At 38.6% G+C, this 288,358-nt stretch overlaps 2 protein-coding genes across 5 annotated transcripts; one reads left to right on the top strand and one right to left on the bottom strand.

The window, feature by feature from the left end:
- Nucleotides 1-84,966: 84,966 nt before the first annotated feature.
- Nucleotides 84,967-236,981, top strand: RASGEF1A (RasGEF domain family member 1A). Of its 3 annotated transcripts, XM_065746998.1 has the most exons (14): nt 84,967-85,121; nt 192,262-192,376; nt 215,581-215,760; nt 222,073-222,201; nt 227,055-227,192; nt 230,653-230,874; nt 231,166-231,240; nt 231,461-231,553; nt 232,321-232,423; nt 232,691-232,770; nt 233,465-233,656; nt 234,544-234,667; nt 234,905-234,977; nt 235,899-236,981. In XM_065746998.1, exons 2-14 carry the CDS (start codon nt 192,335-192,337, stop codon nt 235,921-235,923), a joined length of 1,476 nt encoding a protein of 491 aa, XP_065603070.1. In that variant the 5' UTR covers nt 84,967-85,121; nt 192,262-192,334; the 3' UTR covers nt 235,924-236,981. The 3 variants fall into 3 exon arrangements, with proteins under 3 accessions (XP_065603070.1, XP_065603072.1, XP_065603071.1); XM_065747000.1 differs by lacking the exons at nt 84,967-85,121; nt 192,262-192,376 and adding an exon at nt 193,727-193,854; XM_065746999.1 differs by lacking the exons at nt 84,967-85,121; nt 192,262-192,376 and adding an exon at nt 213,419-213,512.
- Nucleotides 236,982-248,626: 11,645 nt separating this feature from the next.
- Nucleotides 248,627-279,247, bottom strand: CSGALNACT2 (chondroitin sulfate N-acetylgalactosaminyltransferase 2). Of its 2 annotated transcripts, none has more exons than XM_065746992.1 (8): nt 279,209-279,247; nt 263,476-264,692; nt 256,758-256,974; nt 256,164-256,265; nt 254,410-254,588; nt 252,627-252,721; nt 251,146-251,227; nt 248,627-250,040 (listed from the first exon to the last, which is right to left on the bottom strand). In XM_065746992.1, exons 2-8 carry the CDS (start codon nt 264,128-264,130, stop codon nt 249,748-249,750), a joined length of 1,623 nt encoding a protein of 540 aa, XP_065603064.1. In that variant the 5' UTR covers nt 264,131-264,692; nt 279,209-279,247; the 3' UTR covers nt 248,627-249,747. The 2 variants fall into 2 exon arrangements, with proteins under 2 accessions (XP_065603064.1, XP_065603065.1); XM_065746993.1 differs by lacking the exon at nt 279,209-279,247 and adding an exon at nt 264,774-265,002.
- Between the last annotated feature and the right edge of the window lie 9,111 nt (nt 279,248-288,358).

Here is a 288,358-nt window from a genome sequence, read left to right as displayed (position 1 = left end):
TCCTAATCCTTTTTCTATGTAAGTAAAGATTCATGTTTTTAACTAATTTGCATCTGTATGAATTGCTGTTTGAGTCCATAGAAAATGGATTGAGCTTTGTTTGGGCAATTCCTTAAAAAATATGTTCTGAGCTATTTCTCTAGATACTGCAGCCTTCTGTTAGCTGTTATAGCTACAGATCAAATATAAAAGATGTTCCCTAGTGATGCAAAGACAGCTGTGGCTTTTGCTGCTGCCTGCTTCTGCTTTGATAACCAAAGCCAGATGAGGATCCACCACAATATTGGGTTGCAAGCAGACATTTAACTGCTCAGTGCCACTTGTTGCTATTGATGCAAACCTTAGACGTGGAATCCATCTTTTCACTTATTCCCTCTTCTATTTCCTTTAAAACTGAGCTTCAGTGACATATTCTTGGCTCTACTGCACAACACAAATAATTCCCAAGGTAGTTCTTTTTCCATGAAAAAGTAATATTGCTCAGGAAGCCAGTTTCCCAGTGTGATGCTTGGCACACATCAGGGATATCTCAGCCTGTCTGGAAATGATGTACACAACACTGATGTCTGTGGCAGGGTCTCTGGAGGGGTGTGCAGGCACACAGCAGCGATCGCAACACTAGGGCGATGCAAAAGAACACTGTCACTGTCAAGGTTCTTCTGGCCCACCACAACCACTGGTTGTCTAGGAAAAGCAGATGTTGAGACAAAATTAAAGAAAACTCAGGAGCTGAAAGCAGGGATAACTAACAACTCTCGTACAGTGGCTTACAGTAACTGCAACATTTCAAGCAGACATTTTTCAACTAGCCGCAGCAGAGCTAATTGTCTGCATCACTCTTGTTTGCCTTGTTCTCCATTGAAACCAGTACAACCAGTGATTCTTTAATATCTTACCTGCCAAAGCAGAAAAGTGACAGCCCTCTGGGAAAAAAACAGTAGCATGCACACACCAGTACTGCAGGACTTCCTCACCCATGGTCACTAAGCAAAAGAACAGATCAGGGTCTTTCTGTACCTATTTCATGAATTGCATTTACATACATTTCAAATCGATTTAAGATACACCTCATTCACTTTTATATAGTTTTGTGCATTTTTATTGCCACAAATGTTCTCTCCCAACCTTTTCACTAAATCTTTAGTTTATGGGGTTCTGTTTTCAGAAGGAAAATCTAGAAATAAGGCAAGAGCGAAAAAGTAAGTTCCAGATAAAGTCTGGTTTCAGTCCTGCTTTCCTGATCAGTACAAACTGCCAGGTTGGCCAGCAGCTCATATCTTAACATGCCTAAAAAGTTTATTTTGTTTCAATTCCATACTTTTTTTTTTCATCCTTCTCCAGAACTCTGAAAGATCTTATTTTGGAATTGAAGCTTTCCAAGCTCAAATGAGTGAGAAAAATCCATTCTGCTGCCTTCTAGTTAAATAAACCTAAAAGAAAATCTTCACTGACTTAAATAATACACAATAAAATTATGCATATACTTTTCTTCCACAGACATCTTCCAAATCACCTTACTTCATAAAATTTAGGATGTATAAATATTCAGTGTTTAAGTTCCATCATCATGACACGACTGAAATAAGTGTGTAAATAAGTGTATGTCCACATGATTTTTTAAAAGAAAAAAGATTCCAGATTTAGGAAAAAAACAAAAACAAAAAACTCTATCAATTAATCAAGAAACAGTGTGTCATGTTTTTATGTTGTTATTCCTTTGCCCTGTCCCATTTTTTGAGGGAAAGAAACACTCTTGAAGGACCATTTCCAGTACTAGGTGCTTTTCATCCATCGTACTGGGAGTACGATCAGGCCCAAATTGGATTTTGTCTCCACGATGACTGATGTGTATAAATATTCATGAGTTAACACCTGGCATTGGCTATTTTCTATAAACTGTGTAGCTGTTACTGCAGTTGTAGCTGTGGACCGTAACAACTCATTTGAATTCATGAGGCTTTTTATACATTTTAAAATATATATGAAGTTATATTAAAGTCTAATCAAGAACAAGAATCCCATCTGCTATCTGCAACCTAGTAATACCTGCATAACATAACAGAGAGAAGCAGTAATGTAAGTAGTGAAGATGGAAACTTATTTGTTTGTTAAAACTTCAAATTTGTTTTGATTGTTCTTTATAATTTTTACCAACAGGGATTACGTTTCAAAGTGGCTTCTTTCCAGTTCTCTGTAGAGATCTTTGAGTTTTAGCCCACTAAAAGTTTGGCAGAACATCTAGCTGCCAATTTTTTCTTAAAGAGGATGACTTAAATTCCCTAACAACAGCCTATTTTATATGCAGCTCTGCTCACACATGAGACTCTCTGCAGATGTATCCTCTCTTTCCTACGTACAGTAAGACAAATTAATTTAGGGTTTTCAACTGAGTTTTGTGTCAAGAGAATTGCTGGGACAAATATGGTATTACTTAAGAAGTTACATTACATGTAGAGAATTAAAATTTCCATCTTCACAATACAAAATAACATGCCAATACCTAACTTCTTACTTCTTGCCAAAACCTTGCATAAATGACGAAGAAGAGACCGAGTGGATGTGAACACAGTGAGGCGATGGGCAGTACATTTCAACAGTGGTAATGGTGACCCAAAAGACAAATCACTGCTTCTGGTTATCCCCTTAAAATTCTAAACATGTTGGATAAGGCTGCCTATATATTAATAATTTGTGCTCCCTGTAATAATTATGACCCTATAATACTGAACAATCAGACACTGAGATAACAGACAGAATATCTGTCAGTGTTTAACTATTGTAACCTGTAAGAAACAGATACACTTTTCTTCAACTCCAGTTACTTATCATGTCTGATACCAACCTATGTTTTAATGTAGCAGATTATCAAGCCTGAAATCTCATTTTCCTCTTAGAATTTTCTCAGCTACCCTTGTTCATGCATTTCTAGGTGAATATGGAGGGACCTACAATGCATTAGAAAAAGGAGGTGCTTACTTGTTATATTCATAGTTACTAAAGGCTAAGGTATTTAAAAACTTACCTATGGTAGAGAAACCACCTTATACTAACTTCAGTGCTGTTCACATAAAATGTATGCACATTCTCAAGCAGTCCTGAATATGAGAGATACATTACAAGTAGGAACAGACTGGTAAGAATATTACAGAACAAAAGTCTCAGAAAGCACCAACAGAAGAATGATACAGAGCCCTACTGCTTTTAGATAACACCCAACCACATCTTAGAAAAAATAGATTAAACAAAAATCTTACATGTTCTACACTTGAATTGCTTTTAAAGAGGAGCCACACCACCTTGGAGTACTCAAAACTCACAGAATCCCATATTATTTGTGCACTTAATGGATTTTTCTTTGGGTTTTTGGTGTATCTATATATCTATATATTTTAAAATAAATATACTGTCAGTATCCAGATTGCTCTCCGAACACTGCCCAATCACTTAATGCTGGTGAACAATGAAAGACATCATGTACAATTACAGCTCTGATTTTCAATAGTTCCTAACCAGACTTCTAAACAAACTGAGAACAAATAAACAAAAACAACGCAAGTTCCACATCTTGCAAGAAAATGACATATCCACCTAGAGAAAGCTTGCAATAAAGTCTCCTAATAGCATTTAGACAGCAGAAAGCCATCAGGATAAGGACATAATTAAATGAACTTTTAAGAATTTCAGGATCAATAGGAGTAAATTCTTACCTCAGTACCTGAAAACCTATTGTACTAAATATACTACAGTATAATAAGAAGTGGCTCAACTGAAGAGTATTGAATAATGCAGTATTCTCTTTGTCTGTACCTAACCCCAAATCCATCTGAAATCTAGTCAACTGACTGGTTGAAAATGAGCTTACTAATGGTCTATGGTTAGATCTATGCAGATTCAACACAATCGATGAAAAAGATGATGAAGAAAATGAAAACATAGGACTGAAGTCTGCAATCACATATTGGTAGTGTCAAGAATATTCTGTATTTCTCAAACCAAAGGAGAATGAAGCAAACAGACAAAAGAACTTGAAAGATTTCTTCTTTCTTTGTTATACTGAAGATAAGTTCTTGAAGAAGGAGAGGATGGAAGAACAAAAAGCTGTTAAAAGATTGCGAAGAAGTAAAGAAATGATAGGGGTAACGAGTTAGATGGACAATGTTCACTATGTAGATCTCAGGAAGACAAAGGATTACTATTAATATTATTACTTCATGTTCAGATTAAAAGCAAAATTCTAAAATCTTCCATTTTTCCCTGGATATGTCGAGCTCCTTTACTACAGAAATTTATAACCTCTCAGTGTTGCCCTTTCATGACTGCCTCTATTGTGCCCCATAATTACAGATTTTCTGTCTCCGTATCACGGAAAAATATGCAATCAGCTACAGCATTTCCCTTGGCAGATGCATTAAATGCTCCAGCAGTGCCACACACTGACTTCTCCAAGCGCCTCTCCTGCAGCAGCTGCAGCTGCAGGAAGAATTTCCCTCTCTTCAAGTAGAAGGAGGAAGCAGCAGTAAACCTGACTTCTTACAACTGCTGTCACTAGCAGAGAAGAAAAAAATCTGCTGTTAATAGAAATCTGAGTGTTTTACAAATGGCACAACAGATGCAGTACACTGATGGAGATGGTGTAGGCAACGATGCTGCAAAAACTCTTCAGGCAGAAACATAGTTGTCATGTACTGAACATCTCACACACATATTGCCATGGGAACAATTGTAGAAACGACTGGTGGGGCCCTAAGGTAAACTCCTGCTCTTTCTAGTATTCCTTGGAGTTTTCATTTCCAGATGGAGAAACAATAGAGATGAGTTCATCATGTCATCTTCAGGATGACATCTTTCACGATGCAGCACCCCCTGTCACTGAAATACAGTGCCAAGCATTGGGTATGAGCCTAGTACATGAGGTGGAAATGGAAACCACAACCTTCTGCTGCAGAGATGCAAGCCAATAGTTGAGTCATCTGAAGGCCTTCATATAAATCCTTATACACTCTTTTCTACATTAAAAATTGATAAACTGATAAAAATGTGCTGCCAGGATCCAGTAATTCAGGTGTCAGGAAGATAGGAAAGAGAATAAATACAGAAGTACGTGTTCAAGTTGGGTTTTATGAAGAAAAGCATGCACCTCATGTATTCCTAGAAGACTGTAATGAAACCTTAATTAAAATTCTGTATTGGAAAAAGATAAAAATGCAGGGAAACAAAAAACAGTGATACCTGAAACGTAAATCAAGGCCTTGTCTTGGCAAACAAATTGGCAAAGAGATGACTGGTTGAGAATTTACTCACAGTTACGTTGTGCTAGACATGCTGTATTATCTGATGTTACCTCATCTTCTGGCTTAAGGTATGCCTCATTTACTAGGCTCTGCCTTTAAATCTTCAAATACAATGGCAAAGTGATTGACTGTGATTTTATGCTTTTCAGTGCCCACCTCAATGAGACTGCACTACTGCTTCAGAGAGCTAATATGGACCTTATGATGAAGAAGGAAAGGTCAAAGCCCCCAAGGAAAGCATTTTATTGAAAAAGAAACAAACTATTACAGCAATTTTTTGTCAATATTATACTTCTAAGGTGCCTTAGATTTTCTAGAAATAAAAAAAGTATAGCATGCTGAGACAAGAAATTATCAGATGAATCTAATCCATTTAAAATATTAAGGTGTAATTCAGAACTTCATTAGTCCACTGTGATTCAAAATGCTAAATACTTCATCAAATACTATCAGGTATGAGAATTTCAGTAATGATCTGTGACTACAAAGCCTAAGTAATTGCACAGTGGGCTTCTATAACAGTATATAATCTCCTTATCTCTTAAAAAGAAACTTCAGTTTGACACTTGCTTGGTTTCCCCCTGGATGGTCTGTGTGCCTGGAATGCTTTCAGACTCGTTTCAGATTATACTATACCTCACTGAAACTGAAATAGAGCCTTGTCATTGCTACAAGCTCTAATAAGAGAAGAACATTTACAGGAAAATGAACTAACTTGGACAGTTCTCTCTCTTTTTTTTTTTCTTCAATTTTAAGTATCTGTACATGTATGAAAACACCTAGACTCCTTGAAACAGTTTCTTCTATTGTTTATTCCAGATGCGAAGTTATAATTCTGCATTGGCAGCATCTGGAAATGACTGCCTTTTTACAAAATCAGCAACTTAGAATTGTTCTGAAGAACAAAAGAAGGAGGATCCAATCCTGTGTGAAACTAGATGCCCAGTGCAAGAGATAAAGGCCCTGAAATAAGAACTGTATAAAGCACTCAAAAACAATGGTAGTAAAAATCCAAGAAACAAAGGATAAATACAGATAAAAATAATTTTGTGGAAGAGGAAAAACATAATTTCCAAAAATAAAAATCTATAAAGTAGATAAGTACACATTCATATACACGCATATATGTGTATACAGAAGTGTAAAATTAAAACAATATTGATTAAGCATATATAGGAATTTCCCAATGTGTAGGAGGGGCACTCTAGACTAAGAGATAAATATCAGGTTTTCTTCCTCTTCATCATTTGCCAGGAGAATGACAGAGACAGAAATTAGCAACTGAAGCCTAGAATTCACAAAGACTGGGCTTATACTAAGTGCTGCAATGGTCTGCCTCAGCTCAGGAAACATCTTCCAAGTCTTCCAAGACTGGAGCTATGAAGCCAGACCTGACCAGGCATGGCTGACGGACAGATTCTCAATTAACACTGGTCTGTTTTTCTTTCCTTGGTAATTCTGAGGGTACTTGGGTTATGAAATTACCTACTGTGGACAGTAACAGAGGAAACACTTCTTCCAGTACTGGTTAGATAATATAACATAAAGAATTCTCTATGCCTAAAACAAAACATTAAAATAAAATCCCTTCTGCTGTCAAACATTTTGGTGGTGTAACATAGAAGACACAGCTACAAGAATTGAGACTGCAACAAAGTGAGGCAGTCTTCATTAATGGGACTTCCTGTTAGGAAAAGGTTTGGCATATGCTGAGACAGCTAATGACAAATTACTAAAATCTTGATTTAAGAAAAAACCCACAATCATTCTCACTGAAATACCTTTTTTCCCTTTGTTATATTCTTTTCTGTAGGCCCAAGAGATGACAGGCAGATATCTACCAGATCTGTAACAATACACAGAATTTAGTTAATGTAAAGATAACTGGAGCATAAGGCATGCAGTTAATGTCTCAGATTATGGGAAGCTTTCAGGACAGGAAGATTAGCATCTAACAGTACAAGGAGTTATGATAAGGAAACTGTACAGTACAATATCGTTAGAATAGCAACTAATCTCCTGCACAAGTAATAATATATGAATTACAAAAATAAATGAACTACGGAAACTAGCACAAAAGGAAGATGAACTGTTTCTGATTCCCTGCTTATTCTAGAACACTATTTCTTCAGAAGTTCTGTGCCAACAGCAAAATGACCATAAATGTTTTAAATAAATGACTGCAGTGATACAGACAACAATGAGAAGGGGATAATTAACCTGCTGACAAAGCAACAATAACATAAACAAAATAATAATAAACATTCAACACATTTAGAACCTGTAACTCCAGGACAAAGCCTCAGAAGCATGCTGGAAGATATTACCATTAATATCTTACACGAATGATAGAAATACAATGTCTTCTACCACAAAGAGTTAGGGATCATACTTGCCAAACAAGGAACACACTGAACACCCAGAGAAAAGGAAAATGAAATCACTATTCACAGAGAGCACTGAAACACAGATCTGCAGAGAATCTACAAGAGATGCCCTTGTAAGAGATTCACACAGGGTAATAATCCTAATCAGCAATTTCTATAACAAATTTCAGTTAAAAAATAACAAGTATTTTGTTCTTTGATTTCCAAAGCTCTAGTATACAATTACAGAATCATTGGATTGATGACCCCTCTGGTCATCAAGCCAGACCATCAGATCATGCCACATCATGGCAAAATCCAGATATGAATAAAACTTAATTGGTTTAAAGTCAAAAGCAAACCTCCTATTGATTTCATAGCAAGGATAATCTCACGGAGCGGTTTCATAAAATCAGTGAAATAGTAAAACTCCTTGCTGTTTGATTATTCTTGTTCCTATCTATTACCATTAGTTTGTAAACATGAACACACAGACACAAACAAACAATAATAAATAAATATCAATAATAATAAGCACACAAAAAAAACCTCAACAACACTTATCACTAAGGATTTATTTACAATGGTGATTAGTGGTCTCAAGAATGCTCTGACACACAAAGAGAAACAGTCATTACCATCAGGATTCTTAAAAATCTCATCTGTTTGCTGAGGTTCTATTGCAGTGCACCTGCATTCTTGGTAATTTGTCATAGTTTCCATCTTCTACTACCAACATTGCATTTTCATGGCTGGAAAGCAAATTACCTCCTGGGAGAAGCTCATATTCTTTGCTGATTCAAAAATCATGCTCTGCTGCACACAGAGGTTGTGAGATTTTACTAACAAGATCAACATCTCACACTTTCGTATATAATCCTTAAACAGAAAATCTAGAAGGCAAAAATAAAATAAATAATTCTGCCAAGACAAGCTTCTAGATATTTCTTCTGTTTTTCTTATGAAGCAGTGAAGTTATAGAAACATTAATTTCACTTTAAAAATGTTAGTAAGATTTTCACTTCAAAGATATAGTAAGAGATAAATGCACTTACTATAGTTAATATATTAACCCAGTCAAATTTTATATGTCGAAGTTCAGCTTGAACCTCAGTTCTACTGAGGAGGAGGAGACAGAATGGACACAAACTGAAGTAAAGAGTATTCAAACTAAAAAGTAGAGAGACTGAAGACTGAGATAGACAAAGGAGAGAGGATAAAAATTCTGCTAAATTACAACATACTTACCCAGTCTGATCTGTGTTACAGTTCATGTCAAGTCTCCTTTGCTGTAAATGGGCTTTGCAGTGAGTCCAGTAACAACATAGAGAGTAGGTTTAAATGCATTAGTGTCTTAGGATTCATTTTCCCAACTGTATAACTGGGAAAATAACTTAAAATTTAATTTACTTTTGGAAGACAGGAAAAACAAAAAGAGAGTGGGGAAAGAGAGAGGGAGAAAGAATGACTACTACAGGAAAAAAAAAAAAGATTCAACAACTTCAACTAGATTTGCAAGTAATTCACAAACCCCACTTACCATTGTAGAAATTGTATTTGAGCACAAGGGCCTCAGGAACGTCCTGAAGAATTCTGAGAGCCACAATACTGATTACTCTTTACTCTGAGAGTGTACAAGCCTTTTTGAGTAGAGTCTAGATGTGGACAGAAATAATTCACAAAAGACAAAGTCACACATTTAAAAACAAACAAACAAACAAATAAAGCAAATGGGAAACTTGCAATTTTAGCTAATTAATGTAATATATTAAAATACAGAAGTTCTCTGTGCTCACTGTTGCATATCAGAAGTTGCTCCTGCTGTTACCCATAGTACTTTATCTTTCAAGTTTGCAAATAGGTCCTTAACATCAAGTAGTATTCAATTGCAAGTCACACTTGCGTGGATTTAAAACTGTAAATCACTACCGATTCAAAATTACCTATTCAAAGTGGGCATCATCCAATTTTCTTCCAATTCATTTGTTTTCTCCAACAGTTGTTTTCCTTGCTCATTCTTCTATCTCTCTGAATATATGTTTATTCATACTCAGTGTAGTTAAAAGAACTCACTCTAACTTCGGAAGAGAAAGATCAAATAACGTTACAAGAGTTTTCAGTCATATCAATCCATAATGGGAGTGATCTCCCATAATCCAGTGACATTAAATAAGAACACTGTCCAGTGACTGTGAACTGTGTAATGACAGATATTCTTCTCACAAATCACTGAGAAGCAAAACAACATAAAATTCTGATGTCTGGAAAGAAAAACAGTAAACAATTGATGGGGAGAAACATCACATTTGAATGATCACTCTATGGACAAATGTACTTCCAGTGACATTAACAGAAATCTTGATCTTGGCTTTACCTTAATCTGCTCAGTGCGTTCATCTTGCTCAGCCTGACACTAGATGTGAAGCCAAGCTATACTAATTATCTCACACAACAGATGCTGAGATCAGATTGTCAACAGTATACCAAAACTCAGATTGTGAATGCTGCCACCTTAGTGTGGCCCTAGATTTACATATCTCATGCATTCACCCAAATTCACACAGAAGCATTTTAGAATGATTTATAATCTGTTTTCATAAAGAATCATTATTTAGCCAGGAGGCAGCAAGGATCACTTTCCCAAACAGTGTTCTGGCTGTTTCTGTCTGTGCTAGGGTGTTAAGTCTGCCTGGGACAGTTAGTGGGATTTGGGTGCTCAGCTGCACTGAAATGGGATGAAAGCTCCATGCAGATGCACCCAGGGAAGGAAAAGAGGAAGCTTACCATCCCTGCCTCTCAGCCCTCACAGCACACCTCAGTGAGGCTTTTTTGATGGGCTTGGTGGGTGCTCACTCCTTGAAGAAGGCTGCATATTCCTATATCAGTGCAGGGCACAGCTGGTTGACGAACACAGCTTGCCATGTCACCACTTGGACATGTCCATTTTCACCACGTTTCACTTACTGAACAGCTGCCTGCTCTCTGCTTCGACGTTTCCCATGCTTACCTTAACAACCTTAATCTGCTTTCACATGCTTTTCCCAAGGCAGGTATCAGATGAGGAGTGAGGTTCATAGCTGCTGGCATCTCATTTCTCAAGATAGCTGATACGTTCCTCCCATGAACAGAAATTCCATGCTTCTGTTCTGCCACATCTGTTAAGCCCCACAGTCAGGCTAAAGAGAGAAGGGAAAATTCAGCTTAATCCAGGTATAACATGGGTTGCAGCATAATAAGATCAAGTAGTCCCTAAGCAGCTCCATACATACTCAGTGGGTATTGAAAAGCCACTCTGCACAGCCCTTGCGAAGTAACTGGGGTGAGTCCAGCACCAGGCTGCAGGCAGAGGAGCTGCTCCCTCTCGTCAAGTTGTGACACGTTCTCTGCTTGCCTAAGTCTCCCAGTCCCTCATGGCAGCCTAAAAGAAGACAGAAGTGAAAAGAAAGCTGTTTTTTTGTCCACTGGTAAATAAAAACACTACACCTACACTACACCTACCAGTTTCTGCGCACTGTTCAGGAGAGAACAAGAAAATGAAAGAAGAATCTCTGTTCTGCATGATCAATTCACTTTTCTTCTTCCCCCTCCAGAAATCAAGTGTGAGCAATTGGTATTTCAGAAACGTTTTCATTTGCTCTGTTTCCTGTATAGAATGGAGATGACTTGCAATAATATAACAAATGGTTTATAGGTTCATACGCATTACAGTTTTTGAGTTCCCCTGTGAATTGAATAGATTTCTGTAAGCTTTTGTTTAAAAACAAGTAGTGTGATTAGAGTGGAAAACAATACAAGCCCTAGATGATTTAAACATATGTCTGAAATATTAACACTGCTTCAAATTCTTCTCTCCCCCAACAGCTTTTCATTAGTGAGCACATTTGAATGAGGAGGATTACCTGCTTTAAGCTGTGGCTCTACATCGAGCTGTTGTCAGCAGGAAAAGCTGATGTCCAGGACGTTATTACACAAAAGAAATGCTGAGACCATAACCTGCTCACAGTAATGGCCCATTAGTACTGAAACATTACCACTTCTGGTGGCAATCAGGCTGTACCTGCTAATTACCATGCATATGGCTGTCATGTCGGCTTTTACTGGTTGATTTAATAAATACGTAGCACTCATAAAAGGACTGTTAAAGGAAAATAGGTAGAAGCTAACAGACTTTGTAAATATTAAGTATGTCGCTCCAAAAGTAACACCTCCTATTTTTATTCCACGGAAACTACAATAGATGCACTAAGCACAAGAGCACTTATTTGAGAGAGAAAATTCTCAGCTATAAAGCGCTTTTTCAACACAGACACCACCATTAGCTGAGTATTTTTACCAGCGATGAACAGGAGCCTGCATACCACTCTTGTAAAAATCAATATGGCCATCCAGAACGTGGCTTGTCTTTCATGTTGTTGACATCACTTCCAAAACGCACCACTCACTATGATCACATCCACTGTTTGACCTTCATAAACGTTCAGCAAGTGTCAGTGAATTTCAATGAGTGCCGCTTTTTCTGCATAGAGGAATTCAGGTTTGTGCTTCACATATGCATTTCCATGTCAGACACTGTTCTATCAGTCTGCCCCTCTGCTGCCATCTGATACCAGCAACAAAATGTAACAGAATATTGGTGGAAAGGTCCAACCTCTACTGCCATACAACATCCACCTTTGACCTCATGGGCCAACACAGTGAAATAGGAAGCATTACTTTTGGAGCAGCCCTCATTCAGTGTCACATATAAAAAGAAAAGGTGGCTTTGCACACCGAAAAGGAGAATAAACAACAGGATACAGAAAGAATAGCTTTAATTTCATTGTACTATGTCAGTTATGTATTTTTTCTTCACTTGTAACCCTTCACAGGGAACTACCTATCCACAGCTGTACAAATCTTTGGTGAATACTCCTATCTTTGTATCACAGAGAATCCATAAGACACATCATCCTCACCTCAGTTTGAGGTGAAAATCAGATGAAAATCACAGAAGATTTAAAAAGCATGAATCCTACCATGATAAGTAAGGACTACAGGACCTCAAGCACTGCAGTTGTTACAGCTGCAACAGTTGCTCTCTGCTTACATTTTCAGCAGAAAGGAGTTAAAAATAAATAAATAAAAAAGCAGATTTATGTGATTTAGGTGCAGTTTGCATTTAACTTTTAAGGAGGAATTCTTTTCAACTATTTTCATCTACTCAAAAATACTATGTCCTAAAGATTGATAGTTTGCAGGGGAATATATTGAAGATCAAGACTATTTATGTTTCCAAAGTGCCATGAAAACCTTGTGGAAGGTAAAGCCAGGCAGAAGCAATAACACTGAATATAGCTTACTACAAAGATGGGAAATAAGCTTCAGTTTTACTGTCTATACCTGTGAGGATTTGTACTAGAAAATTACTGCTAGGAAAAGACAGAAGTGCTCTGATATATCACAACACTAGATTTGTGTTAGTTCATGAAATGTGCTTGGTAACCATGGGTACTAAACGATTTCATCAAGACTTCAAATAATCTAGGAACTATAAATAGATATGGAAACAAAGTAGGAGCTTACCCGCAGTACACATGAGAAACACAAAATATTCTTTGTAACATAATTCATTTCTGTGTGTTCCAGCAAGGATCATAAGGTATTTATGGTGATACTACTCCATTTTTCTGTACTCTCTCTCTTTTTTTTTTTTTAATCTAACCTGCCTACCCTTCCTGTTCCTTACTTTTCAGCCAAACTGAGCATGGGCAATAACGAACAGGATAGTAATCATAAGCTCTCACTCAATTACATTCAAATTTTAGAGAAAATAATGCAGAACGTGTACTAGCCAACATCAGTAAAAATTAACTCTGAAAGATGGATGCATGGAATATTGGTTGAGAATTTGTCAAAAACTACTACTCAAAAAACCCCTATATTTTCAACATCATAGCTTTTACTATTATTATCATCATCGTCATCTCTGATCACACTTTCCTTCAATTAAAAATGAAAGCAAAAATGCAGAAGAACTGAATATATCTTGGAGACAAATGACAATACTGTATGCATCTCCCTATTCAAATTGCGAAGAATCCAACATGCAGATAACTCAGTTAATCGGATCACCTAAGACATGGCAGAATTTACTTCAAAGCAAAACTAATGATAAACTAGGTTCAGCATTACTGGTTCTGAAGTAAGCTTAGAAAGATGTGATACTATGGAGGTCTCTGCTTCAATAGAATAGGGCTTCTATAATTATATCTTCTACTCACTTTAGAGCATCCCCTCCTTCATCAGTGGCACTTCTACTTTGTGTTTCTTGCTGGTTGGGGCAACTGTGGACTTTTATTTTCCAAGTGTAAACAGAAAAAAAAAAGAGGCAGCTTGTTTCAAGATTCTCAGTCACCTCAGAATAGAAATGCCTTGGTTTCAAAAGCTGAATTTGATTTCCAACTTTGTAAATGTTTCCTGATCAGCTGCTTACGTTTGAGCAACTTCATGATACTTTCAGCCATCTTTCATCACTCAGTCTTATAAGCTTATGCATTTTCTATGCATCATCCTCCCATCCTTTCACGGATACCTGTAACTTGATTTTAAGGAATGCTTCAGACCTGAACTAATCAGCCTAGTAGGTAATGTGGCTTAATATTCAAACTCTGCTGAAACTCAGAGTAATAATGCAGTGGGACTTCATCCACAAGCCATAGTTCAAGTTCACTTAATTCATCAAAATCACAGTGGGCTCCAAGGCTATGGCTGGATTGGGTGAAATAACTGGCAGTAATGTTTGCAGTAAAGGCAGGGTGGAAGCACACCAAGTTCAAGTGAAGCAAATGCTTCAGCAACTTTTCTCTGTCAAACTAATTCATGGGTGATCTATTTTATATGAGAAAATCTTCATGAATTTTGAGCCAAATGGCTTTTTTTTTTCTAAAGTCTAACCAGCATACGGATTTATACTTGTATAGCTGGAACTAATTATAGATTTTTTTCATGTCTTTTGGCTACCCTTATCATAAAAGTGGAAAAATACATACAGTACAATATTAAGGCAATGAAATGTTTTTCTCATCCTAGAAAGAAGTTTCAGTTATTAGACTTCTCATTTTAAAATAGAAGTCACCAGCAATCAATGCCAGCACAGACTGGCCACATTAGCTAAACATGTTAATGGTCTAAAGAGGATTTTCGCTACTTAACTATGAGTATTTAAAATGTTTAAATTGTTGAGTGTTAAAACTTGCAAGTTACGTGCTGAGAGATAGATCGAGGATGTCCCACGGAGCATGAGGACCTGAGGTTCATGTTGGGGCTCAGCAAATCAGCATCAGCCCAGCCTCAACAGGGCTGACCTCTGCTGAAGGATACTGGAGAGAAGAGACACTGAGAGCACTGAGACAAAAGTGAGGGCCAGGCGTAACACTGCTGTTCCCCATAAGTCTTCATACTTTCCCATATGTGCCTATGACCACATTTTAGATCATTAGACACAAGCTATTTATTTCAGGTATGTATATCTTGTATATCTACATGTTCATAAAGGGAAATCTGATTTGGACAAATGTTTTAAAACAAAGCTTTCCTTTTTCTTAGTTTATTACAAAGTTATGCTTAACTTCACATTTATTATCACGCATCCTCACAGCCAAGTCCAACATACAACCCAATGCTGTCTGACATTCAGACTAATACAATCAGCTTCAGGAGGGAAGCCCAGTATATACACTGTTTTCACTTGTGTACCTTTCAAGCAGAGCATGATTATTCAGATATGAATTCATTCAGTCACAAAAGAAAATAATTAAAAATAATTAAAAAATAAAAACATTAAGCTGTATTGGTTTTCCAGTATTCCATAGAAAAAGAAATCTGTGCCAATTATACCACTAGAAAATATTTTCCATCACTTAGCATTAGAATCTTATTAAAACCTGAAATCAGTCTTTGCCTTTGAAAGGCAGTGAAACTTTATTAATTTGTACCATTTTCAGATGTAATCTCCCAATAAAACCGTTGTCTGTCATGCACGTTTCTTCTCAGATGTGAAACAGTCAAAGACTCATCATAAAGCACAAAATGACCAAATGTTCGACCAATCAGAAACAGAAACAAAATGGTATATCATTTACATTTATAATGTGCCTGTCAAGGTGAAGGACACATAGATACTAGCTGATAGTGGGCGCCTATGTCTATGCAAAGAGATAGAAGGAATATTTTATCCTTCTGTTAGAAGCTCTCTTTTTAGACACCAATTCTATCAGCTTTCATAAATGTCAGTAGGAGTTAAAAGCACAGTAAGAATTAATACTTCTTCAACTCAGACCATTTTCTTCAGAAGTTTCTCTAAAATTTTTCTAAGTTTTATTCTGGCTGAAATACAGCCTAGGAATCCATATTAGTTGCTAGACCGAAGTAAATGACTTTATTCTTCCTCTGTTTCTCCGAAGAGAATAGAATAAGAGCAATCATACTTCATCAAAACAAGAGGTATAGGACAGAAAAGGTCATTATACAAGGAAATATAATGATTCATTTACAAAACCTAGAATTGCTTAAGGTGAAAAATATTCCACCATTATTGTCACTTACTTTGAAGGAGCTCTAGTTTAAGGAAGAAAATTTATAGACAAAAGAATATTTTTTCAAGTATTTAAAATAAATGCACAATAATTACACAAATTGGAGATCATAAATTGTTAACTACTTTTTTTCTTAGTCTATCAAAACATTCAAATACCACAGTTATTTCTCTATCAAGAACGCATTTGGGACTCACAACTGACAAGCAACATTCCTAATTTACAATACGCTCAGCATCTTTGAAGACTTAAGGATATTCTAAAAATCCTGTGAAAGTTTACTATGGAATACATTCCTTAACATGGCCTTATCAAGCATGGAAGCTATTGGAGACATCAAAACATCCTTTGCCAACTGTACTCGTGTGTGTGAGTCCTACACATGCTTATGGTAGGCAATATGCAGAAGTTGTATCACTAAGAATCAAAGAAAACGACTTCATATACATCTGAGTGACTTCAGTTATTTCAGAAACTTTTAATAGAGAGGGTATCTGAAAGTAAATAGATTGGAACTAACATGTGGGATCAAATGCTCCCTGTTGAAGTTATTGGCACATTTAAAATAGAAAAAAATGGAAGCAATATAGGCAATGATTTATTCAGATTTCTTCTAAATACCACCAAAGTAGCAAAAAGAGTTAATAACATTATATGTTTAACTCCAAAACAACGATTAGTATGTAAGTGGACATGCACAGTACACAGTCAAATCAGCTGAAGTTCTAGTATAGGATCATGAAAATCTGTATTTCATGGAACTAACACAAAACTGCAAAATGACAGCGAACACTTTCTCTTCTTAGGTCTTCTTCAAACAGACTGTTTAGTTCTATGCAAGACAGTGAGCTGTGTAGAAACTTTAGGTTCTCTGTTAAAATTCATACTCAAAATGTTTTCCAACCATTGCCATCCCTAACATTCGTTTTGTCACTCTTAAGGGACAAACACAAAACCCACTGCTGCTCTGTGAAACTCCTGCTGCCTGATTAAAAGATGAATTACTTGAAGGCTGAGGCTGCCTTCTCTTATGGTGATTACCAAAGCTTCCTCTGCCTGCTGAATGCAGTTCTAGTCGGGCTATATCAAGCCGCTGTTACTGTTAATTGTGTTTTCATCCTCTCTGCTGTTATTAAAAATGTCCCATGACATAGTCCTTCTTTGCCTGCTGTTTATGGCAGTTGCTTTCAGTCACTCCATCCTAATCTGTTATTCCATACTCTACAGAATACTGGTTTTGACCGTGGAGGGAAATGAGCCACTGAGCAGACACTGAGCATCTCCCAGTCTGACATCCCTTAGGGAGTGGCCGTGCCTTACAGGAGCTATGGAACCAAGCTATCAATAGGCTGAATCAGTACAAATCAACTAAATCTGGTCTGTTCCAGGCCCTGTGATTTGAGGAAACACCAGAAATCTTAAAGCCATTCTGAAATGGGCACATTTTTTTCTTTCTGTGTCTAAAAAGCTGTTGGGTGAGAAATAGTACCAGCAGCAGGATAACACTGCTTCCCTGAAATTTTTGATACTAAATTTTTTTATATATACTAAAAAAAGCCATTCTTACAGAGAATTCAAACTGCCATTTGATTCCAGGGAAAAAAAATGGACAACTGGGACAAAGTTACTGATGAAAAACCACAAAATAGGTCGTTCCTATGTTAGATTTCTATGGAATCATATGGCTTCTTGGCCATTCTATATGCTTCGCAATTCTCTCTTTAAAAATTATTGCCAGATACAAAATAGACATGAACATTTACTTAAAATAATCATGCCATACCTTGCAAAGATATTTGAATATCGGTTTCTTGGCTGCATCTCCTCTTGCTTTGTTTCTCCATAGTTCTTACACGCTATTAAGCATCTTCTTTTGCAGCCCTAAAATTAGCAACAATTATACGCAGTTTTTAAAATAAAACAAGAGTTTGAATTGTGACAAGATTTAATTACATCCTTCTTATTTAATTTTAAAGTAACTGTCATGAGGTGGGAGGGGGAAGGCAGGAGCAGCTAAAGTATCAGTGTGTGCACAGGACATAAATTAAACTCACACTGAGAAGTTACTAAGCACCAATTTGCAAGTTCCAAAGCAAGAACAAAGTTATAAAAGATGGCCTTAAATTTTCTAATATTCATATTCTTGGGAAACTGCAAAAATCAGAAACTGGTGGTTTATTATTATTATTTTTAATACTAGGTTTTCTACGATTATATATATACATGCACACACACATATATTTACACGCACATATAATATTATATATAAAGGAATTCCTTTACATATTTTCCAGAAAATCAAATATTGTAAGGACTTTCTTGAAAATTACTTTTCATCATCTCCAAATTCCACACTGTGTTGCACAGTAAGGCTGCATGATAAGGTTATGGGACGGTCTGGGGATACAGAACAAGCTTGGCTGCTTGAATCAGTTTCTCACTTAAGTCATCAGAACATGTAAATTATTTATTTATCAATCAGAGAGATGCAAAGCTTAGAGTGGGGAGTGTAATAAAATTCCTTCTGAAAACAAAATCATATCAGGAATATATTATGTGATTTTTTTATTCTTTGAGTGCTATTTTCCTTTAAAGTTATATTTCAACTTGAAAATTCTTAAACTGAAAAGATCAGTTTTGTTTTAATTAATAGAAAGGAAAATAGCTTGACCTTAGATTATGTTTGGCAGGACTGAAACAATTTTAACTATCTTAATGTAGAAAGCTAAGCAGATTAACTTCAGTAGAATAGATAGCACTTAGCAACAGGGATAATAAAACAGAAACCCCAATAATTTTGGAGCCTCATATGGAATTAATTTTCAGCACCAAATTACAACTCACTGAGAATAAAAGTGAGGCAGGGAACTACAGAACTCCTCAATTTCCAGGACAGCTGCTAGCACAAGAAATGAATCCACAAGACAAACTCCTAGGAAAAATTGGTTTTATGGGCAAGGGCCTTCAGGATTCACGATACACATAAATTAATGAGGTCTATGTATTGTAACAAAAGATCAGCTACTTTTTGCCTTCTACTGACTGACAATACAGGGAATTTTCATCAACAGAAAGCCATGCTTAGAAGCACATCACAGGATATCCTGCAGTTTCAGGACCCCTGTTAATCAAAATATCAAATAAAACAGTTCTCAAGCAGACAGACACGGGAAGTCTCTTGAATGACAGTGTTGCTGTGACTGAAAATGCAAACTATTTATGGCCTCACTATATGAGCACCCCAAATCACAATGAATTCTGAAAAACTTGGTGAGATCAATCGCTGTAAGCAGATAATTTAGATTAGATTTGAGGAAATATTCATTCTCTGAAAGAGTGGTCAGGCGCTGGAATGGCCTGCCTAGGGAGGTGGTTGAGGCACCATCCCTAGCGCTGTTCAAGAAGTGCTTAGATGAGGTGCTAAGGGATTTGATTGAGTAGCTTAGTGGGTAGGGATGGTGATGGGAGGATGGTTGGACTGGATGATCTTGTGGGTCCTTTCCAACCTAATGTATCTATGAATCTTTCACATGACATGTTGTTGTATCTTTGTTACAACATTAAAGCAACACTGTCATTTCCTCTGAACAACAGATACTGTAATTTGCAATACCAGTATGATGGGCAATAGTCATAAAGCCTAGTTCAAGTCAAGAATCATTTTGGCTTAAAAGAGGGTTTGATGAACTGAGTGATACAGAATTACAGAAACCCACTGTAGCAATGGGATGCTTGAGGATTTCTAAACTGCAAAGGCAACAGATGAAGGGAGATCAGATTTAGGAAATTAGGTAGCTGCTGATATGTTAAAGGAAGATTAAAGCTGGACATTTAAAGACAACATGGAACAATCAGCAAAATTGATGGAAATGAAATAACTGGGTGTATCAAACATACATTTCCCAAATTATCCTAATAAAATATTGAGTTGATGTTCCAAAACCAACAATGTAATGAAAACTAACCTTTTGGAACATTACATCTGCCACTATATCTTATTATTTATTTCACTGTCACTAAAATACAGCGTTTAACGTGACATTAGAAGCAAACTGATTTGATTTCTGTTTAAAAGGCAAATATGCAATTTTCATTCCATTTCCTTTTGCAGTGCCATTTAAACTCATCTCTGACAGAAAGGAAGTCAGACACCTGGATAAATGAGAGAGGTTGATGGAATATTGATAAGCCAATTTTTAATTTATCAAGGTTATCTGGAGGTGCTAACTTGATGCTGCATGCTAACGAGGAGTATCACACCGTAAGTGATGAGTGCAGCAAGATGCTTCTTTAGGGAACTGGCTTGGAGTGGGCTAGGATTAAAAAAATGAGAACTATGCAATGGGGATAGAAAGAGTCTTCCTGAGGAGGGAATTTAAACAGATGGGAAGTGTGACTGAGAGATGGAGATGAATAGGTGCAAGTTTTATAATTCACAGATTGCAACATTAAAGCCTCATCAAATCAGTACAGATGAGAGAGAAAATGGAGAACTACCTTTGTGAAAAGTATAGTTCACACGTCACAAAAAAATGCTAATATTTCTCTTCATCAATTTTTTGCAGCATGTCAGGTAATCATTACAGACCTTACAGTGCATTCTCTACACTGTCAAAAATCTGCAAGGCTTGACAACCACTCACAAAAGACAATGCCCAAACAGTTGAGAGTGAGTGCGCAACAATTATTCTTTGCAACCATTATTCTTCGTAGCCATTATTCTTCAGTCTCAGGGATTCAGAGCAGAGCACAATATTGAAGCAGAAATAATGTCAGAGGAATACACAAGACTGCAAGAAAAAAAGAGCACAGATTGGCTCACTGCAACATTTTAATAAATTGCATTTTGCAGTGGCAGTGGAGCAATCTCACATATTCACACATTTCTATTCATTAGAGATAAGTAATTTCAATATTTCATTGCATAGATTTGTCAATTTAAAAGCAATGTGAGACCCTTAAGTGTGCATCAGTGTGGTGAAAAAAGAGCAAGAAAGCACTTTTCTTCAGGATTGTTCTTGTGAAGTTAGAAGTACTCACCAAAACCTTATGTAGGAGATTAAGCCCCAGAGAATAAAAAAGAATTTTGAAGCATGGAAAGAAATTATATTATGTCAAAAACACATCAGTTATATATTTCAGTGCTGTGAAACACCTATTCCTTCAAATTTTTAAAATTCATCCAATACTTTTCAATAATTTCAAAATTTACAAAAGAATAATCATTTCTTAGAAGACAATTAGCCTACGTGGTCATACCTGCTATACAGTTAAACAACACAGGCACATGACTGCAGCTGTGACCCACCTCCTAACTGGAACAAAATGAACCTGCCAAATTTGGTCACATTGCAGCATGGGTTGAATCACAGGATAATTTCCTTTTTATGCGTTTTAGCACCTAGCTCTCCTCCTGACTGATGCCAGCGGGGCCACTCACCGTACTAATGTCTTAATGCTGGCTGCTGGCAGCATAGCTCTAACCAGGGATCTTCTATCATGCCACATTACAATCTGATTTCACAGGTGACTTCCTCATTGCTGTCCTGCATGAAAGAAAATTAACTCTCTGATGTAAATTTCCTCATTTTTACATCTTTACCAGATCTGCAATTTGTATCCATAGAAGTACAGGGCACATGGGCTGCAATAGGATTTCTCCTAATTTAACCTGTAGCATTTCCTTTCATCAGTTCCTCAAACATTTTTTGCTAATAGTCTCTCAGAGTTTCAGAGTTTGTCGCAAATTAATGCTGTATCTGCTTTATGTTTCAGAGACAGACACAAAAACATTCTTACAGCACGCTCCAAATAGAAATACAAGTGAATACAGTCAGCAGAGAATCTATACATCTCCCCATTGTAAGTATCACTGACTTCTTTTGAATGACCCATACTACAGTCTTGGTTGAATTCCTCTTAACTCTTAGGCCCTATTAATTGGAAATAGAAATCTGAGATATTAAACTGATAGTGCACAACATTTAATTTCCTTCAGAAATAATTTGCATGGCTCTAAGAATCAGTCTCTGTGAATTAATGATGCATCTCCAAATCTGTATGATAAAGATAGAGGGTTGTGACAACGTTTACATCTGATGCTATTAGAGTCTCTTCAGTGATAATCATTAGCAAGTCCATTAATGAGAATTTATTTCCCCAAGGCACAATGGTCATTCAACATTGTAATCTAAATCTATAGTCTCCAGAATCTCTATTTAGAAAGCAATGAAGTAAGTCCCTGAACTATATAATAGTTATCACTCAAATAATCTCACTGCACAAAAGAAGATAATAGAGACTTCCTTCAATACTGGCAGTGCAGAACATTGAAATGTACAATTGCCAATTTTTGTTAATGCCAACAAAAACTAAATGCTGCATCCCAATGGCTCTGAATAACTGAGCAACAAACACTTAACTTAAAAAAAAGTCATATTTAAATGCAGTAACAACTTTAAGTAACTCACCACACTGATTATTTTAAACATCTAATATTAATGAAGGACTTGTTAAAATACAACCCAGTTTGCCTGAAATCTATGACCAAATTAAGAATGCTGCAGTGTGCATTTTCTTATTCAGATGAAAAAGTGGTTCAAGAAATTGAAGAATTACTTTCATTCCAAAATTAAAAAACTTAAAAAAAAATGAAAAAAAATAATAAAGCAAAGAACAAATAATCAAACAAAACAAAAATCCAGCTTTCTATCTTCTATGAAACTGGTTTCACCTAATAAAGTTAAAATAATTAATCCTACAGCAGTTATCTAATTTGGCAGTTTCACAGCAAAAAATACTGTGGGTAGAAATAGACCACTGTTCCAAGTTCTAATATCTAGTGAAAGGAAGAAAGAAAGTAGGAGGGCATCACTCCTCCAGCAACTTGGAGCCAACAGAATTTGAGACTCCTGGACAACATACTGGCACCCATCATCAGTTGTGAACTGAAAGCTTGCCAGAGGTAACAAAACTAAAATCCTCCTTTAAATCTATACTATTGAGGAGAAGTTTTTGTTTCTTAAGCCAGAACAATGCCATGATCTCCTATTCATGGTTCTCATAAAAAGATTCTTCACAAAGGCACAATTTCCAAGAATGTTAGCATTATGTAAAACAAAATAATTTATGCCCGGAATATAAAGGACTTGTGTAGATTGTTGCACTGAAGCCATGGGTAGTTGTTCTTGGAAAATGCATCCTTGTCACAACAGCCTCCACAGTCACTGCTTAAATTGTCCCACGTTACCACAAATCTGCCCTGACCCTCATAGATTTTGCTTTAAAAAAAAAAAAATATATATATATATATATATATATATATATATACACCTTGCAATACAAATGTTATCACTGCTCAATTTGATATCTTGGAGATTCTCTTTTTCCTTGTTTGTTTGGCCTAGCACTAGTTGTGTTTTTCTCTCCATGTACCACAGGGAGAGCCTAACTGGAGCCTGACTGTTAGTACAATATTAGGTAGTGATGTCTTTCCGTGTTTGTGTCACATTCACGGTGAGCACTATAATTTATCAGCACACTGAGATGAGAAATAAAATATGTGGAAGAGATTGAATCCTACACCTGCTTAATAATGTGAGATTCGTAGATTTTTCTACGTAGGCTCTCTGAGAAACAGAGTGGACTAGACCTTCACTTTAATCCTATGTAAACTATCTGGTTTTGGTTTCTTCTACTTCCACTTCAGTCTCTGACAGACACATTGGGAGATAAAATACTGTACTTTCCTCAGTTTCCCTAGCTATGCTATTGGTTCAAGGCTAATTTCCTAGAATGGAAAACATTCATAGAAATTTCAAATATTAAATATTGCCTTACCTGGAAAGGAAAACACGTTTAGATCATCAAACTTGGAAAGGAGTTATTGCTTTCTAAGAATTAAGCATTAACAAAGAAAACCTGAAATTTCACATATTATAACTTACTCAGTGAGCATCAAGGTGATTTATTCTAAGCAACTGCTTGTGAAAAATTACATTTAGAAATGCAAAATAAGTTTTGCATTGTAGAACCCAATGAAGAATATTAAAATCCAAGTACCTCCCCCCCCCACACACACACACACAGAATCCACATACTGATAGATTCAGACTGTGTTTGGCAAATCTGAGTTTGGATGAACATTTCAATGTGAAGACATAACACTTTGGAAAGAGAACACACATTTCATGAACCTCACAAGAACAGCAGAGCTCCCAGGGTTTACCATAGGAGTAAGAATCGTGCCAACATTAACCACATCCAGAAAAGTGCAACTCCTTCATGATCATCTTAAGCAGTTGCCAGTAATGCTGATGTCTTCCACCACGAAGCAATATATTAAATAAGAGATTCAAGAATGTTGATAAGTTCTTGACATATTCATCTTAAACAATACATGGTGATGAATTTTCTGCAACACACTGAGAAAATTGCATCAGCATACAAAGGTACTCAAACCATATTGGTAGCAGCTCATAGGAAAACTTGAATTCAGCATTCCCAGTGAAATGTCTCTTTCCCAGCAGCTTCAACCACCTGGGGTTCTCTGACAATGCCATTCTCTCACCCTTCGTTGTGCTGGCTGACCAAAATGTAACACATAGCTATGCATCAACACTTCTGCAGATGCAATTGAATTCAACTCTTAATAAAGGCATTTAAAGTATACTCTCTCAATTTTCATTATTGTATAGCAGATTTTTTTTTTTGTGATATGCTGAGCTTCTCTTAAAAAATCTAATGTTTGGTTCTGTTTACTGACTTGCAGAAACTTTACTGCATTTACTGTTTCAAGCAGGTGTAATAAATAGGTATGAACATCAGTTTGGGATCTGAAGATATAAAAACATATCACTTAAGATTTATGTGATCATTTTTACAAGGTAATTTTTTTATATTTTGCATGAGGAGCAGGATCACAGTCTTCCAACTCTTATTTCAAGCAGGATAGTAGGAGTTGCCTGCTTCTGTGATCTACTATATACTACTTGAGAGTAAACTAATACATAACTTGCTGTACTAATGAATTGTCTCCTTGAAGCTTCACATCTTCGGCAGGAATGTGACTTCCATGGTAATAAAGTAGCAGAGAGATTTCTAATTACCTCTGGACAATTAACCTTCATTATTGTTCCATGACTTCACTGAGTCAGTGTTTCTGGATACCACTCATCACAGGTGATGCCTCCAAATAGGCTGACTCTGCAAGTCAAGACAGAAGTCATCTTACTGACTTAGTGATAATAACCAAAAATATACAGAGATGAAATGAAAAAAGGAGGAAAAAAAGACAAAACATCAGAAAGAAGGCAAACAGAAGTGAACAGAAAGAGATAAATGGGACGGTAAGACTAGGCAGAAGGTAGAAAAATGGGAAGAAAGCTCAGTGAAAAATATCAGAATAACTCCTCCTCTTCCTTTTCCATAAATAAAGGTGTTTATAAATTGAGAATAGATACACAGCTAATGCCAGTTTGCTGTACAGTATTCTGGTTCCCTAGTCTTCTGGGGTTACTTTAGAAGCTGGGATCAGGTTTTTCAGAAAGGTTACAAACTGAAGTTTCTATGAATAATTGGTCCCTGAACTGTACAGGTTTTACAAGAAAAAAACAAAATACATAAACATGACTTTCTAGATGGGCCATTCTGGGTCCCCAAACACACTTGTGCAAATCAGGTGGCAGTCCATTTCTGAGAGAGAAGTTGGCAGTTGTTATCAGTTCGCAGTCTCAAAAAAGCTTCTAGTAACTTTTGTTCACTCCTCTGTATCTGACTATAAATGAATCTTTTGTCATCTTCTAAAATGCCAGTTGTACTGGGAGCTCACCGAGCTTCAGAAAGGATTAGGTTTATCAAGGCTATGGCTGAAAATATTACTTTTACAGTCTCAAATGTCATCTTAAAATCTAAACACCAGCAAGTCTCTGCTACAACAGTATCAATTCCGAATGAAACACTCAATAATGAGCTGCCAAGTCTTGCTGATTCTGTGGTCTTTTACCTTTTACTTTTTGGTGTATGCAACAGCTTTCTGGGAACTCACAATGTGAGACACAAAATAATGTATCTGAACTACATTTACATGCTGGAAGAAAAATAATTTCAGAGATCTTCAGAGACGAGAACTAATTAATTTTTAAATGTGCTCATTTAAGCTTTTTATACAATGTCATGTCTAGAATTACTTCAGACTTGGACTCCACCCTAGCAACCAATTGCAGCCCCCAAATAATTTCCTAAGTAGTCCTTCCCTTGGTAGTTTTGAAGCTTTTGCAAAAGCAATTACCGTGTGACATAGTTGCAAGGGACCGTTTGGTCACACAGATAATATACTCTCATGGTATTTCATGTGTGAGTCATCCCAGAAAAGAAACGCCGTAAAAAAACTTTGCTGATCATAATCTTAAAATATTCCAGCCAATAGTCAAACAGACAACATATTTCCCATACATGTGCTACAAGTATCTCCTGCTAAATACTGTTAATTCACTTGTACCTAAGTTAATTACAGATTTCAGCAAGCAATCAGATGTGATTAAATTAAATTTTGGGAAACTATCATATGGTTAAGGCTGAAGGAAAACAGCTTAAAATAGTGCTACCTTTTACAGCCTAATTAGGATAACTTAATTCTACTTATTTCTCAGCTTTGGAATTTTCCTCAGCTTCAGGAACAAGTTTTCCTTTCAAGGCACAATGTGAAAAGCAGCTGTAATCATTGTAGGAATTACCCAGATAAACAGAAATCAGCATTTTGGACTCCCATGGAGAATTTCATTTGACCTCCTTTATATTTCAAGAAGTATTCTAAAAACAAGAAATAAAGCTTTGATTAAACAACATCGATTTGTTAGTGACTCCTGACAATTGGCCGAGATGCTTGGGAGTATTCACACAACAGCTTTCTTTTCTACAAAGGCACTGAAGTTAGGGACTATCGGAATACTTTGAAAGAAGGAGGTGGAAGAACAGCTACACAAGTAGAATCACTTGAGAAGGGATAATAAGTAGGGAGAGGAAGGAGATGGGAGGTCAGGAACTCTGCAGTCATTTGGAAAGCTGTTTTCAATAATGTAATATGCAGAATGATTAATATCACACAATATAAATGATCTCATATCTGTCTCTGACATCTCTCAACCAGGCCTATTTCCCATTTTTATTGAAGTTACCTGTTCCTCTCTGACTTCCTTAACGCTCATCCCTTCCTCACCTATTCTTGGAAACATCAGATTTCCATTTTTGTCACTGCACTGAAACATACCTCCCTCAGTAACTTCAGCACGCTGACCCTTCCTTCTACCTCCTGCTTCCATTTCTAATCACACCAGAGGCTCGAGTTCATCCACAAAGCTCAACAAAGGCCATAGTTTTCAAATACAAACTTATCACATAAGAACACAAAAAAGCCTATCCTGATCTTAATTACATAGATCTCTTTCCTCTGCAGTAAAAAGACAAACTGCTGTAGCTACAGCATCAGGAAACTGCTCGACTAAAGATCATTGAGTAGCAAATGTGTTTTTACTGTCATTAATGATATCAAAGGGTAACTTTGTACACCCAAGTATAACCATGCTGTAACAACCGTTATTAGCAATAAGCACAACACTTTTCCTGTTTGATACATTAGGTCATTGCCTAAAGACAAATGGTATGCACCTCGGGCAGAGAGAAATCTCAGCTGCTGTTCAAGATCTATCTAAGACCATGTGATCTTCCAACTTCCTGTAACTGCCAGGAAAAATAAAAAGTATAATTAACACCGACACAAATGTATTTAATGATTAAGACTACAGTGTACACGGTGAATGTTGGACACTTCCATTGAATGTTGGACATTTTACCACACCAGTATTTTATATTGAGTGAGAGTAAAGAGAGCCTATAAATGTTTCAAAAAATAAAAAGGAAAAAGAAAAAGAAAAGAAAAAACCCTGAAAATCTCTTGTTTTAAGAGCTCTAGATAAAGCTGGGGCACTGTAAAGAAGCACCATCCAACTCATTTACTCAGCAGTATATTTTTCCACATGTAGCATATTATTTGCTCATCAATTTTGTATTACTGAACCCCAAAGTGGCATACTTCAGAGGAAGACAAAAAGGACAAAGTGTGGGTGGACAGACATGAAGTGCTTATACATATCAGACTGCCTGGTTAGAAAAGAGGAATTACTCATAAGCAGCACTTCAAAGACAAGTGTTAGGCAAAACCTTGCCTCCTAATTCTTTGAAAATTAGATAGATGGCCTCCCCTCCACTGCAGATGGTACAAACTAAAACTTCCATTTCTTTTTTCTTTTCATTACTTTTTTTTTCTTTTTTCCTTTCTTTCCTCGACTCATACAGCACTGTTAGAGAGCTTAATCTTGCAAGATACAGCCTTACTTGTGAACTTTGGTGTGACAGATCACGTGAAAAAGGATTGCTGCCAGTACATTCAGCAAGATCAGTTCTTTCATGTAATTGATATGCTGGAGGGAGATGCAGAGGATCTCCCAGCAGCCGCTAATGAAAATTAATCCATCAGATTGAGGGAAGAATAGATGGTTTTTCTTTCCTAGGGAGAATCAAATCCCTTCAGATACCTTTGAACTTTTTCAGTGAGAAGTAAGTCCCAGGGATATAAAAGTACAACTGAAGATCTTGTTTGTTCCTTTTCAGTAGACTGGTAATATAAAAATGCCAATATTCAAAAACAAATTACCAGCTGCAAAAAATAAGAAAATGATGCCCACAGGAGTATCTTGGAGAGGTATTTAAAAAGTAGCACATCTTTTGATACTAATAAGGACTTTGCCACCTCTAGTTACAACTTTTATTTTTATGCATAATCATATATTGAAATATACATATATATGTTGATAGACTAAAATAGGCTAGTGCTCTTTAACTAAAGTTCATATAAATACACACACCCACACACTCAGAAACCTCACACACACATGCAGAGACACAACTAAACAGAGGGTCTCTTTCACTGTAGTGAAAAGAAACATATTGGTGCCTACTGTTCCTGTCCCCATCTGTGGCTGTCCACACTTCCATCCCTATCCTAGTGACTCTCATGTCACATGAGACTTGAACTCAATCTCCCTCTTGAAAACAAATTCTACCTACAAGATGCATCATAACAACTTTCTTGCCAAAAAACTACTTCTCCAGCTCTTCCTGATCACCTCCCTTTCACTACCTGAAGCATTTTCATTCGACCCACTAACTGAACAGACACTAAACTCTTTGGGCTTTGAAAGGTTTCCCGTTTACAAGCTCAGAAACAAATAGTCAGAAAACCTAACAGACTGATCAGAACAGTAAAAGCTGCAGATATGTGAGGGCATGACCACCATTCACCACAGGGAAGTGAATTAAAAATTCATTCACTCTGTGCTCTGATATCAGTTTTTCAATGACCTCTCCTTCTTTTAAATACCACTGATAGTCCACCTTTGTAAGAATGACAGCATACATCTGTGTGTACAGAAGGGTGGAAGGTTAAGCATGTGTGTATCTGTCATGTTTTGAAAGAAATTAACACTTGTTTTTTGAAGGTTGCTATACATCTGTGTATTATGTAATTTGACTTTGATTTCCACCAGAAATAGTACTTGCTGTCAGTTTACACCCACTGAACAATATGCAAATTCAAAGAGAAACAGCCTGGGAACACTGCAGCTGCCCCACAGACAGGTCTGTATGCTACGTGTGCCATACCCTCTCACTAACAGCTCAGTCACAGAAAAGTTACCGTAGTGCAAGGCAGAAATTATAGAAAATGAAGGCATTCTCAAAAAAAGCCTTCTACTCTTTTAATGGGACCGATGCTACCAGATGCTACTTACTTTACAGCTTTTGAGCCACTTGCTCATAGCTGAGCTTCAAAGATGAGTCCAAGTCAGTGAACAGGTATCAGATACGCATCACCAAGGAATACACTTTTGAGCTGGAAGTACTCAATGTTTTTAAGATTTTCTTTCAGAGATCAGATCAAAAGTTTCCACCTGAGTTGACCATACAAATCCAGACCAGGGCAACAATGGCTAATGGAAATCTGGATACTGGGACCTTAATGAAACCAGTTGCTGATTCCATTTCTGCAATGGGTTTGCAGTTAGCAGAAAGGCAATAATCGAGCAGAGATTAGAAACAGCAATTCTCAGTTCTGAGCCTTTCCTTCAACTTCATTTACAAAGAACAAAGGCAGAACAAAGAAAAAATTGAAAGGTTGGTTCATGTTTTAAATAAGATTTTTCAACAAAGTTGAACGAGTTACTACTGCAGTGGCTTTCCTGAACCATGGCTGAATGCTTTGAAAGCTGAGCCAAATATCTGTGCCTTTTATTTATTTATTTATTTTTATTTTGGTACAGTTCTTTTGAAAAACATCTGATCTTAAAGAAGAGGATAATTCATTTGACAGAAGGCAATGCACCAATTTCTCAGTCAATCACATAGACAGACCACCCTTCTGTTATACTGTGATAACACCAAACTACCATTTTAGGCTTTTTAGAACGGTGAATTTATGTAGTTAACATTAATGAAAAAATGGTACTCTAGCTTTCATTTCAGAAGACGGGTTACTCTGAACAGTAGAACCATTCAAATTAGCTCAGTGTTCAGTCAGACCTGCATGCTTATGCTCTGAATTTCCCTGAAGCACCTTCTCCTTCTCTTACTACTTGCTTATTTAAACATACATTTAATTTTTAATTTAGAAGGACAGACACAAGGACGTGTACACAATTTTTTTCAACTATATCCCCAAGTTAGTCCATAATAACTAAAGCAAAAATAAATCTGTAAGAGTTCATGTAACAGTAATTTCTAACAAATAAACATAGCAGAAAGTTGAGGTTTAATTATACATGCACTTTTCTGATCTTATTTACTTTTGCTTAATATCATTTGTTCTGGAGACAATAACACATCATCAAGATCACCCTGATTAATTAAAATCATCACAAAAGAGAACATTAAACTTTTCTAGCATGGTTTCATTAAGAAACATGTCATCCCTATCGTACAGGGCAATATCATCTGTACCATTCTTTGCATTCATAAATACCAATAGTATCCCTATGTATCATTCAGGAATGCCTCCGAAAATAGGAAAAACAAACAAACATTTTTAGGCAAAGAAGAACATAAGAGAGGACTGGCTGATGTCCGAGGATACTTTAAGCCATTGAACTTAACTAGAGAGCACGTTTCACCTCTTAGACTTTTTGATAGACTTATAAAAGTTTAAATTCCCTTTAAAAATAAACATACCATCAGTAGCTAGTGAGCTACATCTGTGCCAGAGCACAGCATCAGAAGAATAAAACTGCTAACCAATAGCAGTCATTGATTTATTCATGAACTATCAAAATAAAAATAATTAATCCCCTTAAATGCACAGGCACTGCTTCCCAACGTCCCTTCTCTGTTGCACCTGTGACAAACCCACTGACACAGAGCTGTGCTGCAGCAGGGAGCTCAGAGCACTTCTGTTATTTATTTTTTTGTAAAATACCTGTATCCTTCATGTCCATGTCTGTCCTAACGCTATTCAATTAGCCAGCAGTAAAAGTAACATCTTACAATATATGAATGATGGGAGAAGAGGAAAAGAAGTGAAATAATTGTCCATGAGAAACAGAAATGGCAAATAAAGCTTTGGGCTAAAGAAATGCTTACCAGGAATATAAATATGAGCCAGCAAGGTCTATAGCAATAGAAAGGAAAAAATAAAAAAATAATAAAACAAAATAAACAGTTGACCTTGTGCATATGCATGAACATATTTTTAAGCTCAAAAACTGAACTACTTTCAAAGCAGTGTAAACTTCTCTGGTGAGTAGTGCAAAAATCCTGCTTCACTGTTTATTGAAACAAAATATATGCACTGCTTAAAATCAAAGTGAAATAAAATAATTTTGGATGTATCCTACCATCCAAAGCTTCCTTCCTCCACATGAAAGCACTGAATTAGAAAAGAAGTTTGACAAAAATGTGGTAGGCAAATTTGCTGGCACATCTACTCAAAGCACATAAAACACACACCTCTAGGCCAGACATCAAGACGTTATAAATCAAATCAACACAGAAAATGGCTGAAGGAATCCAATGTCAGACAAAAGAGTCCATCAGTACATTAGCAGCCCATTCTCAGCCACGTGCACAGATTTCATCAGCAATTGCAAAAACATTTGCTGACACCACGCAGTGCTCTGGGCTTCCAGCACTCCTCAACAGCCAGCTGAAAGTAAATTCTTGTCTGTGGCTAGCTCAGCTGCTCTCTGTGAATATTTTAATTCTTATTAAAAATGCATCACCTCTACCCTACACTTATGGCTTTGTAGGGCTGCTTGAGGCATACATTCAAGCTTCTTATGATGGACTGCTAGCAATTCCAGTTTCAGGACTGACAATTTGGGTTTATTTACTGGATATTTTATGAGTGTCCTTTGTCATTCACTGAATGAGTCTGATACATATGCTGAATCTTGCTGTAAGTTTTTTGTTAAGAATATTATTTTCTGGGGAATTTATAATCATGGCTCAGCAACTTTTCTCTCTAAGAATGGGTGGTGATTCTTTGGAGATCCCTGTCCCAGTCCCAATCAACATATTTCTTTGAAGAAAGAGATTAGTTTCATCTGTGTGCTCGGACAAAGAATCTTTAAGGCCTTCCTCTCTTCCTCTTTGTCACCATCACTTTCACCTGCACCAACTCATCTCCTGTACTGTTTGCTGGCTCCCACAGTCTGGCTCCTGGTCTTAGCAAACCTCAGCAGCCCCTCTCCTTTTCTCATCCACCCTGCAGAGTCTCTCCTTGACATGCTTTCTTCTCTATTCCTTCTTTCTAGTTCAAAGGGCTCTTTGCCTGCATGCACCTGTATTTTCTCACATGCTGCACAACCTGAAGAAAGGAATAATCCAAAGCACACTACACGGCAGCAGTGCTTTGTGACAATTAATTTGTAATGGTATTCTTCAGAACTGAAAGTTAAACGAATAACTTAACAGGAGAAATTGAGTAGTGAGCAGAACCAAAAAGAGATCTTATGTGATATTAAAAAGATGATACACAATTACGTTTAATATATTAATTTTAAAATGCTGAAAATTATAGAAGGCTTACTGCATAGTACTGACTTTTAGAGTTGAAACATGCTAATCACATGAGAAAATTTGAGAAAGCAATTCAGAATCTTCAGTAATTTAATAGATGTGTATATCAGCCTTTTCCATTCCCGCACTTTTACATTAGCACGTACCCAATTGCATCACCTCAGAAGACAGACACTAGGTCAGAGATTGTAGAAGTGAAAGCAATCTAATTTCTAATGTATCTGCTATTCCCTTATGATTCTTAATTTGCCTTTTATTCTACAGAGCAGATAATTAAAAGAGCTTCATGCAATAAAATTGGCAAGCGCCTTGCACAACCAAGATAAATCACCGCTGTTACATGCCAACACATTATAAAGACACAAATTGTATGGAAATATACCAAAAAAAAACAACAACATAGGAACAATCGATGGACTGAGAGCCACTCAATACTTCAGTTAACTTCTTTTAACCAAGAATATATTTTAAATTATTAAACTGAGTTCTTTCCATAAACATTCAGTGCCTGTTCTTAATCACCATCACACTGATAGTGCTATAGCTCAGTACAATACTGCCGGCCTTGACCTTGCATTAACTTTGGTTCACTACCCCTGTTTCTTACGGCTGATAATTCCAGCTTGTACTGTGGTGGCTGTTTCACTTCTACACGTATCGTACCTTTGATTTTTTGTTTTATTTTTTAATAGTATGCTTTTTTGTAATTCTACTGTTGAAAGATAAATTTCCTTGAAAAAACTAAAAACCAAAATAAATAACCGAGTATTCACTTCAATTGGCCAGTTTAGCACATGCAAAGTAATGAAAAGAAGTAATTGTCACAAACTGGTTGAACCTAGATTGCACTTTCTTTTTGTATTTGTAAAAAAATATAGAAGCATGCAATTCTGATTAAAACTACAACATACTAAGTAGAGAATGTATGTGTTAAAAACTTGCCTCAAACACTTGCACGAGTTAGGAATGGAAAAGGAATTCTGCCTCCTTCCTGCCACCCCATCTTTCCCCACTCCCCTGGTGCTTCAGGTCCCTCAGCACATTACCTCGGGGTTGAGACAAGAGCACCAACGGAGCTGTGATCCCCCCTGCGTTATGGAAATGGCAAAGAGAGGAAAGACAAAACTGCTTCCCCGGGAAGAAGTGAGAAAGTTCACAACACATGGCTGCCTCACAGTCACCTCTCCTTCAGCCCATGGAAGATGTTTGTCTGGTTAAATGTCAACAGCCCAAGACTAGCTTGCTTTGTAATGCAGTGAAGTACTGATGCCAATAAATGGATTCAAAGTATGGGAAATGTACTTGTCTGTGCTCCTTAATAAGGCTGACTTTTTCCAGCTGACCTACAGAAACATCCCAGAGCACCTCTCCATTTAGTCTATGCACTCAAAACATCTCTGCTGTCAGTAGAGAGCCTATGACTTTCTAGCCAGTCATCTTGAAAGCAAAGCATATTTCTTTCTTGCAGCCAGCTGAAAATGTGTAATGCTATGACCTCCAGACAGCATGCTGCACGAGTCCTTCCAGCATTACAAGACCAGTGTGGTTTGAAAGCTAATGGGGTGCCACCACCTTAGCAGTGGAGACAGCAGGGCTCTGCCCTCCTGGGGCAGTGGCTGTGCCCCTGTGTTGTATGGAGCCAGCTGTCGGGCTGCTCGCCCGTAGCTGCAGCGGTTCCTGTGGCAACCAGTGCTTCATATTCTGCCACAGAAAAGCCATAAATAGGAGTGAAAAATAGGATAAGGGAAGTGGGCTAGAGAGGTTACTGCACATTCAGAGTCTGACATTAGAGTGACATCTGACATCTGTCACCTATGCAAGTCCCATACCGTAGCATGAAAACATATACTAAGAGTTTAAATGACAGAATGAATAATGGAAGGTTGCTGTAGGGCAGCTGTAAGGAAAAGACTATTAGATATTTAACAATTACTGATGGACTTGATGGCTTGTACATGCTGTTTCTCACCAGTTTCAAACAGGCAAGATTTCCACATCCCCAGATTCCCAAGAACTGCTGCTCATATGCCTCCGTGTGGGCAGAATTAGGAACACAGCCAAGAACTAGAGCAGGAGGAAAAAAGGCCACGTTCCCACTGCCAGAGGGGACCCCTAAGTGCAGAGGGATGCTGGCAGACCGGAGGAACAGTGTGGTGCTGTGCTGCATGGGGAGCTGCTCCCAGCAGGGTTCTCAGCCTGCAGTGAAATGCCCACTTCCCCACAGCCAGAAATAAGGATCACTGCAATACAGCCGCTCTCCTGCACTGCAGTGCTTTCAAGTGGTTCCCAATCTTCTATTAATGGCTGATAGGGCTGCCTTTGGCTCACAAGCTCCACAAGCCTGGCAGCCTGGATGCTGTGCCTGCTTCCTTTACAGGAAGGTTTTTCAGAAATACTGACAGGCAATGCTGACAGAAGTTTGAATAAGGGCTGCTCTATCAGCCCTTGGCTAAGGGCTGGAAGAAGGAGGGAAGGGAGAAATTCAGAAAGTTCCAAAGGCATATTTTCAATGCAAATCTCTTTTTTTCCCCTCTATAACTTTTAATGAGTTTTAAATAAACCTGTTATCAACAGGCATATTATATGAATTAATAGAGAGCGCCAGAATGAAATGTAAAATGTGTTCAAAAAGATAAAACAGGGCAGTGTTATTGGCTGCCTTTTTTTTTTTATACTGAAATACTGCATTCTTTTGACCGTACCATCAAGGCTCATCCTCTCATTACATTTTGCTTTACTTCTGTATAATACATTTACACAAAGAACAAAATGTCATAGTTTTAGGTGCTGTGAATGGGACACAGATAACAAGGCAGGGAGAATGCCTGTGCACTTCATAAAGGACAGCCCTAAGAGACATCCATGAACGAGGAAGCTCACTGCAGAATATATTTGTCAAGAAGAGGGAGTGAGAGCAGCAGCACACAGCATAGGAAGTGAGCAGGTCTGGGACATATTTCTGGCTCTGGGCCATATTTGTATCTCATGCAATCTGATGAAATCCAAGGCAATTCCATTTAACTAATTTTGTGCCACATTATCCACAATTAAAATCTTGTTCAGAAACGCAGGTTTTCAGCCAAAATAGATCAATGTATTTCCCCTGTGATGTGATCCACCAAAGACTACACTAGATGTAGTGCTACAGCCCAGAACCATTCTTTTGTGTATAACCAAGTAAACATCCAATTTAAGTTCCTTCTTCTGTGAAATGATAATACTTCGTAATTTTTTTCTGAGATATTATAATAAGTACATTAGGTGCATAGTAATTAAACATGCATATATACCAACAGTTTTCACTATCACTATAAAGTATCAATTATAACTTAAATGGAAATTTGACAAAACTACATGAAAATAACAATGACACCTTTATCAAACCAGCCCTAATTCTGAAAAGTAATTTCAATTTACCCATGAGCTTCTTGGTTTGTCATTACGTATGAAAGACAATGGTACAAGAAGCCATAATCTGATTTATGGATCAATATTTGATTATTAACTGAACAAATCAAGAACAATCACATGAATTACTCATCTTCCTTCTAGTAGGAAGGAGCTGTTCATTCTGGACAAATAAGTATCCAAACACTACTCCATAGTTCTAAATTAACATTGGAACAAGCTTTACCTACATTAGATTAAATTCTTAAAAATTTCACTGCCTCAATGTATATTAAGACAACTTGATAACAAAATCCTTTTAGCTTATGACAGTGTAACTTGACAGAGGACTTAGGTGATCAAAAGGGTTGATATTGTGTACAATTTTGTTCCTGTTGCAGTACAGAGACGACAATTATCAGAAGACTGAAAAGTCTCATGGTACAGACCTGTCTTCAGGCCAACATCTATAGCCATGCCTTCCAGCACAGAAGGAAGAGATGAAAATAGAATAACTACAGCCTTGATTGACCAAGCTGCAGGAAAATGATTTGGTACGATTAGGGCATTAGGAATCAAAAATGTCTTCATGAACAAATACATTTGTAATATTTCAGGCTATGCCCTCAGAAATTTTTCTTATTTGCTTCTTTTCTTGTTCCTTTCATTCCATTTCTAACTAGCATAGACATTTTGTACATACCACAGTATGGAGGTTAGATTCGCTAATGAGAATTTAGCTTCAGTGCATTACCCTTTGTGCTCCTTTAAAATCACCAAGATTTTAAACCCCAGCTGGATGTTCATATTCATAATGAGACTGCAATTATTTCTGGATTTCTGTTGTACTAACATGAGAATTTTGCTTTCAGCAATCAACAGAGAGGTTGTAAATCTCTTTGTGTATGTGAGCATCTGAGATGGTAAAAATCCAAGAGAATTTTAATTATCTGTAACCCACAGGATCCAGAAGAACCGTATTACCACTTCTAAAAGACAGATTGTAAAAATCTACATGTACTTCTCAAGGTTTTTATAATTAATATTCACATGAAGAGCTTTCCTCTATGTAACCTCTTGTATGCAATATCTTGTATAATCACTGCTTTCCAATGTAGTTTTTACAGCACAGAATATGCCTGGGTGGCAATGAGACAAACTTGCCCTGAAATTATAGTAATGGTAACAGTAGTTCCCAGGGCCTAAAGGACAGTTGATATCCTACACCTACTCTCCCTGATAGCTTTTAGGCTACTGTTGGAACTGAGCAGTTTCAGTTTTCAGATCTCTGAGAGTTAAGTGCAACTGGAAATTATACCTGGTAAATACTGAAATTTGTGTAACATCTTAGACTGAGATTTTCAGGTTCAGAAGTTGAGTTTAGGACTCTAACTGTGCCCAAATTACATTATTTCTATGCCTTTAATACCCTTTACATCATGATAGATCTAAAGAGGTCTGCAATTATGTGTCTTCTAAAGGAACTGCTCAGATACTGAACATTTGTAATCATTCCACAGAAACAGAAGTCTGTAAAAATCTGGACTTAATTATGTACCTATCAGTCACTCATAGGTCAGTAGCTTTTAATCAGAGAACTGATTGCCAAATTTTTGTACCCAGTTCCTAATGAATTACCCCATTACATGTTATCCCTCAAGCCAGATAATGCATTAAATTTACTGTTTTTATTTTGAGGCTGTAACATGCCTTATATCAGGTTTCTACATGCCTCATTTTATACAATGAAGAATCACAGTCTGTATGCATTGCATGTGATGAGAAATTAACACTTCTGTTTCATTATGATATTCTTGCCAGAAAAGCAGAGCTGAGAGCAGAAGTACTTCAGCTATAGCAAGAACAGAGCGTAAATCCAAAGAGGGAAGCAGCAATTACTATGCACAACACAAGGGCCAGCATCTTGTCAGAGCCTTGAGTGCAGGTGATAAATTACATTACCAGAGAACTGAAAAATTCTTTCTTAAAATACTATGGTAACTAAAAAGGGAGCTGATACTAACCAGATTAGATCCAAACACAGCACTCTTTTTTCAAATTAATGATTTTGTTGTGGCACAATATTATGTCTATCTTGTGGACCTGTCTAGAAATTCAAATGTTTCATTTATTTTGCTGTATAAAGTCAACAGATGAAAAATATACCTCATTTGCTCCTCTCTGGCTAATACCTGCTTAGAGGACAGACTCCTAAATGTGCCAGGGAGCTGACAGGTTCCAGTGCTTTAAGTTTTACATTTCTACTGAAAATCAATGGGACCAGCCCCATTTTGCTCCTCCTTCTTTCCTGCACAAAGCTGCACTCATGGTGCAACTGCAGCATGCTGGGCCCCTTCTTTCCAGTGTTTTATTTTCCTTTGTGCAACCAAGATCTGCACTCAGGCTGGTAGCCCAGGTAACTCAGCAGAATATTTCTGCAGCGCCTCCTAAGATCCGTAATATAAACTCTGTTGTCAGTCTCAATACATTCTCACCAAAAGACAATTCCAAAACAGGAAAACGGTACTAACTCATCACCTTAGTCCAAGTCAGCACTCCAAAGTACTCGGTGGATAAGTCTGAGCTCATATCCCAAACTACTACTGCAGCTTGGAAGCACTCCTTGTCCAAATACGCCTTCTGCAAGCGTATGATGTTCTGATCAATGTGCCTGCAACTAATTTCTAGCAAGTAGTTGCAGTCATCCAGGAGTAGTGGACTGGCACCTCTACTTCCTGCTCTGCTATTTATTTTCCCATTAAGAGTTTCATCATCAGTCTTTGCCCAAATAAATTTTACCTAAACTTGCAGTTTTCTTGAGTGGACGTGGAGTTCCACTCCTGATGTCCTTTGTTGTTCTGTTTGGTTTTGTTTGTTTGTTTCCTTTAAGATAGTGGAGGTATTTAGATCCAGGTGCACTAAGAACTAAAATGCAACAACTACACAGAAGAGCTCCAAGCACTCCTGTTGAAACTGAACTAATTACAAGAAGGCTATAAGTACATCACAGACTTTTCATTATGAACATATACATGGAAAGAAAATATAAGAAATTCTTTGATGCAGATAATCTTAAATAACATTGCATTTCTGTAATATCCTTGTACCTGTAAATGGAATAAATTCTGAATGCCTGCAATTTTGTCATGAATATTTCACACATCTCTAAGACTAACAACACATATACATCACAGGGGTGCTGTGAGACTTAATTAATGTTTGCAAATCACTGTGAGACACAGGGATGAAAGGTGCTACAAAACAGCAATAGCTCATTGGTAGAACTTTTAAGAACAGATCCTCAGCTGGTGCTAATTGTCACTTCCCCTCTAAAGCCACTGAAGCTATCCAATTTATAATAAGCTCCTGCTCCTCAAATCAAATGGGTTTTGTAAGAGGACAAATACCATTCTTATTAAAATGATATCTGCAGAACAAAAAGACAGCTTATCAGCATGCTCCCTGTAATAGCTCCTGAATTTTAAGATATGCTTTACTTCTGACAAGTGCATTTCTTAGACTACAAAAAAGGTCTGTCTTTGTGTATTTTAAGCAAGTGTCTGACAACCCCAAAAATGAAATGCTGTAGTTACTGACAAGTTATGTCTTGTTTTCTTATTTATAAGTATGGATAGAATAATCACCATGAAAAACAACTGAAGTTAAACGAAGGAGGTAGGTTTTTAACTGGCATACAAGTGCAATTCAGTGGGACAGGGGTGAGCATGTAGGTGCTTCAGTCACACCACAGCAAATGGAAATGTATAAATACAGCTCTTCTATTCTACACAGTTCTGTTGACGAACAATACCCAATGCTCAGAAACAACTACAAAATTCCCCCTGCAATCTCTCAGCTCTTATGACTCATGCTTGCAGGTGCAAGCAGTTTCCAGGGTGACACACATTCACAGGCTACAATTCTGAAAATCATGTGCAATTTCTTACCGTGTCTTTCTACAAGCTGCTGTACCAGAAGCCAGCATTCCTTCTGTGAGAGCTCAAGTAATTAACCCACGAGGCATGCATTGAAAGAGCCACTAATGGGAGTAAAGGATCAAAACCGTGTTGGTTCTCTGCCTGTGTCTTTAATACCATCTGTCAGTATTGGCTATTACAACTACATTCTGAGGACAGAGTGCTTTTAAAAAGTTGCAATCCTCCCAACTACAGGGAGCCCTTCTTGCTAAGCTTATCTGGTGATTTCTGTAATGATCGCCTTTGTAACACCTTCCAAGTATTTCTTGACAATGTTTCTGAGCACTTGGCTTCTCTCTCTCAGCACCTTTCCCCAACCCTGCCTCCCAAACAGCAATGCTTGCTTTTATACAATTACTTATGGAGAGGAAGAAAATATAAAAAAGAAAGTATACCCAAAGGTATACTTAAAACACCAATCCTTGTACATAAAAATACCAGGAAAAAAAAGAAGGCAAAAAAAAAAGCCACAAACAATCAGGAGAACAAAGCATACCAGCTTCCTAAATCTGATCCCGAAGCTCTTCTTCAAAAGATTAACACGCTGAAATTATCAAGAATTACATTTATATTTGCTTTCCCTTAAGGATCCCCAAGTACTCTGTGAAAATATGACTTAATTTTCACTGAGACTCTTTGTGGTCACACTGTTCTTGTTTGATAATCAAAAGGGAAAATGCACAAAAAGTATAAGGGCATTCCCTACTGCTGTGTAGCTGTCAGCTGAAACATGGGCAGTTTTATTAATGGGATCTGAATGCTAATAAACTTTTCTATTCCCTGACATAAACAAACTCTTAAAATCATATCACACTGAATACAAAAACGTGTACATTTTCTTTTCATTTGGAAAAATACCATCTATATGTATATTCAGCTCATTAAAGCACTGCTCTCAACTTCAAAGCATTTTGAACATAATTAAGAGATTTTCTTATAATGAAGGTGATTACAATAAAATGTGATGTAGCTGAGAGCCATGGGACAAAAGTATTATATCACTGTGTGGATTAGGAGAGACATACCAAATTATGATCACAAATGCAACTAATTAAAAAGAGAAGTATGCTTATGTTGTCACATAAGACAATTATGCTACAGGGACTCTCCTTTTGTGGAAGTCATCACCAGCTTCTTTTTCTCTTGAGACAAAAATGATACAAAATGTTCATTTTGGAGATGTAAAATAAGATAAAGAATCAATAATCCCAATTACCGCCATAACAATTGCCTTTCTTTTCTCTCCTTCCTTTCTTTTTCCCTGATTTACAAGTGGGATAAACCTTATAAAAGCCCAAGGTAAGAAAAAGATAAAATAACCACATTTTAATTTAGACTCTGACGAGTTCTAGCACAGACTGCTTTAACGATTCCTTCTGTTGAACAGGGACATATGCTGGCCAAGAGTCAGAGTGCCAAATGCAGCCCTGCGAGGAGAAAGCTTAAAAACCCTTGCTGTGCCTCACTCAAACTTCCAGTTTAATTTTCCCTTGCAGTTTTAAGCTCCTTTTGCAATCTTAGAACCTTCCAAGAAGTAAAAAAGCCGTCTTCGTACAAGATGCAATGGTGAGGGGAATGTGAAAGTTATAAAGAGAAAACTCCTTCTGTCATCCTATTTTAACAACTAGTAAGGTGTAAAGAAAACCTAGAACTAAAAATAATACCTGATTTGAGGACACACAGGGCAAAACAACAAGCCCTACCAAATAAAATCCAGAACAGTAAGGTTAATTGAAATTGACTTGCATCAAAGAAAAATGAAACTCAAGAACACAAATGCTAGAACATCTTTAGTGAAATCTGGACAGAATTCCTAGAAAGATTTTCTGGAGTTTGGAATGCAACCCAGACAAGATTTGAGTGCAATGGGGCCAGCCTGCAGCCTGGGGCTGGAAACACGCTGCAATTTCAGAATGAACTTTCACTAGGAAACTTTCCTGTAAGGAAAAGCATCACCAGATTGCAGACTTTCCATGCCATTTACATTTAATTCAAAGAGCAGAAGAAATCCATTTTGAAAGAAGATGCAAGAACAATGTGAAGGTTTTAAGCAAATAGATATCAGCTTGTTTTGATTTATAGATTCCTGAAAGCGTTTCCATTAGAGTGGAGTCATTTTTGATAACCTCTCTGCCTAGAGGCAGTCAACTACTATTTTTCATTTACTTCTCATAGTCCTCTTAGAAATAGTCCATGAATCTGGAAGGAAACAACTATTTTGGATCAAAAATTACACATGTAAATTAACTTCTATCTCCCAAAGAAGAAAAAAACCCATGGCAAAACCACAAAAAGGAGGCAGAAAGCAGCAAAAGTTCATCCTAGAACTGCAGGGAGAACCCTACCGGGGGTATTTTACAAAGTGACTCACCAGGACTGAGATTTCACCTTGTGCATATAAAACTGTACAAAACATTAAACAATAAAGAACATCAGAAACGGTCTCCAATCTCCTAAAACAGGATGACATTAATAATTACTATGCAAAATATGATTAGCACATAAGATATCATTTTTGCTCAGAGGACCTTCCTTCCAGCCCCTTTAAAAAGCTGCCATATATCCATGTGTCTTACTCAATACACTTGTTCTGGGGGAAAAGATTTAGAAATAAAGAATGATATTACCGTAAGCTTTAAAACACAGGGGCCATTTTCATATATCTGATATTTTTGATCTCATGGATCTTTCAGACGTATCCAACTGCTGCTGGGGCACCCTCTCAAACCACCAAAACTCGTCCCTCCCTGGAAGCATTCAAGGGCAGGTTGGATGGGGCTTTGAACAGCCTGGTTTAGAGGGAGGTGTCCCTGCCTATAGCATGGGGGTTAGAACGAGATAATCTTAAAAGCCCCTTCTAACCTAAACCATTCTGATTCTAGACCCTACCAGGCCTCATACTTTAAGTCCTAGCAGAACAAAATCCATTACACCAGAACTGTAGAGAATAGCCTCAAAATCAATGGCAGGGAGAACATTCTGACTGAGACTTCAGAGGTCCTGCCTGGCCAGTCACTCACAGGCCAGATTCATGCAGCACACCACACCCCAGGCACACTAGTGATATGGCCTGGGGCTTGGAGCAGTTGGAGGCACTCTGTGTCTCAACTTCTCTGCTTGAAAAAGAAGGGTGATGAGAGTTTGCACTGAGTTGGTAGGTAAGAAAATTCTAATTCACTGAAGCATCCTGGAAGGACTGCCCATAACTCCTCCCCTTCCCAAATAAATGGTGATTATTATCATTTTTAAATACTGACTTAAAAACAAGTAACAGTTTTTCCAGATTTTATCTCTCCTTTGGGCAACAGATGATTTTTCTGACTGACTACCCTGTCATAACCCTTGCTACTCTAGCTAGTGATTCTTTCATTACTAGGTCATTCACAGTTTTAAATGAAAGACCTTAAAACACATTCTAGTGAAAGGAAAAAACAAAAACAAAAGTACAGAAATGAAATCACTCTAAAAACAAATCAGTTCAGAAAACATTTTTATCATCACCTTAATTTAGCAAATCCTTTGTGCATATCTAATTTTAAATCCTAAATTGTCAAATTGAAGCAATTTGTACAGGCATAAACACTTTGGGAGATTAAGTGCTTTCTTACGATTTTTATTTATTTCTTAATAACATATTTAGCACCAGTATAAATAAAAGAAAGAAAGAAACACTTCATTTGTAGCACTGTGCCCAACAATACCCTGCTCGTAAGGAAAAATCCACAGAACAGAATAAATGCTTTGTAGTCTACTGTATGGTTTGGAGACAGACGTCCTATCAGGATTACCATACTCTATTTGTCAGTCAGTCATAGGACCACAGCTGTCCACAGTAAATACTATAAGCAAATTGTTTGAGATGCCTTGTAGAGAAACTTAATTTTTGCATATAGTGATCTTGTTCAAAACAGGATCTGTGTTATAATTACGCAAGACTTCCTATCAACATCTGCTGGCACTGATCACCTTTGAGAAGCTTGGTTAACATCTTTACTATCAGCATAACAAGGCCGATTCCTTAGTTTAATATGTGTGTGTATATATACTACTGTAACTAAAAAATAGAACTAAATACTCCAAAAGCTGCAAGGGATTACTTGGCTTCTCTGCCTTTTCTGGAGCTTTGTTACTCTTTGGATGAAAAAGAAACAACGTCCTTTTCAAACTGTTTGAACTTGATCAACTCACAGTTAATGGTGGCAGCAGTGTGTCAGCATCTCTTTACACAGGTGTGAGGAAAGGAGCTTTAGTTCTTTGACTGCATTTTGCAGGTTTGATTTTTTTACCCTGCAGCAGCAGTCTCACCCATTGGATCAGACAGAGCAGACAGGGAAGGTGTGCATGTCCCCAGCACTGCTCTCTGAGCAGAGAAGTACTCCTGCACTGAGCCCAGCTGCTCAGTTGCTGCAGCACTGAAACTCATGGCAGTGCTGAATTATGCAGTCTAGTTCAATTTGACATTCACTCTCAAGCCGTATCTTCACTTCCATCCTAATCAACACTCTTGGAGCTTATATTTATACATTTGATTGTGTGCTCCCAAAGGGACCATTATGGAATTCACTATTCCTGCTTCATTCATCTGATTTCTGCCAATTAGTCCTTACTTTCTCTTCATGCATTTGCCTCAGAATTAAATATACCTCCCAATATTCGTGTCATCAGTGTATTTCATCGGGTCTTCCTTGAAAACTGCATGATACTGAGCTAAGAACCACTGAAACACTTGAGAGTTTTGTTAACTAGTACCCCCAGCTCCACCTGATTTGAAAGCTTTGATTCAAGGTTTTCATTTTTGCACTCAGCCACTCAGAGAGGATTCCTCTGTCAGGGAAAGCTAGCGAGCCAAAGTCAGCCAATTTCTCTTCTATGCAGACTGATTTGCATGGTCTCAGAAAAGAGGAAGCCTCTTCCTCCCTCCTCAAACCACAACCTCTGAGAGATGATTACACATGAATAATGCAAGACTGTTAAAAACACTGAATTACCACTTAGGAGGGCAATAGTTTTCCCAGAAGGATCACTTTTCATAGGTGAAAGGGAAAATTGTTTTCCTTCCTGGCTACTGGAAGTACTTGCTTTGCATATGCTGTCTAAGTTTATAACAGTTCGGGATACCCTATAAATGTAAATTGCTTTGTACAGGCAGATGCTTGATTTATTAATGATAACTGTTGCAGCTGGGCATTGATTTTTAATCTTTCAATGAGATTGCTACCACAATTTTCAATTAAAATTGATCCATCTCTCTTCTGCTTTTCTGCAACTGTTTCTTCCCCCTCCTTTCCCTCTCTCCTCCTTGCAGACAGGAAACAGATACCACAGCAGTTAATTGTAAAATCCTACTCTGTTAGACAGATCACAGAAGATGGCAATTCAGTTGGTTTTATGGCTCCCTCTTAGGTTACCCACTTCTATCATCCCCCGCTACTTATAGCTGAATTTTTCATGGCAGAAGTTTGGAATTTCAGTAGCAAGCTGTCAGAGACAGATCTGTTTCTTTAGAGCATGCACCCCTCCTAGCACTGAGATTAAAGATGTTTTGATTCCTAAAATGTGCCTTGGCATTCTCTCAGCAAAAGGAACATGTAAGCAGCTCAAAACTCTACTGCCTAACAGAAAATTGGAATTTTGAGGGCCTATGGCCATTTGATATATCATCTCTTAAGCAAGGAGTAATAGCTATAATGGAGGTGAAGTGTGTCACACCACCTCCCACCTCCTACCTGGTGCTCCCCATTTGTACCCAAAGAGGACAGCAGCTTCCTCATCAAATCTTAATGGTGTAGAAATTTCCCTGACTACAGCAATCTACAGCACATTTTAATTTACTGCATTCGGGGCTATAAACCCATGTTTTACTACTGAAACTAATTGTGTCTGACACTTCCATCACATTAACATACATTAGGCACCACGACCTTTGGATGATCAAGGAAGACCTGATTTAATAATTTAGAGACAGTGTGAGGTCTGAGTAGGTCCCAAAGGGGAGAGAAATGTAGTATGAAAAATGATACTACTTTGCTAGCGGGAATATTTGCTTACTAAATCTGCCATATGAACTTTGGCAGCTACTTTACTGTAACTTCTATAGGTCACATGCTGTACGTGAAGCTCTCAAAGTACTCTATATTCCTTTATAATGCTGTGTCACATATCCTTTCTTTAGAAGCTCTTGGGAGAACTTCTGCCCACAAGACTCCAGTCTCACAACAAACATATTCCATGCAAGAGCAGCTGGAATAGTAAACGGGCTAAAGACTGCAATTAAACAAAGGTATTCATAATTCACTTGGAGCTCACTGTACTAAATTTGACATTTTAAAAGAAATCATTTTCTCAGATATAGCATAATTAAACCTAGCCACCACTTACAGATGACTGATTTTCATCAGCTTAAATCAATCCTCATGTGAAAGTAGGTATAATTCAGTAAGAACAGGCAAGCTGACAGAAAGAATGTGGGTTCAAAGAAAGGGAACATTTTGTTCCTAAATGGAGTTGTCCAAGGAATACGAGCAGTATATTCTTACAGCATACAAGCATCCTTAAATTGCATTTGCAGGACAACCCTTTCTTGTTTGTTAATTCTATCAGAAGTTTTTCTTTTCATATCCAAGCAATCCTTTTAAAAATCTCATCACAGTACAAGTGTTCCATGCCACTTGCACTCAGCTAACTCAGTTGAGGGCCTGAGGATTGGCTGTCCTCACCTGCTGTAGAGGAGGAGGCAGATCCTCCTATACACTAACAAGGCAGTGTAGTGGTAGTGCTGCTCCCAGCAAGGGTAGTGCTGCTCCCAGCTCAGTTTCCATGATCAAAGCTGCTGAGCAGGGTAGTCCAGAGCAACAGCTCCTGCCCACCATGAGCTGATTTTAACAGCTGTAAGGTGACAAATACCAAAAAGGCATCAGAGAAGCATTCGTTGTTTTGCTTTGTCTGAAACTGGTTCTTAACTCTTTTGCTGGTTTTTGTTTGTTTGTTTTAAATGTCTAATTAGTAAAATCTAGAGCAAAATAATTCTCATTATACAAACCAAGCTCTGCTCACTTCTGATACAACCTGTACAGACTTAATGAATCACAAACATCTTGAAAAATATACAGCCTGAGAATGGCAACACATTGGTACGATACAATTCATCATGTGAATTATTGTACAGCAAATATAGCCAGAATAATTTTGTCCCATTAAAAAGAATTAAGCTTCATTCTAACGTACTGTAACAAGCATATATTTACTTCTTGTGATGGTTGCAGCATCAAGACTTCTCTAAAGCAATTAGCAAAGTAACAGGAAAGCAGCTAGAGCCACTGGGCAGCATTTCTAACTGTTATTTTCACACCTTGAGAAGAGTCCTAGTTTTCCAGTTTGCCTCTCCACACTAACGATTGTGTCACATTGCTCTCTGCATTGTAAGCAGTTTTGTTTTTGACACAGATTTAGTGTCCTCAGTATTTAGCATACCCTCATTCACAGTTTCTGCACTGGTTGGACTAGAAAGTCATACAGCCTCCTCGTACAGCAACTCTACTCAGCTTTGCTTGTGGTGTTTACTAAAGCAGAAGTGCTAACAAGCCCTTGTTCCTCAGAAGCAGTTAGTGCTGCCATGAGGTGCCCCTGGACAAGCTGCCTGCTGCTGTGCCTCAGCCCACCCCATTGGCCTGGATGGAAGCAATGTGTTCACAGATGGGAGGCTGTTCTACTGTCCCTAAAGATTCACAGGCTGATGAGTAGCTGATGCTCTCTTGGGAACGCAATCACTAATTAAAATGAATCATAACTTACTTGTTGCACAAACTTCTACTGGGAATGCAAACCTTATTAAAAGTGAAGCATAAAGTTTTCTGGGATACAAATTTTTGTAGTTGTTTTCTCCTCAGCTCTGATCTTTTCTATGGATATTTCACATGAAAGGGAAAGCTGCAGCTGCCTCATGCTCCCCTTCTTTGCTTATCCCTCTCAGAGGCATTTCTTCTGGCTCATTTTTCTGATAATATAATATTTTTCTCATAATATTTTGTAATTCTATCAGCCGTAAGTCTCAGCCTATGTTGGGCAAGCATATTAACATGGTAAAATTTAAGTCAATTATATTCACTTTCATTCCCTTTTCAGCAGGTTATGCTAGCTGCTTTGCTTTTTGTGGCACCCAACACTAACCACCTTTCGAAAGTTTGAGTAATATTCCCAAAAAACCTTAACACTTGATGTTGACTAGCGTACACTACTTGCTATTAAGCTATCACTATTACAGAGTGGGCACAGCATCTACCTATGATCATCCATTTGACAGGTTCTGTTTGCTTCCCTGGTGTTTTCAGATCTCTGTTTTCTTCTGGACTCTTCCACTCCTTGCATAGGACAACACCAAGTATACCTCCTGATTGTACAAAGTGCTGTTTGCTGCACAAGTACTCTCTGTCCTTGAATACTTGAGAATTAATAAATATGATGATTTTTTATCCTGCAAAAATTGCAGAATCTGTTTACTTCAGGCAGAAAATTATCAATATAAAATCATTACTGTTGGGTGGAAAAGTGGAAAAAAATTACAGCCTGAAATTCTTGAAACATACCTCTCTGTCTTGAAGGGAAAAACTCATTTATAATTTAGACAACCAAGTGAATAGAATGGCATCCTTCCTTGAAATGATTTTCACATGCTTTAGTGCCTTACCTGCTTTTGGTATGATAACTAAGCTTAAAAGTGCTGACTATCCACCTAGAAAACAATGAGAGAAACTTTGGTCCTGCATATCTTATGTGGAACAAAGTGGAGAGAAGAGAAAAAGGAATGTGACATTTGGGACCATTTAGTATACTGGCAGTAGCAGACCAAAAAATATCTCAAGAGATTTTTTTTTCCCACATAAAATTGTGCAACATGAACTTCGGTTAGCAGTTTACAATCTGCAGCTACAGTCACCAAGCAGTAATTAACTGCCCTCTAAAAATGCTGATATCAAGCATTTGGGGCAAGTGGGAGGTAGAAGGGAAGAAGAATTAGAAACTTCAGAGACTATGCAATTTCTGTACTTTTGTCATTTTGGATTATTGCTTGAGATTTCATACTGCTAAAAACAGACCAGAAGCAATACTGTCCTGCACTACTAATCTGTTCTTATGATGGAAAGGCACCCCATTAGCCAGCAGAAATTCCTGAGAAGCTATATCCAAAAAAGCAAACATGACTACTATTTCTTTTTTTCCATATCCCTCATAAGCACTCATGTCTTCCAGGATTTTAGAAAGACAGCTTCTGCAAGACACAGTGCAACTTGAATGTGTCAAGTGCTCTCAGAAATTCCTCCTTGTTGGTATGCACAAATACAGAGCTGTTCCTTTCTTTACCATCTGTGAATCTGGGACAGGAATTCCTGATGTACCTTCCCCACAGAGATTGCAGCCAGTAACAGCACCAGATGAGATGTGCATCAGGTGCCGTTCCTAACCTCCATGGGCACTACTGAAAGTCAAAATTTTAGTCTCCCTCCTTTTTAGCCTTTCATATCAGCAATACAGAAGTCTTAGGCTGTTTGCAGTATTGTTTTCACACAAATGGATTATGAAAGAATATTCTTCCCAGAGCAACTCCATATGGCAAAAATCATTGTGAATAAGTGATATTTTTGTACAGGATTTCATGGACTAGAGTAACTGTGCTTCACAGACCAACCCATTACCACCTTATTAGATACAATTCAGTATTTCAACAGTAACACATTGAACCCACATCTCTATATTCTTTTCCAACATGAAGACAGAAAACAAGGAAAAACAAGAGTCTTCAATATTATTCTCCAAGGAATACATGAAAAATGCCAAAATCAATTGTCCTTCAGTGTCTTCTTTACCTTTACCCTTATCAGCAGAAAATCCAGCACTCATCTGACCATTCAGAACCACAAACAGTATTGCACTTCATTTGTTATCAAATCCTGAGGTTGTATTCATGTTCCTTAGAAAAAACAATCAGACCTGTTCCTGAGAGAACCTTAGCCTCCTTAAAAATAATAATAAATTAAAAATATTATATATATAGCTACAGAAAAAAAAAAACAACCTTGAAAATGTAAAACTTATTATTCAAAATCAGAATGTAAAATGGAAATGAAGTTTAGAATAGTTTTCTCAACAGCTAGCTTTCTGGGCTTACCTCATCAGATTTTGGTTTTAGTTGCTGAAAACACTTCTGACTTAAAAAATTCTATTTTTTATATTCTTATATATTATATTCTATACAGCAACATAGAAAGTAACAATCAAGAATGAAAGGTATTTTTCAAAGACAAGGATAGTCTAGCTACTCTACTAAAAATTTTTGTTTCTTTGCAGGCTTCAAATGCATCTTTTCACATCAACAGAAGTTCCTATACATATGTATTTCTATTTCTTTTGAATGTTAGGCACTGGTATGCAGTGGTCTTGTGACATGGACAGTAGTGAGAGTTTTTCACTGAGCATTCATCTTCAACACAGAGGAGGTGGACACACATCATACCTAATGGACATAAAATATCCTCCCAAAACTTCTGCCACAAAAATGCTGCTCCATTTTCCAAATTAATATTTTATAAAGCAAAAAATTATATATAGTTCTCCTGCAACATAGAAATTTTGACTTTCCTTTCCCCACAGAGTCTATTGCAAAAAATATTACACACAAAAAAAATATTTTCCTTTTCTTCCCTACCTTGAAAAATGCCCCAGAAAGAAAAAAGCATTATGCCACATGTTCTTGGAAACTAGGAAGCAAGCACTATCACACACTAAGTTATATGCCTTTGTTGTTCCTTAATTTCTACAGTTACAGGGTAAGGTCGTGTGTGTGTAAAAGCCATGAATTCCTCTCATCTTGGGATGGATTTCTTCAAAGTTACAAACAAAATCTTGAAGCTAAAGAAACAACTCTCAGAAACAGAAATCCCAAGAGATTGCATGATCAGTACTCCACAGTCCTTCATGAAACATGACATCAGCCCTAATCAAATCTGTGATCATTATTAAGAACAGAAGAACTGTACTGAGACATCTTAACCCTACTAAAGGGTAGAAAAGCCAACAGCTACACTAGAACCAGCAGAGACCGTTCCACCAATCAGAGACATGCATTAAAATCAGGGCTCCAAAGAGATAGAAACAACAAATTGTAAAAGTACCTCCGTGGGTCACAACAAATGAAGACCATTCACACTTGAATGGTGCTGAAAGTGTTGCCTAGAAAGAAGCTTTTTTTTCTGCAAAATACATAGCAAATGGACAAGACAAAAGAGGGAAAAACATGAGTACAAGGATTTTGATAAATTTAGAAGGCTTTTCTGGAATGAACTGGAGATATATGAAGATCAGCAATGTGAGGCAGAGCTGAAACTTACTATATCTGGAAAAGACTGCCTGAGGAAGCATGACTGATTTTATGGGGTCCACAGGCTGTAGCCCTTTCTCTTCAGAGTACTGTTTCTGTTGATATACCATACAACCCCCAGGGTATTTACGGTGGCAGATTTCTGAGCTGCTTATACCACTTCTTATCAGATATGGTCACAAAGAAAACATCTCTGGATTTGATAATGCTTTGTATAAACATACAGTCATGTAGATCACAAACAAAATCCTTGTTTTAATGACTAAGCAACACAGTGGGTGCATGAAGTACGTTGTCAAGGAAATACTGCATGCTCAAATCAGCAGAGCTGTAACTGCAGATGCGATTCATTGTTAGTACAGTATAAAATTTAGATTCCAGGCATGAAATTTTAGAATCCACTTACCACTAACTCCTTCCGATCTCTTACAGTCCTCCTCAGATTTTCCTCTTTTATTTCTGCTTTTGATATTTTTGATTTGATATGCAGATCTGTTTCATGAACTCACTTAAAAAGAGATTATACCTTCTCCTTCACCATTACTGTATTTTTGGTAGGTTTCTAAGATACTGTTCATAAGCATTTCATTCACTTACCAACATTTCAGCAAGAGCAATGAAAGAAAAAAAAAGGTCCAAGAAGAAATTACTTCCTTTCAACAGAGATTTGATGTTACATGTGAAGGCAGATGAAGGCTGTGCCACGCTGGAGAAACCGAGCGGGCAAAGGGGTGAGGGCCCTGCCAGTACCAGACAAGCAAGATCAAGAAGAGTGTTTTCTTTTTTTTCCAAGGCTTTGTTGCAGCATTGCTGCTATTGTGAGTACACTACTGTCACAGACATACAACCCCATATATCCTGGGTAGCCATAGAAGCCCAAAGCGCATGACAACTTTCTGAATGTTTGTTCAGTTTCTTAAGTGGGTTTTTATCACCAACAACATGCCTGAACTATTGCCTCTCCCCAGACAAACCAGTTCAAATCTGGATTCCCTGTGCTTCAGTCACCACAGTCTGGATGAGCACTTGGAAGTCCCACTGAGCAGAGCATGTGGAACACATCAGGGCTCTTTGTCAAGTCACATATTTCTGCTCCCATAAGCAGCTTCTTTGGCTGAAGGTAAATCCTCAAAGCGTAACTATTTCCAGTGAAACATATCTACTAAAAAGACGTACAAATTAAAAGAAAAGCATGGTGTTCACATCAAACCAAGTAACTTCATTAACCTTCCAACAGAAGGTGGGGGAGCCAGAAAGTGACATCTGCACATCCCAGAAACACAAAAAATACTCCAACATAAGAGCTATTTGGAAGTTTTTCAGCTGAAAGGTTTTTTTTTTTTTAATTTTATTTTTAAATCAGAACATGTCAGTTCATGTTTGTTGAAATTTTAAGCTTTTTTATAAGAAACCATCAAATCTGGCAAAAGAAGTTAATGGGAGAAATTTCTCATGACCCAGCTCCTGAGAGATTGCACAAAGGTTTACTGAGCTGCTTTCATGTTCCAAGTAGTTCTGTAGCTGCAACTCGTAGAAATGCCAAAGAACTTCACTAACAAACTTTTTTTTTTTCTGGGAATGCAGTAGATGTGTGAGATAAGCTGAAGGCACCTGAAAATATGTTGTCTTCTTTTGGTTCTGAACTGTTCTACTTACAACAGTTGGAAATAGTTATAGAAAGAAAATATTTATTTTCGAACACCATTTGAAGAGTTTAATTTCTACCATGGAACTTAATGGTTCAACAGGGCTAATCATAGTCCAAAATAATGAAATGTTCAAGTCTTCACTCATCTTAAAAAAAAAAAAAAAAACCTTATCTAAAATTATATTGAACTCAACAAAACACATAAGCTCTTCACAATCTGACGTGCTCAGTGCAAGCGCTGGAGAGACTGCAAAACAAATCAGTAAGAACAATTCACATTTCACAACAACGAGAAATCAAAAGCACCACCAAAATAGCTGTAACCATGTAGTTTGGCTGAAAGGTTTCTCTACTAAAGGATACACCTAGTGCTGGCACTGAAAAGGAGATCATTTACCTGTCTCCCGACTAATTTCAAGGAAGAGATTTGCAAAGACAGATCTTAAAGATCCTTTCTGATCTGGGGAAGGTCAGTACTGTTTACTTAAAGTTCTGAGTTTCTTTGTGTTGGCATAAAAAGTGCTATTGGGTTTGAAGCAGTTGAAGTGAATCTCATTTCAAGGCAGAGTCCAGGCTTAAATTATTAGAAATTCTCATGAGAAGAGCTTTTATGAGATAAACAGCCTTTTGAAATGTTTTTCAGCTGGAATACACACCCCAATGTTCCACATATGTGACTGTTTGTTTTGGTGCTGCACACAATGCAAGTTTCCCAGAGTCCGCTTCTTAAAAGTAATCAGGAATCTTGGCAGCCCAACACAGCAGACAGCACTCACTCTCATCTCTCTTCTCTTAATCCACCAAGAAATCAAACATCTCCCCAGCTGATGTGGTATGTAAGTTAGTTTTTAAGACTATGAACTACTCCTGCACCTGAAACCTTAACAGAAAACTGTGAAAACCTGCTTTTACTAGACCCTGCTGTTAATGTTTTACCCTGCATATACCTGTGAATTACCACAATAGCTGAAAAACTATGAAACCTATAGACAAAGATGAAAGCAATATCCTCTAGAGAGGAAAATTCATCAGGGCCACAATAGAATGCACGTGTGCAAGTAAACATGCAAGAGACCCTCCCTGAGGGCAAATGGATGCTTTTCTGAGCAGATCAAGTTTACTTCTGGGATGCTCAGTTCTTAGAGGCAAGTCCTAAGGTTGCTCTGCTGGCTTTTACAGACTTATATCTTTTCACATGCTATAATCTATAAAGGAGCTCTAAACACAGATATTTAAAAATCTATACAAGTTTCACAGTGATCGTATGAATTCACTGCCATCCATACCAAACACTGCTGCAGTTATTTCATGATATAGCCAGAGCCATCGAGCAGCCAGCCAGCAGTACGACAGCTGCCACAGAAGTCAGGAGAAAAAAAGGAGGTAACCCACATCAGACTGCAGAAGAATGATCCATGGGGGACATGTTACACATAACGCAAGCTCATTCAGATGAAGGAGATGTGAGAAAAGACAGACATGGTGGTGGCTCTTACCTCAGAACATTATCACTCTATCTGCTTTATGGAAATGTGAAGGAAGGAAAAGGAAAGCAAGCTCAATTTTTAAGAGGGAAAAGGGAATGGAAAGATATTATTTAAAGTTTGAGTTACTGTCAGCTACCCACGGAGGGAACAATTCCAAGAGTTTTCTGTTAAGTATTGATATAACTATTAAAATATGCATTGTTCTTTTACACAGCATGTTATCTTTTGTACTTTTCTTCAAGAATCACCAAGATCACTTTAAATCACATAAACAAGAACTTTAAATTCACATGGGCTGTACTCCTCTTGTGTTAATGCAAGACAGACTCCACTCTTCTGCCATAGTACATAGTTGCTGACCTACAAGCAGCTAATTAGTAATCTATTCAGTAATACTGACTGTGTTTTAATCTGTCCCATCACTGCCTTGCACTGCAGTCCTCATCCCCCAAATCAGCCAATCATGGATCTCAAATGAGGAATCAGCGCAGCAAGACTTAATCCATCTGCATATCCAGTAAAGCTAGAAACATTATTAACGTAATAATAGGCAGAAATGAAAACGTTCAGAAATGACTACATTATAGCCACTCGCTTGTAGAAAGTCCATTTACTCAAACAGAATTGAAAAAAGGATTATAATCTTGAACGGGCAAAATTTACATTTTCACCAGTTAATCAGTTTGCGAAAAATAAAAATAAAAAAGGGTTTTAGGGTTTTAACATTCCTAAAATTTTGAACATTTACCAGATAAAGGATGTTCCTAATGTGTATTCACATAAAACCAATCAATTAAACTTTCAAATAAAATCCAATTTACTGCAGCTTGATTGATTGAAACTACAAAACGCTTAGGAAGATGCTCAGCAGGATGGTGGGCAAAAAAAGGCAATATTTACTGCAACGTTTAGCATAATAAAAACAAGTTTGCTTACCCTTCTGTATCTATAATAAGTGCTGGGTATCTTAATACAAACAGCACACTACAAACAAACACCTCCACCTCCAAGTGAGGTTTGTCAGTACACACCAACTCATTACCTGGTAAATCTGACAAATTCAAAATGTCCATTACCTAATTGCAGTCCACTGCACCCCTGGTAGCTGAAGGTATACTTGAAGATTTGCTTTGTTTTGATACAACCTGGTCATGGGACAGAAAGGAAGCAAATTAAGGTAAGTTAGAGCAGAATGATCTTTGAATTCAGTAGTAAGGCCACTGGCTCCCTTACATGCACACCATGCAAGTTGTCTTTAGGTCCACTGACAGAAGATGTTGCTGCATAGTAAAGATGGAGCAAATATTAACTGCAAATCTTTTAACCTGAAGAGGTATGTTCAGTTCGTGAAGAATCAGTAAAACATTTATGCATGATTAGATACAGAGCGATACAGCGCACAATGCTGATGGTGATCAGATTACACCGTATGAGTTTTCCCATCACACATGCCCAGTAACACGTTGTATTGAACACCATTATTACTGCTTTTCACACAGCACAGCCATCAGCAGTTGGGTCTGCTAGTGACAGAGCTCACCAAGAACAAGTCAGGAGTTCAAGCTGGGAATGCTTCCGCTTATGGCCCCGCTCAGGTAAGGACCAAGGGCACAGAGGTGGAATTAAAAAAGGCTCTGGTCCCCAAGGGAGACAAAGCTCCTCAGCCAGCTCTTCCTCATGACTTAGCTGCTTCACAGCATTATGCAGCTGCAGCCATTACAGCTGACATTGAATGGGGGTGGCTCAGATGTGAGCAGGAGGGGCAGCAGAGCCAACAGGTACCTGACAGAGCAGGTGCAGCACCCTACAGAGCTCACAGCAACACTGACAGAACAAGAGCAACAAAAGCCTGCCTATTTCTTGTGGACAGTTAAAAGCCTGATAGCTTACCCACAAAAATGGGATTTGGAAAGTTACATATTAGGTAGGAGAAAAGAATTGAAGAACAAAAGGGCATGTAAAGATGTGTAAGCTCCTTGGACTAGGCTAACAGAAGGAGATTTAGAGGTGGAACTTACTATGAAGAGAAGCCTTAAAAACAGGCATAAGAACAAACAAACTAGGGATCGGTGCAGGAGAACCTCACTTGTCAAGTCAGGCCTGGGATGAGTTTCCCTCACTATGGGAACCCAGACAGCACTGGAATGTTGTCTTGTATTTGGTTGATTTTAAAATATGCTGTGCAAGGGAGCGCATTCCATCTCTTCCACCTATATTTATCAGATGTGGTAATGAAGAGTGAATGCCTGAAGCATTTAGGGTTTCCTGGTGACAATACTGACCAAACAGTAATGTCATGTTTGTCAAATGCAATATCACCACATCAATTCCCCAAATAGAAAGGGGTGAAAGATAAGACATTGTCTTGGACAGGCTTAAAAGTTGTTGTGTGAAGGTGAATGGATTAAAGAAGAATAGAGTATGTTCAATTTGATCACCTCAGAAGCCCCATATGGGGATCTGACTCTGGGTTTAGAATGAATGGTCAAACACAGGAGTATTTCTTTCCAAATTGCGTTAGCTGGAGAGAAATAGAAATATGAATTAATGAACAGAATAAACCTAAAAGCATCATGAAAGCGCATAACCACAAAAAAAAAAAAAAAAGAAAGAAATGAACCAAAACCACCACCAAATAATCTAGCTTCACGCAGCTTTGCATTTATTGTTTCTTATCTCCCCATTATACATTTTAGTAAAAAGTAATAGACATATTCATACAAATTTATATATTTCTCTCATTGGAAATACCAGCTTAATATTGGAGCAGAAATCCAAATTGGATTTTCATTTCCTTCAACATAGAGAGAAGGGGTAAAGCTTTTGAAAAACAAGGTTTTCGCTCTACAGCAGAACTGCCATTAGCGTGTACCACTGTGTTCCCACAGCCTTCTATTTTGCTGGCATTGAGTTGCCACAGCATTACTGACTCTATTATTTGAAACCATCACAGTGCTCGCAACCATGCTTCATATTGAAATCTCAACAGCATAATGGTAAATCACGGTGACCAAGGCTGCCCTACCTCACCTTGCTCAAGGTCTGTTTATACAAAGCTGACATGAATTCATTTCTAATGAACATCAGGGTGTGCAGCAACAGACTGAGAGCCCACTACACAAGCAGATTTTCAGGAACATTCTCCTCTTTTCAAGGTGCAACTTTTCTACCACTCTACTGGCAACTCATGGTGACAACATTCTTATATCTTTCATTAAGCCAAGAAAAGTCATCTTCAGTTATCTATTTATTTATTTTGCCACAGTTCTCACAACAATTTTCAACAGTAACAAAAGCTGAAGTAATAAATCTTTGTCTCATCTTTTGTTTTCAGTAACTCTCAAGACATATTCTGCATATTTTATTGCAACCTTACATGCAAACTCATTTGCATTTTTCCTCATTTTAAGGAGGCAATACATGTTGAAAATGTTTTCCTTCCACACTTGGATTAAAAAGATACAGAAATAATATTCACTTGTCCTGCAGACTAATTGGTCTATATTACAGTACAATTGCACAATAGTTTGCTCTTGCCCTTATCTTTGGACTCAGTTTCTCTATTAGCACATTAGTGTGGGTTAAGATTTGTATTGCAGAGGTGATAATCCAAATAACATACAGAGATCTGGATAATTAATGACTTATCCATAGCCTTATGCAGGCTATTAATATGCAGCATAACACTGGTATTTCACTTAGAAAAAGGGCTCCAAAAGATATGATTCAAGTCCAGCACAACAACATAAATTCTTGCTGTTAATCATCTAAGTTTTAATGTCTTACCATTTTCATGCTGGTAGCTTAGTTATACAGGGAGATCAGCTGCAGGTAACTACAATTCTCAGTCAACCCAGATATTTTTCTACTGCTACAAATGTGTCTAGGAGTCCTCAAAAATAGCATAGACCCTCATTCTTAAGAAGACTTTATGTAGCGATATACAGGGGACTTCCAATGATACGCTGAATTTTGTACCACAAAATGCAAAAAGCCCAGTCCTACTCAATTGTTTAGCTTCCATCTCAAAGCTGAACATCATAAATAAGACAGTAAGGAAGCGAGCTGTTGTTGCTATGGCATATTTTTCTTGATTAAAGAGATATCATTAGATTTCCAATACCATGAAGCTTACATCTGAGGTACAACATATTTGTAAAAAAGAAGCATCTCATCCATCTAATCAAAGGGTAAAATTACTAAAAGACTGGCATAGTAGTAGAGCAGGATCATTTTCTCCCAAGATTATCTTTTTCATTCATGTGGCATGGGATCTTCCAAGTATTCCACTTCTTTTCGGAATATCACCCGCCCTGCAAAGTATTTACCTGTACCCTGCTACATGCCCTCTGATTAAGGAGGCAGAATAGATACCTTCATATTAAGCATCGTAAAGTGTTCTCCTTACTCATCTTCTTTGGTTAAACTCCATAATATCTGACTGTAGCATGACTCATACACAGCACTCTAAGGTGATTCCATAGGTACAGTTCATTTCTCTAGCTTTGGTTGAAACTGTTCTAAGAAAAGGGAATCGAGTTCTTCTCTATCTTAAGAAGCTAGCAACACACAAGCCAATGGCCCATATAGCCTTAAATACAAAGGAAATGCTTTAGATTTGTTTCCCCAAAACACAACAGATTAGGAATCGAAATGTTCATGTGTTATAGGATTATTGTCTTAAGAGTGGAATGATATTGACTAAATAACCCTTTAAGTTACTGAATTCTGAGCACTTCGTTCTCCAAATGTTAGCTTTTAAGACTGCAGAGCAAATTGTTTCCCACAGACTCCACTTTAATATAGGAAATTGAATTGACTTGAGTGATTAAGTCAGTAAAAGCCTGAATGGAAAGATTCTCGCAATGCCAAATAAATGGCATAATACACACTGCACAGGGAAAAACTAAGAAACCAATCTCCAGCTGGAAAGCAAAATTCTTTACGAAACAGCTATTGTTTATTAAGTAAACATTATTTACTACATATTGTTTATTAATGGTGGATCAAAAATGGATTTGATAGCTCCAAACATTTGTGTTTTACTCCCATTCCATGCTGAGGAAAAATCCACAACCTAACATGATTTAAAAATCCCCTGTTTCAACAAGCTTTGCTGTATCTGTTCAAATACAGATTCCTTAGCACCTGTGAAATGCTTTTTAAAGTAAGTTGTTTCCCAACGATTTAGCTTAATTCATCATTGGGAACAGAACTTCTGATAAGAGCTGTGATGAGGGAAAGACAGAGCAGTTACAATGTTAGGGAGAAATGCAGAAAGAAGAATGGAAGGTGAACACCACTGCTGTCACTTGTGGCTAATAGCTTTATGCAGCAATTAGCAGCAATGCGGCTTCATGAGTTATCTGGGGAGTTCAAGGTTTCTTTCCATAAAGATTGTGTGTGCCTATCTAAAAAAACATTTACTTTCATATTAAAGAACAAACATAATATCAGGTTTGTAGATTAAAGCTTTCACATTTTCCCCAATTACCAAGGTTTAACTTTGTGCGCATTAACGTAAAGGGTTTCTTAATTAAAAGGGAATTTAGAACACAGAAATAAGAGAGAGAGTTTGGCCCAAAGTTACCTGGGGACCATAAATCTTAATGATTTTGCTATTCGACACTGAAAATTCTCAAGCTGAGGTACCATTACCCTCTCTTTCCACACATAAATTATAGTCACAACCATTTTACAGAAAGATGAAATATGTCAACAATATGTAACAATGTAGCTACAAACTTGTCTAGTTATTTTTCCTTTCAAAGATAACATTAGAGTATTTACCAAATGTTTTGAAATATATAACCCATTTTTTTAAATGAAAGTCAACTTCATGGTTTTCTTTGCTATCTTCTTCCCTTAACAACTAAAACAAACAAGAAAACAGCTTGTCTTCAAGCAGACTGCTGCAGGGGGAGGAAAGGAAGAGGAAAAGCTATGTAAACACTCCTTAAATGTTAATTCCAGAGTTTAATTGTAGCTCACTGCAAGCCTATTAAGCCCTGACTAAGTGCACCTGACAGACTGACAACAGCATAATGCTAATGCATGCCAGGAAAGAGCAGCAATTAGCTTTTTTAAAAAGGGTGAAGATTTGGGGAAAGCTGCTAACAGAAAAAAAGAAAATGGGAGGAAGGAAAAGAAAAGGAATGATAATTTTTTTCCTGTTATACCTTTTTACATATTACATAAATCTCTCTACAGACCTATGCTTAGAAATTTCTGAATTACATCTTTCTTTCCAACTCAACATCCCCAGAAAACACCAACCAAAATGAAAACCAAGCAATCTGAAAAAAGCCAAAACCCAAATTGCAAAGCACCAGGACTTCAGGGAAGAAGACAAGGGTTGTTGACTTATTATGTCTTTCTTTTCTTCATGGACTGTGAGAACAAGCTGAGGCACGTTAGACAAGGACTTGGAAAGAATGTCTTGCTAGTCTGAAAATCCTGCCAATTCCATAGAGCTGAGAACTTATTCAGTGCATAACCTTATCCAACACAGCCTCTTCCCTTGCTGGATGCATCAAAAGACAGAAGGAGGGCAGAAGACCTGGCACACGTCAGGCACTACCGATCTCCTGGTTGGCACTCTCTCTCTTAAAAGATGCATTACACTTCACTGCATGTGCAAAGTTAAGCACCAGCACTATGTTTTACAGTGCAAACTGATTTGTTTAATTCTAAACAAGAATCAGATCCCTTGTCTGAGATCCAAAGATTGAGAGCACCAAAATTTGATGGGATTCATTTAGCTTGTCAGAACTATGCTGAAGGCATATATATCAAATTCACCTGCATGTTAGATCCAAACTACTGTAACACCCAAACCGCGGTAGACTTCAGCAGGAGAGTGAGTTAATCTGGTAAGGTAAAATCTTAAGTTTTACTAAAACTTTTCCACGATACAATTTTATTTAAAAGCAGGAATGGGAACTTGCATACTACGAATCTCTCACTTTTTTCAGACCGTCCATTTGCAGCCTACACCTTAAGAAATATGCTTCCCAGACTACTTAACAATACAGGAACTAACAAATGACATCCACCAAAAATCCACATCACTTCAGGGATCCCTGCCACAAAACAACCTCTTGGTGCAGGGAGAGTGACAGCTCTGTTCTGCAGTGGTTTGGCCACAGTCTAACAGAGGCATTGCCCCGTTGAGAAGAAAAGTTCAGGCAAACACCTGGTAGTGAAGGAATTCCTGGATGTTAACAAGCTAAGACCACCTGTAGAAAGCCAAGCCAGATGGGAAAACAGCTTCTTTTTCACTCACAGCAAACATTTTCTAAAGACGCGGGTAGATTTATGGAATATATATACACTATCTTAAGCCACCACAAGCAGTCAAAACCGTAGGAGTATTTTCACACATCTGCTTTCTTATTTAGCTAACTTCATGGCAAAACCTTTATCAATATTAAAGAAATAAGACTTCATTTTCATAAACATTTTTACTCTCCTTCAGCTTGTTCCTAATTTCTACACATATCAAAGCAAAGTGCTTGCAGTACTGCAGTTTTTCATGTTGTTGGTCTTACAGCCTACTGTTGGTTCCTATGCCCTGAGGTTCAGAAGCAAAGCGATAGCAATTAGCTCCCATTTCCTTGGAAGAGCATTCTGTGCACCTGGTGGGAGAGATGTCTCTTAAATGGCTGCCCCAGGAAAGGGGGAAAGTCCAAGAATTAAAGTGCCTCCACAGCAATAACCATGCAAGCTGTTCCCTTGGCTCGTGCTTGCTCTTTGTTAGAAACGACCTTGCAAAGTGGCAAAGGCAGCAGGAGAACTCAAAGAAATGAAAACAGGCAAGGAAACAATGAAAAAGCAAGATGTTCTAGTAGATGGAATGAGAAGTGATCCTGAAGGTCCATGAAAAGCTATCTGATTTTTCTTTTTCCCTTCCCTCCCAGCTACCTAATTCTGTTAAAATTTACTGTAGGGTACAAAATTCAGTGCTAGGACATCAGTTTCCAAATTGTGATGTCTTTTGTCAGTGGATAATACACATTGAGTTTGCTATGGCAGGCACTGTGTATTAAAAGACACTCTTTTAGTGGATGCAGGTGTACCCCCATGAGGCAGCAGCACCCAGCCACAAGTAGCAAGATAGAGGCCTTAGTCTGCCTTTTCTTGCTGTAGAGAAATTTCCTAAGACTGATCCTTTTACTGATGATTTTACTGTTTTTAATGACCCACTGAAACTTGGAAGCATTTTCTCACAGCTGCCTCTGTTTCCAAAGCTGGATCACTTCTACTATCTCTAGTCCCTCACAAGGGGATGCAGACATTCACATGGCTGTGCCAGCCCCCTCGCTGTTTCACTGTATGTCACTGTAACTCTCTCACTTTTTCCAGTTACGAGGCCATGTGGATAAGAGGATTTGGATGAGCACATGCAACTACCCTCAAGGGTCAGTTGTTGCCTTGGAGAAGGCAGAGGTTTTCTGCAGGGTGGCTAAACTGCCTGCTGCTCCTTGTGTTCCTTGCTATTGTTCCTCACCATTACTACAATAATCCTCTCTGGCATCAGGATGCAATGCCCTACCAGAGAGCCAACAAACTAGCTTCCATTTGTCACAGGAAGAGGTTCTGGTCAGCTGGGGCACCTGGCACACCCAGATCCTGTCTTTGCAGTCAGTTGCAGATGGTCATGGCAGACACAGCCCTCCTGCAGGACGTGTGACCATGGCTTCTGCTCCAGCCAGCCTGTACTTACTGCTGCCTCACCCAAAGCACCAAGACAGACTGTCTCACAGTTTCTTATTTTCTGTTTTATTTTCCCATGATGCCTAAGAGGTCAGCCAGGCAAACGTAGCCAAATTTACCAAACCTGTACAAGACCAGTACTGTGGAGTATTGCATTTCTCCAAAACATGACTAAGGATAACACATTACTGTTTTTCTAACTTGGAAAAAAAAAAAGAATACTTCATGGTTTCTCTTGTTGAAGAGTTCTGCCATTTCCTTCTAGATAAGCAGACCCTCCTGAAGAAGCTGACTTCTAGTCTTAAGTCTGCAATGAGACAAATCCCTTGCCAGGCTTTCTAACATGCAATCAAATTTTTGTACTTAGAAGACCAGGAAAGAATACTAAAATAAGACACCCACCAGAAGTGAAGATTATTATTCCTTCATTTCTAACACAGCACAGTACGATATCCTCTGGAGACAACGACAACATGGTAGATGAGAACATACTCAGATTTGGGGGAATTTGCCTACTAGAATCCTTTAAGCTCTGCTTTTCCTTTAATATAATACTCTTCTGCAATTTTCAGACAATACTCAATCAGAAGAGCTGTGAGCACCAGTCAGAGCAGATAAAACAACAGCAATAGAGCCACGGGCTTTAGTGGGCAGAAAACGACAGTAAGTTTCCATTTAGAAAAGTACACATGAAAAACACACTTGAGAAGATAGGATTCCACATGTGGCTGGCTGTTTAGTGGGTGGGAGAAATCTAGTTTGAATGACAGATGCTCCCATGGTGCAGCAATACCAAAGAAGAACACAAGCTCAGCCCAGTTGTAGGCACAAGTCCATGAAGAAATGCATAATGGAGTACAGAAATAAAAACTGCCTGACCTTTGGACAGCTTTTAGTGTGAGCGCACTCTAAAGAATGAATTCAGTGCAGGACATAATGTTAGCTGTAAGAGTGACAAATTACAGCGAGTTAAGACAAGACCATCAGAACAGATTACAGCAAAGAAGAACTGATTTATACAGGAAAATTTATGTAATTAAATAATTATTAGCTTGGCTAGCAGAAACCAGTGGCAAGATAGGAAGATGAATCATTCTGGAAACACCTGAAATGGTGCTAACAATGAAAACAGATGATTTACACATGCCTCGGTCTGTAAAGTGCTGGTTTGGGATCAAGTTCTAGCAGAAAATTAAAATACTGAGACCTAAGCTGCTGCTTTGCAAGAGAATAGGAATGACACAGTGAAAAAAATGGTTTTGCAGGGGAAACAGTATTTTTGTCTATTTTGAAGCCCCAGTGTACTTATTCTTACAGGGAATAAGCAAGGAAGTACTGCTGTTACTCCCCATTTATATATGGCAGTAAAGCTGCAGGCAGACCTGATGAAGGTGACAGAGGCTGCTCTGGCAGAGGAGGTGAGCCAGCTATCATTAGCCTTGTGACAATGCCCTTCGGTGGGAAGGGACAACAAGGCAGAGCTTTGAGAAGGGATGGAAGCCCTCCTCCCATCATTTTCATATCCAGTTCCCTCCTCAAACATCACCTTGCATTTTTGGTCCCTACTTAACTTCTCAGTTATTTTACTCTTCCCCATCTTCATTGCTCCAAATTCCTAAAGCTTGGCACCATCTCCACAGCCTAGGATGGCTGTGGAGTTAGCTTCTTCTTGCTCAGATATCATTCTGTTGAGATCACATAGTGAGCTTTTTTAGGGAGGTTTTAATCACCTTCAAATATGGTAAGTTTTCCTATAACCACATGTGAACAGGACCTCAACTTCTCTCTGTCCCTGAAAGATGACACCTCAGATCACAGTACTGGTTCAGCCCCCCCGTACATGAGTGAGAGCACAGCACATGGAGCATCACCAGAACCCTCTGCAACTGGGAGACTACAAGATTATTTGGTGTTGTCCCTACATTACAGACTGAAGCAAACACTGCAAATGCAGTAAAACTGCATGTTTATCACCATTCCATTAAATAGGAAAAACAACGATTGCATGAAAACTTCATCAGATGTAGTATTCAACATACTGAGGCTATACAACACAAATACTTCTGATTCCACATTCTGCACTATTTCAGCCTTTCAGTCACACTCATGCTTAGTATGATTTTCTTCGAAAATTAGTTGCATTCTCTTAAAGTAGAAAATATATGGCTGACTTACTAGGCTTTGCATAAATATTCAGTGCATTTAGACATTTATCTTGGAGAGACTATTCCAGAAGAATTTTGCCTGTTGGAAAATCTATCCAGGGTTGGAAATATTTACAAAACTTCCTGGGAGATTCCAATGCAATATCTGAGAAAAAAATCAATGAGCTAATATATTCAGGAAGATGAGAGATTTCTTTTCCTTAGGTATTAAAATTCTTGCGCTATTCCAAGGACTCTAATGATGTTAGCATTTGCAAGTTACAAGTCTTCCTAATAAGGTGTATGTACTTCTGATTATCTTGCTCACTGTATATGGGACAAATAACGTCCCAGGTCGTAATTTCCATTTTTAATGGCTCCCCACAGACATGTTCCTTGACCATCTGCTCCCTGGACCCAATGGAAATGGATGTCTGCACCATGCCATACCTGCTGGGTGAGGCAGACATCTCTCCCTGGCTTCCTGGCACTGCGCTAGCCTCCCAAGAGAGGCATTTCTCCAGAAATTAATGACTGAGAAGAACTATTACAGAAAGCTATAAAATCATGAATAATACAGAGAAAGTGAAGGAGAAATGAATATTTATTATTTCTCATAAAACGAGATATGCAAGCAAATCAGTGCTATGCAGCTGGCTAAAACAAACAGAAGTAGAAAAAGGTATATTTTGAAGCTCCCTATCGCAATAGCACTAAAATCTAACATACAGATTGACCCCAAATGGAAGGAGGGAAATTCTTTGAAAGCATGTCCAACAGTACCCATAAAACCAATAATGAAAATACAGACTCTAGTTTGAGGAGCTCCCAATACTAATTCTCAGAAATGAGAATGATGTATCAAAGGCAGGCTGTTGTGTGCTTCCAACATTTCTGACCACAGCATGCTCCCACAGCCAGGGTGCTTACGTTCTGATCTATTTTTTTTTTTTTTGCAGAACACTGTGCTTCAAAATTATTATTATTTTTTAATTTTGAATTACTTAAAAAAAAAAAAAAAAGTTTACAGCTGTACTTCTGGAGATTTTAATTCCACCCCCTCTTAAAAAGAAACCCCACTCAGTCCTGAGAGGAGAAGGTTTTTACTGCGCAAATACAGAAATATCAATTAACAAAGAGAATCAGAGTATTTGACATGTTTTTGAGCAGCTTTACTAATAGTATTTCATTGATGTCCTCCCTTTGCAAGCATAGGACCAATACGAGCTATTAACTTAGTCACACAGGAACACACAAACTCCATCTTCTGTGCCTGAATTCACATCTGAATCCAATTCAAAGCTACATTCACGTTTCTTCTGCCTTATTTCATCTTAGATCTTCACTGCTTCTGGCTAGTTTCCCTCCTATGGGTCATCTTTCTCCTCTCATATCAACCTCTACCTTTACACAAACACAACCTTTACACAGATAAGAGAATGCCCTTTCTTATGCTGAAACCCTCTAAAATATAAATTTCCCAAGCCCAGATAACCCCTCCCCTGAGTTTTCAGCACACTAGTCCTATTTTGAATAAATCTGATCACTGGACACTTCAGCATACTGGGGAAAAACAGTGCAAAAAGTATTAATTTGGCAGAAAATATAATCATATAAATCTACTTGTCACTTGATGAAACATAAATTTTATTAAAGCTGAAGGTCCCATAGGCTTTTTACTAATACATGTACACAAATGAATCCACAGGGTGCTTATTGTAATTTAGGAATCTGAATTTTTCAATCAACAGTCAGGAATTGTTTCTGAGAAATAATTTTTAAATGTTAATTTAAAAAAAAATTACCACCTATTTCTATTTCTAAGTGAAAGTATAATCATATTTCAATCTTTTTAAAACAAAGATCAATGTTTCTTACAACCCTCCAAAGCATATTTTAGTTCAATGTATGGACCCATAAGACAAAGATGTGAGAACTCCAGATGATGTACTCCTGTTAACTGCAGATACTGCTAGGAAAGTATAAAAAAAAAGAAATACAGATGTTAGTGTTGCTAGAAAACGACTTTTTTTTTTTTTTTAATCTACTGATGACTCAAGACATAAGAGTAAAGAAGAGAATTTACTGCCATATTTTAGGAATGTCTTCAGATATGTTTATAGTAACTGTTATACTATGCTATAATGTTTTTCTTTCCTCTTTATTTTTAATAAAAATAAATACATTTTCAGCTTAACTCATACCTTAGATGTGGTGCTTACCACATTAGATAGTTATATAGTTATACATAATGTTCATTATAGTTAGAGTAGTTTAGTGGAAAGGGACCTGCAAAGATCATCGAGTTCAACTGCGTGAAGAATTCAGGGCTAAAGTATATTGCTGAAGGAAAGTCAGCAAACTTGCTGCAGGTTCTGCATCCAGCATCCAGATCACCGGTAAAATAATGAGCAGAAAATTTTCCTCACTCTGTTAAACTGATGTACCAGCAAGTAAAATCTATTGCTTTAAGTCAATTAAAGGATGCTTTCTTTAAATACATACATGTGTATGTCTACGTATATATACCTGCACACCCACACACATATATGCTTAAATATAAACATACATATATATGTGTGTGTGTATACATATATATTTCTATATACGCATATGGAACTATTGAACTTGCTCATTTTTAGGCTACCTTGATTTCCTATGAACTATTGTTCTGGCAGTGAACTTCCGTTCCTCTTTAGCTACTTAGTAGACTGGGACATGTGAGGAATTCTCACAAACCCTGAGGCTATCCTTGGTCATCAAAACTGTCACTAGCCCCACCCTGCCCCACAAACAAAAAACAAAAACATGCAAACAAACAAAAAAAAGCCAAGTACTCAAAAGCTTAGAATTATGAAAATTCCATTACAGTGTCACCTTCACACATTCCTGCCTGGGCCATATTACTGCTGGTATTATTTATGATACAATTATTTAAGCACTGGTAAACAGATCATGCAAACACACAATCAAGTCAGGAAGAAAATGCTAACGCACACTGTATTAGCACTGAATATATAGATGTAGATATTTGTCATTTGTAATACAACATAATGAAAGCTCATATTTACATATGACAAATATTACATATTTAAATATATATTTACATATTTGTTTAGTGCATGAGAACAAGTATAAAATCTTCAGCAATAAGACTCAGTGTGACACACTACCTCTCTTTTCTATAATATTCATCCAGAAATGGGTGAAAAGGGAAAATCAATTTTATATTCATAACAGAACCATAGAAATCTTCAGCTCTTTATACAGTGGTGAAAATTGGCTACAATTACTGTTTCTGTTCCAGTCTCTATCAGAATAGATATACCTGAAGAAGGTGCTGTGGGTCACTTCAAACAACTTGGTGCTTTTGTAGTAACAGAAACCAGTACTGAAAACATGCATTAACACTCCCTCTCTCATATATGGATATACAGGGAAAATAATTATTTAGGTATCTTAAATGCTCACATACTCCAAGCACAGAAGTGGTGAATGCTCACCTCTTCCTCTGCAGCACATGAACCAACACAACAAATGTGCTTGAAGAGATAGAAAAAATGTTTTCATCTTAAAACTGGCCAAGTAAAATCAATTCTGCATAGACCATGTTTGTAAGACACAGGGAAACTGAACGCCTGAGGGTTCAATCTATGAAATTATGCATGCTCAGACATACATCTCAGGTGGTAAAGTGGATCAGGCAGAGCTTACAGCAGGAGTGCTGCAATGCAGGTCCTGAAGCTCCATCCCCCTCTCTTTTTCCATGGGATCAGTGATTTTATTTTTATTTTTTTCAGATTGGCATCGAAAATCCATAGTTTTAATACTTCCCTGCAGTTCCTAGCCTACACCAGAGAGCAGTGGAAGTTTGTTCACAAAGTCAGCTAGGAGGGTTCCAGATTTCTGGTACTGGCATTCCAATTAAGGGCTCAAAAATGTCATCTGGTAGAGATGAGATGAGCAGAAGTTTGTGATAAAATAATTTATCTACTGAGTGTTGGACTAGATGATCTCTAGAGGTCTCTTCCAACCCCTACAATTCTGTGAATCTCCAGTTCTTTTCTCACAGAAAATCGAGGTTTTTTTTTCTCCAAATCAGAAAATAAGTCCTGAGAGGCCCTTTCCACGTGTAAAACCTGGCCCAGCTGAGGTCACTGGCAGCTTTCCCAAATCAACATCCACACAACTAGGTTTTCATCCTTTGTGTTTAGCCTGATCTGACAGTGGTAGTGAACAAGGGTCAGTTAGTGAACTGCACAACTGGGAGGATTAATGTTCCAGTCTGTAGAAGGCTTAATCTCCTAAACGCGAAATATAACTTTCTTTGAATATAAAATGCACTTCCAGATTGAAGAAAGAATCTGGATGTTTAATTACTGTAGCCTCAGTATTTTCATAGTTCACCAAGTGGCTGCAGCTGCAGCAAAAGTTTCAGAAGAACAAATGACCAAAAAGATGATGGATTATTGTAGTTAGCCCCGGGGTGTGTGCCACAACTGGGGAATGCTTTTGGGATGAATATCCACATATAGTTAGAAATTTGCAACAAAAAAAACAAAGCAAATAGCAATCCCTTGAAATGTATGTAAGAATATGGAAAGCTTTTCAAGAAAAAGGTATCAAGAATATCTCAATAGTTTTTCATCCTGAGGGGAAAAAAAATGAAATTTTGGTCAAGAATTTTAGTGAATTTAAAAAATAAGTAATTGTCGACCATTGTCAAAAGTTTTGTGCTGATCTTTCAGTATTTGTATAAATTCTTTCTATGGATAAAACATTTTGAAACAAAATCAAATTATTAAATGAACAAACCACAAGTGTCTTTACTTTCTGACAGTATTAAAAAATAGATGGTGCAATGAATTGACAAGCAACAAACGAGCAATAGAGTAATGGAGAAACTTGAAACATCTGGTTTAAACAGAGAAAAACCATCATCACCCATCCCTCTTCAGCCAAATTTGCTCATCAGTTAATTACTGAGGGAGAAAGAAGAACAAAATCTGAGATAAATGAAAAGGTGATAACTGAGAAGTCAGGGACTAGAACACAGTCTTTAGGTATTCTGGCTTCTTGGATCTTTCAAACTGTGGAGAATTTGTCCCAACAAATTAACACATCAAAGTTGGGGAAGATTTCAAACGTGAGTATTTAAAATCTGTAGATGTCCTACTACGTATTTCCAGAAAAAGGAGAGTAATATTTATAAAGTGGAAAATACATCCTCTGATCCCTGATTTTCTTTAGAAAGGCCGTTTTCTCCAAGCTCTGCAGTACTGACACTGTAATCATTAATACCAAGATTGATTTAAAAAACAAAATTTATTTTACTGTATCAAAATAAAACTTATACTCTAGAGAAACATTAGCTTGTTGGGAATTAAAACAATAAAAGATAAAAAATAGAGATTTGGGGAAAAAAAATCTTTTCAAGTATTCTTTCAAAATAATATTTTTTTTCTCATTTCTTTGAGCAAAAGGAATGAATCCTTAATTGCTGAGAGATTTCAAAAATCTCCTGATATATACTTCCTAATAAAAATGTGCAGAATCATTCTTAATGCAGATTTTGGCATTCAATAAAACAAAAGTATCAGTGAAAGAAGAGCAATGAATGGGAAAAGCAATAAATTCTCCCAAAGGCTACACTGAATGGGATTATCCATGCAAGATGTTTAATTAAGTTCTTTTATTAAGTAAATTTACTTTATTAAGTGAGCTGGTCACAGCTCCCAGAGTGGGCAGAGGGGAACAGCAGTGCCTGATATATCTGCCACATCTCTCTGGTGCTGCTGCACTGTCCAGCTGCCCCTGCAGGACTGTGCAACCCAAATTCACTAAGGCCACAATGAGACGGAATGGTACATGGGGAAGCTTTGGCAGCACTATGTATACAGAGCTTTGATAGTTGTATTAAAAGTGCTGCTAATGAAGGCTTCTTACTAGTTGTTCATTTTTTCTACAGCCAATAACAGTTGGCCACTGACGTAGCTACTTCCAAACAGTAATTTTCCTGAGCACCCGCTGTCCACTCCCTGCAGCTGAAAGACTTGCCAACCTCTGATCAATCAAAATCTGTCCACAGTACTACCTTTCATTATGGTTAAAACTATCATTTCTGAATTAAATATGGAATTAAAACTATTACATCTAATCTAATATTAACTACTACTGTTGAGAGCAAGCTGCTATTTTGACACAGATGCAGTTATGGGACAGTGGTAGGGAAGGGGCTGTAAATTCTGCAAAAGCCAAGACCAGAAACCAATCCTGAATGAGGCATCTGGAACAACCCCGACTTGACCAACCAGAATCACTCCTCAGTAATCCTCAGTGCAAAGGCACCAGCTGCTTTGGGCCCTACAAGTAACACTCAGGTTGGGTCTCATCTCTACAATCAAACACCAACAACATGGACAGGATAGAAGCAGCCCTGGCAGATCCCACACCTGCTGGCAGGTTTTCAAATTAGAAATAAAGGTTAATTCTGTTTGTTTGCCACATTACCAATAATAGCAACACAAAATAAATAAATAGATAGATTAAATAAATAAATAGATAAATGAATAGAATGTGTTGGGGTTTTTTTTTGTTTGCTTGTTTAATCAAGAACATCTTGACATACCTGCTCAGCTTTGAAGTTCTCCTGATAATACAAGTTAATATGGGACTAGAGAAAAATGCTACAAATTTCTCCTGTTGGTGAAATTACCTGGATCATTTTTTCAATCTTTGCTATCTTACACTACAATTAAAGCATGGATTGCAACATTTGCAGTGGAAAAAAATTAAGAGCAAATTAAAAAACAGCTGCAGATCTCAGCATTCAGGTGAAAACTCTCCTGTCTAGCACCTGAACACTCACTACTGGAATACAGTTGCAATTACCGCACCCACAATTCAGACAGAAAGGTAACTGAAAAAAAGCAGTCATGGTGTAACTAACAGATACGGCCTTCATGAATTTGGAAAGCCCAACTCTACCATTTTCACTAGCTCAAATTTATGAAAATTAAAAATGACATTCAAGTGTCATAAATGGGCAAAGCTGAGAAAAGCCTACTCGGATCTATCATTATTCATCAAACTGTCACTCTCTGCACGCTGCTCTCCCTTTCTGTCACTTTTCTGTTATTATGGGCGATTAGAGCCCTAGTACTCCAAACCGCTTCTGACTGTTCTGTGCAACAGGCTGGCGTGAAGCCTCTCTGCAAGGTTCCCTGAATCACAGTAAAAATAGCTGCACTGCATTTAGTTTAGACAGTTAATTGCACAGTATATCATTCATTGTGGCAGTTATTCATATTTATAATAGAGCCATTGATTACTGTAGCATATTTCAGATGAAAAATATTAGAAAGATAGAAAAAATACATTCTTCAAAACTCCCTCATCTTAAGACACTTCTCCCATTTTTCTAGATCTAACCAGGTCAGCAGTAGATGTCTACTACCTTGGATACCTTTCTGATACAGAATTAGAGGACGCATTTGCTCTCTAAAAAAAAGTGGGAAAATATATTTTTTCCAAAGAAAAGGTAATAACATAATGCTAATGCAAACGTATTCTAGCAGACCCAGGATTTACATTATTTACTATTTTACATTGGTAGGGAATAGGCTGATTTGATAAATAACACCATGAAAATATAAGCACTCTAAACTTCCCAGCCATTCAGCTACTGCAATTCATTTCAGTATTGTATGTGCAACTCTCTTCTTTAGCCTGGCACTTCAAGGAAGAGACCTCTGTGTTTCCAGTGCTTTTATCTTTGGTGCTCACCAGACCATTTGCTGTGTTTTCTATAGGCTTCCACATGGTATTAAGAAAGCCTGATCACAACAGCAGAAAATTAGCTTTGTGCAAAGGAAAATCAAGGATGACTTTCAGAATAAAGCTGGAACACAAAACTATTAGAAGGAATGAAGAACATGGTGAAGAACTAATTTCAAGACTACTGAAGACTTAAATCATACTACATATATCCACTACTACAACATTCATTGTGCAACAAAGCTCCCATGGTGCAGAATCACAGAATCAGAATGGTTTGGGTTGGAAGAGATCTTTAAGATCATCTCATTCCAACCCCCCTGCTATAGGCAGGGACACCTCCCTCTAGACCAGGTTGCTCAAAGCCCCGTCCAGCCTGGACTTGAATGCTTCCAGGGAGGGGGAATTCACAATCTCTTACCACACTCACAGTAAAGGATTTCTTCCTAACATCTAGTCTAAATCTACATTCTTAACAGTTTATAACCATTCCCCCTTGTCTTGTCACTGCATGACCTTCTAAAAAGTCCGACCCCAGTTTCAAATCAGATTTATTACCATACAAACCTAAACTAAAATAAAATTAATCATTCTAATTAGAAAAATTATCAATTCATTTAGACTGTTCTTAAAAGATATTTAAGGATATCTGCAGTTTCCTCAACATACAAGTTTATTCAAGCTTAGAAATGAACCTGAAAATTTACAACAAATAAAGACAAAAAATTATTCTGACATAAATAAAAATATGCAGGAAAATAAGTGAATATAAAATAATACAAATATATGTTAATTCATACAAATAGTAGAAGAAGAAATCAGCATTTTATTCTTTTCTGTAGTTTCAGCTGAGGAAGAACTCAGTCAAACATTGCTTAGGATTTAGAGATTTTTTTGTTTGGAAAAAACACTGACACAAAACACGTTCACTCAGCTACTGGAAAAGTACGTATTTCATCTAAATGAAAGCTGTTTTTTTTCCTTTTTCAATACCAGCTGCTTCCTGGAGTTTGCTGAAGGTCACTTTGTTTTTGTTTCATTTTTTAAATAGAAGACCACTGTCACTTTTCAATATTATCTCTTGAACACTCTAGCTTTAAAATCAATTAATAAACTTTTTTTTACATCCGCATCCTTATTAAGTGAAAAAATAATATCTCTGTTGGAGAAGTAGCCTGTTTAAGTTGCTATTTACAATTTTATCATTGATTAGAAAGATTTGTTTGCTTGTTTGTTAAAACAGGCAACTACTATTTGGGAAAGTTACTTCTAAACTTCTAGTTCATGCTACTTCACATCATCTAAATACAAAATGTATTTTAGCAAGTAGAGTGACACTCCACACCAGCTTTTCAAAATTACTACTGAACTACATGTGTATACAACAGCAGCAAGACCTCACAGATATAAGATTTAAAATCAACATTTTAAGAGATCAAGGGTTAATATACAATCTGAGACCTGCTAGGATTACAGATTTATGCCTAGCCATGTTGTACATGGATGAAAACAACACTCCTTTTAAAGAATTTGAAAGCTTCATAGCCCAGACATTTCACACTAACCTCTTTTCTAAAGAGGTTGGATTTAAGATGTCTGGTTAATGCCAGTAGAGATTGGAAACATGGATAGAAAAGGGAAAGTCATGAAACATCAGGCAGAGGCTGACGAAGGGTGTACAGTAATGCTCCTCCTGGTTTGGAGAAGCTTTCTACAATGTTTCTAGCAGCTGCCCAGTGCAGACCAGAACCATAGAAAAATAGATATTGTTTCTCCACCCTAAAATGAAGAAGGCAAATCAGTCATTTGTAGGCTGTGATCACAGGTTTGTTTTTTTTCCCCTTTTCATCTCCTAATGAAAAGGGCTTTTCATTTCACAGTTACCTTGTTGCTGCCTATCAGTCAGTTGTCAAACACTTGCATGAAACAAAGCATTTTTATTAAAACTCCCATTATTTTCTGTTATATTTCTGAAAAGTTGCCTTCCATAAATATCGTTCTCTAGAGGCAAATTTTACAATAGTTATCAAACTCAATTGCATGCAACTAAAAGCATAAAAGCAGGTGTTCCAACTACGAGAGGAGAAAATCCTACTATTATTATCACTTCCCTAACCCCCACCCCCCACCCCCCGCCTCCCCCCGCTTCTGCTTCTTCTTTTTAATTGCTTTATCTTAGCATCTCCCTTTCAAAATCATCTTCATGTTGGATGATACTAGAGGCCCATGGGAGTTTAGGTGCCCAAAGCTCCTGATGCTCAAACTACACTCAGCTGATACATCTTCTGAAAAGACACTGAAACTATATCTTAGTATGTAATGTAATAGTTAATATGACAGATCTGACGATCTGTCCAATACCTAAGTATCCATATACACCTAAGAATACAAGCGACTTGAAGAAGCAGTATTTTGTTTGGGCATTATTTTTTTCCAGCCATTTTCCCCTAGCAAACTAAGACTGACACAGGTCATGTAAATCCAAATAAATGACATGGGTAATAGTCTATTTTTTCAGTAAGGGATCAGCCGAAAATTAAACTACTTTTGATGCTGAGGGTTAATTTTGAAAGCCCCATCTTCTAGCAACCTCCAGACGAACAAAATGAAAGACTCAGCCTGATTTCAAGGCCTATAGGGCAAGGAAAAATGATTCTCTGATTTCACTCTCTTCATAAACATTCCTTATTTTATGGTAGAGAGAAGATAGAAAAGTCAAACTAGGCTATAATCCAATACAGCAGCAATGCCTGGTGGGATGCCCTTAACACGCTCCTAAGTGCCATGTAGCACCACATACTCATAAGGGAGAAGTGCATATAATCCTCAAAGGCTAAGGGCGGACTCTAACGAGAAGGAAAAGATAGGTATATTGAGATGTAAGTTTTGAAAAAGACAAGAGTCTAGAGGAATCCAGGCAATGGCCCTAAATTTCTTAGTTTACATCATTTACTTCTAAATATTCTCATACTATTTATTATTTGCTAACCTTATAAACACGTAGCCATAACATCCAAACACACTGGCAATAATATTAAAAGCCTAAGTTCCAAAAAGACCTCTTTAATCCACAACACAACAATGACATTTTTCAGGCAGATGCTGGCTAATGTACATTTGGAAGTCATCAAACTAGGAGAACACACAAGACAAGGAAAAGGACACAAAATCTTTCAAGTGATAAATACTTCAAATTTCTTCAAAGTTGATAGTACATGGGAAGTGGAAGATTAGACAAACGATGCTAGGATGATGGCTGAAAGCATACTAGGATTTGGAAAGAGGAGCTCTGAGAGCAAAATGGAACAAACCCCAGTAAGAACAACAGGGTGCTCACTACTTACTATCATGCTGCCCACAGCAACAACAGTAAAGAAACAGAAGCAGAGAAAAAGTGCTGGAGGACTGGGCAGATTATGGAGTTAAATATGTGCTCATGTAAGTAAAAACTAAGTGGGCTCAAGGAGTTGGCGTGTGCAGAATGAGGCAGCATTTGTGCTGGTAAAACCACAGTATGGATTAAATGGAATCAATTGATGTAAATAATCCTTTAGGGAGCAATTAGAAAGAAAAAGTTTTTGAGTAAAGCTGTGGTAATATTATAGATCATCAAAACTGACTACAAACACACAGTAAACTTTGTATTGTTACTAGAGAGACAAATCAGTATTTGTGTGCTTCTGGAAGATTACTTTCCAGGTGGAAAACTAGTTAACAGTGTTAATCCAGATATTTATTGATGTTATAGCCAAGAAATGTATTTGCCTTCTGTTGAAGTGACTTTGATGAAGAGCAGCCGTAGGAGGGAAAATATTCTTATGCAGAGCAATAACAAATTGCTTCACATAGACATGACACTTAGGAAACTAGAAAAAGGGAAAAATAGAAAGTATTCTGAAAATACCTGTAATTGAGATAAGAATTGCTGAAAGCTGAGCTACTAAAAATTTGGAAATTATATTGAAAGAAATGGTAGTGGTCACACTTACAAGGTGACCAGGAAAAGAATACCTTTTTCTTTTTTCCATACAGAACTAATGAAACATAGATAGAAGCATTTGTGTATTGTATATTGTGAAGTAGAAATGTCCACATTGATGTAGGAGAAAAATTTAGAGAAGAAATATTAGGGGAGCCGGGAACTGAAAGATCTCCAATCTAGTTTGCAAAGGAAATAATGTGACATTTTAAATGCAAAAAAATAACAACAACAACAAAAACAAAACAAACAAACAAAAAAAAAACACCCAGGCTTTCTTAAGACATTAACTTATCAGAATGGATGTTGTATGCCTAGAGAACAGAAAATTCAGTAAAATATATTTAGTAAAGAACTTGTTAAGAAACTACCAATGACTGAGTCTGGCTTCAGTAACGTGTGGCCTTCAAAGGAAAACAGAATCGGGAGAAAGATGGACAATATTCAACTGGGCAAAACATTCCAAAGTATTCTAATAATTGCCCTACAAAACAGACAAACAAACTCCACAGCATAAAAAGAGAAAGAAAAACAAAAAGACAACAAATCAGAAGGGAAAAAACCTACATTATGTCACTGTTACTTCAATAAAATTGAAAAGATTTAATAGAATTGAAAAATCACAGCTTTAGTAACTATGTGACACCCGTACACCAAGCAGGTCCTTTTCTCAATCATGTGTTTCCTGTTCCAGATCAGCAGACATTAAGCAGATAAAAACAGAATCACCAACAATTTCCCCTCCAATTTTCCTACTTTAAAAACACTGACCCTTGAATGCCATATCATGATAACCAGGCTACTCTGACATCGTTCTGTGTAAAGAACTGCGTATCCAACAGGAAGGTGGGAAATCTTAGGAGGAAATTGGAAAACCAATCAACAGAAAAGAAGCGAAGGGAAGCCAGAAAACTGTTGAAATTTCCCAAGATTATGAAACTAAGTCACAGATAGTTTCTCCAGCATTAAAGAGGTAAGGCTTACTTAGAAATAACAGCTGGCTCTTAAACACTCCTGGTACTGCAAAAATAGATTTGTGCCCTCCCTTCATTGCCCTATTTCTGTCTTTTTATAAAAGGGGAAAGCAGATCCAATGTTTTTTTTTTATTGTTATTACTCTGACCTCGATGGCTACAGTGGAGTCAAATCAGGCAGCCCACTGCCACTTCTGCCAGCTCTCCTTAAGTCTCACACAGTTAAAAGCATCAATAGTGGCACGCATAATGACAAGAAGTTAATATAAGGGCTAATTGAGACCATTTTCCCTCACAGGCCGTTTCACAACATTAATAGCACAGAAAACAGCCTTAATTAAATTTCCAGGATGCGTGAGCTATCAAAATCAGGTAGCTGGAACCTTTCTTCACACTTTTTAACCTCTCGCTACCTCTGGAGCCCAGAATAGCTGCTGTGCCAGGCAGGGCTGTGTCACTGCTTCCCTAGCAGAGACCTGGCCTGGCACCAGGCACCACCCTGCAGCAGCCACAGCCAGCTCAGTGAAGCGGGTTGCATTTCCTAAGCTTTACACAGCATGGAGCTAAGCAAATGACAGATTGTTAACTAGTTTTTCCAGGATACAGATATGGAAAGGTTTTGCTAAATGTAGATACCAACTACATGGAGTTTCAAGGCTTTCCGCAATATATTCCTCTCATTGAAACAAACTGGTTTCATTAACAAAAATAAACAAAACAAATAAAACCAAACAAGACAAATCTGCAGTTTTAATTGCTTATAAGTCTTATCCCACACTGCATCAATTTAAAAAGATTAAATCAGAAAAATTCATCTCACCAATTTATGTTTGAAAGAGAGGCTACTACAGTGTTGTAAGAAAAGTATTAACGATTTTGGAGGACTTGTGTGTGTGAGTAGGGTTTTATCAACATTATATAAAAAGAGATGTTCATTTTCCAGTTTTGGGAAACCAATTTTAACTGCCCCAGATTCTGGCACACTTTGCAGTGCTGATACATTTGTCAGAGCACACCTCAGGGGTGCGCATAGCCACGGCTTACCCTCAACACTTTCAGTGCCATTCTCAGACAATACCTCATGCCAGGTTCTAGTAAGAGCAAAGCTGAGGTGTGCTGATGGGGACAGGCACCCAGCTTATCTCGGAACCCATGTAACTACCCCCTACTAACCTCTCTCTTCCCTTGACAGCCCCCAGATTTCTCCTTCAGACAATATTGCTAAGTTTGTCCAGTGTCTGCTGCATGTAAATCGACACGTAAATAACAATGATCTATATAACATCACACATGGATAAACAAAGCTTGGTTGCTTATGAGCATGTTAGAAAGAAGCATAACCTTTATGCCTTCAAAACATCCTTCATCAAACAACCTTTCTGAAGATACAAAGTATGACTTGTTTTACTTTACTGACATGATGGGTCATTCTTGACTATAGTACAGATGGCCCCATCGCCTCTTTAAGTAATCAGGTTTTCCACTGACAAAAACTGAACATTTTAATGTGCTATTGTCCCATTATTTTCTTGTTATTTTTACTCTAGTTTAAGGGTATGACTATTATTCATAACCCCTACATATTCTCAAACTCCAAACAATCATAAATTATTTTGCTTTTAGAAAACAAATACAATAACAGTCCTGCTGTTTTCAGACAGCATATGATAATAGCTTCAACATTATAATGATCACTGGGCTTTTATTTCAGAAACAATAAGAGTCCTAAAACATTAACAGAACCAAGTGGAATTTTTCAGGAAACTTCAGACCCCAAGATAATTGTTTCACAGCAGAAAATGCAACCAAACTAAGCTACAATACTTCAAATACATTAAAAAATCTGTTTTCATGGGCTCAGCATCCAACTGAGATCCACTAGTTTTTATACATCAAGGCTATTGCTTTAAGAAACCCAAGGTCATCTCCTTCATACTCAGAGATCCTGAGTCTCTAATACAGCTCTCAATACAATTCTCAATACAATTGAGAAGTGCATATCATTGTAGCATTCAGAGACAGTACAGGCAAAACCAAGAATGACATCAGCTTACCTGCAGTGTGCTACAGGAATGCAGGACCTCCTTTCTTAACCATTACTTTTTAAAAATTTCTGTCTTTTCACAAAAGGAAGGTTATTGTTATATTTAATTACTTTCCTAAGAAAAACAAATTTCAGCTTTTCAATTATTTCCAGCAATATTAGAGGTAATTACACATGAATAACTCCGTAGTCACAATTTTAAAAAGTCTGGCACTAGAGTAAGTTCAGGTCCTTGAATCTAAATGTGACTAACAGTATACATATTACTTCAAGCTGCAAACTGAGTATTGACAAAATAAACACAACTTTTGTAATGGCTTTGAACTCTGGAACTGTATGCTGCAAATCAATGCTTTCTGTATCTAGCAGACCATCACTGGAGTATGTTTATCCTTAACAGTCAAGGTTACAGTGTCTCTCAAGTCTGTATTGCCTTCCAGAACTCAAGCTCCGTTACTTCAATCTCAAAATAACACCTATGAGAGGAGATACAGAAGGTCAAGCAACAGAACCAGCACTTGCTATTCATCACCAGAGTTCCAAACGACAGCAGTTTTCAGCACCAAGTCTGAGGTGTAACTTTAGCTGGAATCAGCTGTAACTAAATCCAAAAGAGATGAAAAAGGCAAAATAATAATAATAATAATAATAATTAATAAAAGCTTTGTTCTTTCTTTGTTTTTCAGTTAAAGAGCATGAAGGGAAAAAACTGAGAAACAATAACAAGTAGAACTAAGAAATATATGTATTTATATAGCTCATATTACTTCTGAAGGGCATAGGAAAAGCAGTGATTTCCAGAGATTTCAGTCATTTCTTGGAAGCTGCCCAGCTACTCGAAAGATAAAGCCACTCAGAGCTAAATGTGTCCTACAACCAGCTGGCTTTGTTGCATTCAGCAATAGGCCAAGGAAAAGGACCAGCTCCAATCTCACTCCATTCATATACCCAGTGTCTGTTGTGCACATGGGAAAGAAAGGAACTACAACAGACACAGAGTAGAACTGCATTCTCCTTTCTAGTTTTCCTGAATTTTAACATGTCACAATGATGCAGACATCACAGCTTCCCTGGGCAGCCAGGGCTCTACAGCAGCTGCAGGCAGATGTGCTTGCTCTGCCAGGTTCTGTGTACAACCCCACCAGCTCCTGACTTACAGCTGTATTTAGTTCTTCACTTGATTATTACTTCAGAACTTCCAAGTATATCCGAGGAGTTTGGCTATTTGTACACTAAGGATAGTTATAGCATATCAAAGCCCTCTCTACTTGCTCCAACTCCCAAAAAGATTGACAACCAGCCTCACCAAAAAATAACCACTCCTGTCACTAACTAATGCTGCCATTAACAGATCATGGATATCATTAAAAGGTATCTGAGAAACACCCTTCCTCATGCACTTCTTGCAGTACCAGGCTGTGCAAGTATAAATGAAATTATAAATGGGTCGGTATTACTACTCACACAAAAGCATCATTAAAGAAAGAGCAGTGATTCCCCAAGCCAAGCCGGGCTTGGTGTAGATGGGGCCTTCTCCCAAGCCTCTCAAATGGGGTCAAATTCTAATGAGAATGAGATTTATGAAAAGCCAACCCAGTTTTCCCTAAGGGTAATAAAGAATGGTTCTATAAAAACAAAGACTTCAAGCAAATCCTTCCTTCTTTAAAACCAATAAATAAATAATAGAAAGCTCATGTTCATTTTGGTGTTATACTAATTTCCTGTGGATAACTACAGGAGTCAGCAATACAGCGATATTACTATCAGTATGAGGGGTAGAACTGTGCTGCAGTCTGTGGTTCTCTGGATGTGAAAGAATCCCTCTTAAATCACTCTAAAAAAGGCAAAAGATTACATCCATCCATTTCATTTCTTCTCCATCAGGATATGTCTGGATAAGCAGCCAATATCTGCTTATCCAACAGATAAGACAACAGAAACATCGTGTGGGCAGAAACATATATGTACCTTATTGTTTTACTAGGTGATACCATCAACAGCAACAAGTAGGTTCAACTAACTAAAGGTGCATTGCTCATGTTCATATGTGCAGACTGTTCCCAGGATTACTAAGTACCCTCTACTCAATACCAAGTAGCCAGAAAAGCAACAATCAGCAAAGGAGAAATGAGACCATGTTTTCTTCATGAGTTGTTACAGTTTAGGAAAACACTTGACCGTATATAGATATATCACCCAGTAATTAATCTAACCCTAGCTTTGTTTTTAAGGTGAAACTCATGCCCTGCTGCTCAGCTGTTGGCAGTGAGGTGCTCTCACCCCAGCCTCCCAGTACAAATTCAGGAACAGCTCAGAGTGCCCCAGGAGCTCCCTGCGCTCCCCACCCTGCCTGTGGGGCACAGAACAAACCCAGCTCCAGCCACTGCTGCCCAGCACTGCAGAGAAAAATGCCTAGGTTACTCTCTCTTGCACTGAAGCTTGTGCCTGCATTGCCACACACCACTGGGTTTCCCCAGCTGCACAGAGTTTCAGTAAACAAGCTCCTGTAGAAGCACAGTCCCTGCCACAGCAGATGTGATCCCCAGCACCAGATCCTGTTCTCCCACCCAACCATTTTCACTAATGTCTATTACACAGCTAATCAGTAACTCCACACGCAATTCCAAGTGCCTTCTAAGAGACCTGGAGCTCTGTGGATAGATGTCCTATGCACAGTTGGTTCTCCCTAATGATGCACTTCTTCATGGAACGTGCCCAGTATTACTGAAAGCTCGTTAGCAGAAATGGGTCTCTGTCCATAGAGAGTACAGATTAAACATACTCTTGCGCATACTCTTCATGCTGTTTGCTCACTGGCTAAAGGACAAAGCTCCTGTTCATGGGACAATGCAGCATTAGGTGTGGAAATTTACAGTTAAAAAATACAAATAAGAGAGAGAGAGGCTGCTACAGACATCCAAATTTACAGGGGGGAGAAAACACATAGTGTGGTTCCGCCTGCAATCAGCTTAAGAAAACTGTAAGCAGTTGAGTAGAGACTGTTCTGTTCCTGCATGAATTATGAAGGTGGTAAATCCCCAATACCTTTAACAAAGTCAGAATTATATATATAATTAAACCAAATGTTAAAAAAAATTATAATAATAAAAAGGAGATCTATAAGGCTTATCTCTGTCTCATTCTCCCAGGACCCTCCCTAGCCAGTAACACTGGAACAGAGGAAACCATCACTGTATGGTCTGTGGAGGGAGGCAGAACACTTAGCACACATCTAACTGGTGTGGTCGTTTGGAGGAGATATGAGAAATCAAGCTATCACATGTTCAGTTTTCAATAATGAATGTATACGTATTTCAGTTCTCCCACCTCTATGCCTTACTTTTTTCCTAAATTATCTTGGGGATTGAAACGTGCACCAGATAATCAGGCTTGAAGGTGGTCACTCACATTTGTGCTGCAGGAGATGTAGAAACTGAAATGCCACCCTTTTAGAAGGAGACGGGTTTTTTCAAACATTGAGAGCAACTGAACGTAGGATGACATCGAGATCAGAGCTCCTTCTGATATTCTTAATGTCCTACAGCAAATATTTGGAATAAAGAGCCTGTGAGAGCTAAGGAAAACCTTCCATACCCACCCTGCAACAGAGGGTATGAGTTAGCAGAGCAGTGGGAACCTAAACATTTCTCCCTCTCTCCTATCTCAGTGACACGCAGTACTTTCAGAAAAAATAACTTCTCTGAAACCCGGTACTAATTCGTTAAAAGTAAATAAATAAAATTCACTCGTACACACTCGTTGACAAGTACATGCACGCAAAAGTGTGCACAGTAAAACGACCAAGCCGTGCTTTATCGAGCCAGGATGACCAGAACAGAGCAGCGTTTCCCCGCACGGCAGCAACTTTTTACCCTCGGGAATCACTCCGGGAAGGGCACTGCCCGCCGCACCCAGGGGCGGCAGAGCAGACGCTCGGCTTCGCCGCAGCCCCGGAGCGACCACCGCGGGGCGAAGGAACTTTCCGCGAGGACGGGCGGGCGCTCCGCACGGCCCCGCCTCGCCGCCCCCCTCCTCCCCCGGCCCTCGGCTCCGGCTCCCCCCCCCCCCCCCCCCCCGCCGCCGGCTGCGGAATGGGCGGCTCTGGCTGCGGGCGGCCGGCGGCTGGCACACGGCGGAGGCAGCCGCAGCCGGTGCGAGGAGCGAGCCCACCCTGCCGCTGAGGATGACGCGCGGGGCCCCGGTGCTGATCTCCCTCGTGCCGGCCGCGGACCGAGAGCAGCCGAGGAGCCGCGCGGGGCGGGAGCACGGTAAGCACGGCGACGCGCTGCCCGAGCGGAACCGCGCGGTCCCCGGCTATGCCGTTCAGCCCCGGGCGCATCCCGGACGGGACCCCCCCGGCGCTCCGGTCCCTCCGTTCGGCCCCGGTACGGCTTGAGGGTGGGTGAGAGGTTTGGGGTTGAGTTTAACGACGGCGGTTTCCCGACCCCGCCGCGGCTCCGTTTGTGTCACGCCGAGGCTTTCACCCAGCGGTTGGCTCCGGAGGGTGACAGCGGCGCGCCCCTCTCAGCCTAGGGCACAGCAAAGCGGGGTTCTCCCTCTGTGCCTGCAAGGAGGAGAGGGGTGCTTTGCACCTCCTCTGTGCTGGGAAAGCGCTGCAGCCGTGAGTGGCTTTTTTTCCTGCAAGAGCTTCATAAAGCCTTTTAAAAAACGCATTTACAAATTGCATCGGAAACCCACAGAGCGCTGTCCTGACGCTGCTGCTAAAATAAGGCGTCTCCATGTGAGGACGGGGCCGGGTCCCTGCGCTCGCACCACGGGGATGGCAGCCTGCAGGCAGCCCCCACACCCACAAGCAGGTGACTTGGGCACCAACACGTACGGGGGACGGCAGTGACGGACCCCTCCCCACAGTTACTGCCCCCCACGCAGTCTCTTAAATAGTTCAGAGGAAACAACGATTGTTTCAGAGAACCTCAAGCACTTGGTAGGGATCTGCAAGAAGAGGCAGAACTGCTTCAGCTGACTGCATGGACTCTACCTCTTTTTCTATACGGAATGTGGTACATTCCTCTCACTTGATAAAAGGAGGAAGCATTTACCAATATTATTTCTACCTATCTGAACAGTAACGGAGGCTTTGGCGAGGTTTTGTTTCTTTGTTTGTTTTGTTATTTTTTAACTCACCTTTTTTTTCCCTTAGGATTGGGTGCAATACCTGACAGTAAAGGTATCCCATTGTTTCCATGGCAAGTAACTCTACAATGCCATTCTGAGGACAGATCACTGTCTTTAAGCACTTGGTGCTCCTCATACTGTTTAGTTTTAAATTAGTAACTGTTTACCGCATGCAAGCTCTTCTTCACTCGCTGCTGTAGCACATGTCATAATCTCTGGGGTCTGAACAGCTATTTTTGACCCGTCTGGCTGATGTCTAGAATACAAAATTAACCTATTCACTATTTGGGTTTTTCTTCTCCTCTCTTCAGAGACATCATTATATTAGCAGTTTTCATCAGTATGCCTCCTTCTAGGTAGAATCTTGGTCCTATTAAGACAATCCACCATGATAACACTTTTTGTAACTTGGCAACAAGAGCTAAAAAAATCAGGTTCTAGCCATCACACATGCAAACCTTGTATCATGGTGCCCCATACTCAGCAAATTAAACCCTTGAGATAACCAATGCTCTGGACTTGTGGACAACTTGGTTGAATATCATTAGCCTTGCTTTATGATTGTTCTAATTACAGAAGTAAAAGACTGCAAGAAACAGCTGCAAAGTCAGCACATGTACAAAGAGCTGTCTGTAAAGCTGAAACATGCTTTAATTTGATACTAGTTTGTTGCTACGTGGGTTATTAAGGAAAAGTGTGGCTTTTAATACAACTTGGAAAAGAGGTCTGGATACAGTTTAGGTGTTATGGATTGCATGACTGTATGGAGCTCCAACTTACCTTTTTGAGAAGGTTCCTTTGTACCACAATATTTTTACTTAAGTAAACAAACAAGGACTTGCAATGCTGTTTTAGCTGTGAACAAGCTCTTGGCTCATTCATTTACTGGTGAGCTGGGAGCACATCAAGAGGAAAATAAGTAGTGCTGTCAACGCAGAGGTATTATTGCAGTGCTGCTATCTACTTCATTCCTGCTAGATGATCTACCAGCAGACTAACTGGGTGGTCAAGAGATGTAAGACAACAAGTAACTCCCTCCATAGGAATCTCAATAGAGAGCCTAAGATGCTGAGATCCTGAGATCCTCAAGGTCAGTGCTCTGACTGGGCCTAAAAAGGCTAAAGCATCCATGACCTAAATCCAAACCTGTAGCTGTCTGAGGTCAGGTGGCAGCTTTGATGAGTAGCAGGGGATGCCTCAGCTTTGAGAACCAAGCCTTTCCTCTGGCAGCTCACCATCACAGACTGAAGTGAGGAAGCAACAGCTTTACTTGCTGTGGTTAGATAAGTGGATTTAGTTCTACAACTGGTGTCATTCAGAAAAGATTAAGGTTCACCTGAGTTCTTCAGCTTAAAAATATCAGCTTAAGCAGAAGCTCCTTCACTTCAGTTCTCACTTATTTCTGTAAATTTCACTTGAAAGTAAATCCCTATTCAATGATGAAGACCTCTAAAATCTAAATCTTTATAAATCAGAAACCTATCAGCTCTTGATAGCAACTTCCAGGAAGGCACCTACTTCATCTCAGACACTTGATCAAGCATGCTTTCCTGCACGTAGCTGTACAAACACAGGCAAATTTTCATTCTCTACTGCAACCACCACACATTACTCCTTTCAGAGCATCCTGTTAATGGTCCTATGACTCAGGCAACTGTTGCACAGTTCACTGCATGTGAATTGAAAGGAGTCAAGATTACCTCCTCCTCATTGCACAGTACTCTGTTAAAAAGCAGTGTCTACAGGTAACATTTAAACAACAAAATGCTATCAGTTGAATAATACAAGGGTACTAATTTTTGAACGGTGAACATTTTGCACACTTGCTATTGCCTTCCAGCAACTACTTGTAACATGGTAACAAATGAAGTCAAAAACCAAGGTAAAATCTAATCAGTCCAAGGCACAAGTATTCATAGAGACGAAAATAAGACACTTAAGCTATGCAAAACAGGCATCCAGTCCTAATGATTAGACATTACATTTTGCTAGGACAGGGGTAGTGGCTTTAAACTAAAAGAGGGTAGCTTTAGACTAGATATAAAAAAGATGATGAGTGATGAAGCACTGGCATAGGATGCCCAGCGAAGCTGTGGGTGCCCCATCCCTGGAGACTCTCAAGGCCAGGTCAGATGGGCCCTGGGCAGTCTGAGCTGGTGGGTGGCAGCCCTGCGCAGGGCTGGGGGTTGGGACTGGGTGGGCTTTAAGGTCCCTTCCAATCCAAGTCATTCTTTGATTCTATTAGTTTATTGTTATTTTTATTTGATTAAAGAAGATCTACAATTAGGAATGAATGAGCGAATCAGCTGGAGGATTACTACTGCTTTCTTTGCCTTAAGCTTTAGTATTCCTCATCAAACCTGACCACACTGCTATCAGCATTTATACTCTGCTAGCATTTATGTCTTAGACTACATGCACCAGCAAAGAGCACAACCAACTGAACCATAAAGGCCTATGTAAGAAATGGGTTTAGAATGCAGTGTCAGAACATATATATATATATAAACATTTGCATATATCTATATTAACATATGCACTGCAATCACAGTTGAGTTTGAACAGACTTTGTTAAATTACTATAGGAACATTCTGTTTCTATTTGATTATTTTGTTGAGGCAAATTATTTTTCCATGAAAATCTGTATTGTTTATTTATTTCAAAGAGCATTATTTATGCCCTCTGAGATAAAACAGATTGTAGTTTCCAAGGTATAGTCCATTCTTACTTATGCAAACTAAGAACAAAGTTGTATTTACCAGAAAGTATCTTTTCCCGTACTTCTGAGCTTTGTCTTACAATTCAGACTTGTGGAAGCTGATGTCTTTCAACAACTGAGACACTGTAAAAATAATGTTTACTTCCTGTTATTAACATTTGAAAAGTCTCTTCACTCAATATCAGCTTACTTGTCTATTTTTCTGTGACTGTAAATCAAAATTTCCAAAATAAGGAAACTAAATACGCTAGGCACATATTCACTTCATTTTTGAGGCAACATGGTTATTGAGTTATTGCCTAGCTTAAGGATAGTACATTAAAGAAAATCTACACAGAGAAACTAAGTTCAAAAAGGGAAACCTAAGAGCTAAGAGTGCATTCCCTAGAGCACTACCAGTGGATGATACATCTTCAATTGATCTTTGATATAATATGAATTTTTGGCTATACTCAACCAGCTGCATGTAGCATTTTCTTCCTAATTCAACACATTAATTCCATGTGCTTTCATAAAATATGCTTATTCTGACTCTCGGCAACGTTGAGTAATATTTAGCCAAGTGATTCATAGGTTACAAAAGGGAAGGAACATAAGGGTTACACAGAGTAAAAACCATCCAGGAGCAGGTTTTACTAATACAACTACTGAAACATAGATACAAAAGGAAGTTTGGAGTCTGTATCAATGTGTGACTTGAAAGCACACAGCAAAGAACAGATCTGTGTACAGCAAAGGTACTGGAATTGTACAGGGGAAGACCAATGCATGAAGAAGTTACAAGGGCAAAAACAAAGTATGGTGGAAACAGCATGAGACATAATTCTAAAAGACTTCTTTCCACCTTCACAATGAAATAACTTAAGTTTTTTCTAGGTACCAGACATTACACACACATGAGCCTGTGTACTGCGCACATGTACATACAGGTACCTGACATCATAACAGTGCCAGGTACTAAAGCAGGAAAAAAAAAAATTCCTGAAACAGAAATACAATTGCAGCTTCACAAAGTATATCCGTCCAATTTTGAGGTACGCTTGCAGGCAGAAATCATAAACTTAAATAGGCATTCTCACATAAGAGAACGTGGAAGCTTAAAGCAGTCTATCCTGTCTTTAGCTCCTAAAGCAGCTACAAACTCTGCCTTGCTTACAAACATCCTCACAACTTCACCATAACCACTCCATTATATCTACTATAATGAATGAGAATATATGAAGTAGGTACCTAATGAGATGAGAAACCTTATAATTCAGATCTATGAAAGCATGTCTCTTCATTGGTGTTAACCAGCACGTAACAAACCTACTCATATGTTACTCTTGTGACTAGACTACAACTAGAGTTAAAATTTTGAACAATTATGAGTCTCGTAGCTGCTTTGATGGTTCTAGTTACACAAAATAGTATAGGTATATCTCTACCTCATTCCCTGAGGTCTTGCAACCAATGGACACAAAAAAGTAATGAGTGGACCAAAGAAAAGGCATCCCTTACTCTGCTTTTTTGTTCAGTCAAATCTTCCTTTTCTCTTCTTCCACATCCTCTCTATGATGATGAATCCAAACAAACTCCATTATACCAGTAGGTTCTCAGCTGAATTACCCCGTCTAGAAATCACCCTCTAAAACTCTATGTCACAGTAAAACTAACAGCTCCAGACACTGTTCTGCTCAGAAACAGTTCAAGTTTCTCTCCCAGGGACACCTCAGGGTACTAATCAGCAGAACACATCTCCCAGAGGGGCTCAGAACTCTTTTTTCTCCATCCACTGCCCTCAAGGAGTGAGGCAGAACAGACTTCTGAGTGTATAAAACATGAGGCAAAGACAACAGTCATCAGGAAATGCAGAAAACAGCTATTATGTGGGCTGCTTTCAAAGTAAGGTCTCATTTCATTATGTTGGCCTACAATGTCAGAGGCAGATGCTGATGGTAAGGCAGTAGAATAGGAACCTTCCCACAAATATTCCATTACATTTTGTTGCTGTGTGACAAGTGGCAGCAAAGGGGCAGTCTGATAAAATGGTGCCTGACATGGAAAGTGTGTGTGAAGCAAAGATACGTCATTGAATTCCTCCATGTGGAAAAAATGGCACCTATTGACATTCATCAACACTTGCTTCATGTTCTTGTAGACCAAACAATGGATGTGAGTACAGTGAGGCAGTAGGTGGTGCGTTTCAGCAATGGCAACCGTGTGTCAACTCCATTGGTACAGATTTTTATGAGCGCAGCACGTTCATGCCTTGCAAAAAAACACATAGCTAATGGTGGTGACTGTTGAAAAGCAGCATTTTTTAACTGCAAATTTGCTCTCTCAAATAGTGTTATTGTGCACTTTGTATCTGCTCTGGTTTCCATGGAATTAAATAGGAGGCATTACTTTGAAACAACCAAAATACATCATAGTTCTTAGCTTCACTGTAAAGAAAAGGAAGCAATACTGAAAAGCACGTACTTCTAAGAAAGCCAAGTAATTCTACATCTAGTTTCATCACCAGGGAAATGGAAGAAAAAGTTAATTGAAACAGCTATCTGTGGTCTGAAATATTAACCTGACAGCCATGTTTATCTTCTGTGAAACAGTTTTAATGATGCTGTTTATGCCTCTACATTTTTTCTCATTGTTTTGCTCACCACCCTCTGTTGCCACTAATATTATTACACTTCCAATATTATTAATAAAACAATTACTGAGCCTCTGCTGTTTAATGGGTTTGAAACCTCCAGAGTTGAAAATAATTAAGTTGGATATTTGTGCTTGCAATGAAGTTGGATATTTGATGAAAAAATAAAAAAACCCTAGCAAAGATCCGTAATAATGCCAAATGGGACAACTGAATAATCACATCCAACTTCTAGTGTACCACAACAATCATATAATTTCCATCCAATTTACCTGTGCCAAACCTAAAATCTTGTATCAATATGTCTACTGTTACAAAAATAGATTCAAATATTGAAAATGATAATACGAGCTGTCAATGCAGGCCATTTCAACTCCTGATCATGATAGAGAGGGATCATTCCTATCTGTCCCCAATGCATAACTCACACCAACCCACCCTGTTCTGGAATATATTCACTGCCTAAGCACGATAATTCGATCTAAAAAATGTATTTCTCAAAAAAAAAAAAAGAGAAACTTTGAAAAGTAAGGGAAAAGTGATGACTAAACATGAGCTTGGATTCTACACAGATGACTGGTACTTGTACCACTTGCTATCCTCCCAGAAAAGTTGTTAATAATTCCAGAATTCTTGAGGAGAACCTTAAAATCACTTTATTACACTTCTTTTGTTTTTGTGCCTGAATTATTTAATTTTTCTTCATCATACTGTTACTAAATATACTATAAAGGGAAAAAAGAAAACCTGCTATGTTTAACATTAACCAAAAGTTTATCAGTGCTGTACCTCAGAAGATAGATGTCAATGATAATTCTTTGTCTACTTTCTCCCAAATGGAGTGAAAAAAGGTTAGGAGCCAAATGCATATATACCACTATGGATTCCAAAAATGTAAAGACAACTTATATGCCACAGGAGAGCTCAGCAGCCCTGGCACAGCACTCCAGTAGGATTTAATGACAGAGAAAGTTCAGCTCCCTTAAGCAAGACCCTACAGTCCTTGAGCAGCCTGAACATAGCATTTGCAGCATTGCTTCTGCTAATGACTAAAATGTACACAAGTGAATGAAAAAGACATAGGTAGAGTGGATTGTCAAATGAGAGAAAGAAGTGGTAATAGAAAGAATGAAAAGGGGAAAAGAAAATAATTACAGAGGTCACAAAATAAACTGTCAAATAGAATTTGTAAGTGGTATTACAGATGTCCTCTCCCCCAAACGGGGCTGGCCTATTGTCCACCCATAGGTGGGTACTAAAATAAAAGTCTTGAGATGCAAACCTTCCTACAAGGCATCTGCACCTGCAGCCCTCTCATCTGCCAAAGAGCTGGGTTGGTTCTGGAGCAGACAGAGAAAAAAGACTATTCTCAATGTCATATTAGTATATAGCTACATTATTAATATCAATTTAACATCATTCATAGCTTTGTCAATTGTTCTGCAGCACTGCAGGACAAATGGGTTTTCTCTGTGACACTGAGATAGAGAAAATGAATTCCGAGCCTTCTGGTGAGCAGGTCAATATCCATAAAGTTGTTGTGTCAGATCATCAGAATGTACAGTGCCTTTTAGTGTCCCAGTGCTAGTATATGAGAGTGGGCATCCAGAAGTACCAGGGACAGGAGATTTGGTGGTACAAAAAGAAAAGACCTAGGAACAGTAACTAAAATGCTGAAAAGATGGTGCTAACATCTTGAAAATCTGTGGTCTGCTGAAGAAAAGAGTTAAAGAAGGGAAGAAGTGTGAATGCTGCTGCATCAGCAGTATAAAAACTGAAGAGATAAGTGGGGATTTGGGCTTCACCTGTAGGGACTCAGAGCCATGCTAAATCATGCCAACTTTTTTCCCTGAATACCTTTGATATTCCAGATCCATGCCCTCTATATGCTGGGTATCCTGCTGGGGGCAGGAAATTCTGTGATGTTACTGAGCACTTAAAGAAAGGAAAAAGTCCACAGAAAAACAACCAAATATGTATGATTTAACCTACTGTCAATCTATAGTTGCTATATGACAGCATTGTTTTCATCTTCAGGCCTGTGCTCACAGCAACTAATATCCCTTTCGTATACCATTACATATGTTTTGATATCCAGAAAATTGTTTCTCCACTTGAATTTCAGAAACAATTCATTTTCTGAGGTGAAAATGTAAGAATAACAAGACAGAGCAGAAATACCCCAGCTCATCCTCTTGTAAACAGGACAATTAGTAGTACAAACACTGAGCCCTCTTTCAAAAATCCACAAGCTCAACAGTGAGTACTGAAGCTGCTCAGAGGGTGGGTCCTAAATGAGTTTACTGCCATATTATCAATAACTGTTAAGACAGCATGCACTCCAAGTTGTTTCTCCAGAAAGATAGACTCACAAACCAATTTATAAAATGAAGCCTCTATCTTATTTTACAATTCTTAATCAATGAGGATAGTAGAGGTTTTTTCTTTCCATTTTTTCCCTCTCTTCATTCACTATTTTCATGGTTCTACTGACCAATTAAAAAAAAAAAAAACACAACACTTCTTTTTATATTAACCTGTATTCACAGTTATGATAAAAAATGCATGATATCTTTCTGATGTGTGGAAGCTCATTTAATAATTAAATAAATCTGATAGTTAAATTAATTTTCCCTATTTCCTTCAGCAGTAGATGCTCCCTAACCTGGGGGTTGTGACTTCAGCCTTGGGGAAGAGGAAGCTTGGTAACACATTTACTGGCTTAACACAGTGTGCTGCTGAGTTTGTGAGATCTGTGGGAGACCCATGCCCATGTCCTGTCCTGTGCTGAGCCCTGGAGCTTGCTGCATGATGGGCACAGTAACATTACGATGCCTTGCATGGGCTGGGGAAAGGCATTGGGAGGAATGAAATAAAGTTGCAGATGAGGAGAGGGTGAAAGAAGCAAGGACACAAAGTTGCAGATCCCCTACTCTGGAATGTGGACCCAGTCCCACAAGTGGTACCTCAGCTTACTGTGATCAGTCCCATATAATTATATTTATATAAATACAAGGCTTTCACTACCCAGCCCTCACCTCTCATCATTGCTACAGTCTGACTCTGCAAATTGCCATCTCTTGCCTAGGCCTCTGTGAATACAAATAGCTAAAAATGCCTGCAATAAGCCATGGAATTGACTCTAGGGTTTTAAAGGTCAATAATTTCTTTTTAAAAAATCAATATATTTGTAACAAGCTACTAGAAACTTCCAGACTAAAAGCATGCTTAAATGGACAATCCAATGGGGCACTTTTTCCAACCTGCATGAATTTTAACAATGCTCACACTTGTCAGTTTTCCAATTGTCATAGGGCCCTATACAAGGCATGAGGAATTCTGAAGATTAATTCTGCTCTTTTCTAGCAAGTCACCATTTCATCATTCCTTATTCACAGCTTATCACATACAATAGATGCTATTCAAGAGTGACTACTCAGGTGCATTGAAACAGGAAAAGCGTGTAAGCAATAGCAGAACAATGGCATTTCACTTTGGCACAGTGTTGTACAAAGTTGCCTTGAAAGGAAGGCTTGCTTTCTGTCTCCAGCTGTTGCAGCTAAGGTCGTCACTTTCTTTTTTCAAAAAGAATTGTCTGCAGCTTTTTTTTTTTTTTCCTGACTGAATTTAACCTCTCCTCCATTTGTATTAATGTCTGAATAAAAATCACTCACCTTTCCTAGAAACCATTTGGATAAGTAACTACAATGTGTTTAATTAACTATTTATATGCCTAAACTTTCACATTGTAATGACAGCTACTCAAGTTCATTCAAAACAAGCACGGTTGGAAAATGCTTTTGACTCTATGATTTGATTTCCCCTTGTGTTTCTACTGTGACCACAAGCAGCAATAATCCACAATTACCACTGCCTGAACAAAAAGATAAACCTTTAAGGAAAGGTTATTTCAGAGTATACCTCAAGAAACCTAGAAGAGCAGCAAGAAAATAGCTGTAAGCTTTGTCCTTGGTTAAGGTTTTCTGAAGCACCAAGGCAAGCCTCAGCAATTCCTTTGTAAAAGGGGCTCACAGAAAATAGGCTAGGAAGCCATGCAGGCCCCACAGGAAACTAGCTTCCTAAAATTAGGTCAGCACCAATATAAAATTAGATTCAGCATTCTGCTGACCCAACCAAAAGAAGGAGGAGCAATTTTTAATCGAGAATTCTTTATAGTAGCGTTCTATTGTGCTGGAAGTCACCAAGTATGGCCACATACTTGCCCAGCATTAGTTCCTCTGTCCTGCCAGGATCTGCTAGCACTCATCTGAAACTCAAGCACAGACAAGAGCTTAGAAATTAACTAAGAGGGCCCAAATGTTTTAAGTCAAAAGATTCAGTATTATTTAGACAAATAATTAAACTCTGCACTTAAAAGGCATTCAAGTGTTAGAGTTATTTACTGAAATTAATTTCTCAGTTAAATTACCAGGCAAAACTGCTTCAGGTTACTCCATGTAAACATTCAAAACACACCAGTGAAGTCAAGATTGCAATTACAACAAATGTGATGCATCAACATTGGAATACACTAAACAATGTTCTTTAACAGCAAGATCAATTCTAACCATTCTGTCTTACAACAAAGTGCCTCTGAGGATCAGGAACAGAAGTGGGTAGCAGGAAATGCTGCTCTCCAGTAATGAATGAACTGATCTTGACTTAAAGAGCCATCCAAGCAGAAAGACAAGAATGAGAAAGGAGAACCAGAAAGAAGTGCCTATAACAACACCCAGTACTTCTTTCTTATCATTTCAAGACCATTTCAAAATGTACTGCAAACTTGTTTGAACAACAGGATCTATTTGACTTGACGGGTTAAACTGTATGCCTACCCACTCCATGTCACTAAGGTCACCTACACTGCAGTACCTCTTTAGAGGTACTCCAGAAGTTTGGCAGGAAATCATTCAGCCTGAACCTACCAGAGACCCAGACAAGAAATTTGTGCCACTCCTTGAGCATCACACTATGCAGCAGAAAGCTCTGTCCAGAGTAAAAATATATGCATTATCTTTCTTGAGCCATCCAGTATTTGGTACACATTCATATATAATAAAGTCCCAAGCTCTCATTTATCTTCTGGGCTACTCAGCCAAGAAAAAATAACTAGGATGGAGACTTAACAGTATTGTGAAAACTGTTTACCTAGAGCTGTGAATTGCAGTGCTCATACAGCACACCAAAAAGTTTATGAACAGAGTGGGAAGCACTTACAAGACACCTAAAAGTGCATTTTAGTGATAAAGAAACATGCATCTTTTTATAACATAATCATCACTGACCAGGAACTTTGTTCCCATCCAGGCTTCTCCTGAGACACTGAGTTAAGGAGAACTTCATCACAGCCTGCCTTACCTTTTGAAATTTTACCTTAAAACAATCCAGATGAATAATAAGTTACTTTCCTTTGGGTTTTCCAGGGGTCGTATAGCAGTCACTTGCAACAGTGATGCTGCTTCATCCAAAAATCACTTTTAATTTGTTGCAACAAAATTATTGCGCAGGCTAATAACCTGGTGCACTCCAAAAGAGTCTCTGTGAAACCAAGAGCAAGCACTTCCTTGTAGAAAGGACCCTGAGTGACAGCATGTGCCACAGCCAATTCATACACACAGCAGAACTCCCAGGAATATCATCATCATCATATGTATGTGCAGTTATTGCACATGTGGCAGTCTTAATTAGTAATGAACTGCTAATATGCATGCTGTTTTGTGACAGACTGCTGTGAAGCATATTGTTCTCAGATGCACTGGGGATCTCAAGTGCCAGTTGTGCTTATTTTCCAAAACTTCTTGGATGAAGAGTTGCCAATCTTCACACAGCACTTTGTGGCTGATTAATTTTATAGATTGTCCTAACTTTCTGACTTGCCAAATTCAGTATCAGTTTTAATCAAGTCTAGTTGCTAGATAATTTGAAGACACAGGGTGCCACTTCATTGGTTTCCATAGACTGCTTGCTCTCCCTATATATAAATAGTTGAGAGAATCACAGAATTGTAGGAATAGGAAGTGACCTCTGAAGATCAAGGCAAACATCTCCTCTAAAGCAGGTTCCCTAAAATAGGTTACTTAGGAAAGCGTCAGGGTGGGTTTTGGATATCTCCAGAGAAGAAAACTCCACAGCTTCTCCAAGCAGCCTGTTCCAGTGCTTTGTCACCCTTAAGGTAAAGAAGTTTTACCACATGTTGAGATGGAACTTTCTGTATATCAGTTTGTGCCCATTGCTGGGCACCAATGAAAAAAAAAAAAAAAAGGCCTTATCTAGCATTGACAAAGTCACCTCTCAGCCTCCTTTTGTCCAAGCAGAACACTCCCAGATCTCTCAACCTTTCCTTGTAAGGGAGATTGCTCTAAGCCCCCAGTCATCTTCGTGGGCCTCTGCTGGACTCCCTCCAGAAGTTTCCAGTCTTGATCTGGGGAGCCCAGAAGTGGAAACAGTACTCGAGGTACAGCCTCACAGGTACACAGTAGAGGATGAGAAAAGACCCTTGACCTGCTGGCCACATTTTTCTTTAATGCACTCCAGGGTACCATTGGCCTTCTTGGCCATAAAGGCTCACTGCTGGCTCACGACCAACCCACCATCCACCCAGGTACTTCTCCACAGAGTTCCTCTCCAGCAGGTCAGCCCCCTAACCTGTACTGATGCATGTGGTTAATCCTCCCCAGGTGTAGTCTCCACCCTTGCCCTTCTTGAGCCGCATGTACCTTTCCACTCAACTCTCCAGCCTGTCCAGGTTTTGCTGAATGGCACACCCATTCTTTTGCAGATGAGAGGACCAATATAAGCTTTTAATTGTAAATCTCATCGCTTCATACAAACTAATTCAAGATGACTACAGCTAATACAGAAAACTGATATATCTATATAACCAGATTAATAAATACTTGTGTATATGTATACCTATATATAAAAAATTTGCAACATTCCAGAAATTAGAAAAAGTCCAAATTGAATAATAACTTGTAATAACTGAAGTATAACATGAAATTCAATTATGACGAACTCCAGTCTTACTTGCCACATAGACTAATAACTGGATTCCAGAGAACCACAAACAATTCAGTTCCACAAGCTAACAGGAAATATTGCAAAAGATGTGCATATTTTTGTATGATGAACTGCTGAACCCAATAAGGAAGGTTCTGCTTCAGTATCATGCTCGACACATAATGCTCTGTGGGGTCCTGGGTCTGCTCCCTTTCTATAGTCTCCAGTCATCTGTAATCTCATTGAGTAATTCAACAAAAGCAGTTTCTGCACCCCTGTTCACAGTATGCCAACACTAACTACAAGAATCTACTCAATCTCTGAATGTCATTCTCTGCAGGATGACTTCCTCTGGCTGTCTGATGCTGCATCTCTGTGCCCAGGCTCATTTGAAGGTGTCTATTTTTAAAATCTTTCAAAGTAACTACAGAAAAAGAATTCTTTAATGTCTGTTTTCAGAATAAAAAAATTATTCTCCCCACATTTATCTGCATGACAAGTTTGTAGATTCTTTCAACGTCAGGGCTGTAAAACCAGCAAGATAATAACCAAATGTGGCTACTCAGTTATTTGTTTTCTTTTTAAATGTTTGCTGTTTTTTTTCTTTTCCCCTCTCTCCTCAGTGGAATACTTTATGACCATAGAAACACACAGATTCTGAGTTTGGAGGTATTTTGGTTTTGTTTTTGAATTCGGCTGTCCACTGAGGACACACACACAAATTTTGAAAAAAACAAAACCAAACAGTTACAGACCAGGACAGTGGATGTTTTTTGCAGACCTAGAGACTATACAGCACGTAAATGAATGGTTTATTTCTACGGCTTAGGCTGGCTTTGCCAACTAGCTTGACTAACCAGCTGTATGACAAATTTGCCAGAATCACCTTCTGGCAAATCATAGCGGATGGGAAGTCCAGAAGGAGCACTGACAAGCTGTCACATCAGTGGTGTTTGACAGACACACAATGATAACATCTTCATCTACTATCTAGAAAACTGGAAGAAAAGGTACAAAAGTAAAAAAAAATAAAAAAAATAAAATCACAAAACCACACCATGACAGCTTTAGTGAACTTAACACTGGATATTCAATAGCAGTCTTGCAGTAAAACTTAAAAACTCAGAAAACCCTACAACTGCAATGGGCTTCCTAGTTGGTTGCTAAGTCCTATAAGAAAGAAAAAGGGAGAAGTCCTTGTGCTTATTAAAACCGACAGATACAGCTCATTAATGAGTATAGCACCTTCTGCAAAGTCAAAATTTCTGGGATTCTATGTCTTTCCTTAAACTGCCGTATACGAATCATGAATATTTTACACATCATGACAATCCTTAGAAACATTAGCTGATCTTTCCTGACAAGTCCCATGAAACACACAGCTCTGTGACTGAACTTAGTTTCAAAAAAAAAAAAAGTCCAAGTGATTGAACATTAATTAGCCTATTTTACATATCTCTAGGTAAATATAGATTTCACATTATTGAGGACAAGGAGTTTAGTGAGGAAGGACACAGAGGCAATGTGGGACACCAACAAGCCCCGGGCTCTGTCACACCGGAGACACCACACGTGCTCCTGTGTCCACCAACAATCCTCCAGCATCCCTACTCAGACCACCAGCAATAAGGCAGTGCTGATCTGCATGAGGATCTGAGGTCTCTTTTCATTTCCAGAAGCGATACTAGGGCCTACAGAAAGCTTTAAGATGGCACAATGGCCAATACAGTTTTCAAAGGTAGTAAGAATAAATAAATATTCAAGCAAAAAAAATCCTTAAATTCAGTGAATCATTCAGCTGTACCAGGTGGGAGAACACTTTTGGTGGATACAGAAAGAATGTATCTCCATTATGCCCTGAGCTACCACCCAGCCTTTGCATTCCTCGAGTGCTCTGACCCTCTGCACAGCCCCTCTGAGTCCTCACAGATGCTCAACCCCACGTCTCTGGAAACAGGAAAACAAATCCTATATTTTTAACTGGATTTTTTAAATTCTGATGCATTGATTTAAACTCCCTGAAGAACTGGAGCAAACTGAGTCCACTGCTTCCCAGGTGCAAACTTAGCCAGAAGCCACATTTCCCCACCAATTCTTCTACCAGTTCAACGACCTGCTCCTTTCCTTATACATGTGCTAGTCAGAGGGCCAGGGGACTTGTACTCAAATGTCACACATGCCAAGATTTTCAATGGGATGCTGTTTAGAAAGACTCACAAAAGACAAATAAAGCTATGAGTGATCTTTTGGGGCAGCTCCCAGAGACGCTGCAGACTGAGGACTAAGGTAGGGCTGCATGGGGCCAGCTTTGAGATCTGCCTGTTTTTTACTGATTTGTACTGTGTTTTACTGATTTGTACTGTGACCTCAGCAAAGGATTGTAAGCTCCAAGAGGCTTGACTCAGCACTTTCAAGTGGGGCTGTATGCCTTGCCTACATTTTTCTCTAAAAGCACAGCTACAAGTCTCCAGGTTAATGTGCGTTTGCCGGCTGTGTGCCTACAATGCTTGTGCTAGCTGCAATAAGCCAGTTCAGCACCCTGAGACCTGTCTAATCTGGAAGAAGTGGCTGGAAATCAAGCAAGTAGGAGCCTTACCTCTCAAACAGTTTAGATATTGTACCACTTTGCACTCACAGTTACCCTTCCAGTATCAGTATGGAAAAGGAAACAAAGAGAATAGCTTCAGTATGTTAAGGGAAAAGGCAGAAGAGCTGAAGCAGGCATTTGCAGATGTGAAGCTGGTGCTCATGTTCTCCCACTCGCCCACTTCTGTTTTCACCAAGGAGCTGTAGGTTTCCAGTTGCCACAGCGACCATATTAACAAATAGTAATGCAGGCTTTGCACAAACATTGCGATTGTCAGAGCTGGGGGGAGTCCAACAGGTTTTTATTAGCATTTTGTTGCTATAATACACGCTCTCTTCTCCTTACTAGCAAACATAAATTCAACACTTCTTTTTCCTTATTGCATACTTCTCATTTTATAACACAGTTTTTGTTTAAGAGGATATACCTATATCAGAAGCTTCTAAATTTGATATACCTCATCTTTCGTGTCTGAGGAAGGCATCACATGACTGCAGTATTCTTTAAAAGGCACAAACTGATTTGCATTAATGCTTCTTTCCATGAGCTAGCTGGGGGACTATAAATACAGCTTCTGTCTTCAGGATTACTTAGCATTTTTGCTCAAAGGAGAAAGAAAAAAAAAGCAAAGAAAAAGATTGCCTGAGACAGATGGAAAGGAGGAGAGAATGTTCCATACACTGCCTAGAAATTAATGATTCTGTTGGTTCCTTCCAAACATAAAAGTTTTATAAAACTGAATTACACTAACTTCAACACCTGAACACTTATAATGCATGGTTTTCAAGGTTCATATGAATTTTTAAAATAAATTACTGATACTCCATAGGATTAAATATTAATTTTGGCCAATTTTTGTTTTAGAGAGAGCAGAATCTAATTTTAGCCAAACAGTAATAATAAAAGTGTTTTGCATTTCTATAGTCCCTTCAATCCCCATAGTGCCTTCAAAGCACTGCCAGTTAAAAGCACTAACTTGAAATATGGTCCCATCTTAAGTATAAAAAAACAAACACAACTAAGTTCTCATTCTCTAAGATGCAAGAGAAGTCTAGGACACGATAAGCCATACGAAGATTGTGGTTAACAAGAACTGCTGATTAACTATTCTCAACACCTAACATTTGTTCATCCTTATATCAGCATAGTAAGACATATGAGCTTTCCCAAATAATGTCATATAATTAGCAAAGAATTTATGGATCTGTTCAAATACAATATATTTGTACAGACACACACTGAAGAAAAAAATGACAAACAGCTTTGCCAGCTGAAGGCTTATTTTGCAGTCACATCTAATTTCTTCAGCAAAAGCAATGGCTTTACTCCTGTACTAAACTTGCTTTCCTCTTCACATAGGTATTGCACTAACTTGAGAAATGGCTTTCTTCCAAACTCTTAACTAGCACCAGAAAGTGCTCAACAGAAATGCACTCATGACAGCTGGCAGCCAATGTTTTAGACAGTTATAATTATGCATTCTCACTCAACTGTCCATTCCTGAGGAAGACGGTGAGATCTTGAGATAAACTTGCACAGAAGACTCTTATGGAAGGTAATTAAATTCAGTGAAGTTCTTTAACTTCTCTTCTTCCTTATTTTGTATCAAACAAACTTGCTTTACATTTAGCTGTAATGGACTAGCGTTATCTGGAAAGAGGCTAAGGTACTAATCTTTCTACATACAATATATTTTTACGCCTGCAATGAATCCTATCTCCATTGGGTGTCTTTCATCTGTATCTAGTTGGCTTGATAACCAAGCTACTGATACCCTCGCCTGCAGTTATTTTTGTCCACAATTCTCATTTTTAACAAATCTTACAAAATAAGGTGGAAACAGGCACTGCTAAAAAACTCAGTGGTTTCTCTTCCCTGGGTGGGAAGAGAAAGATAAGTGGGTTAGAAAGATCAGCTTTAGCATTTCACAATTTTATCAGCCAATAATCATTGCTAGAAAGCACCAAATACACCACAGATACAAGCTTCTTTCTTTGCAAACCATACCACCTAGCTAGGATAGGCAGCTGCTTATTTTACGTACTCTAAAGCTCTTAATACCTTTTTTGTGCCTACAGCAGGTAATGTCTTGAAGAGCCTGTACCAGCCTACCAGGTTCTCTATGATTTCTACAGTGAGTTCTCTTCCATTTTCTTGTAGTTATGCCTAAAACACTTATAGAACAGCTTCCATTTCAGAAATAGCTCACAAGCTTTATATACCATAGAGAGGACTCACTTTACCTACCCCAAGCAGACTGTGTGGTAGTTTGACAACTCTCAACACTGCCACAATGTACATTCTCAGAAATACTGCAGAAGAAGAAATATGTCCACCCAGCACTTCAGAAAGAATTCAAATAGATGAGCTACAACAACTAAGTTTGGGGCGATACTCAGAATCCTGAATTAAAATCTCCTGGGGCTGTAAAAGCTATCAAAGGAAAACAAAATGTCCATCACCTTATGCAGCGCTGGGTTTACTCCTTATGTTACATAGTGGATTTTTACAGACAAACATTCTTTACCAGCATTACTAAAATATTTTTTTGTAATTTTCTTTCTTCAAAGAAAGTGCCTTTTTTGTTTGTTTGATAAGACATGCAATTGGAAAAGTCTTTTTTTTTTTCATCCAGTGAAGAATGAGCATTCCCAGTGAAAACAGAGTAGGAACCAGAATAATCAGCCTCCCAGGTTAGAAGGGAGGAATAGGCAAGTCCCTATAACAACAACCTAGGAACTATTTTTGTCATATGCATTTCCTGTTTTGAGGAAAATCCTCTTGATAACATAAAAAGTGAGATTTTTCTCTTACTGGTGTCAATATACCGAATGGCTTCAGTTTAACAACACCTTCTCAGTTTTCTAGGAGCTATCCTAGATGCTGAATGATGTGACATGAGCCAAGTCGGTTTTGCAGGTAGTATGACTGAAGGTCCCCCCTCTTTCAAGGAATTACAAGGAAAATGTCTTAAATAATTGCTTACAGTAACAGGGAGGCCATATGCATTCAGCAAGAAAAGGGGCTTTCTGCAACCAAACATTCTTCTGTACTTGGCTGCTCATGTGCAGAATCACTGCTGCCAGAGTTAAAGCAAGACCAACACATTCAGATTTCCAGGGTTCAAGAACAGATTGTCATCTGTTGAGCAACTCTGCACCTTTGTCAGTATGAAAGCAAATTAAGCAAAACCACAAAACTACCGAAAGCCTGACCTGACATAAAGCTATTCTTCAGATGTACTATGCTGTCAGTATCACATAATGTTGCACTCTGCAGGTGCCCAAACAATCAGAGGCGCATCACCTGGTAAAATAACAGACCTGCCTTAATGTGGTCTTCTACCTTAATGTGTTCTACCCAAGCTCCTTCATTCTTTTGAAAACCACCATTTTGTCAAGATGGTAAAACAAGTGCAGGCACCCTCCCACATTGTTCCACAAAGATTTAGAGTGGAAGGCCTTCAAGTAAAAAAAGGAAAAAAAACACCAAAAACAACTGTCTTATGTGACTAATTACTAAATTGCCTGACCACTGCATCAAATTACATACATATGAGGTATCAGTTAATATAATCTTTTCTCTTTGATTAAGAAATACTGTTTTAATAATCAGGTAAATGCGCACATGATGCATCTCTGAGGAATTTTTATTGTGTGTGAGAAAGGTACCAGACGAATACAGCCATGCAAATTGAACCACTCCATTAAAACAGAGACAAGTACAGCATGGGTAGTAGGGCTGCAAGCTGCCTCCACAGCTTTCACAGCCAAATGACATTAATCACAGCCAGGAGGGGACAGATTTAAACGTAGGGTAGTACCATACATCTACAGACATGCAAAACGGCCTTCCTGAGTGACTCCCAGGGAATGCCAGCTGCATGATGGGGACAGCTGCCCACCAGCCAGCAGCCGGACCCACCAGATTACTAAACACAAGGAGTCAAACAACTGTCAGAGCAACACAGTTTCGCCATCCTAAGCAGAGAAAAAAAAAGATTCTTTACAACACTGCTCATCTTATGGGTTACTCTTCTGGTTCCTTATTTTAACAGACATCCCCTTGTTAACAGATGCTTTCAGTTTCATTGTTCCTTGATATTTCCTTGATATTCTTTGCATGAAACAAAACCTCACTGAATCGCATCAGCCCTAAACCTTACTACTAATGCTTGCTGACAAGAATGTTTAGAATATTACCCAACTTATTACTAATTTATACTTTTCTTATTTTCTACACCAAAAAACCAAACATACACATTATCAATATTTCTACCTATCTCAACCTACATAGAATACAAGACATTTTCAATAGGACTGCAATGATTGAAAAGCAAAAAAAAAAAAATAGCTTCCTTGTCATAGTGCTCTCTTACACATAGCAGGTATTTCTCTGATGGTTTAGAGATGGTTTTGGAGTTTTTTAAACATTGTTTGAAGGCCCTTACTGGAGACCACAAAAGATTCCAGTAACTTGGAAAAGTACAGTAGTGGAAATGGTCAGGAATGGCAGCCAGTAGTTTGGAGTGTACTTTCTCATGCAAACAAAGCTCTGCTGCAGATTACATGCACTATAATACTAAGAAGCATCCTGAAAATGGGAGAAAAGGATACTGAGACTACACAGCATGGCTGCAGTATTTGAATCACAATCTGAAGTGCTAGGTTCTATTTGCATCTGCATAACCTTGGACAGGATATTTTTAAGAAATTTCCCTCATTCATGGAGAAATGTGAAAAAACAAATGTCCTCATTGTCAATTAAGGCACTTGTTATTCAAGAGCATCTTTGTACTACTATCAAATAAAGCTCACTGCAGGCTTACTGTAGGTTCATCATGTAGCATAGAAGTAAACAGTAAAAAAAAAATATGCCTGACAAGTACTCAAATGCTTTCATTGCTTTCAGCTAAAATCAGGCACCATTGCACAACCATAAGCAAAAGCAGTTTGAGTCATTGGTCAAAAATGGGAGGATACATTAGTTCTCATTCAGGTCAGTCTGGATGACAGCACAGACGGACCAGCAGTCCAGAACGGCAGTATTATTGCAGCACCTCTGTGCAGGCAGCAGTGTTCTTCTGTGTTTGTTGTTGCTGTTCTCTAGTGCCTGCAAAATGCCAGATTATTTTAAAAGATTTTTATTTTTCTTTAATTTTTCATGCTTACTGTAAGTGACAAAAGGTAATTTGCACAACATGACACATAAGGTATGTGTAACAGCTGTGATCTTGGGGTAACCAGAACAGCCACGACTCTTGTTTTCTTAAAAACCTGGATGAGACCAGAATCTTAAAATGAGGAATAATCCTAAGATGGAGCCAGGTTCTTTACTGGTGGCACTAGATAGGAGAATGGGAGACAGCGGGTATAAGTCGAGGAAAATAAATGTCCAGAGCAAGCATGAACAATGTTTTTCACCACAAAGTTTAACAAGAAGTCAGACAGGTTGCTCAGAGACATTTAGCTATCTTCAGCCTTAGAGGTTTTGAGGAAAGATCAATAAATAATTGAGTCAAGGGGGAGGAAGAACGTATTAAAAGGAGAGGAATGCTTTACATGTGATTTTCAGATGTATATGAAGGCATATTAACTTAGCTTCCTCAATGCACAGAAGTTTCTGTTTGGAGAAGAAATGCCACCACATTTAAAAAGAAAATTATACCAACACTGCTTCTCATCAAAACTCCTACAGTACAATAACATCCCTACAAAGTAGAGCGTTTATGATGAATATGTTATGAAGATCACTTTTATTTCTCCTCAAAATAGTAATATTTCTAGAAAAAATGGAGAAATGTAAAGACTGAACTAAACACTAGCTGCCTTCTCTCTCTATCATCAAGAAACTAGGACAATTCCATCCTTTTCACTCAAATTTATTCTCGGTCCCTTACAATATTCATCGATGCTTGCTTCCACTTTCTCCTGCTACTTTAATCTCTCTCAGCCAGTGGGTAAAAAGCAAGTTACACATTCCCGACCTGAATGCAAAAATACCCTGCTGATCGCCATCTTCCTCTCTCTTGATGTCAGTGTTGTCAATTTTCTACCACCTTCACTGAGAAGTGGCCATGTGTACATGTCTGATTTCTTAATTACATCCACGAGTGAGTAGCAACTGCAACTAACCTCTTTTTCCAATATATATTTTTTTCCAGCATCTGTCTCATTTTTAGGCAGTGTTAGATATCAGAGAGATTAAACATTTTTCAATGCCAATGGTTATAAATGAGTGCATTTTTTTAAAATGCAGTTTATTTTATTTCACATTACCATACCCCTCATTTATTTACAAGAGGGAAAAGCCAAGCATGTTTTTCCACCCCTTGCCAATAAACTGACTGTTCCTTGGCTCAAGCTGTTCAGTATATTCCAGACTACAGCAAGGAAGTTATTTATCTTCAACAGTTTGGCAGCATTAAGCTGTGTTAAACAGATGCTGTCTTTTACACCCCAATCATAACTACTTATCACTGGTGGAATTAAAGACCTTTGTATGTTAGTTTTTCTTTGTTTCTGGAGATCAAGTTAAACATTAAAATATCTCATTCTTCTCCACATTCACGTTGTTTGCTAATTCCAGTAGAAAAACTTAGTTTAGCTCAGTTTGCAGCATTAGGATTTGCAAGTGGTTCTTTGAGTAGGTTCTTTATAACTCCAAGATTTCACAGATAAAAGCACAAATCCATCAAGCAGTACGTTTCAGTTCTCAACAAGAAGCAAATTCAGTCAGAGCTGTGAAAACTGCAAACAGGTAATGGAAATGTCAGGAACTTGTGAAGGAAATTATCACCATCAGCTAAGGTGTTTAGTTCATGGACAACTGACAGTGAAATAAATATCAGGCTCTCAGCTAATAAATTTCAGTCTCTTTGCATCATCAAGGGGCAATACTAAATCTATTATTCCTTCATAAATATTGTTCTACAATAAAAGCCAGATTCTAGAAGTACATGCAGTTAGATTTTATGCATGCACAACTCCTTCATCCATTCTTCAATTATGCAATCTCTCTATCACCTAGTTCACTGCTCCCTTTGCATCTATTCATACATGTTCATCAATTCATATAACTCTCAGAACAAAAAAATAATATAGGCATCCCGGAGTGGAACACAACAGCCAGAAAAGTGAAAATTATACTCAAGACAAGACAGTATGGATCTGTACAAGATGTGCAGAAATGCTGCTGCCCAGCTGAGCATCAAGCAGTACACACAGCAAGAAAGGATACATTCATTATCATGGTGAGGTAAAAATTTAAGCTAATATATAGATAAGAGAGAACTCAGTGTTTATGTAAGAAATTTATAGCGTAGATATCATTGAAAATGAAAGAATGGAACAAAAGGATAATCAGGAGATTAGGATCTATGGTGTTAATAGCCATGAGTATGGCATAACAGTAGACAAAAGAAACAATCAAAATACAAGCATTACTTAGATAGTGTTTAAAAAAAACAACAACCAAACACATAGTTGATCTCAAAAAAACTTCTATTGAAATAACTCTAGTGAAATCAGTGTGGTTCTGCAGAGAACACTTCAAATCTGTAGCAATAACTTTTTACAGTAGGATCCCCAGTAATACATCCTTTAATCTGAGCAAGAAGAGAATAAAATCAGAAGAGTCATCTCAGAAAAACAACCAATCAACAACAACAACAACAACAAGCCATGGGACTTTTCCAATACTTTCACACTAAATTTACTCAACAAAATAAGTCAAAAGTCAGACTACAGAGGAAAGAGTAATTAAGGTCAAAGAGCCTATTTACAACACCTGAAGAAAATCCACGGCCATGACAAAAATATTCCTGGTCCAGACATATAAATGCCTGGATGCATGCTGTAACATCCCACTAAAATATAGTGGAACTTTAAATGGTGATCAAGCAGATAAAGAAATAATGATGGATGAAACAAACTTTTAACAAATAATTGAGAAGTCACTTCAGCATTTAATAAAATATTTAATGAAATAAAATAGTTGCAAGCAATATTTTTTTTGTTTCAGACTGATGCATAATTTGTGCATTAAGGTCACAAGAAAACGTCCAATATGTGTATGTGTATGTGTGGGGTGCAATTACTGATTGAGTAGATGGCACCAGAGAACTGCATAGGGCAATTCAAGGCAAGTGAGCTCTGCAGTGAAAAAATAAAAATAAATACAAGCAACTGAACTGTAGAAGCTTGAGAAATGGGATTCAAAATCAGTTCCTGATTTCAACCATTAACATTTTAGCATTGCAATTTAGTGTAAGCCACTACTTTGTTTTTAAAGTGCCAATCATGTGGGTGGCATCGCCTTGGTTATTTCCTGCTATTACTTTAAAAATTTATGAACCTGTGTTGCGAGAATTATTTTTCATTTGTTGTCTACAACTTTTCTCCTAATGGTAGCTTTTTCTCTAGTGGTAGACAAAGTTTTTCTCTTTGAAACAGTAGGTAGTATTTACTAACCCTTTGTTTTCAACTGTCCTCTGTATATGTGTTTTAAAAGTAGAGACTATCTTGAATTAATATTTAGAAAAAACATTTAATGATAAGATTCAAACTGAAAGACACCAAAAATACTAATCAAAAGTCTTTCTGCTTGTAGGAGCACAACTTTTCCACTGATATCCTTTTTCTTGAAAACCTGGCAGAGGCACACTCATTTCCGTAATGATTCCCATCGGTGCTCTCATCTCTGACAGGGAGCTGACTTGTGTCCCTGTAGTACAGGGCAGTTTGCTATCAGAGACATTAGTTGGGCTTTGAAACCAAGCCCACCAAGGCACGCAGTTTCTCAGAGCACTGCCCACAGAAGATGAATTGTCTATCATGAGCTAAAAGCAGGTGAAGAACTTATCTGTGCATTCCTCTGCAGCCAGAAAGCAAATCCTATTGAACTGACCAGTGAGAGCTATTTAATTTCTCCTCAGAAGAGTCTGTTTTCAAATAGTTTCATTACTCACCTACCCCTGGGATCAGCACCTGACAGATAAGTATTGGTACTGCTCTAAAAATTACTCATGTATTTATTTTCCTATTGACTATTGTGTAACTTACTGTAAAAACTTCAGATATTACCCAGCTAGATCTATTTGCAAATCAATTAAATAGTTTATTATAACTATTTTTTTCCAAAATGAGGTTACTCAAAAATAGGAAAAACAGCTTGAAGATCTGATCTAGCTAGCTTTGCTATACCACTTTCAATTGTCTTTGTGGAGAACCAGAAAGAGATATGGTGCCAATAAACACATCCACCAAGAGAACACTACATGGAAAAATTACACTCAGCTAACAGCATAACTGCACATATAGTTGTTTTTTTTACTTGATATGATAAATATACAATAATATCATTGTAATCACAATTTGTGGCCATCTTGTCAGTGGTGAGCAGCTACACATAACAGACAGAAAAAGCTGTAATGAAGAACTGCACATGGCTGGCCTGAGAAAAGGCTTTGGAGAGCACACAGCCTGCAATCTCTCTTTTTCATCTTTCCACTTAAAGGAAGGCAGAATACTGATTCCTCTAGTAGACTTTTTCTTTTAATTATTAGTATTAGAGATGGAACTGATCAGTAAAGCCTGAAAAATGTCAAGTGTACTGGCAGACAGGGTTTATCATCAGCAATGCTTAATAATGTAGGCAGCACCTCTGTGCAGGTAGTCAGCTGTCATTGGAAAACAGAGACTCTACAGATGAAGGGACACAAATAGTGCTTTGACAGAGAGGTGCCATACCAAGGTTTTCTTCAAATGTTGCAGAACTATTCAAGAATGATTTAATGCCAGGCTTTTCATTACTTTTATTTAAATGTTGTTTCATGGAAACACAGCCTCCTTTTTTTTTTTTTTTATAGTTGTCAAATGTGTTATGAAAATAAGTGAAAATCTTGCTCCTACATGTTGAACTCTACAGTTCAGCATATGCAGTGTATTCCAACAAGATTTACTTGACAAAGAGACTTTCATTGTTGTTGCTTCCCCCCCCCCCCCAGTATTTATTCATACAGATCTTACTTAAAAATGCATCTGCATATTGTTAATTTTTCATGCAAAAATACATGCATGGGATACCTTTACAGATAACCTTTTAAATCCAAAACTAAAGGGCCCCCTACAGATTTTGCATGCCAAGGGCTTCACATCTGCAAACTTTACATTTAAATTATACCAACAGATATTTTTTGATGTCAGAAGAGGCTATGAATCCAGGACTTTAAAACTTGTGGTTGCACTTGAATACAGACGCTATTAAATTTCACAAAGTGAATCATGGGCCAAGTTTCTAGCAATCTGTTATCTCAGAAAGCTAACCTACAAAGAATTTATTCTTCTAAACAGCTCGTCTGCCTTACTGCCTGCAACTAAACCAGACTGTCCTCTCATCCTATCACACAACCATGCAAGCAGGATAAAAATTGCCTCATCATTGAGAATCAAGTAGAAAAATCAATTCCCATATTCAAGGAAATTGTAATTTGAGTAGACAATAAATCCATAGTATGTTGTCTACTGGTTATCAAAGCCCCAGAACACCTTCAAAACTGGAGGTCAATAGCCTAAATCAGACAGCGTCCTTGTTAGATTGCAATTTGCTTACCTCTCCTTCCTCTTATTCAGTTTTATATAAATCAGATTCTTCCCCTACATAAAGCTGCATTTGTTTTTTTAAATTGGCTTTTATCACTCTTTTCTGCCAGTTGCTCCCTAACCTAATTCAAGCCCTGTAATTCTCTAACAGTGCTCACATCACCCAGTACTCCATGAGGAATGGCAGCATTAGGAGTGCTGACTTACAAAGAACACCACATGGCTGCATATGTTCCTAAGTACCATGCAGTGTAACCCACCTCACCATTAGCCCAGATATCATAGTAATTAAAAGTTGAATACCATCCAGTACTATATACATAGCATACTGCCAAAATTCCCCAACATTTAGAGACCCTAATTTTATTTGTAATTTTATGAAAATAAACTTAAGAACGATGACAACATACAAAAATATTACCCAGGACATTCATATATAGACAGAAATATGCATGGATCTTCTTCCGTACTCCATCTCATCAGCTTAGTCAATTTTGGATTTCCTCTTCTAGTGATAGTACAAAGGAATATTCTTGAAGGTGCATTTATTTTTAGTTACTTTTTACATATTCAGTTCCAATTTTCTTTCTGTAACATCGCCAATACTTCAGAAAGTTATAACCACAAGTATGAACACGAGAAAAAAAATGTAACTGCACAAAAGTTTGTGCTAAACAAACCCCAAAAAGTTACGTTCCCTACAAAAACAACCTCATTTAAATGTTTAAAAGCACATTCAAATAAATACTTCTATATTTCTCCCTTAGTTCTGGAAACATAGAAGACATATCATCCACAACTCTCAGTCAAGTGTCTTCGTGACCATCAAATTAAATTGCAAACACTAAAAAATAAGATTTTGTACAGCAGCACAGAGATCTGTCAAAAGCGCTATACACTAGTTAAGTATTTTTTCTTTACCCTTACAAAAGTCAAGGCACATTGTCTCTACATGCTCTACAGAAAATATTATTATCTTTATTGATTATCAGTACATCTACTTGAAGATTAAATTACTAAATGTTTTTTCTTCATTACAGATCATTCTTATCTTCAACAGACAATAAACAGCCTCAATAGATGTCAAGAAGGATATGCTTACAATAATGGGCAGTATAGTCTCTGTGTCTCTCTCAAGACATGAAACATACTGTCCATCTACAGAGTGATTGCAGTTAACATACAGTCATGTAACTATGCACACCCTTCACTATACATTAAAACTACGCTTTTAATGCCTTCCTAGGCTATGTGTTTGGACACAAGTACAGCAAAGGACTAATGACAATTCATTTTCAGTTTTACTGCTTATTTCAGCTATACTCATCACACACAAAGTAGCAAATCAAATGCAAGAAGGATATTCAGACAAGAGGATAATAAATAAATTTAACACATCTTAGTAGTAGTAATGATGAGCTTACTCTTTCTAGCATTGGGGCATCTTCTCACGAAAGATAGTTTTAATTGCTTACCTCCCAAAAACCCCTTTTGGTGTTAAAGACATACTCATCATAACACAACCATAATATGTTTATGCTTGATCTCGTGTATAACTGAAGGCCCTAGGTCACACCAGCCTTATTATCACTGTCATTATCTCAGTGAGTAATTGCACTTGGAACCTTCTTGTTGATTGCTATGGAAATGTGAAGCAAGTCTTCAAAACAAAAAGCTACTTGTTCAAGGAAATGTAAGACAACAGGAAAAGAGTAAAAAATTAGAGCTTAGGAGAGCAAGTTCTTTCCGTGTTATGGTAGGGTCACTTATCCTGAGTCCTTGTCATGAAGTGGGAGTAGATAAAGGGCAGCCCGAAAGCCTTTGTCTTAACTTGACTAAATCAGCATGTACTTCTCTAAGTCCACAGAAGAGTATTGCTTCTATTTTGAAGTTTTCTTTTCTGTTATGGGAGCTTGGAGCCTGCACAATCTGATCAGTTCAGCAGTAAAGATACAGAAGACAGGAATGTCTTTCTTAAAAATATATTAATTAAATAATTTCCTATTAATTCAGCATCTCCAGCTAAGTTACCATAATCACAACCTTCACGCAGGCCTCCTTTATTTATGCAGCAAAGTGAAGAAAAAAAAAACAACAAAAAAAAAAACAATGCACTCAAGCCCAAGTAATATTAAACAGAAATAAATACTACATCTTCTGCTAAGGCACCAATCTCCTTGCATGAAATGGGTACATGCAAGAATTACCATGATCTTTTTATCAAAAGTTTTCAAAAGAAGGAAGAAACTCAATAGAGCTACACCCTGGCATCCTCTGCCTTTGGAATCAACACTGCTAATGCCATTGGTTACACTGGTTTTTGTTGTTTTCTTTTTTTCCTTTGATGACTCAGTGAAAAAGCAAACAAAAGCATGCAGGAGAGAAGTCATCATAATACATGTTGCTCAGATACTGTGATAACAGAAACCAGATAATTGTCTTGGGTAGATTAGTTTGCCCAGACAGCAAATAATATTCAGGCTAAAAGATGGAAAGAAGTAATTAATGGGAATATTAACTGAATAGAAAAATAACTATTTCTTCCTTCAAGCTGAAAACAGAATTTAATCATTTATTCAAGAGCACAAATCTGCTGAGAGAAAAAAGACAGTATAAAATTCCCAGTGTTAGTACAGACATTTGGCTAAGCAGTGCTCACAGTACAGTCTAAAACTGCAATAACAAAAAAAAGAAAAGGAGCTTTTCAGATCACAGTCCACATGTGTAGAAGAAATAATGTGAGCTTCATGGCTTGTGGCAAGAGCATGACAGTAACCAAGACAACAGCACAAATGCTTTCTGCAAATTTCTCTTGTTAGAGCATACAGAACACAGATAACAGTCAATTATTTGCTCCATATAAAGCCCAGTTATCTATATAAGCCTAAGATCTTATTTAGACCAAAGCTTTGAACACAACTAATCAACATTAACTCTTGCATTTATCCTGCTTAGTTTAACAGGTACACGGTCAGGGGTTCAAATTAGGGAGGAAACAAAAGTCTCACAACAAAGCATACACAAATCCTCTGTTTCCTGTGACAAACCAGACAGCATAGGAGTACCCATACAAGGATGAGCCTCTATAAGTAAGATGACCTACTCGTAATAATGGTCTGCTGAACTATAGCATTCATTTTCAACAGCAGGCACATTTCAGCATACTTGCCCACTCCCCTGTACTTCTGTTAGATCTAAACATAGAATTGTACGCTCCAAGTCTACAGTCTTGCATTTGAAATTGGATGCTTTTTTTTTTTATAGGAAATGAAAGAACAACTATTTCATATTAACCAGTCTTGAACTCTATCAACTTCAGCACAATGTGAATACATTCCTGAAATTTGAAATAGGTGCCATTAAATTTCAGAGCTTCTCTGCTCTTATTGCTTTCTAGTCAGTTGAATGCTTATCTGTACAAAACCTTGTGAGTTATGTTCATCATTACTTTCAGGTTCATGGCTGCTCCAGCATCCCTGACAGGATCAGAATGACCTCATTCTTCACGTTCATTTGTTCTCCTCATAAATAAATTTCCCCGGTCACAAAAGTTCACTTCAAAGAGGTGTCCTCTTTTGCTAAGCACCATAACACGTCAGTCATCTGAATGTGTCATGGTCTCTAGTTGTGTACTTCATCACGGGCTGTCTTGGCACACACTTTTCCTCTGCACTTACCCACAGGTTTAATCCAAACATTACTAAAGCCAAAGGGCTTAAGAGAGCCTCTCTTTTCCCTTTCCAGCATCAATTATATCACTTCTACTTCGAAGAGTGAAGTTCTTGATACTAAAAAAATATCACATTAAGCATCCTAGCCACCAGTCATTATCAAATGCAAACTAATTCTTACCTTCTGAAAACATGAGTACTGCCTGGGATAGACATGAAAATATTCTCACACTTAAAAACCAGCAAAAACAAAAACCTGACATTAGTCTCTCTTATTTAGCTAGCTCCTGAGTCACTACAGAAAACATTTTTAAAAAGGCTACAAAACTCACCCTCACCAATACTTTACTTCATATGTGCTAAAAGAAGTCACAATAATTCCAAGACCTGGTCCTTTTCACTATAGGTTCCACATGTCATTCAGTTTTTGTGACACTGTGAACAGCAAGAACAAATACCAAAACTCCATCTCTTACGCAAAAATGTTTGTATCAGTATCAAATTACTGATGCCTTCTCATGATTATTTTTACAAAATTTCACAACTGTACTTTTTTGCAAGACTATTTTTTGTTATATGTGACATGTAAGCTAGCTACTTGATTGTTTTTGACATATCTTTCAGAAAAATTCTCAAACTTCTCAGAAACATCCATATTAGTCCAGTAGTTATTTTGGAAGAAATATTGTACTCATTTTTTGATGGTAAACAGAAGCAACAGTGCAGTTAACTAAACAGGCACAGAATATTTTGTGGAGGAAACACACATGCTGCCATTGTGACCATATGGCGGTACTTTTTGCCTCCTTTTGCTTACAAATCTAATGAACTTCTAAACAAAATTTTAGAGAGCTGGGTACTGAAAATTTGCTATAAATTCAATTACTGAAACTTTGAAAAGTCTAACAGTTGACTCAAAGAGATACCAATTAGTTATGAACAATTATAGGAGTTGATTGCATGCTGAAATAAAAATTGAGTTGATCTGTAATTTATCCAATATGCATTCTGCTTTTGGATTTACTTTTATCATTTTCACTCATATTATTCTTCTGCAATTGCAATAAAATCAAAAGGCCCAACCAGCAGACAAAATATTATGAGTTATCAGACTCATGTAGCTCGTCCTGAGAATTAAAACGGGCTAAGACTTTATCAGTACGCAACAAAGTTTCATAGGGAAATCATTTCAGTAAAGAGTAATTGATTCAGTAAAGAATCTAAAATACCCCTTAGTTTTGAGTGGTTGGAAATATTTTGTAAAAGGTCAAATCAATGTCCACTTTCATATCCGTTAAATAATTATAATAAACATAGAAATAATCCTAAAATATTTTAACAAAATGTATCTGGATGCATCTTGTAACTATTTAGCGAAGATCACTGTGTTAAACTACACCATTTTCAACTTTTGCATAGAATGCATAAAGACTGAGAATCACACGTGTAAGCACCTGCAAGACTACAAAAACAAAGTCAAATGTGAGGAAACACATGAAGAAATCCTTAAATCTTAGAAAATATATGTAAAATAATAGATAATATTGTATAAGAGAAGGATATGTTAATAAAACAGTCAGGTAGCGGACAGATACGTTATGACTTCTTTTGAAAAAAGCCAGCTCCCTCACAGTCACCAGTTTAGGAAAATAAAACCAATGAAGTACTCTATATAGGGGTGAAAAAAATGCAGGCAACTTGTTGGTAACTATTACAAGCTCTCTCTTCTTCTGGAGAAGAGGAGGCTCAGAGGAGACCTTATTGCACTCTACCACTTCCTGAAAGGGGGTTGTGGTGAGGAGGGGGTGGGCCTCTTCTCCCTGATAAATAATGACAGGACGAGAGGGAATGGCCACAAGTTGCGCCAGGGAAGATTTAGATTAGACCTGAGGAAACATTTTTTCTCTGAAAGAGTGGTCAGGCACTGGAATGGCCTGCCTAGGGAGGTGGTTGAGGCACCATCCCTAGCGCTGTTCAAGAAGCGTTTAGATGAGGTGCTAAAGGACTTAATTTAGTAGTTGGGTAGAGATAGTGATAGGAGGATGGTTGGACTAGATGATCTTATAGGTCCTTTCCAACCTTATGAACTTATGAAAAGAGCTGCATCCTTAAAAATGACATCACATGAGAATGATTAACATCACTGCAGAACAGAGCTGTGCCATACAGCAAAATACCAAGAAGCATAGGTCATTCTGAAATCAATGCCTCCTATTTATTTCCATGGAAGCCTATTGATAGAAAGAGCAACAAAAACCTATTTTTCAATATAGTCATCTCCATTTGCTAAGCATTTTGACCAGCAATAAACAAGAGCCTTCATGCCACACGCATAAGAGTCTGTGCCAATGGAGGTGACCCACTGCTGCTATTGCTTAAATACACCACCCACCAACCCCACCATCCTCACATCCATTGTTTGATCCACTGTTTCACAGCTGATATGATGATGTCATTGCGAGGAAAGTATTGTCCACACAATCCATTTTTATCAGCCTGAACAGATGGAAGTCAGAGAGCACCAAATCTGGACTATACAGTGGGTGTGACAATGTGCTCCATGGTTTTCAAACTGATAAGGGACTTGGTACTATAAAAAAGAATAACACTTGGTACTATAAACAGAATAACACAACCAGAACTTTTAAGAAGAATCTCTTGGCAAAATAATATCATTTTACGACATCTGTAAGTTCTCATAAACCCATGGTAATTATTTCATCCAACAATCCACCATATATTCTCTTCTGTATACATTTTCCCTCTCACATATTAACCTCTTGAATCAGTAACCCACCAGATTAACAGTTTAAAGCGCAGTGAGATGTATTATTTTATTGCTAACATTGCTGCTGCAACATTTTTATTTTTCAGTTGGCAATGGGCTGACAACTTCCTTTTCTTCCATCCTAGCTTTCCCTCCAATCTGCCACTCACCTATGACTCAAAAACAGACAGAAGTTTGCATATCAGTTATAGTATATGCACTGTGTAATCATTTGCCCTTCTCTGTTTCTATTGGCCAGTTGTCTACAATTGTCTGTCCCTTCCCAGCTGCTCACCCAAGTTTGTTTAGTTTTTAATGTCATTGTAGCTAATACTTGAAGGTTCATCACTCAACCAAGACTTGGACTTTCCATCAACTTTATCAAGAGGTTCTACCCTAGAAAAGAAAGCAGGTCTTTGACACCAAATGCCTCTTCTATTGATTACATCAGTAACAGGGCTGACAAGGCTACCCATGCTTAGCTCCAGCTTCTGCCTTGCTGAGGAACGCTGTGCACTGCTGCAGGATGCAAATGAAAAGTGCAGAGAAGCATATTGCCATAGAAATAATTACAAATGCCTTCATTTCTGATTCACACTACCACAGGTAGCTTCCAGCTTGCTGGGAATGACTCAAATGTTTATCTCCCAGTTGCAAATTATATCCCAATTATGTCTGGATTCAGATAGTAATCGTTTTCCTCATGATTTTCTCTCTTGATTAGAGTTTCAGAGCTCTTATTCCATGAAACTACTATCTTGATTTTTTATTTTGCTTTACTATTTTATTGTCTAAATAGGCCTGACAAAAAGTCATGTTTACAAATACAGACTGTAAAATAACATAACTCTTTAACCAAGTATATTTTGATACTAACAGGTATATAAACAAAGATTAGAATTTTTCAGAAGCGCTCCCACCTCTTCAGTTATTTCATGGATATTTACAATTTGACCTCCAAGAGAAATTATCATCCATTTTCATCATACACACTAACAGTGACACAACAGTACTCAGCTCTACTCACATCCATCAGCCTGCCAATGAACATTAAACCTTTTATTAAAACATAAGTTACTAAGTGCTACTTGTGTATTATCTGTTACTATCTTATGAAGTAAACTGCCACAAAACTAAAGCATGCTTATTGTATTTCCTCACCTAATATATTGCTACTTTATAGATCTTTCTGTGATGCACAAGCTCAGAGGGCACAAAAGATGAAATTTTAGTCTTCTTGTGTAGGGCAATGTCCCAAAATGAATGATACCCAAACAGTATAATCAAGATGAATAGTATATTTTTGGATGGATTATCCAGGTGGTATAAAGACACCCATTAGGAAGAGCTCATCTGTCACTGAAGGTCAAGGCCTGCCTCGAACTCCATACAGGAGGGATCTCTAATAAGAGATCCTTCCCCAGTGGTAGTCAGCCCATAAATGGGGTCTGGGAAAGATGGAGCCAGATTCCACCCCTTCCAGTCACACAGGTGAATTGCCTTCACCTGTGCTCCTGCAGCTGACTCAGTGCTCACCTCAGGTGATCAATCAGTGGTTCAGGCCATGACTCAACTGTTCCTATACATCTTGTATGGACCTGTCCAAAAGAATCCTCCTTTTTCAAGACCGTGAGATCTTACCTTTCTAATAGCTGTTATGTGTTCAAAATGTAACACTATCAAAATACCTTTGCTTACATTAATCCTATCTACTAAGTCTTGTGATGAGCAATTTCTAACAGAAGTCACTACAATATCTTACTATTAGCCTTTGGAAACCATTCCATCATTATTGTTGCTCATTTTTATTTTATTCTCTTTATTTTGTAATAATGACAACTGGAAAATGAATTTTAATACAGCAAAGCAAGAAAGACAATTTGAAGGCTAATCTCCATAGCAGATAGTAATGAGTAGCAGTACAATTTCACAACTTAACCTTGGTTATCTTGGTTATCAAGAAAAAATCAGACCTGTATTATGAGTTGCTAAGAAGAACATATTCACTCTGTCCTTTAGACAAGCTCTAGTAAGTTACATAGTTGATTAAAAAGTTCTCTAAGGAACAAAAAAATGACAGTTCTAAGTATGGTGGTCACCTTTACACAGAGGTCACCTTTACAAGATTACTGTGTAAATTTTGCATCTCAGTTTAACTCTATAACACTTCAAGTCAGATCCCTAGTGCTATTGAAGGAACGTGAATTGGAAGCACAATAGTTGTCATTAGGAAAGGAAGACGTGTGTTATTGATCTACTCAAGGCTTTCTCCTATCCTTTCACTGCCAAGCTGTCCTCTCTTAGAACACTACCCGTGATAAAATACTTATTCATTTAATTACTTTCATTAATAATGAACTTCAAGCTTCAAAACATGCTACAAAGACAAGAAACTAATTAGATATTGAGTTGTCTTTACCACATTCAGTTAATCCCCAACTGTTCCCCCATTCAATTATTTCAGAGAGTACATCTTTTCTTCATAGATGGAGCTACTATCCAATGCAAAATACCATCTCACTAGGACCCAGTAAAGTACAGTACATCATTTTATGGTAAGATATATAGGAGATCTCGAACTGAGACATGGCTCCAAGCCAAATTAGCAGGACAGGGAGATGGGAATGTTCTCAAGCAATTCCTCCAGTCTAAGTGAAAAGTACAGGGATAAGGGAAAATACTTAAATAATATGTGTTACCCTAGGAATTCTATAGGATCTACTGACATTTTTTCAGCATTCTGTATAACTCAGTGCTCTGACAGAAACAAATTACCACAATGCATACAACAAGAAACAGCAATGAGCTCTGTGTGCTCTCTTAGCTAAAGAGAGTCCAACCACATGAGACTAATAATTAGTAAAACAGAAAGAATTTAACTTCATTTACCAAGTGTTAAGAGCATGACCAACTATTAGGCACCAAATCACTCCAGTCACTTATCTGCATGGCTACAATTTGTCCCATTTATTTGTATAAATATAAAACCTCCAAATGAGTAAATATGACAGGGGCAAAAGAGCATCTCTCATGGAAAAATGAGGGTTAACCAGCTGAAAACACTGAGTGGTTCCTACCATAGACTCATCTAAATGTGGATGTCTAGTGAGATCAGACAGACAGGACTTAATTTTGTTTCCTGCATTTGTTTTGTTATTAGTCCTTTAACTTATTCTATCAAGGAAATATTTGTCTTTGCAGAGGCTGTATATGGAGACATAACGTGCATATGAGTCTATCTAGATGCAGGGACAATAATGCACTTTCTTGGATGGCAGCAATGGTAGTTATTAAAATAATTCTGCATGGTCCATAAAATATGCCAAAAAACATCTCACTAGCAAGCATCTGGGAAACGCTCACAGTTGTTTTTTTTTTTTAATGAAAACATTTTATAAACAAAAATCTAAGTTTTTTCAGTAACTAAAACAATATTAGACAGCATGCCTAGAACAATGCAGGTAAAATCCAGGAGAGATAAGGAAAAACAAACCAAAAACCAATCCTGTCCCCCACTCTCCATGCCATAAATAAACAAACAAAAAACAAAAAAATAACAACAACAACAAAAAACAACTACAATGAGCAACTCCAAGGGTCTACTCATAATAAATTCAGGCAGCAAATCAAAAACTGCAAATAGGATGCAAATGAATTTCGTGTCTTACAACCAAAGCTGTAGGAAACTGTTTACCAGAAATTCTAAATCCAGGGAACATGCCCCTAAAGACTCACTTGGAAAAGCTTGAAAACCAACTGGCATTTTCCCATCAGGCATGGGATGAAAAGCAAACCTGAGAGCTGCTAATATCTCTCTCTACATTTGGAGACTGTGGTTTTTATCTGTGGAGAAAACCAGCTGGGGAGAGGAGAGACAGAAAGACTTTGTGAAACTAGAACAAACACTTTGCAGTTTCATTCTCCTCCTCCCTCCCCCCCTCAACCCAAGAGATTTCTCTGCTGACATTAATTAAAATCTCTTTGGAGTTATTCTTATTTCTTTGGGACAGTTTGCCTTCTTCTCATTCTTAAATAGAATATTTACCCTGTGATGGATTTGGTTCTGCTTGGTACACAAAATACTGCAGGGCAGGGAGAGTACATATGGGAAAATGCTGTTGCCAGTGGTCCAAAGCACATGGGTGGAGCTTAACTCAGAAGTCAGCATAACAAGAAAGTCAAAGATACTCTGTCTCTAAATGGCTCAAAAACATTACACAGAGGCTGCTGTTGCCCAAGCTGTCGCATTTTCAGAACAATGCCTGAAGGAGCTGACATTCTACCTGTCAATACATGAGCACAGCTTTATCTCCAGAACATTTCCCAAAAGCATAAGCTATGACACACCAGCTTAGAAAATTTCACTGGCACAGGTTAAACACTAATACCTTTCTTACATCAGTCCTGCTCCTCTGCACTGTCACACAGCAGCATGAGAAGAGTACATGAATACATAACTATATAGCCCTACTTATACTCAACCCAACTACACTTTGCAGTGATATCCAGCATGCCATTCCACACAAGCAAGTCCCCACTGACCACATAAAAGCTGGTAGCAATAGTTTAGTAGCAATAGCAAGCTGTCTGTTGTGTATTTCATCCACTAAATACAAATTTCTGACTTCACAAGATCGATCTTCGTCCCACACTTCTTCCATGTTGTTATGACTTCACGAAGAGAGAGAAAGAGCAAAACTGTCAGCATCATCTATTTGGAATGAGGCATCACTTTTTATTTTTTAATGAGACTGGAACAAATAGATTATGCTGAGATACTGAGCATACTAGATCACAATCCTAGCCTCACTTTCTGTTCAACTAGAAACTTTGTTTGAACTTCTTGCTTTCCTCCATACTCACTGCTACACAGACAGCTTGTTTGTTTCTCTGTATAGCAGCAATATTAGACTTCTGGGACTTTCTAACATAGACCACAGTATACGGCAAGTTTTGGAGTTTTGTCTTGGCTTCGTCTTGCATCTGTATACAGCAATAGAAAATAAATGGTCAGGTCAGAAGACAAATTTTGTCATCTATCAATCTAGTGGGATTCCTGGTTAGAAAAGCTAGATGCTTGAACGTCGGCTAATCACAAGAATTTAGATTGAGGATAGGAGTGCCTTATATAAAGCATGAGTGTGGGGCTGTCTGGAAAAATTAAAAAAAAAAAAAAAGAGAGAATTAAGATCCCATGTTTATCTAAGATACCGAAGTTGGCAAAACTTGGCAGAAAATCTTGTGAGAAAATTTGTCGTCAGCAGGTCAAAGCAGGTGATTCTCCCCCTGTACTCTGCCCTGGTGAGGCCTCACCTGGAGTACTGTGTCCAGTTCTGTGCTATAAAAAAAGACAGGGAACTCTTGGAAAGAGTCCAGTAGAGGGCCTGGAGCACCTCTCTTACGAGAAAGGCTGAGAGACCTGGGTATGTTCAGCCTCGAAAAAAGAAGTCTCAGAGGGGATCTGATCAGTGTCTATAAATATTGAAGGTGTGGGAGGCAAAGGGACAAGGCTGGACTCTTTTTCAGCAGTAGGTCGAGGGGCAATGGCCACAAACTGAAGCACAGGAAATTACACACAAATGTGCATAAGAACGTCTGCATAGTAAGGGTGACAGGTGACAGAGCACTGGAACAGGCTGCCCAGAACATCATCTTCTCTGAAGATATTCAAATCCCACCTGGACACCTACCTGTGCAACCTGCTTTGGCAGGGGGTTGGACTAGATGATCTCTGGGGGTCCTTTCCAATCCCTACAATTCTGTGTTCTATGATTCTGTTTCATAGGCTCCAAACACTTAAGAACTGCCTTATATAACGGCACAGCCTAAGTTGTTTCCTACAGCAACCTGTAGACACTGAGCTTATGCAAAAAACAACGTACCACAGGTTTTTCACAAGATTTCATGAACAATATCTTACACTTCACAACTGGGTTTGCCTATTTAGACGTTAAAATAAAGACTGAAATACGATAAAAGCAACTCATGTCTTCTGATTAGCCGGGGAATTTTAGCAGAATTAACTGTGAGGTTTACTGGTACTTCAGCAATATCCCAAACACAAGTTTATAACTGCCTTGAAAGAGAGTGCCGCAGCAACATTCAGACAAGCTCAACAAGTTGGGGGAGAAGCATACAGCCATCCCACCACAGGGCAAGCAAAGCATTCCATCATGGTCCTGAAAATAATTGGTATTCTCAGACAAACAAATAACTAACACTTGATGGCATCTTTTGTTTAGTCTTACATTTTAAATCAGATTTTCTTAGATTTTTCCATCTAAATGTTAAACATAGGAGAAGAAAATGAAGATATAGACCCGTTTTCCTGCAGTCTGCCACTTTTAGTAGCTTGTGCCAGTTCAATCACCAGAAAACTTCCCAAAACATTGGTATTTTTCTGCATCCTGCAACCAAACATTGCTTTGCATGTAACGGGCTCCCAAATGATGATGGCTGGGTAACAGCATACCATGTAGATGTTTATTTTTCTTTACTGAAAAGGGATTCCCAAAATCCCTGCTCCACAGCAAACACAGCTTGGTTAACAATCAGAGCCCAGTGCCACCATGATGGCTGGGTAACAGCATACCATGTAGATGTTTATTTTTCTTTACTGAAAAGGGATTCCCAAAATCCCTGCTCCACAGCAAACACAGCTTGGTTAACATCAGAGCCCAGTGCCACCATGGTAAGCACACATCACATCACACAGCAACTAAGATGTCTCTGCAACTTTAAATTTTTTTTTGATCAAGAGAGATGACAGATGACTGTTACTCTGCCTTGACTTATAGTATGCCTGCTCAAGTGTGCTCTTAATGGGCCAATGCTTCCTCACTTAATGTCCGATTTCACACTTCCACAGAACCACATTAGTCAGTACCAATGGCACACATTAACTGAGATGGATTAAAGACAGAATATACTACATGGTTTAAACTCCCATTAAGATTATTAGCTGCTTCAACTATCCAGGCAGCAATAAGTGAGTTTTGATAGAAGACAAATACAGTGCCATGCACTTCACTTCAGACGGGTACTAGTTGTCATTTAACATGGAATTTTGCAAATCAAAATCAATAGAAAATGGAGACAATTTTGTGAACTACAGTCAACTCTGTTTCAGGTACCCCACAAGCAAAGCATGCTTTGGGATAGCCTCCTCTTTTAGTTACATTATTTAAATATAATCTTAACATTTTTTATAAATTATTACTCCTCCCTTAAGAGCAGATTAATTCAATAATTTATAATTTAAGTTGTATTTAATTTAGTTGTAACCTTCCAAGAGTGCAAAAATCATCACTGAAAGACAGAATAAATGTTTTAAAATGAGTTTACATATAAAAAAAGTTTATCTTTTGTCCCAATGAATACATAATGCATAAATATACCGTCAAATGAAGCTACCTTACAAAAAGATTTTTGCTTTATTGTCAGTATTACCTAGGTTGCAAGGCCCAAGAGCTCATCAAGTACCAGTATATGACATTGTGATAAGGTCCAGTGTACTCTACGAAGATGGAAATATGCCTTTCCTTGGTATAATAGTCTTAACTACTATATATGATTTTTTCTATTACTTTTAATACAAATAAATCAATCTATCATTTACTTGTGTATCATAATTCTGAAGTGGGCATGCAATCTGCATTGGGAATACTCAGTAGAAGAGCTCAAATAAAACCAAACACACATAAAATGACCAAACCAATGTGTTTTTCCTTGTGCTACATTTCACCACTTTTTCTTTTCATATTGAAAGTGCTTCAAGTTTGACAAATTTCAAGGGAATTTCACTAGCTATTACTCTATTATTTTTAGACACTTATCAATCTGTGACAGAATAACAAAAGAGAAACTGAGTATGAAGCAACCATCACATCAACTGTGAACTGAGAGTACAAATCCGAGAAGAGATTCAAAAGGAAGCTAAATGATAGAGAGATTTGATAGATACAGAGACAAGAAAGGGGAAAGGGGAAAAAAACTTGGAGCTGTTTTCTAATGTTTTTCAGGAAACAGGATACATAGGTTATCTTTGAATTAATTGCATGCATCACTGTATCCGAGCAATATATAAATATCTTTTTTTAAATTATTTTTACTATAACTGTGACAGTAACTAAAAAAGTTGGTTATCAAATTAATTACATTACCATCTATATAAGTAGGAAAACTGCTCACCCCACAGAAACCAATTTTAGGTCTGAAAAATTACTTTCATCTAAATTATTCCCCGCATTCTCCTTTACATTGTTTTGATGCAGGAGTCATCCATTCTAGAGGGGAGCCAGGCAGCACTCGTTAATAAAAATGTAGATGATGAAAAATGTAAAAAGAAAATCAAATTTTAAAAAGTCTTAAACAAATGCATATGGATGAATGAGAGGATTAAATAAGTACATAAAATCAATTAAACACTTCCATAGTATTTCCTAGCCATTTGCCTTTGACCAGATGTTTCTCTACCTAATGGTCCCACGTTTCATTACTCACACTCAAAGAGCATTTTATGGAAAGTGATTTGGGGGATTGCTGCATTGTTGCCGCCACTGCAAAGGCATGTAAAGTAAATTGGGCAATTTCCTGCACGGAATCAATCACGAACACAAATTACACAAAATGTCAGTCCCAGAAAGTAGTTTCTGAGACCCCCACATGATTAAAATTGATTAGACAGAAACGTTGATACAGTCAATAGGAGCTCTGAACATTTAGCAACACAAAGGGTCAAGCTCCAGCTAAGTTTTATGGAGACAAGCTTTTTGCTGTATATCACATTAATTGAAAATCAGCACTGCAATCAGGACCATCATTACAAACAAAAGAAAAAGGATATAACCAAGATTAATTAACACATTGTACTGAAATACAAATTTTCTTCTGAGACTGCAGCTGTTTGTCTTATTTTCATTTTTTAAGAACTGCTGTAAGTTGGAATAGAGGAAAATTACTGGTTTGTGAAGGTCACAGTCAAACCTATACTGTGTGCAAAATACTTCACTAAGCCCATCTTCAGCACAGGAAGTGATACGAAGGGCATTTCTCCTCTCTGTTCCTACTGTATCACTACTTAGTCTGTGAAAATAGTCTCCTGATTAGATGCCTTGAGAAAGGGCCCCCAGCTCATGTGACTGTACTAGCAATCAGACAAATCATGTTTTCCTATTAGCAGTAATTAACTCTTCTTCCAGAACCTGATAGGCGAAAAATAATTAAAAAAAACAGTATGACAGTCTAATAAAATTGTAGCCACTCAGCCCAAACATCTGTTTCTAAATAGTAAGGCAACAGTTCCCTTTCTCTGCAAAGATGACTTTCCCATGAGAAGCTCTGATTCCTTCTACAGTGCTGGGTGGTATTTAGATTAGAGCACAGACCTGTAATTATACAGACATGTTTTTGAGGCATGAAGTTAAACACTGAGTCACTAACATGTTTAGCAGAGCACCACACACTCACAGGCTTTCTTCCTTTAATCACTGGACTGATTTTTCAGAAAAGATAAATTCGTTCTTCGGCAAATTAAATGAAGAGGTGCATAAATATCTCTTACCTAAGTATTGATTTAGTCAAATAAATATTTATTAATCTCTGTTAATTTTTAAATAACTGCTTTAAGTGGCAGTAGATGAAAACCTCAGCATAATACGTTCAAAGAAAGGAAAGCTTTCAGACCTGCTGGTTTCTTAAAACAGAAAAGCTTGTTGGAAGAGAAAGATGATCCTTACATCAATTATTTTGGAAACACTAATTCAATAATCCCTTGCTTTGAAATCCTAATCCAGAAAAAAAAAATCCTCAAACCCCACCCCTTGCATAAATCCACCAATCTGTAATGGCAACCACCAACCAGCACTGCTTTCATCAGTTCACACCATGTTACTCCCCAAGAGAAAAAGTCCAAATCTACTTAATGTAGAGCAATTAATACTCTAATTGATGCAACTACAATCTGTTTTCTTCTGGTATAAGAAACTGATATTCTTCTCATTACTCTTATTTCTAGGCTTAATCTCACACTTTTGTGAAATTTCTTCAAGTAGCAGCTAATTTGTGTGTAGCACAGCATCTAGAAAAAAAGGATTGGTCTTACACTGTGATGGTATATGTGATTGCAAACTGCATCACATGCTTGCAGGATCCTTCTCCCTTTTAGAATATTCATCTTAAATCAGAAGAACATTTATTATTCCAGTCCATCCTAAGGTTCCAAGAGCTTGGCTTTTTTTTTTTTTTTTTATCCTATATACAGACTCAAGATTTCTTTGCAAAGGTCCTGCTGCCTTATGTGATTTTTTTCCCCCTCATTTAGAAGACTTGTCTTTGTACAGGTTCTCTTTTGCTTTTGTTTTAAAACAACTTTAAGAATTCCTTAGAACAGATTAGCTCCACAAGCCCTGCCATACACAACTTCCTCAGTTCCCCAGGTTGCCCCAGGTGCTCCTACACAATGACCATCATGGTAACCTCATAAAGTCAGTAGTGGTAGAGAATAAAATGATAGACATGGGAAAAACCTATCCTCTTTCATATTTCCATTTCAAACCATTTTCTGCTGTCCAAATCCCCAGACACTGACCTCTGGAGATGAAACTCAGCTCTGACACTGCATGGACAGGTCAGCCAGAACCACCCTTCATGCTTCAGACTTCTCAGGTTTAATAGAAAGGAAAGCAGAGAATTGCATAGATCCCTGAAGTGCTATACAAGCACTAAAGACTATTTTTCAATTATCAAGATTATGATAGTTTCCTATATTTATATGGCAAACACTTATCTATAAAAATGATGATATAATGAACAAAGTATTGTTTTCACTGACTGAGGTACCTCAGGCAGCATTTACTAAAATGATTACTCTGTGCTTACCAAATATCTTTACCCCATGGATATTTTAATAGGAATTAAAATAACGATAATGTTTGGTAAACAGCAATTATTGTCTAGCAACATTCACAAGGGAAAATGCTCTAACGAAACTTGAGACAAAAACAGATTTCTGTCACTTTGACCTGCATAAATATTCATTAAAAAAAAAATCACTACAGACCAAACATTTTGCATCAAAATGAAATACAGTGAGAACTCAGCTCTACCATACATATTTTTATAATAAAGGAACTGAAGTTAATTCACTGATAATCTCTGACATTTACATTTATAATTACTTTAACCTAACACCAGTAGGAAATTTCAAGCATTAAAACCAAATATGCTTAAAGTTAAGCTTCCCTGAAATCAAATACAGCAACTTCTACATAAACTGTATGAAGAATTCTGACACTATTTTCAGAATTTCTTCCTAATTATTTTTCCACAGCAGGAAAGGAGAGGAGAAAGAAATGGTAAATGGTATCTCTCACTGCCTCCCACTTAACTGCATGCGCCTGGTCCAAACCCTGACACAGATTAAAGGTATCTCTGAGGAATACATAAAGATTAGCTACAATTGATAGATTTATTTCACTGGCCCCAGCAGACTGCCTCCAGGAGTAATCCTAGGTCATGGACCAAATCTCATTACCATTCCCTTGTATCCTAGGCTCAACCAAGACCACCCAGCTGTTGGCTGACTGCTGTCTTCCAGCCAGATGTATGCATGCCTCACCACATCCACATTACACTTTCTCCAGCTTCCTTTGGGAAACTATTGGTAATGAGGGTGGCCATTACAGAACAACAAGAATAGTTTTATTTCTGAGGAATTCTTGTAACAGAATTGTTAAACAGTTCAAAATCTTAAAAATTCATACTGAAAAATGAATCTAAAAATGTCAAAGGTCGATCAGTGTTAATCAACTTCCATGTTGGTTCAAGCTTGTTAGATAAAATGAAGTGGTATCTGTTCTGAAAGGAAACATCTAACCAGTCCAATCTGAAAAACTGAAACACAGAAGCACATTCAATTAGTGATGCCTTGCAGTAGGATATACTCTTAAATTTTTTATGTTTTAAGCCAACAGAAAAATGTTTTTCCAGACAACTTGGAGCACAGTATATGCTTAAAAAATGAAATAAGCTTCTGTTAGTTATTCATCAATATTTCATGTCTACTTGTAATTAATTTCATGACTCTCTCTAGTGGCAGCAAATTGTGCTACTGCTCGGTATTAACTGTCAGTTTTGCTTTGGAAATAGTTTTATTTACAGGTAACTAGAAAACAAATTTGTTTGTTCCTTATGTTTCTGCAACACACTTGAAGGTTAATTGTAAGAAAAAAAAACCCTGAAGCTTATGGAACATTAATTCAGTGCTGTGGAGCAAGGATGGGCCACTGAAAAGCCCATTTTCCAGCAAATTGTGATCCATTAACAGAACAGGAATGGCAAAACCAAGACAGCATCTGTCACCACTAATAAATACGCTTATATTGAGAGATAATTTGAGAATGATGAGAACAAATGACTACAAGTTGCTCAAAAAATTAAGTTACAAGATTTGTGAAGTACTGTACATCTTTCTAATGCTAATTTTTACATAAGTAACATAATTACCAGACAGCCATTTTCCCCAGTAAGCTTTCCACACAATTCATTTCTCTATGTCCAGAGTAAACAATGCTAATTGGGTTGATTAAGGATGAAAGAATAAAATAAGTATGTAACATTAAAAATATTCCAGAGATGTGCCAGTCCTGAGAACATAAGTTCTTGTCTGAGATTCAAAAAGACAGACTAAATTCCAAGCTATTCTTTGCCTCTTTTCCCAGTGCTTATTTGAGTTTATATCCTTAGTCTGCTTAGATTACTGAACTCCTCAAAATGAGGGATTGTTTCTTTCTACAGTATTATAGGTACTGAATACACAGGATGCATGCTGAAATTGAGAGAAGTCTAGATAGTGACGTAGCACATGTCAACATCAATCAGTCCTTATTTATTTGCAGAATATTTCACAACTTAGGCCACAGAGGAGAAAAACTCTTCTAGTCAATAAAGTACAGGTTATTATACCTCTAAATACCCAATGGCATTACAAGCATATAAAATGTTGGTGGTGTATTCTTTGTAAGATGACTTCAGAGTACAAGGGCCAATGCTTAATTTACTAACCTCTTTGTGACTCCCACTTACGAGACTCAGCAATACAGGTCACTCACCTTATACACTTGAATTTCATCAAATGCTTGCTGACCTTTAGGTTGCTAAGAAATTATCATACTACAGCTGTGCTAATTACATGTCATTAGTCACTTAGCTTTATTCTTAACAGTTCCAGACTATGGTATATTCTACATAAAGGGATGACTTCTCTGACACAAGAGAGCAGTTTGATTCATACTGTAGTTTATTATTTTGCCTCTATAACTGGCAATGGGATTTATTAAAATGAATAAACCTCATTATAACCTTCCTTTTTAATTAGTTGGATAAAAAGAACTGGGGGAAGAGGTTGGACAGGGAGGGAAGGATAACAAGCAACTGCTCAGAAACTTTAGCAAAATGTATTTATGTCATGAAGGTGCCAACTACACCAAAATCCACCTTTTATATCACTATATATTATAATTGTGCACATTGATTATCTGTTTTGAAAGAAGAACACAACTCAGACACCTTGCTTGAGTTTACTGAGCAGCATTTATTCACTGCTCATTCTGACATGCAAGCACATGGTTTAGTAATAGGATTATATTTATAATCAATCCTATTACATGATTGGATTACAGTTCCTGATCCTAGGGATGCTTTTCAGCCCTAACAGGGATTTTAAGCTCTGCACTTTTTAAGGACCAGAAATTTCTGTCTACGAACACAGCTTGAAAAAATATCAGCAGATTCAAATAAATATTGAATAAGGTAGCAGAAATGAATGCAGGTTGCACATGTGCCTAATAGCCTATTGCACTAATTTTATGAGTCCTATTAATATAATTTGCTTACTTCATTATTGCTCTGTCCTTACAAGCTTGATTCCAGGAAATTAAAAGCTACCTTTGGCAGGCTGTATTTCAAGAAGCACAGACTGGGCATGCCAGAGACCGAGGCTAAGGTATTTTTTTCTGTTTTACTCTAAGATATTTTTTTCTGTTGCATTCAAGAACAGTTTGCCTATACTTCATTCTTGATCTTGCATATTTAGACATTATATTGTCTTCTCCTAAGAGAAGTCACTTTCTTTGTTTTTAATAATCAGTACATTGTCTAAGTCCTTTTGCTGTCATATTGACAGACGGTTTGAGCTTTGGAACTGCTGTCTTACAGGGCATGGGGTGGCAAAAAAAAAAGCCTATTTTAGTCTTCATAGCCAAGTAGATTTTACAAAGTAACATTAACGTTCACTACATTTTAAAACCTCAGAGCTATTAGGATTGCTCTGTTAAGTCAGAAGAGATACAAAATGTGTTAATCTTTGTTGGTCTTGCCCATCCGGAAAGCACCACTCTGCTATAATGATACCGTTAACCTTCCTGTATATTTAATTTTCAACATGCTGGATACTATAAAGTCACACACTTTGCTTCCTTTGGCATGGGTTATGAGAACAACTGCAGCATGACTACCAGGATAGCTTTGCTTTTACAAACTATTTCATTACCTTTGTGGTTATAAGAATATCTCCTAAATATATATATATATGAAAGAATGAAAGCCAGTTGTAACTCTTGGTGTTGGCCCATTCTCAGTGTTGAAAACAGCTCCAAGCTGAGGACAAGTTCTTGGTAAACTACCATAAAACAACTAAAAATTGATTACTCATGCTCATATTGCCATAGTGCCAGTACTTCCCCTACTGGCTCAGACAGAAACATGGTGCAACTTCTTGTGATTACACAAGGGGAAATAAATAGAAAACAATAAGAAGTGCAGATGGTGAAATGTGTAACTCTTGCCACTGTAAGTGTTGATATGGTTAGCAATTAATATGCACATACATAAATAGTGACAGATTTCCAAGCTTATCACAGAATACTAAGCAAACAATAGTCTGCTGTTGTAGTATCCAAGACCCCTTCCTTTCAATTTTCACTAGGTTAAAATTCAGCTACTAAGAATGAACTGATGTATTCCAGCAGGCTCAGCCTTGAAGGAATATGAAGCACAAACTTCTCCTCCCTTAAAAAAATAAAAATAAAAATAAAATCCTAATGGCCTGTAATATAGCCAATTGCATTTTGCAAGTTTATCGGCCTATAATAAGAATTAAAACCTTTAATGTTTCAAAGGCATATCTAGAAAGCAATCTAAAAGACTTATAATCTAGTTTCTAGCTTCAAATACCTGAAAGATAACCTCAGGGAGTTTATGTTTAAAATCAAGATATTTAGTATTTGCTGAGGGCTTTCATAACCTTATTAACTTAGCTATACAATAGAAAATTTTAAGACACAAATAAATGTTACTTAAATGCTTTTGAGTTATTAAAATATTTCCTTTAATGCCAATTACTTGCTATTTCTAGTTTTGCCTCAGTGCTACAGCACAGATAAAAAGGCTTCCCTCCCCTCCCACCCCCCTCCAAAAAGGAACATGTTTTTTTTTGCAAAAATTTCTATGTGACACATAGAAACGGTTCATATGCTAAAAGTGGAGCATATCCACACAAAAAGAGCTTGCTTTAGACAGGCTAGACTTTTAGAGTCTAGTGAAATAACAGAAGATGGATCCACAAAAGGGTTATTTACTTGTGAATGTATCTAGCCTCTCCTAGCAGAGAAAATATGAAATCAAATTCTTCATGAGAGCAGTCTTCTGGCACTCTAGTTAATTTAATTATTACAGCTCAACTTTTTCCTTGAATATTTAATCTCAGAAAATTCAGAATCTTGAATATTGTTTTAAATTCAGAAGCACTTTCTTAAAAAATAATCATACTGCTGATGAAATGCAGACTTGCAGTCATTGACAATTCTACCAATCAAATACAATATTTTGCTGGAGAAAAAAAAGAAAAAACACCAAGAAGTTGGTGAACTAAACAATCAAAATGCCTGCACAACATTCTCAGCTTCTGTCTGCTTCCCAGAGTCTCCAGCTATGAATTGGACATAACATGTATGCTATAAGGTAGTGACTGTAACTTGAGAACAGCACAGAACCAGATCATCAAATTTTGGGGGAAAAATTGCTTACAATGCAGAGCAGGAAAGTAGCAGTGATGACTTGCCAGATGTGATCCAGCTCACCGTAACACATTCCCCACATCAGCAAGTATTATTAAGCAAATATTATAAGAAGCTGCTTACAACAGCATTCTTCAACCTTGATTAATTAGCTGGGGGTTACAATGGAAATCAAGTCACTCCTTCACAGACTAGAATCTCCAGATCAGAAAAAGTTAGGTATAAATTTAGGACTGCAGTAGGTCAGTCTCTCAGGTGATGGTATTCGTCTTGAATGGCAGAGGTGCACATCAGGAAAATTAAATGCTCATTCAACGCACATCAAGAAGAACCGTAAGGGAAGCATCACTGTATAGTGTGAGTTGCCTCTGAACAGTCAATTAACAATGATAATGCTTGGCCAGGGTCCCTCGTGAGTTGGTAGAGTCAGGACTTGATAACCTGTGGCAAATATCTGTAGTTTAGTATAAGTCCTCAGCTAAATTGCAACACAAGCAAAAAAACCTCAAGCTGACAAAAAGAATAATTTTGCCTTGCTATAGGCTGAATACATACTCAAAAACATTTGGACTTCACACAGTGCTGAGTAGACATTTCGCACAAGAAGAAATTGTTGACAATTTTATGTCTTTTCCAATGTAGGCAACCGAAATAAATGTTCTAAAGTCACTGCATATTAAAGGATAAAAGAGTCATGCCCCATGCAGTAAACAGGTAGCCATTCTACCCCACCCAATCTAGTTCCAAAAGTTTGTCCCGTATATGCCTTCACAAGAACACTTTTTTCTCTGGAACTATATTATTTGCCATTGTACCCAATTACTGTAGAAAACACTGTCTATTTACTGAAATATCCAGGAGAGAGACTTATATTAAAGAATCAACTAGAATTTGGTATAACTGCTACTGAGAAAAAAAAAAAACATACAAAAAAACACCTTCCGCACTTCAAGTCTGAAAATACTCCATAAGTAATAAAATAAAAAAAAAAAGGGGGGGAGGGGGAATACAATGTGATCTTATGAGTCAGTATGAGGTCCAAATCCATCCTGTCAGACACAGCAAACAATAGAAATAAACACCAGGGAGGTTATGCACTAAGTCAGTGCAATAACACACTACATGAATACAGAAATTAGCAACCACGGTGACAAGAAGGGAAGGACAAGATGGTAAAAGGAATATACATAAACTAATACCGAACGTCCCCTGCTACTGAGTGTGCAAAGGATAACAGTGTGCATACAACTGCAGTGGCTCTGGGAACAAACCATTTTGAATGCCTGCACTCCTTTAACAAAGCTGAATGACATTGTTCTGATGGTACTGAAAGCAAACACTTAATGGTTTTGAACACATTTTTTAAAATGAGCAACTGACGTCTGCTTTGTAGCACAAGTGATGATCTGCATATTTTAAGAGCTGTCAAAGAAAGATTGGCAGCAAACTATCTCTGTGTTTAAACCACCATTGATTGCACTGCAGTCTTTGTACATTCTTGATAAGAGCTATTTCCAAACTGACAGAAATCAATTATGATGCAACACCAAGTAATACAGTTGCTGCCACTGATTACAGCTACTTTAAATGCTTTATCCATAAGCACAGATCACATAGTGTAGGACAACTGTGTAAGATGCAGAGTGGTAGTAGTTCCTACACACCATCACAAAAACAAGCAACTGCAATCAGAAGAACAATTAAAAATTTTCAAGTTAAGATTTTTCATTTATTACTAAACCATGGGTAAAATGCCAGAAGTCCAGGCCTCAATGCTACTGTCTCACAAATAGTGATGTAATTTTTGTAACTTATTCAGTACTAGCTCTGCAGGTCTTTGAAGATCCACCTCTGTAATTATGCATTGAATTTAAGAAGCAGAGAACTATTCTGACATAGCTTGATACAGTGGTCTAATGGCTGCTTTGCAGCCCTGAATCTTCTACAATCATTTTATACCTCACATTTGTGTGTACGTTATTATACAGACACCAGAAGGGTTTTTAACAGTCAGAGTTGCCTAAGAACATTTTGAGGGAGGGTGAAGATGACAAGCAAGATGCCTTTGACTAGATCTAATACTGACTTATTTCACTGTGAGGGAAAAAACAAACAAACAAACAAAAAACCAACAACTTCAACAGCAAAATCCCCCCATAATCTTATTTCAATACCCACCTGTGCACATAACAAGAGCTTTCATTTTGGTAACTGCCCTCTACTCCCAAAAAATGGAATCACTCCCATACTGTGCATTTGAAAGAAATGAAATAATTACAATTTTGGAATAAATCAGAATGCTGTATGTTTTTGTGTGGAAATCTTTAGGTCAAGCTAAGATGTATCAGGGTTCTAAGACACCTTTGCTTATCACAGCCAAAATTCTTTTCCTCCGCTTTATTTATATCAGAGCATCACGTGATGGATATAGAAAATCACATTAAAACATAAAATGATTTGGGTTGGAAGGAATCTTAAAGATTATTTAGTTCCATGGGCCAGCTGCCACGCACCAGGCCAGGTGTCCAGAGTTGCACCCAGCCTGGCCTTGAGCACCTACAGGGATGGGGCACCTCCAGTGCCTGCAGGCAACTGAGCCAGGGCCTCATCACCCTCGGAGTGAAAATTTTCCAAGACATCTCATAAAAATCTCCCTCTTAAAATTGTTCCCCCTTGACCTATCATTATCTAGACATACTTCTTTTCTTCACTTTCTACAAAAATTCATGACAATGGCTACATGCAAATTATAGTTTCTAGATTAAAGTGCTTTGTTTTGTTCTTGAATGAAAGATTTTGACAATGAAAAACTGAGACAGTTTTACCAACTCCTGATTAAAAAGCCATTGCTGGGAATATTTCATATCCATGGGAAGAAATCAAATCCCATTCTCGGGGAAACACAATGTCTTACAAACTTTTTTTTTTTCATATACCCTTCCAGTGGGTGTGGTTTTGTTATTCCTCCCACCGGGAGGAGATGGCCCAGCACAGTGACAAATCACAGCTGATCTCGGGGGAGTTCTCAGAGATTGCCTGGCACAGACTTGGGAAGGGAGCTGCTTTCCAGACCCCCAACCATGGCAGCTAGTGTCTTTCTTTTTCAGTAATAAAAACAGTGATGCAATAATAAATGCAAATTAACTACTAACCTGAACATAGCTTCATCATCTGACACTACCTGAAAAGAAAACCAGATCCACGCACTCAGATCCCATTCCATATTCTCCCAGCTAGTTGCCAAGCAACCCAAAAACTATCACTTTGCTTGTGCATTAGGAGTGCAGAAAAGTAACATAAGCACGAAGAGGAAGCTTTAGCTTACATCAAGAACAGCCCTCTTGCTTACCCATTGCTCCCAGGAGGCCTGCCTGCATAAAGCCAGAGGCTTCAAGGGAATGACATGGACACACAGCATCCCACGTGCTGGCTCCCAATGCTCTCACCCGCAGATGGTTGCGTAGTGGCTCATTAAAAAAGGCATGGCTCAGGCACCTCAAGTCAGTTCGGTGACCAGGCTGCAGGACAAGGCTAGGGGGTGCCATGGCACTTTGCAGAGCAGCTGAAGGATTTGCTTGACTTCTGCCAGGCAGCCAGCACCTCCCTGTAAACTTCTCACTCTGGGAAATACTAAACCCAATAAAAATGAGCGCTGAAGAATTTAGCACACTGTGCCCACATTCTAAACAGTAATATGCGTGCACATCTTGCATTTTTACCAAAGGAGCTCCTCACCACGAAGCTACCATGTCTGCCAAGGTATACTGCAGAACTGTTGCAATACTGTCTGGAGGAGACTGCTAGCAGTCTCTACACTCGACCTCCTGTTCACTGAGGGATTACCAACAGTATCCCAGTGAGTCAGCTCCTGAAGACTGAAGAATGGAGACCCATCTGAGCCCATGGCCTGCTGCACGAAGGAGGCACACTTCCTGCGAACAGCTTCAGCAAAGGGGACAACATGGCCCCAAGCTGGAACTGAGGCTTAAAGAGGAAAGGCTCAGTGTCCCATTACTAGTCTCCAGATGCTGCAGATGTAAATGACACAGTCATTTACAGCTGGTGAAGATACAGGGCTAGCTAAAAACTTCCCCTCTCTAAAACCATGGCAGTAACAGAAACTGGCACTCTGCTCTGCTTAAGATGTCAGCAAGATCATCACTGAAACTTAATTTCCAGCTGCACTGAACACAGTCTGATTTTGATCTCCTTTGCATCTTTCACTACAGCAATCTGCATCGTGAACATTGATGATATAGATCTCACATGTACATTTCAATGAGATAAAGGCAGATTTGCATCTCAAAACAGACCAACAGAATCAATTCATTATAGATCAAGTTTTTAGGCACAGGAAATATAAAGCCTGTAGTTTTAATCTGTGAATTTATACATACCTGAACATGTACCTCTTATAGTAAAATAACCCTTCAGAGCAGCAAGTTTGACTGAAAAAAATCCATCCACTGTTCATAATATGAACATAAATTGAAATAAATGATACGCTCGCATGTCTGTGGGCAGTACTAAACAGGAAAAGCACTTTGTTTGACTCCTGATCAATGAGAAGCAGAGTAAAGAAATAAAATATCAATGGAATACTCTGCATTGAACTCCACTTGCCTTTGTTTTGTCTGAGTGTGACTCAGAGATGGGTATCAGCACACCACTTTCATGTATTTATTCCCCAGTTTTTGGGGTCCAACTCTAAATAGCACATAAATAGCACAGGCAGCTCACACAGTTTGTGAGAAATTCCATTTCCTTCTTTCAGTATTAACTACTAGCTCTCCCTTGAAACCTCTGTTCAAAACTGAATTCTGCCAAGATCTACCCATTGTCCATGTTATCTGCATATTGATAATGACAGTTATTAGGCCTCCTGTATAATGACAGTTTCAAGCTTATCTGATTCTTATTTTTCACAGCATCAACCATGGCACTACAGCAAAACAAACTGCAGATTTTCTCAGGTGGGCAGGACCACAGAATATTATTTGTGAAGATAATTAGTTCCCATAGGCAAAATCACTTGAATGAATTCTTTAAAATATTATGCAACAAGCTCTCAAAATCTATTAGATGTACATCAGTTCTGCCAGAAAGTGAATACCTACAGAAGTGCTTTATTTAACAACTAATTATCCTGCCAAGCGGTCCAGTTGCTACCAGCCTTGCTCCTCTATATCCCACAGTGTTTTGCCATTCCAGAAAGCTCGGATACAGCATATACTTTCCATATTGATATCTTCACCTGACACCTACAACAGAACGGAAGATGTTCTTCCCTCCCCCCCCCTCCCCCTCCCCGTGTGACAGATACGCCAGCAGCATTACTTTCCAAATCCTCTACTTTGGTAGACTTTCCATTGTGATTATGAAAAATACCTGGCATTAGCACTAGCCCAAATTGATTTCAAGGGACTGGGTTAACAATGGCCCTAATGTTAGTGTCTTGTTCATCCTCAGACTGAGCCGAGAACCTACTCCAAGCACAGCAGCCTTTTCTCTAGCCAGCTGCCAACACAGGCAGCAGCTTCTTCCAGACCGTAACTAAATAGAGGGCCCCAGAGTGTCATACATACATAACTTCGAAAGAATACTTGTTCTTTTCCTACTCATGTTCACTAAGAAACACTTCCTCCCACAATTATGCCATCGCTCAACAAGCACCACCATCCTAGTCTGGTTCTTGAGTTCCCTCTGTCGAGTCAGCCCGCAGTCAGTTCTCATCCTCCTCAATTACTGCTGAAACGAGAATCCTCTCCTCAAGCCTGTTATCAGCTTGCTCTAGTGCCAACAGCACTTTTACCGCTTGCAAAGTAATCTACAGAAGAGAAAAGTAATTTGTCATGCACACTGACATTTAGCTCTCACCTCACAGTCAAGAAAAACATCAAAGCAAAAGATATGTCTGGTGTAGAACAGACAAACTAAAGTACATAAAGAGAAATATGAATTTTATGCCAAAATGTTGAGAGAGACTGAGAGGTTTTTTTCTTCCTAAGACATCTGCAAGAGAAACTAGTACCACTTTCTTCAGTTATAATGTAGTATGGAATCAGCTTACATAGCAAAGCAATATACCTGCACCTGTTGGGTACTGCACAAGCCCAGAAAAGCCACACTTGCATTTTTACTGCTGCTGCTACTAGAGGTCTGAAGTTAATGATCAGAAGATACAGCTCTGCTCCGGGGAGCGCTTCTTGGATTAATTTGCAAATAGTTCTTACCTAATAAATGAGGTGTGTGAATCAGTAACATTGACCAGGGAAAGGGATTAAGTATAAGAAATAATTTTCATAACGGCAGTATGTATTTTGGGAATGCATCCTTTGGTTGGACAGGAAAGAGCTTTATTCCAAATGAAGTACAAAAGCAGATTTCAACGTATCTTGGCAACGCTATTTGTTTCTGTTTCTCCAGGAGTTTGGTGTCAAATCCACAATAACACTAACAGTTGCTCTTTGACTCTGGGAGAACAACTACTTTCCCTGAATCATAGAAGCACATGGGATATCATGACAAACAGGTTACCTTCCTCCTATAGGACTGGAAAATCCCTACTCACTGAGTGTTGTAGAAAGGTTGCCAAAACTGCTTGGCAGTTCCTAAAAGTTGAGTCCATCAGCTTGTAATGAGCTATTTGAAAGTAACTTCAATAAGGAATTTGTCAGTAGGCACTTCTCCTAAGCAAGCAGAAGACAGACTCTTTTCAAACAGCAAGCTAGGGGTGGTGAAGTATTTGATAAGCCTAGGGAAACTGCTACATGTAATAAAGCTTACAAATAAAATCAAACATCTATCGTCTTAAATAAGTCTACTTTGGAGTGAGTTAACTTAAGTGATTACAATACTTTTCAAGAACTACAGAGCAATAACATTTTAGATCCTACTAATCTTGTATTTATATCAAAATATAAATAGCTACCATGTCCCTCTTCACACACAGATATGATTCATTTTTTTCTTCCACCTCCCCACCACTATCTACTTTATATCAGATTGTAACTGTGAAAGAGTGAGAAAAAAGTAAGAAAAGGAGTGGGAAACTTGAGAACTAAAATACTGGTTAAGTAACAGAAAATGCAAACGAATATGTGCTTTCCTAACTTCTGTAACAAATTGTTACAGCAGTATTTTCCATTCATACAAAATATTGCATGAACCTTTAAACACTGGTATACAACACGTGCTATTGGCTTCAGATGATCAGCTATTTTCTAGCTTAGCTGGTAAAAGCTTGTGATAGCATTTCTAATTTCTGGATCACTTAGGAAGAAAGAGTGCAAAAACAAGGCTTGCGTAACATTAACCCTATGTATGAAACTGATTCAATCCTTCTTACTATAAAGTTCTATTAAATAGAAGTTATTAATAAATAGTGAAAGGAAAGCATTTCTCAAAAATATACCCTTTTGAATGAAAGATACTGAAAACCTTCAGCCATTTCAATTTACAGTTACGTGGAACACCATAAAGGATGATTCAAACTGGACATAACTTATTATTTCAGATGTATTATTCTAAATTGATTCTGTTCTTCTCCAGAATATATAATTCATTACATTGTGTTTGTATCACACTTTCACCTGTATCTTTTTGATCTTGTTGCTTATATAAGATTTGTTTGGCATATCACTTGCTTTTTTTTTTTCCCCTGCAGATATCAGCTGCATCTTTTCCTGCTTTCCCATACATAAGCTTTAATTGTGACCAACAAACTGGATTGCCAGTTTGACAAAGTGTGTTGTTCATTACAAGCTGATCCAGTATATTAGCATGAATTAAAACATTTTAATAAATACATCTGTAATTCAGGTATAAACATGATGAGGATTGAATAGACTATTTCCTTAGTGTAGTATGTTAATTACTGCATTTAAAATATAACGTCATAAGATAGTCCAAAGAATGTACAATTTATTGAAAAGCCATAGATCTACTACTCAAAACACAACAATATTCATCCCAGCTTTCAACTCATCAGGCATTTCTCTGATTTAAACAGGACTTTATACAGCAGAGTATCTTTACTTAGAGATTTTGTGGAGTGTAGAGCTGTGAGTCAAATGACAAAAAAACCAACTACATGGCAGAATACGTGCAGTAAATATATACGTACACATATACGCATATACACGTATGTATGCTGCAGAAACCACATACAGCATTACAAGAGGAGCTAACAAATTGGATATATTATTAATATGCCTAAGATTAAGACTTTTGGCCAGACCAAGATGACCCGCCTACATTCCCTGTAAATGCCAAGAACATGAATGACAAGTTGACAGGCCATGCTTAGCTCAGTGTGAGCGTGAACACAAATCATTAAGTTCCTTAAGTGAGGACACTCCATTCTCTTAGATCTCAAGTCTACCTGTATGCCAGTCTGTCCTGTATACAAGATGCAGATTTTGCAAAAACATTACAAAGTCAGCAGAATGCCTGTGCACACAGCTTTACAATTGTATTTACCATGTTTAGCTCGAACGCTGTTGACTAAAATCTGAAACCGACTGAAACTGTAGATCACCTCTTCAAATCTAAACCTTACCAAACTGTTCCCACTCCTAAGGCAGGCTACAGCTACAGATATTGTAGCAAATTCTAAAATCTTTTATATCTTCCTGTTCCAGATAGCAAGAATCCCATTAAATTCATTTCAAAGTCTAAAGGGCTTTAATTGTTCAGGCTGTTTGACATTGAACCCTTTCACTGATTAAATATTTTGTCTCATGTGTTCTCTCTTCCCTAAATTGTGTTAGATGGAAGAAAACAAGTCCAAGCATAAATCCATTTATCAAACCTTAATATGAAAAATTAGTTATGAAGACTTTAGTAAGATGCAAGTTACTAAAATTTCCAAAGGTTAAAAACATGAATTTTCCATTGTTGCATTTGGAGATTGACAAGAACTTTTGTTTGTTTTTAGCATTTTTATACCTGTGCTACCAATTATCAGAAAGCCTCCATAAGGATCATGTCCATAGCTCTGATAATATATGTACTGTTGTTCAAGAGAGCAAATTGAAGCGTTATGGAAATATGACAGCGGACAAGGCTGAAATGGAAATGACAGAGGGTAATAACCAGCTTCTCCATATAGTGTTAACATAAATGTATATAGTGAAAATGTGTTTGTGTAGATATTAGGTAGGTATATAGAATTAACTAGCTTTTTACTGGTGTTATGAATGAAGATAGATATTACAAGAGGCACTGAACTGGGAACAGATAACGCCTTTGCAAATTTGATAGGACAACTCCATACATAGAAATGCAACGAGAAAGAACCAGAAAACAGTGCAAATAGATCTTCCAGGTCTCCAGTATCCAGACAAACTGCATATGAAATGAACCTTTAGAAGCTGTCAGTCATGCCAAACGTTTCTTCATAAGCATCCCATTAACTTTCAACACATGCTGTCAGTACAAGTGCTGCAGAGCACCATCAGTCAAGGGCTCAATACTGTGCTACAGTTCTGGATTAAATGGCTGTTAAGTAGATGTTATTAATAGAGCATTCATTTTGTTTATTACTACTGCCATATCAATTACATCACCTGAATGTCACAAAGAGCAGGGCAAGCCAAGATTTTTTAACGTGAACCATGTCCTGAATCTGCCCCACTTTAGTGCTTCAGTGGAGAAAGAACACTGAACACTATGCTTCCCCAGCTGTGCCATGCCATTGGCAAGTCTCTACAGAATAATTTACATTCAAACACTGAGAAAACCACACTGCTTTTAAACATTTATCTTCCACATGGCAAACTGCTGCAGGCACTCTGACAGCCTCAGCTGCCCTCCCATCCTGCAGCAAGGAAAGTACAGGGCATAGGATGTGGGACAGCTCTGGGCAGCAGCAGGAGATGGCCATTCCCCAACAGAGGCTGGAGATGGTTGCCCACTGGGTGCTGCTGACCATGCTTGTCTTCCTCACAACATCAGATGTGCACCCCTCTGGGATTTCTGAAGCAACTGCAACTTTTCCTTTCCTTGTCCCCTAGCCATCTTCACAGAGCAATATTACACAAACGTGATTTGCTGACCTTTTTTTTTTTCCTTCCTCTCATATTTATTCCAGAAGTTTCCAGGTGATAAGGCTTTTTACTGATGTGTGAAGTTCTTACTCCTTTATTACCAGTCACAAATGGCATTTCAAATCCTGCAGCAATTAGAGTCTTTCCCAGGGGTGGAATACTAACCAATATAAACACCTGGAAACATTTGTAGTAATTGCTACAAAAGAAAAATCCAGCCCAAACACAGGTAACATACTGACGGTGTAGTGGACAGTGCTAATGCAATAGGAGACAGTTTTGCTTTAAGATGTGAACAAAGGAACAGTGTGTTCACATTACTCACTCCCTTCAGTCACAACCAAACCTATTTTGTCAGAGTAAGTGGCACAACACCCTCATTTAGTTGTAGCTGTAACTGTGTTATCTGGGGTAATGCTTGCAGAGAGCAGAGCTCAGCTCCTTTCAGCACGCCAGAAACTTACTGCTGGGCTGACAGTGAAAAAGGGGAGGAATCTCTTGATGGGAACACAGTAAGCTTGATTTTAAATGAAAGTGCAGGAAAGGACTCTTACTCTAGGGCCTTCAAAATCAGCAAAGATATTTCCTAAGCACAATGGGTGGAAATCCTCTCCAGTGCTTCTCCCCAGTATCTTGGCGCAAATCTCCCCTTTCAGGAGCAGCCACCATAAAGGCAGTGTTTCCTCCCCATGTGTTCCTTCCTCTAAGTGATCAAGACTTGCTTATCAGCGGTACAGGTTACACACCCCAAACTCCCTCCCCTTTAGCAAAGATTGAAAAGGTGCAATATTCTGCAACCATATTGCTATCATGGGACAGGGCCCCAGCATTTTTTAAAAGGGCTTAAGAACAGCAGTTCTGTGGATGCCTCTTTACATATTTTACAGGGGAAGGCAAAAAATTAAGCAGTCCTTTTGGGGTTCCCTTCCTAATTTCTCTCTCTTAAGAAGGAATGACTAGCGTCAGATTAATGCAGTGACCTTACACAGCTGTGCCTGTGGGGATTGGGTGGTAAACATGTTTTAACTAAAATGAAGCATTTCCCCAAACGTTCTCATTTTCAAGGAACATATGAAACGAGATCAAATGTATGCTGCAAACTAATTTTCTGTGAGCTTTTTTAAACTTCTATTCCACAATTTATACCAAACGAAAACTACACTAAACAGTAACAGCGAAGCATAACAGCAAGATCACTATGAATCAAAGCAATGACACTCAAAATGATAAAATCTTACCATACACGGTCTTATCATACAGTTTCAAAAACTAGCCTAAGGATATTGAAGCATTTAAATCTGGCTTTTGCACTTGGAAACACTGCTTGATAAATTGACGCTTGTTGGTAAATGAGGTGGGGACATCGTATTGTGAATCTGATATATCTGTCAGCACTAGTAAACCCCTACACGTGACTAACATCACTGATCTGATTTCATAGAGATATATCCACATCTTTGAGACTCCCACCATGATATAACTGGGAAATAAATCTTCTGACTTATTATGATTCAAGGAAACAACTAATACTTAAGAGAACTCATCTTTTAGGTTCTGGTCGGGTATCAATTTCTAGAGATTATGTGGGAGAAGTGCAAGAAAAGCATACAGAAGGTGAGATAAGAAGCAACATCTGAAAGCAAACCAACTACCTATTCTATTTTTTAAAGGAAAAGTGTTCAAAATCTAAATAAGATAAAGTTTGTATTTCTGACTTCTGAAACAATTAAAACATCATCATCTGGGACACTCAAAAAATACTTGCAAATATCCAATTCCTTCATGATTAAGATTAAAAAATCCAAGATCTTCAGGAAATTAAGTTGTAGGCTAGCTGTCCTTAGTGCAGTAACTCTGTCAATGTTGCTGAGGAGTTAAGCTAGAAAACACGCAATTATGAAACTAAATGCCTGTTTCCATCTAATAATATGAATTATGATATCTCAAGTCAGTACAGAAAAAGTCACACATCTTTTAAAGAACCATATGTTTCTGCTTTTAAAATGAAAAATATATATATATATCCACAGGAGATGCTATAGTGATTAAAACCTGCCAACCAACCAAGCTACTTAAGTTAATTAGCACTAAAGAAGTCTCAAGTCAACTGCAATTTTAGACACTATTATTCTGTCTTAAATTTAGGCAACTAAGGCTACTTATATATGCTTTATAAATATTTGTATAAGGAAAAGATTTACACAGTGTAGCACAAAAGACTAATATTAATGTTGGGATGATTGTCATTTCTTTTGTACCATGTTTCTTATGTTTCCTAAGTTACAGGACCATACTCACATCAGATATTAAGAGACTTCAGATAAACACTGCTATATTGAACATAAATGCCCATGAAGAAGAAATTGATTTCTTTTATATTAAAAGATCTAGTAGAGTTAAATGATCCTGTTATAAACAAATTTAAAAGGAATGCTGAAATTGTCTTCTTTTTGTGATTTTTGGGTCTCAAACTCTTTGAAGTTCTTTGCACTATCTTAAAGCTACTTTCAAAAAATAGTTCGCATTATGGATTCTCCCCTAAAAACCACCAAGTCAAACTGAAAATAAATCTCTGGCATCAATTCTTTAGTTGCTCTCTAGCAATAGCCATGAGCATAAACGCTGTGTTTCATCCACTTATAATATCATAAGCAGGGGAAAAGAACTTTTAATTTTGTAAATGGGCTGGTGAAAATACTGGAAACAATTTTCTATTGAAACTAGTTCAATTTTTTTTAATTAATCCACCATTGTATGTATGAGCATCTGTGTTTATTTTCTCTGAATAGTCTGTTTATTGGCAATATCTCTAAATGAATAAAGTTACTGGCAGTGCAACTCATGTAAACAATATTCACTTCTTGAAAGCATTTACACCAGCCGTGACTCAGCAAGGAGTTTTTCCAGTGAAAGAAAAAATAATAAATGCAAAAAAAATATGATGGAAGATACTGAAACACCTGTGTGTCAGCACAGGACCTAGGCCATGCAACTGATACAGAACATTCAGCCAGCTCTCCTATAGCCAGTTTCCACAATAGTTTGTTAATGAGCTTAATTAATAATTTGATACATTTTCTGATGACATTTTTTCCTTAAATGTATTCACAGACTGTGACAGTTTGTAGATGTAAAAGAAAGTAACAAAAAAAAAAGAGTACTAAATAACAAAGAATGAATTTAGACAAGAACTTCAGTCAGTGTGTACAAATGAATAACATCAATAATAATTGTAGAAATGCAGTAAATTGTGCTAGTTCAGTGAACTAAATGGGTACTTTGAACAGATACTTTACTTTTTGTACCTGTTGGTCAAAAATAAAACATTGTTTGCAACTATACCTTTCACCTGCAAAGAAAAAAAAACAGGTGAAAATGGCACCTCACTCCATTACCCTCTGAGAGCTCTCTGAATGATGAGGCAAAGCTACAGCAGGAGCGTCAAAGCATGCTCCGAACTGCCTTACTTGACTGCTACCAAGCATTCCAGGCTCACACAATCTCACATCCTTTCGCCAACTGCTAAGCAAAAATTCAATTTTTGCAGGTTTCCCCCTCTCCCCTAAAATTTCTCAACGCCTGATATTGAAGTGCTGACATGGACCCTGTTTTGCTTTATAAAACAGAATTTTTCTATCAAACTAATTAATAAAACAAGCTATGTTTTTTTACTCACGTTACTCAAACACCACAAGGGAACAACTTATTTATAATTCTACTGGTATCAGTAATCAGTAAACTCCTTTTGCAGGTCTTCCTTTTGCCTATTCACAATATTGCCTTCTCCTTTATTTCAAGTCAAATGGTACCTCAGCAGTGTAGAATCAGTGTAGAATTTCATACTTGGGATGCATAAGGTTGGGTGTTTTTTGTTTTTTTTTGTTTGTTCGTTTTGTTTTAAGTCCATAGATTGCAGAGCCATATTTAAAGATATAAGACAGGAGCAATATTTGTTATTATGGTAACCTAATCACAATAACAGCAAGCACACATATAGAAGATCATTAAATCTGTTGTGATTCTGACTGTACACTTGTTCTATGGCTTTTTAAAAGCAAAAAAGTTTAATGCCCTTATCCTGAACTGCCAGTGATTATTTTAATGAACAAACCAAGGCTGGTGATCTCTAGGACTTATCCGTAATGTTTATACTTTTAATTAGGTTAGTCTTGCATTCCTCATGAAGTACTATGAATTTTTTTATTTTTATTTTTTTTTAACTTAGAGATGCAGTTAGGGAAGCACAGAGTACAAAAGAAAATATAGCAAATGTGGAGCTGTCTTTTTTCAAGCCTTGCCTGAGAAGCTGAATCAGAAAGAGGGGCCTCCATATGAGAAAGTGCTATGTCTTCTGCCCCCAGAGAATTAGAGGTTTCATTGTGGTTATCCACAAAAGGAAATGATTGTGCATTTGGAAAACCTGTCTGTAATGGGCATTTCCTTCATCTCAGAGTGATTAGAGGAAAGTAAACAGTCTGCTACTCTATTAGAGGTCATTAATGTCAATTGTATGGCAACAAAACTACATAATAAATGAGCCAACTTTACAGCAGACTGATTTTTCTTTATATCAGACCAAATGATGTTGCTCAGAATAACTTGCCTTTGCCTCCAACAAGTTCTCCCTCAGTCTGAAACTGAAGCAGTACCCTTAAGTGACAGCTGATACGGAATTATACCTTGATATTTTTTTATTCCCCCCCTACTAAGTGATCAGCTTGATAGAAAGCAGGTAGTAACACAAAGGAGCTAATAGCAAAAACATTTTTACTCATTACATTTTGTTTTCTGGAATTAACATGCAACAGGGTAGATCAAAATCTTTACTGACCATACAGTAAAACTCATTAACAACTGCAGTTAAATCCACCTGCAAAAGTACTTAGGGATGAAGGGATATAAGGGTGGGATTGCTATCAAGATGATAACTTCATTAAAACCTAACAAATGCATATCCTTTTTCTGAAATGCTACTGTAAATTACCGTAAGCAACACATCACCTACAAACTCAACAAGGGGGCACTGTAAATTTCCACACTATTATTCTGAAAGGAGCAACTGTACATTTCTCTCCTTTACCCTGGACAATATATAGGAATAGATACTCAATACTGACCTAAAGCAATGAAGACAAAATACTTTCTCAGAAGGTGAAAATGATGTTACAGATTCAGTTCTTCAGAGAAAGGAAGACATTCATTAATTTTGACACAGCGTAGTTCTCCTAGTTTGTAGAGCATGGATGTAATTTTGGAACTGCAAAATGGAAAATCTGCACTTTGAGCTAAAAGATTACATGACTTAGTCTTCGTAAGCATCTTTATTATAATTTGTCTTTAGAACAGTGTCATCTTTTTCTTCCCCCAGTCTTAATAGGGGTTGGTTTACCACTAAAGTCCAAAAAGTAAATGTTTACTTTTATCTAAGTAGCAGAGAAAATAGTTGATTTAAATATGAGAATTCAGAAAAAAGGACATAACATAAGCAAACAGTGAAAGTCAGAAGCTTTGAACAGAGCTAAGTACATTATGGGAAATGCTACAAACAAATCACAAGAGTGCAAGAACTAAACCATGATAAACTAGAGAAAAGAGAGAATATTGGTCTATGGAAAAGCCAGCAAAGGAAGGAAATGATTTTTAAAGACTCAGATGTATAATAACAAACCCACAATAGCTGGAATCTATAAACAGGCAGAAAAGGAGTAGCACAAGTGTTTCACATTGGCTACTGCTATTCTTTCCTCATCTTCAGATAAATTTGGAAGAAAAAAAAAAAACAACCAATTTTCAGAACTTAAATTCCCCCAAAATGGTATGCTTAAGGTTAAAACGCACTGGAAACAAACTGCAAACCTTCTCTAACATATTCTAACTATAGCTCCAGTTAGTCTAAATGGGTCACACAGCTAAAGCTCTCTACATCTGAATTCAGATTGGCCACTTTGGTTTCTATTCAAAATTATTCAGTTCAGAAACAAACATGATGAGATTTATTTAGTTTTCTTCTGTGTGACGAACAATATCACATGTGAATTGCACTATTTAAATATTGTTGGACAGAACTAAGGGTGGGTTGGACATTACTTATAGTATGAGGCTCTCAATTTCTCCCATTGCCACAAATAAGTATGGCAAAAAAACATGACCAAACACTTTCCTTTGGGAAAAAAAAATTAGAATTTCTTTCCATCATTTACTTGTATCAATCTTACATATTTCCAGTATTACAGCATGTTCCAAACAAATCTTCATTCAAACTACAATTTCATATACAGTGATTTATGGTAAACACTGACCATTTCACAAGCCAGGAAATTTTCCTTTCTTTATCTTCTTTATTGTGCATTATATACTTTTACACTAGGTATTTCAATAGAAAAAAACAGTGAGTAATTAATGCTTGACTATTACTTTGAGTTCTGACAGTGATCCTTGTCACAATGTTTTCAGGTTACTCCATTCTTTACAAGATTGATTTCCCATGGAATCTTTGCTATACTTCAGTTGCTAAACAAGAAAACCTAATGCTTTGTCTCAGACAGATGAGCAATCAAAGTGTAATTTCATGCAGTTTCATTTCGACAGATGGAATAGAGTCATTCCTATCAGAATAAATAATGCAGAGAATTCTTTGAAGATCACAGAAATGTAGCAATACACAGCTGGAACGGAAAGGTGAATAGATGATCCAAGCTAACTGCTGCTTTAAATTAGTAACCTTACAGACAAATTTCAAATCCATTTTTAAAAGCTTTCAAGAAAACTATTTCAATCTCATAAGGAGACAGTTCTATAGTTTTCTCAACATAGGAAACTTGCACATTTGCTGCAATTAAGTAAAATACCATTTGCCCTGTCCTAGAGCAAGAGTGCTACTGAACTTATGACAATATTTTTCATATTTTTCAAAGACTGACAGGCTCTTTTCTCTAAATTCAGCCAAACTAAATTCTCAAAGCCTTCCTCACAAATCATTTTTAAGTCTATTGTTTTTCTGCAATTCCCGGGACTCTTTCCTATTTTTTTACATCTCCTTTATATGCCTGTAATCAGATGAGCCTCACCACATGCACACCCTGGAAGGGACCAGAGGCAGATATTGCTCCTCATACTTTAAATGCAGTACTGCCTCCAGACCACACACTACTATTCCTCCATGCAATCACATTTTTGGCTTGTATTTAGCTTAATATCCACTGCCATACTGCTCTGTAGTTAGTTATTCCCATTTTTACAATGGTGACAGTGAATCTTAGTGCAGTACTTCACCACAATCTTACCAAATTCTGTTGCGTTTGTCTCAGACCATTTTAAATATTTGCCAAGCTCTGCTCCCCACTATGCAACTAGACCTCTCTCAGCTTGATCATGGCAAGTACTGTCTAACCACGGTCATCTTATCAAAGACACTAAGGAGTGTCTTTGAGAGGAGACCTGAAAATACATTAACCCTTTCTGGGAAAACAGAAAAAAAAAATCATATCCCTATCTGTAAAACTTACTGACAGGTATCTTGAAGTGCTCTACAGCCAGTTATCAACTCACCTCTTAGCAAGTTGGTGGATACCACTGCTCTTGAAACTACAGATCATTAACCTAAAAAGCATTTTTCAAACACATACAGAAGAGCAATAAAGGGTACAAGCAGAGTTCTGAGTTTGAGCTTCAATATTTTCATGAACTCTACTGGACTGCTGCAGCTTATCCATGTTTTTATTCCACCTGTGCTTCCTACAAGAGCTGTCAGATCCTACTTTTTTAAAACATGCATTATGAGAAGATTTGTGCACTGCTCTGTGCTTTTTATTTTTCCTCTGCGATTCCTTCTTTTCAACTGTGTACCCATAATCACTATTTAAGATGTCATCTAAATTCAGCATGCCTGTTGTGTAGAGTATTTGCTTCCCAATATTCAGTCCAATATTTATCTCCTTGAGAATTCTACAGAATTCTCATTTTGAAATAGAAGCAGATCCTTTTATCTTACCTATGTAGCAAATTTTAGATTTCCCTGCTTTATTCAGTTTGAATTTCTGCGCCAGTGAAACTAGTTGATGTAGTGTTAACAGCCAACTTCCATAAAATAAGTTTTGTTTCCTATTCTGTACATTAAAGGTTTTAAGAGCTGCAGTTTGTCAGTTTGAAGCCAATCTCCAAACTACGTGTCCCTATCCATACTAAAAACAAACAAAACCAATAGTCTAGGGGGGAGATTATCTCTCTTAACACTGCTCTTGATACAGAGTATTTTTTTAATAGTAGTGACAAAAGCAAAAAGATTCTTTGCATCTTTGTTTCTCATCCCTTATTGACATTTCAGTGCCATTTCCTGTTTCAGATTCTCCTCAACATCATTCTTAACAACTGGAGACAGCTTACACTTACAGAAACTGTTTTAAGTTTCAAAGACCTTAAAAAAAAAAGTATTTTAATAACTAAAAAGATGGTGTAAATATAATGGAAAGTATGAAGGCACATAAAAATTGCTACCAGGCAAATTTTGCTCTGCTAAAATTCTAACTACCCAAACAAGTGACTCTATATGTTTAGATAGAAATAAAAGATCATTTTGAAAATCACTTCCACACTTGAAGATTCCAGCAACCAAGTCACATTCGTGCCAGTCTTCAATTTCCTATATTAGTGATTCTACTTCACCTGTTTTCAAACTATTCAGTATCTGCAGCTCCAGAAGTCAGGACAAAAAATGATATGAGCAAAAACAAGAGCATGAATTAGACCAGATCTTGTACCAATATATAAGTAAGCGATCACTCCTCATGGGATGTCACTTCAAGGGTTACAGGATTCAAAGAATTATGCCTAAATAATTGCCAGAAGCTACACCTCAGCCTCCAATGAGTCAAATGCCTCCTGAACAAGGAATGCTAATGTTAGAAACTGAGATAGACTTCAAGTTATCAGACTCTGGCACTGCCCATTCCCTTGTACCCCTCGCTGCATTTTCATGCACAACCACTGCTCTGCTCTGGTGCTAGCACAAGTATTTGTATAATTGCTTTCTAAGTTTATGTCTAATCTTCCTACATTGGTTTTTCACTAGGGAGTCTTTGTTGGACTTTGTTTTCACCGTCACTTCATTTAAAAACCTACTGGTAGCATAAATTGCAGCTCAAAAGAAATGATCAAACCCTGACTGATTTTGAAGGCTACGAAGATAGTGAGAATGAGAAGCAAGATACAAAGATAGAATAATGTGCAAAGGCACACTCAATCATTGCTACACATGAACTTATATTTGACAGATATTCTATGGTATAATGCAGTTAAGTTACAATAAGCTTCTAGCAACTATTTTTCCCAGAGACACCCCCTTTCTGAAAGCTCAGACTTCTGAATAAGTCAAAAACTAATCAACACCTCCTTGAGGAGTTCAAAGTAATTCCTATAAGTAAGACAGCCTCTCTCAGCCCACTGACTGAGCTGAGCAGAATATAACATGGCTTAAGGCAGAAGAGGCTGAAAGAGTAATGTATTTTGTCTTACACATCGCAATGCATATTTCCCACCCTAGTTGTAGTTCACTGCAATGAGTGGAAAATAATAGTGTCACTCTAGTATAGAACAGAAGGCAGCAGAAAAACCTGGTACTTTGCATAGCTAATTGAACAGATTGCCCTAAATCAGAAATGAGTTCTTTGCAATTCATCTGTTCAACTTGTCCTCAAGAAGTATTTTCCTTTTGGAAAACAAAAAACCAAGAAAGCAGAAATTTAACAGCCATAGAACACATGCTTCTAAAAGTAGCTTATATTGCTTGATATTTCTGGGCTTCCATAACCAAATAAAAGTTATTCCGAACAAACGGAGAAAGCAAATCCTAATTTTGCTTCTCCCTTATTTTGCACTATCAGAATCATTTCCTTTGGCAAGGTGAACCGAAGCAGGGGAACAGTCTCAAGTCGCATCAGAGGAGGTTTAGACTGGGAATGGGGAAGAATATTTTCATGCAAAGGTTGATCAAGCAGTGAAAACGGGCTGCCCAGGGCAACAGTGGAGTCCTGATCCCTGGAGATATTCAAGAGACCTATGGACATGGCATGAGAGGACATGGTCCAGTGATGGGACTCAGGAGGTCAAGCTGATGGTTTGACTTGGTGATCCTGAAGGCTTTTTTTAACTGAGATGGTTTTATGATTCTAAGGCCCATATCTCACTCATAAAAAGGAATAGGAAGGTCTATAATATCCAACATATGGCTGCCCACGCTTGGCTACTGCTGGAGGATAGCAGTGTTCAAATAAAGTGTGCACACAAGATTAGTAGGAAAGCAGAAGGAAAAAGAGATGACTGTTACAGAAACACTGGCTTATGATTTAAAAAAACAAAAAAACAACATCAAGACTAACTAAACGAAAAACATTTACAAAAGGGAAGATAACTTAGTTTGATTAATATTAACATGTTACAATATCAGCAATGCTGTTATTCAGTAATATCATTATGAAACAGAGATAAAAGATTTCAAGAGAGAGAATGAAGTTAAAATACCAAGCTCTGGTAAGAATGGACTGCCATCATAGACAGAATGCACTAGAGACTCCAAAATCAACACCTTCACTTTTACTCAGTAGCTAAGCACACATACTACATTTATGGGCATCTAATGGCATTCACCATGACACAACAAATGTATCAAAGAAGTTACTGTCGCTTCAGCTATCTGTGAACTCCAAACCGAGAACTTCGAAGTGCCTCCCTTGCTGGTTTGAGTCTCACTGTGAAGTGAAAACACTGAAGCATGTTACTATCTGGGAATTTGAGTCTGTCTGTCTTCCCACTAGCAAGAACCTATCCTAAGAGGTTCCAGCCATGACTCATTTCTCAAAATGGGCCAGCTGGAGTTAAAAGCTGATGCATCCTGTTCTTGATTACATAAATAAAGGGGTGAATTTAAGTCCCATCTTTTTCTTTCCTTAAAGTGATTGCTATACTACTGTAAGATGCCAAAATGACAGCCTCATTAGATAAGCTTCACCATTATTCACTGGGTGGAAACACTTAAGTGCAAAAGTCAGCAGAGCAAACCGCAGAAGCATCCATGGTAGCTCTCTTCTTGTTCTACCAGCGTGTATGAGCCAGCAGTGACTCCCCAAGCAACTGCCTTCCTTAATTTGTCTTACTAGTTGGTATACCAAAGCATTTTAACCAGTTATGTTTTGTTTCTCTTTCTCCCTAGAGACCAAAAGGTACTTTGATAATGCAAATATATGGCACGCAGCCCTAAAATGATAATCCATTTCACATCAGTTAATCAGATAACAGCCAAATGTAGTCATTTCATTTTCCATTGATATCTTTATTGCACACCTATTTTCAGCTCTTGAACTGATTTCAAGTCTGCATTTCCAGGGTAGTGTTCAAAATTAGCTTGCAATCAGTAATAAATTCATAAACTAAACTTTTAACAATGTTCATGTTATTAAAATGGATTGGTGATGGGAAGTGAAAATTGTTGATTTATTCAAATTTCATGGATTTCTCTGTAACAAATTACCACTGAAATTTCAACCTGCTTTTTAGCATTCCAAATGATAAAAGTTGTAAGAGCTACTGAAGGATTTTCTGAGAACTCAGAAAGCAGTCTTATGGACTGATAACAGACAAGCAATCTACAACTACTTGGAATGCAAAATAACATTAAACTGCTATCATCCTCTGAAGGAAATATATGAAGCATAATGTTAAATCACAATCCATGACAAATTTTTCTAACTGATGAGCAGTTCCAGACCAATAGCCTTAAGCTTATATATTCTCTGTTCACAAAATTAAAGAGACAAATGGAAATGGAGAACAACAAAAGCTGCAAACATGAAAAACGGGAACAAACACACAATTGAAGGCATTTGAGTGTTTGTGTTCTTTACTGCCTGCTTAGAACTCAAGACTGCCTGGAAAACTAAAAAGAACAGTAATGACAAATCATAACTGAGGAGCTCAAAAAAAAAATTCAACAGCATTTACCTGTCTGGACCTGATAGTTGCCCTAAAGAAAAATTCTGCTTTCCCTCAATAGGGAAATAGATCCCAGTCTTTGACTGGATACTAAGAAAAACACAAGTTTCTTAATGGTAGAGGAAAAGCTTATGTCTAATTGCCATAAGTAGTGTCAAAATTCTCATTCCCCATCCCCACACTGCTTTTACCAAATCACACAACACTGCTGTGCCTCCTTACTTCTCCCTTTTGCCAAACAGTAACATTTCAATAATACTTCATAAATAACTTCTTGGACTTTCAGCCCTTCAAATGAAATGCCTTATACTCACGAACAATTTGTCATGAGTATTGTCAAGGTAACGCAAGCTCAAAGTGAAATGCAGCAGTTGCTAAGAAACACTACAGCAAGAAGGAGATGGAGAGGATCAGCAACTTGTTTACTGACAGATATTTATGACATCCATCATCATTATTTGGTGTATTTGCACTTCAGACTAACCTATGTATTCTTAATGACTATTTACAATTTAATTTCCTTTCTAAAAGAATTCAAATGAATCTTAACATTGCTGAAACAATTTTTCCTATGTATGAGACCATAAAAGATTTAAAACCCTGGACTTGTGTAGAAAAAAAAAATGATGGCTTAGGAACATTTGATGGCAGAGAGGACTCTGCCATACTTGCCATAGTTCATCACCACAAATAGCTGACTGACCTGTAGAAATCTAGTTCCACTCCCCATGGGCTCCTGCAGATAGCCTATGAATCCTTCTGAAACAGAAAAATGTTTTCCAAATAAACAGGTTTTGATTACTTTCAAGCCAGGAAATTATTTGCATAGCTGCTTGAACAAAGCACCTGGAGGAATTCAGCATTCCTGAAACTTCTGCAAGCAATAAGCAACACAAGAATGAGACAGATGGCATTATGTAAGCTACTCAGTTCAATACGCGTGTTCTCAGAGCACAAACGATAATCCTCTGAATGTTTTGCAAAATGGAAAGAATTTCTTCAACACAACTGAGACAAATAAGTAAATGAGAAGTATAGAATCACAGAATCCTTAGATTTGGAAGGAACCTTTAAAGGTCATCTAGTCCAGCTCCCCTGCAATGAACAGGGATGCCTACATCTCCAACAGGTTGTTCAGAGTCTGTCCAGTCTGACCTTCAGTGTCTCCAGGGACAGAGCATCTACCACCTCTCTCTGGGCAACCAATGCTGATGTCTTACCATCCTCACTGTAAAAGGCTTTTTCTTTATAACCAAAGCATGGACAATAAAGGAATACAAATTTTAACAAGCACAGTCATTCAGTTTTACATTAATGGGAATAAGGTAAGAAAGCACAGATTATTAAAGCTATGCTAAATTTTCACATCATTATACGTGAGGTGCAACATAACACACAAAAAAAACCAACAATTTAAAAAGTGCTATACAGCCTTAATCAACTTCTTTTGTACACATACATCATTACAGAATCCGTGTTAGGTACATAAAAAATTCTCCCACGACAGCTTTCAGCAGCTTAAAGTGTTCCATTTTGTCATGTATTTCTCTCTCCAAGGCAGTAAAACTTCCACTTTGTACCATGTGAAAAACAGGTTTCATAAAATTGCTATGCTCACAATGGAGACCTATCCTATACTTAATTGACCAGAGAATCATTGGAAAAGACTGCAGTAATTAAAGAGAAAATAACATACATAGGATAAAAAAAAAGATAAAAGCTATTTAGCTATAATAGCAACATGAAAATAGAAGCTCTCAATTTATTAACATCTGATACTGCATATCTAATGACATCCTCATAAAATACAGCCCTCATGCATAAGAACAAACAAAAAATACTGAAATTTCCACATCTGGCACTGTGCTGGCACCAATGCAAGTCAGTAGCAGAGTCAATCAGACTGCTGAAATTTTTGATAACTTACTCCCATTGTAAAGCTCCACAGAAACAAATAATTTCAGCAATCTTTCATTCAAAATGGAGGAAGGGAGTTTGAAAAAAAAATAAGTGGGAAGCATTTTGGTAAGATGAAATTTCTTTCTAAAGTTCATTTTTAGACTGCAATTTATATCAAAGAAAGCAAATCAAAACACAATATAGAAAAATCTTTTCAATTTAATGAAAAATAAAGCATTTTGGCTACAAAGGCAGCTATAGTTGCTGCCATTCTTTCCAGGGAATAAAAATACTCTTTGCTGGATTCATACGTGGCCCCAAATGGGTTGGAATTGCATAAGGAACACTGGATTAGCACACACCTATCAAACTTATGCTCCTTTCTCCTCTTTTGTCCTGGCAGAAGGGAAAGGCTTCATACATCACACACATCCCACAGCCCCACTGCAGCCACCCAGCTGGGCCACCACATCCCAAAAAGCCACTCTGCAGGACACCACATAGCACCTCCCTACACTTAAACTCATCTAGCACAAGCTGTAAAATCCTCCATTTATTTCTCTCTGTGAAATGCCTACAAAATACTATGCCAGCACTCCTCTTGGTACGTCATGAAGGTCAGCTACCAACTACACTAACATAAATAAGAAATTACCACTTGAATGTTTTAGGTTTTGGTTGTGTTTTTTTTTTTTTTTTTTTTTTTTTTTTTAGGAGAAACTCTGCTTTTGATTCTGAACTTCTTATCGTAAATAGCTAAGAATAAAAGAAAGTAATGTACATAAACAGTAACGCAAGTAACACAAACAGGGAAAGAAAAGGACACTTAAGAACTTCTACATGGAGATGGCTTTAAATTTTAATAACCAACAGTAGTTGGTTATTGCCTATGAATGATATCCACAAAAACTACTACAAGCATAAAAATCATCAATAAAAATATGCAGAGAACCATTTCGAAAAACTCCCTTGTCAAGCTTAGGCTTTGATGTCACTGTAAGGAAAATTATATTAAGAAAATTGTTGTGAACCCAATTACCGTTGCATTCCATGTCATTTTGAAACATAAATTAAAAAGTTTAAAAAAAATAAGATTTTAAATCATCCACTTATTATAGGCTTGATTATCATTTTATTGTGATTATCTGGGTATAGAAATCTTACAGTGAAAAGGTTGCTTTCAGTATTACTGATCATAAGAAAATGAATCTGAATAATAGGTTCCTAAATAGCAAGGGAAGAATTCATTATATCTGTTGGGAACAGATAAGTATTCATGAACAGATTCCTGAAGTGTGGATGAGTTCCAAGGGAATCTGACCTGTCAATCTCCCAAGCAGCTTGGGGAGATGAGTCTGCTGAATGGACACGTTATCTTCCATATAACCAATTAAAAAAAATGCAAGTGCTCTTAATTTGACTATAGCAGAGTTCACAGAGTTAAATCAAGATGACATTTCGAAAGCCCTATGAATTTTTATTAAAATTATATATACAGTATGGAGACTTACAACATAATGCTAACGGTTGTCACTCAAGAAATAAATTGTCATATCGCCCAAAAAATACGTTCTATTGTGAACTAATTGAAGATTCTACACCAAAGCACAATACAAACTTGTTTTGTCTAAAATTTAGATAAGTATCTGCATTCTAGAGCCCTTCCTCATATAATTGTACATAATTATTTGCTATTAACTAGAATAGTTAAGTACTTCAATCATCTTCGCCTTGGGAAATTGATATAAATTTTGGGGATTTCAGAGTCTGAATGTGCCAAGGAGATCAGAGTATTTTAGAGATTGACATTTTCCATTACAATGTGCCTTAAATAAATATGATAAGAGCTCTGAACGTCTTGATTTTTATCATAAAAAAACTGCATTGGGAAACAATCTATACTCACTAGAATCTGAAATTGGAGCACTAGATGTATTTATAGGCTTTTTAGAGAAAGGAGATGAGAAATATTTCACATACAGGTAAAAAACATTAATATGGAAGTGACTGAAATCATAAGATATGCATTACAGATTCACTGATGCCTAACAATACATGGACATGAGAGTGCATTCCTCCAATGTGGAATTATTTTCACATCATTTAGAAAAAGGGAATCTATCAAGATAATTGGTACTCTAGCTGTTATTTTTCTCAGAAGCATTTCAAAAATACAAGTCATTTAGTATCCAGTTTATCTAACCAGCAACATTTATGTAATTGTTATTTACTGATAAAAGCTACGTGGTACCAATGCATCCTTACCTCTTTTCAATTACTTTGTAGCTTTTGAGATTTTTATTTCCAAGGCCACTTAGAGAAATTTTGCTCCCCCAAAACACATTGGCAGACAGAGCCATATAACACATGCTAGACAGCACCTGGGATGGGATCTCCCATGTCAGCCAGTATCACCTCTCTGACTCTGGTGTTTGCTCCTGTCCATGCTGCCACCACCCCAGGATTGATGGAGTTCCCATAGGGAATCACTGTAGGCCATATTTCTGGAAGCCAGGAAGTTAACACAGCTGGCAGCAAAATCCAAAGAAGCTCTTAGGGTCACCTTGGGATGCCTTGCAAATTCAACGTTCACTGCTACCTTAGAGCTCAACATTTAATAACTTAAGATACATTTGCCATGCTTAACAACCAGAAGCGTGATCTACTTCAGAGTTGGATGAAATGTAACAAAGGCTTCAGTAAATAAAAATTACACTTTACTGCTGCAGTTCCACAAGTACAGAAGTGTCATGGAACACCAGAGGCAGATATCCTCCTTTTGTCACTAACACTGGCCATTGCCAGGTAGGCTTACAGAAACTGTTTCTGATTACTCAGCTAATCATGAGGTACCATATATCATTTAAATAAATTGACAACAGTACACAGAGTAAACAAAATATTTCTCAACTCTCACAAGACTTCATGAAGCTGCCCATATTCAATACTCTTTCACTAATCCTCTGTTGAAGCGTATGACAAGAAAAGCACAGGAAGTTTGAACCACCTACACAAAACCACAGAAGAAACCTAGCACAGAAAATAAAGTGAGCAGGAGGATGGACTAGAGACTGACTGAGGTCTCACCTATCTCACATCTTATAATGCCATGAATGCATAATTCCCAGTCTTCTGCTCACTAGCCCAGTACTAGTCCCATGCATTAAGTACAATACCATTACAGGAAACCTGATTGCAGAACTTTTTTTACTTAACGAACAGACTCAGAGCCTTGCTTTCTTGTAGTCTTGTGTTGTATTAGCCTATTACCGAATTCAAATTTTGAAATAAGAGCAGAATCTCAGGGACTAGCTCTGAGTTTCACCACTCTACTGCAAGGATCCCTCACTGTATACTGCTCTACTAGCAAGTGATTCTCTCATTATCTTTCTCATTAAGTCTCTTCGAGCAAAATAATCTCAGGCTTCTTAAACTCACATCAGCCAGGATGACCATAATATCTGTCACCAATCTTGTCTTTCAGGCTTTATTAGTCAGACATTTCATCTGCCATCCAAGGCTTTGGCTAGTGACTACTCTTTCATTTTGTGTCAGATATGATTTGTAGCAATGAAGAATGATTACTGTAGCTATTTTTCAAGAGGGTATTTAGCTAATACACAATTAAATTCTCAGTTCAGCAGTAAACGATGAATATATCTGCAGGATAAACTAGCAGCTCAGAAGGGTACAATATGGATTGCTACGTAAAGAAATACACATTTCTTAGACATCTGCTCAGCTATTCAAATTATTTCAGCATGTCATGCCAGTATACTATAACCAAAACCGTAACATATTTGGAAAAGATAAGTAGGTACTGTACTCAGCAAAACAACCAACCCCTTAGCAAGAAACAAACAAATGCTAAATGTGAAATTTTTTAAACAGACCAGGCTGAAGTCCTGAAGAATTCACATACATAACATTGTATTTATGCAGGGAGCAACTCCTTGCAAGTTTGGTTCCATAAGCCACTCTTCAAGGGCAGCAAGGGAAGGAAACGTTTGCAGAGCAGCTGCAGGGGAACAATCAGAGGAAGCAACCGTGGGTGTCAGCCCCATGGGACGCCCCTTTTGTGTCACATTGTCTGAGCGGTTGAGGGATGTGAGGAACAGAACTTCTGGAAGCAAGGGCAAATCACGTATTTCTCACACAGTCACTTGTTCCTTACAGTTGTAGGAGCACAGCAGCCCACCCCAGCCATTGACTAAGTGATGCCAGCTTAAGCTCAAGGAAATTATTTTTCTGCACCATTTACTGATGTTGCCTCTGTGTGCAGCTTACAGAGGCTTAAACAATCTCAAAAAAGTTATCTGGCATTTTGCAGACTGTTGCTGTGGCTATTTAACATTACTTTAGTACGCATCTCTGTGATAACCTTTGAGCAAAACCTGGGATTGAGCTGAAGCTAGGTAAGGCAGATAGCAACTTGATGTTTCCAGAGCTCAGTTTATAGCAGCAATATTCAAGCAAAAAAGCAACTCTCCACATATTTCAGCAGTTGATGGTTTCTCAAACCCTAAATTTATTCTCGATAGAAGTACAAATTATAGTGCAAAGACAGGAAACATTTTCAACATAAGTGCAGGCACAGCCGCAGAAATCACTGAAGGGTAAAAATTGATTCCTTTTGCTAAGGAAAGGCAAACACTTTGAAGTGATCAGATTGTGTTGTGTTATTCCATTAGAAAGCTGATGAAGTTTGAAGCTCTGCGGAGGCAGAGAGCTAGTTCTGACAGAAACATGCTGACTAAGAAAAATCTCCTTCTATATTTAAAAATTGCAGCAGATGGTGCTAGCAGTAGGATGCTGCACTGAGTTGTTATGACTGTGGGCACACTCATCTATCACTGAAAGTCTCAAAAAGACCTCATCCTAAGTGCAGGTTTCAGCCTGATCTCTGCAAAATGCTCCAAGTTCACATATGATTTATTGGATATTGAGTACCTCTGGGTCACCCTTCTTTGGAAAAGCTTCAAAATTACGTTCTTACAGCATGCATAAACTTAAAATGACTTTAAAATAGCCAGGACCCGGTATTCACTGAGCAAAAATGTTGACCTACTCACAGCACAAAGCCCATTGCTTTTGGAGACCGTGCTACTCAAAGCTACCGGCGTGCCAAAAGGAGCACAGGGGTGCGAGCCAGAGCCCAGCACGGAGGGAAGGCTGTTGAAGGAGCTAATGGACACATGAGAGCTGGTTCTGCGGGAGACTGAAGAACCACGAGGCTTAGGGATTCAGGGTCTTCACCCAGTATGTGCGTGCATCAACGCAGGCATGCAGCCATACCAGCAAGCAGAACTATGACCGAGCGGGCTCTGCCACCCAGCCTCCCTCCTCCTGAAGGAAGCACAAGGTATAGGTAGCTCACAGCCTTCGTGCCCACGTCACAGGCAGCAGCACAGCTCCATCTCACTTAGCAGCCCTCCTACACACCAGGGAGCCAGGCTCCCCCTGCTTGAAGGCAAGAGCATGCTCACGTCCACGTCAAAGCAGTAAAGCCCAATCATTCAGTTACCTATCCCAGTCACCTATGCTCCAGAGCAGCATGAACAATCATCCTAACAGAATGAGCCAAAGCAGTGGAGAAATCTCCTCCCTGCTTTCTGAAAAACCTATGGTGTTTTTATGAGTTATTAAGCACACAGCCCTGCTAAGTGATGATTTTGGAGCTACAAAGGTATTCGCTGCAGGAATTTTTTATTCTTCCTCATGCTTGCCATGGCAACCAGGATTTTGAAGTACTTCAGAGCATGACAGTGCCTCACAATATCTAAAATAATGTTTGTAGTACATCTGACTTGTTTTTTTTTCTATAATGAATTGTTTTTTGAGCTCTTTTAGAAAAAACTGGCCCAAAAATCCCCAACCTCTAGAGCAGTATTCTCTTCTGTTTACTCCAACAAAAGGATGTGAATATAGTTGATATTTTTAGAATTCTGGACCTCCAATTCTGTCAAAGAGAAAGACTGCAAAGCAGGAGCCAGTTTTTTTTTCCTTAAACTTACACAGCACCTGAGAGAACTGGCAACACCAGGGAAAAAAAGATCAGTCATTTAAAGGCAACTGCATGAAGGATCCTTGGGAATGTGGTTTTTTGGAGGGTTTTTTTTTTTTTTTTTTTGGACAAAGCCCAAAGTCCTGGATCCTGCCTTATCTGCCTGCCAGCAGCTGATGTCTCTCCTCAGTTGTACAAGAGAACACAGATCTACAGGGGAAAGACGACAGCTAGAAAACTGTATGGAGAGAGGGAATCTATAGCTGAATGACTTTACTGAAATTATGGATTAAGTCTGTAGCACTTATCCCCAATCACAACAAAGCAGGAATTCTCTCAATTATTTTAGGAATGAGATTGTAACTGTTACATTAAGGACTTTATATACCTGCTGGGATTAGAAAAAATCATTAGACATACAATACTAATGACAAACATCTCTGATTAGAAAATATTCTGAAAAAAGAAAGTTGTCCAAATCACAATTGATCTCCATGATAAGAGACTCTTGCCTCAGCAGACACTTTCAATAATTACCTATAGTAACACTTCTCTGAATTGCTACTGTACACTTAGCTTTGTCTCCTTTCATTCCCATAGCATACATCACAGAAAAAGGAAGACCGAAATCTCTTTTTTCCTCATTTTGGGAAGCTCAAACCACCAACAGACTCTTAGGGACCAGAAGATCGATTAACAAGATAGAGCATCTCTCTGCTCCAAACATTATCCCAGTATATTAGATGAAAAGTAGCAATGAACTGGAAATAAATAAAGAACTGCCTGGAAATAGGCTTCATAAGCAGGCCAGCAGAAAATTAGGGAAATGATTCTATCCTCAGTTATTAATAAACGTAATTTTCAAGAGTGAAAAATAATGAATACTTCCACTAATGAGCACTTCCCAAACACTTTAACACTAGCACTGATTCTATTATTCATTTCCTGTAGAAATGCAGTTATCAACTCTTATGTAAATTACAGCTAGAGTGAAGAACAAATAGGCCATTTCTATACCAATCATGACAGGGTCTTTAGCTACCAACAGTTATCACATTATGTTACATAGAGAATTGAAATTGGTGTGTGGGGGGGGGGGGGGGGGCAGATGAAGAACATCACACCACAAAAAAACAACAAGCCATCAGACGGTATTGAAAACAAATTTTGGTTCTCTTTGATTCTATGAGATGAATCACAATGTGCCAAAAACAAATGTTATCCCTCTGGACTAAATTCTGGAAAAAAGTCAAGAACAAATCATCTGATAATTGTGTTACTGCCCATTGTAAAACAAAAGCAATTTCACCATCAAACCCCAATATTTCATTATTCTAAAGAACATGGATTTTTGCCTATTACTCATGTAAGTTCATTTACTTCCACACATACACTTTTTATTTAAATTTTTTTTCAATATACTGCATTAGTAGTATGTAACTCAGGGTAAGGAGGAAGAGCAGTATTTCCATGGCAATACAAATCACCTATAGCAACCATCTCCTATAATCTTCCCCAAACACCTACAATGGATGGAGTTTTGCTGAAAGTAATAAATTACACAACAAGCACAACCACAATAATTGCAATATAGACTTCAATACTTTCCTTATACATATAGAGATGCTTGGTTTTTCTAAGAGCATTTAGGTCATAATATCTCTTAAGCAATCATAAGCTCTTTAATTAAACGCAGATCCAAACAACATTGGCACAATTTTCCTGGTACAAACTCAACAATGGAGACTTCTAATGAAGTCATGAGGAGCACAGGACCATACCTACAAGACCAAAATATCTGATCTCACGTCTCTTCCTCAAATGCTAATGCAAAAATGATACTGTTGTAGAAATCAGTTAAATTGCGTAGAAGTGAAACATAGGCGTATGGTATACACACTAGAACTTTAAAACTTTCCATCTTAATGCCAGAATAGCAGCTGTAGTTATAAATACACAGTGTCCCCTGCACACCAAGCAAAATCCATAAGCATATTCCACAGCCAAATGCAAGGAAAGAGTTGAACAGCTTAATAATTGAACAACTTCTTGAACCTGCAGTTGACTTTCCCAGAAAAACAGGATGACTGATATAAAAATGAAAATGTTTTGATGTTGCAAACTGATTATTTTACTTCTATTCCTCACTGATAATTACCCCACTTCCAATTTGATCCAGCTAAAAGGGAACACAAAATCCTTTTATAAACTCCAGCATATAGCACTGATCAAAGAAATATAACTCTTCCAAGCTAAAATTATTTTCTTCGCTAAGACCAGAAACCAGCATTGATTTGCTCCTTTCCTTCACTGCAGGATAACAGCAACTCAGCCTCCTTGCCAGTGATGGACAACAGCTTTAGGATGATTGATTTCAAGCCTGGTACTTATTTAATGACAAAACTGTTGGCCTAATAAAGAGAAGGCTGGATGATTGCTTATGTGCAAGCAACAGTTAAACCTAAAGAAATGAATGATTTTGTCACCTGAATCTGGAACAGCATTGTACTCTCCTTGAAAAATGTGTAGCAAAGACAGAGTGCCTAAAGAAAGGGTTGGTGTTAACCAGAGCAGAATCTAAATTGCACTGACTGAAATTAGAATTCTGCCCTACTCTAAATAAGTTTCTAAAAAAGAAATGTCTACTCCAAAAGCAAACGTTAATGATTTGGCACTGAAGTGTTGCATTAAATATTGACACTGACACTGAAGTGACCTGCTGCCTAATGGATACACCAGGAATGCCAACACATTGAAAACTCGCTCAGTCCTGCTGCTAATTATCATTTCCAGCTCCACAGCATCATTTAGGAGTTACAGCTCTACGTGAAGTAGTGAAAACGCTACAGCATGAGCTAGAAAGCTTCTGTCATGCTCTGCTTCACTAAGGATTTCTAAGGGGAAACATGCATAACTGCTTTCTTCTCCTTCAAGTGAACTTATTTTCTTTCAAAGGTGGTTCTCAACAGACTGCCAGCAGTTGCCTGAGAAAAAAGTTTCCAACCCCTTTCTGCATTCTTGTGCTCACACATACATGTTTGCTGGAGCACAGAGACACAGAAAAGTAATATAATTCTGTCTCATTCTTTCATAACAGGAAAGTAGTCTCAGAGTTCAATAGGCAGTTTTTTCAGGGTCTTAATTGAAAGCTTCTTCCACGAGTCTCTGGAAGGAAAAGAAAGAGAAGAAGGAAGGAAATCATGACAGCAAGTTGAGGAAAGAAGCTCCAGGAACATATTTGGAGATGTGAAAATGACCCCATCTCCCTCAAAGCAGAGTTTAAAGCTTTTTAACCCCTGAGAATACTAATGTTTCTTTTCTTCATAAGGTGCCTTTTACACCATCAACACTCTCTCTTCCCCTGCAGTTACACCCAGTTCTGACTCTAAATAGTGCAGTTCAGCAATAAACAAATCCTCAGCAGGTAAATCAAATAGATAACTCTGTAGAACATCACAGTCCAAAGAAAGACCCAATTACTGTTTCTCATATAATGTCACAAGAGTCATCAAGTTCTGATGCTCCGCTGCAGGCAGGGTTGCCAACCACTGGACCAAGTAGCTCAGGAATTATATCCATCCTGACTTTGAACACATCAAGGGATGGGGCATCCAGAATCTCTCTGGACAACCTGTTCCAACACCTCATTGCTCTATCAGTGATAAACTTCCCCCTGACATCTAAAACTAAATCTTCTCTCCTTTAATTTAAAATAATTCCCCCTTCTTCTATCACTATCTAACCATATAAAAAGTTGATTTCCCTCTGTTTATAAACTCACTTTAAATATTGGACAGTTGCAATGAATTTCCCCACAGTCTTCTTTCCTCCAGACTGAAGAAGTCCAGTTTCTTTGGCCTCTCCTCCTAGGAGAGGTACTCCAATCTTCCTAACATCTCTGTGAGCCCCCTCTGGACCACCTCTCCAAAATCTTGACATTTTTCCTGCATTGGATGCCCCAGACCTGGATGCAGTGCTTCAGCTGGGGCTTCTCAAGGGTGGAGGAGAGAGGGACGGTCACCAGCCTCACCCTGGTGGCCACTCCTCTTCTGATATATAGCCAAGGATACTATTGGCTTTCTGGGCTGCAAGCACACACTGCTGGTTCATGTTCTCATTCTGCATGAACCCTTAAGTTCTTCTCAGCAAGGCTACTCGCAAGAAGTTGATCTTCCAAGTCCATATTTGCATCTGGGACTACCCTGCTCAAAATTCAAAAACTTGCACTTTGCTTTATTGAACCTCATTAGGTTAACATGGGTACATTTTTTGAGCTAATCAAGGTCCATCTGGATGGCATCCCTTCCTTCTGCTTATCAACCACACCACTCAGCTTGGCTTCATCATCAAACTTGCTGAGGGTGAACTCAATCCAATCATTTATGTCAATGATAAAAAAAATTAGTCAAAGAGTATCAGTCCCAAAACAGACTTGTCAAAGACACCACTCATCACCAGACACCATCTGGAATGAGAATCACTGATCACAACCCTCTGGCTGTGACCTTCCAACCAATTATCCACCAAAAAGTCCACTCTTCAAATCCATCTCTAACTCAGAGATAAGGATGTGGTCAGGGACAACATCACAGGCCTTGCAGAAGTCCAACTTGATTACATCGCTTGCCTTCCCTTTCACACACATGCTGTTACTCCAAAATAAACTGCTTTTCCAGAACATCACAGAAGCCAATGAGAGTCACCTAACTCCTATGTGAAATGATTTGTGGAATCACTTCCTGTTATCAGTCATTATAGAAATTCAAATATATAAATATATATCACTAAAGATCAGAAATTCAAGGAAATATGCTCATAATTGGACATTGAATTTACAATGTTTTAGCCTGACAGTTACAGAAATCAAGTCTTCAGATTGCTAGAGGAGCTCTTTCCATATCAGATTACGTACAGGGAACAGCTTGATATTAGAAGATATTGCGAAATTGCTGAGAAAATAACACTGCAACAGTAAGGACAGTTATTGGAATTCTTACTGAAAAATAAATGCACAATGAGAACATTAAACTGTAATGTTTCAAAAGATGAAGATGCTACCAAAAAACCTTACCCTGAAAAATGTGAGGAATCTGCATTGAAGTCTTCCCATTTTACATATGCTTCAGTGACATCTCTCATTTAAAGCAATCAAAAGTAACTTGGAGAAGGGAGAGAGGAAAGGAAGAAGACAAATGACTAATTCCAATGACTGAAATAATGGATAGTAATGAGGATCCAGTTTCTTGATCACTTATGCAAGCAAACATACCTGAATATACTATATGCACATATTCCAGGATCTTTTAAACTAATTTTTCTGTGGTGTGGGTTACAGTTCCCTGACTAATTATTCTTTCCCATTCAATTTAATTGGGAAATCTGGAAGAAATTACTACTGAGCAAAACAAGAACATATATTTTGCACATTGCAAATGAAGAAAAGAAGGAATATAAAATCTTAATCAAAGACTGTGCTAGAGAGAAGTCTATCGAAGGGTGTAGAATGATTTTAATAATCATTGCATGTGTAAGTACTCTAAAGTTAGAAAAGGTTTTGATTTGAGAAGTTCGTATAATCCTGACTTCATTCTCTGGAGCATCGTGGTCCAGACTTCACACCCTGTAATCACCTGTTGCCTTCTGCACACACAGCCAGCAGTACTGGGCAAACCAGTGGTATGTTCACCATTTGGTTCAGTCTGCATTTGCTGTAAACTGCTGCATACTGATTTCAGACACAATGACAGACTATGTACTAACTAGTAGCTGCTTTAAGACAGAGCTGTTACCCAGCAGCCATCACATCAACATCCTGGTGCCTCCATAAGCCTTTGCTGGAGCCTGCTCCAAAGGAGGCATAGCCATCTCCTCCAGGGAGATACAAAGCTTGCCACCCTGCATCAAACCACACTGAAACTTTGAGGTTCATTGTGAAAAAAAACCAAACAAACTCTGAAGGCTATTTCAGTTACACTGTTAACATCAACTAAAGCATGTGCCAAATAAAAAACATTTTTTAATGGATGTTGTCCTGGTCTAAGAACCGTCGTCGTCTCCAACCCTCCCCCCCAGTTTTATTTATTTATTTATTTTGTACAGCCCCTTCATATTATCAGAGAAACTGAAATCAATATGAACTTACATGGGCCAATAAATCCTAGGACTCTTTAAAGATCTTATTCAGTTGGTTACATCAAACTTCTTCTTTAATATTGGGGTAGAATTAAAAAAACTATATTGGTCTTGGAGGACAAACGTACAGGATATTTCTGAATGGGTTTCAAGTAGCTTTTAGTACTTCTTCCATCCTGAAAGGTTTTATCATGCTTGTTGTATTTTTCATACTGCTTCCAATCCAGCAAGAATTAAGGAAAGAATGAAAGTATTGTATAGGCTTTTGATGGCATTAGTTTTTGTACTTAATTGCTCCTCCTGCTAAACAGTTAAACTTATGTTTTGGCATTTTTTAGTAGAAAACTTCCTTGTGGCAAAAATGAAAACTGATAGCCCTTCCTAGCTTAAAGGAACGGAGAAACTGCATGCTGCTCCTTAGATAAACAAATAAAATCCACCCCTATCCCCTTGAAAACACTATTTGGACACATCAAATGCCTGAACAACTTCTTAGGGATGCAGCAGCTAACTCGGAATTATGCAGGGGGGTTCTTAACACATTTTTCTCTTCAGTGTTTTATTACAAAAACAGTTGAGTGACTCTGTGAAAAGCAAAAAGATAGGAAAAAGCATTCTAAATAGAAAAACAAGTAAAAATCCCTTTGTAAAAACATTGAACAGCCTCTTTTGACATCTTTCTGTGCTTTTCTCTAAGCAGCAATATGCAACATACTTCAGCTTTTCTAACACCTCAGAAGAGCTGCAAAAATAGCTTCTTTATGCATTCATTAACTGCCGACAGAAAGTCCAATTGCTCAAATGAATAATAATACGGGGAAAAAGCTTGTGAAATTATTTTTATCCAATTCTGAACTTTTTGTTCAGAAAATGTATGGGCAGAACACACCTACAATGCTCAGTCTGTTGCCTTTTATTTATTTACTTTACACAAGGAGGAGACTCCATCTTTTTAAACCAGAGACTACTTTGGCCAGTCCATTCAGCTGGTGCAGCTACTTGAACTCAGTGAACACAGGCTTCTCCTTGCTTACTAAGGCATTAAAATAGTTGAATTTCCACATGCATGTCTTACTGTTGCTGAACCTAAGTCCGAAATGTAAGCAGCCTGTTTTCCCACACCAGGTTTTCTCTTATCTTGGAAGACTTCCCCACAAATGCCAGCTTTTTGCTCCTATCGATGTCTTGACGCATTAGGATGTGTATTTCTCCAGCATGCACTGGCTATTGAAAGAAAAATGCAGACAACCCAGGACTGCAAAGCTAGCTGTAATTAATCACAAAAGAATTTAAAATAAATAGTTTGGATAGAAATTTAGTCCCTCAGACTAGAACGATTCTTTGGAGACCTCAGTCTGGTCCTGGAATTGTCTTTAAGTCAGCACAATTTACATTTTTTTTTCTTTGTTTATTGCAATCACAGAACTGCTTTGAAAATATTTAGATTCTGGGAGCTCCAAGGAGTTATGTTTACATAGCTAAAACTGTGAAAGGACAGGGATTTTGCTGGTGTGCAGTGATCCAAGACGTTTTATCCCTTGAGCGGGAAATACTAAAACCGTAATCAAGACAAATTATGTTTTACTCATGTGTACAGACAGTAAAAGGATATTTCTCAAACAAACAGCACAACACAAAGTCACTTGCTGATACACAAGGCCATATAACATTTGAGAAATCTCAAGAGAAAGGAATTAACAAAATTAAAAAAAATTAAGACCAGTTTGCACAGTGAGTTAAGCAGCAAAATTAGTCAAGTGGTTTCTAATGGAATATGCTCACGTTAGCAACAACTAGTAAACCTCCAAAGAGGACTTTAAAAACTTATTAGTCCTTCTTCTGTAATTCTAGCAAAGCAGGAATTGTGAACATCGGAAAACATTAAAGAGAATGGGGGAAGAAAAATACACCTGCTTGATAATTTTGCTACTAATGGCACACTTGTACAAGAAAGCAGTAGGTATGACATGCTTGGGCAGAAACTGAGATACTTGAGGTAATTTGTTAAACAAATATGAAGGAGCTTAAATGGATAATCTTTGTAAGTGATGACAGTTGCTTATAGATCTCCATAAACTTTGCCATTTCTGTCTAATTTTCTGATAAAGAAACCAATTAGAAATCTGTTCCATAGACTACCAAACTTTTCAAATTGAGTTTAGGTAATTAGAAATGTATTTTCCCACAGGAAGACTTAGTTCCTCCTACAGTGGAATGAGTGCTTTGCATGCGCACTCTCCGTCCACAGCTGCAACTGACTCTTCTAAGCAACTCTACTGATCTTACATTTCGGAGCACCTTTGACATGAAACAACAAAAAGTCACTTCTATTTTGCATCTCAGCTTATAAATAACTGCATCAGCACTATCATTTGAAAGTAGCATCCCTTGGAAGACTGGCACATAAAACTATGTACCTATTCCATCTTTAATGCTCAAGTTTTCCAAAGGAAAGGAAAGGCTGGAGGGTGTAAGGCATCAAAAACTCTGGAAACAACTCTGATAACTCTACACAAGTCTCAGGATGTGCAGTTTTCCCAAAGATACATAAAAATGAAAATAATTCCTGCAGATGAGGCAACATGCATGTGAAATAAGTGTGATATTTCTGTAATCACAGTATTCTGAAATTCAAAGTATTTAAAATCTTCCAACGTTCTTGTTGCAAACCAGAAGTTTCTTAACAAATTATTAGGGCTAAATACTCTAGACTTTTTTTTTTTTAAATACTTGCCCAAAACCTTGAAGTTAAAAATAAATAATAAACAAATACAACCATTGCTCCAGAAACAAGCAAAACATCTATACAAACAACAGATAACTTGAAAAGATTTTGTCCAAAAATTACTTCGTACAGTACAGGGTATCAAGGAGTGCCTGTGCCCTGTGGGCTGCCTTAGCAGTTACTGTTTCTGTACAGGGGATGGTTATTGCCAGGCAGCCATAAAGCTGATGGCTTCCTTAAAAAAAACAAAAACAAAGCACTTGCATGGTGATCGCTAAGAAAATGTTGATCAAACATTGGGTCAAACTAACAGAGGGTCACAAGAAAAACTACCATAGAAACAGCGTGATTCAGAATCTTTTCAGATGACTTAGATAAGTTACAAAGATGAAGATATTTATCTTATAATTCTTAAAGGACCGGCCAAAGCAATTCCAGAGAACTGTGCATTTGGGATGTGAGAAGGAAAAAAAGTAAATCCAAAGAACAGAATATAGTATACATTTTTAAAATGTGGAGAATTACGTAGTACAGACTTGGCAGCCTACACAGCAGGACTTCTGAAAAATATCAGTGCTAATATGAATCACCATTGAGTCAATTATGTAACACTGCACAAAACTAAAAGCTGTTCTGATAGATAATAAAAGGAATATTGTATGCCATATGCAAGACAGGAGAGGTAACTATGCGTTTCTTCTCAGTTTGTTCAAATCAAATGGGATACTGGGCTCAAGCTAGAGTCCTTCCTTTCTGAAACCAGAGAGACAACCTGCAGCACCCAGAATAGAGAAGTAGAAAGGGAAAAGTTGTTTCGGAAAATAGCGCTGGATTGTGTAAAGAGCGCCAAACCTTTTCTTCCAATGAGTAAAATACTTCCAGCAAAGCCAACAGCATTAATTTTTCTCAATGACCCTATACATTGCAGGGTACAGAACGGGAGGAAAACGAAAGTGACAAAGAAAGGACCACTGTAATAGCAGCACAAAATATCAAGATTAAATATTGTGAAGCTGTTGACTTGATCTTATAGAATCATTTGAGCAGAGCAGACATTCACATAGTCTCAATCAGAGTAAAGATTGGAAGAACACAGAACTCAACTCTCCACTGTACATCAGAAAGGGAAAAGAGGTGTGAGGAAAAGGGAGAGGCTCCTTGTAACATGAGCCCCTAGTTACATGAAAACGTTCAGCAACCATTCTTGATAAAGTATTAACTTAATATTTGAAAATAGTTCCAAATGAGATCCACCAATAAATGTGCAGACAAATCTGTTTTCCTCCCAGAACTGATCTTCTGCATGGTGATGCAGTAACTAATCAGGGTGAAAGAAGTCTTCCTTGCTTTCATTCTATTTTTAGATACAGGAGATAAATAATTTTCAATAATAAGTCCTATAACGTAAGGCACAGCTTTAGCTGAGGTTATTCAGAAAAGATATGAGTTATTCAGAAAAGAATGAGGCTCAAGTCCTAATGAGACTTTGCTGCAACATGAAGGCCTAAACATAGTTTTTGGTTGGTTTATTTTCTTCTGCGAACTAATTAATCTACATAATTGAAATAATCACAGAAATAAGATGGTAAATAAGCAACTACGGTTAACACATATTCCTTTATGTATGGTTTCAATTTCACTCCTCACCTTGAGCAAAAACCAATTTAGCTAAAGATTTTAAACTGAAGAAAAGCTGGTTTATTAACTTCAACCAGGTCAGAAGAAAATTTAGCATTCTTCCAAATTCCTGATTATCTGCAAGTACAGAAATACAAAGCAGATGCCAAACGGGCTGCATATAAGTTGCTAGTTTCCCAGCAGGTGTGTTTCCTAAGGACTGACTCATACCATGCAGCATTTCAGAGCCATAACAATCAAATCTCATTAATACATCGCCTGTAGCCAGGATTTCTTTGTGCCATAAGTTAGTCACTTAGCCAAAGCATTGCCTGGTATTTCTGCAGTCCTCAATGTCTTCCTAACTTCTTGAAAGATTTGGGCAACTAGAAAAGCAGAGCACTAACTCCTGGCTCTACAACCTATCATCTGAATTGTAGCTGCACACATCATAGATAGCTCTCACATTTGTACCTGGTACCACATATGAATTATCAGGCAGTGTGTTACTGTAATTATTGCACTCTGAAGGAGCTTTTCTTAAACTGATCAGTGCAAATGGGAAGTTTCTGTGAGTACCTGTTTACATTTGGATTTACCTGCCCAAACAGTATGAGATTCAACACTTATTTCAAATGTTTCAATTTTCCATTTATTTTCATAAAAACAAGCTGTATGATAGAAAACAAGAGAACCCTGACACACAGTCAGTTGTTTTATGTAGATGTTCAGCTGATGGTTATGCTTTTGAGACTTAGGCATTCCCCATTATTACTCATGCCCAGTTACTGCATTTATTTACTGTGGAGTGCCCTCTGCTTAGAAGTGAAATGCTTGGTGGAGATAAAGCATTTACAAGTCTACAGCTAAAATACATGTCATCAGAAATTCATTTATGAAGTCAAATTCCTTTACAGATGTGGAGGAATAGATGGTGTCAATGCTTTACAGCAGCAAGCTTTTAGCATGATACAATGATTTACCAGGCTAAAATTATACATGGAACAGCACTCGTTTGAACCAGCACATTATGTTTTCAGTATGTACTCACAGAACTTGGCAAAACTCTGCTCCTTCAAACTATAAACATCACTTATAATTTGCAGTATCATCCCAGTGTACTGGCTTTATAAATCCAGGCAAAACAGGGTTAAACTACCACACCATTGTTGTGTAGCACATCTTATGGCTCCCTTCACAGGGCTTAATATTAAAAACAGAATATACTCACGTTTATGGGAAATTCATAATTAATGAAACCTAAGCATGCTGTTTTCAGTAAGAGAACCTTTACAGTCTACATTCTTCTCAGCTTTGTATAAAAATCCTTGTAAATGAGCTTGTGGAATGCTTTCATAGAGCAACAAATACCAAAAATGACTGACATTTCTCATGAGAATTTACTTCACATTAACTGCAAGTATTCATTAAAGGCAGTCCATAAAATTATCAGAAGTGATTCTATGGTCTCTCTTAATAAAAGCAGAACATATCAAATGTTCTTGCACTTTTGTTTCTTTTGCAACTGCGCCCTTTTCCAGAGCTGATAAGAATAATTTTATTGTTGTTTTTCAAGTTGAATTGTAACACATATGGGAAGAAACCAACTGATGGCTCTAACAAGTAAAGCAGCCCCTTTAGCCAATGGGCAGACAAAGCACAGGCATCCCAAGAGCACATTTCCCTTACATAGACCACCTTCCTTCTGGTCTGAAGGGATTAAGTCTAAGCTGGTGAGGGCTATCCTGCCCCGTGCAGTTACTCCCTGGCCTCTCTACCCAGACTGGGAGCAAAGGTCTTCTCCCAGGCACTATGACAGGGACACCTTCTCACACTCACCTGACCAGACTCATTAGACTTGAACTCAGCTTGCCCAGATAGAACAGTGAATGTCAGATAACAAACAGGTTTTCCAGTGCAGAAAGTAAATCTACCTCACTGTTCAACAATCTAATACTTTAACTTTTGGGCAAAATGGCAGCCAGTTTTGGTTTTCGAAATTTGAAATCACTCCAGTTTTCTGTGCCTCTATTAATTTGCTTAGTTATAATGTCTAATCCATCAGTCTGAACTGCAGGAAAAACATGCTTTGTAGCAACTCTGCTAGACAGCAAAAAAAACCTGACTTTATTAACAGCCAAGTCAAATGCTTTCATAAGTTTCCAAGTAAAATAGCTTTGCAGTGACAGTTAACAAGTGAGAAATGGAGCAATAAAAGCAAATCAATAACCTACCAGGATTATTGCACATATCTGTGAAATGTACTGATGTAACTAGGAGCAGCTAGACAAAAACGTTGAGGATTAAAAACTGACTGGAACACGAGGAAAGAACAGAGATTATCAATATTCATTACCTATGTTTTCATACTGCAGTCTTACTGCACCAAAAATCACATCAAGATCAATGCGCATAGAGACTGCGTTGAGTGCTTGAGAAAGTTGAGGATGTGCAATACATCACTAAATACCTTTATTTTTTCATTTTTTTTCCAGTCATCAGCAAAACAGAGAGATATCTGAACTCAAGTGACAAGGAGTAAATGAGTTCATGTTGGAAACCATAGTTCAGATGAGGTAAATACCTGCTGTAGCCCCAAGGGCAGGAAATCTCCCAAGACACTCCAAAGCCTCTACTCCCCTCCCTCCTAACCATGCATTTTGGCACATCTCTTCCTATCAGTTCCCAGCACTGACCACATTTTTCAGCCAGCCATTTCAATACAACATCAGTAGGAAGCTAACCAAACAATCCAAAAGCAAATAGCTTTCTCACAGCATTTAGTGAGAACAACAAATACTGAATAGGTCTCAAACATCACGCAAAAACCCCAAATCAGACATCTCAGGCTGCAACCATTGCAGACTGTGCTCCAGCGCTCACCTGTCCTCTGCAGGGCTGGTGGGCTGCAAGCAGGGACAGAGCCATAGCCTTGTAGAAAGTCAACAAGGATGGAACTGTTGGCCGTGGGGGATCCATCCTGCTGTCCACCCCACAGCATAGGCGCAAAGAGAGGTGGAAAAAAGTATGCACTTACTGTCCTAAACAGCAGTAACCTGGGGCTGGTCAGATGCAAAGGCTTTCCTTCATAACCCATAACAGAAGCTGTATGAAAAAATAAATAAATAAGAATAGGCTGGTTTTACCAATTTTATTCCCTGAGACAGCTATCAAGAGCGACTTACAGCATCTTCAGCAAGGGCTACCATTCATTATTCATTACAAGATATCAAAATATCTACGGTAGCAACATCTTCTAAAGAAAAATATTTACTGTCAGCAAAGTGAGCAATTTTCCTTGACGCATTGCAAACCAAAAGAACATGCCGATTTCATTGGTTATTTTCTCTGATGTTTGTGGGGCTTTTGTTTTTTTTCTTATGAAAACGTCCTAACATAACGCACAGAAGAGCAAAGCAAAATAATCAAGTTAGTATCCCATATACCAAATGCACACAGAGTCTATTTTGGGGACAGAAGACACGGGAAAGTGCAATAAGCAATAGCTATCCTACTAACATTCACCATTCTGGAGAAACAGTTACAAGGTGTAACGCTATAATGTAAAGTACAGAAGTAACAGTGTTGGGGGGCAACAAAGTCTTTGGTTGCAGCAAGCGAGGTCAAGCCTAAACACAGCAGCTATGGATACAAAAACAACAGAATAAAAGCTGCTTACCTCTAGAAAGCCTCAATTATGCAGAGATTTCCAGCAAGAAAACTACCTCCCCATCCCTGCCAACCCTTAAATGAGGTCTGGGTAGGGGTAGATCCTGGCTCCAGCCTTTCAGGTTACTCAGGTGCACTGCAAGCACCTGAGCCCTGCTGGGCTGGCCCTGCCTTTCCACCAGGTGCTCAATCATTGGGTCAGGCTCAGGTTTAGTATTTCCACTACACAAGAGCAAACAAGTAATAAGAAAACGAGCATTTCTTTAATTCAAACATGAAAAGAGCCAATCTCAAGCTCTGGATGCAGAAATTTTGTTCCGTACCATTTCTTTATCATTTGCATTGCTACACACACTGGAGTAAAAGATTTCATATATTCAACATTACAGCTCCATGACAGAAAAAGACTACTACAGCACCATGCTGTGATGGCCCTGAAAATGCAGAAAGATCAGCTTCAAAGACCCTGCTGATCTTTCCACTTTCCCCAGCCTGTGCTGCTGACACTTTTCTCTCCACTGACCAGCTGTGACTACAGTGCATCCCTGTTGGGAGCAACATGCCAGTGGGTACTTCCAGTGGTTGAGCTGCAGATAGTTCACAAGGACCAATTTACTGCTAGATAACTGCACAATTGGCATTATGCTCACTTCAAGCTATATTTTTGAGTGACTATGAGAAAGCAAATTTTTGGTTGATATCACATCCCACTCTTTTCTACCCCTACATCGTGATCACCATTGGCATTTCACAAGTAAAAACACTGAAGTACAGTTAGTTAATCTAAATGAGATTACTGAAAGCTCTACACATTTATTTATTTATTTATTCATTTATTTTGCTAATGGACATACGCATATATAAACACAAATCAATATCGATGCAACTTTGACAGAACTAGCAAGTCTCTTTACACCAACTTATCACCCACAATAATAAGCCTTCTCCCTTCAGGCAGTTAGCCAACATCCACTTGAAAAGAATAGGCTCAGAGCAAGATACTACAAGCTGGTGGTGGTTGAATAGAACTATTCACTGTTAGCAGGAGCATTATTTTGAATTCTTATCTTCCCACAAACAATACCAGAATATTCAAGAAAGGCAAAGAATCTTGCACATTTTTCTTGACACAGCAATGACAGTACAGAAACAACAGTTCTTCTTATTCAAAGATCTAAACTTGCAGATCCCATAGAGTTAAATTATCATAATACCCTTATTATCAGTTAAGATAAACCAGCTGTCTGCATATTAGCTCAGATAAAATATAGTATCCCAATCCAGAACAGTATGTTTTTAAAGCCAATGGATGCCAGTGCTCTAGAGGAGATTGTAAATGAAAACCTAAGCAAGATTTATTAATGTATCAATGTCAACTCCCATTTTCTGAAATACAAACTATTTCATCAGTGACTTATTTCTTTTTATTTCTTCCTCTCCATATGTTATTTACCACTAAAAAGCATTACAGTTACGAAGAGTGACAAAGAAACACTATTGTACCTCTGTATGAAGAAAAAGAAAGCAGTCTTGGCGAGGCAAATCAAGCAGTTAGTATAAAAAGAAATTTAAGAATCTGTTCATGAGCTAATTACTTTTATCTTTAAATATCATAATTACTACATCACAGAGAGATTAGGTTTACAAGTGATAACATCAAAATAAAAATTCCTAACTGTCAAGTCAACTTTTATGAAACAAAATATAAAGGCAATTCCACCACAAAAAACTTTTAAAATAAATGGAGTTAACTGGACTGCAAACATCTCCAAAATTGATTAAATGTGAAATAAAGCAATGCTCCAAAAGATTAGAGTGCAAATTCATAATCTCTCAAAGACAATGGTTCATTTACCATAACAGACACCGTATTTTATGCAGTAGCTCTGCGTGCTTCTGCAGGCTGCCTTGCACCTTGGCACCCATAATCACAGTGGGGAATAATGCACAGTGGTACTTCTGGTTCCTAGCAGGTTCATCATTATTTTCAGAATACTCTGATTAGCAATCCATTTTTTTCTGTTAACACTGAAAAATGAATTAGTACTCTAAGAAGCTCTCTCTGCTCTCTAAAAATCTAAATGATGTTATAAAGTTTCAGCAAACAAGTCATCATTTGTCTGTTATTAATGATCCTGGTCATTGCTCATGCACAGAAAAACGCAAAAAACGCAAAAATAAAGATTGTCTGTGTTTAAATCACAACAAGCAGGTCAAGAAATGCCCATTTATGGTAGGCTGATGACATTCAGCTGGTCTTTAGCCTTCAACAATCCTACTCAATTTGTGACCTTTACTGCGATTTAATCGGGAAAGGTCTGATGAAGTTTCTCTTGATATCAACATCAATCTCACTACCAACTTCAAAAGGGAATCTAAATCCAGACTCAAGAGATGCAAGCTTAGAGTAAGCTGCTCATTTTTCTAAATCAGATGCTTTGTCATTATGCTTCAAAATGCAGCATAAATGACTTCCCCTCTGGAAATGAGAGACCATATCTCCTTGGCTGACAGAGACACTTAAAATAAGCTTCCTGAACAAAGCACAGGTTTTTCACAGCTGGCACATGAAGTACCAGGAAGAAAGCTGGTAGTTGCTGTCTACAAATTCAATTCTGTTACAGAGTTGACACTAGAAGAAGTGGATGAATTCTTTCCACAAATATAACACAAGCAATTCACATCCAGAGAATACCTTATTTTAATGTTTTGACTGGAACTAATGCAGCCAGAGAGTCATTTATCATAACCTGTAGCCCTCAGATGAATGGACATTGAGATTTTGAAAGTTACAGACTGTGGGTGAGATATACAGCAGGCAAGAATAGAATCTATCAGTTCGTGAAACAGGAAACCACAAATGGTTAACAGAGATTCAAAGAGTTTTGCTCTTTTAAGCTCCATCAGTTGAATTTGTGATAATGCTCATAAGAAATGAAACATTTGCTGGAAGTAGTACTTGTAATGATGAATACAGAATGTCCTAACAACTTCTGAGAAATCTGATTAACACTAAGCTTGTTGACTTCAAGGAAATGACAAAAAAAAAATTACCAACAAACATAAACATGTTCATACATTTTGTAGAGACCTACAAAACCATGTCAACCATTGTACAGATAAGCTGTACAATGCAACTATGGAAGAAAGACTGTCCCCTGGATTTTGACATTTCAGTTACAATCTTGTTTTGCTCTATTTTTGGTATCCCTTTTGGTCTCAGAAATGCAAGCAGATCAGTGTCAGTTTTTGCTGTTTACCATTTTTGGTCAAAGATACTCAGGCACATTGGAGAAACTGGTGCTAAGGTGGATTGCAGACATGCTTCTTCTAGAAGTTGTTGAAAGGGCTGAACTGTCTTTGAATAGGGCAGCATAGCACAGCAGTTAAGTATGTTAGTGCAAAAATATCAAAACTTTTCCTGGAAACTAGCTGTATTGTACAAAGGATTTGTTGTTACTGAATTTTGTGTGCAAAAATCGCACATTTAACATAATAGTATTGTGAGTGATGTAAAGCTGAAAAATTAGTTGTAAACATCTGATGTTTGCTCAAGCTAATTAATCTTCTAATAGCTTCAGTATTCAGATGAGAAGCTCATGAGAATAGATACCTAATTAGTTTTCCAGTATTCCATTTGTGCCAATTCCGTAACATTCTGTTTTGTTATCAGCACAGAGCATAGATGGGGAGATGCAATGATACTGAAGAAAGATAAATGCAAGACTTTAAAGGTGGAAACAAAGACTCACTGTGTCAGATGCAATGATGCTAACTGAAATGCTCAGGCAGATTGAAGAAGAAAATCAATTTCTAAATTCCTAAGCACAAAAAGTGATGAGAAATAGCCAATAAGAACTTGTCAAGAACAGATTATGTCAAAGTAATCTAATTCCCTTCCTTGACAGGATAACCAGCCCAGCGACTAGAAGAGAGCAGTTGGAGTGACAGATCTTAACTAGGTTAAAGCAGTTCAGTCTGTCAGAGAGAAATTCTTTAATAGAGCCAAAGAAAGCTTCCTCCACAAGGAAGCACCGCAAGTGGGATGAAAGCTCAGATGGATATCGCTAATGGAATCGTGGCAAACAGCACTTGGTGCCCACGTTACAAAGTGAAACTATATGGAGTCTGTGCTACATGCTGCTGAGTGTATTCAATATTCCATTAACATCATCAGTAATAGTATAAATTCCACATAAGAGACTTAGGAATGTTACCAAAGTGGGTGGAGATGTACTCAGAAAGACAGTATTTAAATTCAAAGTGTTCCTAACAAACTTAAAAATAACAAGCCAAAATTCAGATTAGGCATTTGGATGATGAGTGTAGAGCACGGCTGGCAAACACACTAACATAACCAGAGGAACTTGGTAAGCAGGAGGTGTAGCAGATCATAATACAAGTCCATAATGTGACTCAGTGTGACTGCTAAAAATAAAATCTAAAAAAATAAAAATAAACTGAAAGATTAGAGGAACATTATATGCAATTGGTACTGGTAACTGTTCTAGTACTTTCAATGCTGGTGTTTCTCCATCTGGAATACAGTGCCTGAATTTGAGCTCAAAATTATAAAAACCTCAGAAGTGCCCAGGGAAAAGGAACACAAATAAAAAACCTTGAAGATATCCTACAAGAAAACACTGCAATTGTTTCAATGCACAGATTGAAAAGGAGGAATTATGGTAAAAATATCCACCACTTCATATCCATTTAAACTTCAAGAACCATTGCTGAAATGCTCACTACAAATAATGAGCATCTGATCTCTGGTTGATCCTAAGTGATATCCCAGGTCTCTTCCATGCCACATTTTAATGATGCTTTTTCTAATATGCAAAACAAATCCTTTCACTGAAATTCTTCATTATATAAAATAAATGTAAACATGGAAAGGTTTACCCAAAACACTTGGGAACAAAAACAACTTAATGAGATAATCTATATAATTCAGAATCAAAATGAAAAACTATTTAATCTGCAAGCAGCTGAAAATAAATTATCTAACATTCTAGTCCAGAGAAGCATACACCATGGAAATATAATACAGAAATGTAAAGCTTCTACCCTTGATATTTAGAGAGGGGAAAAAAAAGTGGAAAGGAAAGATTTCTGCTAGTAATTCAGCTTAAACACCCAGTAACCAAGGGAAATATCCTTTTTCAGTTACTGAAAGGAAAAAAAAAAAAGTTTATCAGTCTTTGGAGCCAGCTAAAATGGATTAAGTATCATATAATGATGATAAGAAAGGAGTTGATACTCAAAATAGTATTCCAAAATATTTTAGCATTCCGGCACTGACCCCAGAAACTGGGATTGCACCAGGCTTGTTAAACACAGACTAATCAGGTTTTCACAGGAGACCATATCAACTGCCCATAAGATATTGAAACTCATTGTTACAGGGCTATGATTATTTACTTATTTATTTCAATGAAGTCTCCTTTGAGCTCTTTGTAAGCAGAGGCACTTGAAATTACTTCATTTCTACAAATGATACACAAGCACTACTGAAAATCTGCAACCAAGAGTCCTCCCACTTGCACCTGCAAAAGCATCAGGAAAGGCCAAGTGAGACAGTATTGCTCTGGGTTTGATACTAATAAATTAGCTGAACAAATCATAGGAATGGATGTTATTGGATCAGAATTCTTTACCTGGCTCTGCCATTAGTTCAGAGTAACATCTGACACAAATCGCTGAGCAGAAAACCCATTGCCTTACTTGGGAATAAATCAATTGATATCACTCATGTTTTTAGATTCCTTCACATTCTGTAAAGAAGGAAAAGTACTAAATAACTGCTATTCTGAAGGGCAAAGAATACAATACCTACAAGAGCAGTCCTGAAATTTGGCACCCTACTTAAAGTACCTCATTCAACATTTCATAGCCAGCACACCTAGCTGCTCAAAAATAATCTAATGATGTCCAACTCCCCACGGTACGGATCATCTATGGATGCAAAAGTAGGCTGAAAACAGCTAAGCTAGTGACTATAAATGATTAACACTGACTGCAGAAATAAGATGGTTCACACAAAGCTATTGTTTTGGCACACAAGAAAATAGGTGACAGTGCACAAAAAGAATTGGTCATTCAAACTGCAGGTTTACACATTACTCTGGATAGCAACAAAGCTCATTTTCAGCTGATACAAAGATTATAATAAAATGTAACATACCTAGTTCAGCTGAGAAACATAAATCCTCATCTCCTTGGAACCAAAAATTAAAATAAAATGTCGTTTCTAACAACCACTTTGAAATTTACTCTTCCAACACCTTACACTAAGATATGCTTATGCCCCTAATTGTTTCCAGGGACCACAGCAATCTCCAATGCTACTTTATGGCACATCAGCTTATGTATTAAAAAGTCAGTTGGGTGATGCATTTTTCGCAAACAGATCATTCTAGCTAGTGAAATTGGTTGGTCTGATTAAACCAAGATCAGGTACTGACAGGTTGCGGCTGATTCTCCTGCACAAAGACAGCAGGGGAGGAGGGAGAGCCTCATCACTGTGCTGCTGCTGGGAAACCATCACTGGATACCTGTGCTCTGCTCACCTAGTTGCTGCCTCTCACACTGTCACTACCAGGGAAACATGGAACTAAATGAAAACTAAAACCAAAACAGCACAAAGGAAAGCCAAACCAAACCAAACCAAACCAAACCAAACCAAACCAAACCAAACCAAACCAAACCAGAAACCTAAGAAGACATTACCTTGCACTATGGGAAACCCCAAAAGCATGTAACCACTAACCAGGTGCTGGCCGCTGCTACACTAATTACTGCAACAGAGAAGGAGGGACTTGAAAGTTCAAGTCTTCTCCTCTAAGGTCAGATATGTATGCTAACAGCCATTTTTAGCGCACACTAGTGGTTTTTTTTCTGTGTCTCTGTGGTGAAGATTGCCTCATTTTTGTCATTATCAAGGACATTTTTCTTGGTCACATTTTGCTCATCACAGCAAGTGTGTAGTAGAACTAACAAGACACTTTTCCAAGAAATAAATGCTGACAGTTTTTCAAACTGTAAACTAGAATGGAGACATTTCTTTAGTGAGAAAGGCTCAACAATCACCAGTATCAAATCAAAAGCTACCCTGTCACCCACTGGTTATGAGCAAAGGAGGGGAAAGAGTTGTAGAATTGCTTGAAGGAAAGGCAATATGTGGGGCACAGTTTTCTATTCTCTCTGTTTTTTTCTCTCTGCTTGATGTTTCACACCCGAAGCACTGGACTACAGCCAAATACTCACTGTTGAAAATAAATAAACAAAGAATAGCAGTAGCGTGGGATACTTAAAACATCCATAGAAGGAGGTGCACCTGGGCTTTAGGCAAAGGAAAATCCCTCCATGTTTACCATGACAATTTGCAGTGAGCAGAGCATTCTTTTGGAAACAGGACTGCAAGCAAAGCCCTTCAAAAAATAAGACATCCCTGTCATCTGGATTTGGTTTGTTTTAACATAGGTGCTCGTGCACAAGCAATTTCTTTCAAACAGCTGTCCCCACTCAGTTTTCAGTCAGCAACCACAGTAGTCTTCACTATCAATTTTACTTCCTCTTAGAACAGCTCACAGATTTGGAATCCTCTCTACACAGTGCCCAGCCCTAGGACAAGAATCTGACAGAGCTTCTGGCTCAGGCTTTCCTACACATTTTCTGCAGTGATGTGGAAAGGCAACCAAGCTGTGTTAGGGTTCATTTGGTTCCATTTGTCACAAAGCTTAACTTATCCATTGAAGTCACTTTTCAAAAGCTCAGCCTTTTACATCTACCAGGAAAACAACATGTCACTGAGAACAACAACACTACTGTCGTTCAGTCTGGAAGCAGAGGTCACCATCTGCTGGCCCTCAGCCCAGATCCCAAATTGCCAGTGCTTATTTTGTTAGTTTGTATTACCAAAAGGGCAATATTTTATCAGTAGGCTATTTCAGACTTTGTCAGGCTTTTCACTGCTAAACAACATCTGCAAAGCCCAGGCTTTTCTTAACATCCCTTTTACTTCAATTCAATGAAGCATCCTGGCTGCAAGACCAGCCTCCCTTCTTTCCAGATGTATTCTGGCACCCTCTTTCATATGGGCTTTTTTTTTTTTTTTTTTTTTTTTTTTTTAAACAAAGCCTCAAGCCTGTTCACCTTCTTCCACACTATCACTTTCAGGCATGTTGTGTCTGTAGGAATCATTTTGCCAGCAAAGAGTTTGGAAATGCTGAAGAAATCATTTGGTGCTTCCCAGGCTGGATTTTTTGCAGCTGAGCTGCTGGGTTTTTCCTTTCAGAATTAGGGATTGTTGTTTTTTCCACAGCTTCTGCTTTGGTCACGAGGTGACTGCCTGAAGCCTTACACTTTTCTGAGGATCCTCATTCTGCTTTAAGGACCATTAAAAATAAAACCAACCAAACAAACAAACAAAAAAAAAAGGCTGTGCCGAGAGAGAGTAGCTGAGCACAAGATGTCATACACTGATAGATCCCACTGAATGGACATACCAGCAGACCATCTTCCCAAAAATAAAACAAAAATGTCCCCTACATTTTGAGACAACTTTTCAACTAGAGTGTTGACAGTACCAGACAAAGGATAATTCATCATTAATGCGAAGATGAAATAATTCACCAGTGATTATATTTGGTTTTAGAGGCAAATAATCTTCCAGTGTGATACAAGTATAAATATTTGTGCTAATATAAATGATCAAAAATGGAGATAGCGTCTCCTGAAAATTTGGCTCAAAACTTGAAAATGTTGAGTCCACGCCAGACAATCCTTTTCACCAAGGAAATCCCCAGTAAATAGCTCATTTCCTGAAGAGTGTAGCAGTTCTATAGCCAGAAGTTCCCCTTCTGACTTGCAAACAGAAATCCCTTTAAACACAAAAAACAGCAAACTCAATACAAGTAATTTAACTTCCATATTCAGGATTATAAGACTTCTACATGATGAAGCATGAACACAGACATAGCATAGCCTTGTCAATTACATGCACAATTCCACTTTTAGGTACTGAAATCCAAATGTTCACTAGGACATGAAGATGAAACTGTAATGAATAAATGAAGAAAATATATATTCCCATCCTCCATCTCTCCAAGAATTCTTCAGGAAAAAAAAAAGAAAAAAAGACAAAAAGATCCATGTCTATATAGTCACACAGAGAGAGAACCAGAGAGAAAAAAGCTGACGCACAGCCATTTTCATCCATCCTTTTCCACATAGGTGTCCTGAAACTGGACTTGATGCAACTTATTTCCTTAGATAATCCCAGGATTACATTTAGTCACATTTATTGTACCAGTATATATCTATATCTTACTGCCAGCATTATATACAGTGTCTTACTGTATGTTCTGTAATGATTATGGTTAATTATATTCCTTCATAACAACATTATATTCCTTCATAAATGAACAAATTCTCCAGCACTTGCAGAGAGGTTGACAGCCTTTGAAGCACTGCCAACAGTAGCAAACCTTTGCCATCAGTGGCACAGGTTTTCCCTGTTCAGACGGCAAAAACTTTTATTGCCACCCTGAGAGCGCTCCAGATGTAGCATCCATCTAGTTGACATCTGTACCATGGTACTACCTGGCTTAACCCTGATGGGCCTTGCCAGAGATGGGACCATGCAACTTAGGGCCTAATAACCACTTCTTCATTTTAAATGATAAAATTCTGAGAAGTATTCTTACTGTGATAACGCCATCTGTATCAGTGTGACATGAAAAATGTCTTCAACAAATTGCACAAAAATCTGTAGGCATTTCTTAGTCTGCAGTGTATGTGAGTAACAACAAAATAAAGTGGCTCACATTGAAACCATATGGAAGAAAAGACTTTAGGTCTCTTTCCATGTATGTAAAAACTGAGTACGTAACAGAACAGAAGTCACAGGATGAAACGGGCTGGACTTTAAAAACTATTTTTATCACAGTACAAGAGCTGTGTATAAAGCTACAGAAATCACGTTTCCAGTTCCTGAGCTAGGCCTTATCCTGTAAGAACAGAGGTAAAGAGAAATTCACCTCCATTTCACAGGAAAGGCTTACAGTGGTAGCTGTTATAGTCTCTGTTTTTCTAGTACAACAACAAGTTAATTTTTTTTTCAAATTTTGACTGACAACCAAATTTAGTTCCAATCCAATTGTTATGATTATTAGAATTAACAGTGACTTTCTTTCAAATACAGATTCTGGTTTCAAGCATGAAACTTCTCTTTCTCAAACTCTCTCTGAAATAACAAGTTATACTGAGTAATCAAAGATAATCATCATAAAACCACAAATGAGACGTCATGCAACGATATTCTTGGTCTTATTTTAGAGTGCTTCCGCTTTCATACTTTAAATAAACCTTAAAGGGGACACAGCTTTGTTCACAATTTATGAGAAATTAAAAGCATTACTCAACATTTTCACAAATAAATAATTTGAAATAAAAAATGCAAAAATTCCTGTGTATTTAATACACATCATGACTGTCACTTTAAATTTAACAAGTCCAAGTTGACTTTAAAAATAAGATACAAGTTTCAATATCAAACAGTGCTTTGTGCTAGTACGGTTCAACCCTTACAACCCTCTTTCTAGAGGGACAGCAGAGCAGTAGGGATAGAGCAACCACCACCTTCTCCAGACTACACTGTCATCTGTCATTTGAACAATAGCACACAGCTATTGTGAGCACAGTGGCTCCATTACAGAGAAGGCTATGGACCTTGAAGATCTTTCCCAGCAGCAGCCAGCCAACTGAAAAGTTCTCTGCAGTGTATCCCACAACTGCTCTGTCCCTCTATCTGCTGGACTTCCAAGAAACTGCACTCTGATAACTTTCTTCCCATCAAACAATAAAGCTTTTGTTATCCAGCTGCTCACAGTCCTCAACCAACTGGAAACACAAAATTGTTAAACTTCATGGACGTCTCATCCTTTTCTGAAGTTTTACTTGATTTCCATTTTGCTAACAACTGAATCTATAGTGCTAAGGAGGAATTGTTTTAATAAACCAGTACCAGGATAGCTTTTAGCATTATAATGAAGTACAAGTCAAGATATAGATACTATGTAGGTATAAAAAATGTAATGAAATCTATATTCATATGGCACTGTGGCCTTGACATTAGTTAAAGATAATGCTCAAAACTAAACTGCAACAGTAACATTCTGACAAGAACTCTACTGTCACTCAGAGCCAGTCTTCACACATCAAAAAAGTGAAGTGTCTTTTTCCAAAGCCAGGCACCTTCAACAGCAAAAGAAGGTTTCTCTGTGTTCACACATAGGAGTATTAATCACAACCTGCCTACTTAAGACACCTCTTTTGTTCAACATGATTCTAGCAGCTTTCTTGGGAAGCAGAGCAATTATAAGTTTAAGCCTGCAGCATACATGAGCCTTTTTTGTTAGGAAAAAACCACAGCTGTTTGCTCTCAGCAATAAAGAGCACTGGTAAACTTATAGATAGTATTTGGGGAATTGTTTTGTATATTATTGTAATATCTCGGGAAAGGAGCTGCAGCAGAAGAGCCAGAGTATTGTATTTTCTAATACCAAGCGTGATCTTCAGTTCTTCAAAAACATCCCCCAAAATATAACCATTTCCTTGGGATTTTATTCACTTTTCTCTTCCCCCAAGCCAAGTATATTCAAGTAAGTGGAAGGATGGTGAAAAACATAACAAAACAAAGCATGAGAACTTTTCACTCCTACAGAAGTTTCCCACTTCTCCAAAAATATGCATATCAATGTGTTTTTACACTTTTTGTAGGTTCCACTACATCACATTTTGAAGGGGACGGGGATTTCCGCGTTCTCTGTGCAGTGGTACATTGCAGTGTCTGTGCTAGCAGGAAGCTGTTTTCTTCACCAAAAGGGAAACTGGTTGCCTGCATTTTTTTTTTAAGTCACAATCTTATTTAACTCTATATTACACACAGCTTCCCTCAAAACTGAGCTCATTCAGTGTTTTCAAGGACAATGCATGGTTGCAAGAGGCAGGATGAGCAATGACAGAGCAAGTACTGATCGCATCCATGCACATGCCTAACTCATAATGCAGCAACCACAACAGGTCATGACTCAGTAGGACTGAAGGTCAGGGCCAACTTGTCTCTGGAAGCGCACGTGAATCACCTGTAGGCTATGGCATTAAAAGGCCTTCTCTCAAATGAGATGCAGTGGGTCCTGCTCTAGGTTTTTCATTGTCATTCTCAGCAAAAAGAGCCTCCCTTCAGTGAAGTCAGTACGTGGCATTAGAGCACTTGGGTTTTCCAAGCAAGAAGTCTTTACAAAGAAGTTACATAAAGATAGCTGTCTTCTGATAAAGAGTACTTACTGCTAACACAACCTGAATAGAAATGCGTGCTCTTTACTGTGTTAGGTTCCGATGGCTTCTCCAGCAAGGCTGACAGAGGCTTGCCAGAACATCTTTGAATTATTTATATGCAAGTCATCTCCATCCTCAAAGTCATTAGAGAAGCTCTCCTGAGTCAGGAACATAGATATTGATTTATTTTTATTTTTCCCCCTTTAAGAATTACCAAAAAGCAACAGCAATACATTTTCACTTCCAGGCAAAATCTGCAGCTGTTAGCATAGAATTGAAGCAGCACTTCAATGATCTTACTAGCAAGGCAAAATCTCAGGTCATGCAAAAGTTACAGAACAACATACATCCAATCCAAAAATGCATTTCTCATTTTTCTTGCTTAGTATCTTTCCTTACATTTGGATAATAAAAATCAAAGGAATCACATTTTGCTTGGAAAGCAGACAGGAACTTTGGTTTAAGTTTACCAAAATACAGACCGCAAGAGACCAAACAGTTTTTTAAAAGCTGGTTTAAGCTAACTGAAAACTAAGTTAATTGGTGACATTAAACCCCACTGTGGAAAATTCAAATTCAGACCTGAAGGTGCAAGTATATGAAGATCTGGTCCTCAGATTTTTATGGCCTATCACAGCAAAATTCCCTATATTAACACCAGAGAGTACATACTAAGTACTGGAGTAAGGAATAATTATATAACAACAGGCATGTTGTAGGCACAGTGGAGATCTGCAGAAAGCAGTCCTCAAGCTCCCTTATCAGTGACTGCAGCTATGGACACGCCTTATTTGTGCTCTGCTTAAAGTAAGTGACATTAAAAGACATTTTTCTAGCTATGCTTTCTTTAGAAGGCGAACCTAAATTTGCAGCTGCAGGAGTTCAGTACTCATCAGTTATTTGATATAGGAGAAGACAAAAGAAAAAAATATCTCCAGTTAAAAGAAAGAAGTTGAGATTATTTTGATACAAAGGTAAATTGAGATTTTTTCCCTCCTTTTGTCACACCTTTTTTAAAAGGCAAACTATTTTCAGTTCATTTTGAAAGAAAAATAAAATAAAAAGTAAAATGCCTTGAAACCACAAACACCAGCACCCAACTCAGAATCACAATTTAAGTTCACTTAGTAACACAGCAACTTTGAAGGAAACACAGAGTCCTACTAAAAAAACAGAGCCTGTTTCAAAGCCGTGGAATCAGTGGTGAATTCTCTGTAGTTATTATATTTCAGATTAGTGCCTGCAGAACAATTCCCAGTTTCTTTATATATTTATTTTTACATCACACTTAAGACAGCTTAGTAGATATTAAAAATGTGTAGTTAAAGATTTATCCATTATTCTGATGAGATATGATTGTGCTGTCAGCTCCCTTTGTGCTGCCATTGTACTTCTCAAAAAAAAAAAAAAAAGATATTTATAAGTCTTCCATCACCATAACTGCACTAAGGAATAAAATTCCAAATTCCAAACCTTTTGTTAAACACTCTTCATCGTGTACTTTAATTATCAGTCAATTTAACAATATAAATAATATTTACATTATTCTAGATATCGTTTCTCAGTAACTGTTACAATACTTGAGGGTTTTATTTTGTCGGCGTGGTAGTGTTTGTTTGTTTGCATTTAAAATCCTGCTTTTATCCCTTTTTTGATATACTGGAATTTCTGCTATTTCCTCCTTCTTATGACCTTCATCTCTTTTAAAACTACGCACGTCAAATCTTATTCTGATTCTATAATGCATTTTCAGCAGAAAATAACTGTCTGTTCTGAATTGTAACCCATTGCACTCCTCATTTTTAGGGGAAGGAGGCAAGACACATGACAAAAATCACAGAGTGAAATAGCTGGAAGTCCACCCACTGGGAAAGGCTGGATGGCAGAACCACTGTGCAATGCTGCTGTAAAGAAATGCAAAGTAAGTATTATTTTACTTATGATTCTTATGTAAAAGTTTCTTTCTTATTTGAAAGCACTGATGCAGATTAATTTCTAGTGAGAGATTTAATTGCTCTGAAGTCATACTGGGCATTTTTGTACTTGAATAAAAATCAGTGTCAATATTAAAAGACTGCAAGCAGGTGCAGAAAGAACCGAAGACCAACCCAGACTGCTGGTAGTTGCTCTTAGCACCCTTCTAATCCACCCCAGAGAAAGTCTGAATAAATGGACTCATTAGGTATTGCTCAAATCAACCCTAAACACACACCCATTGCTTGGAGAAGTCTAAGCCTTCCTTTTAAGTGCTGTTGTTCATCTTGGACACCATGCCCATTCCTCCATTTCCACAAAGTATGTAATTCTCTGTTAATGATGACACCTATGTGCCTTCTTCCTCATTTCCTATGCATGTTTTCCAATTTTCCTGGTCTCCCCATTTTTATATATTTATTTCCGTATCGTTATACAAAATCTGATGCAAAATTTAAATAATTAAAATGTAAAAAACAACATGCCTTCTTCAGCAACTACAAATTATCATTCCCTACACAGAAAATTCTTTTTTCTATTTTCTCATTTATCTCTGTTTGCAATCATTAATACAGGAGACATATGTGGATATAAAGAATTCATCCTTTGTGGATATAAAGAATTCATCCTTTTCTTATCTTTGTTCTTTTATTTGTTAAGAATAGGCATGACAGGCATATGAGAAGCTCATTCAGGTTTGTAACCTGAACATTTAGCATCGTTTCAGTGTGATTTAAGTGATCTTTGACAAGTGCATGGCATACTGTGGATATTATTGTGAAAACCAGAAGTGTAAAGAAATTAAAATTCAATTTAAAAGTGGTTTAAAAAAAGGGAAGAAGAAAATCCAACAAGTTTAATTATGAATTGTTGCCTCCTAGCTGCCAGTTTTCTATGGAAAATATTCTAATTGTCAGGTACTTCCTCCCAAAAGAAAATCCAACTGAAACATCAAGAGAAATGCTGCTCTAAAATCATAGCAAACCAAACCAACACTAGAGAAATTTTAGCAGCAACTATACAAGCAGCAACCCAAAGAGAAATTCATGTCCCAAACCTACTTCCTCTCTTTCACAACATCTGTACACTGCTCTGTCTGGCACTTGAGTTCCTGTAAGTCTATATATAGGGTAAGCAGCAGAACAGCCCTGGTTTTACTGTATTTAATAAAACCCGAGGCAGGATGGAAGTTCCCAGCACCACCTGACACCTACGTAGTGGAAGACTGGGGCAGTCAGAATTTCCTCTTGTGTGCTGCCATCTCTATCACTTTCTGTTTGTGGGAATATAACTGTAATGGAAACTGCAGCACTTGCCCCAGGCCCCAGCAGACATTGCCTGAACACAGGCGTGAACGTGAAGCTGCAGAAAGCAGGGACAGCCCCAAGCCCTTGGCAGTGAGAAGACATGCTGCTGGAGACCCTGGTAAGTTCTGTGCTGGGCCGTGCTCCGTGATCCTGCGCTGCCGGTGTCTCAGGGGACAGACCCCCACTGGGCAAGCCACACTGAGAACTTCTGGCTATGAGGCATTGCAGCTACAGAGATGGCAAGGGCTTTTGCAGCTGATATGCGTGCAGCAATTTTACAATATGCTACAGTGAAGGTGCATTTTAAATTTTGATGTAGTTGATAAATGCTCTGGAGGTTCTGAATATTACATCATACTTAGATCATATGTGATTATAGAATGGTTTGGGTTGGAAGGGATCTTTAACGAGCTGACAACATCCACAAGGATTACATGGTGGTGCTTTTATGCAACGTGTTTGTGCAGAAATGGAAGCAATGGCTGATGTTTCACATTGCTGTGGTGCATGAGTATTTTCTAACTCTTAATGCCAGTGGGGAATACCAGAAAAGACAGAAACGGTGATCTGAGCAAATACCCACCAGGTGCAAAGTGTCAACAGTGCGTGGGCAGGTTTGAAGCGATGCCACGCACCAGAATTAGGTATTTTGGCTCCAAGATTTCATTCTCAGTCCCTATTTTTGCCTAGTATAATTAATTAAATAAATGAAGAACCATACCAATGCTGACATTTCCTCAGTGGCAGAAAGATTGAATTGCAACAGAATTATCCTTCTGTTAGGTTAAACAACCCAATGAAGAATGTTTTCTTCACAATCAAAAAGTAGCAGGTTTTGTGTCAAAAAGAACAGAAACCAAATATAAAGTAAGAGCTCTTCTTTTCCGAACCATGACATTTACTTTCTCCACAAAGCCCAGTTCAGGAGTGTTTTCAGAACAATTGCTGATGGATCTTAAGTGCTAATCCTAGTGCTTATCTGGGAGAGCAACATTTCTGCTGCAGCCAGCATGGTCCCACACAGTTACTCAGTTTGGAGAATTTAAGCTCTAAGTGCATTGGTAGGGACCTGGTGCACATAAGCCCTGCAATCCCTTGAGAAATGATTTTCAAATTAACTAATAAGATATTGTACTTCTTACAGCTTATTAGAGAGAAACAGTGAGGAGCAACAGTAAAAGCTGCTGTGCCTGGGAATTAAGAGCTGGATTTAGCTGTCACGTCCATAATGCTTAGTGCATTGGTTATGTAAAGGAGCAGGTGAGAGGAGGGTTCAGTTTTATATTAAGGAAAGTAAAAAGGCTCTACAGCAAACATAATTGTAGGATTAGTAAAAAGTATAAGGCAGCTTTGCTCTGCTATTTACATGTCAAGGCGATTTATGGAAATCCTCATACAGAAAACTTCAGTAATTGAAAATGAGATTCAGAAACAGCGCACTCTTTTGTTAAAGGACAAGTTATATTATTTTTTATGTTAAAATATAACACATAGAGAAGAATGGTAAATTTTCATAAGACACTTTAAATGTAATCTCACCAAGGAAAAGGAATAAGATACTAGAGGTTCTTGACCAACACTAATAGCTATGACAGTAATCTCTCTGCAAGTCTCTGCAGATCCAAACTACAGTCCACATATTCACAAAATTTCTAAGCATGAGATCATTTTGACACTAACTGCCACAGAACTAACACTAACTAACCAGACACTAACTAACAGAAGTTAAGTGCAAAGACCCAGAGCAAACAAACACCTTGAGAATAACCTGGTACAGGTACCATCTAATATGTGGACAACACTATTTAAGACAACACACAAGGGGTGTCAGAACACAAAGGGTCTCGATGAACCCTGCAGGGCAGAGAAACTAGGCTGATTAGAACTGGGGGCAGAAACTGTCAGATTTGAAAATGGTATGTAAAGCCTTTAGCATAGAGAGTGAGGGCATCATAGAAATGATCCTAAGCAAAGTCATCATCTCAACTAGAATGGCATAAGATTTTGACATAGTACACCAGAACATACCGCTAAGGATGACCAAGGTATCAAAAAGAAGAAACTGGGCTGCTAAAGTTATGAGAGACTGGAGGAACAGGTAATCAAACTGTATTCTATGGGGAAAAAAAATCAGAATAAAATACAAAGACCCAAAGTGAAAGTACTTTGCCTGGAACACATGTAAGGTAAATGATTGCTGATTTCTAATTGATGAAAACAGTTTCAGAACCTTTCCACTAAAACAGAAGAAGTGGCCAACATTTTTTGAATAGGTGACATGTTAAAGGGGTTGAAAAATAAATATATACACAAACATTAAATGGGAAAATAAGGGTTATTAAAATAATTATTCAATATTTGAAGTATAGGTAAGGATTTTTCATTTCAACCTTAAGCTGCAATGCTAACACAGATAGATTGCCCTTTGTCACATAGCCATCCTTGCACAAGCCCTTGCACCACTTCTCTCCTCTCCTAAAGAGGCAGAGATCAGCTTCACTGTCACATCCCATTAGGAGCGAGCTGATAAAATGTGCTGGGATTCCAAGGTGACACAGCTGCTTTCATTATGTTTGTCACATTATTGATTAGATTAGGTCTGAAGCCCATCTTTGGCCTGATACTGACCCATCACATCTCCAGGGAAATTCTGCAGAGTGGAAAACAGAATTGGAAATGACAACAGAGGTGTTTGATAGCTCATGTGACTGACTTGGGTGTGACAAGTGTTGATTTTTACTAACTATGCATCCTAATCCGTTAATCCCAAATCAGACAAACTAAATATCACATCATCAGCTTCGCTGCAGTAGGCAACTTCTGGGAGTTTAACAGCATCAAAATAATTAATTAAATATTTTTACTTCATTCGCTAGAGTAAATATGAATAATGCAAGGAAAGTCCTTCACTCATTTCACCCACCAAAATTTTAAAAAGCAAATAAAGTCAGCACAAACAATCTCTGAGGAGCCTTACATCATCTGCCTTCTGCAGTGTGTTCCACTCTACGTATTATGCTGCACACAGCCTAGGTGATAACGTTTCATCTTGGAGAATGGTGCAGCTGAGACGTGCAGCCCTCAGTTAACTACAGCAGTGCACAGCTCAAGCCCACTGTACTTGTTCTTATGTATCAACAGGCTTCACTTGCTGCTGTTAAACACTGCAAGTGTAATACCTGCCCTTTCATTGATACAGCCTTTGCATGTGACACATTTGACAGTTCAGCAGGCACAAAGGACTACTTTGAATTGCTAAATATTCTCCATGTTTTAGACAGTGTGGACACCAGAGAGTTTTTCTATTTTTAAACACAAAACTATTTTTTCCCTCTCTCATAGAGGGGCTACCCCTATAAATACCGTCAGAACATACAGCTGAACTACAAGGAACCTGAGCAGTAAGTTCAACAAATGTCACTTCTTTTCCCCACGCCTTTACCTCCCACACATAACACCCACAACTCTGACAGCAATACAACGACGCTTTGATTTTTCCTTTCTTTACCTCCTACTCCTCACCTTCACACTGCTGTACAAAATGCCACTGCTAAACAATTAGCACACTGTAAGTAAAAATAAGCATCCCCATTTGCTGTAGGAAAATTGTAGCATATAGGTCAGGCTTAGGAACAGTGACAGAGATCAGCCGACACGCAGCCACCAGCAAAGCACCACCATCCAGATCAGCTTTGTGGTTTTCTACTGCACAGACTTCCATTAAGATTCATTAACAGCCTTCATGTCTAAAAACTATGATTTGCACCTTGAGAATGCAAAGAAAACTTCTAAGAATTGCCTAGTGACATGGAGTCAGTTTTCTATGCTTTAGCAGCTGAAAATTCTGCAGGGAGATTTCTGCCAGAATTAGGAGTTTCTTTGGAAGAGCATCTCTCAAAGAAATACGTTCTGAAGGTCCTCTCCTGAATGGTCAAATAATACTCCCCCATTACCTAATATGTTCCACTTATGTATTTACACATACTATTAACAGCGATGACGCTCCTCCATGTTAGAAATTAAGGATATCCTGAATACAGGCCAAAGGAAAAAAGCAACCATTGACCAAAGATACAGTCTGACACACAGGCATCAAAAATAACTGCTGACAAATTTTAAAGGGCTTTAATATTTTAAAGCCAATCAATATTGCACTACTTGTCTTATCCTACTTCCTCTCTCCTACTTCATCCTCTTTCCTGCATCTGCAGCATTTCCCATCTTATCCAGCTCTCCTGCTGTCCCCAGTAGCATATGTGGGCTCTCTGCCCTGTCCACTAACCTGGACTTGTTGCCTTGTTCATTGTTCTCAGTTCCATTCCTTTCCAGCAGTTGCTGGCCTCCTCATTGCAACTGCTGGGTCTGATTGCCAGGAGCAAGGTCTGTTCCCATTTCCTGCCCACCTGTGTGCTGGTCTGCATGCACAAGTCAGGCAGGTACCACACAGGGGAGCCTTCACAGCCCAGCGCTTCTGTCAGCTGTGGTGGTTTGTCACCTAGGATTGAGAGCATCAGCCAAGAAATCCCAGAAATCAGCTGGCTGTCTGCTGCATCCATTTGCAACTTACAAACTTCAGAAAGAAGACAAAAAATAAAATAAAATAGGATGGAAAAGCAAAAACAGTGCCACCCTTCTGGCTTGTGTATAGTGCGTTGGTGCTGGGGTGGCTCAGCTCTCCCCAGTGCCCATTTCTGCCAGCTTGAGGTAAAAATGTACACCCTATCCGCACTCCCCCCTCACGTGCACAGAGCTTGCAGGTCACGTTTGAGAAGTGCAGCAGAGCACATTCAAAGCAGTGCAGAGGAACCCACTGCTTTGAAAGTGCTGACATTTTGGTGGATGAAAGAGGCTTGAAATCTCCAGAGCTCCAGCCTCATAAGCACTAAAAAATTCCCTGAAATAGAAAAGAAGGAAAAAAAAAGTGCATATCTCTTTATTTAGAAGTTCATATATATAAATCCCTTAAGGGTGGAAATAGGTTAGGAAACTGACAGTGAAAAATACTAGATTTGAAATTCTTAAAATAAGTTTAAATTCTTTTTTTTTAGAATGAGAAACAGGCCTTAAAATTAAATAAAAGCAATTCACAAGACATAAACCCAATATAACTTAGCCACCACAGGGTGAGAAGTTAGAAAAACATGGGCTAGGAAGTGTCTGGCCAAAACGGTATTTGCTTTCAGAGACTACGTGTTTATCATCACCAACAGGCGCTTCATCACAACAAGCAACAGAAATGAATACCACTCATTTTTTTGTAAGTAATGGACTGCCTTACAACAAAAAGAAACTTTAAACTGGTAATTTAAAACTTTGGTAACACATGCAATCATTTTAGACAAAGTGGATTTCTTTAGAATAATCCAGAGCACTCATAATGAGTCTTGGGTATGAGCTTATCCCATGTGCTGATCAGGTCTGAGATAGTGCTGACTCATGTACATATATAACTTCGACAGCCACGTGAGATGAGAAAGGCAGCTCTGCACTGCTGGTGGAGAAGGACGAGTTGGGGGCAAGCCTAGCATGCCCCGTGTTACCCAGCTCCCTGCAAGCTCCTGCAACATGTACTGACCACCAGCTTTGTCCTGCCTGTGCTACAGTGCACCTATGTGTGTTTCAGGACTATAAAGCAGATGGCAGTGCTACCTGGCTGTACTGAAAGCTTTCAACTTATACCCAGAATCTAGTTCAGACATGTTATTTTATATTACTTTCTGCCATATCTTTCAACCTTGCTTTCACCACCAAAAAAAAAAAAAAAAAACCAAAACCAAAAAAGCAAAAACCCCACACTGAGCACTGAGAACAGTATTTGCATACTTAAATAAGAGGCAGAACTGGTGTCTCCTCACACATTTCATCTCTAAAGATCTCCAGGGAGAAGTAAGGATGCAGAGTAAATGAATAGCTGAAGTTTGAAAAACAGCTTAGTAAATACATTAAGCACAATGGCATTTTCTGTAGACTGATGACAGCCAGGAGTAACGAGTCTATGCTTTGAGTAAGAACTCAAAATTTAATTTGTATAGCCTAAACAAATAAATAATAATATCTTTATATAAATAGATCTCTTTGCAAAAGCAGCATCTTGCCATTTTAATCACAAATGAGAAAGGAAAAAATGCACACAAAGAAGTTGGCCATTTGAGTGTAGGAAGGAAAGGAGAACCTGCAGCAGGGAGACCTCTTCAGTAATTAACCATGACAGACACTGCATCTACCTGGCACCTTCCACTGCCCTGATTCAGAACCACACCACAGAAGCTTCTTATACTGCTAACAGCTCCTCTCTGAAAGGGCTAAAGGGAAAGGAGACTTGCCAGCAGACTGAGCAAAGGAGGATTTAGTGCTTCAGTTTCTGCTGAGCAAATGTGATACCTCAGAAACCTCTTGGGCTATGGAGCGTGCCCTAGCTACTTGGCACTTCCTCTTTAAGTAGCAATATTCTGGCGAGTGTCCGTCATAGTACAGAGCCTAGCAGGCTGCTGAACTGTTACACAGGTGCAATAAATAAATAAATAAAACATAACCATTGGGGTCTGCAGGCAGGTGCCCTGGGACGTACAAGTGGGCAGAGGTAGGAAGCTGGTGGCTTTGAGGGGCCAGCCCTTCTCCTGCCCTGTTCCAAGGACAGTGAAGTCCCCACTAGCACTGCAGCTCTTCTTTACTCTGCAAGTGCAAAAAGAATCAGCTAAGAAACACTCCTGCCACCCCAAGCTGAGCAGCTATCATGACTCATTGGAAGTATGAAACATATTAGGTTATTGAAGATTTAACCAAACCGGAGCTAAGTTTCAGAATGTTTTAGCTAGTTCAGACCACAGCAGCTGTTCTGGTAGATCTTGTCATTTGGATTTTCAGGGTTCATTCTAACCCCTGTAAATTCAGAACAAAACTCCTTAGGTGTTAACTGAAACAAGAAGCTTGAATCAAAAGGCTGACTAGAAACCACTGAGACCCAAAAACAGTGCTTGGACCTGTGCCATGCACATGCCTGGCAGGCTTGACACAAACACTGATTTTCCCGGTCTATAATTCTAAGTCAGAGTAAATTATCCTAAATTTTCACGGCAATCAATGGGGCAGGGAAAGGAGAAAATCTGAAGAAGCATCTCCTAATGAGCCAATAAAGACCAGAAACTGCAGGATCTACTTGTGGAAGTACAGAGAAATAACCTTTGAACATTTGATTTTCAAGAGATGAAGGAGAGAAAGGGAAACAGAACTGCGGCCACAGGGGGGAAATTTATGGCAAATGCAAGCTGTGTGGTCCAGGCAGCCTCAGGAGGTGCTGAAAAATTTCCAAAGGTGAGCAGATTGCTCTCCTATTAATGCAGAGGCCTTGATGCTGGACCCACGGAGTTCCTTGAGAGTGGCAGCTATTCAGTGCTCTGCTTTGACTTGAAAGCACAGGGCTGTGACTTGCAGGATCCTGGTAACCCTTCTTTTGGTAAGAGCTTGAGGGAAGGGGAGTGAAGGGGTTGGAGAAACGGGAGGAAGAGAGGGACAGTAGAACACACTGGGAGCTGACCATGGGGCCTCATGAGATCTGCAGGATGGGCCTCCGGGGAAAGGTTAAAAGCTTACAGAGCAATGCCTTTCCCAGGCTCATTTTTCTTCTCTTGCTGTTCAACAAAAGTTTCATCATATCTTCAATGGTCTCTAGCCTCTTGCTTGCTCATAAGTCAATCAAATATTATTATTTTTTACAAAGATTTGTAAAAAAAAAATCAACAAAAAATGAGAAAACAGAACTACATGAATAAAACCTTGATCATCCTCATGACTGTCAGAGGGAGCATGCAGCTCGCTGTTCTGACTTATACCCAGACATGAACTCTTTTTGTCCTTTGCAGCTGAAAGCTGAACACACATTATCACTAAAAAGGGTATGAAAGACTGTGCTGGGAAACTTGCCATAAACATACAGGAATGCTTCTCAAAGCAAGCAGGAATGCAAGCAGGTTACTTAGCTAGCTCAGTTCTGAAGACTGCAATGCCAGATTGCTGTTTCTGTTATATGTTACAATTATATGAAGGAAAGAAAAAAAAAAGGCAAAAAATGCACTTGAAATAAATTCCCACTTGTTGCAGAGGCCCACAGTATTTACTCATTTGTGAGCTGAAGCAGAGCAACAAGTTGTCTGAACCTTGACACATACTTTAAAAGGACAGAATCTTAAAAGTTGTGCATTCAAACAAATTGGGCATAATTGTCTCTGGTGAAATTTAAGACATTTAAGGCTTAAAAAAGCCTAAATAAAAAATAATATAATTACTATACCTGCAGTATGCTTCCATCGTAATACAAAATGTAAAATATCAAATTTTAAGGACCCGATTGATGCTTTTACAAGATATAAAATTATCAGTGGTTGAATTAGCATTCAAATATTTCAAAAGCAACACAGCTATAGCAAATGCTTTGAACTTGTTCCCTTGTAGCCAAATGTGCTGAAGCAAGAAGACTTGCTATTACAGTATCTTGAGAACTTCTGGGAAAGGGTTATTTTCTTCCCTGAAGATTGCAGATTAGTTTATCCTACTGCAACATTTCGGACCACTTCTCAGATCATAGTTCACCACACCAACTGAGGATACTATTTTATTTGCATTCACAACACCAGCATGAATTTATCTATCCAGCTCCCCAGTTAACTGTGCACTAACTCAAAGAGCTCAGACTCCACTTCCAAATAAAAGGCAAACAGATAACTACTGGAGCTCTGTGGCCATACAGAATCTTATGTGCACAGAATCAAGCCCAAAGTTTGATAAAACCCAGGATGATGCATAACTTACACAAATGAAAACAGTATCACAGAAAAATTAGAGCTATCATCTTCAAAAGAGTACTTGAGAGCAGTTGAGCATAATTAAACATCTCTCCCTTTCTAACCACTTCGATGCTTCAAAAATCAATTGCAAAAGATCTCTTTTGATGCAAAGTAAGAAACCAAAGTGCTACACAGCAATAGGTAAACCTTCCTAATTAACAACTAAGAGCTAGGATATATTTATAAAACAAGGAATTAAACTTTCAGTTATAGCTGCAAGTCCTACCCGTGGCTATGGATGTCTTAAATCCAGTTTTAACTGTTCTGCTAGTTTTTATCTGTTGCCAAAGAGAGCAACAGCCCCCTGTACTCTGCATAAACTTTGGTGATTACTTTCAGAACTGAGCAGAGATCTTGGTGAGAAACTGAGCAGGCAACTTTAGGATACATATGATTACTGCCTACGTATATCAAGTTGGGTTTCAGCACTGTGATGCTCAAAGTGTTGTGATCTCAGTTTCTTGGAGCTCCTAGGTGTGTGGAATATTAACAATTGCTCTGACAGAGAATATCTCTATAGAGTTTAACAAAAAAAAAATCTCTACTTTTCTTTTTAATTTTGCTAGTCATGCTAATGAGACAGTTTGTGTCCACGTTTAAAACAAAATATGCACAATGTGATTTTAACAGTCAAACATGCCATCACTATATAGAGAAAAGGGTTATAAGGGAGAATAGTAAAGAAAAATGATGAGAATATTTACCTCTGTGATGGAAATAGTGACCTATAATTATGGAAAAGAGTAATAAGGCTCATAACAAATTATTCAATAGAGCACTTCAGTGCTTAATATGTTCATCTCCCAGAAACAGTGTTCCACGTTTTCATTTGCTGCAGATGTTAATAAGCACATGCTAGCTAAAGACTGTTCAGAGAACAGTGGATATATGGAAAGTCTGCTGACTCCAAGATAACAGACTTGCAGCACAAGGAGGAGTGACCAGGTAACGCTGGCAATCTACCTTTCCCCAGGACTTGATGATCCTTGTGAGCCCCTTCCAACTTGGGATGTTCTGTGATTCAGATCAGTTCTGTTGCTTAAAATGAGTTTTGTACTAAGATCCAGATACACAGTGAACATTATAACCTAGGTCACCTCTCCAGTTATATCATTATGATTCATTTTTTGAAGGAAGAATGGGGAATGTCCCTATATCACGAGCAAAAAACATTTCCTCATTCTTTGAAATGGATATACACACACCACAAGAACAATGCTGATTGCTGACTTGATGTTCTTTGATGTGTGAACACATAAAACAATTGGAGACATTCTAATTATCTCCAGTTCAAAGTTAGGCCAAAATTAGAAGCAGTTATGAATAATGTATCAGGTTTTAGTAGAAACAATAATGCTGAGTAAAATAAAGATGAAAGTTCATCTTACTTACCTGTGAGTATGTGAAATAGGTAAGCAACACTGCTTCCTTGAAGAGACATTTGGAGTCACACATCCTCAGAAGTTCAATTAACAGAATATACGTCAAAACAGAGTTCTGAGACAGATTGTAAATTGCTTTCAACTGTGTTCCTGATGTTTTCAACATAGCATTAGAAGCTTAACTTTCCGATGAAACTCTAACTCTTCTATGCAGATAACTTCTCATAAAAAGCATATCAAAGCCATCATCGTTTGCCGTACTGGGCTAGAATTTGGTTCCAAGTCAAACACACACCTCAGGAGGCTCCTTATCCAGCACCACCACACACTGAGCCAGATCCTCAAAGGAAGCTAAACAGGCTCTCTCCTTTAATTTCAACGGGCTTACTAATTTCCTGAAAAATCTAGCATTTTACTTAAGGCATCAACTATGTCTGAGTAGAAAGGCTTCTAGTTGGGTGAGCTATTCTCACTTGTATTAGGTACCAGGTGAGATGCACCAATAAACATTCCAGCACTGTCTTCTATTACTGCAATTCTACTTTGTGGATTTTGTGAAGAAGATTGGATCTCAGAAGATGATCATGATAGTGCAGAATGCAAGGATGGGAGGATACACATACCTACTTCTGTTCTACACTCTAAGGAATCTGTTTTTCCACTATCTATCCCAAAGCCTCACATTCTCAGTAATTGTGAGTAACTTGATGAAGCTTTTCTGGTAAGGCAACAGCTGGCACCTGGGCATTGTTAGCAATGAGGACTAGATATACTTGACAAGGGTAACTGGCAGCAGGCCATAGGTGATTTTCTTGTTTATGTATAAAGTTACCTGTACCATTCTTTACAGATGCCTTTGCTAAAATCCTGTGTTGCTTTCCTCCAGTGAGTTCAGTTTATGTTTGCTAGCGTTTTGCAAAGCATAAAAATGAAGTGACTGTATAAAACAATCCCATATTCCCTAGATTTCAGCAGCAGTAAATATGTTTCAGCAACAATAAAAATTGCATCACTCAATAGACTCACTGGGAACTACAAAACTGTAATAGTAATACAAAATAGCACATCTGGTACAGAAGTTAGTTAATATACTAGCTATTACGAAATATCATCTACTAAATCATGACATACTAGAGCAATTTGAGGTTTTCATTTACTTTGGAAAATAGCTACCAATATAAACCATTAGCGTATAGTGCTTTTCATCTTTTGCCTTAAAATTACCATTCAATTTCTAGAACCAAATGGTTCTACTTGAGCAAAACCACTCTCTACTTCAATAGACTTAGACGTTAGAGGCAGGATGTGTCTGACTTCATCTACTAAGAGCATACAGCAATCCTCCTATATCACCTAACTGTTATGCCAGTGAAACACTGCAGATCAAATGAGAAACGTGGAAGTAAGGACAATACCATTTATCTCCTTTTCTAGTAGATAACTCTCCTAAGCATGTCTATAAAACATGCTGAATTCACAAAACAAAGTGATTTTGCTTCTCGCTGATTAAAATTGAGGCTTGACATCATTGATGAATTTGAAAAGATGGTTATTTAATAATTCAATACATTTGCAACACTTCTTGCACCCCAGGCTATGTTTTTGACTCCAGGACTAGGCTGCCTTATATCCTTTCAGTTAAATCTATAGCACAAGTAATTCCCATTGTGATGCCTTGTCAGTTTAGGATTTCTAGCTCATCCTTGCTATGCACAAATCCCTGTGGGAGCAGCTAGTGAGAAAAGAGTAAACAAGAAAATGCTCATAAAGAATTACCCTACCACACAAGAAAAAAGTCTGATTTTCAGCGTTACCAATCACTACTGCAACACAGTTAAGTCATTACTTACTATTAAATAGCTGCATTTGAAGGTAAGGCGTATGGAAGTTAATTTCCTGCATATAGATTTTACAGAAACATAGGAATATTGCCTGATCAAAATTCCCTTTAACCGAGAAAGTAAGAGACTGCCCAGGAAATCAGAAATAGCACAGAAAGCATAGGAAAGTTTTACTTTTATGTCACCAGCTCATATCTTGCTTCTACAGTAAGCAGCTGTGAAACAGTTCACATGGCACACCAGCAGAAGGGAACGGGGAAAATCCATTTCATTCTTGCTATCCAAAGTAATTCAAAACTAATTTATAGCTATGCTTTTTAAAAATTATGTGACATGCACTACATATTAGTGAGAGCTTTAGATAATATTTCATTTGCATGTACAGGGATACCAAGTTGTTCTGAAAATTTATGACAAGAAAACTAAGTAACAGAAATGAATATATTCTCCTGAACTAGTGGAGGCCACTCTTCCAGATTTCACATCCCCAGTCAAGTAATATATTTAAAAGTTATATATATATATATATATATATACACACATACACACACACATTAATTTAAACTTTTAAATTCCCTAAGCTGATCTAAGAGACAAGTAAGACTAAAACAGACTCTGCTCAATGCATGTACAGCTTCTATAGACCAAAAAGCTGATGAGGAACACCAGAGAGCATGAAAAATGAAAAACAGCAAGCTTTCTTTTAGGAAACAGTATCGGCTTTAAGTTTCCTACATGTTTGTGTCTAGGGAATCCCCTTTGAAGTCACTTGCTGAAGTGACAGATCACCACTGGTGCAATAGTAAGGTCGAGACTCAGGCACTTCAGAACTCAGGACGCTTGAATGTACTCTCTCTGTTTTATATTTCAATCATCCTTACCCTGATGGGATTGGAGAATAAAAATCATAGCATTCAAATAAAATAAAAATAGGTTCCCAAATGACCTTTAGTATTGGCACAACAAACTTGAAAAAGGAAAAGGAATGAGGGAGAATTTAAATACGTGTAATCCTACTCACACCAAAATAAAGAAGTGTTCCACCTCAAACAAAGAGAAAACAACACAAAACAAACAAACAAACAAAAAAAAATCACAACACAAGGTGATAATTGCAAGGAGGTATCTTGTGAAATATCCATCCTTAGGATGACCGCTGACCAGTAAAGTTAAAAAGATTACAAGTACACATTATCTTTTCAACGTCAGCCATTTGAATGATGTCCTAGTCAATACTGAGAACAGGGAAAATAAAAGATCCAGGGAGACACCAAATCTTTGTTTATAGTTCACATACATTTATTTTCTTAGGCAGATATTGACAAAGCTACTTTGGTCCAACTCTTCATGACATGTTAATTCTTTGGCCAAATTTACATCAAGCTCCTTTAGCAAAACAGAAGACTAAGTAATTGTTCAGTTAATTTCACTAACAAACATAACAAAACAACATACATATAAATAAATAAATAACTTTCAATGTTTATGAATGCAGGGAGTTCTTTACCTGGAGATCAGCCATCAGCTTCATCTAGTATAAAAACTGACCACAGTGGGTCATCAGATTTTAGTGTTTCATGTTCAAAAGCATATTTTTGGGTAGTCTGGGTTGCGCCCTACAATGTGTAAGACAGGATAAATACACAAGTCTGTGATACAATATCCTATATTCTGTCAAATGGTTTATTCAGTGTGCTTGTGATAAAATGTGGCAAGCCCTTCCACATGCCTCAGACTGTGCTGAAACTCAGTGCTGCTCATACTCTAATAATGTACACACACATTTCTAAGCAGACTTAGAGAGGCAGACAAGTATTCACCAGCTTTCATTGGTCATCAAAATGTACTCAAAAAAAGAAGCTTATTTTTGAATAATTAACATATTGGTGATAAGTTTCTAAAATTAATCCATATTTAACTTTATTTTCTCAATATTTTTACCTTTTTCTCGAAATATTAAGATGCATTTTTTGAGGTTCCTCATTAAGTTCTATCCCAAAGTCATCAGAATTAAACCAACAGCTGTTAACTGCCTGTAAGCAGCAAATTTTTAACTCGCTCTAAAACTTACCTAATAGTTGCTGAACTTCTTGTCAGTGTCAGAAAGAAAGAAATCCAGCAATAGATGTGCATGGGAACTGAATTACTTGTGGCAATTCAGGTAAGACAGATACATCACATGTCCAATGGAAAGTCGCTTGCAGCTGTACCACAAGTAAATGAATTACTGCAAAATATCTAATTGCTCCAGAATTTCTCACCATCAAATCTAAAATCAGACGTGTAAAACCACAGATTGAACAAAATAATAAGTGTGTGTGCATATATATATGTATATATATATGTATACTATCACTATATATACACACACACGAGAACACTTAACAATGTTGCTGTCATAGGTTCTGCTAAAGCAAATAGAAGATTGACTTCTCAGACTGGCAATTTTGATCAGCTAATCGTGATGTTAAAAATAAACATCTTTTTTTTTCTTAAGCTCTTTCCCCCACCTCCAAAAAAAAAAAAAAATCCATATCAAGAAGATTGACATCAGCAGACATGCAGATTTCTCTTCCCCTGGGCACCAAATTGCTGATGTATGTACATGCTTCCTTCTTGGCATAATTGATTTTCACTTCCTGCACGGTGGCACATTCTTGGAATAGCTGGTACAGCAGCAAGCATGAATATGCAAGATAGATGGGATTAGTCCAGGAGTGTTTCATGTTGAACCCAAGCTTGAACCCAATTTAAAACTATCAGTTGCTTTTAAAAATTCTGTTTTAAAATAATCTAAAACAATTAATAAATATATTGCATGTTACATTAACATACTGTTCTTCCATATTACGTCAAAATCAGATCAAAGCACTCACAAATGCTAAAAAACATCCTTTATGTGCTATTTGTATCTTTTCTTTGAAAACAAGGCATTAGACACGAGCAGCCTCCCACATCTCCAGAAAGCACACAGCACAAATAGGGATGGAACAAATCTACAACTGTAGTAGAAGCAGCTGTTCAGATACACCCTGCCTGTCTAAATTGGCATTTATGCATGACATGTTGTAGCAGCCTTTCAAGCAGAGCTGGCTATGCCAAATATCTTTTCCAAGATCTTTGTCTGCCACTCATTCTTTGACTGGCTCTTGTACGCACTTAGATGACCTGAGGTTCAGGAATTAGAACGTGATGATCCTTGAGGTCCCTTCCAACCCCAGCCATTCTATGGTTCTATGAATATCATCCCTTTTCATCTGTTCTTGTGCACCTGTCAATGGGTATAACGTTTTTTGTTGTTGTTGTTTGTTTTTTTAAATGATCTTGGCTCATCCCCACCACTAGGAACATGAAGATATCCACCATGCATTTCAGTGATGTCTCCTGACTGAGCGTACCTAAAATCTAAGTTAGCAGGCAAGATGATTCCTATGAAGAACAGAATATGCATGAAAATCAGGAACCAAACTCGCTGCTAGGAAGTTTCTTTAGGCAACTGTGCCAAAATAACAACCAGCATCTCAGTTGCTACTTACCAGGCACATTGGTATTGTAGTGAAACTGCGCCACATTACCATAAGTCTGCTGTGTTGGCAGAGGCACAAAAAGCTGGGAATAGGCACCATGTCCTCTCTAAACCCTGGGAAACTGCTTTCCTCTCAATCCGAGGGTGAGTACTGAGCATCAGTGAAAAAGGTACTCTCAATGGTGTGTCACACAGTTGACCTCATGCCAAGGAAAGTTTATCCCACAGGTAGGTGAGTGACTTTTACAACTAGCTTTCCATTTCAGGTAGTACTGAAAGCATACAGCAGTGAAAGGCATCTCAAGTTGTTTATGTTTTTGTCTTGGTTTGCTCTGAAAATTGCTGGATATCTAAGATAGATATAGGTAGAGTTGGTAAAGATAGTAGATAGGTAGAGTTGGTAAAGACCTCTTGAACAAACACTTCAAAAAAGGAAAATGCCATTTCAAAACTACGAACTTCCTTGGCTCTAACAAAACTAGTGTGGAAAGATTCATTGTGTCCCAGGTCAAATAGAGAGACAAGAGATACAGTTGATAATAACCACAGACTGATGGTTTCAGAACTCAACCCTGCTTCAAGTTCCAAGCTTAAAAAGTCTGGTTCCATTCAGAACTGTGATTAGAAGCTCATCTCCCACTCCCATCTGCTGACAAGTTATTAACATGCCATCAAGTTATTCTGCAGCATGATTCTCTGAAATTGATGAATATGTCTAAAAATTACTCGAGAACAAATTTCAAATCTTAAAACACGTATGCAGCAAGGAAACCTGGAACATCTGTGCAGTCCTACAAATAAACCTAAAAAACCTATTGTTTCACAAAGATGTTAGCTGGAAGCTTTGAAGCTTTACCTACATTCTGCTTCTTAAGATCGTATAAATGCTCCATGTTAGCTTATGCCCATGAAAAAGCCCCATCTGATACCACTGTTGTTACTGCTTATGCAGTTTGATGGCATTTCCTGGACAAATTTCATATTTTAGATGCAGGTAGAGATGTTTATTCTATAGCCAAGACCACTGATAAATAAAAACCATGAACATATTTAATTCACCGTTTTTTTCCCATGTTCCAAATGCCAGTATTAGGCAATACACATCAAAGCCTTCTGAAATGTAATAGTCATGAATATACTGCTATAAGTGAGCCTTTAATGAGTATATCTAAATGGTTTCCAAAATCATAGTGTTATGTAAGTATAATGCACTGTTCAAACAGAATGTCATGTGCAAATCCAGAGCCTCTTTAGACCCTGCCCACACCCAAGATTATGTAGTTTCCCAGATAGCATTTCAGACTCAGAGTAAGAAACAAGGTTTGTGTTAAAATCAGACTTGCTTCACAAGACAAAGGCTTTGTCCCATTTTTGTATAATAACTACACCATGAAGAATGCCATGCACAATTAAACCCACTTTCCTTCTTGTCTCCTTTGTTTCTGCCCCTCTTTACTTCCTTCACTGCAAATGCTAGGGCTTTAAGTCATGTCAACATACTCTGTTACTTAAAACCCAATAATCATAACAACTAGATCTGCATGGAAGGTGACCGAGAAGTGCATAGCTTGACAGTGGCAACTACAAAGAGCATTTCTCGGAGAATTCCCTCGTAGCTGAAGTTAGGGCCTCAAATCAGTACTAGTCATATTCAAAGTTACTTGCTTTTCTTAAGTATAGCTATGTTTAAGATGTACACATAGGTGCATTTGAGTAAATTTCCAAAATACTGTTTTCTAAGACTACTGGGAAAAAAAGAAAAAGAAAGAAAAAAAAAGAAAAAAAAAAGAACAGATTTTTCCACAGGCACAGTGGCATTAGATAGCTTGGACAGCAAGTCTGCAGCAGGAGCACAATCCAAATATTGAAAATACCAATCCAGTTCAGTACATAGTAGATGTAATGTTCTATATGCTGACGTTAGCGGGTAATAGGCTGAAACAACTGGCAGGATTGAGACAGGCAGGCATTAGTGCTGCTGACTCACTCTGCAGTAAGAGATTCCCCTGACTGGACCGATTGAACCAGCACAGCATTGCCTCAAGTTGTTTTTCTAGCGAGCTACAGAGCAAGTACAAACTGCACTGATTAAACTTGCTCTAGGGTCCACCCACCAATAACATGAAGCAATGCCTAAAGAAAACATCTTCAAAACGCAAACAATTTGTTGAGGAACAGTGCTTACATAACTACAGAAAACAATTAAACCTTGGAGAGTTTCTGTATCCCCAGAATTCAACATTCAGAATACAGCTAGATAAAGGTCATCGTTCACACTTCACAGGAAAAGAAATGGAAGCAAAATGGTAAAATGATTCAATGCTACGTGAGCTGAATTTGGGCCTCTATCTTCTTTGATTTATAAATGTCATCTTTCCAACAACAGTGCAAGGTGGCACCACACAGTGCCCTAAAACCTGAGCATTGTGTATGCGAGAAAAGGAATGTTTCCCTTATTTTCTCCAACACACACATACATGCAATGCATACATGTATAGTTACATATACACACACAAAAGAAACACTACACATTCTTCATGTAGACAGATAAAAAATATCTGAACTGAATCTGTTGAGCCACAGAAAGGAGACAAGGAACATGGAAAACACAAAAAGAATGAGGTTGTTTTGAATAGACCCATGTGTGTTTTGCAAATGCTAATTGACAGACAGAAGTCTAAGCAAACGCTTGAGCAAGGTGGGGAAGCAGATCAGCATAGAAAGAGAAGATCTGACGTTTGTCCTTTGAGTGCACTTATTTTCAGATTTCCTGTTGTTGTTGACTGTAATAAGAGGCTTGTAGCCTTCAAAAATAACTCTCCTCATATTTTATTACACAGCATTAACCTATACATTCCCATCTCTTGCTGCTGATAACATTTTATGAGAACATGAAGGCGTTTCTGTAAGCTGGCAGGACCTGACACTAGAGCTGCAGTCACAGGCACAGCTCTGCAGCTAGGATGTGCTGGAAGCACTGGGGAGGACAGCCAAGAGGTGGTGGGAGAAAAAAAGAGGAAGGAACGGCAGAAAATTAAGGGACTCTTTAAAAACTCATTTTACATAGTGAAAATGAACTCAGTAGGAAATGCACTGAAATCTAGACACCAAGATAGAATTTAGGAGCAAAGCAAGGCCAGAAAAAATAACTACCCATCTTTCTCAAATCTTCACCTTTTCGAGATGGAGGACAGCGTTTGTCCTCAAACTCAGCTTTAGGTAGCAATTGTGAGAGTTTCTGACGTCTCGGGGGGCACACCCTGCCAACACGTATGCCTACCCGCAGGGGTACTGCCTTCCGAGGGCTTCTCCCACGGTTGTCACCATGGAAACCAGCGAAGCCTTCTGCTACAGTCACCCGGACCCATCAGATAAATACCGACAATAAGGAAAACGAAACGAGTGAATGCCTGGAGACCTTAGGACGAACGCTAAATCATCCCGAATCGAACAAACCAAGAAGCAGGATGGGAAAAACGCGGTTATGTGAAGAAAAAGAAAAGAAAGAAAAAAAGGAAGCCAGCGGAACGGAAAGCCCCGGCTGCTCCCGAGCTGCGGGGCGGGTGGGCGTGCGGAGGGGGCCGGCAGAGTCCGCCCGCGGAGCCGCCGAGTGGCTGCGGTTGGGCAACACGAAGCGAGAAGCATCACTGAGAGCGGGAGGAAGCAACCCAGTGATTAGCAGGGAGGGCTCGGAGCCGTCTGTCACCACGGCGCTAATGACGGGGGTGCCGCCGCACGCGGGATTGTAAACAGGCAGGAGGAAGGGCTGCTTTGCCCTCCTCTTTCTCCTCCGCCGCCGCCGCTCCCTTCTCCTGCGGGGCTGCTTCCCCGGCGGGCCCGCGACCGAGGGGCAAACGGACCGGGGACTTCTTCCTCGCCGAAAGCACCGGGAACCACGCGCGTTCGGGGGAACGGGAGCTCTGAGAAGAACGACGGCCGGCAAGGCGCCCGGGAAGGCTCTCCCCCGCCCGCCGCGGTTCATCCCCGCGCCCCTCCACCGCACGGACGGACGCGCACACGGCCTCCCCCGCTCCGCTGACGGCTCCGTTTGAACGGGCCACGCTCGCTCTCAGCCAACGGGCGCCGCTCTGGGCGCTGACGTCACGGGCGGCGGGAGCGGGGCGCAGTGCTGCCGGCCGGCCCAAGCCCGGCTCTCGCGTATGTGCGCGGCGCCCGGGAAGATGAGGGTAAGCGCGGCGAGGCGGCGCGTGGCTGCAGGTGTCGGAAAGGGGGAGCGGGCGGAGAAGGGGTGCGGAGCGGCCGGCGGAGACGGCACGGCCCCGGCGAGCACCGGGGAGTCCCGTGATCGGGGGGAGGTGGGAGCCTCGTCCGACGAAGGGCTTTAACGCAACCGACGACGCGAGGAGCGTCCTGACCGCGGGCCGTTCTCCTCCGGCATCGGTGCGGTGGGAGCTTGAGACGGCAGCCGACTTCCCTTGCAGCACTGAGATAGCCTCCGCCGGCCCGAGCAGGAACTGACCGCTGCAGTCCCCCTAACCTTACAAGGGAAAAAACGCGTCTGTAGATGGGTGCGTAGCGCCCTGTTCAGCGCGCTGCTGCGGAGGCTCGGGGCTGCGGCACGTTCCTGCGCATTGCAAGCCCAAGGGAGAGCAGAGAGGAAACCGCAAGATACCGGAGCATCCTTAATGCCTACCGGGGCAGAACCGGCAGTTTTCATCCCTTTCGCTTCGCCCCTGGATCTTGCATTTTGCATTTTGACAAGTTGAGGGCACAGAGCCCAACTGATGGCCGCTGTGATGCGGCTGCTCCGCGGGACCGGGACGGAACGGCGCTGCCCCAGCAGCGCAGCTGCATCACGGATGCCCGCCCCGAGCTCTGCCGGTGAAGCCACAAGATCCAGTCTAACTTACGAGTAGAGCCGTCACCCTGATGGACAAGTCCTGTCGCTGGCGGCATTTCTGCCGCAGCAGCGCGCCTAGAGCCCGTGGGAGCGGCACAGCCGAGCGGGGGTGCAGCCCCGGCTGGAAAAAGGAACGGGAACGGTGTAGAAGTTGGAAAGGAAGAACGCACATCACGGAAGAAGAGTATACATTAAAGGAAGACAGGGTTGTTATGCTGTATACTAGGTGTTACCCAAACAAGGAGAGGGAAAAAAATTAAAATAAAAAACAAACAAGAGGAAAAAAAAAATTATAACGTTAAAATTTTTCAGCTCTTGAACTAGTTTTTGAATACCTAAAGCAAGGGCCTATGGCTAAAGCCAAATACAGTGAGGAACAGCTGCCATTTAAAGGTCCTGGTAATGGCCTAACCCCTTTTTTCTACATCAGTGCTTTTCCAAATGTGATGTTACCAGCATATTTTCATACAGGGCGAGAGGGAGCCCAAGAGCTCCCACTGCCCCTTCTCACTTCACCTTCTCAGCAGCACAGGGGGAAGAGTTGCAGTACTGACATTTAACAGCTCTTTCCATCTTTACATACCAATGGCTGCATGTTTTGTTTGGCCTTATGGGTACATTTAGCTTGTTTAAAACAAACCCCAAACCCCACAGTTTACTTGCCATCAGTAACTACAGGATACCGATTTAACTTGCGGCCAAGTGGAGGGAGGTGGAAACCCCAAGCCTTTGTGTGGTTTTTGTGTTGCGACAGCAGGTTTGTTTCCTAAGCAAAAAACTTCAGAGAGACTGTTGTTAGAGTTATATGTTACAGCAAGCGCATATTACAGCACACACTGCCACGCATCCCACGGTGTCAGGAAAGGTACAGCCCTGCTGCTGCCTGTGATATCTGTGCAGAAGATGCCCTTCTGCAAAGACCTGGATTACATCCAGCTACAGAAGTGATTATTTATTATCATAAGTCAGGTGTTCTGCCCAAGAATGACCTCAAAGAAATAGGAGGAAAGATGTTATATTACAGTTGTTTGCTTGGTAAGGCAGAATCCAGAAAACATTTTGCATTTCATCCCTGTTTAGTTTTATGTGTAAGGAGCCAAGGGACAACTGAAAAGAAAAGGAAAATTGAGTGCAATGAAGACAATTTCTACCTTTTCTGTGTCTACAGCCCTACTGCTGTAGTTCCATATGCATTTCAAACCAAAACTGCAACTCAAATACGTGTGACTGTATGGACTCAGAACGTAGCTGCCATGTCCAGGGTGCATTTAAGTCAAGTATATAATTGTGTGTTATATATATGTATGTATGGGTTTTACAGAGGCACAAGACATACTCAAAACTACCCTGTCTTTCTTTTTTATTTTCTTTTTCCTCTTTTGCCACTTCCATAGGAAACTATGCCCCAGACGCCAATATTTTCCAGCATGCTTGGCTCCAGCTGTAGTGGACAAGTGCAGCCTGATATGGGAGAGAGATGCGTGGACCCCGTTTATCAGGATGGAAACATTGTTTCTGGATCATTGGAGGCCTTGATAGAGCGCCTGGTACCCACCATGGACTATTATCCAGATGTAAGTAGGCACTGAAGGGTTTGTTTCCTTCCTGTCGTTTTCCTAATATAGCACAAATCTGAATCCTTAATACAAGAGACTTTACCTCCATCCAAATCAAGATTAAGATGCAGACTAAAGATGCATTTATTTTTCTTGTAATACTCACTCACTAAATATATTACTCAACAGGGATACTCCTTTCTGCTTTTTAATAAGAACACCTGTTAGAAAGATAAAGTCATTTTGAACCCAAATGGGTGCCTTAAAAACCAATTAAAAGCAGCATTAGCCACAATTTTCAATCCCTATAATCTGCTTTCTCTCTAATGCAGCCAAGATTAATGTCTAACCATCTCCTAGCAAGGGAAGTGGACAAACTTTCAGCTGAAATCAGCTCTAGGGATGTTTTTTGTTTTGTTTTTCCCTTGGTTTTCTATGCATCTCCTAGTTAGACCATCAGAATGATAAAATTTAAAACAACCAACAACCACATTAATTGTAAGTAAAATGCTCTCTTTCTCAGTACATTTTAATGAGCAAGCGCTATAACAACATTTCTGAGCCTAGAAATGATTTGGCAATCATTAGATGTCCTCACTGCAGTCCCCTGAAGTAAATGAGACAACTTAGATAACACTAAGGCATGATGTAAGATTCTGAATGAGTGATATTGTTTAAGCATTCTCTAAAAATGTCCCTTTGTACCCATTAATGGAAGACATTATTTAAACAAATAGCCAAAAATCAGAGATTATATAGCATATATTCCATCCAAGCTATGAAAAAGCAGCATGACAGAAGCAACCTAACCCTTTCTAGGACTGACAGAGTGACAGGAAACTGCCATCAGTATTAACTGCTGTGTTGAACTTAACTGTGGTAGAGCAGGCCATGCTAGCCTGGAACTAGATGGAATGTTTCTCCATCTAATCAGCATAGAACTTAATTTCTGTGGTCTCATATTTGTCACAACAAAACCTCCTTAAGCTCTCACATACACCGTAGACACCACCCAGCTTCCAGTCACCACACAGTAAGTGCACTCCCCTCCCATATAAAACCCCCACAAGTTCAGTGGTACAAGCAGCAGAATTCCAAGCAATTATTAGTGAGAGATCAAAAAAGGCAAAAATCAAACTGTTTTAATTTTCTGGTTCAACCCCAGACCTCTCATTTAATTATGCATATGTACAATTGCACTAATTTCAATGGATGCTAAGTATCAAGCTCTCTTCAGCACAGAGAGATATCCATAGTTAGGCATTCAACTCAGCTTTCCCTTCACCTCCCAGATACGTAGTGTAGAAAGAAGGCAGAGCTTGAAGAGAACCACAAAACCCAATATACCAGCTCTAGACTGCCAAAGGCAAACCTTCCAGGGAATCAGCTCCAGCTTCTTTTATTTAATACTAGTTAATGTAGTCACTTGCTGCTTGGATTTCTGGAATATCGCTAAGTTACTTAAGTAGCTGTTAATGTACATCCCTTATTGTAACATAGAATCTATTTATAACACTGCTTCTCTGAAAAGGGTTGCATAAAGTGAGCATTACTTAAGGCATCTATGAGTTATTTTGGAATGTTGTTGGTTTCCATGGTGCTCTCACATATCCTGTGCAAGGGAGCATCACGATCCACACGAGCACAGACCCCACCAGGAGGCTGCAGTTGAAATGGACAGGGAACTGACAGCTGAGAGATGCAGCAGAAGCAATCAAAGGAACTGCTGGGAAAGGGAGCTGGAAAATGGTATTAAACGAAATTCATCTCCTCTACAGCAGAACACATTCTTCTGCTTAAATCAGATCACCCAATTTAGCTAAAAGGATTAATTTTACAGCAAGTGGATAAATAAGTCTTGAATGACAGAGATGGAACTGTATTTGAATCATCTCCAAATGCAAGTTTTGGATTTAAGTTCAGATGTCTGTTTATACTTAATTTCTTGCCCTTTTCTATTTTTAGGGCTGTTAGAGTGATAGTCATTTAGCATGGAGGTGCTGTCAGAAGGGGAATCAGTACCATTTGCTCAAGAGGAAGGTGTAAGCACCTCCCAGCTTCATGTCTCTGGCTGCATGTGCACAGAAGGACAGCAAGGCACCACAAGTTATCTCTCACCAGGAGAAAGTATTGGTTATGTTAGCAGAGGTTACCTTTAGTTTCAGAGAAACACATTTATAAGTTACTGTACTTGTCCAAATTTCTGGATTAGTACATCTGAGATCAATGTTTAGAAGGCATTCCTGTCTCTGTGGACATGAAGCTAAAGACTGCAGTAACCTTTCAGATGGAAAAAAGGGGGTGGAGGAGAAAGCAAACAGTATCTTTCTGTTCTGGTTACAGAGCAAAACAAAACTGTATTTGCCATGTTGGCAGAACAAGAGACAGACGAGAGAGGACAGGAAAGATAAGGACCTACATTTGTATACTGCTCTTTTGAGGTTTGTTTGTGTACGGGGACTCGTTCAGCACACAGGAAAATGTATACTTGTGAGACAGAAAAGTTCGAGAGGTTAGGAATGGAATGTACCAGTCTGCAACCCTTGTGCCCAAGCAAAAAACATTTCAAGAAAATGTTTCACAAACATAAGACTCAGCAGTGAGTGCACAAAAGATTTTTCTTCTTTTTTTTCCTTCCCCAGACAACATCAGTACATTCTTGGGTCAGAGAGTAACAATTTCTCCTTTAGTCTAGCATGCTTGCCTTTTTTTTTAATATAATTCAGCTCATCTCTTAGCAACAACTTTAGGCACTAAAGGAATCTGCCTTCTTTTTCTCTTGTAAAGCACAAGACCCTTTTGTGTCAGCTAAGTTGTTCCAAATGCAGAAAGGATTTTTTTTTTTGCTTTTTCTCTCAAATACCTGTCACTTTTATAGGGTAAGTGGAGCTTAACTTTCAGTCTCGTAGCTTAAGGAACCATTTTTAATCTATCTTTGTCGAACCAGACTGCTTCTTAGCTAAACTGCCTTCTCCGAATCATCTTCACATGTGAGGGACTGCCCGTGAGAAGAGTGTCTTTACACTGTTACAACACCTTGCTTATATACAAGGGCTGCTCTGAAAGTAATGCCTCCTATTTTATTGTCTTGGCCCACAATGTCAAAAGCATATGTTGGAGGTATGGCAGTAGAGTCTGAACCTCCCCACCAACATTCCATTATGTTTTCTTGCTGTGTGATGTATGGCAGCAGAGGGGCATGAACAGAATGGTGTCTGACGTGAAGCAAAGGTGTGTCATTAAACCTCTCTGTGTAGGAAAAATAGCATCCAGTGATATTCACTGATGCATGCTGAACATTTGTGGAGACCAAGCAGTGTACATAAACACTGCGAGGTGATGGTGGGTGGTGACTTTCAGCAGAGGCAACAGTGGGTCACCTCCACTGGTGCAGATGATTACTATTTTTTTATTTTTAACAGCATGGCATGCAGACTCTTGTTTATCTCTGGTAAAGTTGCATAGCTAGTGGTGGTGACTGCATTGAAAAAACAGCATTTTGTAGCTAAGAATTTTTTCTATCAAATGGTGTTATTGTGTTCTTCATATCTGTTGTAGTTTCCATGTAAGAGGCATTACTTTCAGAGTGGCCTACAGTGGAGTAGAGGTGTAACAAATGACAGAAATCCTTGATCTAGAGAAGACATCTGACATTCCCATGAAATATTTCCTGTCCATTACAACTATATTCCTAGTGACTATGACCTAACGCTCAGCTGCAATGCATGGCTTAGTTCAGCCTCAATTTTCTTTATTGGACAGGAAGTGATTATTAGCAGAGAGGCAGAGAAGAGGCTCGGCCCAGATACTGGACATGTTTAAATCATTTCTTACTTGCAGTTAACCCGTTACCAGCATAAGCAACAACAACAGTATAAAAAGAGAAACCTGAGAAATAAGATCAGGTACTCAAGAATTGTAAACTGGCAGTTCTTGATTGACCAGAGTAGAACAGTTTTCTTTTCCAAAAAGCTGAATGCAGCTTTTCAGAAATTGCAAATTTTCAGAAATGCAACTTAAAAAGTGGAGTGAACATACAGCAGGTGGGTTCCAGAAAATATGATAATTTGTTTCTAAAACTTAGCAGTTCAGTGTGGTCTGGAAAAACACCATAAAGGTCCAGTGCGGATGTCACTGATTAAGAGAGGCAGCAAGTTTTAAGCAGAAAGATGTGCTTTTAAGGCCACGTAGCTTTCCATATCTTTCCAATTCAGCACTTTTTTGAACATCATACAAAACACTATCAGAGAGACCAAACAGAAGTACAGGTCATCTAGGTCGCTCTTTTCTTACTGTGCAAAAACAGGGAAACCTACACTGAGGGGGGCTTTCTTGCAGTTACTCTGAACAAACACTATCCCACATCACACAGTCTTCCACCAAGAAGACCAACACTAGAATTAGTACAGAAAGCAAAATTATATATTTCCTTAAAGAAAAATGTGTTCCTGTTTATCAGAACTAAGGTCACCGACTGGGCAGAGCAGCTTGCATTTCAGTTCCTTGCCACTTAAATGTGCAGGCATCTTTCTGCCAGGCTTCCACACTCCCTGTGTACAAGAATGTAGAATAGGGATGAAAGGATAAGAGTCCATAATTGTTTTTCATCTCTTTCTTTCTTAAATGGAAAATAGGGTAAACGCAAGAGCTGCTTCATGTTTCCAGAACAGAAATTTTCACACAACCCCATAACAGCTGCCACACCCATCAACTACATTCTTTTCCCAGATAGGCCAGACTCACAGTTCCAAGTTCAGGGACACACTGATAGAAACAAGCACAGAAATTGACCATAAAGAGTCAAGATAACCAGGCAAAGGTTATTCGCCTGAAACCAGCACTACTCTCTCTCACATTTTAATTCTTATGGGGGTTGTATCAGTTTAAGGATCATTCTCACATACATCAGCATAAAAAGTCTGATATGTTGTCCCCATAAGATAAGTGTCTCATTTCGTGAATCAATTTAGCTTTCAGCCTAATATTCAAATCAGAATGCATATTTTCAACGCCTCTGCTGTACCACAGTCTGCTTCTTCATTAGCTTCCTCCACAAGTTCGGGACAGGGCTAGATTTTCCATAGATATGTGCTTCATCTATTATATACTTCACACATGCTCAACACATTGACTTCTAGTTAACTTGATTTATTTTTAAAAACAACAAAACAAAACAAAAAAAACATTTTTTCCTCTCTGATATTTTAGCGTTAGGTTTAGGCTATACATACTAGAGAAGTTGAAACATTTTTCTTTAATAGCTGTTCCCTGTAGTTACAGAGATAAATCCCAGCCTTTTCTGGAGTCAGGGGTATCGTTGTTTATCTACAACTGTGTTTTAGACATCGGGCCTTAAGTTTCCTTGCCCAATCCAAGATGGTACATTGACTGTCGGCGTACCTGGCTATGGTCTGCCACATCACATTACTAAAAAAACGTGGTGCAAATGGCAAAGTAACAGCACGCTTTTCAAGTGTAACATAGGGTAAATGAAATCCATACTCAACGAAGTGCCCTACAATTTCCTAACTACAGATTTTGTCAGAAAGCTGCAATAGAAAGACAGACGCCCTTACAAGGTGCTACCGTTGTTACCCTGGCTATTACATCGAAAAACAGAAGACAAGTGTCAAATACTGAAACAAGATGAGGACTTGAAGGCATCCATTCTCGCATCACCAGAACTGGACAGAGTATGACTTGGAATATATTGCATTACAGCTTTTAAAATGGAAATAGGCTATTTCTAATGAGAAATAATAACTGTTGACACATACTAGCAATCTTAATGCTGAAGAGAGTCTGAAATGGGCCCCATATTGATCAGGTCACACCTAAAACTGAATTATTGTCGTACGGCCTCAACCTAACATAAAGCTTGTGAGAGTGAGGAAAAAGGAAAAAAAAAAAAACATACATGAAGAAATTATAGCTGTGGTTTGGAACACACACAAAGCAGTTTTCTGCTGCTTGATGAAGAGCAATCACTCCTGAAGAAATCAAGCAGCAGAAATAGTAGTGTTCAAGTGATATAAACAACCTATATTGGGCATATTCCATTTGTCTTTTTGGTGAGTAATGACTAGTTAGGCATATTACGTTTGGAATTCTGAAAACAACAGCAGCAGCCTTTAAGCCTACTGTGAACAGGAAATGCAGAGCTGGAAAAGACCACCACATCTCTGGAAGAGGGAAAAATTATGCCAAGTTTACATGACATAAAGCTACATTCCTATTTTATAGAAAAGTTTTTAGTTACAAGTCTCCAAGGAGGCCAGATGATTCTTGCTTGTTATTCAAACCTGATTTTTCCCCGCTCTGCTCCCACAGAGGACTTACATCTTCACTTTCCTGTTGAGCTCCCGAGTCTTCATTCACCCGCATGAGCTCCTGGCTAAAGTGGGGCAGATCTGCATTAAACAGAAGCAGCAGCTTGAAGCTGGAACCGAGGCAGAAAAGGTAAATGAACTACCATTATGTCATGCAGCTGGCAGTGCTAGTGTCTTTTATTTCCCACCTTTTCCTTTTCACTGTAAAGCTAGATAGATTGATAGAGAATAAATGAAATTGTAGACAGCACATAATACTGAATGCATTTTTATTTAGGTCTTCTTCCTTGAAACCCTATTGCTTCTTTGGTAACTACAAATGTAGGTGGTGTAGTAACTTAGCATGGAAATCCAACTTTGCTCGAAGATGCAGGTCAGTGCTGTGTGCCAGAGCAACGCATACCCGCCACAAACCTGCCCAGCAAGATGTTTGCACTTTTGGGCTTTTGCCAAGAAAGATCTCTGGAATCTGATTCCAGTCACCCCCATCACTTTCTCAAAGTTGAGAGCTCTGAACACTACACCAAAAACCTGTTTTTGATGGAGCATTACAAGTCGGTGTGATGGTAAATCAGGAAATTTCATCTCATGAAAATTAAGGGATGCAGTACTTAAAATAGTAGCCTATCCCTGCACATCTGATTATGCAGCTTTACTACAACTGGTTAAACCCAACTGGGTCAGTTTATGATACGCGCTTATAACCATTTAAGTCTTACCATATGGAGAAATTGTATAAAAGGACTTGACTAAAGTACCAGAATGAAGTACCAGAATAGTCCCAGCTGGGATGCATATGTAAGTGACAGAAACAAGGACGAAATCAGCAAATACTTAAAGATCTGAACTGTTTAAATCTTATGCTTATTTTAGATCCATTCTTCTACAATAAGAAATAATTTGCTCGCATTCCTAATTCTCAGCACATTGATAAGTCCCATTTCTTTTTATACTTGTTGCAGCAAGACTACAAGTAGGGACCTTGAAAAGTAACCCTTGAGGTCTGGCAACACAGTTTTTGACATCAGTACTGTCCTAAGGGCTTCTCCCTCCCTTACTGTTCCTGAGTTGATTGACTTTTATGCAGATCAATTACCTCATCCACACATTAAGCAGCTATGGGTAGCCATGTTGGTTCTGGGGAGCTGGAGAGGTCAGGGAGGACGGATGCAAGAACATGCATTTAGCATGTATAGTTTCCACCACCACCCCCAAAAAGGTTCATGACTTAGCACCCCCAAGCTGGTACGTTGTAAATGGCAGCGTTTCCTCAGCTCTGCTTAACTACATAGGAGAGGGAGAAACTCCTAAGATATTCTGACCATGTGAAACAAGGGGTGAAGCTGTCTAACAGAATGTGACGACAACTGACAGCTGTCTGTAGTTAGTATCGAAATATGTCATTTTTAAATCCAAGTATTTCAGATAAAGAATTACGAGATGCAACTCTTCTGTGAATAATTATACACCTAGTAGTTTCAAAACCAAAACAGAAGCTGGGCAATAATTCACTTGACTGTTCAAAGATATGTTACTAGTGGTGAAGTAGTGTGATTCTGGCTTTTCAGCAAGACTATTAAAAAACATCATGGCTTCCACACTGACACGAAATAGCATTACATTCTAACAACAGGACGTGAAATAGAGCTGATCATATTGCAAAACACCCACACTGTCACATCTTTTGCTGAGTTTAGAAACAGGCCTACAGAAGAACCAACAGCAAGGTGACAATAAAACACAAGGTTTGGGAGGCTGCCTTAATTTACATGCTTTTCTAGGTGCTTTTCCTGTTACGTCCTTGATCCCTTCCTACCCTCTTAGAGTGAACCATAATTTTTTCCTGCTAACTAAACACAACATTCTTGGAAAACACTACGTAAGATTTCTGACATCCCTCTCCAATGACTACTTTGCAGACCTGCACTGCAAGCACCTGTATATTTTAAAGGGGAAAAAAAAAAAAAAAAAAGAAAGCTACTAGCATTTACAAACATTTGTTTTTAGCAAATAAAAGTTCATTTTACATACAGCATGGAAATTCTCAACTCCAAGCCACTCATTCACTGTCATAACTCACTGAAGTATCATCAGCTACCAGCACCTTCTAATTAAGTGGCTCCACAGCAGGAAATGGCTGGCAGTAGTTAAAGCAGCTCTGATCATGTCTGATAAGAGATTTGCATAAACAAACTAAGACAAGAAGCTGGCTGACTTGTTGCCCCAGTAGTGTGTGAGCTGAAGTGGCCAGGAGCCAGGTTTTGTGGTTAGGCACCACAGCGCTGATCATTTCTTTGTTTTTGACATCATTTGCTAACAGAATCCTGCAGAAAACGAGAGAAAAGTGGATTAAAAAGAACAATGGGATATCTTGGAGCCCTCTGAAAGCCCTTTTGGACAAACGTAAAGAGTTCCAGAGTTTAAGATATCTATTATCGTATACTTGTCAGTATAGCTACGCTCAAGTTAAATTTTATCCCTTCACGTCAAGCCCAATTCCCCAGAAGCACATTAGAAATTGGAGAGCCTCAAACAAGATGGTCACAGGAAACAAAAACTTGTATACAGTATTACTTGATGAAAAAAAAAAAAAGAAGAAAAAAGAAAAAACAACCCACAAACAAAACGTGTTGTTAAAACTTGGGTAAACACTACTGGGATAAGTATTTTCATAGATTTCAGAAAACCCAGAACTTGCAAGGAGAGGCTGACATCTGGAGCAGAACTACAGGAGCAGTACGTTTATTACAAGCATGACAAAAAAGAAAACACATGCTGTTCCTCACATATCTGTGATTTCTGTCTAGGCTATCACAGATCATGGGTGGCAAGCCTGTTATGATGCTTTGGGGCTCATTAGAATGCACATGAAACTGGAATCTCATGTTCTGCTAAGCTACTGGTTTTTGGTATTGCATTCAAAGTACATTTCTCTTCCATGAGCATTAGAAGCATCAGATAAAACAATAAGCCCTCTACACCTGTAATCCCAAAGATGAATACTGTTTGCTGTTGTCCTGCAAAAGCTGCCTAGCTATGTATCACAAAGAAAGCAAATCACAGCGACTTCTCAGCATAGATACATGCAATAGGAAGTCAGCGTTCACATGGAGCTGCTCGTATCACAGACAGAAGATTCTGAAGCCTTTGTTCCCCCATCCTTCCATATTAAATTCCAAAAGTTTAAAAAATAAATAATAATACCAAGAGGAGCTTTGAAGCAGCTTTCGGTGATCAGGGCAGTAAGCATGTACCTCCTCTGTTAGCTCTGATGGAATGGAAGCACTGGCTGGCTAATTAGTTCTCTCATATCACAAGAGAATTATTCATCCTTTTAATAATTATAGGATCCACACATACCCTAGCAAACAAGCATGAATTGTATTTTCCTCAAGGCAGGTGACAGTGGAAGTTTAGAGGATTGACAGCTGTAATGTAGAGCTCAGTCTCTCTGTCTGGAAAGATGTTAAAGCTGGGCCCCACAGCAGCAGCACTAACAGAAATTGAACTTTCAGAGCTTTCCTGTCAGTACCTACATTCTTTGCAGGAATGCCAACTGCTGGCAAAGCAAATCACAGATATTTTCTTCTTGCCATCACTACCCACCTATTCTGTGCTTCTCTCACTAGCAGGATTTATTAAGCACTGTCAATAAAAAGAGCTAGGAAAAACATGCTAGCAGAGTGCAGCTTGCAGCTCTGAAAAGAAAAAAAAGAAAAAGGCAAGAAAACTGTCATACTTGCAAGGATCATTGGCTTCATTGTCAGAGTGAAGATTCCAGGGTGTATGGTTTAAAGGGCTTATTAACCATTTATTAACGTTCCCACTGACTGTATTACCATTGAGATGTAAAGAGTACAGAAAACAGTTTAATGTGATCAACTTCTGGGTCTGGTTTAATGAGCGAGGGCATTACATGATCAGATAATGTTTTTGGGCAGGAATTTCCATCAGTTCTTGTAAAACATTGTCTATTTGTCGTAGAAGGCAATGCACTGATTTCTTACAGCAGCACTCATATGCCAAAATCACCTTCTGTAACCCCTAAGTTGCTGATGGAGAATGCAATAAGGAAAGTATATTGCGGATAAAGAGAAGGAACTGCTGTGTAATGGGACATTAGTTTATGCAAGCAGAGAGGTAAACAGATGAAAGCTTCCTCATTTTCCCCTCAGTGCATCACAGGTTGGGTGGAAAATCAATATAACCTGAATTAAGTTTGTATTCTTATTATTTGTTAAGTCTTCTAACACACCCCCAGTTTTGCAAGAGTGCTCCTTCATCTGGAGAGAGCAGCATCAGTAAATCTACAATACTTGCATAACTGGCATCCAATCAAGTATAACCGATGCAAAGCTGCAGAATATTCACAAGTAACAGAAGAACGTAAGAAACGATTCTTCTTCTCTGTCCTGTCATTAATATATTTTTGAGTAATGGCCAATACTGGTTTTCAAAGTCCAGTTTTATTTGGATGATGTATAGTGAACACACATACCTTTCCTACTGTTCACTGTATATTTTGTTAGGCAAATCCATCTGGAAGGTCTGATAAATTCTGTAGAACAAAAGTGTCTTTATGAATGTCTCTCACAAACTGTACCTGGTACGTGCCGCATTGGATATGCATTTGAAATGAAACGCCAAGGTACTGCTGCCTCAGATGGCATAAATCAACTCATGTCCCATTGGCTTCAATCAAATAAGATGCTTAAACTATCCTGTTGTCTTCCTGGCTTTATACAATTAACCTTGAAAATCTCTTCAAAGCACTTAGTAAGAGACAGAACCAAGCTATCCTGAAAAGGGGCTAAATCCTATTATTTAGGAAGATGGTTAAAGTTCAGTGTGTTCTTTTTTTCTCCCTTTCACTTGCTACAAATGCAAAGTATTTTCAAGAGTGTCTGGATTTACACAAGTCTTCAACAAGTCCTGCTGTCCAAAAGGTCTGTGGTCAGTAATTAACTCAGCATTTCTTTCTAGGCAAAGCTGAAGTCCTTTGCTGCCAAAATCATTCAACTCCTGAAGGAATGGACAGAAACTTTTCCCTACGATTTCCAAGATGAAAAATCCATGAAGGAGTTGAAGGAGATTGCTCACAGGATCACACAGTGTGATGAGGTAGGGGTGAAGGGGGAGGAGAAAAAAAATGTTACATTGGAAAGCAGTATTTGTGTCAATCTCTATGCATAGTTTATTACATTACAAACTGTTGCTCACACAGTGTTTTCTAGATGGACTACAACAGCAGCAGCAGCTAAGCTGCCACTGTAACTGCAGGACATTTAAGGCTGAATAATGAAGTTAATGGTCCATTAGTAGAAACCATGTATAATTACCAAGCGTAAGAGACAAAATTCACAAGGATATGAAAAATGACTCACAAGGAAAAAGGAAAAAACAGTGACCCTAATGGCACAATGTGGTTAACTTCCATAATGAATTATGTCCCATCCTTTGTACTTCGTTAATGCTCTGTGTCCAGATCCCACAAAAATATCAACTATTCATAGAAACATAGAACGGCTTTGGCTGGAAGAGGCCTTAAAGGTCACCTAGTTCCAGTCCCCTGCCATGGGCAGGCAGCAGATCAGGCTACCCAGGGCCCCATCCAACCTGGCCTTGAACACCTCCAGGGGTGGGGCATCCACAGCTTCTCCAAGCAACCTATTCCAGCACCTCACTACCTGATGTATGTCAGTGTGCTCCTGCTCAAGAAGAGGATGCCTATGCCATGCACACTATTTTCACAAAGGAAGTTCTTTGAGCTCTGCTAGCCAGCCAGTCACCAATCCTACCGGCTCTGAGTTTTCAGTCTGTGTGGGGGAAAGAACAAAAAGACCTTAGACCTCCCGATCAGCTAAAGCAAGGTAGGAATACAAGGGCTTCTGCTTTTTGTTTATTTTTAAAGAACACTGACAAAACTGATGCTTTTTCCTTATTGAGAAAGTCACTAAGGGGCATTAATAGATAGAAGGATGTAATCAAGAAGTGCAAGGGAATAATCTGTAATGTGTTTATGTGAACACAAAGGGTTACTTCACAGTAGTTTCTCCTTGTTTTGAAGCCCCAAACTTTAAGATACTCTTGAGAACAATCAGCAGGAAATGGGAAGACAATTGTACTATAAGCTGTTTTTGTTTATTCAAGTACAGAGAAAATGAAGAGCAACAGGTTTGACAGCACTGTGTGAATCAGTGATAGGGCAGTGACAGGCGTTACCAGGTTGTCAAAAGGAACTATGTCAGTTGTGTTGCATCAGCAAAATTGTTTACCTGGCTGCTGCTAAATATCATTGCCTTAGTAAGAAGGAAAAAGCAGATAGAATTATAATGTGCCTTCTATTCCCTCTGTAAACAGGACAGAGAGGTGTACGTTGGCAGAGATACAACTGTGAAAGGGAACTTAGCAAAACAGTGATTGCTGAGCATGTGTATCTCGGTATTTTATTTGTCCAACATTCCGAACTAGAAAACAGTTGTCTCCTTTCCTTCTTCTCCCCTTTCCTCTCACTATTATGAATGAATAAATTCTCACTTGGGCGAAGACACCTCAAAATGGCTCAGCATTCTGGTGTCTGAAGCATCTGGGATGATATCCATTAATTCCAGCATCATAGTATTTATCCCCTTAACAAAGCTACAAGTCATCAGAAAAGAGCTATGCACTTCTGTCTTCTAGAAGACAGAATGTGATACTGACCAAAAAAAGCAGCTCTTGCTCTCAGTATTTGTTGCCTTTTTCTCGTTCTAAGAAATGACCCATACTGTGCTTCAGCAGAGAATTACGGTAATGATTCAGATTTATTTTTTTTTCACATTTACTATATTAAAGCTTTTCCAAATCTCCATAGGGCACTATTCTTACAAAGGTGATAGCAGAATGAAACAAGAACTGACACACAGCAGTCATGCTCGTCCCAGTAATACAAGGCCAGTTAGGTACATGACTGTTAGAACACAGACACAGAGAAGTTAATTTCAACTCACCAAGTCATACCTGCTCAAATTAGCTGAAACTTTCAGCTTTATTTTCCAGCGTTACAAGAGAATTTAGAGTAAGACCACAAAGAGAAGGAAACTGCCAAAACTCTCCAAGACCCTTTGTCTAAATGTTAAGATATAGATAAATTCCCAATAGCTTCAGTAAGCCATAGTTTTTAATATCACTGCAGTTTCTTCCTACATTTGAATCTCACCTGCCTTCAGATTTGATTCCCTAGGATCCATAGCTAGAAAGTTTTTCTCATAAAGGCATGGCAAGTCAAGCACAGGCTGAGGTCAACTGGTTTCAACAGAAAGCTCAGTATAGTGGAGAGCAAAATTAGCTCTCTATTTTAGTCCCCCCACCACGTTCCCTTGGCACTTCTAAGCACTTGTAGCACAATATCCAAAATGGGTCCAGCCAGCTGCTGTTCAGTGGCAATCCAGTTGCTCATCAAGATGAGCTACACTGCTTTCAGCTTTTCATTTTATTCCACTTGGGAGTCAGATTATTGCCTTGTAAAGCAACATTCAGATACTATTATTGCTTAATTATAGCATGCAATATACAAGTATTTGGTAGTCATCTTCTCTCACATCTGCTACATAATTTCCGTTATCACCGCACATTAGCGGCTGTTTTGAACGATCAGAGTCATTGCAGCTCTTTCTAGTGCATCCAGTTGACTGGCAGAAATCAACACAGCATATTGCCAGCTAAGATCTAACCTCATGGCTAACTTCAAGAGAAATAATTTGCACATAAGTAAGAGAACAATAATATAATGGAAAGGAAAAGGACTGTTACGAATTAGTTTTTCCAGCGACAGTGAGAGCAAGGCCAGAGAACTCAAAATCATCTGAAGCAGTAACAGGAGGGACAGAGAAGTATAAATGTGACCAGGATAGCTTTTTGGGGTTGACCTCACAAGTAAATGTCTATAGGACACAGAGTCAATTGCAAAAATAATTAAACTGTTTTACTTATTAAAAAAGAACACAAAACAAAAACTGCCTAGGTGGATTATAATTTTTTTGCTTTACCATTGTAAGGGTTGGATCTGTAAGGGCATAAAATCTGCACTCAGCAAACACAAGGGCATTTTAAATAATCAAAGAACATGGATACTGTGCTGCTACCTAGATCTGTTGAGGCTCTATAATTGTTCAAACATATAGTGGAGGTATTTTAAGGGTATATTTCTAAACATGATGTGCGTTCCTTGGATTCTGCATGGTCCAAGTAGACTTGGTCATCAGGGGGTTTGATCAGAATGAGAAGCCATTTCATCACTTGAATTGCAGAAGATCCAAGAAGCTTTGTGCAGGCAGCTCAGTCACCTTTCACTATACCCACTTTTAAGCTGTTTATCCAGAAGCCTTGGAAATATGGTACCTGTCAAGAGCTGCCACAAGTAGACAAGCCAGACAGTGGAACAGAAATGGGAAGGCAGGCAGATGTAATATCATCACATACCTGTGTTCTTTTGACACAGGATGGACAGGTCAACAAGAATGAAATAGATCTATTTTCACCAATCAGAAATTCTTTGCAAGAATTAAAGGTTCTTACGAAGTTACATCTGCCTTTCTCGCAGGAAAATGGCACGGTGAAAAAGATCATTAGTCAGATGACACAGAATCTCCTGATGGCTCTCTCTGCACGGAGCCAGTACCAGGAAATAAAAGAGAAATTCCGGCAACCTGCTACAGACAAAGGCACCATCCTCAAAACCAAGCCACAGTCTACTCAAAAGGACATCCTGAGTGTGTGCTGTGACCCTCTGATCTTGGCACAACAGCTAACCCACATTGAACTGGTGAGACATTCACCTGCATGAATTGTTTTCCATTTATTAATACACTCAATAATATGTATTTTGCTATAGAGTTCAGTAAAACCCTCTAATGTGCTAATTGAAACAAAATACCAAGAGATGAATGAGAACATCTAGGTACCTCCAATAGAAATGCTTTGTATTTATCAGCAAAGAAAGCTTAAAGAAAATGAAAGTTATAAAGCTATCTGATAACTTAGGTTTAATTGGTGCATTTCTCACTGAACTCTCTGTTTGCCTGTACAGTGACAGTTTTTAATCTTTCTGACACAGGAACGGGTGAGCAACATTTATCCAGAAGATCTCATGCAGATTGTCAGCCACATGGACTCCCTGGATAATCATAAGGTATGGGAAGGGGTCCAGAGAAAACTAGAAATAAAAAGTGATCAGGATTCCCAGTAAACTTTGTACAAAAAAAGGTTTTTATTTTCTGACCTTATTTATGCCTTAAACAAAATCCAGTAAGACTTTGAACAAGATAGGAAGGGAAGTTTATGACTTAGTATACCTACTTCATCATGATGAACAATAAGATAAATAAATCTGTGGTCTTTTTCTCTTGCAGTGCCGAGGCGATGTTACCAAAACCTATAATTTGGAGGCCTATGACAACTGGTTCAATTGTCTTAGCATGCTGGTGGCCACAGAGATTTGCAGGGTACGTACTAGCAGAAGATAAGATAGCAAAATAGTCTTGTTATTAAGGACAGGAGGTAGGTAGTGGTCTGATAGAGATTTAAACAGAAGCAATCTAATTAAAGATAATAGCATCATTCAAGCATTAAATTATTTGCATGCTTATGCAATTAAGAGTTCACAGCTATATTTGCCTTTGCAAGTGTTCTCTATGGGTAGCTTCCATAGTAACAGTCATGTAACAAGATGAAAGTTGTATTGAGTTGGAAGTTTAGAAGTTTTATTTATTTTTACATGCACACAAATTCCTAAGGTATGCATTTATAATATATAAAATAAATGGTGGAGAAAAAAAATAAAATCAAAACGTGGCTACTATTCCTCTTCACATCTGAGTTACAGACCCTGTTCTTAAGTCTTCCTCCTTAGGTTTAAGCTTTTTGGCATATCTTCTTCTGATAGTAGCTTCATGTTGTGCCCTTCTCCCAGGAAGCAACTGAGAAGTGTCTAGCATGTTCATACAGGTTCTCTAAGACACTGAGCTTAATGCGTAAATAAAAAATTACACTCTTCCCCAACTGGGCAAATAATTGGTAATGGCCTCATATACTACTTCATTAAGAAATAGATCTTAATAAAATGGCCTTAGGCCTATGCAATCAGATTGCTTAACGAGATGATGTTTTGAGGTCTTTCTTCAACCAGCTTATAATAAATGCCTTTAACTGAACATCCTACCCCAAATTTAGGCCATCCCTTCCCTCCTAAGAGATCTTGTTTTTTTTCCAGGTTGTAAAGAAAAAACAGCGTACAAGAATGGTGGAATTTTTCATTGATGTGGCAAGAGAATGTTTCAATATTGGAAACTTCAACTCAATGATGGCTATTATCTGTAAGTATCCCAAACTCAGATGACAAAAGGCACTTCATTTTACAACCCAACTGGCAAGAGAACACTCATACTTGCCCTAAGCTGGCTGACCACACCAGCACTTCTACAGGCACAAAATGCACCAGTGACAGATGGTCACACACTGTTAGCTACATCTGTTTGTTGAACTGAACTGCCTTCCAAAGCACAAGTAAGGTGCTGACGTACAAGCCCTATATTTTTTTCCAACTCAGTTGTTTCTGTTTTGTCTCCTTTCTCACCACTTAGCTGGCATGAACTTGAGTCCTGTGGCACGGCTAAAGAAAACTTGGTCCAAGGTCAAAACTGCCAAATTTGATGTGTTAGAGGTACGCATAAAGTTCAGACTTTATTTAGAAATCCATCAAATAGTAATTCTACAGTGGAGGTCTAGATGAAACCAACTCAGAGATCATAGAGGCACCTCTGTCAGTGGTCTTCCGTATATACACATTAGGGAAAGCATTTACTGAATTCCAAAATTCTTGCTTGACTGCAAAAAAAAAAAAACAACACAACCCCAAACAACTAATGTATGTTTTTTGTAGGCTCTTTCTTCCTATCATATCTTCCCCCCCCCAACCCCCTCCAACATCAGAGAACCTTTCATTCCTCAAGGAAGCGAATGCTTTTTTGCATCCCATAAAATTGATTAGAGTACTCCATCTAGTGGTCTGAACCTGAACCAAAACTAAATTCAATTGCAATCATCAGATCAATGACAGCAAATTGAATTAGTCTCCCCCCCTCACCGCCAACAGCCATTTCACATCTCCTTTCATCCTCACGTAAGCCAATGAAAGAAAGAATAGAGAAAGCTAGAGTATAACTCTCCCTTCAAGCAAGACAGGAATTTTAAAACAAACTTCTGAATCCAGATCTGATCAACTTAAGGTATTCTATCTTAGAAACATAGAATGGCACCCAGTGAAATTATATAGCATGTACTCTGATAAATATATTAAAAACAATCTGATCTTAAGTAATTTTTATTATATGACTGCCTTTCCCTCATCAAAACAGCATCACATGGATCCCTCCAGCAACTTCTGTAATTACCGCACAGCCCTGCAAGGAGCAGCACAGAGATCCCAGACTGCCAACAGCAATCGAGAGAAAATAGTCATCCCAGTTTTCAACCTGTTTATTAAAGATATCTACTTCCTGCACAAAATACACACAAACCGCTTGCCCAATGGGCAGATAAACTTCAAGGTAGGACTTTGTTTTATAAGAACTACAACACTTAGGCAAGCATTTTGCATTACAGTTTTAAAATGTGAGATGTTAAAGTCATTCCAGCATTGCTATAAACTAGACTAAGTGATACCATTATCTTAGGGGAAGTGATATTAAGATCCCAATATCAAGTTTCTTTGAAAGCCAGTGATTGCAGTGGTTGCTACGCTTATATTCTTTACCCAGCAGATCCACACACAAATGCATATGCAGAAGAGAATCCATAGGATTGCTAACGTTATTGCCATCAGTTAAGACATCAGGTTTTAAAACAGACTAAAATGGAGATTAACTTCTGGGTTTAGATGAAATGGGACAAGCACACTGCAAACCATGAAATATATAAATACAAAAGTGGGTGAAATAATATTAATTTGTAACAAAAGGACTGATACACAAAGATGGAGAAGAAAGTAAGAATTTTGAAGCCAAAACCCAAACATTAAAAGTTACTTAAATAAAAACCCAAATGAAATAGTCTTTCTATTAGCCAACTGAAAAGGGAAATCTCTTCAAGAAAGGTCACACTCACGCAATTTTTCATGTTATATAAAGAATGCAAAAATCAAATAAAATAATTTTGTTTGGAAGAGTAAACATTTGTCACTCCCCAACTCTGCTCCTGGAATATGTTCAAAGCCCCAGACTCTGAAAACTGTGTAAAGGTCACAGTACAGAGAAATTCCTTCTTCACACTGAGCTGCTAAAAACATACAATGAAAGAATAACAAGGAAAGAGGTGGAATAAAGGATAGTAAGAGCAGAAGCGTGAATGAGAATGAGACAGAGGCCCTGAAATTATAGACAGGAATTAGTATTTGAAAGAAAAGTGACTGTAAAGTTTTTTCATTTACCTCATGCAGAAATTCTGGGAAATTTCAAGACAGATTCATGATTTCCTGACATGGAAGCAGGTCGAGTGTCCTTTTGAAAAGGACAAGAAGATCCAGAGTTATCTACTCACTGCACCAATTTACAGTGAAGAAGGTAAAAGCCCTTACTGAACATTATATATAGAGTCTTTTTTCTTGAAGTGCAGACAGTGAACAGAGAAAAGAGTTAACATGCAAGAACGATATTTGACAAGCATGTATTACCACTTCCACATTGGTTCCTGATGGGAGATAACCTCATTCACAAAGTCTTATGTTACAACTGTTATATGCCAATTACTTGATAATTGCTTCATTTAAAGAATCCAACTGTTCTTTTTGTACTTAACAGCTCTGTTTATTGCATCCTTTGAAAGTGAAGGTCCAGAAAACCACATGGAAAAAGACAGCTGGAAAACACTCAGGTACGAAGCTTCCTCAGCATGAGGCTCTTGCATGCTCATGAGCTGTTCATAATCATTTCTGCATATTCAACTCAGCCTTATCTGTGCCCTGAGCACATAAAAAAAAACAGGTTCAGAACTGTCAGCTTCTTCCCTCTTGTTTGTGTATCCTGTAAATATTACCGTTTTGGCCTCTTTTCCTTCAAATATTCAATTCTGAAAAAAATTCTACAGGATTCTGATAAACCTTCTCAAGTCAGCTCAGCCTCCAAGAGCACTGCTTGACACCATGAGAAGAATATGCTCAGTTCAGGCTGTGATAGACAGTTACAGAGTCTGTATTTGAAGTTTTCAGACATGCTTTTTTCAAGGGAACATATATATAAAAGAAGGTCCTATCATTTATCATACTTAAATCCTTACCACTGTTGTAAAAGGATGAAATCTTACACAAATACTCTTATGAGAGATCTCAGCAACTCCTTCCTCTTTTTGAGGAAGGGGCACCTATTCCATGTACATGAGATCAGTTTTCAGATGAAAGCTTTAGACTTTTTCAAATCGTTAGACATTTAGCTTTGAGGTTTTTGTACTGGATAATGAGAAGAACGTAGCGTGTCCCAAGCTGACACATAAATTTTTCACTTAAGACATTCATGCAACATACCCTGTACTAAATCCAGTGCCAGGCTGCAAACAATAGTTAAGATGAGGAAGTAACATGTCTTATTTGCCTGAGCACATTCCGAAGGCTACAAAGGTTGTATCTTTAAAGTCATTACTATTACTGGAATTCAGAGAGGCAGGCCAGTTTATAACAGTTGAAAAAGCTGCCCCTTGAAGAAAGGCTTTCAGATACTGATGAAAGATCAATTGCCAACCCTTACCAAAATCATTAAGACTGTCACAATACGAAGCTGTTTTTGTTAATTCTTTTTCTAGGACAACTCTGCTTAACAGGGCCTGAGATTTTTGGATCCGATCTGCAGACTTCAAAGCACACAGAATGAATGTGTTTTTACAACCTGAAAGAGTTGGACTGGGTTAAGATGACCTCACTGGTTGAGGTCTGTTTTGTATATACAGTACCTTTTATGAAACAAAATGTGGTAAAATATTTCACATGTCAACCTTAAGGCACTTAAGTGAAGGGTTTTGGTTTTTTTATTTAAAAAAAGGGCAGGGCCCTGTTCTCAGAGATGAAGCGTATCATAGGAGTTGGGATCCCTGGGGAGATCTTATTCTATCAGCATCCAAATTTTTATTTTTTATTACTTCCACCAAAACAAATAAAAGTTAAAACACACATCTCAGCTACAGCCAGTATTAAATACTCCATTGGACCGACAGACTACAGAACGCTCAATACGTCCACCTGTGGATTCTTTCAAATCAGCAAGAGTGATCACACGTATGAGTGTTCGTAGAGTCAAGGCCTTAGACATCTGCAGTAAGCCTGTTCCTCTCCTACATCAGAAAATAGTGCCTTACAAGGTACTGACATTGTTTAGCGTACCTTCTATTATGCTGGATTGGAAGCAAAGAAAATAAAAATATGGATGTCTCAAAACCAGCCACAATGTACTTTTTAAATAAAATTAAGAATATGACACATGAGGTAGAGTATACCTGCCTACGACACTGATGGTGCAGCAAACATATTTTTGTTACACAATTTAAAGAGAAGATAGGGTAACTACTGAGGGTTGTGCGTTTGTGTGTGCGTATGTGTGTATGTGTGAATATGCACACATCTAAGTTTAAATACATCTGGGAACTATCCTTCAAATTCTGATTGTCAGAATAGTTTGTGTTTTCCTCCTTAAAAATCAGGGATTTTTTTTTTTTTTTAAGAGAATGATGTCTAACCTAGATTATCTCTGCAAAACAGGTTCAATATGTATTTCTGCAAACAGTTTACGGAAAAAAAGATATCATGCCCAAATAAAGGAGAGGGAAGTAAACTCAGATGTCCAACTAAGGCTAAAATTGCCAAAGAAGGTTAAGAGCTCATCTCTACAAACTCGAGCAACTTTTGCAAGCCATGACAGTCTGGGGCAGGACCCACTGAAATCTATAGGAAAACAATATAAGGAACTAATCAGGCATATGAATCTAGATCAAAGTTAGAGATTATCTGTAAGTCCATTGACAGAAGTAATGCCCATTATTTCCAACTTCTCCTTTTCACCCCAAGTTTATACCTATTTCACCAAATGAGCATATGAAAAGCTTATGATTAAGCTATCCATTTCAGGAAAAAAAACCAACAAAAACACAACATTTCAGTATTTTTCTTTCTCCCCAAATGTCAAGTAAAGAAAAAAGAAAGGAAATAGGCTCAGATTAAAAACTCTTTTGTTTTATGAATTATTACCTATGAATATTTATTATATTTTCCAGAAACTGTTCTCTTAAGGCACAAGGGCCAGGTATCCATAAAGACAATGACTAAGCTGGGCTGTTGTAGTGGAACCTTTCTTTCTTCAGAAAAGCCCTTTAATGTACTGTGGTTACAGCCTCTCTCACCAATCATCACAGAGGATCTCTGCACCACTTTATTTAAAAATAGTCAATTTTGAGTAGTTTCTTTGTATCCTATTCTGCTCTGTGTTGAAGCAGGGACAAGACTTGCGGACTGAGCATCAGGTTCACTCCAGTCCAGTTGCCTCTTCCCGCTGAGTGCATACAGCCAGCCTTGAGCAGTGCCACTGTTTTACGTAGCATCAGCACACACTTAACAGAAAATGTTTGCTGTGTTGGCCCTGCAGTACAGTGAAATATTAAAGAACCTTCCCTCTCTCCTGTTCTCCCTCCTGCCCCCTGCTAAATACTTAAAATTAGAACAATAAGTTGGGGTATAGGAGAGAGAAATTAGTATTTTGCTATTCCCATAGCACTGAAATCAAAGAGGAACAAAAGCAAGTTATGCCATACAGAAGTAGGAAAAAGTAGAACAACTGTTGACAAGAACAGCCCAGAAAAGGAGAAGGGATAATTCTTATGATCTGCTGCTATTTTTCCTGTGCTGAAGTACTGACCTTCAGTCCTGGACTAGAGTAAGAATATCTAAACTGTATTATTACAGTGTTTTGCACTTTCAGAGATGTTCTAGCTAGTAACATTGTTGGACACTATAAAAGGGATTGTAAATCAGCTTTGTTTATGTAACAGATTTAAAAGGGATGCTTAAAATTTATGAAAAGATATATATTTGAAATGCAATTTTAGAACACTTCCTGTAAATGTATTAAAAAAAAGCTTTCACATGAATGTGCACTTCTCTGGTCAATCAGTCCTAGTATATACTTGAAATCAACGCAGTATCCACATTGGTTCCTTTTTCTTCCCTCAGTTTGATACATTCCTTAAATACTGTGTTTTGCTATTCTGAGCTGAAATGCTAAATATAAAGCTGTACCATAAAGCAGGATATTCTGTGTTTGACTGGATGTGCTTGCATTAATAAAAAAGAGTTGCTTCAACCAGACTAAGCTGTTTCTGTGGTTATTTTTCCACTTACAAACTGACCAAACCACAAACCAGTCGGTGAACAACAACACAGTGAACCAAATGTGGAAGGTATCATTGCAAAGAACTACTCTTTTTACTCCAATTTAAATCCAGACTTTTTAAATAGTTCAAAATGCTTTTTTATATCTTCCAACAAAAGGTGACCGTAACACTAAAACAATAGCAGCCCAGAAGAAGCAGCATCTCTCTACACTGATACATCATGGATCTGCTGATGAAGCGCATCTGCTGAGGATTGTTTTCAGTAACTCAGTGAACATGGTTAAGAAGTCCACTGTGCAGAAACACTTCATGTGTCATAAGTGTTGAATTTTGTTCTTCTTCCCCCCATACATTTACATCAAGAGGAAAGCACAGAACCGTTTTCTGCAGCGTTTCCTGTAGCAGGTTGCTGTTGACATCTCAACACTCCAGATTGGTTGCTACCACTGCACCCTTATATCCGCCCTCAATTACAGAAGCAAAGCCACTTCCCCAGTGTCACACCACAGCGAGGACAAGCCCGAAGCTTCGACACAAACCCAGCCTTCCTAATGCTCTGTCCCTGTCCTACCACACTACCTCTTATCACAGGGATGTAAGCCTTAAAAAATGCTAGACCTCACAATTAAGGGAGCTCTGGAGATCCCCTAAGCATTCTTAATCTGCTTTAAAAACTCTGGGGAAATTGTTCTGGTACCCAGACATCAATAACAGACTCACAGAGTAGAACACTGCTACTTTCAGTCACTGTGTCCCACTAGAAAAGATAATGATGTTTACCTGTAATCAGAAGATGAAGCAGACAGGAGTCTTCCTGATGACCAGTTCACATTCTTAATTAATATGCATATTACAACCTTCAAAACTCATTTCCAATTATGTCCCATCCAATCATTGGGATGCGTTAGTTATTTACATAGGCACAGGAGGAAACAATAGAATTGCTTTCCAGGCACTTTACTTCCATTAGAGAACAACACAAGTGTGATAAGCAGCAACTGAATACCAGCAAAGACGTTTTTAACACGAACAGCAGCAACTTCATTGTCAACTAATAGTTCAAAACAAACGAACCGCTTTCTTTCCCAAACAATTCTTAGGCATTGAAATTCACCTGATTGCCGACATTTAAACATACTGGGGTGGAACATAATTCTTCTGAAGACAGTAAGAAACAGATCTTTTTCAGTCTGCAATGTACTGAAGTTCACCAAGGCAACCCCACCCTTCCCTTAATTGGAAAAGCCTGAGAACAGTAGGTGGAAAACGTTTTGTCTAACACTTCTCTACAGCCATTAAATAAGCCCGTGTGGACAATGAGATACTTAAAAAATAGTAATAAATTGGAATACTTAAACTACTAGAACTGTAGAGGAAATTTCCAGACCAGTGAGCATGCAAGCATTACAACAGCTGCTTTCAAGTTCTTCTTTCAATGCCTGTCCCTGGAAAGGCAGAGATAACTGGGTATGCTTTGAAGCTTCCACACATCTCCATCAGCCTCCAACAGATGTTCAATGACCCCGTAGATGATTTCCCCTTCTCCACTGCTTCCCCAGAAGCATCATCTCTTGGCACTACACTCACAGGTACATCCCGGAGTGAGTATGAAAATGAGGTACTTTCTGCATCAGTTTAGCAGCACATTAGAAGCATAATTATCTCCAACACTGTGCTTGGAACACAGCAGGATCTAAACAGTCCTGAGATTTCTAACGTCACCATTTTCAGGACTCCTTGACACTGCTTTCAGCTCTTGTGCAGAAAATGAATGGAATTAGTAGCAAAATACCCTTAAGATTTCAGCATATTTTTATGACAAAATACGATGAGGTGATTGTCACACAGGGAGTATTGATTCAGTCTGAGATAAGTGCCCTGCCTTCCCAGAATACGTGATGAGGAAAATTCAAACCACCAAGAAATGCAACTTGAATTTAAAAATAAGCCAGTAAATATACTATTTCTGACCCAACAGTAACTTGCGGCATCAGGCTTCTAACAAATGAAAAGGCTCTTTGACATTAAGTTCTGTAGAAAGCAGTATTTGTTGATACCAATAAGCAAGTTAGTTCAAACTATCAGTAGTACCCACCAAAAAAAAAAAAAAAAAGATGTAAAAGATTGTTATTTGCTAGTAACCCTACCTCAGCTTCAAACATGGAAAGAGTTACACAGAATTCCATTAAAATTAAACGTGAATACAAACTGAAGTGTAAGACTGGAATGTTTCTGCTCCATCCAGGTCATGTAGTAGTGAACTGGAGATTAGCAGAAATTTGCTTCCAGTGTTTTGGATTTTACCTAAGAAATTAAGATATTTGCTTAGATTCATCTGAAAGCTAACACTGACAGACAGCAAAGTAGCTGATAACATCTGACATAATGTGAGCATACTGAGGCCTCTCCTGAATTCAGGGTGTGTTTAATTTGAAAGAGTTGCTTTCCATCAGCGTCCAACACTGAAAGTTCCCTTTCAATATTTAAGCAACATTTCTTTATATTCAGCTCAAAGAAGGTATTATTATTAACACTGCCCAAACAGAGAATTGAACTGCAGCACTACAGTACTGTAACAAGTTCAAATGAAAAAAGGCAATTTCTCTCACATACAAACAACAAAACTAACAGCAGAAACAACGCACAAGCCATCAAGTTAAGACCTACACTAGGGAAGATAAATTGACAATAAACTGACTGCAGTTGAAAACCCAGATTTATAGGAATCAGGCTTTGGCAACTTGTGTACTGCAAACACATTAATTCCTTTATCTCTTCTGCACGCATGCAGTTATAAGTCGTGTATTTGATGGAAGCCTTTTAACACCAACAACATTTAAAATACAGACGATAATGAGATGTTCGCATCTGAAGTCTTCAGAACTCAGTGATAAAGAATTCGTCACAGTTAGAGAAACGTCTCCTAAAACGCTTTGTTGATATAAAGTGCAAGCAAATAAATAATAATACACAATTCACCAACTTTTCCTTGTATTTCTCATCTCATTTTTCTTCTCAGAAATTTCACAGCATTCATTGAGATTTTCACAAGAATACAGCAGCCAAGAAGGCTGCTTTGAAGAGAACAACCAAAAAGAGAAACCAATCCAAATAAATACCACAGCAATTCTAAGTGTTTGTAGGCCACAGTAGCACACAGCTGTTCTGGTAACTTAACTGCCTGGCAAGGACAGGTGCTGCCCACAGGCACAGAGTACCCTAAGCTTGGACTGTGTCTGATCTCCTCTCCAGAATAAACCTGAGTATAATGTAAAACCCCAATGCTTTTATTCATTCCTTCAAGTTATCCCATTAACTGGAAAAAACAATTTTTCCTGTAGCCTATAATGAAGGTGGAGGGAAGCAACTGAAGCTTGCATAAAGTTGCAGGAAATCTGCCTAGGAGCTCGGGCTCTCCTGGGGCTAAAGCCACTGCCGTGCCCATTGGCCCATGTTTCCACAGCTGCACCTCGTGCTTCCTCCAGACTCACCACAATGAAAATATAAACTACTAAGTCTTGCAGAAGTCTAAATTTGTTTCACCTGTTCTCCACCTTGACGAACAAGAGGAGGACACAGCTGCTGCTGCTGCCTTCAGAAGAAGCCAGGCAGGCCTTAGGCCATATCTATGAGAGAGATTTTACAGCCTCTACAGTAAACCACGAGAAATTTTGTTACTCTAAACATTTTCTGTTTTTTTAAATGCAAAGTTTTTCAGCATAAGTCTCACAAGTCCGAAAACATTTACTGATCACAAAATATCACCCGAGCCTCTCAGGGACAGCCAAACTGCAAAGCAGCTACAAAAATCAAAACATTTAACTGCCATAGTTTTTACATCAGATGAGATCACAATCATAAACAAAACATTGAAAAGAAATTGCCAAGTCAACAGCAGAAGGAACAGGTTAACGTATTCTTATGAACGACACAGTTTGCAAAGAGAAAACTAACACTTTTAAAGGAGATATTTTGCATGAGCAAAAGCTTTTTTTCAGTAGCTGCATAAAAAGCTCAGAAAACCAAATCAAGAGAACTCAGCCACATGGGACACACCAATCCCATAGCTGAGAAACAACACTGAAAGTCAGGAATAAAAACTCTGCCTGTAACCACTCTCCTCACTGCACACAGACCTACTGCAGCTCAGATAAACCAGCCAGGCTCACCGAGAACTCCACGTTAGACAATTTTGTTCCAAGTAGAAACTGGCTCACTTTACTTACCACCAAACAGGGCAGTGTTTTAAGGCAGTCGTATGCAATCAGACTCAAACACGGAATGGCCTTATTTAACACTCAATTTCAGAAGTACAGTTTGCTTTGCAGTAACACGCTGCAGATCTCAGCTACGGTCTCCGTTCTCCAAACCCAGTGCAACCAACCCTCCACAGAAGCACGCCAGGCTCAGCGCTCAAACAAGGACAAACCATTCCCATTCTCAGCAGTAACCCCAGACCAATCCATCCCAGTAAAACAAGAAAAGATTTACCTTATTTTAATTAAAAAAAATGGACCGCGTTGTCCACGAGGCCTCCTCTACCAACCTCGGAGTCCCACTGAGAGCAGCCAATTACTGCGCACAGCACTAATTAAGCACACAGCTGCCATCGTTAACGCAAGCACCGCAGCTGCGGCCAGGACCACCCCTCGCGGCAGCGTCGGGCTGAGGTCTCAGCTTGGGCAGAGCCAAGCTCCTCTAGCGCTGCTGAGCGTGTCCTGAAAGCCGCTTGCGGCCCATCACCTTCCGCAGATTCACACAAAGGTGCACAAAGGCACCTTTCAGCGCGGGAAGCAGCTCGGCTTCGCGGGGCGCTGGCAGGTACGGCCCGGCCCGCACTGCGTGGGGACCAGCGCTGCTCGGCTGCGGCCGTGTCCTCGAGATGCTCCTGGAGACGCAGCTGAGCACGGTCCTGATGATTAATCTCCCCCAGCTGCAGGTGGGGGTCACACACAGCCAGCACACCGCAGCCACTGAAGCTTAAACCACCCTTGATAAACGAGGAGCTTTTATTTCACAGCAGTCAACGAGTCACCGTTTACCTCAAATCAGCAGCTATTTTCGAGTTCTTTAATTTACCAGTCTAATATTGGAAAAGGCCATTTCATTCTGTTGATGTAGCTCAGCTCAGACAGGTGTGCAGGGCTCCACTGCCACCTCTCATTCCTTCCACACGCAGTTTCTCAGCATTAGGCTCTGAGAGATGCTACTGGCACAAGCCAACCCACCCACAAAGGTGTTTCAGTAATAGTTTCAGAGGTATCTCAAAGCTAAAGGATTGTGGGCATTCATGAATGGAAAAAAAAAGCAACTAAGCATTCTGTTCTACACTTTCATTTTTTCCATCAGTATTTCCTGAGTCTTGCAAACAGTATCTGTTTGTCCCACTGAACGGCATATTTTTGAACAATTTTCACAAACTCAAAATCAGAGCCTGACTACATGTTGTACAGCATCTGACATGAAAGAAAATAATCTCAGTGGGACTTCCCTAATCAAGAGCACTTCCCCTTCCTTCCACAGATGTTAGTTCCTTGGAAATATTACAGTTAATGCACACAACATACAACAGCTGAAAATACAAACAAACATTACTTGTCATGCCAATGAAGCATGTTCATATTTAAACAAATTTTACTATATTTACTACTCTGATGCTAAAATGCAATGACTCCTCCAGGAAAACACAGCTGGCTTTCTACAGATGCAGCTTGGAAATGGGAACCAGCATGTCACATAAACATCTGCAATGGCACAATGCAGCCCAACATGGGCACAGGGCTGGCACCAAACCACACACCATGGCTTCCCATGCTCAGCCCCATGCTGGTGACAAATGAGCAATATGGGCACACAGCTCAGCACTCCTTGTACTGCTTTGCTCCTCAAACTCCCTGCAGCACTGCCTGAGGCATCCAGCCCGGACCACTGAAGGATCTCTGCTTTTGTGCAGGATTGGGCTGATGGTAAGGCCAATGGTAATGTGACCTCATTGCCCACGCTTAGGCAGTAATAATCAAGGTACTGAGTTTGCTCTGTACAAGGAAGCCCACCTGAGGTTTACCCTTTCTGTTAAAGCAGAGAACGCCCAAAGCAAGGCTCCCCCCCCAGAGCAGGCTGAAGAAACAGCAGTGCAGCTGACAGCTTCTCATCAATAAAGCAGATGAGAATTAGGGGCTAGCAGCATTAAACCAGCCCACCACTACCATCACACCTCATCCCCATCATATGCAGCAGGCTCAGACCACAGCCATGAGACAACACCAGGCGCAGGCTAACATCAGAGTATGTTTGTGGCCAGAACCCGCTGGAGAGCTATACCCAGCACCTCAGCCCTACCTGGTGGTACCACATTGGCTCCTCATAGCCACATTGTGCCCTGATACCAGCAGACCCTGCTCACTGCTACAGCCTGAGGGACAGGAGAACACAGAGGTGAACAGAACTGCAGCATGGCTGGGCCAAGGCACTGTTGCTTTTGGCTGCACCTCAAAGGCACAAAATAGAACTGCAAAGCACTGCATAACATTATCTCTTCGGTCCTGAAAGGAGTCAGGAAGCTGAGGCTAAACACTCACTAACGTTTTCCAGCCTTTTAACCACATGTTCGCCTAGAGCATCACGCAGAGATATTCATGCTTGAAACATGACTAATTTCCTCCCTTTCTTGGATGAGGTTAGGAAACACCTTCAAAGAGTCACATGTTTTATTGGGAAAGAGCAAACCTCTCTCAGCTGCAAGTTGAATGCAAACACATGCACTTGTATCACAGACACAGACTGTCTGCAGAAAGCAGCCAGTTCAGGGTGCTCAGGTAAGTGAAAACAATCTACTGGTCACTTAATGAAGGGATATTCTACCACTTTTCTTCTTTCATTGCAGAACACAACCAATGCCATGCAATCAAACACCAGGTGCAGGTCATTGTTTTAAACTTCTGTTCTTCATCATGAACCACATTGTCATAATAGTTTACTGTATTTCAGACTGAAACACTATGAAAAATACAAGAATTGGAAAAAAAAAGGAACTACAGCCCTATCTCAAAGTCAGTACAAGACAGAAAGCAGTTCCTATCCTGCTCACTGGGATCCAAACATTTGGCTTCTCCTTACACTCATTGCTATTCTTCCTCACAGTAGATCAGTTGCTTCAACTCCCAGTGGCTCCTGTAGTTATGAAGAATCAAGGTAAGAGCTGATAAAATGCCAATGTCTTCTGGCAGAGTAGCAGAAAAATCTTAAAGGAGCTGCACCAGAAAGAAAATAAATGGACTGGGTCAATAAGAAAGGCAACAACTAGGGAGAGATGAAAGATAAAGAAAAAACCTCACAAAGAAAACAGAGTAACAGTGCAGCACCTTACAGTGGTAAAGTCAGTTATCCAAAATCTCAGGATATTTACACAGCACATTTTTTTCCATTTATTAATATTTTTTTTAATAATTTATTTCTTAATATATATTAAGAGGTTGGAGAAAAGTTGCTCTCCAGATTTGCACAATTATTTGCCTAACACTGGGCAGTGACTTAGCTCTGTGTTAACTGCACAGGTGTATAACTGATATATCACCACCATCCACAGTCAGACAGAAGATGCTTGATCTATTTGTTTGGGATAATGCTGCACTAATTGTTAATAACTGAAAACTGAGTCCTGAAATGGCCTTCACCCAGGCCTTTTTCCAAGACTAAGTTAGCGAAGGAAGAAAAAGTGAGACAATTCCAGAGAACACGTAGTCAATAGTCTTCTGAGGAAACAAATAATCTTCCAAAGAACAATGAAAAGCAAAAAAGACCAAGGGAAGCAGCAGGCAGATGAAGACTTTCTGATGCTAACTGTACAAATCTGAGTAGCTTTTGTAGCAACACAGTGAACAGCATCAGTCTCTTGGCAGCTTGTAGGACTTAATCTGTTCTGTTTCTGTTTTGGGATACAATAAAGCATCTTGTCTATTTTAACAGGAATTCTCCAGAAGAGAACAAAATCATCTGTGTAACAGTCAATCAAATGATTCTCTTCAGGGAAGCCCTTGCTTATAGGAAACCATTGCCTCTTGTTTTGAAAAGCATATCTACTAGTTCACAGAGGAGCAATGAAAGTAATAATAACATTTTAACTTGGGTTTTATTTTAATTCAAAGCATTATTCAAGGCCAAGAGAAAAAACTCAGATCCCTGAAAATAAAATAATGACCGACTTTAAGATTTAATGAAAAGTTGGAAGGCTAGGGTAGTAACTTAGGGAAGTAATCTAATCCCACTATTAAAGAAAAACATAGCAAGTGATAAATCATTAGGGAACTTGATCTGCACATGACTAGTAACAGCTCCTTCCTTAGAACATTGAATTTTAAATCTTAAGAGCTTTTAATTTAAATAACAGATTAAAATCCTGTTGTCATAGTTATCAATAAGCTACCCTACAAATGGTAAAACATTAGAACAAAACACTTTGCTACCATTTAAGTTTGACGGACTGTGAACATTAAGATCATCATCTTGCAGTAGAGCAGGCATTAGCAGACAATGAGATGCGTGTACCAACTCCAGCACTATTTAGCAGCAAAAAATCTGAGAAGGTCCCATGCTTAAAAGGACTCCTGTTACCACCATTGTACCACAAGTACCATATAATGACTTAACATGGCACACAGCCCATCCTAGTATCTTTGGCTTTTGTAACTGAGCACAAACATGCTCTTTGTGAGCCAATATACCACAGCGCATTTTTTATGCCAACAATTACTATGCAGTAGTAGGAGAACTAATGATTCAGAAGAAACAAGAAAAAGTGCAGGCCTGAAAGGGCTCCAGAAAGCTCATGAATCCTCAGTCATTTGGACCGTTTCTATCTACTTCCAGCTCTGACATTTCTGATACTTCTGACTTGTTTTCATTCTAATGCATTCACGTCCACATTTGGGGATGAGAAATGGTAAGAAGTTTTCAAAAGTTGTTCCTACTGATTCCCTTTGAGCAACAATGCCACAGACCATCTTTGCACAGAGGCAGACATAAGACACTGGTCTTCTTCCCCATTTCAGCCATTTAGAATACAGTCACTCAGTGGAAAAGAGCAGAAAGATCTGGCCATCAGCATTAACACCCTGCAGTGTGCAAAACATGCAGCCTCAGCTGGATTCTGATCATACAAGCACTGCTGACCAGCAGCAATGCTTGACATCTGTGTACAACCTTACTATTCATGCCAGTGCATGCCAAAAGTGAGGCATTTTTGATGCTTACTCTTGTGCCAGTAGAGCTAGGACAGCAGCAGCAGCCAAAGTTTTAAGAGAGAAGACTCTACAGAAGTTCCCATAAACGTCTTCCAAAAACTCACCACGTCTATATACTTCTTTCCTCATTGGTATCTATTTTGCAAGGACCAACCAACAAGGTGTCTTAAATTAAAACAACTACTTTGAATATGTTTCATATCTTGTCTGGATAGATACTCACTTGAGAAGCAAAAATGACCTGATTGAACTTTTCAATGCACATACTATTACTTAAATTTGATGCACAATCTACCCAGTAAGATATTGTAAAACAACTTCAAATAAACAGCTTTAAACAATTTCTAAAATGCAGATATTCCATTTATTATACAGAGAATATCAACTGCAAGAAGCCTTGCAAAGCGTTCTCTTCTCTCTAAGTACAATACAGTACACTGTTCTCCACAATAAGTTACATAAAGGCAAATGTTATGTACATATAAAAAAGGATCAGTGCCCGGAACTATTTGCACAGCATCTGGTATTAAGAAATGTCATCCATTCTCATCTTTAATTGCTTTCAGAATTCTTGAAGCAAACTGAATTCAATCAAATTCATTAACAGAACTTAATTACCTGGTTTGAGAAGGGTTTTCACCTAATTGCTAAATTCAGTGGAGACCATGAAAATGGTTTAACCACTGAATTAACATTCCCAGCACTAACTTTGGAAAAAAAATTAAAAAATGAGGCATGCCATATGGTAGCATATAAGACAATGTGGAAAAAAAGTGACCTGCCTGCATTTAAACTGTTTATACATCCCAGAATACCTGAAAGGGAAGAAGTCAAGTGCCATTGTACGAGACACTTGAGACCACAATGTAATTCTGTTCATGCATGCTTGACCCCTTCTATGCTGCTCCAAAAAAATAGTAAACAACCCCCCTCCCTCACCTTCAGTTGAAAAAGTAAAGAATAAGGCTACTTAGGATAATTAGTAGAATGGAAAGAATCCTGTGAATCGGCACTTGCTTTTCCAGTTGGAGAAATAGCTTAAGGGAATATGACTGCTTCCTGAAAACATGTCAGGATAATGCCACAGGGGAGAAAGAAAGGGACAGAACTGGCATAACAGCAAAGAGGTCACTAAAAAATTTATATAGCAATGAAATGATGGTTCCTCAGCTTAAAGGCTGAGATGAGGAAGCAGGGCTGTCAAATAATGAACGGGGCTAAAATCTTTAGAATATACATTTCATAGCATAGCTTGGTTAACAGGAGGGACTTTATGATGTAGTAACTACTCTGAGAAAAGACTAAAACCAGAAATGCATGTCTGGAACATTCCCAGCTTCTTTGATCCATCACCAAGATAAGGTTGGTGGTGTCATCTGCAGTGTGAAAGTCCATTAAACACTAAAATTCCACTTAAAAAGGCTTGCATTTCCCTGCTCTTTCACATGAAATATTTTATATTCAACAACGTGAACATTTGTTAATACAGCAAATGCAGTATACTGGTATTGCTGTAAAATCAACAACTGAAACAGTTAGCATACCAAACAACACATGCTGTATATCTTTAAGAGTGAGATTCTGTTTCACACCTCTCGTTTCTACAATGGAGTCTAAGTACAGTATCTTTCTAAAGATGCAGTGCAGTGAGCCATACAGACTGAAAATACTCCGATAAAACAAAAGATTTAATTTAATTCTTAAAATAAAGCAGATATAATATCAAAAAGTACCAAGTGGAGAAGTGTTGAGTTGTACGTTCCACAGATTTTTCCAGTTGATACCAAAAGATGCTTTCTTGAACTACATATGCTTTCCAATTTCTTATTTGAGGTGCTTGAACTTGCAAGATATGTAGGAAATAGCATCAATCAAATCATTACTCAGAAAACAAATACAAGAACCAAAAAAACCCTAAACTCTTCTTCACTGAAAAAGAGAGGCACTGCATTTTTTAAGCTGAATTAAGGCTGTAAAATGATGCTGGTTCATTGCGAAATCCAAGTCATCAGTTTCACCCTGTCACAGGGCTCCATTTAACCCACTGCTTCACTGTTAGTCCTGTAAGCCTGCTTACGGAGGTGAGTCTCAATCTCCTCCCTGAAGACCAGCATCCCAAGGTGCGAGTGAGAGGCTTCATTCATGGCTTTGGACTGGATACACATGCGATACTGTTCTGGAGTGAGTTCATCTGCACAATGTTTCTCATGCCAGAGGTGAAAGAGACCAGGGACCGGTGTCCTGATCACAATAAGGTCACCATGCAAGTACTTTCTGTAAAGGTGAACATCCTCACCGCCCCAACCTTTCACTTCCAAGTCAAACCCCCCTATAAAAACAGCATCAGAAAATGTTATTTTGGCATACAAACTGTTTTCAAGGTAAAAAGAGCAACACTCCTCACATAACATATTATGCAATATATATGACATGCCAGAAATTCTGGAACAATTAATTGTAACTATTCCATGCCAAAGCATGCCAAATTGAGGGAAACAAGCTTCAAACATAACACAGCTTTTATGGTGGTACTGCCCAGGACATAGATCATGCATTGCTGGCTTCCAAGAGCCTCTTAAAAGAGAGCACCCAAATCACATTAACCATGACACCCCATGTGACAGCTGCAGAAAATTGTAGGCAAACCATGCTGGGCATGCTTTTTTGTTATTTTTAGCAATCATAATGGATTTTAGCAGCTGGAAATTGAAGCAGTCATACACTGTATGAAAGGCTTTCTCTAAAAATGCCAGCAATTACTCCATAGGTCACAAGTCAAAATACTGGATTAAGAAGAGGAATCTATTCCACCATTTTAAGGTTTCTCTTGACTTTCCAGGACCATGGTGAAAACCAATTCAGACTTGTGTACAAATTCTAAGCTCTAAAATTATTAAGTCATCATTTAGCATATATCATACACAAAGCATGCCTTTTATGAGAAATTAACCCACATGCAAATCATCAGATAGCACAGTTATATATCATTATACCTCCTAGCAGCTTATCTTCAAGAGCCTTTCAAATTTAAGTACATCAGGCTGTTCTCAGTTTTAATATCATGCCACAAGAGGGTGCCAAAGCATATCTGTAAAGTCTTGAACAACAAAATTCAAGTAATCGAGCTTATTTAGAAAGAATTTTAATACTTTTGTGTTAGAGTTATACTTGAGAAATCTGTTTCTTAAACAGATTTTTTATCCAGGCAGTCATGCAGTACAAAAAAGAGTAAGAATGAGTGCAACACTGTTGATATTAACAAATATCACAGCTTCTAGCACACACATCAGATAGAACAAAAAGCTAGAAAAATTTGATGTCCATTTAACTTGATAGTCAACAGGTTGCAATGTTGGATTTGGAAAGTGTATTAACTTCCTGTAGTTAGATAAAAACAGAGAATCAGCTTTTGAATACCTCTCGACTTTCCTTACCAACAGTTAGAAAGTCTGTCCGGTACTGACAAGTCATCCCAAAGCCAAAGTCACGCCAGAAACCAGAATCCTTCTTGTGTACCTACAATTTCAACATAACAGCTTTTTGAAATGCAAGATACACCAAAGGCCATAAGTTATACCTGGTTTAGTAGAACCCTAAATTCTTCTCATAGTTTGTTCAGTGCAGGATACAGCATATAACACTTCTAGTCCTTCTGTCTTATTGCGCACATGGCTTTTCTAAATACTTTACCTCCTCCCACCTGATTCCAAGTACTTACTCCCTTTGCAGATCCCACTTGCCAATGAAAGGTACACCACATTTGTTTTCTATGCATCTAGTCAGATCAAGCAGTAAATTTTCGGTAGTCTATTGCCAAAAATCACCTTTTCCTGGGACTCCTCTATTCAGTTTCTAATGCTATGTTTACCTCTTCTGATACAATTAGAAATAGAAAAGTAAGAATTATGAATTCAGTTATTTATGTACTCAAGTTCAAAATATGATAACAGCTTTCAGGTAAGAAATTCACCTACAGCTGTGACTGAGGCCAAAAGCTTCCCTTCTACTTTCAGAAGAAAGTCAGAAAACCCTTAGCTTCCCAGGACACTGGGGAGGACTGATTATGTTTAAGTAAAGCTGTATTGCTCTTTGCTTTACCTCTAAGAAACTTGATCTCAGAAGTCCCAGCTGCTACACCCCAATTTCCTCTATTGTGTATCCTCTTTAAGAGAGTAAGGATGGACATTCTCTACAGCCATTCCATTGTTAGGCAACAAAGGTTCAGACATACAACGCTTGCACACATTCATAAGCCTATTCTATTTTGAGCTTTATTTTTGTACTATTTTGACTACAAGTACCCTAGAAATAGGGTTTCTCATACCACTAATTTCATCTTGCTTTTGGAATTACATCCAGTGATTCTGGTAGAATTGAATAGCAGCGGAAAATGAAACTGCAGAGAATACAGCTTCATAGAGTATGAAAAAAAGCCAATGATATCTTTCCTACCTTGAGTTACATGGCTCATCTCCTGAATCACTATGCTGTAGTTAGTTAATAAGTGAGAGAAACTTATAAAGCAGTACTCTGTATTTTTCTCCTTTCAGTTATCCTATTTGCTGGAGCACGTGATGGAAGTTGCTGCCATGATTATGCTCCTATCCCCTGACATACTGACTTTCAAACTCAGTATTAAGAAGCAGGTCAAGAGCTAGCAGCTTCACTTGATCAGTTACACATTTTTAAGACTTAAGTAGAACTTCAAGCACATTTAAGAATGTGATTTGTATTGTTTGATAAGCTTATCTTCCAGAAAGCTTTGCCCATAATGGAGAAAATGGTTTAAATATACTCTGCTCAAAGTTAAGACACCCCAAACAGATCATTACGTTTCACTGAATTCTGTTCTAATACAAAGCACAATCGATCCCATGTGCTGGAATTATTATGGAGAATAAATTATGCTACTTACCAACTGTTGTTCCACAGGGGGTGGCAGATCTTGGTTAGCATAGACAATAGCAGGATTATAGAGACTGAACACCACAGGATAAAAAACCTTTTTTCCTAGAAGTCAAAAGGTAACTGTTACTCACTGTGAGTACCCTTTCTGAAGGCAGCAAGAAATGGGAAAATAGTTATTATCCATCACAAGAAAACAGATCTAAGGCCTAACTGATAGGATTTTCCATTCAGGAAGTCCACAGAATCTTGTGGTCAAAAGGCAGGGGGGTTGGCTAGGGAAAATATGTACACACACATACTTAAATGTATATCTTTATATACAGCTATATATATCTCCACATAATGATGCATATGCATACATCAACATTAGAAGACAGTAAAAAAAATCCCTGCAACAACGGTAAGCAGTGGTTGTACAGAAATGCTGATGTACCAATACCACACAGCATTTGCAAAGAGGCAAGGTCATAAAATGCAGTGTATGCAAAGAAAGGCACATACTTCCAGGATGCACTCTGTAAGAACAGGGAACATTTTGAATATTTTGACTACAGCGTGACAGCAGTTCTGTGCATATTCCAGAGGAGCAATAAAGTTCCTCATAAATCACTTGCTAATCCAGTAGTGTAAAGGTAACAGTGATGACTCAAGAATTCTCGGAACCCTGATTTGAATATAAGCTCTGAACGTGGACGTTTTTAGATCTCACTTGAAGCAAAGGTGAGAAACTGTCAGCATAAACTGGTAGACAGTCTCAAAATCCCTCTCATGAGAAAGCTTGCAAGACATTCTCAAGTTTTCTCAATTACATATACAACTCGCTTAATGAAAGTACAGACACAGAAGAAAATTAGATCCTAAAGATCTGCTTTATAGCAGTCTCTTGCCCATGTATTATGGGGAAGAAACATCAATTCACTCCAAATGGACATTTGGAGAAAGTCTTCTGGCTGCAAGAAATCTGGAATAAGATCAAGCATCGTGAAACCAAAAATATCTGACACGAGAAGGCTTTAACTAGCATGCTTGTTAACTCAAGAAAGCTTCCCATCTTGGCAGAAGCTTGTAGAACAAGCCTCATGAAGTTGAGTGATCAGAATTCAGAACTTAGTAGGTAAATGCAGAACCCTAGCTCGGTAAGGAACAAATTATTCAGCTCTTCTGCAAACCACCCATGGTGTGTCTCAGCAATACAACTTGTCAGAGTGTGAGAAGAAAAAACTTGTCACAAACTTTAGTTCAACAATAAAATTACTTTCCACAGTAAGCCCTGCATTGCAGTTTGTTATACAACTTTACATGCAGTCTGATTGTTAAAACAATTGTCTAGCTTTCTTTTAGATTGCCAGATCTTACAAGAACTGAGACTGTAGTCATTGTACAAGAACAGTACCATGTGTCCTTAAGACAAGCTACCCTAAGGCAAAAGTTATTTCGCAGTCTAAATATGCACAGAATCAGAGGTTGGAAGGAACCTCTGGAGATCAATGAGGGCAACCCTCCTGCATGACATCACACAGGAAGGTGTCCAGGTGGCTCCTGAATACCTCCAGAGAAGAAGATTGCACAACTTCTCTGGGCAGTCTATTCCAGCGTTCTGCCAGCCTCAATGTAAATAAGTTCCCCATCAAATATTGTATTACACTATTTTCTTTTGAACACAGCATTTTTCATTTTCCTAAGCGCACAGTATTAATAAATTCCATCATTCAGGTTCACCTTCTGTACATACAATTCAGATCAGTTGAAGCTAACCAAGAAGACAGCTTTGGCTACTTAAAGGAACATACCAGGCTCAGCATTTAAGCGACAACTGTTGAGGAACTCGGCTGTGAAATAAACATCAACATCACAGAAGAACATCAGGACCTCGCCCTTTTCCCAGGCTCTGGCACCCATGTCAAGTCCCCGGCCACGGTTAAATTCCTCATTCAAAGAGACGAGTGTGTAATTGTGGAAGTTAGTTTCTCTAGAAGGAAAATAAAGCCAAACCCAAAATAAATCCTTACATGGGGCAGAAAGGGCTATTTATACTTTTTCAGCATTTTACAGTAATGTCACTGCGGAAGCTTTTTTAAAACCCAATTATATAATCAGGATGAGAAAAAAATAACAGTTCCACTTATTTGTGTGTTTCAAGTAGCAGACTTTACACAGTGCAAAAAGTCTTATTCTATAACTTCACAACAAGTCATTCAAACATATTTAAAAGGTATTCTGGCAACTGATATTATTTTAAATTTCTAAGACGGTAGCTCTGTCTGTTCTGCTAAAGTCTTCACCAAGTGTGAGAGGAGGACAAAATCTGGCACTACCAAACTCATGTGGCAAAAGGTTATCTATATATTGAGGTCACCACAACCCAGTCACCTTGCCCTTCCATTGCTGTTTCAAGACTAGTAGTACTAGAGCTCTTTTACGAGAGTGAAAGAATAGCAATGAGAGGTTGGAAATACATCTGAGAAACAAGTACTTTCAGGAGAAGTATATGTCTGATTCAGAGGAAATTTCTTGAAGAGAACAGAGTGAATATACTCAACAGCAATACCACTAAAAAGATATCAGATAATGACTTTGAGTCTACCATTCTGAGCCTGACTGGTTGTTGTCAGAGGAACAGCAAGTGTCACAGAGAACACAGCAGTGGGAGAAAGTACCCAGAAACAGAAGAAGCCAGAACTCCACAAGCTGTGTGTCACAGGCTTTATGGGAGTAAGACAGAAGCATTCCTTGCTTCCTAGATTTCCATGCATGCCAGATCAACTGACCATGACATCTTAAGCCAGCGACAATGCTGTCTATACCCATTCTAAGTTCACAAATGTTATGGGCTCAAAACATTTGCCAAGGGCTCAGTGTTGAGAACAAGAGTTCAGGCCAGAGCAGGTGCTCCTCAGTTAAATACTATAAACACTACTAGCCAACCCAAAGGTGAAGCAGGTCTGTTGTCTCACTGAGCAAACTTGATCTTGAAACCAAAAAAAGAAACATTTATCCATTTATTATAAAGCCAGAGTAATGCTATTTTCTGACAGTCATGATTCAATACTTCATTTAGAGCTGTTTTACAGCAAAGGGAAACAGACTCACTATATATTACCTAGAGGACAGAGTGAAAGGCTCAACTCCTCAGACAGACACAGCATCTGACCAGATCCCCCCCCAGTACAGAAACCAATCATTTTTCCTCCTTATTCAATAAAAACAATCCAATTTGAATGAAACAGCTATCCAGACATACATTCCACTTCCAAAGAACTTCAATTCTTATGATTCTGCTGGCATGACCGACTATTCACACCAAGATTCAGCCCTGCATTTTTCCCAGACTGTCACACTGACACCTCAAAGCCACTGCTGTTAACCTTTGTTAAACTTGATTTTTAGTCGTCTTCAGGAGAATTTTGCAACTTTAACTGTAAAATGACAACCAAAATAAACTTATTTTCCTACTGGGCTTTAACTGACAGCGAGTTTCTTCTTTATATCGTTTCCATCTTCTTTTAACAAAAAGATTTACAATGTTTATATAATATACACTTACCTAGATACAGATGCTAGAATGGATTTCACTTCTGATAGACCATCTTGTCCAAAATACACCACTGTGAGGTGGATACGCTTATCCTGATGAATGCACACATCCCTAGAAGCAGGAAGATAAGCTGTCACTGATTACAGTTTGCAACGTTACAGACACATCAGATACTTTACAACTATTGTGTTTAAGTGTATTAGATTTAAGTATTCCAGTAAGACTGAAGAGAACTAAATTTTAATCACATGTTCCCCCATTTTTACATTTGAACCAGAAAGCTCCAATAACACCTTATTTTATACACAGGAGCTCAAAAGCTGATTTAAATACAAAAATGTTTAACATCACATGTGCCCAGGCTCACAACAGCCCTGTCATTCAATTTAAACGGGATTTGGTGCTGCTTGTGAATTTCTCAATTCCTTTTGGAAAGAGCATTTTCTCCCTACAATAGGATGAAATTACAAACAGCCTCAGGCAGCTGCATGCAATGTTAGAATCATAAGTTTTGCCACTAACCTATCAGAATAGAAACTTCATTCCAAAAAAGAAATACTTCAAGTCAGCAAGATAGCTCGCTATGTAATCTCATGCACCTACCTAAAGTTTTGCATAAACTGTGCAAATGCCTCAGTTCTTCCAGCAAGAGGGACAATAATGTTAATGATTGATCTAGAAATATCGACCGTCTCACTCTTCACTTTCATGAGGGGTCCAAATGGTCGGAACAATGTGACATGCCTGTATTCCATGCCATCCATCTTCTTATAAAACAGCTCATACTGTGTCCCCTTATCTCTTTCTGTACGATAGTAACCTGAAGAATAAGTCACAAGTAAAGTCAAAGATCCCAGCAACTGTATTTTCAGAAATACTTTTCACCTGAAAACTAAAAAGTAGCGTAAAATAAAGCTTTTGTTGACCCTCAAGTCAAGTCAAGCTCAGTCTTATACCTTCTTATAACAGATGACAAAAACGACAAATTATCTCCAGCTCCCTCTGCTTCTTAGAGAAGAAACTACATTTTACAGTCCCACAAACTTCTCAAACATAATTAGAGTTGGGTCTTCCCAACCACAAAGGAATTCAGCTATTTGCTATCAAAAAAGATGACTGAAATCTAATATTGCCTGTTCTCAAACTGCTTGGCAAGTATCTTCCCCTGAGGTAGCCCACAGCAATAGCTGAGATGATCTGGCCAGAAATCAATACAGCACACACTGTGGGCAGCACAAGCAACAATAACTTGCTTGAAAAAGCCTGTTAAATCTGAAAATTGCTATCTAAAAAAATTCATTTAATAAACGCTGGAATGCTTTAAAATGTTTGCTACTGACCATTAGTCAGTGTTTTGCCATTAATAAACAGCAGTAGCATATTACCACAGCTATGCTCTTCTAGGAACATACACAGAAGAAGCTCCTATAAAGCTAACAACACTATTTGACGAAACAATACAAGGATAACTTGGATTACTTACTTTGAGATTTTTAATAATTTTTCTTTTAGTGTAAGACCCCTGTTGCACATTAGAGAATCTACCCCATTCAGAACAAGCATTTCAGTTAGCTGACTTTTAAGGAACATCATTTTGGCCATGTCAAACAGCCTCTCCAATTATATTCCACGGACAAGGTCAAGACTCATCAGAAGACTTCACTGTGCTGTGTTCTCCATTGCTAATCCTGTATTATACTACCTCACGCTAACCTCAGAGTAAAGATGACAAGAAAGATCCTCCAGTAGTATTGTTCTGTGTCCATCCCACCTCAGTACCCCTCTCTCCCTTAAGGAAATAAAGGGCACTGTAGTGAAGAAACCATGCACACTACGAACCAAACAACTTCCACTTAAGCAGGCCACACAGACCCCCACCATGTTAGTTATGAATCATATCACATAAAGTAGGAAGGGGTCCATGAGGATTAATGAGAATAACTCCTGACTTCACGCAGGGCAAATTAAGAGTTAAGCCAGATATCTAGGACTGTTGTTCAAATACTTGAACACGTCAGGGCCATGACCACTGCCCTCTGGTGAAGAATCTCTTCCTAACTTCCCATCTGACTCTCCCATGATGCAGCTCCATATCATTCCCTCAGGCCATCTGTCTGTCACTGTCACCGTCACCGTCACCAGAAAGCAGAGCTGTGCACTGCCCATCTGCTCCTGGTGCGGAGCTGCAGTCACCATGAGGGATCCCCTCAGCTCCTCTGCTCTGGGCTGTGCAAACCTAGAGACTGTGCTGCTCCCCAGATATCTTGCCCGACAGATCCTTCACCATCTTGGCAGCCTTCCTTTGCAGTAGGCCTAGTGTTTTTATTTTCTTATACTGTGAAGCCCAAAACTGCACACAAGGTATACCATCTTACACCAAGATACTTCCCTTCTGTACCCCAGACTCCCTATACCTTAACCTCCTACTTAGCTGTCCAGAGTGCTTTCCCTAAACTTCCCCCCCATGATCCCAGTTTCACTCTCCAATTTTCCTTCTTGTTTTATATCTGCCCAACAGCCCCTTTAATGGCAAACTCCCACTCAGTATTTAACTCTCTGAAACCTGCTTGTTGTAGGTGTACACGGGCAACAGCAGAACTCACAGGAAAAACCATTACTGCTTTAGAAGGGCTGTGAGAGATGCTGTATAGCTCGTGCCTGCAAGTGTGTGGGGTCTGGATCTAACTTTGCAAGGAGTTTTTTTTTATTCTTTGAACAAAGTTGAGCAAGGGACCTTAAAGACAAACAAATCCACATTTTTTCCTTTGTGAACACAGATCTACATGAAATAGGCACACTATTGCTTAGTTTGAAACTTTTCTAACTGGAAGTAAGAAAAAGACCGTTTCACTGTAACAGTGAAAGTCCAGTGTGGACTGTTAATATCAGAGAGATAAACCCCTCATAGTTGTTTCTCACTCCAGCTCTCTACTGACTAATCGAGCACAGGAGCCTGAAAAGAGCTACTTGATTACATGAGCACCTGATGCATCAGTACTTCCACAGCATGTTCTCAAGTGACATGCAGCATACACATTATCCCAGTTTTCTGTATATATTAGAAAACAGTACTGAATATTATACTTTTTTTTCCAGCATCCAATAGCTACATAAAGATGAAACATGCCACAGCGGGTAAAAAAAATTCAAGAAAGCACAGTTGCCAATACTATCTTTAAACAAAGGATAAACTCACACCACAGTCTAACAGAGTATAACAGAGGTCTGGTACAAGGCAAAATAAAACTATTAAAATAATTTCAGAGAGTGGTACCCAAATTTTGCAAACCTAGTTTTACAATTGCCTTGTCAGCACTCAGCTGTTGGAATACATAATTCCAAACTTTTGGATCTCAACATCTTACTATTAAAAAGAGCTGTGGAATTGGTAAGTATATCCTTCTACAGTTACTCCCCTTGCTAAGTGAGCTTCCTTAGGTAACCTACTAATATGAATACTTTTATGAGATTAAAGCTTCCACACACAGAAGGCAGAACTGAGAACAGACAGAGAAAGAACCAACACCTGTTCTACTAATTCGTATGCTCAGTTTAACACCCAGAACTGATTCATTATGTAATAAAATCTCTCACCTTCCAACTAGCATATTCTGGCTGTCATCCAAAACAGAACTCTAAAGGGAAAGAAGTAAAAAGCAGCAGAAATAATTTAACAGTTGTTATTCCTGGTCCAAGAAGCTTTACTCATTTTGCAGAGTTCTGTTTCTCACCAAAAAAAACCTAGATCTTTAGGACACTGTGAATAAGTGCTATCAAAGCCCAAAGCTTTTCTTCTATTGCTTTCAAAATACATATATAATAATTTTTTTACAGTTACCTAGAAAGTTACTAAATGTTTGGCATATGGAATTTAAGACTTTTTTTAATGTTACAATTATTTGTTGAAGTTCTCAGGACACTAGCCAATTTTTGGTGTTAAAATGACTAAGGGTGGTACTTTGACCATGAACAGCTCAGGATGGCAAGGATTCCCAAAGAGTTTCAACTCTGCACTTGCAGCATTGGTATAAACATTTTCTACATGCAAAGGACAACTTGGATGGAGACTATAACCTCAAGTTTCAGATTTAAGAGTTTCTAGACTTTGCCCTACTCTAGATGGCAAAGCAGAAGCAAGTCCAAACAGCATGCAGATCCTGGTAGTCACTCTGTAGCAAGTCTATTATTAGACGCTAGTAAAGTGTCTAATAAACCTCTACTTTCCAAGAATTATTTTTATATTCAACAAAAGATCTTTAAATCCAAAGCATTCCATATAAACTAAGCTGGTTAATGCGAGTGCATGAGGTTGGACAATTAAATGACAGATGTTTATGAAGGCTCACAGAACATTGCATCACTACTCAAGATTTAAATACCACAGACTTCTGAAGAAAGTGGATGAATAAGTAATATTATATTCTTCCTCTCTTACTCATCTACTGTTCTCAGTATAACTGAAACACAGATCTGAAATTTCCTAGTTTTAATCAACTATCATCCTAGAATGTTCAAATCAGCAATTACATTCACTGTTTGTAGTTGCACATACTTTCATTTGTGAAAACATATCAAATTAATACTTAAGCCCCTCTAGGAGTGTTTATCAAACAAAGGGAATAACGTACTTCTAGGCCAGACCTTTTTCTGTTAATACAAGAACTCTACCACAGTAAAAAAGGTAAAAAAAGATTAAGATAAGATTAGTTATTAAAAGAAGAACATCTTAGACATGTTAACACAGACACCAAATTTCATAAGGATTAAGTAATATACCTCAAAGTGCATCCCAGAAGAGGTTATACAGCTCAAGGTTTGGTAGTAGACATGTCTAGAAAAAAAGCTGAAGTAACTCCCACAATCAATTTTTTACCTACACAGTTTAAAACGCTGAGGAAGAAAGCTATGTTTTCTAGGAGAAACATGCCTGTTCTGGTTTACTTTATGCTTGGGCAGAATTCTGTGGTACAGTCCTCTTGATAGGTTAATTTGTTTTGAGAAAAAACTTCTGTCATTTACAATATACAATAAAAAACACTCAAGTAAGCCAGTATCTTCATTAAAATGTGATGGTTATGAATTTACTAAAATATCATGATTTCTCTTCTGCCCCAGAGCAAGAAGTAAAATCCACAGGTAAAGCCTCCTGTTTCAAACTGCATAGAACTAGCCTTAGTCCTATCTCACTTACTTAAAAAGCACTATAAGGAAGTGGAGAGAATACAGAACATAAATGATGATCAATGTGTTTAAACTAGAGCCAGCACCAACTGTTCCTCTAAATGAACAACCCTAATGCAGTAGGTACCACTCTGAATATTTACAGGAACACCGTGATGTCTATTTCAGTAGACACTGAGTCTGCAATAATGTTTGAACCAAACAGTTTATTACAGCTTAAGGGAGTAAAGTTTTCCAAATGGGAAGACATCAACTTCCTTCCTGGACTTCTATCAAGGCACTGAGGAGTGAGGTAACACACAAGAACCCCAGTCAGAGAGCTACTGTGTGAGAGATCTCAAGGATACACTAACAGCTGGTTCTATTTCTTACCTCCAAGTTTCAAAACAACAGCAATAGAGATACAGCTTTTTTTTTTTTTTTGCTTGCCCAGTATCCAAATTAGCTGTTTTCTTCCCCACATACACAACACCCACACATCCCGCAGTTTCTATCTGAAGGTCTAGACAGTATACACCACTAAAGCTAGCTGCTAACACATCCACATGAGCTACAGTACAAATATACTTCATTTAAGTACAGGAACTGTTGAATGCATATGCAGTAACCTAGACTTGAAGAAACTGCCTTTAAAACAAAATGAAACTAGTTTGATTTCCAAGAACAACTATAAATATACTGGTGCAAACAGAAATAAAGGTTTGAAGTACAACTCTAAGGTCCTAGATCTGCTTTCTTGGGCATCTGCAGCCATTGAATACACTAACAAAAGTGAATATCTACTTCAGTATAAGTGAAAAGAAATTCCTCTACAGCATAAGCAGCATGTGAAACAAAGAAAAAAGCAGTTGCACACTTAGAAATAAAACAGTAAGACACTGCAAAAATGACCACCTCTAGGTAAAGAACAGTTATAAGTGAAAACCCTAATAAGGGCCTAACACTGCACTAGATATATTACACTGATGCAATGAACTGGATCCTATATCCAGGCCCACTTCCCTGAAGGAAGAGTCTTGCGTTAAAATCTCAAATATAGTAGTTATTAAAAGCAGACTCTTTTTGAGCTACAGACCAATTACATCATCCTCGATTGAAAATAATGGTAAATTTCAAGGCCAACTGTACCCTTTTCCAACACATGCTTGCTTAATAGTACGGACATCAGTACTGCTGAGAACTCAAGTCCATTCTCTAGACATGCTCTCACATACATAGTATGGTCCAGTTCTTTTTCTTTTATGGAAACATGAACTGTATTTAGTACTGTAAATGCAAAAATGCAAATACAAGGTAATTTTTGATAATGTTCTTCACCAGCATTACATTGTACCTTGACGGTCAAGTTCTACAGGAATTCTAGTAGCATGCTAAAAAATGCATTACCTAAGCGTTAAAAGTATTATAGAACAAATACAACCATTATATGTTCAGTAATTAAATTTACAAGTGCTGAAAGAACAGATAAGAGAACAAGAAAACTGAAGTACTCACACTAGCAGTTCCATGTTTTCATGTAACCTACTTGTGTGCTTTTCCCCAGTAAGCCCACTTCAAGGTTGCACATCTTAGCAGACCTTATGACCAATACACAGTGAAGAGTCTCTTAAGATGACATAACCAAAAGATCAGTATACCAACAATTTCCATCAGTATGAGCATACCAACTCTATAAGTCAGAATCCTGACTATTAACTGAAGGTGGTATAGAGATGAATGAAGAAAACACCCTGAACCTTCATAGCCAAGCAGTTGAACTACGTTGGAAAAGGAATCAGTTTCAGCCTCCCACTGCAACCAGGTACTCTAGAAGTATTTCAATTAATTAAAGACAGTTAGCAGTCACAACAAAGACTAATGCTAAAATCAGTTACGAATGCCTCAATATTTTAAGCAGATACAGCTTTCCATATACAATTCCTGTAGAACTCCTCTTTGGAAATGGATACCTTGCTTACTATTCAGAACACAATATAATGAAGCAGTAATATTCTCTGTTGGAAATACAAGTTCTTACTGTTTAATTACTGTTCAAGACTATAGTTGACTAAGTAAAAAATCCTAAGAACAAATATCATTAAATGCCTGTGGTAACACCTCGTTAATAGGCTGGAAAGTGGAAAGAGTCTAATAGACATACCTTCTACAAAGTCATTTTCGCTATACAGCTGCCTCTCTCCTACTCCATCATCATCATCTTCTTCATCTGGATTATTGATAACTTCTAGGCCAGCCTCAATAACTTCTACCAATTCATCTCGTTTATCCTTTCTAACAGGCTTCTCTTCTGGATGCCGAGTGAGCCCCATCTCCAGCTGGAATACTTTCATGGATGTAAAGCTTTCAAAAGGAACGACGCTGTATTCACTAGGCAGTTTTGCCCCCACACTCACTTCAGCTTTGTCAATCTGGGAATGAAGGAACTCTAGGAGATCATTTGATGCTTGTTCTTTGGTGCCCTGGTAGTTCACACCATTGACTTTGGGGCTCTTTTTATCCTGCAGAGTTTTCAATTTATCACTCATTTCCTGAAGCTCTTGCTTTAACTGGGCAATCTGACGTTTAAGACTAGTAGCTCGGTTCTGATAATGCTCTTCTTGCTCCTGCAAGAGAGCTTGATAATACTCTTTACCCACGTTTTCACCTATAACGCCAGGTAAAGATCCATTACTATCTGTCTGCGGAGCACACTCAAGCAAATACATGAGCAGGACTAAACTGAATAGGAAAGCAATGCCCACTAGCAGCCAACGAGTCCTTGCTTGAATCACTAAGCCTCTTCTGGGCATTCTCATATTATTTTTGCCTCCAAACAAAAAAGATAACTTAACTGCTCGTGCCTTCTGAGGAACATCACCCCAGCGTCTAATTCTTAGGAACCAGAAGGAAGCATGACCTGCATTGTTACTTCAAGCTCTGATAATGTAGCACATGATTAATTTTCAATCTTTTCCCAATCAGGTGTCATAGCAGAGCCATAAATCAGACGTTCCTGCATCATCCATGACTATCAACTGTACATTTGGCTGACTCCATACAACTAGCTTAGAATTTCTTACCCCAGACAAAAAAATGCTGGGAAAGGGGACCAAGGAAGATACCTGCAAGGAATCATATTTCCATTTCCTAACAGAAATGCTTAAGAGTTCTTAGCCTACTTGAAATCTGGCTAGGAAAGTCTGTTTCAGATATTTTATAAGCTTGGGAACAGGAAAAATTCAAAAGCAGTCTACAGGTCAGTAACAGTAATTGCCATTGGCTAGCCTGACTTTTTCCCTTAGCACTTGAGTATTTTATTCCACTTCTCTCTCCTCTCCTTGGAATCTGTGGTTTGAGTCAGCGAAATGAAGACAGAACCTAAAATTGAAAGAAAGACGCACATTAGGACTACAAAGAAGATAATCATTTTAAAAACACATGAACAAAGTTACAACATACGTATTAAAAAAAATGCAGTAGCAAGGGGCAAAAAAATAGGTGAGCCAAAAGATTCTTTCCATTGCATCACCCAGTTATTCCCTTTGACACAGTACTCATATCTCTATTTTACAGAAAAAATAACTATGCAGATTTCTCACATAGCCAGCTAAAACAGTATTCTCATCAACTTTCAACTCCTTCATTCCTTTTCTTCTTCCTGTGGGAAGGACAAAACAAGAGAAAACATGCCCTGCCTACTCATCTGAAAAAAAAAACCCACAAAACAAAACCAAGAGCTATTTTGAAGCAGCAGCAGCAACTTGTATTTCCATTTGCTTTTCCTTAAGTAAATATCCCATTCACTCATGAATAAAGTATTGAAGACTTAAATATCCAAGTTCACAGGATCATCACACCAGATTAAGGCAAATTCAACAGAACTTGGATTTCAAATATAGGCTCCTAAGTGAAGAAAGGGAGCTTCAGACACTGAGTTCAGTACTATTTCTACCATTCAGTTTAGATAAGAGGAATGGAAACTTTGAATCAGTCATCCCCTTGAAGCAGGGAGGAAAGGCCCACAAAAAGTTCAGTTACACAAGAGGAGGATACCAAAAATCAAAGCCAACAGAACAGTTCATAGGCCTACTACAGTGGAAGCATAAACAGGCATGAAAAGGGAAGGATACAGCAGAAATAAAGCTCAATTTATGTGATTCTACTTCTTAAAGCTAATAAAATACTTGGTTTAAAAATTGGTGGTAAAACATAGGTGAAGCTGATTAAAACTTATCCAAGGAATCTATCTGCTCTGCATGCATTTTGTTGTTTAATTACCTGGGGGGAAACCTGGAACTTGAGTAAATTCAGTGTAACTTCAATATGCTGATGAAACAGAAGTTGCACACTCCAAAATTCTTTATATATTGGATGAGCAGACTGCTATCTGTCATTGCCACCAGTCAGGAAGATAGTCTTTCTACCATTCTTGAACATAAAAATAAAGCCACTGCCACAACGTGCTTCATGTGTTTATTATACTATGGATTATATCCCCACAAATTTTATGTGTCCTTGCAGTATTTCTCTTTTCAGTCAGTTACCAGCACCAGGATAACGCTTCAGTGACTAACAGGTACTGTGCATCAGTGGTATCACAATATTAAGCATAATTTGCATGCAAGCTCCAATAACAAAGCCAAAAAGCTTAAATACATAATTATCATCATCAACACCAACACTGGCAGTTGCCTTTCTTCCATACCCAGGCATAACACACACACACAATCTTACAGGAGTTTCACACTTGCAGCCATTCAGATGAAGCCTACAGGACCACTTGAAACCACTGAAGTACTTCCAGCGTGAGAATCTCTGCTTATGACCCATTTTAAGTATAAATTAGATTGTTCACATAGAGATTTTGCATATAACAGCTAAAAAGCAATAGTTAAATGAAACTGAAGCTTTTTGTACTCAAGCTATTGGACAATTCAGCACAAAAATAACAAGTAGTTCAGTTGGCATACATCTGAAGTCTAAATAAGTCAGAAATGAGTCACTCCTGAGTGTATCTTGCAGCACCAGATGCATCTTCAGACTGAAAACCATGGTCCAGGTGTGGTGAGTCAAAGCAGACAAGAAAAAACCTACAGGCTAGAACTAGTTAACAGAAGCAATGCAATACCATCCCAAATGTATATTAATACAAAACTGCCTGCATAATGTTTTTGTACATTCCCTCCTGCACTCTGGTTCTGTTAGAAAACAAGACGTGAAACCACAATTACTAATATGAAGAAAAAAATATTTCTTAAAGTCCACATAAATGCTACCATACCACACATAAGTTGAGACATCTTAGATCAGTTTGACCACTTTTTCAATATGCCTGGACTATCTGACTTGGGCAAAACACAGACAAATACACTTTCAACTATTATTACTACTGTCAAGAACAGCATTTCTTTTGCACCACTGCATATACAAACACAACTACTTCATCACCACAGTAATCAGTTTTTTAATAATTAAGAGATGCTCTTGGCACAGAGGACATAGTAGGAAACAAGGTCAAGCATTACAGCTCAGTAGAACACAAACAGCACTTTGCACATTTTTACAGTATAATTTCAGAAAGCAGAAACCAGGGACTAATATTTTTAGTGAAGATCTTGTGTTAATTGATTCAGGCTGCCACCGTACTTAGTGATGGGCAGCACAGGCAGCTGCAAACCACTGCCAGATTTGGCTCTTCACAACCTCTAGTTTAGAATCACTTAAGTCATGAAGCCTCCTACTTCGTGGGCTGTTAAGTGACACATAAAAACCCCTCAAGCTATGGCATAAGCATATGAGGCCTTTATTCAGTTCTCTGACCTGACAATAAATTGCCTTGTGTTCCAACTCTGGTGAGTCACTAACTTTCTTCAGGTTTTATTCTTTTCTTAGAAGTGAGAACAGATTCCCCTGTGTGGTGTCAGGAGGACAAAGAGCACCAGGAGATTAAGATTCCCTCAGACAATAGCAAGGAGTTGTGAAATAACTCTGTCCTCAGCTAGTTTCTTCACTGAGGCAAAACATACATCATTATGTTGGTCTAAGAAAAGTAAGCATGCCAACACATACACTGCCATCTCCATTGCCTCATCAATGCAATAATAAAAGATCACAAGTAACTGCAAATTTTTGAGCCTTATCTACTGGGACTAGAGAGCTGGAAAGGATAGCACTGCCTTCAGGGTACTGAAGCAGAGAAACAAATCCCTTTCTGCCAGTACAGAAAGTAGGTGCATTGGGCTGAAGCAATCTCACGCTTTTCCTTCTATTTCTTCTAATTGTGCCTTATTAGTTGAAACCCTTTTCCAGCGAGCTAGTGACAATCTTAAGACAGCCTTTTGCTGTCTTACAGAGCTAGACCTTGCCTATTTAACTCTGACAACTTCAGAGCAGTGTTGCAAAGAACAGGCATTTTTCCCCACTACCACTTCCTTTAGTCCTGTGAAGGCAAGGAATGTTTGTGCAACTGGTTACGTTAAATACTGAGATTCTAAATCATGTGTGGATGTTAGTTTGTTACAGTGGGGACTGAACCAGTCTGGACATATTCATATTTTTCCACTGTCACTTCTGCTGTGAGAGAATGAAACGTGTCAGATTTGTTCCTCAAAGGGCTTGAATTTTTCCTTGTTTATTACCTTTAAGTGCACTGCCTGTTGGAAAGGCTCCCAAGACCTAACAGTTAGCAGTAACAATGTAGGGCTTGTCCCTTTGTTTTCCCATATTTGCTCTATTGCCAATATAAGATTGATACAGTAACACTTCAATATGGTAAGGCATCATCCCCTGGAACAACATCTTGAGCACTAAGGCTTCTAACCATCCTTGATACTACCTTTCTTAAGTAGCTTACAGTTTAGTCTAGGGAAAAAAAAAACCTACGAAACGTTCCCTCACATTCTTCAAGGAGTAAAAGTCAGTAAAAAAAAAATCAGTAAAAATCTTAACCCATATGCCGCCAGAAATTTTAAGTCTACAATCCCTCTTTCTCTATCTTCTCTTTTAAACATTTTGAGATAACAGAAGCTTGAAGATGCCGTTGAAAATAAAATCATTTAATCAAAGACCTGCCAACAAGATGCCCTGGCTAATAAAATCATTTACACAGAGACTTGTGAATGAGATGCCCTTGCTCCTCTGCTCCTAAGTTATTGTGCAGAAGCTTGCAAATTCCTTCCTTCTCTGTATGTATACCCTCACCAAATAATGTTTTGGTTTCAAAGGTCTATAGACAACTTAAGCTTATGAATGTTGGACTTGCTGCAGGCCTAACAGGTCTCATACAAGGGAGAGCAGACAGGGAAGTCTGTAACCTCCAAGTACCGCAGCCAAGAAAAGGAGGAAAGGATAATGTAATAGTGTAGTCAGGATGGACAGGAATCTGCAGTCTGACACTCACCACAGGGGGATGTCCCAGTGGACTCCCCCTTTATTCAAGTAAAGGAAGCCATAAGTCTCTTCTCTGTCTCTTTTGGGGAAAAGTTTTCCCAACATATTTACAAACTAAATTTGCTAACATATTAGGTCTGGTACAACACAACCTTAAGAATTTCAGAAATGACTCCCAGTCTGTAGAAGATTATTACAAGAACAAGCAGGCTGTGAAACAAGCCTATAAATTAGCAAATACATGCAACAACCTATCACACCAGAAAAGTTAATTCGGTGCTCTATGGTGCACTCTAAAGTTCATAAAAAGGATAAGGTTTCATGAAAAAGTACTCAAAAAGTAGTTCCCATCATCAGTATTCCACTGTTTAAAGACCAAATTTTAATTGCAGATGCTGATATTTTGCTTTATTCCTATTTTCCAAAATGAAAATATTTGCAATGAGACCTCTGAGGCTCATACAATGCTGATGAAGATTTGCTGCTTCTCCAGAATCAACTCACTGTTACTCTTTCTGCATTTCTCAGGCCTTATGTATATTCAACTATGGAAATGTTTGTTCCTTACAAAAGAGCTTGTTGATTCTCTAAGCACAAGGGAACAGACCAGCATGGTAAAACAAAATGCTTCTAAATTTGTTTTAATTGTGTAAGCTCGGTTTTGGTTCCTGACAGCAGAGGATGAGTACTTCGCTCTAAACAGAGGAAACATTCATGCTAAGAGCATAATGAAATAGCTCACTGCTTTGACTTCAAGCTTGTCTGCGCAGACATTCCTCATTCTCACATGTTCTACTTCAGAAATGTCTTTCTCATTCAGCATGCCCTACATGGTCATAGTTTAACTGACTATGAAATTCCATCTGATTTTCCTATTTTTTTTTAATTTGTAATTTCACCCACAATGCCACAGACACTAACCATCTTAAATCCCTCCACACACACACTTCCTTCCTTGGCAAGACATAATAAAAGCTTGAGGTCCAACATCATCCCTTGATTATTTCATTTTATTCTGTTCTCAGCAAAAGCGTACTCCCAGTATTGCTTGGGAACACTGAGAAACACTGCACCACAGCAGGTATTTTCTCACTTGATGAAACCAATGCAAGAAGTTAATCACCTCTGTCGTCAAAGAATCTTTGCATAAAACCCTAGAATGAAAAACCTCAAACCAAAACTTCAGTATGCAGAATCACATACTGTGTACTTCAGCAGCCCACAGAATTGTCAAATGAAGCTGTTCCAAGGCTGTCCTAAGCAAATAAGAACCAAAGTCAGTTTTTCTACTGTTGGGAATGTTAGTAGAAAGAGAAAAGCGAAGAAAATACCCAAGTGGAATTAGGGGACACAGTTTTTTGAGAAAAGTGAGAACTAATCTTCAGTCTGGTTCTCACCCTCACATTGGGCTAACCATAACCAACATGTTATTATCCCAGCTGGGACAGATCTGCTTTCAGCTGTGGCTCAGCTCCAGATTGCCTGCACACAAACTCACTCACTCTGCCCAACAGGAAAAGCTGGGCATCACTACCCTTTTTATAGGGACATCTACACACGAGCAAGACAGCAGGAAAGCAAAAAAAAATCACAGAGTATTTTGCATCCTTAGACCAAATACTGAAGAAATTGAAACTTAGGCACATTGTAACTGTGCCCATTTAGATCACAGCCTATTCCACGGGGAAGAAGCTTACTTTCAATTTTTTTTTTCCAAGTTCAGTACCCAATACAGTACTATAGCCCACCACAACAGATCTCAAGCTTTGCCACTCACATTATCTGACTGGCATTCAAGAGCTTTTTTCTTGCAGTAAGCTCTTAGAATTGTCCCAGTTGCCTATTTGCCTCTTATCTAACCTTCCCAGCATTCCTACTGGAAGTCACGTTACCTTGGCATGCTCATGTGGATCGTACCATATAGGAGAAAACTTCTAAGAGCACAAAGCAGCACAAAAAAAAGGTAGTTTCTGCAGAAAGATGTTTTTCAGATGCTGGACTTCAGGTTTAGATCTGCAATGTAGCTCAAACAACGTTTATGATGATCCTTAGTTGCTATAAACTTCTCAGCTCCAATTGGCTGATAAACAATAAAAGCGGTTGCATTTGGCCCAGTCAGTCTTCACCAGACTCCTGGCAGTAACATGCATCACTTCTGTGTTGCTGTAGCCTCACTGGGCTGCTCAGCTAACAGCCTGGGGTAATGGTGAGCTATCAGCTCCACATCACTCCTATTCACCCACAGGTGTTTTTGGTCTCCCTTGAATTTCTTGGTTACCAAGTCCCACTGGCAAGCACTGGCACAGCCAGCCTCCCACCCAGACAGGGGAAGGATGACAAACATACACTGAACACTGAAGAGGATCTGCTTCATTTTTAATTGAAGAGGTGGAAAAACTCAACACCCAGACAAAAGCTACTGCATGCATTATGAAAAGCCTCTAATGAATTATCAAGTGCTCAGGCATATCCGCAATAGCTAAGCTCAGACATTTGTTTAGTTCCTAAATGAGGAGGAAAAAATTCAGACCTTTGGCACAGGGATTATAGTAGTACAGTAACACAGCAGGAAAAAGCAGTTCAACCATGGGAATCACCAGCAAAGACAGTCAGCACAGGATTTATTACTGAAAAAGGCAGGCTTAAGAACAACCTTTTCCTGCACACTCTTTACACAAGTGATTTATTTGATGAAAGCCACACCACATTTTTGCCAGCAAACATTGATCTCTGAGGTAAAAGGAAGACAGCTTTCCACATGCTTCTGCCTTCCTATTTAGAGACTCCAGTACACAAAGATATTACAGTCTCATTTCTTGCTTCACACTGCAGATAACTCATATCCAACAGTAAAGGCTTCACCAATAACAAATTCTGACATCACCCACTTCTCAAGCAGCACTTTGAGGCTGCGTATTAATTGCATTCTTCCAGGAGATGCAGCTGGAGTGGCACACTACATATTAGCTGGAAACCTTTAAAAAGAAAGTGAAACCACACTATTTCTGTTCGTAGTGGGGTTCAATTAACATAGGTTTGATCTTACATTTTCCCTACCAAGGACAAACAAGCAAGTCTTACTCATCACCTCCTGAACCCTCTCCATCACAGCCTCACTTCCAGGAGCCCTGCTTTAATATACTTTTACAACTGACTCAAGTAAGCAGAGAAAAAAAATCACAGCTGTGATGTACCTGTCCTGCACCACACACCCCCACCTAAGAAGGGGAATCAGGACATCAATCTGACAGAGGCAGTTCTCAGCGCCACACCTCAAGTGGCAGAGAAAGGATGCAGAAGGTAACATCCACCAATGGAGAAACAGTGGCACTTCTGCCACAACAGACCCTGGAAAAAAAAGCACTCCTACAGTCATCCTTCCATGAGAGAAGTGCTAACTATGTAACCCCATTCTTACATGAAATAGCAAGGAAAAAACAGCCTTTTGATAAAGAGGTTTTATCCTCCTTAGTTTAAGGAAGGAAGCAAATTTTTGTTTATCCTGGTATCTAGTGTTCCTACACAAACTAGAATACATTAAATAGTTTAAAGAACAAGGTTATTCGTGTTATTTACTTTATACTTAACTTAAAGTAAGCAATGGACTTACGAACAGGACCCCCTACTGTCGCTTCAGAGGAAGCCAGAGAAAGCCCAATGTATTATGGAAAAATCTGAATGGCAATGAAAGCTACAAACCCAAACAACCATACCTTAACTGAGCTGTTCATTATCCTCAATGTTGAAAACATCCGGAAATAAAATCACCTCAGAGTTAACTATATTTAATAGAGACAGGCATCTTCTCAGCAAGAAACCACTGACCTGAAGTGCCCCACATAAGACTAGCACAAGTGGTTTGTTTAGATTTCAGATTATCCAGTAGGTATCCTGAAGCAATCACTAGCTTTTGCTTCCAAAACAACTAAGTCCCCTAATTTACACAGCATTTTCTATAGTTTATTATTTAACTTGTGGGCTTTCACGTTACTATGGACTCTATTTCCCTTTTTAAAATAATAAGGCATAAAAAAAAGCTTTAAAATAGAGAAGCAAGTCATCTTCCTCTTGTTGCAAGGGATTAAGGGAACCACAGTACTATGCAACCACACCTATTCTGCCTACCCTATACAGTGTTCGGGTTTAACCTAGAAACAGGAACAGAAGTACAAGTTGTTACCTTCACACAAGCATCAGCAAAGCATTCCTGCCATCTCTAGCCAGAAGTCATTTTTCACATAAGCATTAAACGAGACAGGCCAAGAACCATGCTCAGTTACCATGCAGTTGAGCAAGATCCTTGCTAACAGTGAGAGACCGTGCAAAGTAAAAGGGCAACTTCACGTGCCAGCTCCAGGCCCAGAGGCATTCCTCCGCCCCTCTGTTTGCTGCAGGCTGCCAGCCACAAACATAGTGGTGTGGAAAGTAAGAGTTTGGGACCTGCACAGGTAGCAGCAAGGCTGGGGAAGGATTGTCTCTTCTCATTTGAGAACAGAACTCCTAAGAAAGCAAGAGCCATACAGCAGACCCATAGCAATTCAAGTAACTATGTCCAAATGACTCCAGTGCACTACGTGAAAAACATGACCCACCCTCAACTGTTTTTCCTAATCACACATTAAATCCATACCCAAATACTTGGTGGATAAGTAGTTCACTGTCACTAGACTGACAACTCTCATTTTCAGTAATTAGTATATACTAAGAAGAAAGCAGCAAGGAAACAGTGGACTCACTACTGAAGTTTCCTGAAGCATTTAATTCCTACAATTTCAAAAGAGGATTACGTGTAGAGACATTACCAGGCTGAAGTGTACAATTCTTCAAAGTCAGTACCTCACAGGAACGCATGCAACACTGCACAACCAATCAAGAATGAAGGGCCAGCTGCATTACCAGAGAGAATTGCTCAAGCAAGACTAAATCACCTCTTTTACAGTAGCTTCAGCTCTCCTTCAAGAAGGCACAGTAGTCTGTTAGAGTGTATGCAGTGACACCTTTGTGCTCCTTTCAGTACGATAAAGCAACGGCTGCTTCAAGAAGTATAAATACAACTCTCAACATTCAGCAGTCCTCAAAACAAGATAACACTGCAGAAGACATTCCATGCAGGAAAACAGCCTATTTTAGGGGGGGGAAAGCAATTACCTAAACATGAATAACCCAACAAGGAACAGAAAAACACTCTTACAACTCTGAACATCTAAAGATGCCCCAGGTAAATACTCCCCCACACAAGACGAGTATGCTGCAACAAATGCTACAGAACTCCAAAAGGTAACTACACTTGAGTACACGGTATTTGCACAGAATAATTACACTTTCACTGAAGCAATTTTCTACTTTTTAAAAAATAAAAAGAAACCAACATAGAATGACTGAAATTGGTTGTGGGGATGTAGCAGGCATAGAAGCAGTTGAAAACAATCTGTTTTCTGGAAGCATTTTACTCAAGCATACACATCCAACTATGCTCTGTTGTCTCACTTCTCTTATTTAAAAATGGCATCAGCTAACTTGAGTTCGTGTGTACTATCAAAACAAGGATCACTCAGCTATTCCTCAGCCCACAGAAGCAAAGGAGGAACACGACCCACAAGTACTCTGAGAAGAGCTAACTGTTAGAGCAGTAGCTACAGCTCTGCTTCCAGCATAAGTCAGGCATGAATATGTCACCAGAAATGAAAGCTGGAAGCCAAATGATTGAGAAACATCTGGTGCATTCCAGAAGCACAGCCAGCACTTATATCATCTATCATTTTTCATTTTGACATTGTTACTGAAGAGAAAGTTGCTCTTAGAAGAGTTGAAGGAGAGAAGCTAGCAGCTTGTCAGAGCTTTTCATCTTGATATTCTTTCAATAAATTCTCTTGCACTGGAAAAAGACAGATACAAAAAAAAAACAGAAGCCCCTCTCAGCACTTCATATTACCCTGGCTCCATCCCTTCTTTGTTTTTTCACATCTCTAAGGTCAGCCTTAGGGACACAGAGGCCACCTCTCTTCCTCTCCTCTTCAGAAGGAGCTGAGCACTGTGTGGGGCAGACAGCAGGAGTTGGTCGCATCCCCGGCTTAGGCTCTTCCTTCCCAGGGCAGAGACGCTGCAATTGTTTTGGCTTCACAGCAGGGAAAGATAACTTGTTACTACAGACACTTATTACAAAGTGTTCATTCAAAGTGAAACCTGACAGTGGAAATAACCTTTCCACTATTTTAACACTTAATTCCTCCTCTGGTTTGTTCAGACAACTTAAAACTCTTTTCCACCTAACAAAGCAGAACTCAAAGGTTCAGGTACTTGCACAGTTCAGGAGCTACACATGACAATTTAAAAAGGACTATGCCTATGCAAAAACCTGCAGGAAATGGGGCTCAGTAGCAGCTACCAGCAGAACCTAGCAGAGCACTTGAGATGCTCAGCCTCCGCCCTGCTGCAAGCAGGCAGCGGGCCTGGCACAGCACAGGCTCTGCTCCCAGCACAGCCTTCTGCTCTGTGAACTACAAAGGCTGCACTCCAGAAGCCTTCTGTGTATTGGAAGCTCATGGAGCACGGGACAGGAGTGCTGAGCTGCTACCACTCCACAGGCCCAGCATCCACAGAGACAAGCCCTCTGCTGCCCTCAGGGCTGGGACACACATCCTAGTCCTGCTGTGGAATCCTCTTCAGAACACAAGTGCTACTACAACTCATCTGGGAGCTGATGCACAGTCACTCCTCTGGGACAGCAATCACCTCACAGATGTGATCAAATCATCCCTATACATAACTCCAGAGACCCCAACAATGCTCACAATTACCCATCTGTGTTCTCAGTGTGCTCCAAAGCACGAGTTCCCTTTCCTCACTCCCTCTGCTTTGACACGCCTCCAGCAGCCAAGTGCAGCACCACCTCACCACTGAGCACCTGCCCTGCTGCAGCAGAGAAAGCCTGCCCAGAAAAACTGCCCTCACCTATTCCTTCTGTTTCTCTAGTGAACATGCACACACAGACCCCAGAGTCTTCACAGGGAGGAGCAGAAAGCCTGCCTGGTTAACTGCCTTGCTACAGCTAGCTCTCAGATGTTAATGTAGACAGCACACCCCCAAAGCAAGCTCAAACACCTACCCAATTGCTTGCACCATCTCTGCACAACAGCACCTCAGCTGCCACTTAGGCTCGCACAGATTCCTGCAGTTAGACACCATGAAGCTGGAAATGGCCCCTTTGCTGCACCGGCCTTCTGAATATCTATCCGGGCCCCTTTTCCTTGCAAGATCACCTGAGGCAGTCACTCTGACTTCCAAACCCTAATGTATAAATACAAAACTAGCACAGCTCCCTACACAACCTCTTGAAGGAGCCCTAGAGTTCTGTTAATTTATCAAAGTGCTGATCTATTGTCTTGATAAAAAACAGCATGATTAATAATGCAGCCACACTAACCTCAATTTGGGGCTGATGTTCATCTGCCACCAACACTCAATACAATAAGCCAGTAACTACATAGGATAAAAATATAATAAACCTGCTTAACATTTCTACATGGAAACATTTCATACTGCTAGCAATGCACTTCCAGGGTTACCTTCAGCTCCCAGCAGTTCTGCACTGCATTATTTTGCCTTCGCACAATGCCAACTGCCACCCAGCTCAGTGAAAGGCCTCCATCTGTGACAGCCACTATGCACACAGCAGGATCCACCTCCAGACAATTCATTAACCCTGAAAGCATTTTATCTCTGTTCTACAACTGGAATACACATTTCATTTAAAAGCAACTCCCTTCAGTAGGGGAGAGAAAGAATAAAACCATTCCCAATTTTTGGGAGAAGTTCCAAGTGCCTGCCTACCCAGCCCTCTCCAGCTTCAGTGCAACCACCCCTGCACGCTGTCTTTTAGTCACCTATTGCAAACTCACTCACAAATGCAGAAATCTTTCCCACTCCATCTACTGAAACAACCAACTGGTAATGTGGGTCACTCCTTACCATAACAAAAAAGTTAGCTGGACCTCAGCTGCAGGCACCTATACGGTACACAGACCCCAGGAGCTTCCAAGATAGCTACCCCAGCAGAAACTTCACCACTACCATGAAGGAAACCCATCCACATCACCAGCAAAAGAGTTGTGCTTAAAATAAAGGAGGAAGGAGGTGAAACAAGAGCAGAGGCAGAGCTGCCCTTTGTCACCACCAGCACACTGCCAGGAACTTAAACCCACAGCATGGCCCTGAGGTGCTGAGTGGGCAGCAGAGAGGCAGGACCCAAACAAGCACACTTTCCTCTTACCTTAAGCATTTGATTTTTGAACTACACAGCTTCCACTCGCCTTCCAGTTACTCCTACCTAGTTCTTGGCACAACTAATTCAGGACACAGAAGATCTAAGATACCCAAGATCTGTTAAGCTACCTGATCTGCCTGCATTTTTAATTGAATACAAGAAGCCTGAAGCTCTTCTTGCAAGGTAGCTAAAACGGCCTTCAACAGCAGAGATGTACCTAAAGAGGCTGGACTCAGTGTCCTGTGCCAACCCCTTTGCACCTAGAAACACTCACAACAAGGAGAGCTACAACTTGCTGTTATTTCTTCCTACCTCCATTTTCTTCTTTTCCCATTTTTAAGAATACATTCATTTAAAAAAGAGAAAGAAATTAAAAGCATTACAGTCGGTTCATACTTCTAGACTTTTCTAATAAGCAAGAACAGAATATCCAAGCACTATCATTAATAAGTCACCATTCAAAACAAAACTGCTCTGGCAAAGAGAGGCAAACTTCTCCAAATTCTTATAAGCTGTAGCAGCAACTCAGGGGTGATATTACATTTCCACTGCCCTAAACAAGCATTACAATTCCTTGTGAACACTTACTCATGATTTATGTTATGCCTTTTGATATTTCTGGCACCAAACAAAAAACATCAGGCTCTTGAAGCATTTTCTCCCCAGTGTGCTTTTTGAAAGCTTTTTAACAACAAAAACAAATAGGGTTACAGTTCTCCAGGAGAGCAGAAGAAGGAAAAGCTAACTGAAAGCACAACACCAACCAGTTCCAGCAGCACCCAAGCCCTTACCTTGCCTTATATCCGAGCACCAGCCCACCTCCACAGCCCTCTTTCAGCATTATTTAATGAGAAAGTGCTGCAAGTCCCCAAGATTGCTTCATAACGACAGAGAGTTAAGAAAACAGTTGTGCAATTCAGTGGAAAAAAAAAAGGTAATTAATTTCACTCCCCCCCTTCCTCATCCAAGTTAGCTTTTATCATTCTCTTTTTTTTATACAAAAAAAAAGCTCATGCCATTTTGGCAGTGCATCTTACAGAGGTCATCTGAACACTGTATCAGTTTGGGAAGCAGCAGGCTGCTGCAGAGGCAGAATCATCACACCATCTACCAGGGGGTTTCCTGGCAGCAGAGCAGGGCAGCTCACGGTCTGGCTATGCTCTCAGACATTCCCCACACACTTGGGAAGAAACATAGCCCAAAGCTGCAATTCAAAAGCAAAGAATTTAAACGCAGGAATAATATTTTGATGCAACTTCTACCATGATGCAGCAGTCTTAATGATGGGTTTGGGTTTCCTGTTTATTCATGTTTAAAAAAAAATAATAATAATGCCTGAGAAGGGCACTGAAACAGTCATGGAATGAAAGAAGGAAAGAACTACCCAAGATCTTAATTACACAGGAGTTTTTGCGTTTCCTCCAGGAGCACACAAGCCAAACAACTCCTGTTTGTGCCGTACAGTCAAACAATGAAAAATCACTGTGCTCTCCATTGCACCCGCAGCTCACCGGTGGTTAAGGGCAGAGGGGACGCAGCAGCACCCAGCACAGCTCGCGGTGGACACCTACACGGGAAGGGCTCCACGTGCAGCAGGTGGTGTAGGGGCCCCACAGCTACCAGCATCACGCCTCAGGACACGTCGGCCTGTCCCGACAGCTGCAGGGAACGCCTCCAAACGCCGCTCTGACAGCGCTCGGGGACTCGCACTTCAGCTAATAAAGAAAGGGAGGCCAAAACTTCGCTTCCACCGCACTGAACAGCGACTTCTAACTGCTGCGGTCTGGGAAAGGAGTACGGTGGGCCCCGGCACTCATCACCCAAAAGAAAAACAGAAGGAAAACGGCATCTAGCGCACAACGTGAGCACACCGCGCTGGCACAGCCGCACCGCCCCGCTTCGCGGGGGAAGAGATCCCAACACCATCCCGACGCCAGGACCGGGGAAACCAGAAACAAAGCCAAGCAAACAAACGGGAAAAAAAAAGAGAGTAAACGCTCACGGAGCGGCCCCACGACGCAGCGTCAAGTTCAACCTTCCGCACGCTCGGCTTTCAGAAGCGCCTCACAAAGCGCATCCCATCCTGCTACGCGGTCCTGCGGCGGGCACGGCACGGCACGGCCCCGCTCGTAGCCCCGGCTGGGAGCCGGGCCGCACCCGGCGGGCGGCAAGGCGGGAGAGAGGCACCCAGCGGGAGACCGCGGGCAGGGATGGGAGCGAGGAGCGGAGCGCCCGTACTCACCCGCGGGCCGCGCCGCCGCGCATCCGCCGCACTTCCTGTGCGCTAGGAAATGAGCGGGCGGAGCGGATCCCGGCCGCTCTTAAAGGGGCCCGGCCCCTCCGCCCGCCTCCGGAGCGCCAGGAGGAACGGGGCGGCCCAGCAGCGGCCACGTGTGGGCTGCCTCAGCCTGCACCGTTGAGGCGAGGGCGGCACGAGGCTCGCTGCTCGCTCTGGGTTGGGGCTGCCCGTCCTGCAGTGCTTGTTCCCGCTGCCTACAGGGCTGCGGAAGTGCGGACCCCACGAGCAGTTGGGCCGCACACGGCAGCCGGCGGCTGCGGCACAGCTGTGTGTGTTTTCCAAGGGCTCCAATTGCGGTGCAGGCTTTGTGGTCAAGGTGCAAGATCTGTAACGAACAGATTCAGTGGGAATCACGTAGCCTAGTGCTTATTTACAGTTCGTAATTGCAGAAGAATGTTGCATTGGATTCTTTTTTCATTTTTTTTTCTGCAGGGCTAAAGGACAGCAGGTTTAGTATGGTGGGCACTTTTCAGACATCTGCACTGAGGTGGTCTGTACTGACCAGAAAATGAGGGCATGCACCATTCATGAAATCATGAGCTGAGATCCGTTCTTTATAACACGTTATGTCAATCTTCATTAAAAAATATATATTTACGTGCACTCCAGTGCAACTAAAGATTTGCAACTAACTCTGTAATGATCTGTGCCTCACTAACACCACGCTGCTGGTTTCCCTGCCATGCCTTAGTGTAACAGCTCTGCATGAGGGCAGCCCCTATCTGTCCCCCCGGGGCAGGGCCTGGGCTGCTCCTGGCAGCACTATGCACATCAGGTTCTCTGCGAGGAAGCACAGAGCAGACCTTTGTCTTCAGGCGAACCAAACCTGCTTCTCGCACGAGCTCTCTTAAGTCTTCTCTCAGGCCCCACCTCACTGCTCCATGCAGCAAAAAATAGGCAGAAATTTTCCGGGCACCTGTATTACTGTACTGAAACTGGAGACTGCTGTAGTTCTGTAGACATAATACTATTTGAGAGGCTAAGAATGGAAATAACTACTGCCGCCAAGCTGATTTCATTAACTAGTACTATGATGCAAGTTTCAAACCAAGCAACAACACTGTATCACCCACTGGCTGGTCCACAGAGCACAGCCAGACTATGCATTGTGCTCAGAGCTCCCCAGGTTGCTGCCCCTGCACTGGGGCTACTTGTTACAGCACGGGCAGTGACCCTCAGGAGCTACACACATAATATTTCATCTTTAAGCACCAGTTTCCTCTATTTTAGAATTCCTTCACTTCCATACAACTTACTGTATTTTTCTTCAATTTAAGGGAAAGAAAGAATTGGTTTCTTATATTCCTATAATAAAAATTTGGGCATTCATAGTCATCTCTACGTATAAAGAGATGATCTAAAGAGGAAAACTGTTTTTGCAGTCGTGTTATGTATAATTTCCTGACCTTTCTATCAAAACGAGCCATTCTAAGATATTCCTTCATGATTCAGAACTATATTCATGCTGACAAATGTTGTAGTTTCTGTTTGGTCTCAGCCTTGCAGGCTTACAGAGAAACGCCTGGTTTGTTCATGAATAAGTAATGCAATCAAACATTAGGAAGTGTTTGTTTTAAGACAATTCATTCCAGCCAGGGGATTTTCCTTAGAGAAGTGTTTGCAGACCTCCCAGTGTCTGAAAGCGATGTTTGTATGGATGACAGCTTTGAATTCTATTAAAATGGGGTTGGATGATTATTTTAGAGACCGAGAGAGAAACTTTAAAAATGTTTTGCTGAAACTTTGGTAGATGGGGTTCCTAAACTGGCACAGCTAGGGAAAAGGAAGTGGCTGGCAACAGCTGATTTGAACAGAAGAATTTTCCAGAACAGCATTAGCTCCAGCCCCTAGTGCATTTTGGGTTTTATTTTTTCTTCTCTTTGTATTTTTTTTTAAGCATACTTGTGGGCTGGAGGGGTGAGGACCTGACTTGGGAACATGGTGCCAAAGTGAAAAAGTAATGCAAATGAGACCACAGGGAAAATAAAAAATAAAAAGCAATCCTTCAACACTAGATGGTTTTGTTCTCTTACACTCTTGAGCTGAAATGAAATCTGTACGTGGAATAAGAAAAATGGCCAGTTATTTTGCCTGAATTTTCAAGGCTTTAATTGACAGACAATAGTCATTAGTTTGCCTTGACACAGAGCTTTTTGTCAAGCACTGCAGCTCAGTGCTGCCGATGGCAAAATTCCAACAATGATCCCACATGAGGCTGCTTTTTTTTATGCTTGCTTTAGTGGTTATACATTATTTATAACTTACTGATCAATGCAATCAGAAGTTTAACCATCTCTGCTTATATATATATATATTTTTCCCCTTAAAAATCTTCATTTTGAGCATTAATTCCAAATTGGATTCTGTAGCCCCTTTGTCACTGGACCTGCCCAAATTCATCCTCCTATGAAGTAAGGGACCGTAGAAGATGTGGCTCATTACAGCATAATTAAGTTATATCCAGACTGAGTATTGCTAACCTCTGCATCAGGTACTGCTATTGATGCTGCATTGTGAGCCTTAACCAAGTCACTGCTATGGATTGGGTTTTTTGCTTTGGGATCAGGGTTGCTGAATTACTTGGTCTCAGAAAGTCCCATTAGAAAATAGGGTTCGTACAGACTTGTCAGGCTATCAGCCAACTTTAAATTCATATATAGTCCTTCCACACATGAAAATAGAGGAAGGTTTCTTAATTCTTATTGGTGAAGTTAATCAACACAATCACAGCTTACCCTGCCTGAAAAAGGTTTCTAATGGGGAAGGGAATTCTTATTGCTTGTTTCTCCTTTGAGTTGTGATGATTTGACAGCTGCATAAATATGTGGAACAACTACGTAAGTACATAGAATAATATATCAGAATCACTGGGATACAATTTCTTAATATAGACAGATATATTCAGTATATATTCATGGAATGGCGCTGAGCTCTGTAATGGTAGAAAATGAATTCCAAACCCGGTACTGTATGAGAAGTGCAGGTTTTTGGTTTGTGCAGCAGCAGAGCAGGGATGAATGGGAATTCCAAGCAGTTGTGCTCATAGCCCAGGCTCTGCTCCTGGCTGCAGCTGAAGGGAGCACGCAATGTGCTGCAGATGTAGCTGATCATTTTCCTGGGCATACAGCCTTATTTTTTTCTGGCAGATGCACGGGTCATATGCCCAGGCTGCCACTGCTCATTTGCAACTTGCAAGGATACTGCATCAGAACTACGTGTAACGGCATGTATGGAGCCTGATAGCACAGAAATTCTGTATTGGTTTATTTCCAAAGATTCCAAGACACCTTCACTATACAACTTCTTTTCAGTGACACCAAGAAAGGCTTTAGATATTCTTCTAAAAAAGAACAGTTTTGTCACATGTGTAGTGGCTACAAAGCAGCTCTGAAGCAAAGCCCAAGCAACTGTATTATGTACCTAGAATGGAAAAGAGATTAGGAGGACTTCGACTAGAAGACATAATACTCAGTATTCCAGAATTGCAGAATAGTAACTCATTGCAAATATTAAGTAATACATTTAAAATCATTCCTATTAAAGTAAAAGTACTTTTAAAATACAGATTTCACTGTCTGAGATGCAAAAAGAAATGTTAGTTCATTCTACCTAGGAGGCAATATCAGTCACATTTAGAATAAAACTGGGTACATGAAAATAAGATTTAAGCCATACATTCTTTGATGTGCACTCCTTCTCTCAGGAGATCACCATGTAAATTTCTGAGGTATTTTTGTTGATTATCTGGTTGGGTTCAGTTTTGCATTTAAGAATCTCACACCCCAAACCTAAGAGAAAAGTCTTAAGTATCAACATTAAATACAGTATTGATATTGCAAAGAGGGAATTGTTTTCAATTCCTTATTCATAGAATGGATAGAATGGCCTGGGTTGAAAACGACCTTAAAGACCATCTGGTTTCAACCCCCCTGCTGTGGGCAGTTGCCAACCACTAGAGCAGGCTGCCCAGAGCCAGATCCAGCCTTGCCTTGAATGCCTCCAGGGACAGAGCATCCACAACCAATCTGGGCGACCTGTTCCAGTGCGTCTGCAATGCTTCTTGTTTTATTCAGAATATCCAGTATATCAGTATTTAATACACTTTACTGAATAATCTACTGTACCCACTGTTCCTGTCTGGCAGATAAAAAAAACAAAAAACAACAAACAATAACAGCAAACACAGCCTTCCATACAAAAGGAAAACAAAAGTCTGGAGAAGTACTGTATGGAGATGATCATCCATGTGGACAAATCAGTAAACAGCTGATACAGAGGAGCTGTTCACGTCTTCGTACAACAGATGAATAAGAGGCAAAGAAACCTCTCATCTGCTCAGTTGTCCGTGCCATGCTGGCTCATTTTTAACAATATCTAACTACTCCAGTCTTTTTTGTTTTTGTTTTGGCAAGCGTTAACTGCAGTCTTGTCTATGACTGCCCACAGAGGTTTTCCTTCCTCTAGGTCCAAGCCTGAGACAATGTATGAAATGTTATGTTTGCTTCTCCTCTTACTGGTACCACTCATTGTTGTATGTATATCTTTAAAATGCTTTTAAATGCAGTATTTGTAAACTATTCCTTCATTATTTTGAATTATCCCCTCAGTCTCACCCGTGATGCATGAGGAAATGCTGCTTAATGCTGGGAGAAAAGCAATGCTATCACGCACATCCTGTTGTAATGTGGATTACAGGTTCAATATGCAAAGTGCAATACTATACCTTTTCCCTCAGGTCCTGTGGTTCATGCTCAAATCTTGTATGATAAGGTCTTCATCATATTTTTGAATCCTTTGATAGCAAAAAAGATAATACGTGCTATTTATATTAGTGCACTGCAAGGTCTAATACTGCAAATTTCATAATTTGAAATGGAGACTCTGTTAAGTAACTGAAAATGATTTATTAAACATGGTCAAATGGCCATATGGTTAAAAAGTTGTTTTTCATAACAACTTACTGCAATCCAATTTGACTGCTTACTTTATCACTGTACGTGTAACAAGATTGATAAATATACGTCAGTATAAATACTAAATATTTATTCAGTTAAAATATTCTCAGTTGTGTTTTGAAAAAAAAATGCCACATCACCTGTTTCTGCTCAGTATTTTATAAATTGCCACAATTCATTTTAACAAGTAACCCTGAAAGAACAACACCAGGTGAGATTTCCAACTGTAATTTTTTTATTTTTATTTATTTATTTTGCTTATTTTAATAAAATCTCTGTAATCAACATAAACTTGATACATTTCTATTTGCTATGTCTGGGCCAGGCTACTGTTGAGAAAGCCTCCCTGCAAAGAAAAAACAGTTAAGTGGTTGAATGGTTTCCTGTCTCAAGGCTAGAATCTCTCTCTCAATTATTTATACCCTACAGCAGAAAGAATCATTTCTTGTCTCCTACTGTCACATCAATCACTGACATTCCTAGGCAAAATAAACCAACATCTTGGCAAACAGCGAACTCTGCTTGCATCTTGCTGGTGATTTCTTGAAACTGCATACAAATTAAAAAAAAAAAGTGTATATATTTTTTTCATATCTCTGTATATAAATATATACAGATATACACACACTTGCACACACTATGTGTGATGTTTATCTATAACATTTACATATGTATAACTCCTCGGCAGCTGAACCCAGACTGGATCTGGTTCATATCTCTGAAGCTCACATCTCTGATGCAGAAGGCTTATTTTAGCATTTCTAAACCTCCTTTACGTTGATGGTAACTTGTTAAAATAAAAAACCCAAATGTTTCTGGCTAGTGGCAATTGCCCTTTTAGACAGTGTCACAGAAACAGACAGATGAGCTGTGGGAACCCACCACCAGGAGTGCCAAGCGCTTCCTATAGCTGTACCTTTCTGTGGGAGGAGATATTGGCTGCAACCCCACTGAAGTTAGGATAATTTTCTATTTTACTAATAACATCACAGCTCTGAACGTATATGAGCACCAGCACTGCTCACCAACAACTCTATGTGCACTAGGTACTAACCCTATCTCACCATCACAAAGTACCTGTAATTAACTTCCTTGTTCACCAGGACCTCCGTACCATCTCCAAACTGTGGTTTACTTCACAGAGCAATCCAAAGGAAGCAACATTGTCAGCTGAAACTTAAACCGAAAAGTAAACCATGTTTAATATGTTCCAACAACCACTGTATTTTCAGTCCCTAAGATAAGGTCACTTCTTATTGGAAGAAAGAGTGTCAGATTACTTTTGTTACTCTGTGTGCTTTGAAAATGTACTCATTCTTCCCTGCCAGCCCTGAGCCAGTAACGTCTTCTGCCGTGGCTCTGTGTCTGGCTGCCAGGACTTATGCCCTATGCCCTATTCCCAGACAGCAGCTTGTCAGCTCGTGCTTAGAGTCAGGGAACCCAGCCTGCAAAGCATGAGTTAAAGAGGGGCTCCCTCTCTTCTCACCATCTCAGATTCTTTTGTCCCTGCAATCTTCAGCATAAGGAAGCCTGCCTTGTGGGCAAGTTCTTGTTCCTCCCCAAATAAGGGAATACTGTGGTGATTGCAGAGGAAAAAGGGGAGAGACCAGGCGTAAGTGTTCGCTGCAGTCATCTGTCGACCCCTTGTCCAACAGGTGTAGTACCAGAGTGGTAGATAGTAATTCCACCACTACTTATGGCACCAATGTTGTGAAAGATTTTAAATCACGTCCCTGCAGTGTTCAATAATAAGTCATTTTGCACACACAATTCTGAAATTAGGGCTCTAGATATGATTATTTACATTTTCTACTGTCCTGCACTTACAGATTTTGGAATATGTGAAAACTCTGTGCCAGTCCAAAGGATGTGTTTTCCAGCAGGGCAGCTCTATTTTTCTTTTTGGGAGATGCCAACACATTTCTGAAGATAAGAAATAATCATATGTTAATAACAATCTCTTGCAGAGAGGATGGAAAATGACACATTTTTTTCCCCCGCACACATCTCTAACTTTATGCTTTATTTGTGTGTCACCTTGGAAAAACAAGATGAAATTTACAGACAGTGCTATGCTACAGTGAGTTTACACTGAGACTTCTGCAGATGTGTGGCCAACTGGACCTGCCTCTGCACTGCAGCCTGCACAGCAGCAGTGACTGCTGCTACCTTCATGCCCTACCCGCATCGGGAAGCACTGCAGCTATGTGCAGGCATACTCAGTGACTTCAACCATGAAAACAGTGGCTCATTCCACTATAACATGAAATAAGCATCTCATTATACTTCTTGGCACGTGACATACAACCACATGACTCTTGAATTGTACCGGCCATTTTCAATTGGCCCGTAGTGCAAACATAGATGAGGTGAAGTTGAATTATAACAAAACGTACCTCGCTAGTGCTAAGTGTGGAGCTACTGATTTCAGATGAGCTTAAGGGGAAGTGTACATGTCTCTGGCCAGCTAGGCAAAATGACTGTACTTCAGAACATTATCAGCAAAACAAACTTACATAGCAGCTTGAAAGAATATATTTCTAGCAAGAAATTTGTTGTTTTAGGATCCCTCACAACTCCTTACAAAACAAAGTAAAATCAAAATATACACTACAAGAAGGAATTTTTAATCTCAAAATGCATTAAGAATATATAAATATATCTATCATAACTGGAAGACACAGGTTACTGTCCTACAGGATTAGAAATGAGAAACAAATACAAAACATAGCTTACATGAACAGCTCATCTTTACTGAACTAAGGTGGTAAGTACTGAAAAATATTTAATTGACTGTCACTTCTGGGTATTCTACGTATGTTAGAGATATATCTGTGCTTACCTGCCTTCTAGGGTGCACTGTCTATTTGTGAATACTTCTCCTTAGGTAGACAAGTTACAACATTGTGCTAGGGGTGAGTAAATCTATGCTATTGTTACTTTGCTCATATTTTCATAGTACCTTCTGTATTTTTGCTAGCAGATCATTGGAATATTAAAATATAGACCAGCAAGTAATTATGAATAATTTATTTAGGAATTATCCCACTATCTTCAGGGGAGTACTTAGTTATATGAAGTCAGACGCAGCAGAATTGAACAGCTGAACACTTCGGTTTTCTAATTAATATTTTAAATACTTTTATACAACTTTGGAGTGCAGTAGTGTTCTTTTTATCAGAATGATAGCTTAAACAGTAAAAGTCAATTCATTAATCTCTGAGGAGGCCATGAGGATGCTCAGAGGTCTGGAGCAGCTATCCTATGGAGAAAGGCTGAGGGAGATGGGCTTGTCCAGCCTGAAGGTGGCTCCGGGGAGACCTCATTGCAGCCTTCCAGTGCTTGAAGGGAGCTTATAAACAGGAGAGGGACCAACTTCTTTTACGGGCAGATTCTGACAGGACAAGGGGGAATGGTTTTAAACTAAAAGAGAGGAGACTGAAATTAGGTATTCGAAGGAAATGCTTTACTCAGAGGGCTCCATCCCTGAAGGTGTTCAGGACCAGGTTGGATAGGGCCTGGGGCACTTGGTCTGGTGGGAGGTGTTCCTACCCATGGCATGCAGGCTGGGAACAGAGGATCTTCTAGACCTGCTCCATCTCACACCGTTTTGTGGTTCTGTCATCCCAGACAATCAGTGCCTTGTTTATGTGGTTTGCTGCCTATTGATAGCCAGGAGGTGATGCTGCTAACATTCATATTTGTATCTATTTTATTATAAACTGTAGGTATAGCTGCAGTAAGAGATGCAGGGCTTTCAGATGGACTGAATTTAGAAGCAGTATTTCAAAATTATTTGCGACTTTTTTTTTTCATACAGTTGAAATACCCTTTTTGAAATATGTTGCAAGGCTGAATATAAAGTCCAACTAGTTCATTTTTGCTATACATTTTTTAGAACAACTTAAAAAAGGACCATTTTAGTGGACTGTGGAGATAAGTACACATTTTGCTTGACAAACTGTAGATAAAACTAAATGACAGCATAACTATGTACCTCGTGTTCATGGGACAGGTTTTTTAGGTTCTGTTAAATACCAAACAGGCTCAGGTCTGCAGATTAAGATCTGCAACATCAGTACATTTATCTGAGTAGTGTGGAAAAGTTTGTAGACTTGAACATTAAAACAGTTTCCTT

The sequence above is a fragment of the Cyrtonyx montezumae genome, unplaced genomic scaffold (genome assembly GCF_038088225.1).
Source record: "Cyrtonyx montezumae isolate F1298 unplaced genomic scaffold, pur_monq_1.0 scaffold_4, whole genome shotgun sequence".
In the NCBI taxonomy this organism is placed as follows: Eukaryota; Metazoa; Chordata; class Aves; order Galliformes; family Odontophoridae; genus Cyrtonyx; species Cyrtonyx montezumae.
The sequence above is the reverse complement of the archived record's forward strand: the minus strand, read 5'-3'. Positions and strand labels throughout refer to the sequence as shown.

Bases quoted from the DNA above. Each gene is read 5' to 3' on its own strand.
- RASGEF1A (XM_065746998.1), top strand. From the start codon at position 192,335: ATGGCAGAACCACTGTGCAATGCTGCTGTAAAGAAATGCAAA. The intron at 227,193-230,652 runs GTAGGGGTGAAG...CCTTTCTCGCAG, and splicing joins GGATCACACAGTGTGATGAG to GAAAATGGCACGGTGAAAAA. The intron at 234,978-235,898 runs GTACGAAGCTTC...TTCTTTTTCTAG, and splicing joins GACAGCTGGAAAACACTCAG to GACAACTCTGCTTAACAGGG.
- CSGALNACT2 (XM_065746992.1), bottom strand. From the start codon at position 264,130: ATGAGAATGCCCAGAAGAGGCTTAGTGATTCAAGCAAGGACTCGTTGG. The intron at 251,228-252,626 runs GTAAGTAGCATA...TTGAAATTGTAG, and splicing joins CCCCTGTGGAACAACAGTTG to GTACACAAGAAGGATTCTGG. The intron at 250,041-251,145 runs GTAAGGAAAGTC...CTGTTTTTATAG, and splicing joins GACAGACTTTCTAACTGTTG to GGGGGTTTGACTTGGAAGTG.